At 44.3% G+C, this 288,358-nt stretch overlaps 4 protein-coding genes, 2 long non-coding RNA genes, 1 other non-coding gene and 1 pseudogene across 12 annotated transcripts; 3 read left to right on the top strand and 5 right to left on the bottom strand.

Moving 5' to 3' along the window:
• The first annotated feature begins 6,829 nt into the window (after nucleotides 1-6,829).
• BST1 (bone marrow stromal cell antigen 1) lies at nucleotides 6,830-34,051 on the top strand. The gene is made up of 9 exons (XM_036990606.2): nucleotides 6,830-7,091; nucleotides 8,417-8,543; nucleotides 9,988-10,123; nucleotides 12,517-12,599; nucleotides 15,394-15,470; nucleotides 15,798-15,890; nucleotides 22,145-22,231; nucleotides 25,708-25,767; nucleotides 33,618-34,051. The coding sequence occupies exons 1-9, from the start codon at nucleotides 6,901-6,903 to the stop codon at nucleotides 33,721-33,723; spliced, it is 960 nt and encodes a 319-aa protein (XP_036846501.2). The 5' UTR covers nucleotides 6,830-6,900; the 3' UTR covers nucleotides 33,724-34,051.
• Nucleotides 34,052-71,790: 37,739 nt separating this feature from the next.
• On the top strand, nucleotides 71,791-137,207 carry CD38 (CD38 molecule). Of its 3 annotated transcripts, XM_036990594.2 has the most exons (9): nucleotides 71,791-72,313; nucleotides 72,493-72,797; nucleotides 118,942-119,071; nucleotides 120,650-120,785; nucleotides 124,246-124,331; nucleotides 127,208-127,281; nucleotides 128,654-128,746; nucleotides 129,099-129,185; nucleotides 132,203-137,207. In XM_036990594.2, exons 2-9 carry the CDS (start codon nucleotides 72,544-72,546, stop codon nucleotides 132,264-132,266), a joined length of 924 nt encoding a protein of 307 aa, XP_036846489.1. In that variant the 5' UTR covers nucleotides 71,791-72,313; nucleotides 72,493-72,543; the 3' UTR covers nucleotides 132,267-137,207. The 3 variants fall into 3 exon arrangements, with proteins under 3 accessions (XP_036846489.1, XP_036846485.1, XP_017533497.3); XM_036990590.2 differs by having other exon boundaries at nucleotides 71,791-72,797; XM_017678008.3 differs by lacking the exons at nucleotides 71,791-72,313; nucleotides 72,493-72,797 and adding an exon at nucleotides 109,614-109,756.
• A 3,435-nt stretch (nucleotides 137,208-140,642) lies between these two features.
• Nucleotides 140,643-141,254, bottom strand: LOC108408182 (hypoxanthine-guanine phosphoribosyltransferase pseudogene; annotated as a pseudogene).
• A 938-nt stretch (nucleotides 141,255-142,192) lies between these two features.
• LOC140849421 (uncharacterized) lies at nucleotides 142,193-170,919 on the top strand. Its single transcript, XR_012131173.1, has 5 exons — nucleotides 142,193-142,333; nucleotides 155,460-155,526; nucleotides 168,135-168,304; nucleotides 169,764-170,013; nucleotides 170,749-170,919. It is a non-coding gene; the product is annotated as an uncharacterized lncRNA (long non-coding RNA).
• Nucleotides 170,920-175,326: 4,407 nt separating this feature from the next.
• On the bottom strand, nucleotides 175,327-190,836 carry LOC140849657 (uncharacterized). 4 transcript variants are annotated; one of them, XR_012131795.1, is made up of 5 exons: nucleotides 190,251-190,426; nucleotides 187,754-188,292; nucleotides 187,072-187,228; nucleotides 178,680-179,546; nucleotides 175,327-177,631 (listed from the first exon to the last, which is right to left on the bottom strand). It is a non-coding gene; the product is annotated as an uncharacterized lncRNA (long non-coding RNA). The 4 variants fall into 4 exon arrangements; XR_012131794.1 differs by having other exon boundaries at nucleotides 187,072-187,870; nucleotides 187,954-188,292; XR_012131796.1 differs by lacking the exon at nucleotides 190,251-190,426 and adding an exon at nucleotides 190,690-190,836 and having other exon boundaries at nucleotides 187,072-188,292.
• A 27,872-nt stretch (nucleotides 190,837-218,708) lies between these two features.
• LOC108405324 (fibroblast growth factor-binding protein 1) lies at nucleotides 218,709-221,594 on the bottom strand. Its single transcript, XM_017673434.3, has 2 exons — nucleotides 221,439-221,594; nucleotides 218,709-219,793 (listed from the first exon to the last, which is right to left on the bottom strand). Exon 2 carries the CDS (start codon nucleotides 219,771-219,773, stop codon nucleotides 219,057-219,059), a length of 717 nt encoding a protein of 238 aa, XP_017528923.3. The 5' UTR covers nucleotides 219,774-219,793; nucleotides 221,439-221,594; the 3' UTR covers nucleotides 218,709-219,056.
• A 20,335-nt stretch (nucleotides 221,595-241,929) lies between these two features.
• LOC140849420 (uncharacterized) lies at nucleotides 241,930-254,587 on the bottom strand. The gene is made up of 2 exons (XM_073236301.1): nucleotides 254,531-254,587; nucleotides 241,930-244,455 (listed from the first exon to the last, which is right to left on the bottom strand). The coding sequence occupies exon 2, from the start codon at nucleotides 244,433-244,435 to the stop codon at nucleotides 242,390-242,392; it is 2,046 nt and encodes a 681-aa protein (XP_073092402.1). The 5' UTR covers nucleotides 244,436-244,455; nucleotides 254,531-254,587; the 3' UTR covers nucleotides 241,930-242,389.
• A 15,526-nt stretch (nucleotides 254,588-270,113) lies between these two features.
• On the bottom strand, nucleotides 270,114-270,244 carry LOC118967433 (small nucleolar RNA SNORA18). The gene has a single exon (XR_005054455.2). It is a non-coding gene; the product is annotated as a small nucleolar RNA SNORA18 (small nucleolar RNA).
• Between the last annotated feature and the right edge of the window lie 18,114 nt (nucleotides 270,245-288,358).

Below are 288,358 nucleotides of genomic sequence, written 5' to 3'. Positions count from 1 at the left end.
TCGAATTTGTACAATTGCAGAACATTTAGAAACAACGCTTATTACTCGATTACAATCTGGTATAGATTTTGCGATCCAGCTTGATGAAAGCACCGATACTGGAAGCTGTGCGACACTTTTAGTTTATGTCAGGTATGTGTGGCAAGATGATTTTGTGGAGGATTTTTTGTGTTGTTTAAATTTAATCTCACACCTAAGTGGATTGGATATTTTTACAGAATTAGAAAAGTGCATTGTTGGCCAATATAAATTAAACTGGAAAAACTGCAAAGGAATTACAAGCGATGGAGCAGCAAACATAACTGGGAAACACAGCAGAGTAATTGAAAAATTGCTTGAAGTTACTAATAATGGCGCTTTTTGGAATCATTGTTTTATACAGCATGAAGCTTTAGCATCCAGAGAAATTCCCCAGAATCTCATGGAAGTATTGAAACATGCAGTGAAAGTTGTTAATTTTATTAAAGGAAGCTCACTAAATAGCTGGCTTCTTGAAACATTTTGTTCAGAGATTGGAACTAATCATACCCACTTACTGTATCATACCAAAGTTCGTTGGTTGTCTCAAGGGAAAATACTTGGTAGGGTTTATGAACTCAGGAATGAGATTCACAGTTTTCTCACTGAAAAAAAATCTAATTTGGCAAGTATTTTTGGAGATGATATTTGGGTAACAAAAATGGCATATTTAAACTGATATTTTTGGCATACTTAATGAAATAAGTTTAAAACTACAGAGGAAAAACAGTGATATATTCCAACAGGTCGAATGTATCCAAGCATTCCAAAAGACATTATTACTGTGGCAAACAAGACTTAAAAGCAATCATCCCAGCTATTACATGTTTCCAAGATTTTTGCAACATACTGAAGAGAATATCATTAATGAAAACATTTTGAAAGAAGTAAAATTAGAGATACTGTTGCATCTCACTTCTCTATCTCGAACTCTTAACTATTTATTTCCAGAAGAGAAATTTGAAACGTTGAGAGAAAACTGTTGGGTAAAAGATCCATTTGCTTTTAGAAACCCAGAATCAATGATTGAGTTTAACTTAGTGCCTGAAGAAGAGAATGAATGAATACAGCTCAGTTCTTCATATACATTGAAGAATGATTATGAAACCTTAAGTTTATCAGCCTTTTGGATTAAGGTAAAGGAAGACTTTCCCTTGCTAAGTAGAAAAAGTGTCCTGCTGTTATTACCTTTCACAACAACTACGTTGTGTGAACTAGGATTTTCAGTCTTACCGCAGTTAAAAACGAAGGAAAGAAATGGATTGAATGGCACAGCAGACATGCGGGTAGCCTTATCCTCCTGTGTTCCAAACTGGAATGAACTTACCAACAGGCAAGCACACTCATCATATTAAACAAATCTTACCTGGTTTTTTTGTTTCTGTGTTTCTCATTTTCTGATATTTTTATATGTCATATTTAAGTATTAATACAACATTGTATGTGATAACTATTTTTCTTATATTTAAGTATTAATAAAACCAATGTAATTTTATATTTATTGAGCAAAAATTTAATGAACCTCTTGTTAGAGGCCAGGAACTATTCTAGAGACATTTGGGAGACGAAACAAAGATCGTTCTGTAGTGGAGCTTATGTTCTGGCAGGGAGAGAGAGACAGTGAGCATAGTAGGTAAACTTTGTAATAATTAGAGGAAAATGAGTATGAGAGAGAGAAGAAAGGAGGTCAGAGGACTATTTGGGGACTAAATCATGAATGGCTTTTGTAGACCATTATAGGGCCTCTGGGTTTTTGTCAGTGAAACAGCAATTGAAGGATTATGTGGAAGAGAGAAGTGAAACAAATTAGGTTTTAAAAGACTCACTCTGCTATTTTCAGGATAGGTTGAATTAAATGTTACATCCCTAAAGAGGTCTTTCCTAACTACCTTAAGTTTAGGTACAGCCTCTATTTTTTTTCCTTCTTTGTAGTATATAATTAGTAATATATTTGAATACTAGTACTGTCAATCTGCCACCCTGAATGAATGCTCCATAGGAGTAAAGATTGTGCATCTTGCATGATACATAAAGCAGATATTTAGTATACATTTTATGAATAAATGAGTCAATGATGTCTAACATCTCTAACTCGAGGTCATTTTCCCAGGAATAATTACTAAATGTGTGGCAAATTTCTTTGCCTTTTTTATATCTTAGAATGTGAGTTGATTAGGTCATCTCTATAAGTATCCAAAAGTGACATTGATTGATGTTTCCTCTCACTGTTGATAAACTTACATTGCTTGATATGTCTTCCTCAAACTGATTTCAACTTCCACCTCTGTTCCCTGACCCCACTGGGTGATGCTGCTTTTGACATGGTCTTCCTCTGAAATCATAAAGGCTAGCAAATCCTTTCCATCAGCTCCCACAACCTAGCATTATTGTGATAATTGATTTCTGAGATGTTTCTGTTATAGTGAAAGTTAAAATTTTTCCCTTTTTGTGCTTGAAATAAAGCATTGAAAGACAATTCTTTATAAATTTATCACATTTCTACACAGTCTGGATCCTCTGAGAGGTATTTGCCTCCAAGTTAAGAATGTGTAAGGGGACATTCCAGGATACTAAAGCGATAGACAGCTCCTTCCCTAGCGACATCCCAGAGAAGTAAAGGTAAAGTCCTCTCCTTCCCCTCCCCAGCGATGTTTGCATTCCAGAGTAATGACTAGAACCTGGAGGAGAGGATGGGAAGGTGTGCCCGCAGCTCCATAAAACCTGAGTCTCCTGTGGTACAGCCTCCTGCATGATGCAGTGTAACACCTGCCATGAGAACAATTCCCATCTGCCGTGGGAATTGGAGCCTGGGGGACTGATGCGCAGTGCTGGTCTGGCAGTTTTGGGGTCTTTGTCTTTTTTTTCTTTGCTGTGAGTAATAAATTGTTCCTCTTACCCAGAAGTCTTGTATTTTAATCTCATATATGTCATTTCTGCAAAATCCCTTCTACCATGTAAGGCAATGTATTCACAGGTTCTAGGGATTAGAACTGGGACATATTTAGGAGGGGTGGGGACCACTATTCATCCTATCACAGTCTAACCCCTGCTCCCCAAAGACTCATCCATCCCATATGAGAAACACATTCATCTATCCCAAGGTCACCACAAGTCTCACCTTATTACAGCATCAAGTCAAGTCCAAAGTCTCATCTAAACCTCATCAGCTCAAAAGTCTCAAATCTATCTAAATTAGGTATGGGAGCAGTTCTGGATATAATCCATCCTGAGGCAAATCCTTTACTGTGGACCTGTGAAACCTGAAAGCAATTTCTGTGCTCAAAAAACAAAACTGATGGGACAGGCAGAGGGGTAATAGTTGACAGCCGTTCGCATTTGGACAGGGAGAAGATGGAAGGCAAAGGACGCACCAACCAGTCACTGTCAAAGTCCACCTGGGCAAACTCCACTAAATTTCAAAGCCTGAGAATAACTCATGGTTCCAGCCTCTGCCCTCTGGACCTGTGTCTCAACTCTGGAGCAGTGGACCTGCCTGACAGTCTTTTTACACTATGTCCTCAGTCCCTCTAGTCCAACTTGACAATGTTACTATTTGTATAACATTCTCAAAAACTTTGTGGGCCACAGGGATTCACTCCATTAGAAAAGGCTACTCATCTTTCCTGAGTAATATCTCAGGGGCTTCTACTCAATGGCTGAGAGGACCTATGGATGGCATACCCCTTCAAAAAGCCCTCTGTGTACTGAACACTAACCTCTTGTACTTCCCAAGCATTAGCAAAGGCTAGCCACACTTACTGACAATGGTTAAGATTAAAACATTTGATGTATGTTTTATCACAATTTAAAATTAAAAAAAAAATGTTAAGGTTGCTGGCCACATTATTGGCTTTCTCTCTACGGCATTCTTTCCTGACAGTGGATCCCTTTAGCATCTTTTGCAACCTAGATAAACTGAGAATTACACAAATCATCAATTTTTAGTTCCTATTTGTAACAATTCTCTCAACTTACCTGTTTCACATTTTACTGAAAGCAACAGGAAAAAAACCATCATACCTTCAGTACCTTGGAAACCTCAACTAAATAGCCAAGTTCCATTGCTCACAAGTTATGTTTTCTGTAAGTCATAGGACATGAGTCGTCCAAGCTTTCTACCATTGTATAACAAAACCTTTCCTTGGGTTTCAGAGAACATGTTCCTCATTTCCTCCTGATCCCTCACCGGCAGTGGTTTTACCATCCATTTTCTACATTTTGTTTATAATGACTAAGCTATTCTTTAAGATGATAAAGATTTTCTCTACCATGCTCTTCAATTTCTTCTGAAGAGGTCAGTAAGCACAGTCTTTAACACCTACATTTCTACTAGCAATCTGTACAAGGCAATCTAAGCCTTTCCTATTGTGTTCCTCAAAGTTCTTTCAGCCTGTACCCACTACCCAATTTCAAACCATTTACTTATTTTTAATATTGCAACAGGATTGCCAGTTTGGAGCCAGGAAACCTTTGTTCTGATGACTGAACTTGCCTCACCTATTTCCTGTCTCACCCTTCTTTTGGGGCATCCGCTTGCAGATTCTGGTCAAGACTGGCCAAGAGTAATAGTTCTGTCCCTGCTGATGTCCCAAGCTCAGTCTTGTAACTGAAGAAAAAAGGGAGACAGAAAAAGGGATACTTCCAAATACCGAAACCTGTATTAGTTTGCTATTGCTATTGTGAGAAATTCCCACACACACTTCGTAGCTTAAGACAAGAATTTATTGTCTTTTGGAGGTCAGAAGTCCAATAATAATCTCACTGGACTAAAGGCAAGGTGTTGGCGGGGCTTGTTCCTTCTGGAAACTCCAGGGAAGAATCTGTTCCCTTAATTTTCTGGCTTCTTGAGTCTGACTGCATTCCTTTCTCACGGCCCCTGCTTGCACCTTCAAAGTCAGCAGCATTCACCTAGAAGTATCTCTGTTTCCACCTTCCATCACATTGCCTTCTCTGTGTCTGACCCACCTCTTTCCCTTTTTTAAGGAACCTTATGGTTACATTGGACCCATCCAGACAATCCACTATAATCTCTCCATCCTAAAACCGTTGATCACATTTGCAAAGTCCCTCTTACTATGTAAGCTATGTATGTATTCACAGGTTGCAGGGGACTAGGACACGGACATCTTTGTGGGGCCATTACTCAGCCTACCACAATGGGAAATAACCACAAGGAAGAAAGAAGATAAGGATAAGTCTCAAAACATCCATTGAAAGAATGCTATGAAAGTTATTATTCCATAGGAATCACTAGAAAAATGAAATGGCAAAGAAATTTTGTACAAAGAAAAATCCAGCAGATGCCAGAAAGAATGCTATGAAATATATTGTTCCAAGATCTTGAAATACATGCTCTCTTCCATCATCCTCTAGCAACCAAGAATCCCAACCAACAGAAGAGACCAAATTTTCAATAAGGAAGCTCAGGAATTACTGAAAACTCTTAATGTTCAGGAAAAAAAAAGTCCAAATTAGGATGATGCTCAAAGTCTTTAGGATGTGACCCTAATTTTCCTGTTAAGTCTCAACCTGCACCCTGTTTCTCAAACTAAAACTTTAATTTTTTTCAGCAGAAGCCCTGTGCTTTCTCATTATTTTGCCTTTGTTCAGGCAATTGGTTCCATCTGAAATCTCTTTTCCTCCAATTCTATATGTTAGCACCCTATTCCTTCTTCTAGAACTTCAAATAAAGAGAATAATGATGTAGTCTTTTATGCTCAGCTTCTTTCATTCAGTGTATATATATATATATGTATATATGTATATATATATAATACACATATTCTGTGTATCAGTGGTTTGTTACTTTGTATTGCTGAGTACATTGAATCATAATTCACTTATCTATTCTTCTCTAGGACATTTACATTGTTTAGGGCTACTAGGAATTAAGCAGCTATGAATATTTCATGGGTAAATCTTGGGTAGACATATGCTGATTACTGATTTAAAGCTTGTGGTAACAGTATTGGGACAATGAAGAGTGCAGAAGGATGCCTTTTGATGACATGTGGGGTTGATAAAATTTCCTTTTCCATACCAGGAAGTCAAAAAAAAATGTCCAAGATCTACATCAAGCGACAGCATATAAGCATGCCATTTGGAAATGTGGTAGTAAATACCAGGAAGAAAACTGTTGAAATAATTAAAAATGCTTATTTCTAGAAAGTGGACTTGAGTTAGGGAAGAGCTGAGCAGAAGAATGTGGGTTTTGGTTATAAACTTTAAAAACAGAAAGGAAAAAGAGACTCAAATAAGATGTCCTAGACTACGCCAATCCTCTCCCTAGCCATGTTTATCCAATGCCTGAGAGGCATACAGCTCCCTTACTGTAAGAATCCCACTAATCCTGGTTTTCTCAACTGACCGTCTCTAGGATTTGCCTCTTTCTAGAAGGGAGATTGTGACCTCCAACAGGTTTTCATTCCTCCTCTAAAAAATGGGGATAAACTTAGCTCAGAGGGATGTTCTGAAAAGTAAACGAAAACTGTCGAGTGCTCGGAGAATGGTTAACAGCTTGATAAATATCAGTGTTTGCGATTATTATTTCCTGAAAACAAATAGCAACCATTCATCCTTGGAGGTGGAAACGGAGGCATCTGTCAAAGTCACGACTTGATGCCAGAAAACTCTTTCTTCGGGTGACCGCACTCTCCCCACCGATTGTCCCTGCTCGCGGGCCGCGGCCAAAATTAGCCAAGAGAGAGTCCTGTCCCGGGTGGTGTCCCCGCTCGGTCTCGGAACTGAAGAGGGAGGTCAGGAAGCGAGGTAGGTGGGGTGAGGGCGCGAGCGGTGCCCGGGTCGGCGCGAGGGAGCCACTTAGCGCCACCAAGAGTTGAGGAGCCCGGGAGGCGCGCGGCTGGAGGGGCCGAAGTCCGGGCGATGGCAGCCGGGAGGTGCGCGCCGTCGCGGCTGCCGCTGCTCCCGGGGTTCCTAGTGGGGCTGCTGGCGGGGCTGCGGGCCGCGGGCGCTGCGGGCGCGCGTTGGGGCGGGGAGGGCAGCAGCCCGCACCTGCGGAGCATCTTCCTGGGCCGCTGCGCCGACTACAGCGCGCTGCTGAGCCCCGCGCAGAGGTGAGCGCGGCCGCGCGGGGGTGCGGGGGAGGCAGGGAGGGTAAAGCGAGAGGTCTGGAGGGGCGGAGGGGCACGGGAGGGCCAGCGGGGTGGAAAGGATGGGGCAGGGTGTGGGGACTAGGGGAGCTGGACCTGAGGGGTGTGTTGGGAGGCAGGGCAGAGCTCTTGAAGGTCTGGGGAGCCAAGCGTGGAGTGTGGGGGCTCTGGAGGTGAGGGGCAGGGTGGGGGGCCTAGAAGCCAGGAGTGTGTGTGTGTGTGTGTGTGTGTGTGTGTGTGTGTGTGTGTGTGTGTGTGTGTAAATGAAGCAGGGCGTGGGGCGGGGGGGTGGTGTCCAGAGGGAGGATTAGGTAGACGTGTTTGGATAACAGCCACTATCTGCTTAGCCTGAACCGTCAGACCCAAGGGATACGGTCTTCAGCTGAAATTCCATGGGTCCAGGTACTTAGGAATTCAAACGCCAACTCTTCTAAATCCAGAGGACTTTTTAAGTTTCAGCATCTCTTGCCAGCACTGTGCTGCTTAGTAATTCCCGTTCCTTCTTTGGACCTACTTTTTCTGTTGTCATAACGTCCCTTTATTTTGCAGGTTTTTAAATTGTGACGTGTCAGGAAATTTACTAATTTCTTTTCTGTTGTCATAACATCCTTTTCTTGTGCTAGATTTTAAATTGCGAAACATGTTAGGCAAATGCAAAAAGAGCAGAGAATAATATAAGGAATGCTCTTGCTACTCACCATCCAAAATGAGAAGTAAAAAGTTACAAACGTGGTGGGAAATGCTTTTGGCAAGTTAGAATGGACTTGAAGAGTTGTGGCTGGCACAGGGAGGCATGCTTTCTGCCCTGGCAGGAGGCGGAAGTGCCTCTCTTACCACTTGGTGTTCACTTCTGATATTACAAGGCCCTGACCTCACCTGGCCCCTGACCCCGCACTGGACCTCGTGTCTAAATGAAGAGGCACCAGAAGCTGGGGGCCTGTGTGGCTCAGTGGAATTGTCACCATCTAGCACAGCCTTTTCTGCTTGTCTTTGTAAGCTGGTGACAAGACTATATTCCTTAGCTCTGAAAAGTTGGTGTAGTGCCTTCTGAGAGCCACTTCCACTGCCAGATTTCTAAATCCATTACCTAAATTTGTTTTTTTCCTCTTCTGGGTTGGGGTTGATGCAAGAGCCATGACAATTTGCTGTCTTTCTTGTTTGCCTAGTTCTTCAGAGTTGATAGGTGACAAAATTGCTTGCTGAGCTTTTAGGGTATTTTGAGAGAAATGGAACTTTTCACATCACATCGTGGATTTTAAATTTCTTTTTCAACTTGTACATCTGCCCAGGGACAAGAACTGCACAGCCATCTGGGAAGCCTTTAAGGTGGTGCTGGATAAGGATCCCTGTTCCGTGTTCCCCTCGGACTATGACCTGTTTATTAATCTCTCCAGACACTCCATCCCCAGAGACAAGGTAAAACATTGCTCTATCTCTAGAGATACCCAGACCAGATGTGAGATGAGCTGCCCCCCTGCGACCCTGCAGTGTCACCCAAACATCAATCAACAAACACACAAAGCCCTGTGGGCTCTCTGGTGGGAAGGGGCTTTGTCTTCAACAGTGATCTTGGGTCTCCTGACATCTGGGCAGAAGGAACTTTCCTAAGTGAACCAGTCAGTGAAGGAAACAAAGGACCTTGGGTGTTGCCTTACCTTTCCACTGGCCCTTTGCCCCTGGCCAATTCTGAATAACCTCTGTCCTAACTGGCCTCAAAAGTCTGAACTTTGAGTAATTCAGAAAACCCTTAAACTCAGTGTGCTCCTAGAAGTCCAATTCCTCCTTTTAACAAACCTTAAGAGTCTATCTACTTAGTACCAGTTTCTTTAAGAAAACCACATCTCTGTATTCTGTATGTTCTCTAAGTTCTAATAAAATGAAAATAAATGAGAAAATCTACATAAAATGCTTGCTTAGAACACTACCGTGAGTTTAAAAGAAGCTTGGACACCATTTTTATTTCTCTGACATAATAATTCTTAACCTGATTTTTCATTGTCAGAGCAGGTAACATTGATGTTTACAAATGAAAAAAATCTCAACATTGATTTTTTTTTCATTCATAAAGGCAGGTAAATGGAGCTGAGAGTTTCAGAGGTACAAAAGACTGAAAATATGATTTTTAAGTATATGTTGCATTTTGGAACTTGCTGCCTCCCTGTCAGTAAAAAGTGGAGAGCCATAAATTTTGTTTTCTTTTCTTACAGATTTTGGTACTAGTTGAACTCAGTAAATACATATCTACTTCCGTGTTCCATTGTGCTAAAGTTTGGGGATGCAACAGGAAACAAAATAGCCCCTGCCCTCGAGGAGCTTCCAGTTTAGACATAGACCAATCAGATCACTGAGGATCTGATGAGCTAATGAGCAGGACTTTGTTACTTGAATTACTGTTATGTGATAGCACTGTAGCTTTATAGTGGAAACTGTAAAATATGATATAAAAGTAATATATTTTTGAGACACTTGGAACTTGAGGAGAAGTGTTTTTTGTTATCACATATCATCCTAACCACAGCTGTGGAACAGAGAGGGATCATGCTCCCTATTTTCCAGATGTAGAAACTGAGGCACAAGGAGATTGCATTCCTCGGTCAAGATAACACATCTAGTGTAGGACAGAGTCAGAATTCGAACTCAGATCCCTTGATCTTTCTTACAATCCAAGTATATGTATTTTCTGCACTACTGGGAAAGTATTTCATTAACATTTGCATGATACTAAATGGGGAAGTAAAGTCAAGTAAGAAGGAAGTTCACTTGTGAGGCAGGTGAGTGTCAAATAAGAAATGGTGCCTATCTTGTCTTGAGGATATTTGTCTCCCAAAAATATGTTTTAATTTTGTTCCTTTTTCTTTAGTCCCTATTCTGGGAAAACAACTACCTCCTTGTTACTAGCTATGCAGACAACACCCGTCGCTTTATGCCTGTGAGCGATGTGCTGTATGGCAGGGTTGGAGATTTCTTGAGCTGGTGTCGACAGAAAAATGCATCTGGTAAGCCTCCTGCACAAATTACAAGAAAACTAAGAGCTCTTATTCACGATGCATTCGCCATTTGTGCCAAATGCTTGCATATGTACATAGCCTTTGATTCCACTAAATCCTCTGAGTTAGGTGGAAATAGTAACAAGAACAGTAAGTGCTAGGTACTTTCTAAGCACTTTATATATATTAACTAATTTAACCTCTGCAACAGCCCCATCGGATAGGTCCTATTCTAATTCCTGTTTTATACAAATGACAGAAACAGGCATGGTAAGGTTAAGCCACTTGCTTAGGGGTTCACGGTCAGCAGCAGTCAGACAGTCTGACTCCAGATCATCTGCTCCCAACCCTGCACAACTTCGCCGGCTCTCCTCATTTCCTAGGGGGGTAGAAACTCACTCTGAGGGAGGTTAAATCTCTTAAGAAATAGTGCCGCCCCGCCCTCCCTCCCCGCCTACCCCCCCCCCCCACCTCCCCCAATTCTGTTGCATTCTGAAGCCCGTGCTCTTAAATACCACTCCTGGGTGCCGGCAGATATTTTGAGACTGAAATCACAATGAAAGTTAAAAGTCACAAGAGCGAGCCTGGTAATGAAAACGCCTCACTCATCCAACCCCCAGGCCGGGAGCTGGCGGTTTCACGGTTCTCAAGGAGCTTAGCTTCTGAGCGGCGTTACTTCAGCGCGTGCGCTGTGATGCGGCCGCCGCCGGCGCTGAGTAGCAGAGACACCCCAGCCCAGACCAAGGCATCTGGGAAGCTTCCCAGCGGCTTTTGGCTCTCAGTGAGTTTTGAACGAAGAGCAGGAGCGAAGCCAACAAGGAAATGAGGTGGGGGAAGGTGTCCTCTTCCTGAAGACTGGAGATTCTTCCTCTCCGGGTATCCCTTTAAAAGTCAGCCCAAGCTCAGACTTCATATTCCCCATTCACCCGTCCATGCAGCTAAAATTCACAGTGCCTCCGCTGTGCCAGGCCCTCCTCTTCTAGGCCCCGGGGGCAGACACAGCAGAGAATAAAACAGGAAGATAACCCCACCCCTACATTACAGAGGGGGAAGAAAAGTCAACAAACAGGCCAGTGAATTAGTCTGCCATAAGATTATAAAGATTATAAGGGCTTCAGAGAAAAATGAAACAGGGAAGAGGGTAGGAAGTGCTGGAGTGGTGGGGAGAGGAGAGGAAAACGGTGCCCAGGGAAAGCCTCACCCAGAAGCTGGTATTTGAGCAAAGATCTGAGGGAGATGACGAAGAGTATTTCCTGATAGAAGGCACAGCAGGTGCAAAGGCCCTGAGTGGGAAGTGTCTGGCATATTAAAGAACAGCGAGGAGGACGTGGCCATTTTTCCAATGGAGAGTGACTGGGAAGCCTCAGTCTGATTACCTAAAGGGTGGGGAGGGTGGGGAGGAAAGTGATTCCGAGAGAACGAGGGGAGGGGGAGTGCGGCATAATACAAAATGTTTGGTCTTTGTCCTCTGGTCCCTGGCACACAGCTCCTAAAACCCTTGGGATCTGAGGAGTGGTGAGAGTGTCTTCTGTATGGAAATGAGACGACTGTGGCTGGGGGCCCCTCCAAAGCTTCAGATGGTGGTGGTCACCAGAAAGGCCAAGGCAGGACTAGAGCTTTTGAATTTTCAGCCCCATCCCCCGTCCTCCAGGGGGTGGGGGGCTGGAGATTGAGTTAATCACCAATAGCTGGTGATTTAATCAATACTGCAGACAAAACAAAATCTCATAAAAACCCCTCAGTGATGGGGTTTGGAGTTGCTGGGAGGGTGGTGTGCCCAGAGGGGATCTGGAGCTCCCCGAATTTCCCTTCAGGAGGTTTCTCCTGTTCGGATCTCCCTGGAAGGGCTTATCAATTAGCATTTTCTCCTTTTTAATAGAGTAAATGGTGAACAAATCCCATTGTATATCTGCTGTACTCTAGCCTTAAAGTTTTTTAAATGTAACACACTTTAACATTTTATATATTTTAAATGTTATAAAATTTCTCATTTGTGGCTAAGAGCTATCACTTTCTTGGTCTATTTTTCTTGTATTTATTTCCAAGATGAGAGCTAATTAGAGAAGGCACTTTTTCCAATAAAGCCAAGATTTTTTTTTAATCCCTTCAGTAGAGAGAGAACCCAGCTAACATGCCAATGCTCAGTGTTTGGCAGGCTCACTCACTAGCTTCATTCTCTACTCTACGAGCCAAATAATAAATGTCTCCATGTCACATTGGGTGGTCACTTACCAGGTTCCTTGTGGGCTGGCTGGGCAGAACTGTGAATGTTAAATTTGTGCACATTGTACAGGACCCAAGCTAAATGTATTTTGTTGAGCCAGCAAATTAATTCTATTTTCAATGAATTCTTCTCTGATATAATCTTTGAAATGAAACATGTTTGTCTATTTTCCCCTGAGGACTCGATTATGAATCCTGCCCTACCTCAGAAGATTGTGAAAACAATCCTGTGGATTCTTTCTGGAAAAGGGCATCTATGCAGGTAATCCTGGAATGGATGACAGGGTGACTGAGCACATGTGGGACCCAGTCGTCGACAGAGTGTTCAGAGACTGGGCCATCAGGCCATGACTTAACTCCTCTGAGCCTCAATTCCCACTACTGCAACATTCTGACTCATTCCTTCCACTCCAGAAAGGTATGAGGATTTAAGGAGCTTCAATATGTAATGCAGTGCCTGGCTCAGAGAAAACATTCAGGGAGTGTTAGCCATAGATGAGGATATTAAATAGTCACTGTTATTCTTAGTATGTGGTGGTTGCTGTTAGTATTTCAAATCAATGTGATATTGACTGCTGTGTACAGTGGGGTCACCTCGGCATGTGGGGGTCAGAAATGTCCCCGAGACTGATATTTAATGGCAGAGGAGGTGATAGGTGTTAGGAGGATAAACTGGAGACACAGAAGTGGTCCCTTAAGGTCGTCTGTTCCTCAGGGAATGTTGCCACCAGAGTTGATGACAGCTTATTAAATGTTAGCCATACGATTAGGAGTCTTGTGGACCTCAGAGCCTTCCACCCACCACCACGATTCCCCTTTCAGGGCTTTCTATGTCCCACTATGTCTCTTTTTGTCCCACTCTAGATCCCCAGGTGTCCACTAGGACCATTACTTGGGGTGAGAAGGACTTGGGTCAAATCTGCCCCCATAGCTGCAGTCTAGAGCTAAGCAGAGTGGTAGCACCAGGCAAAACTGTTTATTTCTGTGCTCTCCTGCCAGTCCCAGTGGGAGCACCCCCTTTGGGTCCACTATCCATCGGTTCTGTTTTGAGTGGAGGCCCCAGTCAGTGAGCAGTGGGCTGCCACAGCCCCTCAAGAGGACGGGGAAGCTATGGATGTGTCATCACCAGAATGCGGGATCTCAACAGCAATTCAGGGGTGATGTCAATCTTATCTGAAAGGAACCTATATTCTGTCCAGCAGATCTGCCTGACTTGAAAGAATGTGCCCCAAACTAGCAGCTCATTATTTCCTCCAATTCCAGAATGGGAATCTGATAATTGTGCCCACATTTTATGAGCCCTTCGAATATGCTGGATAGTCTAAGCACAAGGAGAGGCAGTGGTTCAGGGACAAGGAGGGTCTGCGGCAGAGAAATATTCAACAGATGCTCCTAATTATTATTTTACATGACTTGATCTTTACAGCAGTCTTTTATCACCCCTGTGTTGCAGATGGGAAAAATGAGGCACAGAGAAGTCAAGAAATGTCACTAGACTTATTACAAATCTAGTAGTAATTTGGAGTGGGAGACCAAATTTTCAACCACTATATCATACAGCCTCATTGTAGCTGCATGCATTTTTTTCTTTTGAATTTCTTTTAAAAAAAATTTTTTTATTAAGGTATTATTGATATACACTCTTATGAATATTTCATATGAAAAAACAATGTGGTTACTACATTTACCCATATTATCAAGTCCCCACACACACCCCAGTGCAGTCACTGTCCATCAGTGTAGTAAGATCTGCATGCGTTTTTAAAATTAACTTTTTTTCTTATTATCGATATAATAGTTGCTCATGATAGGAAATGGCAAGTTGTCGAAATTAAAGACAGGAAAATTACTCATCCATATTCTTATTACTTAAAGGCAACCCCTTTTAACATAGTGGGCATCAGACCTTGACATCTGTGGATTTAACCATGACTGTTAGCACTATTTGGAAGCAATCTGAGACATGCATGGCATGCAGTATACTGTTGCTTTGCTGTGGCTGGTATTGGGAATTGTTTTGTGAGAGAATAAACCCAGCCATGTATATCTCAGTGCCACATAATCTCCCACCCACTCCCCTGCCTTCACTTTAATATAAACATTTTATCAGGGAAATTACATGCTCCAGTAGTATTCTGACCTGGAGATTTGGGAACTTCCCTGGACCTATCTCTCCCTTGGAAATTTCAGGGGGTGGCTAATATTCCTAGACTTTTGCCCATTTCTTTTTAACATTGTAGAGTTCAAGTTCTGTCCACCTAATCTTGCATTTTGCTGTAAGTGTAAGATCTTCCTATGCTATTGCAAATCTTTTGTAGACTTTTATTAATGGCTGGCTAGTATTTCAGACATGTAAGTTCCATGGGTTATTTACCATTCCCTTGTTGTTGACCATTTTAGATGGTTTACAAACAAGGCTGAAATACACATCTTTGTGCCCAATGCTTGTGGTAGTCCTGAGTCTGATTACCAAATATTTATAGCTCATCCTCTGAGTACATGCCTCTCGAAGTTACTTCCATGTGTTTTGCCCTGGCCCATGAGATGTGAGTGGGAGTGTGTGTGACTCCTGGTGGGAGGCTTTAAGAGCTGTCTGTGACCTGCCGCTTGCCCCTCCTCCAGTCCCTGACAACCAGCCATTCTGCAGATGTGGGGATTTCATCAGCTTGGGTCTCAGGGGGAGGACATTGGAGCAAAACTCCAGGGTACCTGTGATAAACATAAAATAATTGCTTGTTGTTTAACTGAATTTGGATTGTTTGTAATGGCAGCATCATTTAGTCTATTCCAGCTGATGCAATGAGAGAATCTGACACTATTTCACATTATTTTCTAGGCATAGATTCCCAGACATGAAATTGCCGAGTCTGTAGGTTTTGACATTACAAAGCAATTTGCTTTTCAAGAGATACCAGGTATATCCCTACCAGCCATATGACGTGCAAAATGTATCACATCCTTGCTGATATTAAGAACCATCCATTTTTAAAAATTGCTCATTTCATAGCTGAAAAACAATGTTTTAATTTACTAAAAATAATTGTTTCTTCTTGCAGTATTCACAGGATAGTTCTGGGGTGATCCATGTCATGCTAAATGGGTCAGAGCCAACAGGAGCCTATCCTGTTAAAGGGTAAGAACATCAGCATCCGCAGATACAGCAAGGGACACCAACAGGTTCATCTGGTTGTTTCAAATGGAGACTTAAGAGAATTGTGTTCATCCCCAACCTCATACTTGTTTTTGTAAATTCAAGTAGAGCAAAACAATCCAGTGACCTGGAGATAAGAACCACGTCTATACATTTGTACCATTAACAGCAGTTGAATGCGTGAATGAAATAAGTAACTTAAGAATGAAATCTGATTTAAAAAAAAACAAACAATGTGCAAATTAAGAATGAAATTGGAAAAGTATCATACTGCTTTAGGACATAAGAAATGTCTCTCCTGTTTCTCAGCTTTTTTGCAGATTTTGAAATTCCCAACTTCCAGAAGAATAAAATCACACGCATTGAGATCTGGGTTATGCATGATATTGGGAAACCCAAAGTGTAAGTTGTGGCGATGTTGATGATGATTGTGCAAACATGCTTTTCTTGACTGTGATATGATCAAGTTCATTTACATTTTCATTTCTGGAGAAACAACAGTCTTCTCTGTTTTTAATATCGTGGTAGAGAAAGGCAAAGGCTGGACTTTCTGGAAATGTCACTAGCCAGTCCTGAGCCCAGAAGGGAACCTCCTTTATCCAGATACTTCTCTCAGAAAATCATGCTCCTCTCTGAGCCACTTGGGTAGCATCGGATAAGAGAGTTCTTTATGCATTTGTGTGGGTGAAACTCAGTTTCTTTTTCTGGCCATTTGAGCCCAAAAACCTTCACCAGGAGTTCTCAGAATTGACCTGAGGACTATGTAATAAAGACTTCATTCTCAAAGAACAAACCAGTTCCACAACTGGGTCTGAGGTAACTGGCTAAGGATATCTTAAGCTCCCTATTTTCTGGGAAACCACTTGAGTTTATATAAATACAAGCTTGAACTCATCTTTCTCATCCCTGAAAGGCACTGCTGGCAAAACTGAAGATAGAAAACTTAGAGCCAGTTGGTTCAGGGACAAGCCAAGGCAGCCAAGCCTCATTAAAGCCGAGCAGCCATGATAATGCTTTGGAGGCAAGCTGGGGCCCTGCTTTTCGGGCCATTGGTGCTGCGTGGAGGAACGTGCTGCTGACCCCAAAGAGTGGATGGGCTATAAAGTATGTTCTGAAAGAAGCTTGGCAAATCCTCCCTTTCAGGACCCCGGACCCTCTAAGACTTACCGTATAACAAGTGCAATTTTTTTCCTGGCTCTTGGGCAACTGATTACATCTGCAAATGACTTATTTACACAGTGTGGGTAAAATTCCAGTATTTTCAGAATCTCTTGCCTGGCTTTAGTATATTTGCATATCAATAGGTGTTTCCAAGGGGTGGAGAGAATTCGTTCATCTCCATATCAATAGGTAATTACATGGGTGAGTGAGGCTGTATCTGGACCGCAGAGCAGAGGTTGGGTGGAGCTCTCTTGTGCTGCAGCCTGGTCAAGAGAGATGGGATGGCTGCTTGTAAGAAAAAGCGGGTTTCTTAACTTTATTTCTCCCTTTGACTAATTTTGGTTTCAAAGGCATTTTTGCCCTGGGATTTCCCCCTTGAAGTTACATCTGGAGGTAGTCGGCAGGACCTCTGAACCCAAAATCTGCCTAAATGGGTATGGCCCTTGGGTGGGCTGCCTCTAGGGATGATGTGGAGGTCTCGGTGGCTGCAGTGGTGGAGGGTGCAGCCTCACTTGGGAACCCCCTATATGTGGAACTTCCAACTGGGGACCCCCTAGTGGGGAATTGGTCTAGGGTAAAGCACCTCTTAGAGGCGTGAGTCCTTCCCCAGAATTGGGGAAGAGTGGAGACACTGGAAGCTGCAGAATTAGCCCTCCGTCAGATAGAAGACTGCTTAGAGCCCCTGAGTGGCCATGTAGCAGCTGGGATTGTAGGATCTCTTTTTGTCGAGATAGTGGAAAGCGTCACTTGGAGGAGCTGGGTGATGACCTGTGGGATGCCCTTAAGGAAGAGAGACAGTTATTGAGAAAATGGGTCACCCTCCTGGAAAATTCCTTAGCAGCAGCGAGGGGGAGGCAGCAGGAGAGTCCACTTTGTAGGAGGTCGTCAGGGAGGGGGAGGAAAGAGCAGTGCCTTCAGCCCTGGAGATGGTGGAGGAGGTGCCGGGAGAGGATGAGGGGGTGGGGCCGAAGGCAGAGCTGTTGCTGAGGCCACCTCCTGAGCCTCTCCTGTATTAAAGGCCCACCCAGTTATAATTAAGAAAGTAAAAACACAACAACCATGGGCTCCTAAGGGGGAGGACCCGCCCCTTCCCCAGCTTGTGGAGCACTCTGTTCTCCGCCCCTATACCCAGGATGAGCTGGTGGACATGAGCATCCAGTATCGGCTGAAGCCATTGGAACCTCTGCCTACATGGCTTTTGCGTCTCTGGAATATGGGGTGGAAAACATCGTTATGTCGGGTTCTGGATTGAGTAGACTGGCTTCCCTGATGACTCACCCTTCTCTCCGGCAGTGATTGCAAAGTGCCCATCACACCTCAGGGAATCAGGTGCTCCTGGATTGGCTGACAGCAGGCATCAGGGCAGTTTGGCCAAAGCAGGGTGATTTACCATACTTACCCACTAGCTGGAAAACATATGCAGAGCTCCAGCAGGTGTTTCAGGAATTGGTCATGAGAAATATCATCTATAATATGGACCCCCAGGGCCCCGATGAGGAGTTGTTCACTGTAGGAATGAGAAATCTGGTGCTCCATAGCACCCCCCATCTCTCTTTGAGTCCCTAGTGACTATTCTTGCCCCCCACACATAGGGCAACCCATAAGTGAGGCTACTTGTACATTAGTAGATCTGGGGGAGATTGAGGTAATAAGAGACCAGAAGGAAGTATGGGCTGTGACTGAAAGGAGAGGTGCAAAAGGCCCCATGAAGGTCTTGAGGACCCAGATGTGGGTTGATTTGATAAAAGCTGGGGTAGTGAAAGAAAAATTTGATGGGCAACCCAATAGGATCTAATTAGAACTGTGGCACCAATTAAAGCCAGAGCAGCAGTTCCAGCCCCTGAGGTCCAGGACACAGAAGCTGGCAAAGCTCCACATCCAGCCTTTGTCCCTGCAAGACTACCTGGGGGACAGTAATCAGGCTCCACCTGGGCCTTCACCCCCACAAGACAACAATTGGGTGTTGCAGTTCGACTGAGGGGAAGGTCAAGGCCGCCACCTTGGGGGATGTGGGGGGGGACCAGAGGCCACATGTAGAATTATATTTATTAGTCCCCAGTTAATATGCAGTGTGTCCTGGCCCTGGTGGACACAGGAGCTGAATGCTCCATAATTTATGGCAACCCAGAGGGTTTTCCAGGGACCTCCTCCACCCCTACTGTTTGCAGGGTAGGGCTGAGTGGAACAAGTCCAAATCCCGTTGGGAATAGGGCGTCTAATACTGTGTGTGATGTTACACTCATGTCGGCTTACTTTACAGATAAATGTGTCATTTTTGCAAAAGGTTTTGGGTCTTGTAGGCTACTGGAGAGTGTTTATCCCGCACTTGGCACAAATTCTGAAGCCCTTATGCCATTTGGTATGAAAGGGCATCAGGTGGGGTGGCATGAAATGTGTGCATTTACCTCTGCTGTTGCAAAATGGACAGTCAAGGCTGTGAAGGTCTTGAGTGAGACAGATCCGTCAGGGCTCTATGAGCTGGATGTCCATGTGACTGAAGACCGCTGTGGCTGGGGCCTCAGCAGCGCCTTGTAGACTGTTTACCTTTTGCATTGGCTAGCAAGCCTGCCTCAGGCAGAAGACATTGTAGGCTGTAGCCTGCCAGGGGGACCTGCCTTTGACCTTTGAAGAGGTGACTGAGTCCCACAGCAACCTGGAGACTATGTGGCCTTGGACATTTCAACACATGGACCAATGGTGGCTAGCCCTTCTGGCACCTTGGGGACAAGGCCTGGAAGCTGGCCTCCTGTGTATTCCTGGAGTAACAGCAGAGAGGTCCCCAAAGATGACGGTAGTAAGAACATGTTACCAGGGAGTTTTGTCTTACCATTGTGACCAGTACATGTGCCTCCTGTAGCCCTACATATAGACCCATCAGTAACCCCCACAGGGAGAGGGGTGAAAGTGTGGTATACTAGACCAGGATGAGATTCCATTCCTACCACTGTCCTATCACAGGACCACTCTCTTGCATGTATCTTACCTGATGGACAAGATTTGCCTATGCTGGTGTCATTAAAACATGTATAAGGTTATTTTCTTCCACAGTCCTTGTGGACTGGATGCGCCGTCTGGCTGCAGCTGCTGTGATGATTGCTCTGAACTCTCTACCTGTTCAGCTACTGACCGCCTGTGGAATGAGCGAGCTATGGACTTAATCGGTCTAGGATTTTGAACCTAGCTGAAGCCTCTGGCTTGAGGACTATCATGATTTTATTGCTGTTGCTATTTTATGTTATTAGGCTGGTTATAATGCTCCAGTTTTCTCACACAGGGGCCATTGTGGAAGATGGGGAACATGTAGATTATGAGGTGAGATTCTTGGAGGGGTGGGCCATGGGTGAAATTTCAATATTTCCACAATCCCTCACCTGGCTTTAGTGCATCTGCATATCAACAGGTGTTTCCAAGGGGTGGAGAGATTTAGTCATCTCCATATCAATAGGTAATTACATGGGCAAGTGAGGGTTGTCTGGACCAGGGAGGTTGGGTGGAGCTCTCTTCTCCTGCCGCCTGGTCAAGAGAGAGAAGGGACAACTGCTTGTAAGAAATAAATGGGTTTCTTAACTTTATTTCTCCCTTTGACTGATATTGGTTTCAAAGGTATTTTTGCCCTGGGATTTTCCCCCCTGAGTTATACCAGGATCTGCATTTCTTATTCCAAAAGAAAAATTATTCTTATTGTTGCATAAAAACAATATGTGATGTTGTTCTTGTCTCTGTGAGAAGTTGTTCTTTGCCTAGAAGTTATGCTTGCTTGGTTTTAATGCATCTATCAGAGAAAGCTTTTCCTTTGAACTTACCTTTAATGAGAAAAGGAAATTTGCAATTCATTATCTTGGTCTATCATTTCTGTGGCAGAAGAGATAATAAAAGGGGTCAGACCAGCCACTTGTGTAACTACACTGCCACAGTGGAGTTATAGGTTGAGCTAAGATGAGGATCTTGAACTGCTCAGATTTTAGGGGACTCATGGGCTATTGCCTGATAGTGGATAGCACTGCTTTGGCATCCTTTGTTAAAAAAAAAAAAAAGTGAAATAACCCATTGGCTGATCTCTGTGTTCAGGTACCTGGAGAACTCCATGTCACTGCTTACTAAAACATTCTAAGTACTGAGCTTGGTTCAGAGCACAGCAGCCTAGCTTTTGGCAAGGTTCTAAAACGCGATGGCACTTGTAACTCTTGGGGGGAACATGTGTTCCCAGCCTGGCACAAATAAACCTTTGGAAATGAAATCAATCAAAGGGAGAAATAGAGTGGGAGAAACCTGTTTATTGCTTACAAGCAGTCGTCTACTCTTGCTCGCCCATGTCTCTCATGACCCGGCTGCCAAGGCCCCACCAAACCTCTCTGGTCCTGGTGTGCACTTGCTCTCCAACCCCCCTGTAATCACCTACTGATATGGAGATGAACTGCTTCTCTCCACCCCTTGGAATCACCTATTGATATGGAGATGAACTAAGGCCAGGTGAGAGATTCTGGAAATACTGCAATTTTATCCACAGCACCCAACACCTTGCTGTCTTCATTCCTGTAATGCCCAGAATTCCACTTCTGTGAAAACATCCCCCAATGGCTCATTTCCACTCTGTACACTCCCTCTCTTTTTGTGCAGTGGGGAGGCTGTTTACCTTCTCATTCCCCATCAACTGAGGCAGGGCCCTGCCTGCACCATGAGTATGATGCCTATTACCATGGCTGGCAGTGTTGTATCCACCTATGTTTGCCTTTATCTCTCTGCCTTCTTATAATCATCAGGAGGGCCAGAATCCCTGTTGATGAGAGTGTAGGGAGAAGGACGCTCTCATTCTCTGTTGGCCTGGGCAGCATAGGATGCAATTTGGCAGTGCTGGTTGTTGGAAAGGAAACAGCAGGCCCAAGTGGAGTCACGTGGACACATAGTCATGGGGGGGAAACAGAATACAAAATGCACTGGACAGTGGGATCCCATTGTTAGATTTTAAAAGTCTTGTGGGAATAAATATATTAATGTCTAGAATGATATACACCAAAATGTTAGCATCAATTTTTCTCTAAGTGATGTGAGATTTGGGTAATTTTTTTCTCTTTTGTTTATTTGCATTTTCTGATATGTTTTTGATTTGTATGTTTCTTGCTTTCATTTAAAGCTTAACTTAATACACTGTGTGATGAACAAGTGGGCAGTTAGCATTGAGGGGACCCCTGCACAGCAGAGGCGAGCTGATAGGTGGGGCTAGGATGGGGCCTGTGGTGCACCACCCACATGCCAGCACCAGTTCAGGCCAGGAGCTCCGCAAACTTCTGGGCTGTTGGGTCCTCAGTGCGGTGGTCCTCGGGGTGCCGTCGTTTTAATGTAATCAGCATCTCCAGGGCCACACACTTGCCTGTTTTCCCTCAGCAAGGAATATCCCTGGAGCACATGGTCAAAAGAAATTTTCATTAACCCAGAAACAACTTCCTCCTTCCTCTTTTTCTCCTTTTGTTATATATATATATGTTTTTATATTTTAGGGAATCTTGCGGAGAAGGCAGTGTGAAAATCCTGGAAGACAGACTGGAGGAAATGGGCTTTCGGCACAGCTGTATAAATGATTACCTGTAGGTGGTGTTTCTTTTTTTTTTTAATTTTTAATTTTTATTTTGGTATCATTAATCTACAATTACAGAAAGAACATTATGTTTACTAGGTTCCCCCCTTCACCAAGTCCCCCCCACATACTCCTTCACAGTCACTGTCCATCTGCATAGTAAGATGCTGTAAAATCACTACTTGTTTTCTCTGTGTTGCACAGCCCTCCCCGTGTCCCCCACGCACTATACATGCTAATCGTAACGCCCTCTTTCTTTTTCCCCGCCCTTATCTCTCCCTTCCCACCCATTGTCCTCAGTCCCTTTCCCTTTGGTAACTATTAGTCCATTCTTGGGTTCTGTGATTCTGCTGCTGTTTTGTTCCTTTAGTTTTCCTTTTTTCTTATACTCCACATATGAGTAAAATCATTTGGTACTTGTCCTTCTCCGCTTGGCTTATTTCACTGAGCATAAAACCCTCTAGCTCCATCCATGTTGTTGCGAATGGTAGGGTCTGTTTTTCTCTTATGGCTGTGCAATATTCCATTGTGTATGTGTACCACATCTTCTTTATCCATTCATCTACTGATGGACACTTAGGTTGCTTCCATATCTTGGCTACTGTAAACAGTGCTGCGATAAACATAGGGGTGCATCTGTCTTTTTCAAACTGGAGTGCTGCATTCTTAGGGTAAATTCCTAGAAGTGGAATTCCTGGGTCAAATGGTATTTCTATTTTGAGCATTCTGAGGAACCTCCATACTGCTTTCCACAATGGTTGAACTAGTTTACATTCTGTAGGTGGTATTCTTAATCAGCGTATTGAAAGGCTTCTGTTGGGATCAGCTCTGCAGGGCACAGGCCTGCGCCTCTGGGTCGTCACGGAGTGCAGTCTAGGAGGGTCTTCGGGCCGTCTGCCTGGGGGCCTCCCACTTCTGTCCAGAGGTCTCTTTAAGGCCTGAAGGGCAGGCGGAGCAGCCCCCCCTTTGTGCATGTCTCCTTCCCTCCTCCCTTGCTTATGGCTCGGTGAGTGCCCTGGGAACAGGGTCTGTGGTCCCTGCATCTCTGCATGCCGCACCACCTGTGGAATCCATGCCCATGACAGGCTCGGAGGCGGAGTTTGTTTGAGATACAGATAGAGACGTCTTGACCATAGGCCAGTAGGAAAATAGTGATAGTTACCCTGCACTGAGCACATTATGGGTCAGGCAGCTTGTGTACTTACACACCGATGTTCGTGGGCCATCCTGGACTTTGGAAATTTAAATAAGCTTGGCTCAAACCCTGGGGCAGGTGAAGGCCGCCCTCGGGCGGGGGAATGCCTCCCCTCGCTGCTTCCCGCTGCTCTCTGCCTCGGCGCCTGAATCTGCAGCACAGCCTGGCTCCTCGGAGCTGGGCTCGGGCCCTGCCAAGACTTAGGGGCTTTCTCGGACACCAGGGGCTGGCAGGGTGGAAAGCCCTGCCCAGGACCCTCGGCCATGCAGCTGGCTCTTCTGCGTTCTGCCCTCTGCCCTCTGCCCTCTGCCCTCAGCCTTCTGCCCTCTGCCTTCTCAAAAGCTCGGTGTGCCGGGTAATCCTCCCAGCTGAGCAAAGCCCCCTGGAAGTGGGTGGGTCCCTCCACCCATGTCTGCCCAAGAGAAGGGGCCCCTCAGAGCTGTTCTCTTTTTCCACAGCTTGAAGCTGTACCATTACTCATCTATTATTGCTAATGCTCTCAGAAAACTCAAAAGTTAGGCGTTATTACCTTTGTTAAAAATAAAGCAAGGACTCCATTTTGGAAATGTAACCCATGTGCTGAAAAAGGCACAAACCAGAAGTACACAGCTAGATGAATTTTCCAAGTTCAAAATACACATGTCTAAACAAGAAACACTGTTAGCAGCACCCAGAGTGTCCCTTTGGCCGCCTTCTCTGGCTCCCCGCCTGCCCACAGGACCGCAGTAGTAACCCTCCCTAGATGGGCAAGGTTGTAGATTCATTCTATCTTTAAGTGTTAACTAAATATGGATAACTTTTTATGGATGGGTAAACTAAGAGTCAGAGGGATTAGGTTAGCTTTCCAAGGTCACCACTCAGTGACAGAGCTGGGTTTTGAACTCAGCATTGTAGGGCTTTGAAGTATGCTCTTGTCTTTTAGTACCGTTCCTTCCTTAATCCAAACAAAGATTTTGGTAAATAAATTTTTTTAAAGGCAATTCTTACTCTAAAACAGCTCAATGATGGTGAAAATTGTGGATAAAATGTATGCATTTATGACCACTTTGCTTTGGCCCAGGAACTCCCCCTGGGAGGTTGTCTTTATAAGTCATTAAGTTGAGCATGGTGGCCCAGGCCAGAGCCCAGGGTCCCCTCCCCGCACACTGCTGTCCTCGGGGGCTCAGCCTGCTTGCAAGCCTGGCGCAGCTCCCCTCACCCCCACCTCCTGAGCTCTTTCTGTATTAAGGTGGGGTTTGTATTGCTCCTGGGAGCACAGAAAAGATAACAAAAGGTTTGAAGGGGGGAGTGGAAATGTAACCCATGTACTGAAAAAGTTAACAAATCAAACTCCAACCCAGAAGGGAGGACTCCTGCCTCTCAAAACTCAGGTGACATTATCCTCTGCCTGGGGCAGTTGAAAGTCCTACCCAAGATTCTCCCACACTTTGGCAAGGTCGTATCTCTTCACAGCCTCTCCTGCTTTTGAGTTGATTTCTGTTAGCACTGTATTGAACCAGACTCCATGAAACTCGATGCCTTTCTTGGTGGCATAAAAAAACAGAAACAAACTGTCATAAAAAGTATCTACCTAGTGTAGACTTTACTAAAAAGTAAGACTTTGTGCTAGGGAGGGTCACATGCCTACCATAGAGCCGACAACATATTTCCTGTTATTCTTGAGTCTCCTCTAGTCACTTAACCACAAATCAGCCTTTCTTGGTCGGCCTCCTATCTAGTGGCTGATGTGCCACTGTCCCCTGCTCCTCCCTTCCCTGCTTGCTGCCCTGGAGCCCCACATCTCTCTCTGCTCTGCAGAGCAATTTAGCTCACTTTGCTGAAGCCTGGGCACCGGCTATCACCCGTGTGCTTCGAGTCTAACTTTCTGCCCAAAGTACTTATCAAGAAGTTTTTCCAAGCAAAGTTGTGCATTCATACAGAAGTGTGTCCATGCTCAGACACTGGCGCGAGTCAGCAAGGTTCAGGTTCAGCTCCATAACTTGCTACCACGAGAATCTGGGCAAGTTACCCTGGCCAGCTTTCTCAACTGAAATTGGACATGAGAATAATACCCACTCCATGTAGTTGTTGTGCAGATTAAGTGACATAATCTATGTAAAATCCATAATCAAGTTTCTGGTACATAGTAAATGCTCAATAAATGCTGGCTGATATTTTTAAAAGAAAGCAGTTTGCCTGTCCTTCAAGGTCAGAGACTTTGTATCTCTAGTACTTTGCAGACACACCATAAATATTTGATTAATGAAGCCATTTAAATAATCCCTTACATATTATTTGTTTTCATTCTTCAGGCCAGTGAAGCTCTTAATGTGTGTGGACCACAGCACTCATCCAGACTGTTCCCTAAATCCGTAAGTAAATGTCTTAACCCATCTCTTTGCTTCCCCATGATACCCAGTCCTTGCTATCTACAGAACACCAAGGACTTGCAGTATGAATTTGTGCCCATCCCCTAAAATGCCCGGCCACAGAGTCAGGTTTGTACTTCCACACTGCACTTCTCTCAGCCTCTCTGAGCTACGAGGGCATGTAGGTCTGATGAGCATCTGCCCAGCTAAGCTGAACTGCCAGGTCTGCAGAGCAGAGCCTGCCCTGACATGGCAGTTGCATATAATAGGTGCTCCATAAATGTCTGTAGGAGCCATTCTTCCATCTATAAGGAGAAGAGAGCTCATCAGGGCTCTATGTCAGACTGTGTGTGTTACATAGACTATTTGTTCATCTTTATAACTAGTCCTTTAGTTATATGCTAAACAGAGAGAGACAGACAGAGAAAGGCTGCTCACCAGTCCCAAACAGCTCCTTTTCCCTTTCTCATTTAGTGGTGGGAGCCTTGAGTTTCACCTGGGTGTATCGCTGCCAGAAATCATTCATGTACTCCAGGCCTCCATTCCTGCTGTGGCTTAGATGTGTGCAGCTTCTGGACTAGCGTAAAGGAAGGAACACACATCCCCATTCCCCCTTCCCTAATGGCTGGTGTGTGGACTGGAAGAGAATAAATCTGCCTGTATTAAAGCCACTCAGCAACAGGAAGCTAATAGCCCCATACTTGGCCTCCGCACAGTCTTCCTGTCTCAGCTAATGGCAGTGCCCACCTTTCCACAAGTCCCCAAACCCATTCCAAAAGTCTCGAAGTTTCCTTGACTCCGTCCCTCCCCTCAGCCATCACTAGCAAGTCCTACTGCATCTACAAACCTGTTGGAATATCCAGTCGTCTTCTGCGAGGGGCCCAGTCCGAGCCGCCTTCACCGCTCACTGGGGTGGCTACCACGGACCCTGCTGGGCCTCCTAGCTTCCACCTTGTCCCATCCCCTGGGGCCTCTTTGACACCAGCCACTAGAGTTAGCCTTTTCTTTTTATTGTTTAGTAGGGAAACTTTCAAACCTATACTAAGTACAGAGAATAGAAAATAAAAAATGAAAAATTTAAAAATTCAGTGACATCATTCATCTGCTTGACATCATTCATCTGCTCACAACCCTGCAGTCACTCCCATGTCACTCAGGGTAAGAGCCACACAGCCTGCACCAGCCCCATTTCTCTCTGACTTCTTTATCTTCCTCCCTTCCCCTCACTAAGCCTCATACAATGGCCTCTGGAACATTCCAGACACGTTCCTGCCTCAGGGCCTTTGCCTTGGCTCTTCCCTCTGTCTGTAACATCCCCAGCCGTCCCCATGGCTAACTCTCTCATCTACTGTACCTGTCATATCTCACCTCCATGAGGTGACCTTGACGTTAGTATTTAAGACGACAGCCAGCACTGTAGAATCCGGCTCTGCAAAACCCCTCCTGTTGCCCTGTTTTTCTGTCATACTGTTTGTTATCCTCTGACATACTTGCCCCTCGTGTTTGTTCTTAATTGTCCATTTCCCACTTGTTAGAACATAAGCCCCAGAGGACAGAGACTTTCACCTGTTTTGTTCTCTGATGAATGTGTCCCAAGAACCTAGCACGGAACTGCAACCTGGTTGGCACTCAGAAATGAATGAATGGATGAATGAACAAATGATTGGTTTCTGCCCTGGGAGGCATGGATTTAGACAAAGAATGTTCAGAGGTGCCAGGCAGCCAAAAGGGATGACAAATGTCCTACAAGACCTGGAGAAGTGTCCTGTGGAGCATAAATTTAAGTTCCAGATTTTGATGTCAAGAAACAGAAATGAGCTGTGTCTTACCTAGGTGGGCACAATGGGAAGAAGGCTGTTGGGAGCATTTAATAGTGCAGACAACCCAGTAGTCTGGGCCCTCTTAAGGCCTGGAGAGGTAGGTGTCCTTAGTGCTACGTTGTAATTTGATTCTTTATGGTTTTACTCCTTGTCTGCTTGAGGAAACTTTACACAGCTATGGAAAATAAGAAAGTTCTTCTTGTAAAGCCCACTGCATCTGACACCACCATTCCTGAAATAGGCAGGAAGGCCACTCTGGCACCAGTACCTCAGTTTACCTCCCCTTCTGCAGGACATGGCAGGTGAATAAGGTGGCTCTCCTCATCTGTTCTCTGTCTTTCTGAGCACTTTAGACGTGTCAGCCTTCCAGCCCATCGCTCAAGTCACCATCTTGTTTTGTTCCAACTATATTCCTGGAAGGTGGGCAGTTTGACCCCCATCAGTGATGCTGAGGTTCAGAGAAGTTAAACAGTTGCATAAAGTCACTCAAGCCTGGCTAGAGCCAGACACAGAACCCAGGTTTGTCTGTGTAAAATCCTTGCTCTTCCCACAGGACCACACTGCGTCTAAATGTAATGGGTTCACAACACAGCAAATACGTAAGGGATTTCTAGTTCCCGACCTACTCTTTTCTTTCTTTGGGGCATTCTTTCAGTGACTGCTGAATAGATTTATTCATGACAGTTCTTTCCCAGTTCCACTGAATGTCAAGAATAAAACCCTCTTTCACTCTTTGCCAAGTTTTTCTCCACTTTAATTGCCATGGAAGGAATTTTACTAATCTCTTTCTTAAACAGCTTAGAAGAACATATTTTTAGATAATTTAGAAAAGAGGAACCACAAATGGCAACATAGAAAATGATTTCATTGCTCTAACAGTAATGAGATACCCACTTAATAAGGCATACTTTTCGCCTCAACTTCCTTGGCATGCCTTAGCCAAGAAAGGCAGAAAAATATTGTTAAGATTTAATTCAATGCTCGATGGCACTGTAAGTTTATAAATGCTTTGGGAGAACCATTTGACAATATATATCAAGAATTTAAAAAATATTCGTAATCTTTTACCTAAATCAGACCTTGCGGTACTTTTGGTAGCCTATTCTAAGGAAAAGATGCAAAATGTGGATGCAACCTAGTATTTCCAGGTGTTCACCAAAGCATTCTTTTTCTTATTATTTTTTTAATTGAAGTATTGTTGACATACAATCTTATATAGGTTTCAAGTATACAACACTGCAGTTGAACAGTTACTCATATTATTAAATCTTCACCCCTGCAAGTGCAGTTACTATCTGTCAGCACAGGAAGATGTTGCAGAATCACTGACTATAGTCTCTATGCTGTAATACCATCCCCGTGACCAGCTTATATTATGATTGAGAATTTTTGTGTCTCTTTATCCCCCTCACCCTACCCCACCTGCACACTCCAACCCCTCCCCCGTGGTAACCACCAGTCATTTCTCAGTGATGAGTCGACTGCTATTTGTATTAATTTTGTTTTGTTTTGTTTTTATATTCCACAAATAAGTGAAATCATATGGTGTTTGTCTTTCTCCACCTGGCTTATTTCACTTAGCATAATACCCTCTGGGTCATAATGTAGTCACAAATGGCAGGATTTCCTTCTTTTTTATGGCTGAATAATATTCCATTGTATATATTACCATATCTTCTTTATCTGTTCACCTATTGATGGGCACTTTAGTTGCTTCCATATCTGGGCTTTAAAGCATTCTTTATAATACAGAGTCAGAAGTGCAAACATTAAGAGTTGGACCTAAATATCCAATGATAAGTGAATGGCTACATCAAGGAGTTACATTTAGTGGATGGAATAATGTAGCTGTTAGAAACAATGGTAGATATTATATATCAATTGTACCTCCATAAAGCTGGGGGGTGGGTAAAGATTGTAGGATAATCATATAGCAATATGGAAAAATTCTCAGGAGCAATAAAAGTGAAAAGATATGTAGAAAACAAACTTACGTATTCATAGGTTATAATACAGGCCAATAATTTGGAAGATTGATAATCTACAGGGTTGGTGAGGATATAAGAAAATAGATATGCTCACATTGCTAAAATCAAGATTCATATTTTCAGTCAGGGTCAAGGGGGAATACATCAGATTTCTCTTCTTGGCCTGAATTCTTCGTTCAAAATGCTTGCTGTTCTCACCACCATCCCTCACTCCCTTGCTGTTCTCACCGCCATCCCCCACAGGAGTGGGAATAACAAACTCCATTTAGAAATATTGTGATAAAGGTCTTTTAATCTGCAAAGGTTTAGAATGGAATAAACAGTTGTTGAGATAAACTCAACTCATATTATTAATAGTTTCGTTGCAAGTTTAGGAATAATCTATTTTTTTTCAGCATCTTTAATGTTTAGCATATAAAGATAGCTGCTGGAGTAGCCCTGTGATTTACACACACAATATAGGTATAACTGTTAAATTTAACTGATTTTAGACTTGGGATTTTTAGTTGAAAGTTAAAAGAGAATTTTACTCAATTTTTAATAGATTGAAATGTTTAACATAATTAAATTTTATTAGACATTAAACATTTATTAGATTTACTAGAATCAAGTATTTGAGAAGAAGGTGTTGCTCATTAAAAGTCATCTAAAGTATTTTAAAAAGAAAATGTAATAATCTAAAACTTAAGTTTAAAATAATTTAAACTATCCTAAAGAATCCACTCCAAAACTACTAGATTTAATATCTGAATTCAGCAAAGTTGCAGGATACAAAATTAATACACAGAAATCTGTTGCATTCCTATACACTAATGATGAACTAGCAGAAAGAAATCAGGAAAACAATTCCATTCACAATTGCATCAAAAAGAATAAAATACCTAGGAATAAACCTAACCAAAGAAGTGAAAGACCTATACTCTGAAAATTACAAACATTCATGAGAGAAATTAAAGAAGATACCAATAAATGGAAACACATCCCACACTCATGGATAGGAAGAATTAATATTGTCAAAATGGCCATCCTGCCTAAAGCAATCTACAGATTCAATGCAATCCCTATCAAATACCAACAGCATTCTTCAGTGAACTAGAGCAAATAGTTCTAAAATTCATATGTAACCACAAAAGACCCCAAATAGCCAAAGCAATCCTGAGAAGGAAGAATAAAGCAGGGGGGATTACACTCCTCGACTTCCAGCTCTACTACAAAGCCACAGTAATCAAGAAAATTTGGTACTGGCACAAGAACAGACCCATAGACCAATGGAACAGACTAGAGAGCCCAGATATAAACCCAAGCATATATGGTCAATTAAAATATGATAACTGAGCTATGGATATACAATGGGGAAATGACAGCCTCTTCAACAACTGGTGTTGGCAAAACTAGACAGCTACATGCAAGAGAATGAAACTGGATTATTGTCTAACCCCATACACAAAAGTAAACTCCAAATGGATCAAAGACCTGACTGTAAGTCATGAAACCATAAAACTCTTAGAAGAAAACATAGGCAAAAATCTCTTGAATAAAAACATGAGCAACTTTTTCCTGAAAGCATCTCCTCAGGCAAGAGAAATAAAATAAAAAAATGAACAAATGGGACTACATCATGCTAAAAAGTTTCTGTACAGCAAAGGACACCATCAGCAGAACAAAAAGGCATCCTACAGTATGGGAGAATATATTTGTAAATGACATATCTGACAAGTGGTTAACATCCAAAATATATAAAGAACTCGCATGCCTCAACACCCAAAAAGGAAATAGCCTTAGTAAGAATAGGTGGAGAATATGAACAGACACTTCTCCAAAGAAGAAATTCAGATTGGCAACAGGCTCATGAAAAGATGCTCCGCATTGATAATTATCAGGGAAATGCAAATTAAAACCACAATGAGATGTCACCTCACACCAGTTAGGATGGCCAGCATAGAGAGGACTAGGAACAACAAATGCTGGTGATGTGGAGAAAGGGGAACCCTCCTGTACTGCTTGTAGGAATGTAAACTAGTTCAACCATTGTGGAAAGCAATATGGAGGATCCTCAAAAAACTAATAATAGAAATACTATTTGACCCAGGAATTCCACTCCTAGGAATTTACCCAAACAATATAATTCCTCAGATTCAAAAAGACATAAGCACCCTATGTTTATTGCAGCACTATTTACAATAGCCAAGATATGGAAGCAACCTAAGTGTCCATCAGTAGATGAATGGCTGAGGAAGAGGTGGTACACATACACAATGGAATACTATTCAGCCATAAGAAAGAAAAAATCCTACCATTTGCAACAACACCGATGGAGCTATAGGGTATTATGCTCAGTGAAATAAGTCAGGCAGAGAAAGATAAATACCAAATGATTTCCCTCATTTGTGGAGTATAACAATGAAGCAAAACTGAAGGAACAGAATAGCAGCAGACTCACAGACTCCAAGAAGGGACTAGTGGTTACCAAAGGGTAGGGCAGGTGGGGAGGGAAGAAGAATGGGATTGTGTGGTATCATGATTGGTGCACATGGTGTGTGGGGTTCACAGGGGAGACAGTGTAGCTCAGAGAAGACAAATAGGGACTCTGTGGCATCTTAGTACACTGATGGACAGTGACTGCAATGGGGCATGGTGGGGGGGGACTTGATAATAAAAGCAGCTGTAATAACCACATTGTTTTTCTTGTGAAATCTTCATAAGAGTATATATATATCAATGATACCTTAATAAAAAAAATAAAAAATAACAAAATAATAATTTAACCTAAAATAACCTGAGCTGAAATAGTCAAGGAAATTTGACCAAGTGTGAAGAGGCCCCTTAAAAGTTATTAGAATTCACTTAGTTTTTAAATAGAACAATATGATTCATAAATTAAATACAAAATTGTATGGAAAAATCAGGGTTTTGAATTTATTAATACAATAGCTAGAAATATTTTTAAATACCAAAATAATGTTTTTTTCTATGCATAAAAGCCACCCTCAAGTACAATCTCACTTCAACATGAAAAGTTTTAAGTTAAAATGTGACAATTCAGTGCTTAGAACATGAACATATGTAAAGCCAAGGAAAACAAGACTGTATGTTTCTATTTGTGCATGATAATGGACATAAATAATAGAAATAAGTCTAAAGAGATAAACTCCACATTACTAAGAATGGTTATCTCTAAGGATGGGAGACAAATGAAGGGATTTTCATTATTACTGTGTTCATTTCGGTATTACTTTATTTTCATAAAAATGTATCCTGTATTATTAATTATTTTAAAGCAAAACATTTTTTCTGAGTGAATTGAGTCTGGGACGTACGCTGAATCAGGAGTGCAATTGTAGAAAATGCCCAGCAGGAGGCGCTCTAGCATAAATTTACTGGCTGCTCTGGAATCTTTTAGCAAAAAAGGGGTGACCAGCGCTTAGATGGAGTCCAAAGCCAAGGGATAAATTTCCAAGTCAACATTAGATTGCTGCATAGTTCTAAAAAATTATGTTTTAATTGGTTTGAAAGAACTCGGTAATTTCTGTTTTAACAAAATCTGGTAGTCAGACCCTGTGTGCTATGACCAAAGTCCGTATCTTGGTCAGGTCCTCCTTAGGTGTCTTCATGTCAGGACAGGTTTTCCTGACCAGCTAAACTCTGATGTCCTGTTCATGAATAGGGAAGTTGCCTAACTTTGTGGTACATCCATACAATAAGAATTCATCTATGCAGAAGAATGAATTAGTTCTGTATGTACTGTATGTCCAAAATAAGGTGTTCGATGAAAAAAGCAAGTTGCGGATTCCATTTGGGCTTGATAAAGAGATGTGTGAATGCATGTGTGCCTGTGTATGCATATGTGTCACATTCATGGGAAGACAACTCAAACTGTCAATATGTTTCGCTATGGAAAGTGGACATGGGGAGCCTAACAGGCTTTACTTTTCACTTTATAACTCTCTGTACTATTTAAGTTGTTCTACAGTGTGCATGTATTTTTTTGAAAGCAGATGCCGCATACCAATACTGACATTTTCTTTATTTTCTCTATCATTTGCAGGGCAGCAGCATCTACTCAAAGAAAAGTCCCATCCCTCTGTGCAGGACAAAGTGCCAGCCTTATCATTCCTCTCTTACTGGTTCTGGCTTCAGTTGTTCAAATGTAACTAGAAACTCAGGTGTGCTGCCCTACCCAGCCCCAGCCCTTGCACACTCATCCTTCTTGTTCTGTGCACACCAAGTGATTCCATTGTCTAAAGAGGCTTCCTGCTGGAAAAACAGCGACCTGAAGTGGGTTTTTAATACTATGCATGCTCAGGATTTCAAAGACAAGATATTAATCTAGTCCTATTTAACAAGTTAAAGCTGATACATTCAAATTAAAGCAAGCTAATATTTTCCTTTTTTTTATAATGGTACAAAGCGTTAAGATCCAGGTTATTATTATGTAATGAATGTTTTTCAGAAATTCTAATAAAACTGGGTTTTATATTTTTCCTGTTTCCCTTTATCTCCAGCAGGGCACATTGCATGCTTGTTGATAGCTTATGATACATGTAGACTATATAAATGTATATATAGATACTTGGCATACAAAGATTTATGCATATAAATGTTCACTTAATGGTTATGCTGGGGGGAAATCCAAATGTCCAATAATAGGGAACTGTTTACATATGTCTGGGTGTATCTGTAGGATGGAATACAGTAAAACTATATAACTATTCAACTAGTAAAAGTCATGTTTACCGTTGCAAATGACAGTCAGCTGGTGAGTGGCGAACTGTAGCGCATCTATGCCACTGGAACATCTGCTCCGCTGAACACTTCTCAGCAGTAAAAAGTAACCAGCTACTGAAGTCTGCAGTGACATGGGTGATACTCAGAGGCATGGTGCTTAGTGGGAGAAGCCAGACCAAAAGGATATATTCTGTTTTATATTACTTATATGACATTCTGGAAAAGGCAAAACTCCAGGGATGGGGAACAGACCAGTGGTTGCCAGTTGAGCACTCCGGGAAGGCATAATCAGAGAGGGACCCTGGGAGGGAATTACTGGGGGAGTGACAAATCTGTTCTGAATCCCGTCTGAGGTGATGGGAACATGAATCTCTGTACTTGCTAACTCTCATAGACCTCTGCACCAAAAGGTAAATTTCACCGTAGGAAACAGAAATGTTTTCAAAGAGCGTTTACTCACATAGGAAGAAGCCACAGGTGGTCTTGTCAGTGATTCCTGTTTTTGGCTTTTGACTTTTTATGTTTTCCAAAGTTTCTCTCATGCATAGGCATTACTTTTAAAGTCAGAAAAGGAGAAATACACACACACACACATATCATGTTTGTGTGGTAATTTGACCCCATGTGAAACTTTTCAGAAGAGAAAACAAAAAACCAGAAGCTTGTCACAGACACTTCCCTGTTCCCCCTACTCCTTGTCTTACCTACAGTGAGTTGGGCGGTGAGAACGCGCTGCATGCGGTGTCCCATCGGCCAGAGGTGGCAGCCCGCGGCTCACTTCCCCTGGGGTCCCGGTCTGGAGGGTAGGGAGGTGCAGGGTGGTGGGGAGCACGAGTCCATCCCCGGCAGAGCCTCCTCAGCCGTGCTGCTCAGAGTGCGGAGCTTCCCCCTCACCCCAAAGCCCCTCATCTGCAGGCCAGGCCCTCCTGACAGTCCTCCCTACATTCAATCATTTGTGGACACTTGGTCAAGATACTCACTGTAACGCTGGGACAGGGCGTAGCTTGGGCATCGCATATAACACGCATCAGCACCTCAACTTTGTGAATATCTAGAGCTCATCTCAGACACTGCCCTGGGCAGGCCTTGGTCTCACACCTGGAATGATGCCAAGGCTCCCGAGCAAGCTCCCTGTGCCCCCATCTCCCTCTTAGCTTCTCCTCTCCTTCCACCATTACCCCTCCCTGGTGGCATCTACAAGCTTGCAGGCGGCCCCACAGTGCTCCTGGCAGGAGAGACCAGCTCCCCAACCATGTCCTCAGTCACCTTCCTCATCTTCACCATGCCTAGTATTTACTGAGCTCTTACCATGAACCAGGCACCATTAGAAATGTTTAATTAATGATCTAATCATCCATATCGTTATCATTACTAGTTTATTTTGCAAACAGGAAAACGGAAGCTTGGCAAAGTTAAATCCCTTCTTCAAGGGCACAGAGTTAGTCGATGGCAGGGAGGCAGTACACCCAGGTGAGCCGACTCCAGAGTCGGGGCTCTTCACCATCTGCTGTACTAAGTGAGGCCCCATGAATGTCAAGAGCCCCTGGATTTTGTTCCAGAACCATCTGAACTGACTCCATTCCTCTTTTCATTTTCTCAGTCTTCTTAGATTTCCAACCCTGCTATTCAAAAACCATTTGTTTTTTCTTCTCTCTTGCACTTTGACACAAGAAATGGTCTCTCTTGTCCCCAAACTGGACTTCCCTCTTGTCTACATTTGCTTCTCTCTTCCTTATCTCACCTGCTGAAGGGCACCTGTTTGGGTAACGTACTTTCCTTCTCACGGTCTGGGGGCTGACACTGCCTTACCCTTGCTCAAAGCACCTGAGCACCGTAGGTGGGAATTAGGGTTAAGTTACACAGGCAGCTAGAGTCTGTCCAGGTGTGCTGATGGGATGAGCTAGTACCCATTTCAAGGTTTCTCCTTCAGTAGCTGAGGTCCTGGGGGGTTTTGGAGAAACCTGGTGTGGATGGTTGAATCTTGGGAAATGAAATCCAAGAAGCTGTGTCATGTGGTAGGAGTTCCCTGGTGTGGCCACTGGTATGTGTCCTGAGAGTTGCACCATCCCACTGAGGAGCCTGCCATACCCAGAAGTGCCCTGCTTTCTCACTACCAGTTTGAACACGCTGCCCCCTCTGCTCATGTTCTGTCCTGCTCTGCCATCCACTGGGCAGACCGTAAGGTCTGCTTTCAGCGTCACCTCCTGCCTGAACCCTCTGGCCCCTCCCCACCAGGGCCTTGCTCCCCAGCCCCCTGTGGATTCCCCTAACAGAGACCACTGTGCTGTCTCAACACCACTGGGGACTGTGTCTTCCTTCAAGACTTTCCAACCTTTGCATGGCTGACCTGGCCATGCTGAGCTACATGGACATTGCTTACGGGGCTTTCATGAGGGAATGGATATATGAATGAACTGGGCCTCAGAGAAGAGAACACAGGGGGGGTGATCCTCTTAATGTCAGCTTTGTTGGAGGTGTCACACTTCTCTGTGTTCATGTTACATGCCAATGAAACACTTGGAATGTGTGACAGATTACTCCTGTGGGTGAGGGCGGGTGACAAGTGGTGTCAGGCCTTGGGGTACCAAGAAAGGAAGGGAAAAGGTCCCAATCTCTCAGTTTGTCTCGGGGCCAGCGCTCCTCAGGCTGTCCCGTGGGAGCCCTGGCCAAGGGCGTCTCTTTGGCTGGGCCTGGGGAACACGGTGCCCACTGCCTTTGGGTTGCCTCAGTTACCAGCTGACTTTCACAGCCACTCACAGCATCATGGATTGAGACTTAATGAGATGCTGTCATTTTGAGTTTTGTGGAAAAGAAAATGATTTAAAAAAATAAAAACTTTAGTTTTTCCTGAATATAGAAGTAACAAGCCTGCTCACTTAAAAACTTTAAACAGCCAAATTAGGAAAAAGGCAATAATATTCCCAGTCATAATACATGCAGAGTAGCAGACTTTTCTCTATGTATGTTCAAACACACGTTCATATTTTTAAACGCATGAGGTTATGTTTGATGTCAGAAATGCAATCAAGAGCAGAGTCATTGAACCGCAGGTTCTAGGCTTCTTACCATTAAAATGTTGATTTCAGACACAAAGTTGCCTCCTCTTTGGTCTCCTTGCTTCTGGCCCATTTTCCTGCAGCCTAACTGCTGCAAGCTGCCAGAGCGGTTGTCCTAAGCTAGGGTCCTGATCGCATCATCCCTAGTTCAAAATCACCAGGGCCGAGTAAAATCCTTATTGCCTAACCTAGCACGCAAGGTCTTTCCATCTGCCTCCAAGCTGCCTTCTCCGTCTCACGTCCCTAGACCGTCCATGCTGTCCAAGTCCTTTCTCCCTTTCCTTGTTCTCAACAGAGCCCCCAAGACTGGTGCCTTTGCTCACCTCCTCCTTGAAGCCTCACTTGATTCCAGTTTCAGATGCATGTGTTTTTACATCTCTCTGGAGGACAGTGACTTTATCCATTTGTCTTTGTCCAGGGCTTCACTCTGACCAACCACAGCCCACTGAACGAATTGACACTGAGTTTGCATTTAAAACTGAGTGATGTGATCAGGCTTGGAGAATATAAAGAAAAAGCCCACCCAGTTCTTCCTGTGTTTCTTCTTTACTACTCACACAGAACACTTCACTTTGACACTTCTGATTGCCAAACGTGGGTTTTTTTCCCACCAAGCAATTCTCTAACCCCAGGTTGTGGTGTCCTACAATTCAACTCAATTCTGACACTATGTACTTAGAGGAAGCATTGGATACCCCAGTTAAAGGCTCCTTGGGTTTGATTAATTTGTAGAGCAGCTCACAGAACTCAGAAAACACTTTTACTTACTCAGTCACCAGTTCATACAAAGGATGTAACTCAGGAACAGCCAGGTGGACTAGATGCATTGGGTCAATATGGGGAAAGGGCTCAGAGATTCTAGGCCCCTTCCAAGCACTACTCTCCCCACACTTCCGTGTGTTCACTGACCTGGAAGTGCTGTGACCTTGGGTTTTGGGTTTTCGCATCATTCCATTGACATTACTGATGAAATCTTTGGCCATGGCAACTGAACTCAGCCTCTAGGGGAGCTGGGGGGGGATGGGACTGAAAGGTCCAACCTTCCCATCACAAGTTTGGTCTCCTGGCAACCAGCCCCTGCCTTTGGGTGGGGTCTGAAACTTGCTTATTAACATAACAATAGACACCTTGATTACTCTCCTCATTTAGGAAATTCCAAGTGTTTTAGGAGCTCTGTCAGCACCAGATATGTATTTCATATTATAAATCACAGTATCACAAGGAACCTAGTGAAGTGGCAGCATGGCATCAGCACAGATTCTGGGGCCTAACAGTCCAGCCTAAATCCTGCCCTTATCACTTGCTGTGTAGCTCTGGGCAAAATATGTCTCTGAGTCTCATAAACAGGGATTACAAGTACTCAGAATGAAATGAGTACATGTGCATAAAGAACTCAAAAAGGTGCCAGGCACACAGTAAATAAGCTCTGTATGGTAGCTGCTAGTATTGTCATTATTACTAGAGTTGTTTGATAATTATGTAAATAAATGTTATTGCCAATTTGGCACTAGAAAGTGTGTATCAAGAGATTACCATGCATCAGGCACTGTGCTAAGAACTTTCATACAGGCCCTCTTCAATCCTTACCATGAGATCAGTTCTATTATCATCCTGTAAAACGGAGGAGAAAACACAGAAGTAGAGAGTTTTCATTACTTGGCCAGCATCACGCAACCGTGGTGCCTACGGAAGAATGGTCTGAGCAGTGAGCACAACTGCTAGCTTAGCAGAGGTAGTTATACAACGCCTGTGTCTACTTCCTCGCTGTGGGGCAAATGGCAGAATTTCCAGAACCTCCCACCTGGCCTTAGTTCATTTACATATCAATAGGTGCTTACCACTGCAGCTTCTCACAGCCTCCAGTGGCAGCCGAAGGAGATGGTCGGGCAGGGCCCAGCTAGCAAATTTGAGCAAGCCGTGAGTAATAAAGAGCCTTTCTCCTAAGTACTCTTGCCCTTGACATTTCGGATTCACACCGGGCCAGGAACATCCTTCCGCCAGAGCTGCACTCACGAACTGATGTATCCAGCACCAGCGCCACGTCTGGCACTCAGTGGGTGCTTAATGCAGTCTGCTGAGTGACTGAGTAAATGAGGTGCATGGCCACAACAGAAATACTTGTGGAAGGTCCTAGAGCACAGGAGAGAAAATGGGTGGGCCTGGGTTCTAGTCTTCCCTGTTCTGTCTAGCTCTTTGAAGTATCCACTGTAAAAGTTGGTCATTTTCCCTCTAGCACCACAGACTTGATAAAAAAGGACTTTGGGAACCTGAAGAGGAAATGGTAGGAATAATGATGGTGAAGATACTGAAGGCTTAACAAGTCCAAAGACACAATTGCCTTCCACACCCACAGAGATGAAGTCAGCTTCTCCAGGGTCTCTGGGAGAAGACTTAATTACAAGCCTCCCTGGCTCAGTCTGTGTCAACGTCCCCAAAAAGCTTTGGAAGTAACAGGATAAAATAGAAGCCCAATTTGAAAAGGAATTCCAGACCCTTGAGAAAGAGCATAATGACATCCATGAGCCCTTCCTAGATAAGATTTCTGATCTGCCTGGTGTCTTTATGTCTTGCCAATGGGTTTCAGCCCTGGGCAAGTTTGCTATGGATTCAATGTGACCAAAGAAATTGACAGCAGAACTCTCTGGGGTGAAAGGGTTATTACCCAACTTTATTTCCAGGTGGCAGGTCAGTCACTAGAATCCCATTCACTCAAAGCAAGTCTGTATGCAGCAGGCTGGCCTCTGCTTCTGGGCCCCTCTGTCCACACAGCCATCCTCTGGGCCTCTGTCCTTGGTGCTGCCACCCCTCCAGCCTCTGCTCTGCTCTCCTGCAGCCTTGCAGCCCTGCCACCGTGTCACGCCCAGAGCACTGGGCAGAGCTCTTTTTATAGAGTCAACAGCCATGTATTGCCCACAGGTGTGCAGTGAGCTAGTCAATCAGGGCCAGGTGAGAATCCTGGGCACAGGAACTCCCATCTTATCCACACTATACTAAAGCAGGGGAGGGACAGTTACAAATATTGCAGAGGGAGGGATGTAAACATGGAGGCTCTACATTTTGAGGAGTCTGATGACACCATAAAATAAAAAAGGAAAAAGAAGAATGAGAAAAAAGTCCTAAAAACATTTCTGAGTATTGTTTTATTTAAAATTTATGTTGGAAAGCACAGACTTCAATCGAAAAGCATGCTGACCCTCTTCCGATGGTCTTCAAAGGTGTGAAGTGGGAGTGATCACATCTTGGCTGCCTGATAGGTTGCACATCTGAAATCCACCCTGAGCACAATTGTTATAGACTGAATTGTGTCCCCCACCAAATTCATATTTTGTTCTGACAACCCCTGCAAGCCAAATCACAATAAACTTCAAAATTAAGGTGTGGAAGCAGATATGAGCTGAAGTGAAAACCAACTTTTTTGATTCCTTCTTCCATGAGATTGAAAATAGAGGTTTGCAAAGGGTGCTGAGTAGATACGGGTGAGTAAACAGTGTCACTTTGAGAAGTATTAATGACCCGACTCCACATGGGATGGTCCAAAGCAGAGCTGATCCAGCTCCTAATGCTTATTCTCCCACTGATTCAGTCTTTTCAAAAGTCCTTGGTGTAGGAAAGTGGAACTTGTGAGAATGAATCTTCATCAAAGACTTCGAAGTTCCTGGAACTTAACAGGTTTCTGAAAAAGACCTCAGTGTTACCCTTCATAGGAGACTTTGACACCAAGGAAAGGGGCAAACTGAAAGAGTGTACTGGACAGCAGGGCACAACTATTGTTCAGACTGGAAAGCTGCTGTTTTAAGACCTGGCAAGGCTTCCGAATATTCACATTAATAACCAATGCAGTAGATTGTAGAACCTAAGCTGTGCTAATTTCAGTGCAAGTATTCATTACTTAAGCCTTATGTTATGTGTTTTCTTGGTAGAGTCTATCTTAAAATATGTCCAAAATAATAAGAAATATGTATGTATTAAATCACTTTACTTAACATTAAAGGATAGGTTTTTTTCCCCAAAAAAAGATGTGGGTTGACTGCAGCAGGTTCTCGAAAGCAGATTTACTAATTGTTATGTTATTTTGGTTCTTTGAAGGTCCTGTTGTACTGTTGCTATTAAGGGTAGCTATCAAAATTACCCACACTCTTCATGGAAATGACTTACTTATTTGTGAAAAATGCATCTTGAAAAGCCAATCCAGGTGTGTGTGTTAAGTAGAAGGGTTTAAATTTGGTTTGTACCATCTGCACCTGTGTGATTTTGCTGTAGAAAGTAACAAGATCATACTAAGGCGGTGCTTGTAAAATTTCACTGTTTGGATTCCTAGCACAGAGTTAAAAGCATGCAGACTTGCTCTGAGTGAACGGGATTCTAGTGATTAAACTTGTTTGGAATCTGTGTGACACAGCGATCTCTGCAGAATTATAATTAGAATGAAGTTCTTGTTTGCCACTGCTGCTGTTAATAGAATCTAGGGGGGATGGAGGAAGAGAGAGAGGGGGAGAGAGAGAGAGAAAAGGAGAGGCTATTATTATGTGTGTGATGGAGACACAGTGTGCTTTGAGATTGCAGAGTTGGGGACCTAACCTAGTCTAGCATCAGGAAAGGAAGACTTTCTGGAGGAAGTGACCTCAAAGTTGAGAGTGGGAAAGTAAGGGTTGTTTAGCCTGATGAGAGGTGGGAGCGTGAGGGAGTGAGCTAGAAGTATTTCCAGGCAGGGACACCAATACACACAAAGCTTTATGTTCTCAACTACTGTGAAAATTTGTCTTAAATGTTTGCACCTTTTTATTGAAGAAATGTATACTATGTAGCCAATAGTTACTGATTTAGGAATCCTGGGAGAGGTCGGGATGGAAATATCTGAGGACACAGACTGACTGAATTTGGTGCTGCTGCTCTGCGCTCCTCCAGTGGAGGTCCTGAACAATGAAGGCTGCTACAGATGAGCATGAGTGCAGACTGGAAATCAGCTGTCATTGTCTCACCACTGGACAGTCGGGCTTCCCACTGGGGCCACCCTGTCTAAGCTGAGGTGGAGAGGCCCAGAGGACATCACACTCACTGCTCTTGGCAATCATATTAGGAGCCCTTCCTTCCTGAAAGGGGGTCATGGGGCGCTGAGAGGTGGAAAGAGGAGAGCACAGGCAGACGATCAGGGGGAAGTGCTGAAACATCCTGTGCACACCCCCCATCACCTTCATGAAAAATCAGTGAGGCTCTGGGGCTCTCAGACTTCAGAGGGGCTCACAGGGTAGTGTCTGTGCGTGTTGGTGGGGTGGGGGAGCCACAAGGAACACATTGTTAATCGTGTGTGTCAAGGGCCCCTAGCAGGGATGAAATTTGGCCCATCACTTGCTTTTGTACAACTCAAAAGCCATCAGGGGGATTTTCTTCTTATAAACAGTTGTGAAAAAAGCAAACAAAGAATATTTCAGTATGTATGGATGTGGATACAGTGAAGGTTCCTGTGGCCAGGATTCTCACCTGGCCCTGGTCGGCTAGCTCACTACACACGTGTGGGCAATAAGTTGCTATTGACTCTATATAAAGAGCTCCGCCCAGTGCTCTGGGTGACATGGTGGCAGGGCTGCAAGGCTGCAGGAGAGCAGAGCACAGGCAGTGTGGCAGCAGAGCAGAGGCGTGGTGGCAGCCCAAGGCCAGAGGCCCAGAGGACAGCTGTGTGGGTAGAGGCCAGAGGCAGAGACCGGCTGGCTGCACGCAGACTTGCTCTGAGTGAACGGGATTCTAGTGATTGAACTGCCACTGTGGAAATAAAGTTGCGTATTACCCTTTCACCCCAAGAATGTTCTACTGTCATTTCTTTGGTCATATTGAATCCATAGTGAACTTGCCTGGGGCTGAAACCCACTGGCAAGACAATGGATTCCATGAAGCTTAAATTTCAGTGTCCATAAATCAGCTTTATTGGAACTCAGCCATGCTCATTTGTTTATGTATTATCCATGGCTGCTTTGGGCTACAGCGGGAGAGTTGAGTAGTTGCAACAGAGATTGTATGGCCAATCTGTATTTATTATAAGCCTGTTACAGAAAATGTTTGCTGACCTAGGACCTAAAAGTCTCAGGAAGTCAGTCGGCCCGTCCAGGTGCTTCCCTGGGAAAATCAGGGCCAGTCTGCTCTGTGCCTGGTGGCCGTACTTCTTGCTTCCTGTGGGGGCCCGGCCTATGGCCGAGGCTGAGCCCCACTCTAGCTGGACAACGCCCTAAAGAATGCACCTGCTTCCTGCTCACCACCCTTTCCCCTCTCCCCTATTGGGGATTGGCCCAGCAGACTTCCATACCCGTGCACAGCTCGTGCTGCCCGCTTAGAGTGGCGCATGACACCTATCCGCTTAAAGGTCACGCATGATACTGTCCCGGATTGGTTGGGTGACTGAATATAAGGGAGCCCGCCGGGAGGGAGAGGAGTTTTTTCCCGACAACTGCTGTAACCGCCGCGAGAGATTAGACAATAAAGCCTAGAGAAGAATCAAGACCTATCCATATAATGATAGATGATTATCACTTCCTTCCCCCGATGACACATGATGCAATACAAACGAATAATACTAGAATTTTTTTCTAACATCCTCAGGTCTGAGGTCATACCTGTGACAAGCTGTGAGAGAAGCAGTTTCTCAGAGAGAAGAAGGAGTTTTTCTTGAGAACTCGAGAACCAAGAAATTGCTTTTATTATCTAAGGCAGGTTTAAGTTGTTGACTGACTTTGAATTTTCTCAAAAGCAGACCCTGTGACCTAGGAACATCCCAGTCTGGTCATTGATTTGGGAGGTGATCCCAAGAAACACCAGTAGGGGGTGGAAAAGAGGCGGAAAGGTTAGGGGGGCAATCCAGGGCTATCATGGGGAAGCTCTGGAGCTTAGTTCTCTGGACGGCATCGAACATACATCAGAGCTGTGGCACCTGAGATGGAGGAGGTGGAGATATTTATTTACTCATCAGTTGTGGGTCCTGACTGCTCCCTGGAGGACGTCTGGCCTACCCCGTAGTGGCGACTGGAAGCCGCAGCAGAGATGGGATGGTGACAGCAGCCGTGAGGTGTCATTTGCCCTTTTGCCCCTGAGCCTGTGTTTGTGGCTTCTACACAAGCATGAACTCTGTGGCCTGAAATCCGTGACAGAAGTGCCCAGCGTTTGAGCAGTGCATGGTGTCAGCAAAGTGGTCCCTCTTAGCCAGGGGCTATGATCCAAGACCTCCAGTGGATGCCTGAAACCACAGGTATTTCCAAACCCTGTGGATACTTCTGTTTCTTCCTTTACATATATACCCGTGATAAAGTGTATTAATAAATTAAACATGGTAAGAGATGAACACAATACCTAATAATAAAATAGAGCAACTAAAACAATGCACTGTAATAAAGATTGTGTGAATATGGTCTCTGTCTCTCAAAATATTCTGTACTCACTCTTCTGGTGATGATGTGAGGTAGTTAAATACCTACATGATGAGATGCGGTGAGGGGAGTGACGTAGGCATTGTGATACAGGGTCAGGCTGCTGTAGACCTTCTGAGGGTGCATCAGAAAGAGGGGCCCCTGCTTTTGGACCTCGGTTGATTGCAGTTAAATAAAACCTTGCAGAGTGAAACCGTGAAATTAAACTTATTGTTTTCCCTTTAACTGCCGTATGGCAATTTAACTACAAGGCCAACCGAAGAACCTAGGAGCGCAGAAAAGAAACATTTCCCAGTCCTACAGCCCTCTCTTGTTCCTGGAGATTCTCGAAATCAAAAGCCTTCCGAGTTAGACAATGGATCAGAGCCCTATTCCCTATTCCCAGGTGGGCTCCGTGCCGCTTTCAAAATCCAGTAAGCCTTCCAAGGGCTGTTCTTTCACAGCGGCCGGAGGTACACGATGTAATTACATGTCTATTTTGGAGGGGATGTCCTGGCAGGCCCCAGAGCACTAGCTCACCTAACTTCCCATTGTAGAGTTTATCTCCGTGCTGCCAGCCTGCAGCTGTTTTACCACCGCATCAGAAGACTTGCCACTTTGTGACTACTAGTTTTAACTAACATGATATCATCAATATAGGGGCTGATGTTATGCAGAATGTTTAGACGATCAAGGTCTTTTTAGACGATGCAGGGACAGAGAGCAGTAAAGCTAACATAGCCTTGGGCAAAATGGTGAGTCACCTCCGTGTCCTAGGTGAATGTGAACTGCTCTGATCCTTGTTCCCAAAGGTGATTGAGAATAAGGCATGTGAAGTGCAAAGGCTATCATGACTTATAATAAAGATACTACCATCTAGCCCTGCAGCTACAGATTGGGGTTCCTACTGGGTTACTGTATAAGAATATGATTTATAATTGGGGTTTCTACTGTGGTCATAAGACATAACTCACCTAGTGTTTGGTTTTGTAGGGGTAGATTGAATCAAACATGGAAATGAAGGCATCACCCCCCAGCACCTTATTTTATTTTTTTGAGTCTTTGAGAAGCGGGTCAGGTTCAGAGGCTTCCACCTGGTCTTACTATAATTTCTCTCACTCCACAGGTCAAGGAACCAATGTGAGAGCGGGCTAGAAGATGACCATGGGCTGGGTCCCTGGACTCTGGGACCCACTGTGATAAACTTAGGCCCTTTGTCTTCTGGTCTCGGAAAGCCCTTGTTTTGACTGAGGGAAGCCATGCCGGGCGTTGGGGTTCGTAGCTGTGACAGCTCAGCCTCTGTATTCAAGAGGCATTGGGAGAGCTGAGTATTTCCGGTTCTCAGATAAACGTCTGCAGGCCCTTCCGGGAAAGGGCTGGGAACCCACCGTTTCATATTGTGCTCCCATTCTGGGTACTTCCCCTTGAATGACTGCATCTGAGTCTGAGATCCCAGATACGGGATGAAGGATTGTGGTCTCCACTGCAATAGCTGACAGCAGCCTTTGGCTCACTTGCTCTTGGCCACTTTTGATTGTAAAGGTCAAGCAACGTCCTCACTGACGGCCCATCCATCTTGTTCTGAGAAACTCTAGGATCTATTACCTGTCTCAGATTGATGCCTGTCAGGCTCCCATTTGCCATGTCAACTTCGTTGCCATTATGGCAGTCATGTCTGCCTTGCCTCTGCACATTGAGGGCTGCCTTCCAGCCTCCGCCCTTCTGGAATCCTTTATATTCTTGGAAGTAGGAAGCCCCATTTCATACCATCCCCACCATCAACCCTGGCCTTGAGAACTCAGCCACTTTTGAGCTGAGGTCTTTATCCTTCATTCTTTGTCAGTCATTGGTTGACAGCTGCTCCCAGGGAGGATCTTAATTCCTGGGCACTTTCAGGGCACCTTGTGTGCAGGCAGAGAAGCTGGAGAAGGTGCTCAGGCAGCATTACAGATGCCTCCCATACAAAGTTGGGCAAGTGTGCCTAGAAAGGGTCATTGCCAAGGGGATAAGCATCAGGCACTGGCAGTTGCTGCTACAGTTGGGTTTTCTGTCATTTAATTTAAATGCTTCCCAGTTGACACTTTGGATTTTATTCAGTTCTTTTACTTTAGTAAGGGCTTCTTTCTGGGAACCTTTCAATTTTGTCTCTACCTCAAAATTCATTCTTGCTATTGTTCTGTCTAAATTCATGGTAGACTTCTTACTCTGTTTCTGTTCTACTTTTTTTCTAATTTTTTCAAAGCAAAGAATAACTTTAGAAATACTTCCTTCAACTAGAGTTAAAGAGCTTTCTTGTTTAGCACTGTAACAAACCCACAATGTAGCAGACTTGGCATTCACTAGCAAAGGACAGTAAAGAATATTTAGCAATCCATTCTTACCCCTCCAGCTGGAAGACCTATAGTATGTATCTGTTCAGACCAGTGGGATGTGTATTAACTATTTCTAAAATAAAGCAGGATGAAAAATACAAATCTTAACCTCAAGGAGCTACTATCCAGAACCATGCTGTACAATATGGTAGCCACTGGCCCCTTGTGGCTACTGAGCATCCGATATGTGGCTAGTCCCAACTGAGATGCGTTATAGTGTAAAATAAACACTGTTGTGACAAAGTGAAGGTTCCTGTGGCCAGGATTCTCACCTGGCCCTGGTTACCCTGCTCACTACACATGTGTGGGCAATAGGTTGTTACTGACTCTATATAAAGAGCTTCACCCAGTGTTTTGGGTGACATGGTGGCATGGCTGCTGCTGGGCTGCAGGAGAGCAGAGACTGGGGAGGTGACAGCTCTGAGGACAGAGACTGAGATGGCTGCGGGCAGAGAGGCCCAGAGGCAGAGACCGGCTGGCTGTGCGCAGACTCGCTCTAAGTGGATGGGATTCTAGTGATTGACCTGCCACTGTGGGAATAAAGTTGGGTATAAACCCTTTCACCCCAAGAACATTCCACTGTCATTTTTTTCAGTCTCATTGACTGCATAGTGAACTTGTCTGGGGCTGAAACCCATTGGCAAGACAACCATATTTCAAAGACTTAGTATGAGGAAAAAAACATAAAATATCACAGTCATTTTTATGCTGACTAATGTTGAATTGATGATGTTTTGGATAGGTTGAGATAAATAAAATGTGTTATTAAAATCAATTGCATCTTTCTTTTTGTTTTTTTTCCAAAAAATATGGCTGCAAGAAAAGTTTAAAATGACATCCATGGCTCACATTATATTTCCATAGGACAGTCAGTGCTGTTCTAGAAAGAATCACCATGTGGTCCACTATGAACTACATACAACATGAGTCATAGTACAGCATGAACTCCAAAATTCCACACATGCCAGGTTTCAGGACAGTTAAGCTATTTTTGAAGTTTTGAAGAGACAGTGGTTAACTAAAAAAGCAATCATTGTGTGATTACCAATTTGCTTGTCACAGCAAATTAAATTTCATTTGCCAATTAGAGCAGGTAATGTAATCTTACCAAGTCTGTCTCTGAACTTAAAGGGAACAAAATCCAGTATTAAAGGTTGGTGACATGTTGAAAACTGTTTAAGCCGGATGAAGGACATAGGGGTTCACTCCTGGTCTTCCTACTTTAGTGTGTTTGAAAAGCTAGGAAAGAAGCAGCAGCTAGGAGAAACAAACCCATCCTCCCACAAACACCAAAACAAAATGAGAAAAAAAAAGGAGAGTATTAATTACGGTCCTATGATCCCCAATTATATTGGTTTAAAAATCTCAGCCTCCATCATCCTCAAGTCCCGTGAATGTGCTAAGAGATCAGAGATGATCATCAATAACACTAACAATATGAAGCATTTGCTGTGCCCGGAGTGATTCTAAGTGTTTTCTATGCATTAACTCATTACCATATGCTAATGTGATAGAATGATACATAATAAATATATATGTGGTCATTCAAATGACTAAAATATGTTTCTCAAGTACATTTGGTGCTGGTCCACAGTTCCTGAAAACACTTCAGAGCCATATAGGTGGAATGGGTGTCTTGTTATTAATGAAGGTGACTTTTGGACCCCGCTCATGGGCAGGGCTGGTGGCCAAGAGGGCCAACCATGTGGTTAGAGGGTTGGAACTTTCAGCCACACTCTCACCTGACCTCTGGGGAGGGGAGAAGGGCTAGAGATTGAATCAGCCAGTGGCCAGTGACTTACTTAATCATGACTATGGAATGTACCCAAGAGGAAAGTTTTTGGTCCTTTTTGGAGAGCTTCTATGATTGGGGAAATAGATCAGTTCTATGTGCCACCATGCCAGGCCCCAGGCTCCACAAGGACAGAAGCTCCTTTGTCTGGGACCTCACCCAATGTACCTCTTCATCACATTGTTGATTTGGATCCTTTCGTAAACAGGGAAGTGTGTTTCCCTTAGTTTCATGAGCCTCTCTGGCAAATTTATCAAACCTAAGAAGGAGGTCATTGGAGTTCTAATCTGTAGCCATTTGGTCAGAAGCATGGTTAACACTTCGGGGCTTCTGACTGTTGTCTGAAGTGGGAGAGTGTGTGGGTCAGTCTGGTAGGATAGCCCTCAAACATTGGGATCTGATGCTATTCCTGGCTACACAGTGTTAGAACTGGGTTGAATTTCAGACACCCTGCTGGTGTCTGAGAATTGCTTAATGTTGGACCTTCCTCAACACATTGGAATTGGGCCCAGGGATACTTTTAGCTGGTTAATAATATCCCATCCCCTTTTTCAGGTGATAAAACTCAGGGGCATAGAGCAGGAAAGAAACTCACCAAGATACTACATCTAGAAAATAATGAAGCCAGGACTCAAACCCAGAGAAGTGACTCTAGAACTTGTACCCTTAACCAAACGCTGCTAGACCATACACATAGTTACTATGTACCAGAATCATTGTCACCATCATCTTCTACATGCAAGGTCTAATTAATATACCTTCTTCAGTTACAAAAATTAAGAAATATATTAAGTAAAATTGTTGCTGGGCAGTTGTGTCTGGGGAGGTCTCTCCCTGTGCACTGGGTGAAACCTCAACCTGGACAGGGGAGGGATCTTGACTCTGATTGAGAAAGAATTCTTGACCAGGTCAGACGAGCGTACATAAGGAAGGACTTCATTAAAGCAAGAGTAGAAGGGAATGTCAGCCTGTATGCAGGCAGCAGAGAGCAAGGAAGAACACAGGGAGGAAAGGGAAGTTCACAGAACTCCTGCTCAGCAGAGGGCAAATCTCTTGACAACTCCTAAAGCCAGGGCCACCTGGCATCCAGTGTCCACTTGAACCTGCAAGGTGTGGGAACTAAGTCCTTACCACCCCAGGATTTGGGGGATCCATGGATCAAAAGATGGAGTGAGTTTATGTTCTGAGAACTCCTACTTCCCTACTGGTCTGAAATAAAACAGGGAGAGAGAAAAGGATTGTGTTAGGACTAGAAAGTTGAATCAAAAAGCAAAATGACAAAGGCATTTACCACTGGAGGTGGAAGTTGGAGAGTTCTTGTCTTTATCATGGAAAAGAGTTCCGAGACAAGTGCAATCAGCTCATGCAACAAGAAAGTTTATTTGATATAAGATAGTAGACACCCAGATGGGAGTGTGGACAACCTCAGAGAGGAGGCGTGTTTAAGGGTTTAGGGCTTGGGGTTTTTATAGGGTCTTTGGGTATGGATTAGCATAAGACATGATGTATACAGATGATTCATAATTCTTCTGAAGTTTTGTCTTAAGAATAGGGTAATTTAGGTGACTGTGTTGATGAGGATCTCAGCATTCTTTATCCACATAGGTTCATGTACACTTTGAAGGTCTATCTCTTGTCCTGGTTACAAAGTGTAACTCTGGGGGAAACCATGTTTCCAGCCTGGGGCAAATAACCTTTGAAGCCGAAATCAGTTAAAGGGAGAAATAAAGCGGGAGAAGCCCATGTATTGCTGACAAGCAGTCGTCCACTTCTGCTCACCTGTGTCTCTTGCAACTCAGTGGCAAAAAAGGGCCCCACCAAACCTCTTCAGTCCAGATAAGCCCTTGCTCCCCCTTGTGATTGCCTATTGACATGGAGATGGACTAAGGCCAGGTGAGAGATTCTAGAAATAATGCAATTTTACCCACAGTTACTTAATTGATTAAGGAGCTGGAAGAAGAGGAAGAATAGCATATAGTTTAAAGTAAAGAATAAGATCAGTCTTTTTTGCAGGCTAAGTAGATTTTACAGTGGCATGACCCTGTCACATTTCCCTGCTCTGTCTCAAAGTTACCTTTCCCAAATTTCATTCCCAAGAGATAAGTGCTCTGAATGCAGAGCACACTTTTCCAGACTTTCCTATGTACACATAACTTATATTTGAGCCCTTACTAGGTAGCAGGCAGAGTTATAAGTGCTCTGAAGATCTTAGTAATTCATTTAATTCTCACCATATATGTTGATTTGGGTGGCAAAGGATGGATCAGTTGGTGTGAATCTGTAGCCTTCAGACACCTACACTGGGTCTCAAATGCTACAGAGCAACCTTAGTCAGCACCCCTTTCGTATGGACTCAGGGTCTTGGGTGTGGGCAGAGAGAACAGTCCCAGCATCCTGCACCCTCTTCTAGAGCCTGTGGGAATGACACAGCCCTGTGTGCTCAGCTTCAGGCCCCTGAGTTCAGGAGCTTCCTCTCAAGCACTGAAACTGGCTTAACCTAGACAAATGACAGGCCTATGGAACCACATGCCTTATTTTCTCATGCTAACCCTGGCCAGATTCTGGGAGAAGCCTCTGACCAGTGACAAAGATGCTTTACTTGACCTCATTCCAGCCAGGCCCCTCTAAACCTTCAAGGCCCGGGCCTTGGGTTCTGTTCTTGTCCCTTTTAGTCCAGTTTTTGCAAGGATCTTGCTAAAGCAGAATCTTACTGGGTCAGTTTACTGAAAATCTCCCAACTTTGATAGATGATCTAATTGCTCATCCCCCACCCTCAATAGCATATCACCCTGGCCTGTAAAGAGGAGCAGAATGTCACCCCAAAATATGTCTCTTTCATATAAGGATTGCTTGAAGCCAATTAATTTTGAGAAACAGCAGACACAGGAAAAGTCTGAAAACAGGAAGTCATGCTTTTGTAAGGGACATCTCCATTTACAAAGCAAATCTCCATTTGTAAGGATGTCACACTGTGTACCAAGAAGAGAAGGATGATAGGAATATTCTTGGTTTAGCAGAGAAAAGATAAAAAATAATTTAAAGATTAGTTTAATACTACTAGTAATATTTACTATTTGCCCTGGCTGAAATCTGATACAATATTTGAAAGGATTTTTAAATTTTATTTTAAAGAACTCTATGGTCAGAAGTTGGCCTGATTGGAAGCAGGTAATCAGAGCCTGATAGAACCTATTTTTCAAAGGTTTCATTGTTCCCTTGACTTTATCCTATTCTTCCCATGGAAACTTCTCGGTCAGCTGAAACCCTCCTTCCCGAACTCCTGCTGACTCTAAGCTCCGTCAGCTCTACTTCCTTCTCATGGCATGATTTTGCTGGGGATAATCTGGAATGTCCTTGGCTTCCTTGGGAAACTTAAGGTCTCCCAAAACTCTGAGACCTCTCTTTTCATGTTGCTTCTGCTGCTCCTCCCACCTTGAGCCCCCTTCTGTATTCCATTCCTGGGAATCCTATGATACATCCTTCAAGCCCTGACCTCCTCCTTCCCTCTTTCCTTCCTTCCAGATGTTTCCCTTCCACTTTAGCCCTTCAGCTCCCTGCAGGCTCTTGAACTTGAGGCTCCATCAACTGGGGGTTCTCCAGGAACCCAGGGACCCCAAAAAGGTACTACCTAAAGCTAAAAAGGAAAAAGGAGCTATTTGGAAACTGAAAAGTCTTCTCAAAGACTCACAAATATTAGTAAAATGCTTTGGCCATCTGAGTGGGTGACCTTAACATATCCCATCTGCCTGAAACACAACTCAGATCCAATTATTCTTTTATAAACTAGTGAGTATTGTAGTATTGTACCTGTCTTGTGGCTAGAATTTTAGAATGAAAGTTATGGATCCCTTCTTTGTGTCTGTCTGTATGTTTATGTATGTCTAATGTGAATGTTATAGAGGAGTTGTATTTTTCTACCTCTGAATGTTATCGCTCCTTCTTTAATGTTTTGTTTTCCACATTTAAGGATATATTAAAAAAAATTTTTTCTCTAAAGCTATCTATATACTACCTTAACTTGGTAAATTACACTTTTGTAAGTAGAAACAGAGAGTAGAAAGTGGTTGCCACGGGCTGAAGGGTGGGGGAAATAGGGAAAAGTTTTTAAAAAGGTATAAACTTTTACTTACCGTATGGTGAAGATCTAATCTATAAGATGGTGACTATGGTTGATTACACTGTACTGTATAATTAACATTTGCTAAGAGAGTAGTACTTAAATGTTGACAAAAAAGAAAAAAGTAAATATGTGATGATGTGTTGGATGTGTTAATTTACTTGGAATCCTTTTACAATGTATATGTATATCAAAGCGTCATGTTGTACACTTTAAATTTCTTACAATTTGTCAGTTATACCTCATTAAAGCTAAAGATAGAATCACAAGAGAATCTTATCAGTGAAGAAGACAGAGCCTTAAATCTGCATAGCAAACTTTCCTCTTATTTATAATGCTTTTCCTGGTATCCTCCCATAACTGGCCTTTGCCCTCCTCTTTCTCTATTAAGATGGTATTTAATCCTGAATTCTAAGCCACTCAGGGAGTTACTAATTTTTCCCTGAGTATCTCTCATGTATACACGAGTTATACATGTTAATAAATCTGTTTGTCTTTTACACAGGTACCTCCGCTAAGAACTCAGAAGGGTAGAGGGAAAGTTATTGGTTATCCTTTGCACCTGCCTTTAGCAAGAAGTTTAAATTAGTTAAGCCAGAATACCGCCTTTTCCTTGATGTCTCCTGACTTTCCATGACCTCCAACCTCCTCCATAGCTATGCCTATATATGTATACATATATATATATATACTGTATGTATGTAATACTCACTATTTCCTTAATCACATTGTGCTTATGTCCTTATCTGTTTTTACAATACATAAACTCTGGCGTTTCTTGTTTTTCACATATCACACTAGTTCTTACAACAAGGTACTTGTTTATACCCTATTTGGCTTGGAGCCCAGTTCTATATTGAGGTTTCTCTTTCTTCTATTGCAATAGTTCCTGAATAAAATTTGCCATCACTGCTTAAACTTTGTTCAATTCTGGTTTTCTTTGACACTAGTAACATCTAGAAGTACATGTGACTTTTGAACAACACAGAGATTAAGGATTTAACCCGCTGCACAGTTGAAAATCCATTTGACTACCCAAAAACGTAACTATTAATAGCCTACTGTTGGCAGCTGAGTTATATAAACATTCAATGAACATGCATTTTGTATGTTATATATTTTATATTTTACATACTGTATTCTTACAATAAAGTAAGCTCGAGGAAAGAAAATGTTGTTTTTTTCAAATTGTTGCAAACCTCCTAAAAGTTTGCCCACATATTTACTGAAAAAGCCCACCTATAAGTGGACCTATGCAGTTCAAACCTGTGTTGTTCAAGGGTCAATTATATTCTTCTTCTTGATATCCACTGTCTCTTTTTCCTGAATTTACTCATTTAACTCCTTTTATTTCCAACTGTGATGCTTCCCCTCACTCATTCAACAAATATTTCCATTGGGAAGAAGAGAAACACTTCTTCAAAAGAAAGGTTGCACTGGTCCAGGAAGGGAGGGATGCTAGGCAGACCAAATACTCTTTGTATGTAATACTCACTATTTCCTTAATCACATTGTGCTTATGTCCTTATCTGTTTTTACAATACATAAACTCTGGTATTTCTTGTTTTTCACATATCACACTAGTTCTTATGACAATTTACGATAATGGGGGTGGGGGGATGGGGGTGTGAGACCAGAAAGTGACTTGCTGCCAGTTTATAAATAAGCCAAGAAGCTTTAGCTTTGTCCTTAGAACAATGGGGAACTTGGAGATTGAAAACTTTGGGCAGGGAGATGTATAAACAGATTTGTGCCTCAATCATTCATTCCTTCAACAAACATTGCATGTGTACAGGTCAAACCACTGCTCTAAGTACTGGGGTTACCTCAGTGAACAGACAAAAACCCCTGCTTTGTTGGGGTGCACATTCTAGTAGGTGGGGAAGATAAACAATAAGTAGCTTGTTCAAGGAAGTAAATTTCATTTTAGAAGGTGATGCATGTTATGGAGAAAAATGTAGCAGGGAAGGATAATAGAAAGTGTTGGATTGGGGACTATGGTTTTAAATAGGAGGGTCTGGAAAGGGTTTGAACAAAGATTTGAAGTTGTGGAGGAATCAAGCCGTGTTAGTATCTGTGGAAAGAACATCTCAGGGAGAAGGAGCAGCTGAAGCAAAGGCCCTGTGGTGGCCACATATCTGAACCATTTGAGAACTGAGGAGACCAGGATGGCAGGACCACTGGGCATGAAGGGAAGAAGCCAGATTGAGATGGGAAGCCCGTAGAGACCTATTGGAAAGAGCCTTGCGGCTACAGCACACTAATGCCCCCAAACTCAGGTTGGGGATATAAATCCTGTGCTCTTCTAAAATCTCACACTACGTTGGGTTCAGATAAATCTGGGGTAATGGTATGGGGTTTCCAGAAGTCCATGTGTGGGAAGATTGCCAGAATACAGAGTTCTGGAAAGTGGAAAGGACTAGATGGTCATCATTATATCTGTAGTGGAGATTGGTCTTGTATGTGTGTATGGTTGGCCCATGACAGTGCCATCCGGTGTCCTTTAACTTGGTGGAGTTATGAATAGCATCCTTCTCTGATCGGGAGAGCTTTGAGGGAGAGAGCACTGTGGACACAGAGCCACAAATAACACTGCAATGGAACTCAGCTCCCAGAGGGTGACCTAGCCACTGTGCAGCTGAAGATTTCCAGCAAAGGTGGTCACCAAAGGCAGTGATGGGACAGAATGGCAGGGCCAGTTCATGTTGGTCAGGGTCCTTGCAGAACACAGATGATATACTCAAATTAAGGTAATCATATGAAGAGAGTTTAACAAATGGCTATTTACATAGGTATTGATAGTATGTAGGAAGCACCAACACATTTCGGGACAAGCAGGAGTAGCTACAGGAATCTGGAAGGAAAGAATCCATGGAGTTGCCACCTTGAGGGGAGCAATGACCTTCTGCCAATGAATCCAGCCTTGCAAGGAGGGGGCCAGCTGGGCAAGTGGTGTGGTCTGAGTGTTTGCACACCCCAAATTCATATGTTAAGATCTGTTGACTAAAAGAAAAAGCTAAATTGTAAAACAATTAGTTGCATTTATTTGGGGTTTTAGGGATTGTAATCTGGGAACAGATTTGGGAGGAAACCCAAGTGGGGAAAGAAACTCCAAAGAGGGAAAAGGGCTTAGGGTTTTAGTTTTAAAGGCAAAAAAGGGAACACGGAGGGGGCTTATATGAGTTGTTTTGAAAGCACTGGATTGGCTGAAACTATTGTAACCTACATGTAGCTGTAAGTAATTGAATGCTAAGGCTGCTCACTAGGCAAAACTTTACTTGGTTGCAGGCAATGAATATTTGCCCAGGATATTTACGGTTGACAGAATTCAAATTATAAGGCATTCTTCTGAGAAGAGTTTCAAAGGGTATGTATAGACTCTATTTCCTTAATGGCCCTGCCTCTAACTTACTTTTGTTGCCACTGTTAACTCATTTTGTCTGCATTTACAAGTCCTAACCTCCAAAGAGGTTACAAGTCCTAACCGACCAGACCTCTCTCCTTCTCGCTCGGGAGAGCTGCTGGGGCCCGCCCCGGGGCAGAGTGGAGAGGGGAGGGGAGGATGATCTGGAGGCCTAATGGGAGACATGCAGTCCACTGCCCCTTGAGTGTAAGTCACCAGCGGGGACTGAGCAGGAAGGAAAATCCTGATAGAAGCCACAGGGCTGTGCGAGCAGAGATGAAGTGCTCCCCACAAGGACCTGCAGAAACCGGGAGGGGAGACTCTTGGAAAGGGGCTGATGTTCTGCAAGCAAGTGGAGGTTTTCAAATGCCACTGAAATAGAGGTCATTGGGGTTACTGTGACCCCTCCGTGAACTCTTGACTAGGGGGGAAATGGGTGTTTAGCTTGGAAACATTTCTGCTTTTCCAAATAGCCTTCTTGCCAGCGCGCACGTATCTGTGAGGGCTCCTCCCAAAGGGCAGGCGGAATAACAAATATTCGCAGTGTGCCGGCTTTGTTCTCCGGGTCCGGGTGGCTGCAGAAGGGCCATTGCCAAGAGGAAGAATGTCATTTGTGTGATTTTAAGTCACATGAAGAAGAAACAGAGGATGCTGCTGCACAGACACTTAATTGTTCTGGTTTCTTAACTGAACGGTGATTTTATGGGTTCGCCTGGGTAAGATACAAAACAGGTGCTGTCTCCAGTGGTCCGGTTTTGAAATATAAGTACTCATTTTTTATGTTATTTCTGAGACAGCAGTGCAAATACAGGGTTCAAAAATAAAAACACCACTGGTTAGCCAGAGACGGGTAAGATTCCTCAAGGGAGGAACAACCTAAGACAGGCACAGTCGCAGGGGGGCCATCAGGTGAGAAATTGGGGATCAACAGAAGTGAGGCTTAGAACCTCACCCTCCCTGTTTTGAGAGAAATCTTCTGCATCCGTGAATGCTTTACTGCCCTTGTCTAGCTTGGATTAACACATAGTCTACAGGCACACACCTGATCATCTACATTTGCTCTCTTACAACACTAAACTATGTTTTCTACCTTTATCTTGCATCTACCTATCACTTTAGCATTTTATTAAAAAAAATAATAATAATAAAGGGAGAAATGTGGGGTTCACATATAAATCAAGTATAAAAATCAAACGAATATTCATATTTGACTTGATTGTTTATAGTTCATAATGCGTGATCAAAACCGAAAGTTTCTGTGATGACTGCCCTTGTACTGTTCACCATGTAAGAACTTATTCACTATGTAAGAATTTGTTCACCATGTAAGAACTTGTTTGTTATGCTTCAGAAGATTGGAGACTGATGAGAAATTAGGCTGGGGGTGGATTAATGATTGTGCATTGAGCATTGACTCCCCTATACAGAATTTTATTGTTGTTAACAACCATTTGATCAATAAATATGAGAGATGCCCTCTCAAAAAATAAAAATAAAAATAAAAAATAAATAAAAACACCATAAAAACCTCACTGCCATGCTCTCATCTGTTCTGCCCCCTCCCCTGCCTTCTGATAACCACTTTTTTCTTTGTGGAAATACAAGCTTTTACAAATAATTATGATTACTCCCTACCTCTTCTTGCACAGAAGGGAACATTTAATATATAAAACTTTATATATTGCTTTTTTTCTGGTCACTAATGTATTTTTGAGATTATTGTATCAACACATAGATTCCTCACTTTTTTTATAGTTTCCATGGAAGAGATGTAACATAATTTTTTTAAACACATCCCCTGTTGGGAACATCATCTGGTTTGTTTTCAGTCACTTTATCTTATGAGCAATATTACAGTGACTAATCTGGTATTTTCGTATTGATACAGGAATGTTTGTAGGATAAATTCCTAGAAGGGCATTCAGTGGGTCAAAGAACAAATGCATTTGTAACACGGAGACACTGAGATATTAATCCCTTACTGGATCTCTATAGTCTAGCAATGAATTGAACACCCCTATGTTATTTCCAGGTGAAAAGCTCCAAGGAGGACAACAAATGCCAAGTCCAGATAGAAACTTCAGTTTGTAGAGTGCTGCTTCCTACTAAAAATGAACATCTCTGAGTGTTTATGTGTCCCTGAGAATCATTTTGGAAAAAAATGTCTGACCATCTGGTTATTACTATAGATAAACACCTCATACCTCTTCCAAAGAAATGAGTGTTAATTATTTCAAAGATTGCAGTTTTTACTTCCAGTGGTCCAAAGGTTTCAGGGAACAAAGGTAAGGGAGTCTGAGACCTCCCAATTCCTCCACCAGGGCAAGTATCGTGCCGACATGTGGATGCTCTAGGGTTCCAAAGGCAATTTTTAAAAAATCCTCTCATTCCTTGCAACATAGCATAAGCTTCAAAATTACACGGTAAAATGATCTTTATTTTGAAAATAACCATGGGCTTCAAAAAACAAAACCAAGCAAGACCAAGCAAAACACCACTAACAGCAATAATCAAATGAATATAAAGAAACCATTTTCCAGTATTTTCATTGATATACAGCAGGGTGGGCTGGTGGAAGCTTTGCTTATAGAAGAAAAACAGTAGAAGACCTGGGTTTGCAAAAGGTTGTGAAAACAGACTGTGGTAAAACTCAGCTATTACAGACCTTCAGGAGAAGGTTGGATCTAGCCCTATGAACCACTCTTCTAGCTGAGAGCTTTTCTTTCTAATCTCCAATATTTTGGTTTTAGTTATTTTGGTTTGTGGTTAAAGGTTTGCATCCTAAGGTAAGGCTGGGGTTAGGATGCATTTGAAAAAAAAACATGTTGAATTTATATTTTGTGGTACAAGCCACACACAGGAAATAACAATTGACCACTTGCATGAGCTGAGTGTGGATGTGGTGAGAATATTGGATAGGTTTAGAAAGACTGAGAAATATTTTGACTTAGAACGTGTTACAAAGTACCTGACCTTGTGAAGCTGGTGCCCTGAACAGAATGGGAATCTTTTCTGGATTAGTCAGGCTTTCACCATGAACTTGGGTCATTGTAGCATCCTGCAGGTGTGTTAGGCTTCAGAGAGCTGTTGTTTCTGCTGGTGGCCTTAGAGGGTGAGGTTTGGAGTGATTTTCAGTTGTTCTGTGTGCTGTAAGGCCGTGCAATGATGTTCATTCTTCAGTGTATCTTTCTGTGCCCAAGCTCAAACACCATTCCACTCCTTTGCCTTGTGACTTTGGCTGAATAAGATGGTGACCCTACTGTTTGCAAGAGAACAAAGCTTATACCTCCAGGACTGTTACAGATAGCAGTCCTCCTATTAAAGACAGCATCTCCTTGCCAAACCCACCCTCTCTTCACCACCCCTTCCCATTAATATCACAGAAAATCATTTATGGGGAATTCATTAGAGAGTTAATGTTTAATTAAAAAATCTAATAACATCAATATTTGATTAAAACGTTTACTATTAACTAGTGAAGTTTCAGTATGTATAGAGCATTTGGTATTTGATACCTATGCATTCTCATAATGAAACAGAACAAAATGCTTTTCACCTGAGCCCTGTAGCACTGTGGATGGTACCATGGAGCTCTGGCCTACACAGCTCAATGCCTTTTATAGAGTATTGTGGCTCAGAGTCAATGCCTGGGATTAGGTGGATGGGGTTTGAATCCCATATTCACCACATAGTACCTGTGGTTCTTCCATATTGTCGCTTGAACTCTCTGTGCCACAGTCAGGGTTCTTGGTTATGTACAACAGAACCATCTCCCAGCAGTGCTTTAAAGGATATTAGGAAGCTCCAGAATCTCTGGGAGAGTGAAGAACTTCAGAAAGAACCAGGAATAATCTCCAAGTCACACCACTGGTCCAGTAGAGAGCCTACTGCCCAAATCTCTGGGCAAAGGAACCAAGCCTGCCCAAAAGACACGCAGCCCAAGACCCAGTCGATAGAATGCTCACCAGCCTACCTCTGAAAATTCAATGCCTACCTCAGTTCCCAAATTTGTGAAATGGGTGTAATAGTAGGACCTGCCTCGCGGGGTTATTTTTAGGATTTATTAATGCGGTATATATAAAGAGCCCAGCACAGTGTTTGGCACATGGTAAATGCTCAGTTAGTGTTTCCTGTTCTTCCTCCTTTGTTTCTCTTCTACTTCCTTATTTTTCTCCTCCTTTTTTCTTGCTCTTCCCCTCCCCCTCCTCCTAAGACTGATAAAAAGCACCGGATGAATGATTTTACCTATGGAAGCCACTTCCCTGTTTCCAGGTCCAGAAAAAGTTGTGGGGTTTAGTGCCCAAAGGCACCATTCATTGACTAGTACCCTAAACTAATAAATGTTAAATGCTCCTCTTTACCCTTCTTCTCTTTTTTTCCCCTAGAATTACCCCAGTGACATCAAATATGAAATGGGCTGTCTCACGTTACATCCCTAAGCGGGGAGAAGCCAGGAGAAGTGTTGGGGGAGGGGGCATATGGGAAATCTCTGTACTTTCTGCTCAGTTTTGCTGTGAATGTAAAACTGTTTTAAAAAATCAAATTTATTTTTAAAAAAGTAAAGCAAAATAAAATAATCAGTGACTGATATTTAGTACCCTTGCTTTTGATGAACTCTATTTGGGGCTTTCTTTTGAGTTTTTTTGTTTGTTTTGGTTTTAGTCTGTTCTGAATAATGCTAGGTGGAGAAAACAGCACACGGTTGCTTTGTAGATACTCAAGAATGTATTCCTCCTTCCAACTGAGATATTTGACCTTCAGCTTCCTTGTGTTAGAATATAAGAATGGAAAGCACGAGTGTCCCAGGAAATCAAGTAAACATATTACAAGAAACATCTGTTGAGCGAATTTAGACATGAATTTTGGGGTGTTTTGGGTGGTTAGAAATGCATATGCAGAATGACTAATATATAAACTTTGCCCAAGTTGCTATGCGTGGGCTACATTTGACATCAAGGAGCATGCTTTTCTGTTGTTTTTGAAATTCAGCATCTATTCACCCTTTGTCTGGGACAATATCCTGATTTTCCTCTGGAGAACTTTCCCTGCTCCACTTTTAGTCCATGCCAGGGTTCCCCAGTGCAGTAGCAGGAGACTCAGACTAATCTAATCAGAGCACACCCATCCCTGGCCACAGTGATTGTCTCAGAGCTAGCAGCAGGGGTGTTCTGAAGAGACTGGAATGAGGTGTGTGCTTGTGTATGTTTGCTTAGTTAAGAGGCAGTGTGGTGCAGAGCTGGGTGCATTCCGGAGGTCATTGCTTGGGTTTGAAGGCCAGCTCCCCAGTTTCACAACCTACTAGCTAGGTGACCTTGAGTACGTCACTCATCCTCTCTGGGCCTCGCTCTGCCCAAGAATGGGGCCAAGAATACTCCCTACCTCATGGGGTTGTTGGAGGTTTGTATTGGTGTTATGAGAATTTCCCGGAGAGATGTAAAAGAAACACGTACCCTCAAATTGTGATGGAACTGACAGGCCAAAGAATGACGCAGACAGGTCCAGTTTGGTGAGTAATGAGCTTTATGACGGGGCTGCTTACGGAGTGATGGACAGCATTCGGGCCTCTGCTCTGCCAAAGTTGCCACCCCCACCCATTAGGCTAGCTCTTATTGGGAAACAGGAAAGGGTGCTACGTGCATGCAAGCAGATCCCTTCTGCTTTTCTTGAGTTTCAGCAAACATTCTTTATGAGTATTTTGGCAATCCTTGGGTCTCATACCAGCAACTTGGGGTAATGGGAGAAGTGATCTTGTTTTCCCTTGGAATGCGGCCCTGCAGCTTGTTTTTTAAAATGGCTCCTTTGATCACAATGGCTTTACTTTAGTCAGGTTTTGGATGACCATCTCTACTGTAAAGAGTTAATATTTGTGAAGCCTGGCATGGTTTGTCTCCTCCACCTTTTCACTTGTCTCTAATGGGCATCTCATACTAAACATGCCCCCAAAGAGACATTTTACAGTCATCCTGAACTCAGTTAATGATAACTCCATCCTTTCAATTACTCAAGCCCAAATCGTTGGAGTTGTCTTTGGTCTCTCTGTCTCACTGCTCCATGAATAAATTCTGTCCATTTTTTCCTGTTTCCTTAGATGTCATGTGGTTGCCTTACCTTCTTCAGATCCTTACTCAATTGTCACCTTCTCAGTAAGATCTTTCTTGGCCCTCTACCCAACATGGCAATCTTCCCCCCAGCCCTTATCCTATCTCCTGCTTATTTTCTTTCTTAGGCCTCCTTACCACCTCACCAACACTATGACTTACTTATTTATCTGGTCTATTATATGTCTGCTCCCCGCTACAATATAAACTCCACAAGGACAGAATTTTTTTAAACTGATGCATACCCTTGACTAAAATCCACACAGCCACTGTAGTAAGAAAGGATAGAGTATGTTCAGAATCTTGCTGAGAGCCATAATCTGGAATGACAGTTGATCAGAAAGCCCTGACCAAACTGCTCCATCCTTTTTTGTGTGAGGATGGTTTATATACAGTTTACAGCAGGAATACCTGCAGGGAGGAAGTAACATCAAAGCAGTGTGTCAAGGATACATTTGGTTTAGTGCCCTGGAAGAACAGACTATACACATTCTGCTATCAGTGTGTGAGAACTGGCAAGGGTTAGGATTGAGCATTATTTTCCCAAAGAATTCTATCAAAAATGTGAGAACTTGACTCCTGTTCAGTTTGGTTTTTTGGTCAAGACTTTTTCCTTCTTGGTCAGGTGAGAGGCTGTGAGAATCTTGCTGACAGGCAAGAATTGATGCATGGCATCTTTACAGCACAGCAAAAGGTGTCCTGACTGACCTAGGCCCTCTGCAGCTCACAAAGCTATCTTTTCCTGTGGGACCACTTTGCGGGAACCATAAATTTCATTTCTATTTCACAATGCCCAGTACCTAAAACAGTTTATGGCACATACACAGTAGGTGGCCAGTAAATATTTGATGCCTCAATGGAAGAATAAATGAATGAAAGAAAAAATATTCACATTAAAGTGTGACACTCATCAACACATTTTTGCAATGTCTCCTAGGTACCAAGGGACAGTTAGTCATTGGGATCATACCCAAGAAAAAGACTGTTTCAGTATCCATTTACAGTCTAATGTGGGGTAAAGGAGGATGAGGAAACTGTCACACTCACTTACTCACTCACTCACTCACTCACTCACTCACTCACGGAAAACCCAAGAAGTACAGGGTGTGAATGGAAATCCTAGGAATGATAAGAATGCAGAGAAAGCCCATGAAAGGTATTCCAGATGTAGGGTGTCTAAGCTGTGCAAATGTAGACAACAGAGTTACACTGACACTGAGAGTTAACTAAAATAGAGTCAGGGGGTCATTAAGGAAATAGGGTCTCTGTATACCTTCTCTGAAACTGACTGTTCTCAGAAAAATATGTTGAACTTTGTAGTCTGTCAAACTGCAAATATCCTGGACAAACATCTGCTGCTTCCAGAAAGTGGACTTTTTGCCTAGTGAATAATGTATTAGCAACCAAAATATAGTAGGTTATAGTAGCTTTTGTCAATCATAATTTTTTAAAAACCACTCACATAAGCCCTTGAGAGTTCCCCCTTTTGCCTTTATAAATCTGAAGACTTTTCTCTTCTTCAGAGTGCACATTTGGGTTTCCTCCACAATCTGTGTTTCTGGATTATAATCCCTAAGACTCCAAGTAAATGTAACTAATTGTTTTACAAATTTGCCCTTTTGTTTTGGTTGACATTGTATGGTGTCAGAAGTGGGATTTGGAGTAACTGACCTCTGATTCTGGCACCACTGTGGATACATGCAGGGTACCTGCAAGAGGCCATTGTGCTCTGCTACTTCCACCTGTGGCCTTCGTTCCTGGTGGTAAGTCCTTCTAGACCCAAAGTTCCCTCCTTGGTTGATGTTCAGACATTTATTTGGGTGTCTCTGTTATTGGCTCTTGTACTCTGATGGGAGGATTCTGTCTTCACTAATTTTTGAGTGGAAGATTCAGGTTTCAGGTTCTTGTTACTTTTCTGGTGAGTACTCACTTATGGGAAATAATTCTTCAAAGTAGGTCCTCTATTAACTAGCTCCCAGTTGGACTCCTTCTGTACTCATGCTTAAGGAATATGGTCCTTCCTAGTGAAAAATGCATTACCTGGGGTGATCTAAGACTCCATTGACCAAGATGGGGCTCATATGAATTTCCTAAATTGGTATACTTGTGCACAATATTAGAAAAAATATTTACAAAACCAGACAAAATGAATGGGAAACTTATTCTAATTGATATCTGGAGGTTTCCAAGAAAAACACTGGCAAGGTGACTTCCCTGCAGGGACTCACTTCATACTTTTCTAAGAGGCTTTCCAAATTAGGAAAATCAGCTAAATCTTTACAAATTCTTTCTCCTCCAGCAGCTCCACATACCATTCCTTCTCCATCTTTACTACCCACTCCTGTTTATCCTTCTTTAGCCAAACTCCCCTTCTGCCCAGGGACTCTGACCCTTCCTGAGGCCCCTCTTAACCCCACCCTCTGTCATCATGGACCAATTTAAAATAAAACCAATACTGGGGGATATTGATCTAATCACAGGGTGAGAGATAACTGAGACCTAATAGTCATGGGAGTGACTGTCAGTTTTAAACCCCACATTCCCTTCCTCAGAGTACTCAAACTGCACACATGTTCAGGGTTTCTAATTGCCTCTCACATTCCCTTCCTCAGAGTACTCAAACTGCACACATGTTCGGGGTTTCTAATTGCCTTATGACTGTTTTTAAATCCCTCCCCATCCCATTCCAAATGGGACCCATTCAAGGAAATCATCTGTTCCTTCTGGGCCCTTCAGCTCCTGTTCATTTATTGGGTGGATATTTTCTTGAAGCCCATCAGATTCATATCTCCTCATCTAAAAAGGATGACATGTTTTAAAATATCAAACCCTAGGTCCAAACCTTCAAGAAGACCCCAATAGCCTAATTTCTATCCCTGTTCTTTTTCTAAAGCCCTTTACCTCTAATGAAATTCTTTTACTATTACTTCTAAATGTCACTATTGCTTGCTGTTCCTCTTTAAATCCTGCCACTGTTAGCCCTACCCTCTGAGATATGACAATTGGATTTTTATCCAGCTGCCACATTCTCAAGGGTACAAATATATTTTAATATTGGTTTGTATTATTCCTATTGGGTAGAAACCTTTCCATGTGGCAGAGCTACAGCCTAAGCAGCAGGAAGACTATTACTGCCGAAAGGTATTCCAGACCGGGGGATACCCTTGGAACTTCACAGTGACCAAGGAACTCGTTTCAGTAGACAGATATTACAAGCTGTTTGTCACATTTGGCCACTAATGCAGCATTTCCACTGAATCCATCACCCTTGGTCATCCAGCCTTGTAGAATGAACCAGTGGCATTTAAAACCCAATTGGCAAACTTACGGAATCTTTCCATCTGCCATAGCCAAAAGCTCTCCCCCTAGTACTCATGAATTAGATCCATTCCCTGTGGGAGACATAAACTCTCACCCTTTCAAATTATTACCGGAAGATCAATGAGTTTAGATCATTGGGCATATGAACCCAGCTTACTGATAGGTGAAATGATGAATTATTCTAAAGAACTAACTCAGGTCCCTCAAAGAAATGGGAGGTTGGTAGAACTTATTTCACAGTGTGTTCCCTGGAGACAAAGACATAAATACATCAAGGCCCTCAACCTAGATACATGGTTTATTGGAAAAGATACCTCTGCAAAGACTCCCTGCAGTCTTCCTGGAAGGGACCATACCAGGTGCTGCTAACCAATCCTTATGCCACTAAATCAGAAGACACTGACTCATGAATTCATGTTTCTTATTTTTAAAAAGGCTCCAACATCCAACTGAGCTACTATATCAACTGGAGACCTCAAACTAACCACATCACAGAAAAAAGAAGCAGATGACATCTGAATAGACTGATTTCTCAAGTGGGGAACAGGCCAGTAATTCCTTTGTAATTGTCAAAACTTAATGGAAACTCATAAAGCCTGCTGAAATCTTTGGACTACTATTTCTCTGTATAGGAATCCTTATGATTTTTATTTTACACATAGTAGAACTTCTTACAAGGCGGTAACCATGGTTTTTAGATCCCCTAGCCTGAGTGATCTTCAATAATGGGACAGCTTTAGATCACCTGCTTGCCACCCAAGGAGGAGTTCATGCCATAGCTAACATCTCTTGCTGTATTTGGGTAAATACCTCACAGTAAGTAGAACTAGAAACCACCAAGTTATTTAAGCTAGTCAGATCTTTAAAAGGGCACTCAGATTTTACCCTAGTTTGGCTACTTTTCAAATTCTGGATGTTTTCAACGGGCAGATTCATCCCAAGCTTGGGTTTCTTTTATGTTCAGGTCTATGAATAATTCTCCTACTTATTATACTCATTTGTTCACTCTTCATTATATTAAAACTGCTGATGCTTGTGTGTCTCACTGCTGCACGTTGACCCACAATGTAAGAGTTATGATTGTTTCCATGGCTCTCATAAAACATGTTTGCCCAGTGCTTCATACCAATACTTTTTCTCCCCTCCAAGGGACAAGACAGACTCTGAGCAGACCACAGCTCACTCCAGCACTGCAATGGGACTATGACCAGAAAAGATTGAAAAGTGATGCCTTCTAGAAAGAAAGATCTCAAACAAAAAGGGGGAAATGTGAATGTAGACAAAAAGGAGTTAACACTGGCACTGAGAGTAAATAAAATAGAGTTGGGGGCCATGAAGGAAATGGGGTCTACCTACATTTCTCTTCTTTGAAACTGACTCTTGGAAGAATGTGTTAAACATTGTCTTCTGTCAAATCATAAACTTCCTGGGCAAACAATTACTGCCCACAACGAAGTGGACTTTTCACCTAGTGAACAGCCTTAGTCAACTGTGCATAGCTCAATATAGGTGACAGTCGCTTTAGTCGATCATAATTCTTTTGAAATAATTCATGTAAGCCGCCTCAGAGTTCCCCTTTTTGCCTTTAAAAACCTGAAGTCATTTGCCTCCTTCAGAGCGTGCATTTGGGTTTCTTCCCACATCTATGTTCTCAGGTTGTAATTGCTAAGACTCCAAATAAACGCAACCAATTGTTTTATACTTTGTCATTTTTGTTGTTGGTGCTTATCACCTGAATGTTCAGGAAGAGCAGGTAACCAGGTGAAGGGTGGAAAGAGCTGACAAGTCACCGAGTCTGCTAGGCAGAGGCTGGCCTTGAGGAAGTGGCTGAATGGTTGACTTTTCATGCACTCACGTCTCCAGGCAGATTCAATAAGCAAGCAAGCCAGGGCATTCCCAGGAAGCACAGGCAGCTCAAGTGAACTGCAGGTATTTCAAGGCATTCTTCCAAGTCCTGTTAAATCTTATTTCATGGAAAACACAGAATAAAGAGTGAATACACAGTCGGGCCCTGCTCAGTTTCAGAATGTGGGAGGAGAAATCATGCTACTTTCCTTCTCATAAGACTGCTAGAAAAAAACAGACCACAGGCTGTGATACTTTTGAAATCAATGAGTGTGCCTTTCTGCTGTCTTTGAATGAATACGGTGTTTATTGCTCCTTCTTCTGGTGTCAGTACTCTGATTTGAAGAGGAAATAATGTTATGGAAAAACAGGTCCACCCTGTGCTTCCCAGTGATGCTCAGGGCCTGGCTCATGGATCTGACCTTTCAGTGAGAGGCATGAGGCAAGGAGGAAGCCCCATTTCTAGAGTTTACCAGGGAAGCTGGCTGCCCTTGGCTTTATGCATGCACTCACAAGTTCTTACAAGCCAGTGGGAGACACAGCGCTGTTATAGGATGAGATGCCTAGCTCGAAGAGCTACCAAGGGGTGGGGAGTTTGGATTTGAGCCTGGGCTCGGTGGTTCTGTTGTGGGGAGACGTGGCCTGGCAGGGACCATACATACACACTGAAGTGGAAAGAGCAGAAAGTAAAAAACGACATCATAAATATATGTGTATGTATGTGTGTGTGTATGTATATATATATGTAAAATAGTATATATTATCACCACTTTTAAAGCTGCCAAAGATGAAGAAAAAAAGGCTGGAAGGATAGATACCAATATTTGTCCTCCTATTTCCATATAATTTTGTTTTGATCTGGGATTGGTGAACACCCCTTTGAATCCAGTTTGGAAAGGGTGGACGAGTGGGTGCTGAAAATAAAACTCCAGTCATTCAAACTTCAATTCCTGCCAGCTTAGGCCTAAACAAAGCCCCGGTCTAGCTGGGAGAGGACACCTCCAAGAAATTCTCAGAGGGCTGGGCTGCTCAGACTGGAGCCTTGGAGAGCTATATTGTCCCAGGGCACCTGCTGGCATTCTGTGAGGAGAGGGTCCACCTTGGAGACCCAACCCCAGTCTGGAAACTACCTGGGATCAGGAAGGGTTTCCTGAGGATATCCCATCGAGTAGGAGTTCGCAGGGAGAGGCAGTGGCGTCTGTGAGGGCCCAGCCCCAGAGAAGAGCTAGGGCTGGCTGGGGGCGGAGAGCAAGCCAGCAGGACTGCAGGGCCTTGGGCTGGGCAGAGAGTGGCGCCCGTGGGGGCTGGAGGAGTAGCCCAGGCTTTCATGCTTGCTTGCTGCGTCCATAGCAGGTAGAAGGTGAGCAGAGGGACATTTCAAAAGTTACATCTTTAAATAGGGCAGCTTAAAGAAAGCCACCACCCTGGATGGCAGAGGCTGGGGAGAATGGGTGGGAAGCGGTTAGTCGGTGGGAAAGAAAGGCGGACTTTCTCTTGGACTAAGCTGGTGGTGGTGGAGATGAATAAAGTGGATATTTCGTGAATAATGTTCAGGAGAGGGAAGTAACTTCAGGTGGATGTGTGGGATGCTGGGCAGGGAAACATCAAAGAAGACTTGGAAGTTTCTAGCCTGAGCAACTAGGGGATGTGGATACTTTTTAACGCAGTTCAAAAGCCCAGAAAAGGAGCAGGTTTGAAGGAGGAAGATGAACAGTTCAGTCTGCGATGGAGAGATTTGCAAGCGGAGCTGTTCCCGCCTCCATGCCCTCTGACCTCCGCAGGACCAGCGTGGGATCTTGGCTTTTCAGAGTCTCACACTGTCCTCTGGCTCTCCCCTCAGTTGCTGCAGGACTTACGTACCAGGGTCCACTATTTAAAATTCTAACTTTGCTTAAACTTTCAGTTTCCTTGCCTTTCTCTTACTCCTTTTTACTTACCTACTGTTATGGGCTGAATGGTGTTCCCCCAAATTCATATGTTGAAGTTCTATCCCCCAGCACCTCAGAATGTGACTATTTGGAGAAAGGCCTTTAATGAGGTGATTAAGTTAAAATGAGGTCAGCGAGGTGGGCCCTAATCCAACAAGACTGCTGTCCTTCCAGGAAGGATTTGGAGCACAGACATGGGGGACACACAGCCAGAAAGAAGGCAGCCGTATCCAAGCCAGGGAGAGAGGCCTCAGAGGAAATCAGCCCCACTGACACACTGCACTCAACTTCTAACCGCTGGAACTGGGAGACAAGAACTTGGTGTTGTTCAGGCCACAGCGGACTCTGTGGCTTTGTTAAGATAGCCCAGGTGAATGAATGCAGCAGGCAAAATCCCACCCCATCAAATCCAACTCTGCCTCCTTTTGCTCTTTCTTTTAGGTAGAAGGGAATGGCTGGACCACAGAATGCCCCTCACTGACGGGCCTCTCTGCATTCCTGACCACTTGCTGATGCGCTGAGAGCCACTCTCATTTCCTGACTCCATCTGCTGTGCCCACGTCCTGCAGCTGTACCAGCATCCACCCGCGCTCAGTGGCTGACCTCATCTCAGAGATGCAATCAAAAGAGAATGACCACGTGTTTCTGTCAGCAAATTCACTAACCTGCTAGCCCCTAAAGCCACGTCCCACCTTCCTTCTGTGAGATGGCAGAGCTCCTACCCACACCCACCTCTCACCTACACATACACTTTCCCCAAATTCCGAGCTTTTCCCAGCAATGTCCTCCTCTCCTGCATTATCAGCCGTTGCTTGTCTGCTTGTTTATCCTGCCACCCTACAGACATACTGCTATCGGTCTCTTCTCAGAACACAGTGTTCCTTCCTGAGTCCCCCAGTTATGTCCTCATTCCTCTAGTCCTTCTGGCAGAAAACTCTTTAAAACAAATCATCTAGCTTACTGAGACCACATTCTCTTCTCACATACTCTCACAGACCTACTCTCGTTGGGCTTGTCCTCGACGTTCCTCTGGAGTAGTGCTTGTCCCTACCCCCGCTAACTGCCCCAGGGCCCTGCCTCTTGGCCCAGGGGTCTCTCTTCCCAGCTCTCTGCTCACGCTCTCCTGGTCTTTCTGGCCTAACTATAGGCACACCCCACAGTTGAATCTCTGGAACTCTTTCCTTCTGTTCCTGCACACACTCTCTCTGTGATCTTATTTATCCTCTTGGTTTTAAAAACTACCCATATGCTGAAGCCTACTGTATTTATAACTTCAGCACTGACCCCTTGCCCAGATTCCAGATGCTTATTACTAATTAGCCATGTGACGTCTCCTCTTGGAGATCTACCAGGCATCCCAAACTTAACACCTCTAAAGCTAAATTTTTGTTTCCTGCCTTTCTCCCTAAAGCAAGTCTACTTCACCCTCAGTTTTCCCCTTGCCACGAATGGCGATGCTATCCTCCTTGGGTTGGTTACTCAGGCCAGAATCCCTGGAGTCCTCTCTGGCTTCTCTGCCTCACAAGCTCCTGTCCAGGGCATCAGCGAATCCTGTTGCTCCTACCTGCAGACTGTCTCCAGAATCGAACAGCTTTTTTTTTTCTTTGCCACTTTCGTTACAACTCTCCTGGTTAAAGTCATCATTACAGGTCTCTATCTGTCTATGCTTACTTTCTTACAATTTATTCTCAATGCAGAAGCCAGATTGAGCTTTTAAAATGCCATGCCTGGTCAAGTCACTTGGTGACCTTGAATAGGTTGAAAATAAAATTCACAGCCCAAAAAGTTCTATCCTGTCCTACAGGGCCACAGGTGAGATGGCTTCCTTCTACCCTCTGAATTCTCTCCTTCAACCTTGCGTTCCAGTTCTAATGGCCTCTCTGCTGCACCTAGAACAGGCCAAGGGCTTTTCTGCCTCAGAATATTTTCACCTGTTATTCCCTCTGTCTGGAAAACTTTTACCCCAGGAAGTTGTTGCTTATTCTTTCATTTTCCTTAAGTCTCTGCTGAAGTGTCACAGATTGTCCTAGTGCACAGGAAACTTGAGAAAGGACAGGCAGGGGACATCTGGGAAAACCACCACTTAAGAGTGCTTACTGCATGCCAGACACTTTCCCAAGTATACCCTGTGGATTACAGAATTGCATCTCCTCCACGGCCTCACAGAGCAGGTAATAATACCAACATTTATTGAGTACTTAGCATGTGCCAGGCATTGTGCTGAACACGTAAATACGAACTCTCTTAATCCTCGTAACAACCCCATGAAATAGGTACTGCTGTTATCCCTGCTTTACATCTGGAGCACAGAAAGGTTAAGTAACTTGCCAGAGTCACCCAGCCAGTGGGTGATGGATCCACTTTTGAATACAAAACTTAAGGACTGATGTCACTTGAGAGAAGGGGCAAAGACTCTTGAAGTGGTCTGAGCAGGCATTCGTAATGCTAAACAGCAGAGGTAGAGCATTCCTTCCCAGGCAGAAGGCGTCACTTGTACACAGGGACAGACGCAGGCAGCCAGCCTTCACACTTCCCTTACAGATCACGCATGGCTGAAGTGTAAAGGGCAAGGGGGATAGAGGCAGCTAGCCCAGAAGCGTACTGTTCCTAGGGCATCCGCAGAGCAAGGAAGGGGAAGGCACCTGCTTCTCCCTGGAGATGGACAGTTTGGGTCCTGGGCTGCTCAGAGTCAGGAAGTGAGTGGCTGTAGAAACTGTTGAAGTCTTTTAAGTCCTTTGAATCCTTATTGGTCCAGCCGGCCACAGAACTTTGAAAGAGGGGTGGGGGTTGGAAGGGAAGCCGAGAAAAGGCAAGTGAAAGATAAAGAGGAGGGCAATTTCAGAACAGGGCTAGCTCTCTCCTCTTTTCTGCCCAGCCTCCTGCCTGCCACCCCTGCAACTTCGCCGGCGACCCCGCCTCGGATTCCATGGCCAGCCACACATTCAGCCTGGTGCCCGAGGAGAAACCCTGCTGCGATCTCTCCAAGAGATCCCAGATCTGCCTCTGCGTCCTCGGCTGCCTCCTCGTTGTGGTGATCATCGCGGTGGGGGCGGGAATCCTGGTATGGCGCCAGCCGCCCAAGCACAAGGAGTGGAAGGGTTCGGGCACCACGGCCCATTTTTACGAGATCGTCCTGGGGCGATGTTACACCTACACGGAAATTGTGAGGCCTGAGTTCAGGTGAGTGGGCATCTGGGGAGCACGGCTCGGCACGGCAGGGCAGGGCTGGACACGGCTGGGCACCGCGCGCGGAGCAGCTGTCAGGACTGTCCGAACAAAGGCCCTTCTATTCCGGGTCAGCTGAGAGCCAGCTGGAAAGCACTGAGTGGGGAGCGCTGGGCTTGGGGTTCCTCGGCCGCGGGAGCGCCTGGCGAGGGCGCAGAGCGCACGGAGCGCGCAGGCGGGGAACGCGCTGCTCGCTGGCCCAGCCCGCGACCCCGGGGAGCGCTTGGCAGAGGGACCCGCCTGCCGCGCAAGGTGCGCCGAGAGGCGCGGTGCCAGGGCGCAGCCCCGTCCGCGCTCCCAGCCCCCGGCCCGGACGGAAATAACCTGTGGGAGCTGAGGTTGCTGACATTTTTCACTTTGCTGGGGATTTCCGCGCGCCATCTCTGACCGCAGCGTGCCTCTGAGAGTTACAGATGACATCTGGTTAGGGGGCTTGCAGAGCCTGCGGTGGCGGGCAAGCTGTCAAAGGGTGTCCGAAGAGCCAGACCACTGCAATGAGTTCTATTCATTAATAAAAAACATCACCCCGATACTTGTTGCGCGCCTTCAGAGAACGTGACCAGAGAACTCATTAACAAAACAAAACAGCAAGAACTTTAAAAATCGAGATTGACATACGGTAAGGTGCATCAGCTCGACGAATCTGTACAGACCCAGGAAACACCCCTCACATCAAGTCCATGGAACATTCCCGGGAGGTTCCTCCTGCCCCCTCCCAGCTCAATACCAGTCCCCTGCGGAGGGAACCGCTTTCTTGACTTCTGTTCTTAGGACTTGGTTTCATCCAGAAAACTCATTTTTTAATTTATACGTAAAGTAGAATGAGCTGGGAAATAACAAGCTACTTCTCAGGTGCCAAGACCGGCAGGGGGAGCCGCGGTTTTGTGCTGTGAGTTTTAGATCGCAAGAGTCCGCCTCCAAAACAGTCGCAATCCGGGGAAATGGGGGGTAAAATGCCACCCTCCACCTCCCCGCGTGCGCTCAACGGTTCGATTCGCATACAGATACCAGAGGTCTTACTTGCAAATTGTTCGGGTCCAAAGATTGCCAGGGACCCTTAAGTGTTTTGTTTACAAATCAACAGTTCATTGAGAGAGAAAGGAAGTTGAGGCGTTTCTTCAAGTTACACCTAAAGGATCAATTAAATCAAGTGCTATCCAGTCTGAATGATAATGATAAAAGCAATCTTTTTATTTTCACCTTAATTTGACAGTTAAACAATTTTTGTTATTGTTCAGTTATCTTTGGTAAATTCACACTATTGTTTACATTTTCACATCCCTATAGCAAGCAAGATGTGTCACAGAAGCCACATAACTTGCTAATGTTTGTCAGGATGCCTGCTTAGTATTAAGCACACATATAGGTATACGTGTATATATATGTTCAACATATACATATGTGTGTATGTATATATTCTCAAAAATAATAACAGAGGATATCCTGTATTAATATTTTTTGAACATCCATCCAAGATATCTCACAATATATGCACACTCCCCCCACACACTTTATAGAAATGGGTTAGTAATTGATGTGATACTTACGATGTGCCAGGCACTTAAGAAAATATAAGATCATTTAGTCCTTTAACAAGTATTTGAGACAGGATTGCTATCTCCATTTCCTGTATGAACAAACTAGAGAGTTTGAGTAAACTGCCCCAAACTTGGCTCCAGCAACCAAACTCTTAGCTCCTACTTATGCATATTCTGTAGGTAGAGTGACCATAAAATTTACTGATCATAACTGGAGACTTTTTGAAAAGAAGGGGAATGCTATTAATAATTATGCTGAGTCGACAGGTTTCAACCAGAACATACGTCACTTTATCCTGTGTGGTTTAAGAGCCTGAACTCTGGGGTCACTCTGCTGTGTTTAAACCTTGGCTCTGTCACAGTGTTACTTGGGGTACTTACTTGCTCTGCCGCAGCGTTCTCAACTGTAAAATGGAATAAGAGCACCTACTGCACAGTGAAATTATGAGTAAAAGGAACAACTCTGATATATAGTAAGTGCTCAAAATGCTCTGTGTTTGGGGAAATGCAATATCACAGACAATTTTCAACAATAATAAATATAAAGGCCAACATCAAAATGCATACCTAGTATTAAATTTATTTAAATCATAATCGAGTAAATCAGAACTCCAATGATGTAATTTATGTTGTTTCTATGTTTCATTTTTTTTCTTCTTTTAACTTAACTATCACTTGGTCTTGGAAATCTTTCAATGTCAGTACATATAGATTTATCTCATTCTTTTTAACAGATCATGCTATTCCATAGGGTAGATGTAACTGTTTCCTACTGACAAAAATAAGTTTACAATTTTCAGTCCCATTGTTCATTCAACAAATATTTTCTGAGCATCTACTGTATTCACTGTATTCTAGGCAGCGTTCTAGTTATTGGCATTGGCAATACAGGAGTGAATGACAAAGTTCCCCTCCCATGAAGCTTTCATCTCAACTGACAGAAACATGCTTCAGTGAACATCTTTGTGAATACATTTTTGTGCATATATGGGAGTGTTTCTGTAGGATAGATTTCTAGTGGCTTCTGAATTATTGGATCAAAGGGAGAATTATGCATATTTTAAATTTTGATAAGTGTTTCTAAATTCCCTCCCGAATAAGTGTACCACTGTATACTCCCATCACATCTATCAGGGAACATGCTTGCCCACAGTCTCTTCATTGTTGAATAACATCAACTCCTTTTAGTTATGAGAAAGAGAACATCGAATTGTTCCTTGATTATCATGGGGTGTTAGCATGTTGTATAGGTTTACTGGGTAATTTTATTTTTTTCTGTGCATTTCCTATTTAGATCCTTGCTACTGCTATCAAGTTGCTTGTCTGTTTGTTTTATGGGAATTCTTTATGCATTGTAGATAATATACGGTGTTTTCTTTTTCTCTGCTGTTATCACTGCAACCCTTCTAGTTTCTGCTGTCACCCGCCATGGAACTTAAACTGTAAGCATGACTCTGATCAATTATTTCCTCCTTTCTATGTTGTTGAAAGTCTGGCATGCTATGGCCCTCATAGTCATACCCTCTTAACATTAGCAATCTTTTCCCTGATGAATTGTGAAATCCCTGTGACCCTCTTCTCTGATCCATCCCTTGCTAGATCACTCTCCTGCCTGGGTATTTTATACTGGGCCCAGGCAGCAATTGACGTCAGGAATTCAACCTGGTATTTCTACTTAGACCTAGTTCTTTGCTCTGTTCAGGTCTTTATTAAAACTAAACATTGGTGTATAAAAATGTGATGTTATATGATACCATGCTGAACAAGGCCAGTAAAATAATTATGCATATACTAATTGTAACTATGTAAAACTGAATGTAAAGGAAAAGAGATAGTAACATGGCAGTGCTGGGTTAATGGAATTATTAACCCCCGATACTAATACAGTTAGCATTCCACTGCCGTCAGTAGGCTTACTGTAATTTTCATTCCTTCTTATTCTTCTTCAGTGATCTACAAATTATCTATAATTGGTATTTTGCTTACCTAGGATTACATAATAAACCACTGCAAAACAGTGACTTAAAATATAAATTATTTTATTATTTTACACGACTCTGGGTTGCCTGAGTTTAGCTAAGTGGTTCTTCTGCTTCTTGTGATGTTGGCTGGAGCTGAAGTCATTTGCAGGCTCAGCTAAGCTGGAAATATGCAAAACAGATTGGGCACTGCTCCTGTGAATGATGCCTTGGGGGTCAGCTGAAAGGCTGGTGTCACCTGAGGTGCTGGGTAGGCTGCGTCCCTCTTTCTCCACATGTCTGAGAGCCTCACAGTCACACCCCTGAAATCTTGACCCTGAGAACAGGTTTTATTGGCAGCGTCCTGGATGTGATCATTGCCTCCAGGCCATTGTTTACTTTGACATTCTTTTACCAGGAGACACTAGGAATGAAAACGCAAATTTTCAAACCTTGCAAATCTTAACTTGGAAATGTTTGCTCTTGATTCTGATGAAAAAGAAACAGTTCTTTTTCCATTCACTTCTCTTGTTTTCTCTGTCTGTTACGGTATGCAGCTAAGAAATGAATCAGCACTTCCACCTTTCTATTAAATTTTTTTGGTTGCTTTTACATTTTAATATTTCTGAAATCAGCTTGTATCTTACAGTTGTTGGTAGGGGCCACTTTCAATATTCTGCCTGGAAATCTTCTTTGCCAAATTACCACGTTCATTAGATATATTTCTGTTAGCGCCATTACTGCACAGGACAGGGTTACCAAATTTCTACCAGTGTGTAACATGGGGCACCTTTTCCCTAGCCTCTAATGACAGTTTCCTCCCCTACCCTCCAACTTCACCAAGAGCCTCCTTGAGGCCTCTCTCACTGCAGCCGGCCACCCGGTCCCCAGTGCTAGCGCCACTTGTAGCTGTCAGGGAGAGGAGGGAAAAGGAGGGAAAGATGTGTTTACCATAAGGAATTGACTCACGTGATTGTGGAGGCCGACAAGCCCAAAATCTGCAGGGCAGGCAGGCAGGCTGGAGCCCTAGGGAAGAACTGATGTTGCACCTTGAGTGAGAAAGCAGTCTGCTGGCAGAATTTCCTTTTCCTTGAGGGACCTCAGTATTTTTCTTAAAGTCTTCTACTGATGAAACGAGGCCCATCCACATTATAGAGGGTAATCTGCTTTACTCAAAGTTTATCCACTTAAATGCGACATCCAGATGCTTTTGACCAAGTATCTGGGTACCAGAGTCTAGCCAAGCTGACACAGAGAATGACCCATCATACACATGTTTTAGGTTTTTGTTATAAAGCACCTCACTTCCAGGTACCATTTTCTGTTTTGGCTATCTACTGCCACATAATAAGCAACCCTAAAATGTAGTGACTTGAAACAACCACCATTTCTTATCTTTCATGATTCTGTAGATGGTATGAGATCAGCTGGCTGGTGTCTGTTTGCTGTAATGTCAACGGGGGCTGTACTCATCTGGGCGATTAACTTGGCTGGAATGTCTAAAATGTTGTGCTGACATGATGGAGCCGTGGTGCCTGTGTCATCTCAGGGCCTCTCCTTGTGGTTTGTCCACATGATCTCTGCATGAGGCAGCTCAATTTCTTTAGCGTTCCTAAACTCTTAAAAGTGGAGCCTGGCAGGCCTTTTTAAAGCTTTAGATCTATAACTGGCATAGCATCATTTCCACCACATTCTCTTAGTTAAAACAGCCATCAGACTTGTCCAGATTCAAGAGGAAAGAAAACAAACTCTACCGCTCGATGGCAGGAATAACAAAAATTTTGTGGAATGCTTTAACCCTTCATATATCTTGATGTTAGCTTTTAAATTTTCATTTCCTTCTTACTTTTTCATTCTTCTGTTTCATCAATGGCTTTCTACTTTATTACCTTTTATTAACTTGATTCAAACATGGTAAGAATTTCATACATGCCTCCTGGAGTGTAAGCTCATTGACTCTACGGGTGTTTGTTGAGTGATACATAGAGGACCTCATATGGTACCTGGAATATAATAAGCAAAAATATTGAGTTGAATTAAATGAATTGTATGCAAACCAGTATATTACAAACAATGGAAGCAAACAGAGCTATGTATATTAAACAACTTCAACAAACACTTCCAAATCTGTCAATTTCTTTTCTGGGCATATAGATGGTTAATTTTGTAATAGCTTCTTCGTATTTCTTTGTAGGTTTGGATTGGTCTTCTTCACTTACTTCTTTTCCTTGGTTTTTCTTTTCCAAAATCTCTCACCGCCTCAGAGCTCGCTTTCTGCCGGTCTGTTAGTGTGGGCAGGTGAGCAAGGAAACTTGTCCCTGGTTGCGGAGCTGGCCTTTTTTTTTGAGTGGAATCAGGAATGTTAAATGCAGAACACTCCTGAAGAAATTACACTTGATCTCTTATCTCAAGGTCCACACCCAGGCGCTGCCTTCTGACCAGGATGGCCCTGGGCCTGTGAGACCCAGGAGACATGTGGCTGAGACTCACCAGTGTGTTAGCAAGTTGTTAGCACTGACGGTTTGGGGATGTTGTGGGTGCACTTCCAGGCAGTAGTCCTGAGTCCGGGCTGCAGTCAGGACCCAGGGAATGTGGAAGGGTGGAAGAGAGCCAGCAGCTAGAGTGATTGGGGTCTCTGGACAGGCTCTGAATAGTGTAGCTTCAGCTCCATGAATCTTCTCATCTGGGGGAAAACCAGCCCTGCCCATGAATTTCAGACTGATGAATTTCTGGCCACTCCCCCACCTCCCTACAGGGCCCTGGAGAGAAGTACCTTGTTTATTAATTCTTGGAATCCCCATGCCTAGCTCCACCACAGGCACACTGAAGTCTTATACTAAATGTGAATTTGCTGTTTTGTACATGTTGTATGTACAAAACATGAATTTCAAGGACAGCTGATGGCTGCATAGAGACAGGAAGAGCAATTCTCTGACGGCTCTCTTCATCCCGACCTCAAGACACCCTCCGTTGTCTAGCACATTGCTTATCACACTCCCGTTTCTTTGTAGAAGCACGCTAAATTGAACTCACTTAAACCCACATCATGCTGGCTGGAACATAAACGTGCATAGTGGGAGACTTATCAGAGAAAATCCTTCGTCTGTCTCACCCTACCTTCTAATGAGCAATTCTGTGCCCACATTGACTATCTTTTCTGACTCCTTTATCTTCATTTCACAATTTCTTTTTGCTTCTCCTTCCACTTCAAAATTCTAGCAAGATTTCTCAGCGGCTAATTCTTCATTTCTAGTTCCCTGTGCCTCCTGTTTAATGACTTTAGCATTTTGTTAACTTCTCAGTAAAATTCATGAGTACGTACAGCATGTATGTAACAGCAAATTCACTTAGTGTAAGACTTCAGTGTGCCCGGTGGTGGGGCTTGAAAGGAAAGGAGCGACACATAGCAGCAATTCACCGGAGAGTTCCACTTTATTAGGGAAAGGTGCTGGGTTATATAGGGTTATATAGGTGCTGGTTCATATATATATGAATTGATTGAGGTGTCACTTCTACAGGGCTGGTGGCTGTTGGCTAGGTGCTGGGATTGGGAGGGGGGCGAGAGGTGATTGGGCTTCAGGTGGCGCCGGCGGGAACTGAGGACCCCGAAGAGAAGCCGGAAGTTTGCCATCTTACTGGTGGGGACCCTTCATTCCTCCCTTTCTCCTCTATGGGTTTGTGGACGTTGCTTTCTCTCTGGCTGCTTCCTGCTGAACAGGGGCGGAGAAGGGAGTGAGGGCTTGAGGATTGGGAGGAAAGGGTTGATAGGACTCCCCGCAGTAAGGACGAGTAGATGTGGACTTCTTCAGGTTTGGAAATCAATGAAGGTTCCCTGTAACCATAGGTTGGCCAAGAGGATATGGGTGTCAGGAGCCAGGCGTCTGCGGCTATTGTTTCCAGGAACAGTTTCCAGTGGAGAGAGGGGTCCATCTCAGCGTGTGGTGAGGAGGTCACGTGAGGGTGAGGGATCTTCTGTGGCCAGAAGCTGGTAGTTCCTGAGTAAAAGCTGGTTGAAAGCTTGATTAGAGATTTTTCTGACTTGGGATTTGATGAACTTTATTATACAGGGTAAGAAGAGACAGGAGAGAAGAATGATTATTATGGGGCCTGCAATGGGCCAGAGCCAGGTGAGGAGGGGGTTTGTATTGACGAGAATGGGTTGGAATTGGAAGCAGAGTGGAGACTGGAGGCAAGGTCGGTGAGTTTGGTGATGTCAGTTTCTACAATGCCAGATTCGTTGATGTAATAGCAGCACTCTTCCCAGAGGAAGACGCAGGTGCCGCCCTTCTCAGCTGTAAGCAGATCTAGGGCCCGCCTGTTTTGAAGGGTGACTTTAGGTAGCAAAGTGACTTGTCTTTGGAGAGAGGCTAGGGAATCGGCAGTGGATGTCAGGGCTCCCTCAAGTTTGGCATTGAGATCTCTAACTGCCTATAGAGAGTGACCCAAGGCTTCTCCCGAAAACCCTGCCCCAATGGCTGAGGTGATCAAAGAGCTACTGACCATGATGGGAAGGAAAGCAGCTCTTTTTGTGCGCGAGGGCAAGGGAGGTTGGAGCTCAAGGAATTCTGCCATGCTGTAAAGTGTAAGCTGTGGGATTAGGGTGACGAGAATGCAGGGTGTATCGGAGTTGAGAGGCAGTGAGTTGAAAAGACTGCTATTACACTAAAAGAAGTGTCCCGGTTGTGTAAAAGTCTTAGAGCCGGAGGTAGGGGTGTAGATAGAGAGGCAGTGAAGTGCGCTGGAGGGGGGTGGAGTTGGGCTTACACAGTGGTGGATGGTGAGATTATCTGCGTATTCTGGTTCCCATAGGAGTATGTCTGCCAGGGGGCAGAGGGGTTGTCTTTCTGCATGGAAGGAGTAGTTGGAAATATTAAGGGGCACGGCGGCCAGCAGTGGGCGCTGTAGTGATGCGCACAAGAAACAATTGGTTGTGTTAAGGGTGTGGTTGAGAAAGATGGTGGTGTCCTGAATGAGCTGTAACGAAGAGTAGGAGAAATGGGAAGAGGGGCGGGGATAAGAAGATGAAGAGGCGCCGTCAAGAGTTTGGATAATGACTTTTTCGGAATGTCTGCTATCTGATGCAACTTGAGAGATCTGGGAGCGAGAGGGAACATACTTTCAAGAGATATGAAGGGTACTGTGGGGGGTCGAGGACCCCCCGTAGTAAACTGAGGCTGTGACTCTGGCAGCCCATCGAGAGTCCCAGGGATCTGGGATTGATAAGGAGAATGAGCTGTTGGGATATTTCATGAAACGGTTGGAGGAGTCATACTGTGGGTACTGGAAGTTACCCATGTAGTGAATGGCGCAAGACCAGTAGGGACATCCCCCGTAGGTGTCTGGCCATCGCCTGCAATAGGCTTGTTTTTGGTCATAGAGGAAGCAGAGGTAGGGAGAATAAGGGTAGCTGCTAGTGAACACTTTGGTGGAGGGAGGAGAGTGGAGGTATAAAGGCTCAGAGCAGCTTTTCAGAGGGAAGTCTGGTGTGGCAATGAGGGCAGTAACTTTTGTTTGATGCTGTGTGTGAGTCTCTCTGACTTTGAATCGCCATACAAAGGAGGCTGGGGTGGTGGGGAAGACAATAGGAATGAGGAAAAAAAGCAAGAGAGCAGTAAAGGAGGAAAAAGTCATGATTCGGGTATGGATGGCAAAGGGGGTGAACGGGATTTTGGAGGAAAGAGGACAGTAAGGTCAGGAGTCTGGAGGGAGGGAGAGTCTGTAAACTTTTGTAGGTTAAGAGATCTTTTAGGTGATGTGGGGACAGAATGGTAAGGGGCGCTCTGAATGTCAGTTTATGAGCTTCTTTCTGCAAGAGCTGTCTAGCGGCTAATGATCGTAGGCAGGGGGCCCATCCCTGAACTGTGGGGTCTAATTGCTTGGAGATATAAGCTACTGGGGCAAAGGATGAGCCATAATATTGGCCTAGGACTCTTAAAGCTTGACTGGACCTCTCATGAATGTATAATGAGGAGGGCTTCGACAAATCAGGAAGATGGAGAGCTGGGGCTTCTACAAGGGCTTGACGGAGCTTAATGAAGGAGTGTCGGGGTGAGGAGGATAATGGTTTTTTAGGGGGGCTCTTGCTGAGGTTGTATAGGGGTCTTGCCAACAGGGTGCAGGGAGAAGTTAGGGATCTATGTTCTAAAATATCTAGCTAGGCTTAGAAAGGGCCTAGAAAGGAAAGGATTTTTGTCTTGGTTTTGGGAATGGGCAGGTCAGAGAGGAGCCATTTTCTGTCTAAGGTAATGGACTTTCTTTGTTGAGATAGAAGGAATCTGAGGTAAGTGATAGGAGGGGAAGAGATTTGAGCTTTGACAGGGGATACTTGGTAACTTCTGGAAGCTAGAAGGTTAAGTAGGGAGGCAGTGTCAAGTTGAGACTGTTCCCACGAGAGACTGCAGAGTAGAAGATTGTCTATGTATTATAAGGTGGACTTGGAGTGATCATGATGAAACTGTTTGAGGTCCTGAGCTAGGACCTGTCTAAAAATATGGGGACTATCTCGGAAGCTTTGTGGCAAAACTGACCAAGTGAGTTGTTTAGAATGTCTTGTGTATGGGTCAGTCCAGGTGAAGATGAAAAAATCTTGGGAGCAGGGGTCTAGAGGGATAGAAAAATGGGTCTTTGAGATCTAGGACTGAGAAGTGGGATGCTGAGGCTGTATGGATTTGGAACTAAGGGATGGATAGGGACAATGGCTATGTTGATGAGGTGAAGGTCTTGGACAAGGCGGCAAGATCCGTTGGTTTTTTTAACAGCTAATATGGGGGTATTAAATGGGGAGTGAGTGGGTCTGCTTGAATGATGGGTTGGAGGCCTATGAGGGCTGAAGTGGTTAGGGGGTATTGGGCCTGACAGATATACTGAGAGGGGTCACATAATTTGATAGAGGCAGGGGTCATAGGGCCACGGAGGGGCTTGTAATGTCCCAAACTTTGGGATTTACAGGGTGTATGAGGGCAGAACTGGAGCTTTCATTGGGTAGAGGGGGGTCGTCAGCTATGAGGGCCATCAGAAAGGGAGTACTGGGGGCTGTGGGAGTGGATATAGTTATGGAAACGTGGAGGAGGGAAAGGATGTCTCGTCCTAGTAAAGGGATGGGACACTGGGGCATAACCAGGAAGGAGTGGGAGAAAGGTATGGGATTGTCTTGGATTGTGCATAAAAGGGTGGGTGGGGGGTTTAATGGGAAAATCTGTTTACCTCCTACTCTGACTATAGGAGTAATGGCTGGTGCGGTAGGGCCCCGGTATTCTCACAAGACTGAGAAGGTGGCTCCTGTATCTAGGAGGAAGGAGATGGGGTGACCGTCTACTGTTAAAGTAACCCTGGGCTCCTGTTTGGTGATGGAAATGGTCGGGCGAGAAGCCCCCAGGCCCCATCAATCTTATTCTGCCAGCCCCACTACGGCGGGCTTAGGATGGGGGTTGTTCGTCCAGCCTCCCTTTCGGGTGGTTGGGCAATCAGACCCCCAGTGGCCCTTTTTGTGGCATCTGGGGCATGGGGTGGTAGGAGATCTGGGGGAGGGGCACGCCCTTGACCAATGTCCCTCTTTTCTGCACTTGAAACAAGCTCTTGGGGGGGCTTGTTTGTAGAGGGGCGCCCAGGTTGTGGTTTTATCAGCTGGGCCAACATCTGGAAATTGGCCTGATCAGTCTTTTGTTTACGGCATTCTTTCTCCTCCTCCCACTTATGGAAGACTTTAAAGGCCACTGTTAGGATCTCAGTCTGTGGGGTAGCGGGGCCCTGTTCTAACTTTTTGAGTTTAGCTTTAATGTCGGGATAGCCTTGAGCTAGGAAGTATGTCATAAGGACATGTCTTCTTTCAGGTGTTTCTGGGTCCAGGCTAGTATACTGTAATAGGGCTTGAGTGAGTCTGTCTAAGAACTCGGAGGGGATTTCATCTCTCTTTTGAATTATGTCTTGGAGCTTTTGAAAATTGACTACTTTACAAGCTGCCCTTTTTCAGACCTGCTATTAAGCAGGAGGCAAAAATATCTCGAGAGCGGAGACTCATGGCGGTGTTATAATTTCAGTGTGGGTCTTGTTCGGGGACAGCAGTGGGGCCAGGGGGATAGGTGGGGTCAGTCCTGTGGGTTTCAGTAGCCTGCATTTGGGTGAAGTCTTAAACTCATCTACGCTCTTCAGGGAGGAGAGTATTGGCCAGGAGCATGAAAATGTCATGATGTGTGAGGCTGTAAGACTGGAGGGTGTATTGAAACTCCCTAATGTATGTCATGGGATCAGTGGAAAAGGAACTTAGGCGTTTCTCTAGTTGGGCTAAATCTCTTAAGGAGAAAGGGATGCGAACGCGCACGCTGCCTTTGGATTCTGCTACCTCCCGGAGGGGGGCGATAATTTTGGGAGGCTCTCGGGACTGAGTCTGAGGGGGACTGAAGGGTTCTGGCTCAGTCTGTGGGGGAGTGACGCGGTCTAGTCGTGCCTACTCGAGCAGGTCCTGAAGTGCAGAAGGGGGGCAAAGAAAATAAAGAAAGATAGAATCGGACCCACATGTTGCCAGCTAGCAGCCCAGCTGCTTACTTCTGCCGCTCTAGTTGGGCTTGAACTCATGACTCTGAATTAAGAGTCCCATGCTCTACTGAGCTACAGCAGGGCTCCAGTTAATTACTTATGGAATGCGTTGTTTTCTATTCCTGCCACATCGGCAAGTGGGGGAAGGGCATAGCTAGAAGCAGGGGCGGCGTTTCTACACATCTTCAAGGTCTCCCTATTTTCAGAGTGAGGAGTCTTGGCAAGATATGTTTTTGTGGACAGATAACTTCTAAGGACTGCACCGGTTGTTCTCTAGCTTGTGCTTTCCCATGCTGCGTTCAGACATGGGGGGAGGTGCTTTCCCATTCTCTCTACAAACATGTGAGAAGACAAAGGCAGTCCCCAACAGGGGAGAAACAGGTGATGAGGGCAAAGATGGAGGAGGCCCCTGGGACCTAGTTAAAGGGGGGCTGAAAGGCTCAGGCTTAATCTGCAGGGAATGAAGGTGGAGGAGGTGAGATGGGGGAGGAGATGGTTGGGGAGGAAGGGAGAAGGGCTGTTGTAGGAGAAGAAGGGGAAGGGAGTGAACGGGAGGCTTCTGCGGGGGCAGCGGCTTGCAGGCTAGGAGAACTTGGGAGGGGGCGGGGGTGGGGGAGGAGGAGGCGAAAGCTTCGATATAGGGAATCTCCTTCCATTTTTTCAGGCACTGGCAGTAGTTAAAAAGATCGCGAGTGATGTTAGGATCAAGAGTTCCCCCTGCAGGCCATTGGTTTTTATTGTCTAGGGGGTATGTCGGCCAATCTTGGGAGCAATATTTACGGAGAAGTTTTGATTTTATATCAGGCATCAGGGAGAGGGTAGCCAGATGCTTAAGCAGGCATTCAAGGGGTGAACTTTCAGGGAGGGATGAGGAGGCTCCCATGGCTAAAGGACAGAGAAGGAGACAAACAGGGGAAGACGAACGGAGATCCTCGGACTGGAAGCAGACCACAAGGAGACAAAGGGCGTCCCCGATGATCCTTGGTGGTCTGCGGAAACTCGTATACGAGTCAGAATTTCTTGGAAAGTGTGGGTCGTCACCCAGACTTCCCTAAGAAGGCAGAGTGCCGGAGTCTCGAGGTACCTAGCGCTAGGCATTTTCGGCGGACGGAACAGAAGGATGAGGGGGGGAAAAGGGAGCGTTCTCATCCACAAAGGAGTCACCTTGTTTATGGCTGTTGGAGGGGGGTGCCTGAGAGTCAGCCACAGCCGTGAAGGCCTGAGGCGGGGATTTATGACTGTTGGAGGAGGGGCCTGAGCGTCCGCCGCAGCCGTAAAGGCTTGAGGCGGGGATTTATGGCTGTTTGGGGAGGGGCCTGAGGGTCCGCCGCAGCCGTGAAGGCCTGAGGCGGGGAGAGTTCCCTCCTCATCCCCGAGCGTCAGGGCCTTGCCCAACGATCACGGTCAATGGCACTGCGATAGCTCGGGGAAGAGTGGCCCACTCCTGGGGGAAAACTTACCTAAAGGCCAGAGAGGAGTGGTGAGTGTGATGAGCCAGCGCTGGAAAAAGAGGATGAGGGCAAGCTGCTGCTGGTGTCAGGGGAAGACGGGGCCCAGTTGGGGTGTCCCGTCTCCCGGGTTTCGGCACCAATGAAAGGAAAGGAGCGACACATAGCAGCAATTCACCGGAGAGTTCCGCTTTATTAGGGAAAGGTGCTGGGTTATATAGGAGGGGGCATGAATTGATTGAGGTGTCACTTCTACAGGGCTGGTGGCTGTTGGCTAGGTGCTGGGATTGGGAGGGGGGCGAGAGGTGATTGGGCTTCAGGTGGCGCCGGCGGAAACTGAGGACCCCGAAGAGAAGCCGGAAGTTTGCCATCTTACTGGTGGGGACCCTTCAGGGCTAGGCGTGGGGATTCCAAGAATTAATAAACAAGGTACTTCTCTCCAGGGTCCTGTAGGGAGGTGGGGGAGTGGCCAGGAAACAGCCCTGCAGGACAGTGTGATCTGTAACAGCAAGTAGGTTTGTGCAGGCAGAGGGTGCTTTATGCTGTTAGCCCTTTGCTGGATTCTGCAAGTGTGTGTGAGATGGACTCAGGCACCTCTCAAACAAGGAAAGACGTGAAGTGCTGTGACCAAGTGCCAGCACAATGCCACAAACATTCAGAAATGAGTATCAAACCACCTGGTGGGACAGACTCAGGAAAGACTTTGTGGAAGAGGTAGCGTATGAGGTCTTCCTTTCCTGATAGAATTTTAGCAAAGAAGTGTTCTGAAGAGTGTGTGTTACCCTGTTGAACGAGGCCTGGGAGGCATACGATGTGACTGTTGGGGTAAGGTGGGCCAACTGCAAAGTTCTTTAAAGATTATGGGACCTTTGGGAGGCTCCCACTGGGGAGAGGGTCTGGACCTCATGTTGGCTGGGCCACAACCTGGGCTTTCTCAGCACTCAGAAGAGTATGAGAATGACTGTATTCGCACAGGAAAGAATTCCAGAATGTTCTCCCTTTGGGGTGATGGAATGACCACCTTCTTAATGTTCATATTCCCAGTTAGACCCTGAACTTCATTAGAGTGACTAGCAGCCTCACATCCACCTGTGTGTCCTCAATGCAAAGGACTATGGTTATCAGGTTTCCTTTAATCCCACCTTTCATTCTGGGGTTTTAAGACAGAGACCAGTGGCCAGAGAGTCAGAGATGCACCTGACTGAGTGTGGAAGGTGAAACAGGGAAAGTGAAATGGGGCTCCAAGGTATGGGGCTGGGTGCTTCTGTGGTTACAAACAGGGAAGTCAGACCACAGAGCTGAATTATCTGTGGAAGAATGTTGGAGTGCATAAGCAAATAAACTGAGTTTGGGGCCTGTGAAGGGAGGGGTGCTATCAGGACATCTGGAGAATGTAGCTCTGGGCATAGAATTTTCTAGAAGGAGGGGCTGGTTGGACACCTTGGGAGCACATCAGATGGTGGAGAGACAAGGAGAAATGTAACTTCTGTGTTGTCTGGCCTAGTGCTTTACTTCTGAGGTTCCTAGAGAAGTTAGTGGTGTTTCCTGCTGACCCTCCACCCAGGCGACTGTTCTGGTATCATTTTTAATGGCTGAAGGGAGAGGTGTTGTTTTGCCTGGGGTAAGGTTTTGTTTTTTCTCACAGTGAACACCCACAGCTTCTCGGCTTCCTCCCTTCCTCTCCAAGAGAGAAAAACCCTTGGAAAACAGCTGTCAAAAGCCCCCTTAGAAATATTAAAGGAAGAAAGGCTGGGAGTCAATGCTTATGAGTTGTCTGCAATGTACAAAGGCTTTTATATGGTTGATTCTTCTTAAACTTTATCAAAATCCTGTCAGGGAAGTCTCAGGACACATGTGTTGTGGCTGGGGAAATGGAGCTTGAAATTGGTTAATCAATTTCGTTTATCCTAGGTACAGTTAGCATAAGTCAGGGCTGGCTAGGCAACTTGGGGGTCTGGTGCAAAAGAATATGAAGGCTCATTGCTCAAAAGCAGGAGAAAGCTTTTCCTTTTTCCACGGTCTTTCTCATGTCCTGCCAGGTGGTTTCTGCCTGCTCTTGAACCTTAAGTCCAGTTGGGTGGAGAGATTCTTGTGGGGAGAAGCAGGTGCTTGCCGGGGCTTGGGACTGCCTCGCAGAGCTTGACACATGGGGAAGGTGTGCCTGGCCTCCACCTCCTACCCTGAGGTTGAGACAGGGACCATGGGTGTAGTCAGAGTAGGGTGAAGTCTTCCGGAAAAAGCAAGGCAGGATATTTACAGTCAGAGCAATGTAACTCCATGCAAGGAAACCCCCTACCAAACTCCTTGTTAAACATTAAGCTCTAGAGTCATTCTTCAGTGAGATCAGTTAATACTCCCCAGATAAAGGAAAGTAGCCCAGGTTTTTATTATGCTAATCATTTGTAATCATGTGTAAGATTCACTTTGGCATGCTAAAAGGCCCAGGCCTATGTGCTATCTTTCCTCCCTCAGACCTGAGGAGGTGATTTGCAATCTGGGCAATTAATAATGGCAAACAAGCCCTGCCACAAACAACATAGGAAAAGGAAGGATTCCACCTTAAAGATGAGATTGCATTTTAATACCCAGGAAGTTAAGAAGTAGGATTCTTAATTTACTCTTTAGCAAACAGGCAATACCTCAGCCCACCCTGGGGGCTGGGCTGGCAGCCTTGTTTGATATCCTACCAGACCAAGAGGCCGGGTATCCCAAGGAGAAATCAGAGCAGTAAATTTCTTCTGTTAAGTTAATTTTAAATATTCAGGGACCACTTAACAAGTCCACACCCCTAAGCCCTTTATCTGGTTCCCAAAAATCCTCAACTGACTATAAATCCCCTAGACAACACACAACTACAGGCTCCCTTGTCCCCTCCTGGCTCGAGCCAGGAGCTCTGTCTGTCCTCTCACTGTATCTCTCAATAAAAGCCTCTCCCTGGCTCTCCTGCCTTGGGTGTTTGCTAAGTTCATTCTTTGACTCTGTAAACAAGAACCCCGGCCTCAAGTTTCCTGCTGGGGGTGGAGTGGCTGAGGCTGTGAGGTGGCAAAGTTGTGAGGTCATTGGGCTCCTCCCTTTATGGAGGCTGAGTCCCCGAGCTCAGGGCTTTGTCTTTGTACTTGAGAAAATATTATGAGTCTGCGGGTAAGGCTGCAGAATGCAGTGTCCCTGGAGCATGCACCAGGGGCCTGAAGCCTTGGCTCACACCTCCCTGGGGCAGGGTGCCGGGGTGTGTTCTTTGCTGTTTATTTCACCTCTTGAACCATCACTTCTTAGAGCTGGGTCAGGAAGGATGTAGGGCCCCCTCTGCACCCCAACACCATGCCCATGGAAGGCACTGCTGATTGAACACGGCACACAGGGTGAGCCCTGTTGGCCTCAAAATCCTCTACACAGCGTGCCATATAGGTGCCACCAGTTGGTTGGCATTCTGAGAGATGACATCTCTGTGTTCTGTGTCACAATCATGTTGCTTGTTAGCCTGAGTGGGTAAGTGTAAAATACTACGTATCCCACTTGGGGCTATTCCATGATCTTTCCATCCACTTGCAGTCCTGGGTGCTTATATTCAAGAGTGAGACTAAAAGTGAGACTGGGTCCTGAAGTAGGGGCAGCAGGAGGAGAAGCTGGTTGAAGAGGTCCAGGGCCCAGGCTGCCTGGCTTGGAGAAAGCTGATGGGAGAGGGCACGTGTGACCAGGTGTCCTGCGCTGGTTGGAGACCAGTCTTGCTGTAGGGGGACCAGGCGTGCGTTGTGTAGCTCTCACTGCAAGGCAGAGTCAGAGCCTTGAATAGCAAAAAGTAAGAATAAGGGGCAACATCTGCAGAGCTCATCGCAATTTGAATTCATTTGTCAGAGTAGAAAGTTTCACAAAGTTAAGTGTATGACTTTCATAATGTACAGAATCAACACATGTCAAAGATTAATTGACTCATTTATGAGGGAACCAGAATGACAAAGTCAATTCAAAGAAGATTTGGAGGCACTGACTGTTTGATGTAAGTATTTCAGAAGGAATATTGGAATTTGATTGGTAGGTTTCCTATGAAACTGGTTAATGTTCTACAAGGCAATAAAAAGCCCATAACCTTTGGGGATATATTTTCTAGGAGATAAAAATTATCTGCATCTCTGACAGAGTTCTGCATGTTACTATCTGTCTTGCCAATGGGTTTCAGCCCCAAGCAAGTTCACTATGGATTCAATGTGACCAAAGAAATGACAGTAGAACGTTCTTGGGGTGAAAGGGTTATACCCAACTTTATTTCCATGGTGGCAGGTCAATCGCTAGAATCCCGTTCACTCAGTGAGCCTGCATGCAGAAAGCCGGTCCCTGCCTCTGCGCCTCTCTGTCTGCGCAGCCGTCCTCTGGGCCTCGCTACCCGCACATCTGCCCTTGGCACTGCCACCACTCCAGTCTCTGCTCTCCTGCAACCTTTCAGCCATGCCACCGTGTCACATAGAGCACTGGGCAGGGCTCTTTATATAGAGTCAATAATGATGTATTGCCCACATGTGCATAGTGAGCCAGCCAACCTGGGCCAGGTGAGAATCCTGGCCACAAGAACCTTCACTTCATCCGCACTATCTAACAAGGTTTGACAGTAAACAGAGAAGAAAAACAAAGACACATTTTGCTAGATAATTAAATATTTCTTGGGTAAAAGTTGCATTAACAGTGCTTCAGTATGACATTGAAAGGATATGCTGCCCACCTTTTTGCCTTATTTCCAACTTTAAGTATTTTCATAACACACTTATTCAGCAAATATTTGTGGATCTGTTATGTCCCACAAACTCATCTACATCTGAGGATAGAGCAGTGAACTGAACAGACTAAATTCTTGCTTACATGGAACTTATGATCTAGTGTGTGTGCGTGTGCACACGCATGTGCACCTGGACAGGGAAGAAAGCAGGAAAATAGGTAGGATAGCAGATAGTGGAAACTGCTCAAAAGAGTGTTGAGTAGGGAGCATTTAAAGTCTTAGGTATAGTAATAAAATAAGGAATTCTTCACAAAAAGCTGACATTTCAGCAGAGACCTGAAGAAAGGGGGGAGCAAGACCTAGAAATGTCTGCCAAAGAGCATTCCAGGCAAAAGGAAGGTCATGTGCAAAGGCATCTGAAAAACAGCAAGGAGACCAACAGGGTGGGAACTTTTTCATTATGGAAAATTTCGATCATGTGTTAAAGTAGAGGAAACGATAGTTAATCTGTTTACCTGTTACCAAACCCCAGTGAGTATCAACATTCTGCTATCCTTACTTTTTCTATCTCTTCTGGAGCAAATTCCGGACTTCATATAGTTTTGTCTGTAAATTCTTCCATTTGTATTTCTAACCAAAAACATTATAAAATCATAGCTATAAACACCGTCATATACCTAACAAAATTAAGAGTAATTCCTCAGTATTATCCATTATCCACTCCATGTTCAATGTTCCATGAGTTTCTAAAAATTGTAGCTTTACCTTGATTTGTTCAAATGAAGATTTACACGTTGCACTCAGCTATCTTAAGTATCCTTTAATTCATAATGGCTTTCCCTACCCCATTTTTAAGTGCCTATTAACTTGGGCAATTTGTCAAGTAGAATTTCCCACCTGGTGGATTTGGCTCTTGGTTTTAACATGTGTTTCTGCTCCCTGTATTGGAGCTGTTGGTCAAGTTAGGTTTGGAGGCCGGAAGGAACACTTTACAGAGGGACCCCTGGAATTCCTTGGGCATTTTATCAGGGGGTACATGATGTCATAGTGTCCCACATTTAGGGAGGTTAACAGTATTTGGTATTATTGCCCTGATTCATGCATCATGAAATTCCACGACTTCTCATTTAATTAGTTGAGCTGCATTTGATGATTGTTGACAAAATGGATTATTTCATAGGGGCTATAAAATTAATATTTTATTATTTTAAGATTCCTTCTGCACTTATTTACTCAGATTTTTCTACACAGAAGGCTTTCTCTCATCCATCATTTCTTGAGGACCCTCCATACTGGTTTCCAGAGTAACTGTTCCAATGTACATTCCCACAAGCAGTGCACAGGGCTCCCTTTTCCCCACATGCTTGCCAACATTTGTTATCTCTTGTCATTTTTGATGCCAGTCATTCTAGCAGGTGTGAGGTGACATCTCATTATGGTTTTGATTTGCATTTTCCTGATGATGAGTGATGTTGAGCATCCTTTCATGTGCCTGTTGGTCATTTGTATATGTTCTTTGGACACACATCTATTTAGATCCTTTGCTCATTTTTAAATTGGGTTATTTGTTTTCTTGCTATTGAGTTGTATGCGGTCCTTGTATATTTTGGACATTAACTTCTTAACAGACATATAGTTTGCAAGTATTTTCCCATTCCATAGGTTCTCTTTTCATTTTGTTGATCATTTCTTTTTACTGTGCAGACACTTTTTACTTTGATGTAGCCCCACTTGATTAGTTTTGATTTTGTGGCTTGTGCTTCAGGTGTCATATCCAAGAAATCATTGCCAAGATCCATGCCAAGGAGCTTTCTTCCTATGTTTTCTTCCACAAGTTTTATGTGTTCAGGTCTGTAATATTTTTTTAAGTAAACCACCTATGGCCATTTTACCAATACATTCAACTTAGTTTTCAGCTTATTTATGTACAAATTTACAAATAGGTAAGTAAACAACGAAGTTAGTAGAATGAAGAGTTCTTGGGTCTGCTAGAAAGTAGCCTTTTAATTGTGTAGATGACTAGCAACTGGTAAAGAAAAGAATGGATAGCTTCAGTTAATGCAGTGAGTCAGTTAAATAGGGGTCAGTTAAGAGAATTTTAGCAATAAATGAATTCAGAAGTGGTCAGGCATTCTTTCTTGCCAGTAAAAGGAAACCCATTAGAAATAGATTAGGTCAGAAAACTACCAAGACAAAGTTTTCTTTAAATGGAAGTGTGGTGGAAAAATGGATGCAGGATGCTGAGGATGAAAATGGGAAACTAAGAGGTAGATAAAATCAAGGATTGATTACTCCTGTGTGTGTGTGTGTGTGTGTGTGTGTGTGTGTGTGTGCGCGCGCGCACGTGTTTCAAAGCCTCAGGCCTTAGAATGGGAGGAGTGATTATAATCACAGTTTTTGTAGTCGGTTTGAATAGGGGGTAGGGGATCACCTTTTTCAACAAAATTTCACTTTAGAAGAAGGGGATGATGAAAATCTTGTTTTGAAGAGAAAAAAGGAAATGAAAACAAAGGTCAGACATTTGAAGAATAGATAGAGCAAGAGAATAACATTCTTTTTTCTTTCAATGACTTATTCTTTTTCTAATTATAAAAATAAAATATGCCTGTTGAACATTTGGGAAGAAATACAAAAACAGAAAATACAAAATCACTTAACCCCAAAATGGAGTTCTAAATAGTGGGTGTGTTACACAATTTTTAAAAAGTAAGAAGAGTCACAAAAGATTCACCTGCTTTAATGGTTTAAGAAGTTTTACACACAATTCAAATTTCTTCTATAATGTGACATTTAAGAAACTACTTAGTTCAGTTTTGCACATCATACTGAAAGGTATCAAACATGACAGATACATCCACGTGGTAGAAAGTTACCTACATCTTTGGTCTTTGGATGTTTCTAAGCAGTTAACATACATTGATTTGAAGGGACATTAGAAATTCCCACAAGGTGTATATTTTTAATTAAAGTATTATTGATATACACTCTTATGAAGGTTTCCCATGAAAAAACAATGTGGTTACTACATTCACCCATATTATCAAGTCCCCACCCTTACCCCAATGCAGTTACTGTCCATCAGTGCAGCAAGATGCCACAGATCCACTATGTCCCTTCTCTGTGCTACACTGTTCTACCCATGATCCCCCACACCATGTGTACTAAACATAATACCCCCCCATCCCCTTCTCCCTCTCTCCCCACCTGCCCTCCCACACTCCTCCCCTTTGTTAACCACTAGTTCATTCTTGGAGTCTCTGAGTCTGCTGCTACTTTGTTCCTTCAGTTTTGCTTTGTTGTTATACTCCACAAATGAGGGAAATCATTTGGTACTTGTCTTTCTCCGCCTGGCTTATTTCACTGAGCATAATGTCCTCCAGCTCCATCCATGTTGTTGCAAATGGTAGGATTTGTTTCTTTCTTATGGCTGAATAGTATTCCACTGTGTATATGTACCACATCTTCATTATCCATTCATCTACTGATGGACACTTAGGTTGCTTCCATATTTTGGCTATTGTAAAAAGTGCTGCGATGAACATAGGGGTGCATATGTCTTTTTGAATCTGAGAATCTGTATTCTTTGGGTAAATTCCAAGGAGTGGGATTCCTCAGTCAAATGGTATTTTTATTTTCAGTTTTTTGAGGAACCTCCATATTGCTTTCCACAATGGTTGAACTAGCTTACATTCCCACCAGCAGTGTAGGAGGGTTCCCCTTTCTCCGCATCCTCACCAGCATTTGTTCTTAGTCTTTTTGATGCTGACAATCCTTACGGTGTGAGGTGATATCTCATTGTGGTTTTGATTTGCATTTCCCTGATGATTAGTGATGTGGAGCATCTTCTCATGTGTCTGTTGGCCATTTGAGTTTCTTCTTTGGAGAACTGTCTCTTCATATCCTCTGCCCATTTGTTAATCGGGTTAGTTGCTTTTTGGGTGTTGAGGCATGTAAGTTCTTTATATATTTTGGATATTAACCCCTTGTTGGATGTTATTTGTAAATATATTCTTCTATATTGTAGGAGGCCTTTTTGTTCTGTTGATGGTATACTTTGCCATACAGAAGCCTTTTAGTTTGATGTAGTCCCATAGTTCATTTTTGCTTTTGTTTCCCTTGTTCAAGGAGATGTGTTCAGGAAGAAGCTGCTCATGCTTATATTCAGGAAATGTTTGCCTATGTTGTCTTCTAAGAGTTTTATGGTTTCATGACTTACATTCAAGTCTTTAATCCATTTCGAGTTTACTTTTGTGTGTGGGTTTAGATAATGATCCAGTTTCATTCTCTTGCACGTAGCTGTTCAGTTTTGCCAACACCAGCTGTTGAAGAGGCTGTTATTTCTCCATTGTATGTCCATGCCACAAGGCGTATTTTTATTTGGCTGTATTTGCCTTGATATAATTCAAATTCTTTTTCTCTTCTTATGACTGTCAAGCAAATAATTATAAAGCCATTTCTCTGTTTGACATTCCATAGTTTAAATATTGTGTAATTCATAATAAAAGTGCTTCCCTCATTATCTTGGTTCTCAGAATAAGAGTTTATTTATGAATTGACTTATACAGCTGCCTCAAAGTTGGCAGTTAAATCTCCTTGGGAATTCCTTAAGAGCAAAGACCGAAATCATACACTTGAAAGTGGGAGAGAATTTAAACTACAAAGGAATGTTTGAAGCTTAGATCAAAGACAATTGATCACATTATGGGGACCTACTTCCATGTTTTAATATTTCTGGGTAATATTTTTTCAAAGCAACTTTTGGACCCTAGGATATGAACATATCAGTTTACAATTGAGAACTACACTTTTTGTATTCTCCAGGTCTAGTTTTTGCCATTCTCCCCACTCAAGGGTCCCATTTTCCCTTTTTCAATAGTATTCCTATTCCCCAGTCAAAATCTCTCAATTTTTTCCTTTTTTAAAATTAAAAATGTTAAGCTACAAAAATTTTAAACACACTGAAATGTCTATGGAATAATATTACAAATACCTGTCTACTCATCAGGAAGAGTTAATAGATAATAACATTTTTTGCCATGTTTGCTTCAGACCTTTTCTCTAGTTTTTAAAGAAATAACATGTTACAGATAAAATCAAAATACCCCTTCCCCAAATTTCCTGCTACTTATTTCTCCTGTATCCTTCTAGAAATGCTCTCTGAATATGTAAGCATGTATTCCTATGTCCTTTTTTTTCCACACACGATTCTCTCTTCTGTGTCTCACTTTTTTTATTTTTTCACTTAATGCATCTTGATTATCAGTGTAGTTCTGTCCCATTTTAATAGTTACATCTGGATTCCATTTTATGGATTTATCATATTCTAGACTTGTACTGATGGCCATCTAAGTTGTCCTAAACATTTCACAATATATTTTTGAAAATACTGAAATAAGTAAATCCTTGTGTATGTAAGACAGAATCCTAGAAGTGGAATTGCCAGTTAAAGGATATACAATTTTTAATTTGGAAAACAGATTTCTCTAGACAGACAATTCTCTTCTTGAGCTAATGAGAGGGTCTATTTCCCCATACCTTCACTACACAAGGGTGTTTCAAACTTTGATTTTTATCACTCTGATAAGGGAAAATATTACTGCATTTTAATGTTAATTTGTATTTATGTTTTTGCCCTGAAGAATAAACTTTGCTTTTTTTCAAGTTAACAATATATTTTGGTGATTTTAATTACATGATTTTAGATATTTATCAGTGTTGATATATGAGCTCTAGTTCATTAATTTTAATGGAATGACCGTATCTTATACTTATTAATCTATTCCTTTATTCTTGGTTTTTGCTGGCACAAACAATGCTAAAACATGCATGTCTACTTGTGTGTGTGAGTTTTGCTAAGGAGTTTAGCTAGAGCTGGAGTTTGCCAATCTCACCTTACCTGGGTATACAGTGGGTGGCTTAAACAACAGCAATCAATGTACTGTCTCACAGTTCTGGAGGCCAGAAGTCTGAAATCAAGGTGTTAGAGGGTTCGTTCTTTCTGAGGCCTGTGAGGAAGAATCTGCACCATGCCTCTCTTCTAGTTTCTAGAAGCCTCAGGCATTCCTAGCCTGGTAAATGCTGTTCTCCCTGTGTCTCCTCATTGTCTTCCTTCTGTGCATATCTGTCTCTGTGTCCAAATTTTCCTCTTTTATAAGGATCCTCATCATTTTGGGTTAGGGCTTACCTTCATCCTCATCTTAACCTGACCATCTTCAAAGAACTTGTCTCCAAATAAGGTCACATTCTGAGATACTGGGGGAAAGTAATTCAACATCTTTTGGTGGGGGACACAATTCATTCCATAATACTGGGTATACCAATTAAGATGCCTTGGCCTGCAAGTAAAAGAATACACAACTGAAAGTAGTTTAAAACAAGATAATTTTTCTAGACACACATAATAAGACATCCAGAAGTGGGTGATCCTAGAGTTGGTTCAGCATCCCAGTGGTAGCCTAGGATCTTTTCTGTCACTATTCCATTTCTCTGGAATGGCTTTTGTCCTTAAGCTTCTTGTCACAAAATGGCTGCTGCAGTTCCAGGCATTGTGTCCTTTCAGAATGATACCAGGCACAACAAGCAGGATGGCAAGAATGCCCTTGTTGCAAGTATTTTTTTTTTTGAGAGGGCATCTCTCATATTTATTGATCAAATGGTTGTTAACAATAAAATTCTGTATGGGGGGTCAATGCTCAATGCACAATCATTAATCCATCTCAAGCCTAGTTCTCGTCAGTCTCCAATCTTCTGAAGCATAACGAACAAGTTCTTACATAGTGAACGAATTCTTACATGGTGAATAAGTTCTTACATGGTGAACAGTGCAAGGGCAGTCATCACAGAAACTTTCGGTTCTGATCACGCATTATGAACTATAAACAATCAGGTCAAATATGAATATTCGTTTGATTTTTATACTTGATTTATATGTGGATCCCACATTTCTCCCTTTATTATTATTATTATTTTTATTTTTAATAAACTGCTGAAGTGGTAGGTAGATGCAAGACAAAGGTAGAAAACATAGTTTAGTGTTGTAAGAGAGCAATTGTAGATGATCGGGTGTGTGCCTGTAGATTATGTGTTAATCCAAGCTAGACAAGGGCATTAAAACATCCACAGATGCAGAAGATTTCTCTCAAAACAGGGGGGGTGAGGTTCTAAGCCTCACCACTGTTGATCCCCAATTTCTCACCTGATGGCCCCCCTGCGACTGTGCCTGTCTTAGGTTGTTCCTCCCTTGAGGAATCTTACCTGTCTGGCTAACCAGTCATCTTCCGGGGCCATACAGGGAAATGTAAAGTTGGTAAGTGAGAGAGAAGTCATATTGTTTGAAAAGGTTAGCTTTTTACTTCTTTGCAGATTTATGCCCTGTGGCTTCTATGCCCAGCACTTGTCTCGAGGTATCTTTACCACCTGGAGGAATTATGATGCTCGGTAAATTCGATATGAGGCACGAATTCTATTTAAGGGTTGTAATTAGGAAGGAAGAAGAAAAGCTATAGAGGTGGCATATGGAAGAAAACATGGGAGGATTGATTATTTCTTTGACATATCTTCTTGTAGAGTACCTTAAGCATGTATAGGTTTTAAACTACTAACTAATTTGCACACACATATTAACATAATAGGAATACGGTGACATAAACAAAGCAAATTTATAATTACCATCCATCTCCAGTGAAGCCAAGAAAACCATTTAGGCACCCTAGGCATTTGTGAAAATTTGTCTATGATATGATGGATATTGTCCAACTGTACTTGAACAGTCTGAGAGAAATCAGACAAATTAAAGCAACCCATTTCTGGGATCTGTTCACATCCCATATGTTCTTTTAACCGTAGATAGTCTATAGTCGTAGGATTTTGGAGCACTACAACTTGCACCCCTCCCAACTCCTGATTGAGTTCCAACAGTACAGATCCGGTCAAATTCGTTGTCTCACTGTATGCACATGCCAGCCTAGACATCTCCCTCCTCATTCCAATGGCAAGTCCAGGAAACGGTGGGGTGGACGCAGCCACAACCGCAGCATCGCCTGGATCCCTGTGGAGGCTTTTTGATGATCATCCCCCGGCACGAGTCCTCCAGAGAGTGCTGATGCCGGAAGCTCCTCCTCATATCGTATCTTAGTTCATTTTCTGGGTAGCCAAGCTAGGCCTTGATCTTCTGCATAGAAACAAACAGACCCTTTGCCCACACTTTGACATGCCCTCTATACTACTGTGTAGAACTCATTGGAGGTCAGCACACAGGAACTGCTTTTTTTAATTTATTTTTATTTTTTTATTTTTATTAAGAGAAAGGAATAATATCAGAAAAGAGTACCTCCATAGCTGATCATCTGACACCCTTTAAGGGATCAACATTAAGGATATTTAAAGCATGCGTTAATCTTTGATTTACCAATTGTTTTATCCTATCAAGGAGTAATCCCCATTTTATTTATTTATTTCTTTTTTTTAATCTTTAATCTACACTTACATGAAGAATACTATGTTTACTATGCTCTCCCCTATATCAGGTCCCCCCTAAAAACCACCTTACGGTCACTGTCCATCAGCATAGCAAAATATAGAATCACTACTTGTCCTCTCTGTATTGTACAGCCCTCCCTCCCCTTCCTCCCTCCCCCCCATGCATGCTAATCTTAATACCCCCCTTCTTCTTCCTCCCCCTTATCCCTCCCTGCCCACCCATCCTCCAAAGTTCCTTTCCCTTTGGTACCAGTTAGTCCATTTTTGGGTTCTGTAATTCCGCTGCTGTTTTGTTCCTTCAGTTTTTCCTTTGTTCTTATACTCCTCAGATGAGTGAAATCATTTGGTATTTCTCTTTCTCCGCTTGGCTTATTTCACTGAGCAAAATACTCTCCAGCTCCATCCATGTTGCTGCAAATGGTAGGATTTTCCCTCTTCTTATGGCTGAGTAGTATTCCATTGTGTATATGTACCACATCTTCTTTATCCATTCATCTACTGATGGACATTTAGGTTGCTTCCAATTCTTGGCTATTGTAAATAGTGCTGTGATAAACATAGGGGTGCATCTGTCTTTCTCAAACCTGATTGCTGCGTTCTTAGGGTAAATTCCTAGGAGTGGAATTCCTGGGTCAAATGGTAGGTCTGTTTTGAGCATTTTGATGAACCTCCATACTGCTTCCCACAATGGTTGAACTTATTTACATTCCCACCAGCAGTGTAGGAGGGTTCCCCTTTCTCCACAGCCTCGCCAACATTTGTTGTTGTTTGTCTTTTGGATGGCAGCCATCCTTACTGGTGTGAGGTGATACCTCATTGTAGTTTTAATTTGCATTTCTCTGATAATTAGCAATGTGGAGCATCTTTTCATGTGTCTGTTGGCCATCTGTATTTCTTTTTTAGAGAACTGTCTGTTCAGTTCCTCTGCCCATTTTTTAATTGGGTTATTTGTTTTTTGTTTGTTGAGGCATGTGAGCTCTTTATATATTCTGGACGTCAAGCCTTTATCAGATCTGTCATTTTCAAATATATTCTCCCACACTGTAGGGTTCCTTTTTGTTCTATTGATGGTATCTTTCGCTGTACAGAAGCTTTTTAGCTTAATGTAGTCCCACTTGCTCATTTTTGCTGTTGTGTTCCTTGCCCAGGGAGATATGTTCAAGAAGAGGTCACTCATGTTTATGTCTAAGAGGTTTTTGCCTCTGTTTTTTCCCAAGAGTTTAATGGTTTCATGACTTACATTCAGGTCTTTGATCCATTTTGAGTTTACCTTTGTATATGGGGTTAGACAAAGGTCCAGTTTCATTCTCCTACATGTAGCTGTCCAGTTTTGCCAGCACCATCTGTTGAAGAGACTGTCATTTTGCCATTGTATTTCCATGGCTCCTTTATCAAATATTAATTGACCATATATGTTTGGGTTAATTTCTGGAGTCTCTAATCTGTTCCACTGGTCTGTGGCTCTGTTCTTGTGCCAGTACCAAATTGTCTTGATTACTATGGCTTTGTAGTAGAGCTTGAAGTTGGGGAGTGAGATCCCCCCTACTTTATTCTTCTTTCTCAGGATTGCTTTGGCTATTCGGGGTCTTTGATGTTTCCATATGAATTTTTGAATTATTTGTTCCAATTCATTAAAGAATGTTGCTGGTAATTTGATAGGGATTGCATCAAATCTGTATATTGCTTTAGGCAGGATGGCCATTTTGACGATATTAATTCTTCCTAGCTATGAGCATGGGATGAGTTTCCATTTATTAGTGTCCCCTTTAATTTCTCTTAAGAGTGACTTGTAGTTTTCAGAGTATAAGTCTTTCACTTCTTTGGTTAGGTTTATTCCTAGGTATTTTATTCTTTTTGATGCAATTGTGAATGGAATTGTTTTCCTGATTTCTCTTCCTATTGGTTCATTGTTAGGGTATAGGAAAGCTACAGATCTGTGTGTGTTAATTTTGTATCCTGCAACTTTGCTGTATTCCGATATCAGTTCTAGTAGTTTTGGAGTGGAGTCTTTAGGGTTTTTTATGTACAGTATCATATCATCTGCAAATAGTGACAGTTTAACTTCTTCTTTACCAATCTGGATTCCTTGTATTTCTTTGTTTTGTCTGATTGCCATGGCTAGGACCTCCAGTACTATGTTAAATAACAGTGGGGAGAGTGGGCATCCCTGTCTGGTTCCCGATCTCAGAGGAAATGCTTTCAGCTTCTCACTGTTCAGTATAATGTTGGCTGTGGGTTTATCATATATGGCCTTTATTATGTTGAGGTACTTGCCCTCTATTCCCATTTTGCTGAGAGTTTTTATCATGAATGGATGTTGAATTTTGTCAAATGCTTTTTCAGCATCTATGGGGATGATCATGTGGTTTTTGTCTTTCTTTTTGTTGATGTGGTGGATGATGTTGATGGATTTTCAAATGTTGTACCATCCTTGCATCTCTGGGATGAATCCCACTTGGTCATGGTGTATGATCCTTTTGATATACTGTTGAATTCTGTTTGCTAATATTTTATTGAGTATTTTTGCATCTACATTCATCAGGGATATTGGTCTGTAATTTTCTTTTTTTGTGGGGTCTTTGCCTGGTTTTGGTATTAGGGTGATGTTGGCTTCATAGAATGAGTTTGGGAGTATTCCCTCCTCTTCTATTTTTTGGAACACTTTAAGGAGAATGGGTATTATGTGTTCTCTGTGTGTCTGATAAAATTCCAAGGTAAATCCATCCGGCCCCGGGGTTTTGTTCTTGGGTAGTTTTTTGATTACCATTTCAATTTCTTTGCTCGTAATTGGTTTGTTTAACTTTTGTGTTTCTTCCTTGGTCAGTCTTGGGAGGTTGTATTTTTCTAGGAAGTTGTCCATTTCTTCTAGGTTTTCCAGCTTGTTGGCATATAGGTTTTCATAGTAGTCTGTAATAATTCTTTGTATTTCTGTGGGGTCTGTCGTGATTTTTTCATTCTCATTTCTGATTCTGTTGATTTGTGTTGATTCTCTCTTTCTCTTAATAAGTTTGGCTAGAGGCTTATCTATTTTGTTTATTTTCTCAAAGAACCAGCACTTGGTTTCGTTGATTTTTGCTATTGTTTTATTCTTCTCAATTTTATTTATTTCTTCTCTGATCTTTATTATGTCCCTCCTTCTGCTGACTTTAGGCCTCATTTGTTCTTCTTTTTCCAATTTCAGTAATTGTGACATTAGACTATTCATTTGGGATTGTTCTTCCTTCTTTAAATATGCCTGGATTGCTATATACTTTCCTTTTAAGACTGCTTTTGCTGCGTCCCACAGAAGTTGAGGCTTTGTGTTGTTGTTGTCATTTGTTCCATATAGTCCTTGATCTCTATTTTAATTTGGCCATTGATCCATTGATTATTTAGGAGCATGTTGTTAAACCTCCATGTGTTTGTGGGCCTTTTTGATTTCTTTGTATAATTTAGTTCTGGTTTTATTCCTTTGTGGTCTGAAAAGTTGGTTGGTAGAATTTCAATCTTTCTGAATATACTGAGGCTCTTTTTGTGGCCTAGTATGTGGTCTATTCTGGAGAATGTTCCATGTACACTTGAAGAATGTGTATCCTGTTGCTTTTGGATGTAGATTTTTATAGATGTCTATTAGGTCCATCTGTTCTAGTGTGTTGTTCAGTGCTTGTGTGTCCTTACTTATTTTCTGTCTGGTGGGTCTATCCTTTGGAGTGAGTGGTGTGTTGAAGTCTCCTAAAATGAATGCATTGCAGTGTATTTCCTCCTTTAGTTCTGTTAGTATTTGTTTCACATATGTGGGTGCTCCTGTGTTGGGTGCATATATATTTAGAATGGTTATATCCTCTTGTTGGACTGAGCCCTTTATCATTATGTAGTGTCCTTCTTTATCTCTTGTTACTTTCTTTGTTTTGAAGTCTATTTTGTCTGCTATTAGTACTGCAACCCCTGCTTTCTTCTCACTGTTGTTTGCCTGAAATATGTTTTTCCATCCTTTGACTTTTAGTCTGTGCTTGTCTTTGGGTTTGAGGTGGGTTTCTTGTAAGCAGCATATAGATGGGTCTTGCTTTTTTCTCCATTCTATTACTCTGTGTCTTTTGATTGGTGCATTCAGTCCATTTACATTTAGGGCAACTATTGAGAGATTTGTACTTATTGCCATTGCAGGCTTTAGATTCGTGGTTACCAAAGGTTCAAGGTTAGCTTCTTTAGTATCTTACTGCCTAACTTAGCTCACTTATTGAGCTGTTATATACACTGTCTGGAGATTCTTTTCTTCTCTCCCTTCTTATTCCTCCTCCTCCATTCTTCATATGTTGTATGTTTTGTTCTGTGCTCTTTTTAGGAGTGCTCCCATCTAGAGCAGTCCCTGTAATCTGCCCTGTAGAGGTGATTTGTGGGAAGCAAATTCCCTCAGCTTTTGCATGTCTGGGAATTGTTTAATCCTGCCATCATATTTAAATGATAGTCGTGCTGGATACAGTATCCTTGGTTCAAGGCCCTTCTGTTTCATTGCATTAAATATACCATGCCATTCTCTTCTGGCCTGTAGGGTTCCTGTCGAGAAGTCTGATGTTAGCCTGATGGGTTTTCCTTTATAGGTGACCTTTTTCTCTCTAGCTGCCTTTAAAACTCTTTCCTTGTCCTTGATCCTGGCCATTTTAATTATTATGTGTCTTGGTGTTGTCCTCCTTGGATCCTTTCTGTTGGGGGTTCTGTGTATTTCCGTGGTCTGTTCGATTATTTCCTCCCCCAGTTTGGAGAAGTTTTCGGCAATTATTTTTTCAAAGAGACTTTCTATCCCTTTTCCTCTTTCTTCTTCTTCTGGTACCCCTATAATACGAATATTATTCCTTTTGGATTGGTCACATAGTTCTCTTAGTGTTGTTTCGTTCCTGGAGATCCTTTTATCTCTCTCTATGTCAGCTTCTATACATTCCTGTTCTCTGGTTTCTATTCCTTCAATGGCCTCTTGCATCTGCTTATAAATCCTTCCAGGGATTGTTTTACTTCTGTGATCTCCTTCCTGACATCTGTGGTCTCCCTCCGGACTTCATCCCATTGCTCTTGCATTTTTCTCTGGATCTCTGTCAGCATGTTCATGATTTTTATTCTGAATTCTTTTTCAGGAGGACTGGTTAGGTCTGTCTCCTTCTCAGGTGTTGTCTCAGTGATCTTTGTCTGCCTGTAGTTTTGCCTTTTCATGGTGATAGAGATAGTTTGCAGAGCTGGTACAAGCGACAGCTGAAAGAACTTTCCTTCTTGTTGGTTTGTGGCCTTCCTCTCCTGGGATAATAGCGACCTCTAGTGGCTTATGCTTGGCAGCTTTGCCCAGACAGGGCTTCTGCTACCTGCCCGGTTGCTATGAAGTTTATATCTGCTGTTGCTGTGGGCGTGGCCTGGCTGGAGCTGCTCCTCCAAAATGGTGGAGCCCTGTTGGAGGGGGAGTGGCCGGGAGGCTATTTTTCTCTGTAAGGGACCTCTGTGCTCCCTGTTGCCCAGGGGGTTAGAGTGCCCAGAGATCCCCAGATTCCCTGCCTCTGCGCTAAGTGTCCTGTCCTGCCCCTTTAAGACTTCCAAAATGCACTCTCTAAACCAAAACAACAACAGCAACAATGAAAGAGGGGAAAAAAAGGGAAATAACACATGATTTTCTTTGTCCTCAGGCGCCGGTCTCAGGCACCCGCTCACTGGTCTTGCTGCCTTGTTTCCCTAGTATTGGGGTCCCTGTCCCTTTAAGGCTTCCAAAAAGCACCCGCCAAAAAAAAAAAAAAGAAAAGGGAGAAACGCGCGATATTGTTTGTCCTCAGGCGCTGGTCTCAGGCACCCACTCACTGGTCTTACTGCCTTGTTTACCTAGTATTGGGGTCCCTGTCCCTTTAAGGCTTCCAAAAAGCACTCGCCAAAAAAAAAAGGGAAAAACACGTGATTTTCTTTGTCCTCAGGTGCCAGTCTCAGGCCCCCTCTCACCGGTCTTGCTGCCCTGTTTCCCTAGTATTGAGGTCCCTGTCCCTTTAAGGCTTCCAAAAAGCGCTCGCCAAAAAAAAGGGAAAAACACGTGATTTTCTTTGTCCTCAGGCGCCGGTCTCAGGCGCCCGTTCACAGGTCTTGCTGCCCTGTTTCCCTAGTATTGGGGTCTCTGTCCCTTTAAGGCTTCCAAAAAGCACTCGCCAAGAAAAAAGGGAAAAACATGTGATTTTCTTTGTCCTCAGGCGCCGGTCTCAGGCACCCGCTCACCGGTCTTACTGCCCTGTTTCCCTGGTATTGGGGTCCCTGTCCCTTTAAGGTTTCCAAAAAGCACTCACCAAAAAAGAAAAAAAACCCGCTCCGGTTTCTTTCCACCCGCTGGGAGCCCGGGGGAGGGGTGCTCGCTGGGTTCTCGCAGGTGTGGATGTGGTCTGGATGTTGTCCTGTGTCCTCTGGTCTCTATTTTAGGAAGAGTTGTCTTTATTATATTTTCATAATTCTATGTGGTTTTGGGAGGAGAGTTCCACTGCTCTACTCACGCCGCCATCCTGGCTCCACCTCCCGCAAGTATTTTTTTATCAGGGAATAACATCTCTCCAAGCAGTTCTCCCTCAAAAGCCTCTGCACTTCTTCCTGAATTTCATTAGCCAGAATTCAGCCACTCAGCTCTCCAAGATATGAAGGAGGCTTGTGAAGCAAGTATTTGATATTTTGAATTACCATGATAAGAGAAGTGCTTTGTCAATAGGGAAAAAGGGTGAGGAACATCTATTTGGGAACCAACAGTATCTGCCACAGTACATATGGCCAAATGGGTCTCCAAATTTTAGTGTCACTTTACTTTCACAAAGGCAGTTGAGAGGGTCCTTATTGCTACACACCCTCATCAACACTTGGAATTGTCTAATTTAAACAATGTTGCCCATCTTTCTGTGGCTTTAATTTGTTTCTCTGATTGTTAACACAGTTGATCATCTTTTTATGTTTATTGGTCATTTAGGTTTCTGCTGTGAAATACCTTTTTTCTCTTTGCCTATTTTTATATTGAATTGTCTGAGTTCTTCACACATTCAGGGTTCTAATTTTTTTGTTAGTTATGTGTATTGCAGATATGTTCTCCTAATCTGTGGCTTGATGACTATTTATAAGGTCCTTTGTCTTTTTAAATATTTTAATGTGATCATAATTTTCCTTGATGGTTGCATCATTTGATTTTTATATAAGAACTTATATTTTACCAGAAGTCATAAAAAAGGTCACACATATTCTGAAAATTTAGAACTTTTGCTTTTTGTTATTAACTTTTATCCATTGGAAATTTATCTTTGTGTGTGATGTAAGGTAAGAATCTAATTTCACTTTTGTTCTGCACAGAAGGTTAGTCAGCTATGTGAGTACTATTATATAATCCATTAATTATCAAGAGCTTTAAGATGACACTTCTGTGGCAAAGTAGGTTTACTAATTTTTTTCTGAGACCTCTAATCTGCTTTATGGTCTGTTTATCCCTATACCCCTATACCACATTGTTTAAAGTACTAATGTCTTGATATTCATTAGGATTTGTCTGCTTTCTGTTACTAGACATTACATTTTTCAGAAGTTCATATCAATGGAATCATATACTCTGTATTTTTGTGTGTGTATCTGACTTCTTTCATGGCTTGGGCATGAATTTTGAAATTCAGCAATGTATGTATTATTTATTCCCTTTTACTGCTGAAGAGTAATAGTCCATTGTGTATATGTACTGTTGGTTATCCATTCATCCATGGATGGACATTAGGTTTGTAGTCACTCTTTGGATATTATGAATAAAGCTCCTATGAACATTAGTGTACAGGTTATTGTGTGGAAGAATGATTTTGTTTCTATGGGGTAAATATTCAGAAGTGAAATGTCTGAGTCATATAGGTTAGGTATTTAGGAAAGGACTAAACTGTTTTACAAAGTAACTACATAGTTTTACATGTTCACTGTCAGTGTATATTCTAGTTGTTTGCACATCCTTCCTAACACTTGATATTATCAGATTTGTACAGTTTAGCCATTCTAATTGGTGTGTATTTTCTTTGTTTAATGGTGGTTTTAATTTGAATTTCTCTCATGACTAATGATGTTGAATATCATCTCATGGGCTTATTGAAGTATTCAAATCTTTTGTCAATCTTAAAAAAATCGTTTTTCTTATTATTGAGTTGTAGGAGGTTTATGTATTCTGAATACAAGTCCTTTTGTCAGCTGTGTACTGAAAACATTTTCTTCCATTTTGTGACTTGCCTTTTCATCTTTTAAAAGAGTTTTTTAAAGAGTAAAGTTTTTTTTAAAATCTTGATAAGGTCCAATTTGTTAATTTTTTCTTGTATAGTCTGTACTTAAGATCTCTGATCTATTTCTAGTTCATTTTGTGAATTATATGAAGTAAGGATAGATTTCATTTTTTTTCACATATGAAAATCTGTTGTTGTAGTATCATTTTATTAAAAGAACTTTCCTTTCCCCATTGAACTGATTTCACACCTTTGCTGAAAGTCAATTTTGAACATGTCTTAGCCTATTTGGACTTCTATAATAGAATATCATAGACTGGGTGGCTTGTAAACAACAGAAATTTATTTCTTACAGTTCTAGAGGCTGAGAAGCCCAAGATTAAGATGTCAGCAGATTTGGTGTCTGGTGAGAGCCTGCTTCTTAATTCATAGACAGCCATCTCCTGGCTGTGTCTCCACTTAGCTGGAGAAAAGAGGGAGGTCTCTGGGGTCTCTTTTGTAAGGGCACGAATCCCATTCATCAGGGCTACACCTTCATGACATAGTCACTGCCTAAAGGCCTCACCTCCTAACACCCATCACACTGGGGAATAGATTTTGACTTATGAATTTTTGTGGAGCAAAAATATCCAATCAATAGCATCATGTAAATGTAAGCTTCTTTCTGAACTCTGTTCTATTCCCTTGACCTGTATGTATTCTTTCACCATTACCACATGGTCCAGATCACTGAAGCTCATTAGTAAGTCTTGAAGACAAATAATATAAGACCTCTGGCCTTGAAAAAAAATGCTTTGGCTAGGTCATCTGTATTTTCACAAGAATTTTAGAATCATCTTGTCAATATTTTTAACAAAACATGCTGAAATTTGATTTGTGATTTGTTACATCTATAGATACAACCCAGTGATACTTAGAATCTTCATATGGGGCTTTCCAATCCATGAATATGGTATGCCTCTTTCTTGAGGCATTTTCAAATTTTTCTCAGCAATGTTTTATTTTCAGAGTATAAGTCTTGCATATATTTTATTAAATTTATGGCTCAATATTTCTTATTTTTGCATTCCTATAGTTTTATTGCTATTATATCAAAGTGGAGATATTTCTGTATATAATATAGATATATAATTAAAAAGGTTTTCTAATTGTTTGTTGCAGATTTATAAGAATACTTCAAATTTTGAATGTTAGTATCATATTAAGTTTTAGACAGAAACAAGCTCAATGTGTTTGAGAAATGGAAAGAAGGAGAGTTTTACACCTAGCAGGTGAAGGGCAGAGGAGGACAATTTATGGTCAGAGGTTGCCAGAGAATCGTATGGTCATCAAGGTATAGGCATTTAAAATTTTTCTTACAGGTAGTTCCAAAAAGGTCCAAAAGCAGGGAAGGTTCCAGTTTGATATATTCCCTTAGAACCACACAATTCACTTTTTGTTATCTCCTATTTAATAACTGTAATTCCCTATGGACTGAAAGCTTTGGAGGTCAGAGGCTGTGTGTGTCTTGTTAACTGCTGCATGCTTAGACTGTACCTAAGACCCTAACTGACACATAACAAGCACTCTATATTTATTGAACAAAAGAATGGAAATAAAAAATAAGGAAAGTTGTATTTTAGTAATTTAAATATATTTTATAAGTTCATTTTTATGACATTTGGATGTTATGATAAAGAGATTTTAACCTACACAAAAATTTGAACTAAGAGATTCGAAGTGACTGTCACAGAATGATTCAAAGCTCAACATTAAGTGTATTTTGCTAATTTATTTCACTTTACAGTTTTGTAAATTTTCATTCCAACAGATAATTAATAAGGAAATGACTTGCTTAATATTCTAGGCTTGAAGTGGGATGAAAGGAGAGTGCATGAAAGAATAATTCAGGGATATTGCTTTCTTCAGAATATATTCATAATACATTTAGTATCGGCAATATTTCCCAAGATCTTCCCCCATATGAATTCAAAAAATACGTTATTTGACACAAAAAGCAAAAAGCAACCAACCAGCCAATCCTACGAATCAACAAGAAAAAGGTAGGCAGCCCCTCCTTCTCATTGCATTTGGAAATTAAAACAGCTCTTGACATGACTTCCTTGGTGTTCATTCAAGTGGTCAGTTCTCAGTCTTCATATTCTTTGACCAATCAAGAGCATCTGAAATAGTGGATCACTTCCTTCTGCTTACTTTACTTTTTTTCACTTGGCTTCCAACATATCCATTTTTCTGCTAATAAACCTTTTTTATAATTAAAAACAACTTTTTTCTTATTGAAGTATAGTTACATATGTTAGTTTCAGGTGTAATACATAGTGATTCAACAGTTACATGCATTACAACATGATCACCATGGTAAGTGTATAGTTACCATCTGTCGCCCCACAAAATTATTATAATACTATTGACTATATTCCCTATGTTGTACTTTTAATCCCTGTGACTTATTTATTTATAATTGAAAGTTTATACCTCTTTATCCCCTTCACCTGTGTCGCCCATGCCTCCTCCTGCCTTCCCTATGGCAACCGCCAATTGGATCTCTGTATTTATGAGACTGTTTCTCAGTTTTGTTTGTATGTTCCTTTGCTTCTTTTCATATTCCACATATAAGTGAAATCATATGGTATTTGTCTTTCTCTGCCTGACTTCTTTCATTTAGCATTATACACTCTAAGTCCATTTATGCTGCTGCAAATGGTAATATTTCATTTTTTATGGCCAAGTAATATTCCATTATATATGCATACCACCTCCTCTTTATCCATTCACTTCTCAATGGCCACTTAGGTTGCTTCCATATCTTGGCTACTGAAAGCTTGTGCTTTTTGTCCTTTCCCCGTCTTTGTTGGTTTCTTGTCCCAAACTCTTCTGTCGGAGTGTCTCAAGGCTCAGTCCTTGGTCATTTTCTCTTCTTTGTCTTTTGGATGCTATTTCTCCTGAACCTCAGACTCATATACCCATCTATTTATTCCACAGCTTCGCTTGCATGTCTGACAGACATTTTAAACTCAGTATGTCCAAAACTGGACTCCTGACCAATGTCACCTCCACCCTAAGTCTTCTCTATCTCCATTAATGGGAATATCTATCATCCTTCCACAGTCTTAGGCCCCAAACCTCAGAATTATCATTGACTCCTTGTTTCCCTAACACCACACATTCAATCCATCAGGACATTTATAATGAATCCAGAATCTATCACTTCTTACCATCTTTACTGTTACCACCCTGGTCCAAATCACCACTGGCATCTGCCCATATTACTGGTCTACCTGCCTCTGCCTTTCCCTTTTTGAGACTATATTCATGAAAGCAATCAGAGAAATCCTCTGAGACTTAAGAAGTATCATGTACCTCCTGTTCTCAGAATGCTCTTTGGCTCCCCAGTTCAACATGAGTAGAAGCCAGATTCCTTCCAGTGGGTTTGGAGGCTCTGCCCAGTCTGACAAGTGTTCTATTTTTTACTTCATGTCTGTCTATTCTCCCCCTTGCTCACTCTGCTCCAGCCACAATGGCTTCTTTGCTGTTTTGTGAACACATCAGGCATTCAGGCCTTTGTGATGGTCGTTCCTTCCACCCAGAATGCTGTTCCCTTGGGTGTCTGTATGGCTAACTACCTTGATTCCTTTAATTCTTTGCTCAGGTGTCATCAGGGATAGTAGATGACTGCTACCTCCTCCTCCATAACCTCTGGCACCCTTATTCTACTCTATTTTTCCTTTTTTATTCCCATGGAATTTTTAAGTATCTAAGATGCTCTATAACTTACTTATTCATTATGTTTATTGTTTACTGTCAGTTAAATTTATTGTGGTTGAATGTAAACTCCCAGAAGGACAAGGACTTTGTCTGTTTTGTTCACTGGTTTATCTTTCATGCTCATAAATGTGCCTGGCACATAGTAGATTCTCAATGAGTATTTGCCAGATTAGTGAATTAATGATTTATGAGCTTTCTTTCAGCCTGGAGTCTTCATTTTAATACCACTACTTGGAAAAATCCTAATTGCCTCAGTGGATCTCATCAGTCACTCTCTTCTGCCACAAGGTGGCAGTCTTCACCTTCAATATAGATTTCAGTAGCCGCAACTGCAGAATGAACCGCTGAGTTAACAGGCTCCTTCTCTTTGGGCAAGACAACCTGCCCTGCAGGACTTAGCAGCAGGGAAATTCATAGAAGGAGTGGAATGGGCCCTGGAGATCTAAGTGCTTTTAGAGATGAAGATTTAGGGTGTGTGTGCTTTCCCCAGGGAGCGACGCATTATGAAGGTGAGGCTGCTTTATCGACAGAGACTTTAAAGTATAATTGTTATTTGTGGGAAGGGGGTAGGTTTAGAGAGGGGACATGAAGCCTCAAGTAGCTGACAGCATACAGAATGGATTCAGCCACCACCTATATCTGCCTTTTCACTTTTACATAAGCCTTTAACCCTTTCTGCCTCATCCCTGCTTACCCTGGCCGCTTTATCCCTCACCTGGGAGTAACGGTGCCCTTTCGGTGTTTCTCATGCAGTCTAGAGAACCGACCCCCCTCGGGGGGACTTAGTCCTCATTTCTGTTAGGATCAACTCTGTTCTGAGGACAGGGCCATGACTTTAAACTTCCAGTGGGAGGCAGCACTGTCTTGTAGAAAGAGCAACTTTGGGAATGTAAGTATGGCAGCTTGGCCACTCGCTAACTGTGGGGCTTTGAGCAAGTTAGAAGAGCTTCAGTAGTTCTGAATCAGGGAAAATGATACCCCCTCTGAGCAGGGCTAGTCTGGGACTTGAATAGGATGCGAACGAGTTAAGCACTTAGCCCAGTGGGACACATGGGGGCCACACAGTGGTGTTCACGCCTCTCCTTCCTCGGCTACTACCTCCTGCCTCTGAGGGGCGCCTGGGGACAGCTCACCTGCGTAGGTCAGAGGCAGGGAGGAGGAGTGAGAAGTAACAAGAGGGAATGGCTCAAGGGGGACAGGGGGGTGGGAAGTGAGGAACCGTCTGGGGTCTCTCGGTAGGAGCAGAGTGGTAGGAACGGCGAGGACCTGCCACTGACCTCGAATCCTCCCCTTTGTGTGCTGAGCCTCTAGGTCGCCAAGGAAGGAGGGAAGCACAAAACCGCTGTCAGACTGAGACTGCAGCTCAACATGAAAACTTTCTTATTAACAAATCAAGTCTTTCAGAAGCTGCTCCTGGAACCTCTCCCTGGCGTACGACTAATTAAAGCATGCTGATTTTCACAGACCTTATGATTCTTTAATGTCCTATGTAAGACTGCCAGTACTGTCAACCCCCCGTGACCCAAGACCACCAGGAACACATCGTAGTTGAACCAGATGGGTTTTTTCCTCTTTGCGGGAAGAGTGAACCCTCCGTACAGGGACCCGTGGGGGCAGGGAGGCAGCAGTGTGAGGATGTTAGAAAGGGCTTATGGGATTCGGGCTTGTTCAGCGAGATTTGGGGAAGGCTCAGGGAGGCTTCCTTCGCCTGGATGTTGCCGGGAAGCAGAAGGACTGGAGGCAATTCGATGACAGGGCATCAAATAAATCTTATCAGGCTGGAAGAGTAAAGGAAAGCTGACGCTGTCGTTGGTAAAGAAGCAGCAGCCACTCACATAGCTTGGTCGTTTTCTTGTGGCTTGGACATTGTTTTTATCTGTTCACATCATAGTCTGTTGTGGCCACAGAGAGGCCTTATCTGGTGTTGGTGTCCTTGAACTGTGTTTAGCAAGAACACCAAAGCCCTGCGAGTGGTGTGCCAGCCGCCTAGGGTCAGGAAGGAGCTTCAGCAGCTGGCCTGCGATGGCTTTCCCTAATTTGGAAAGAGGGATGACGCTGAGGGGAAAGAAAGGGAGGCATGAGCTGGTCTGATCCCCTTGCCCGCTGGATTTCCGGGTAGGCAGACCCATGATATTTTCTGGATGCTCTGAGCAGGATGTCCTTGCTTAAAGGAGTTATGGAAAAGGATTCAGAATCCGTGAGGCAGCAGTCCCTGGAAAATCGTGTAGGCTCTAGAACTCTCTGGAAAATAAAATGTTTCTCTCTTCACCCCTTCCAGCTGTGTGAGGGGCCCTACAAAAGCTCACTTAGTGCGTGACCTTATCTATAACTCTGGGCTGGAATTGTGTCCCTGCGGGAAGGCAGGCAGCACCCAGGGGCTGTGCAGGATGCGCCGTCTTTTCCTTCCTTTGAGCCTCTTAGTTACTCGTCTCTTTGCCATTATTCATAAGGTTTGATTCTAGTATGATCTGTGATTAAGGAGAGTGGTCTGGCAGTCCAGTATCGCTTAGGATTGCAAGGAAGTGTTTAAAGTGGAGAGAAAGCTCCACCGTAAGAGGTCTGTGGTCCTAGGCCCCCATCCCCATATTTCGTGTCCTCAGCCCTTGAGGAGTGGGCGGGGCACTCGGCGGGGCGGCGGGGCACCCACCCTGTCTTCCCTGGTTCCATGCTGTTGTCTTTAACTGGGTGAGGGATGAGCAGAGACACCTGTAGCCAAGAGACGTGGGGGCGGACGCATGACAGGTGGTGGCCAGGGGGCTAGGGCCCGAGGTGTTCTGTGTCCTAAGGCTTTCCAGGATTCTCAGACAGTTGGTCTGATAGTTCATGCAACTTCAGAAGAAAATGAGAGTTTGTTATGACCTCCCACCCCCCACTGTAATATGTAGTTACTATAGAAAAATTAGAAAATGAGAGGAAGAGATCACAGAGCAACCTTCTTACCCAGCAGCCAGATACTATTTTTAAAATATGGTTTGATTCTTCAACCAAAATATGTAGGTTTTTTTCTTGTTTTTAAAAATTGGTGCTGATCATACTATATCTTCAATTAAAAATTTAACCCCCCCCCTTTTGTAGATTGGTTGGATAATAAATGAATCCATTTTTGGTCATAAACCGACAATGCAGAAGACTTTGGGGTGAAAGTGGAGACTTTCCTTTATTCCCCTCCCCAGAGGCAGCCCCAGTGACCAGTGCGACGCACATCCCGTTTCTCTTTAAGCTGAGGTCGGCTCTTTTCACTCAGCATAAGATAAACGTCCCCCAAGCGGCTGCAGCTGCGTTACATGTGCCTTGTTTCAAGGCTGCTCCACAGCGCCCCCTGCGGACGCGACCTGCGGAACCCCCTCCCCTGGTTTGGCTGCGCATCTAAAGGAACCTGGGAGGAGGCAGGAATGGGAAGCTTTTAGATAATTCCAGGCTCTGGTCTTTCCACTTGGTTGGCCTGGAGGCAGCCTCTGGATCCTTTCCAAAGCTCCCCAGGAGGTGCTGCGGTGTGGTAGTAGGTGGGAGCCCCTGAGGCAGGTGGCTCCCCACAGCCCCTTGGGGGCAGGCACAGGCAGCTGGCAGAATGACCCCTCGGCACATGGTCACCACTCATGGCCCCTATCCCAAGCAGCAGGTCCCCCTGGAATTGCCACAGGGAAGGCCTCTGATTCTGGAACTGAGGAGCCACTGAAGAAAAACAAAACATTGACCTTCCAGAAATGGCTTTGACTCCTTCAGTCAGAGAGCCACTTCCACCTCTGCCAGATACAGGGATTCCCAGGCTGTCTGTCTTATGTAAAACAACTTTTGCATGCCTACCATTTGATTTGGTGGCACTGTGCTCTGCCCAGGGGGACAAAAATGAAGACTGTGACTTTGTGCAAGTAACTAAATTAAAGACTCACCTTTTTAGAACCACACTTGTGAACTATTTTTGCAGTGACATGTGGGTGAGTACTGCAGACAGCTCTGCACACTGCTGGTCTAATTCCTTTTTATTTCAACACACACACACACACTTACGCCAGGAAAAATGCTGACTGGCATATCCAGGGTGAAATGCTTACTTTTGATTTTAGGGATGAAAAGTAACTTCAGAAAGCCTGCCCCCAAATTTCTCATGGCCTTTCCCCATTTATCTCTTATCTGTGAGGCACATAGAAGGCTCTGATCTCTAAGAAGAAGAGGAGGCCATTGAGGTCTTCCCAGGTCTGTCTCAACTCTATATAACTCTGTTCTTTCTAAACAAGGAACTTTAAAATTTTAACCTGGGGTTTCCTGACTCTTAGGGTAATGTTTCTTGAACTGGGTTCTATGTACCTAAGAAGCATCAGAATAATTCTGGAGGGTTGGGAGCTCTCTGTGCGAGTCCGTGGAGTGCTTGGCGATGAAGTGAGCATGTGCTCCTGAAAGCGTCTGGCGCATGTTGGGTACTTGGCGCGTGTTGATTCCTCTTTCCTGCCGGGTGTTTTGCAGTGGACAGTTCTCTCCTTCCATCTCTGGAGACGTCCCTCCCCCCACCCCCACCCTTTGTCCCCTGCAAGTCCTGCCGATGCTGCTGAGGACAGAGGTAGAAGAATTTTACAGGGGAGTTGGAATCCGGCACAGGAAATTACTGAGGAGGCTACTGTGTTAAATTAATGGAATTAAAACATGAACCCCTAAAGCAAAATGGCCGCCCAACATCATTTTCCTATGCTTCCCACGGTTGCCCCATAAATTGTGACTGACATCAAATACATAATGTAATAGCTTTTCCCCCCTTAAGTATGTAATGTATGGAGAAGGCCAGATGGATAACGGTTTCCTGGCTCAGGTTTCAAAGGCAAGTAGCGAAAGAGTTGAAGTGTCCTGGGCAGATTGGGGAGGAGAAGGGGCCTTGGTGCAAGAGCCCCCCCACAGCCAGGTGCATGTCACGTGTTACCCCATTCAGTTCTTGCAAAATCCCCATGGGTGAAGTGTTACTGTTTTCCTTTTACAGAGGAGAAGCCTGCGGTTGGCACAGTTTAATAGCCTGCCTCATCAGGTGATGCTCTGGTAGTGTGGTGGGAGCCCGACCTCACGCACGTCATATCCTTAAAGTTTTCTCATCAGTAAAATGGGACAGGGTGGTACCTACCTGTGACAGAGCCTGCAGGCTAGCCCTTTCTTCTCTAGAATAAAAACTGTGATTTAAGTGTGCAGTGTACATCAAGATTAAAGATTGCAGTTATCATCTTGCCCTGCTACTTGGTATAGCAACGTGGGTACATTTTAGTAAATGAAATAAAAGCAAATAGAAAGAGTATTTTCTGGTACCTGACCTTAAAAGGCAGCTGGCCGTGCCCATTGCTGCTGCTGCTTTTTCCTCTCCCTCTTTATTTTCCTTGATCTTTCCTGTTGACTTGAGTGTAGTGAAGATGGCTGGAACTGGAGTAGCCATTTTGGACTGAGTATATGGGTCTCTCTGACATCTGGAAGGTTATTCCAGAGTCCCAGATACTGGCCTCTGGGTTGATATATCAGTGAGAAATAGAATTTTCTCTTGTTTTAAGCCCTGTAATTTTAGGTCTTATTAACTCAAATCAAATCCTGATACCTTTGCTCACAGAAATGTTATGAGGCTAAATAAGATATGCATGTAAAGCATATACTAAGCCTTATTATTATTGTTGTTGTTGCTATTATTACTGTAGCCCACCTGGCTACTGGATAACTGATCTGGAACTTTGTCCTGGTGATTCTTACTAAGGTGAGGGTGGACACCCATCCAAAACTGAGAGCAAGGAGAAAACCGTATTGCCTGTGGACAAGGGGATAAGCAGGGGTGTGTCTCATCTGCGTTTATGCCTTAGATCTGAACCCAAGTATCTGTGTGTTCTCACCACACCAGGCATGAGACATACTGATTCCACGTGTTCTTCAGGCCCTGTGAGGATGAGCCACATTCCTAAATAAGATCATGAGGACATCCCCACCTTTGCTCACTGGGGATGACTGCCCACGGGCAGGAAGCTCTGAGCAAGGGGCACAAGAAGGAAGGAATTAGAAAGCTGATACTCACTGAACCTTATTCTGTGCCGGGCACTGTTCTGAAAGGATTTGACTCATGTTTTATTTAATCCCAGAACATCTGTATTAGGTGGATACTTTACAGATGAGGAAACAGAGGCAGAGAGAGTTTGAATGACTTTTCCAAGGACACACAGCACACCTGGCAGAGCCCGGCAGCCTAACTCAAGGGACTCCCTCCTGCCCTAAATGAAAGGGCTTTCTCCTATTTCCTGTCCCAAAGAGAGTGGGTGGGCAGGGTGGCTTCTGCCATGCTATGCTGATTCACTGGCTGATGAGGGGTGGGGAGCCAGTCTGGGTTGGGAAGGCAGAAGACCTTCTCCTTCTGGAATGGCTTACTTTCTTTGTGCTCTGCAGTGGGAGCGCAGGCTCAGAAGGGGGTAGAAAAGTAGGGGTCTCATTTTGCATCCTTCAGGTCAAGCTGCCGGACGTGGTTCTGCACCTAGGATCTCCTCTCCCCAGGCTGGTTTATCCTGATAGCAGTGATGGAGCTGTCCCAGGGGAGACCCACTTCTGTGCTCCAAGGAAATGATGGGCTTACATGCGCTTGTTAACACAAACACTCGGAAAGTTCCAATTGCTATCCTTCCCAGCACCCCCTCTTCCCCTGCTCCTGGGTTTCCTTTTCCATCTCCTTTCTCACTGCCAGGGGTTGTTCGAGGGGACATACAGTTGTGATTTCTATTTCAGAGACTTCTCTCCTCTGGTGCTAGCTCAGAGTTTTCCAGAGTGACTTTTTTCCAAAACAAAAGTCAGACCAGGTTATTCCTTGCTAAAAAACCTCCAATGTCTTCCCACTGTAATTAGAATAAAGTTAGAAACCGTTCTCTTGGTCCCTTTGCCTGAGTCATCTGCCTCTCAGTTATTTTTCTGACTTGCTTTCCTTCCAGTCTGCCCCTTGTTCTTTGACACTGCAGTTCTGTGGTCTGTCGCTCAGGTCTTCAAAATCACCAAGTTCTTTACTGCCTCCAGGCCTTTGCACTTGCTGCACCTTCGGTCTGGAAGGCTCTCTGTGCCACTTGGTCTCAGCCTAAATGACCGCAGGGGGACCTCTCCTGACCAGCTTTCCTACCATGGTAATTGCTTCCATATTCTGCCATCCCTTCCCCATTGTTCGTCTGCCTACTTAGAACAATCCAGACTTACTCTGTTAACTTATTTGCTAGTTTGTGTCCTATCCGTGTCTCTAACCCCAGAAAGTCCCACCAGGGCCAGGACCTTGCTGGGCAGGGAGAATAAGGCTTTCATCTCATTAAAATGCTGTACAGATTAGACAAGATGATGTATAGGGACTACTTGGCACACACTAGATCCTTCCTAAATGAGTTTTTTGTTTTTTTGGCTTGGGGAGGAGGTTATGCTCCAAAAATATGTTTGAGGTCTGATTATTCATATTTTCTCTGATTTCCCATGTTTTATCTCACAGACATAAAGACTGCCAGAAGATAGGGGAGGCTTTCATGAACGCATTTCTTTCTAAGGATCCTTGTCACACCTCAGAACAGGACTACCAGCCACTGATGATGCTGGCCAGTCAGACTGTACCTTGCAACAAGGTAACTGGGCCAGGGATGAGGTCACAGGACCAGGTTTTGACCAGGATGAGGGAGGAGGAAAATCTGGACGTTAGGACATTGGTGCGGTTGGCATGGGTGGGGTTTGTGGGAGACCCTGGAGATCCCTTGGAAGACCGGGATGTCATCAGGGTTAGGATGTCGGGGAAGGGAGGTCAAAGAACAATGCAGACATGGGAAGAGGAAAGAGACTTGGCCAAACATCAGGCAAATGAAACCTAATGTGAAACCCAGTCCAAACAAAAATAATGCAACCTCGTATAATTACAAAATAGTCACTGACCTCTGATGATAGTGATAACGCCAATTTACATTTGCAAAGTGCCTATTTTGCTTACCAAGGTCTTTCTTACCCCTTATCCTATTAAATCCTCACAGTCACCTGTGAATAGGCATGTCAGGTGAATAGGCAGGTCAGGTGTCAGCATCCCCATTTCACCAGGGAGAAAATGGAGGTGGGGTGAGTTCAGATGACCGGGAATGGCTCAGGATGGAGGGTCTTAAAAGTGACCAGTTGAAATGTTAATGGCATGAGATTTGGAACCAGAGAGACCTGGGTTTTAGTATATTGATTATACTTATACTGAAAAAGACCTGCAATGGTGTGTATCTTTTCTAAAGCTAGCACGTAAGATGAAAATTCAGTGTGTCCCAAATCATCCTGTGAAGCCCGTAAGCCATCCACCAATCATAAGAGAGCCAGAGTTTTAGGGAACTCTCTCCTGGCACACCTGGCATGGGGCTCCACACAGAGGAGCTGCTTGGTGAATAATCACCCAGGTGACACTGAAAAGGTAACTCTGGCAAAGATGTGGAACTAAGCACTTACTTGCAATGTCCCATTTTATTTATTCATCTCAGGTGTTCTTTACAATTATTATTGATACCATTTTACAGACAGGGAAAGTGAGGCTTGGCGATGCTTTGGCCACCTGAGGGCAGATGGCCAATAAGTACTGGGGCTGAGCTTCCCAAAGCAGCGTGACTGCAGGGTCTATGCATCAAGCCACACCCTCCACTGCCTCCTGTTAAGAGTGAATAGATCCATGGAGCAGAAGATTGTTCTGAAATGTGACTTCCTGTACCTTTACAAGGCACCCTGAAAAAATTTCACTGTGATGTTTTTTTGTGTGTGTGTGTGTGAGTATGTACATGGGAGATTTGGGAAGGAAGCTCTTCAAGAATCAAAGAGCACTTCTCCCAGAAAATAGCACATAAACAAAATGGTTTTACAGACAACTTTAGGAATTTCAGAACTTCCTATGCTTTCTCCAGGTGTGTTCTGATTCTATGTTTATTATAAGGTTTTGATTGGTGGCTTTCATAGTTTTCCTTACTGCAATCCAGAATAATAAGTTCATTTTATATTGTGACCTAGAGCACACAGACACACACACACACCCGCACACACAGAGCAGGGATGCCCTCAACTGGGCTTACTCACTGTATGTGATTTACTCTGATATTTTCAGTGTTTTGCTTTCATTTAGGAAGACATGAATTTGGTTTTTTGACTTACTAAATTGATCTCAATAATGGGTTGTGTTTATTCTTTCTTAGACTCTCTTTTGGAGCAAAACAAGTGAGCTGGCGCATCAGTACACGTGGGTCCAGCGGGAGATGTTCACACTGGAGAACACGCTGCTGGGTCACATGGCTGACGGCCTCAAGTGGTGTGGAGACGTGGGTTCTTCTGGTGAGGGTCTGGACCATTCGGGGTGGCCCAGGGGTGTGCAGGGTGAAAGAGTCCTGAGCTCTGCTAGGGGTCCCGAAAGATCTGGGTGAAAGAAGGGGCCATAGGTACCCACCCTGATGCCATCCATATCCTAATGGCAATGCAACTGGATGCATAAAAAAGCATCCTTTAGACCAACTCATGCTTTCTAGAAAAATTGACTTCCAAGAGCAACATCCACGCTCCTGCATTCACTCTCTCCTGCGCTCAGCCTGTGACCTGTTGGTAGGCTGCTTTCTATCGGGCCATCATTCAGGACCAAAGAATTCTTAAGCGGGGAGACCTTACGGGGAGCCAGGGCAGAGTGCTTGTTCCTCAGAGCAGCTGTGGGGGCCATTGGGTGGTAGTTTTTGGCCGCAGGACAGTGTGTGGCTTTGCTGTCATTTTTCAGAGTTGCCTTAGTTTGCCCCGAAAGACCCAGAACCCCTCACTGTGCAAAGGTGTTTTCTACTGAGAAAACCCTATTGAGCCCATTTTCATTTGTTTTTTTTCTCTTTTTGTTTACACGGTGGATATTTTTACTTTATATTATTTATTCTCATTTTTATTCCTTTTGACTGTTTTAAAAAACTTATTATAGTAGCTCTTCATCCCAGATTTGCATTATTTCCAATTACAAAGATGATGCATGCAGATTTGAGAAATAGTTGCATATTACAGAAATGAATAAAAGTAAAAAGTGAAGGTCACCCTGCATCTTTCCCTCACTCCTTAATTTCCGTGCCACCTCCAAAGGGGGCCTGTTGTCAACAATCAGGAGCACATCCTTCCGGACATTTCCCTATGTTCATGCAGATACATATATTTAAAATGGACACATACTATCCTGCAACTTGCTTTATTCATTTAAAACTAGTATGTATAATACTGCCATAGAACGGCCTCATCATAGCCCCTCTGTGGACGTGCTACGACTTCTTGAACCGTCTCTTGTTGATGGAACACTGGGATTGCTTTAGATGTTGCTCTTACAAGCACTGTTGCAAAGAACATTTTTGCACACACACCCGCAGCACTCCCACCCACCCAGCCCACAACCCACACCCACTGCACACCTACCTCCCCAACACAACATACCCTCCCCAATACCAGATAGTAATACTTTAAAATGTCTCTGCCAGTTTGATAAATAACACATCAGCTTCTTTGGCATTTCTTTGATTGTGACGCTGATGTTTAATCGTAGCTACTTCTCTTTCTCTTGTAAACTGGCAGTTTGTTTTTCTTACCCATTTTAATGGGATGTGTTATTTTCTTATTTATTGAAGTTCTGTGTAAATTACCAATAGTAGCTAATAAACATAATTATGGTAGCTAACTGATAGTAGTAGCCAATATTGGGTACCGACAAAGCCCCAGCCATTGTTCTTCATGCTGTATGCAAACCAAGGCGCAGGCTAAAGTGACCTGCCAGCTAGCCAGTGGCAGAGCTGGGGGCAAACCCAGGATTATTGGCTTGAGAACTTGTGCTGTTAACTGACTCTTTCTAAGTAAGGTCACTTTTCCAGATGCCAGTGGTTAGGGCTTCAATATACCCTTTTGGGGGGACACAGTTCAATTCATCACAAGGTGGAAGTAGAAAGACAGACACTTCTCTAGGGCCAGCTGTACACATACTCACAGAGAGAATGGCTGATGCCTGACTTCTAGGTTCCAGAAAGGGTTCCAGGGCCTCTTTTCATGCACCTCCACCATCTGCTCAGTGATTCAAAGTCGAGGTAAGCTTTGCCCAGATTCCACCCTCATTCTTACTCCACCCTCCCACCATATCCAATCAGCCACCCACATAATCTGCTCCCCTGATATTATCCTTTCTATCCACCCCCATTGGCCTGCCTGAGGCCACACACTGACCCTGACAAGCCCTCCCGTCTCGCTGGGACTGCCGTAGGTTCCTGCCGCTCCTTACTGCTTTAGGTCAGCCTCCAGCTGGCCACCAAAGGGGGACAGTGTCTGTCTCTTACCTCAAATATAGATACTCTCTTTCGCCTCCAGAATAAAGTTTGAATTCCTTAGTATGGCCTGGCCTTGTCTTCCTGTACCTCATCTTCCGTCACCCCTGCCCCATCACTGTGGCTCTGGCTGTACTGACCGAAACCCATTAAGTTCTTTCACAACTGAGGACCTTTGCACATTTCTCTGTCTCATCTATCTGGAGACTCCTACTTATCCTTCGAAGTCAAGTTCAACATCAACGCTCCCTAGCGGTGGTGCACACCACACCTAACCCAAATTGATCTTTCTTTAATTTATTAGATTATAGTAGATAGTGTAGTTTCTGAAAGCAGGGCTTAATCAAATCCATCTCTATCCCCAGGATCTAACATTTATGCAGTCAAATGCAATGGATAAAGAAAATACAGTGTGTATGTATACACCATAGAATATTACTCAGCCTTAAAAAAAAAAGGAAATCCGGTCCTTTGCAACAACACAGATGAAATTGGAGGTGTTATGCCAAGTGAAGTAAGCCACACAGAGAAAGACAAACACTGTGTGGTGTCACTTACACACGGAGTCTAAAAAAAAATGTCGAACTTATAGGGGCAAATAGGGAAAGACTGATAAAGAATATAAACTTTCACTTGTAAGACAAATAAGTTTTGAGGATCTAATGTAACTTGGTAACTATAGTTGCTGACAACGTATCATGTAATTGAAATCTTGCTGAGAGTAGAACTTAAATGTTCTCACACAAACACACAAAGATAAATAAGTGAGGTGAAGGATGGGTTAATGAACTCCATGTAAGGAATCTTTTCACTATGTATATATGTATATCAAATCATCACATTGTATACTTAAAATATCTTACAGTTTTGTTGATCACTTGTACCTCAGTAAAAATATGATTAAAAAAATATTTGTGTGTTAAGGCAGATATCCTTGGGGGAGTAACACAAACGGAATTGCTGCTCTCTGTTGTATCGCCCTGGTGCCTCAGCCTGTCCTGAGGGGGAGAGTGTGGAGAGACTCAGTGGCCAGCTGCGCCCCAGGGTGGGGGGCTGAGGGAGGTGGGGGAGGGAGGCTGTCCCCAAGAGAGAGCTGGCAGGAAGCAGAGGACAGGTTGGCCAGCGTGGCCCCTGAGGGCTCAGTTTTCTCTCTCCTTTTCCCTGGAGGTGGGGATAATGTTGGGAACTGTCTCTGTCAGATGAGGTTTTGCTGCAGTTTCCCAGAATGATGACTCAAAGCTAGTCATTGTGTTCCTGTCTGGGACTTGGAGGGTAAGGTAAGGACTTGGAATGGATTCAGGGGGCATTTAGTTAAATTGGGTCGGGACGTGTCCAGTCTCCGTCCACCATCTTGGCAGTGGTACCACTGGGCAATGGCTCCGCGGTGATGGGACAGCCAGGTGAGGTTGGAGTTTAATTACACGCTTTTTTTTCCACTTTAATTATCTTCCATAAACGGTGTCTTGTAGAAATGAACTATCAATCTTGTCCAGACTGGAGGCAAGACTGCATCAACAACTCTGTTTCTGTGTTCTGGAACACGGTGTCCAAAAGGGTGAGTGCCCCGAGGCGAAGTCTGGAAGTCTGGAGACCAAAGACCTTAAGAGGTCATGCAGTCAGAGGTTGGTTTTATTTCTTTTCGGATCACAGATCCTTTAGGAACAAAAATGTAGGATCCTTTCCTGAGAAAAATGTTCCTGAGCATACGGCAGAAGATTTTCACATATAATTTTAGGGTATTCATGGAGGGATGGACTCCAGTTGAAGAATCCCTATGCTAAGCCATGTTTTGGCTTTGACTGTCAGAAATCTCCAGCTTGCTTTAATCCTCTGATCTAGGTATTGGCCAGTCTTAGATTCCTGAGACAGTCTGGATAATCTACATTAAAGACCACATACTGTATGCTGAGCACCATCCTCAAGTCTCTATACAGATTAGAGCCTTTTATCCTCACAAAAGCCCTATGTAGTGGGTACCATGAGTATCATACCCGTTTTACAGATGACAAAGTGGAGGTGCAGGTAAATGAACAGTCTACTAAATGTGTGCAGTCAGTGGCAGATCGGGGACTTTATCCCAAACTGACTCCAGATCTGGAATCCGGGCTGGGAAATACTCACCATCCCTCCCTACCTCCCTCTGCTTCTGTTTATCTATTCCTGACTTCACTCTAAGCTGCCTTTGTGCATTTATTTTTCTTCTGTGTTGCTTCTTTGCAAGTGAAATGGAAAAAAAAAAAAGGAAAGGAAGGAAGAAAGAAATGAAGGAACTAAAAAGAGGGAGAAAGTAATAGTCTACTACTGACAATCCTTGAAATTAAATGTACATATCTGAGTTGCTGGGACAAGTGGAAACTCACATTTATTTGTGAAGGGCACATTTATGGCAAGCCCTGGGCCAAGTGCCTTACCTACGTCGTCCTCACAATAAGGGATGTGAGGATGAGCGAATCCCCTTGTCACAGGTGAGGAAATTAAAACTCAGAAGTTAAGTGATGTGTCTGAGGTCGGTGTCTAGTAGGTAGGGTTGCTGAGAACCTAACGCACCTTAGGAAGATTCAGGTGAAGCGCAGTATGGTAGAGCCAAGGAATCAGCCTGGGACTTGAAGTAAAGAGACTGTTTCAACTTGGGCTGATTCTTCAGCCATTCTGACCTTCAGATTCCTCTTCTGTCAAACATACCTGTCCCATAGGGTTACTGCAATGTTTAAACTAGTTACCACTATCCATTAGCGAACTCAGAATGAATTGCTTTAATAAATATTTGTGGAATATTTACTATGTGCTGTGAAAAAACAGAGGCACTATATAGCTTTTTCTTTATGTTTGCTTGCTTTTTCTGAGAAAGTTCCTACTTCTTATATCACTCTGATATGTCTGGGGGCAGTGCTGTTGCTAAAAATGTTTAAAGCCAAGTCCCCTGTTACATGTGCCAAGCACCTGCTGTGCTCCCCAGAGTCCTGGGAGCTGGAAGCCCAGGTGGAAGGTGATCGAAGGCTTCCTCGATCGTGGTCAAATGCTCATAGATGTGTGTGGACAGACATTCCTTCTGTCTTACTAGATTCATTCTTTGTCTGACTCTCAATAGAGGCAGGGCTGCTGGGGGTTGAATCCCCATCTCACTTCTTTGCTTCTAAGTGCTGTGACCTTGGGGCAAATTGACCCAATACTACTTCTTGGGGACTTATGAGAATTGCATAGTGTAGGGTCAGTGCTGGGCACCTGGAAGCACTCTGTTGAGTTGGCACTTGTGACTGATAATAATGGGGCCTCAGTCCTCTGCTCATCACCCCCAGAAGGAAACAGAAGCCGAGCTGGATTTTTATAGTTCAGTTCCAAATTGTTCAGTGGTGTTTTATCACCTGTAGAATAAAGGCTGGATCCCTTGGCAGAGCATTAAGGGTCCCCATGAATAATTTATCTATCCAACCTCAGCATCCCTTGATGTTCTCCCAGAGCACCACCGCTCTCTCAAGCCCCTAGAGTTTCCTGCTTGCCTCAGCCGTTACCAGCTGAAGCCCTAGTCATACTCCGGGACTTGGCTTCTGCCTCCCTCTGTTATGCTTCTGGTCCTTCCCCAGCTCCTTCCCTGAGTATCTGGACCTCTTGCTGCTCTTCGCCCCCACCCCCTCCCTTCCTCTCTTCCTTCGGCAGAGCTCCCCTGGGCGCCCACTCTGCCGCGCACTGACTAGGAGGCCCGGGGGCTGCCGTGGGGAGCAGGACAGCCAGGCTCGGAGGGGACCAGAGCCGCATTAGGTGGGTCTTCACAATGCACAGAGTTGGATGGTGGGAGAAGCGGACCTGAGCTAGTCTTGGGGGTCAGGGGGGGCCTCCTGGAAGAATGTGCAGGTTGCTTTGTTCTGTTCATTTTGTGTTCCCTGGAGTCTAGCAAAGATTCCAGCTGAGTGTTTGGTGCATGAAGAAATAAAAGTGTGTGCTCAATAATACCCACTCATTCATTTCCCGTTTCTCTCGGAGCCTGGGCAGGCCAGGGACACCTGCTCTCCTCAGCTTCCCTTTCTTGGTGTCCCCATTTTGCTTACCCCTTACTTGTCCACGCTGCTCCCACTAAATGAAGAGTGTAGTGTCGGCGGTGCGTGGCAGCCAGAGCACGCTGTCATCTTCCTCCTTCACTGATGCTTTCCTGACCCACCTGGGCTTCCAGCTTCTGAACTGCCACATTAGCAATCCTGTGCTCAGTGACGTTGACCTCCTTGTTCAAACACAGATCGGAGCCACTGCTGTCAGGACTCTCATGTGAAGCATAATCCGTCCAGTAGCTTGGGACGAAAAGGGCAGAGCTGGTGTTACTGAGCTAGAGCCATGCAGGCTGTTCCCTCCTTAACCAGCCAAGAGCTGTTCTGGGGGGCACTGCTGGGGCATGGTGGTTAAGCTTGCATGCTGAGGAATGGTGGCTTTTTTTTTTTTAAGTTTGCCGAAGATGCCTGTGGTGTGGTCCATGTGGTGCTCAATGGGTCCATCAGTAACCCCTTTGATGAAAAAAGGTACTCATTTCTTTGCCTCCTCCTTACAAGGGTTAGTACGGCTTCCTAGTGACTCTCTCATCCCTAGAGGAATATGCCTTTCATATTTAAGGTCAGTACTGAAGATATGGGCTTAAAAAGGTAAAATATTCCACCGGGAGCTCGTTTTCTAAGTCAGTGTCTTTGTCTGGCTTCTCCTCTGTGTGAAATCCTCCAACTGTCCTCCTTAGAGGTGTGCTGTGTCCACTCCTCCCCTTGACTTCGGAGGCCCGGTGTGAGTTCTCAGCTCTCTTACTCTGGCTGCCCGTGTCCCACCTCTGTGAGTGCTGTAGGCCCCTCCCTACAGCAAGCCCCTCCCCACTGCTGCCTACCTAAATCCTCACTATCCACAAAGATCTGGCCTGACTCCTCTGTCCTCCATGAATAAATAGTATGACCCCTGTTCAGCAGAAAAGCTACTCCTGGGAGCTTCAGGAGCTGTGCTGGCTTCTTGGCTTTGATCATGATCTCTTAGCAATTCATTGTAGTGGTTAAAGGCAGGAGCTCCAGAGGTCATTGCATACTACCTGTGTGCCCTTAGGCAGGGCACCGGACCTCCTCGAGCCCCTGTAGTGTGTACCTGAAGAGGTGATGGTGATGTGACAATTAACTGAGATAATGTATGAAAAATGCTGAGCTCTGTGCCTCACAACAGAGAAAGTGCTCAATGAGAATCAGCTATTTTTCTGTCAATAAATCCACACCGCTGAATCTGGCCTTCCTTTGGTAGGGGGTCATCCTTCTGTACGTTTTACCACATTGATTATCTTTTCAGTCTCTGTTCTCTAATCTTTCCCTGGATAAAGCTGAATTGAGAGGAGGTAGATACATGAATGTTCTCTGGCCACTTAAGGTGCCCAAAACTCAACTTTCTTCTCTCCTGTTTGAATATTTAATTCCACAGAGCAGCATGGTCCTTTTGTCTTCTTCTGACCCTAATATTACGGGATTTGGGGTGACAGTGTTAAGTTCCAGAATTTCCTGACCTGACATTAGGGATCCAAGTCCTTGCAACAGGAGTGGTGGCTCTCAGGGACTAATGGGGACAAGGTTAGGGCAGGGGACACGAGGGGCTTTCAAAGCAGCTGCTTCTCAGACCTCACCGAGTGTGTGGAGCACCTGGTGGGTTGTTCTGCTGTGCAGTGACAGAATAAAAGAACGTCAGTTTGAGGATCTTACTCGTTGAGGGTCACACTGAATGAGAAAAGGTGACTGTTTCTAATGCAAATCATGGGTCAGTTCCAAAGGGTAGGTTCTAACCAATGGCATGCTGCCTGCTGGCTTTTGACAGAGGCTTGGGTGCCTGAGGGATTTCGTTTGGGGTTGATAATGTCCTTTGTCTCTTTTATCTTAGCACTTTTGGACGTGTGGAAATCTTTAATTTGAATCCAAAGAAGGTTCATGCACTTCAAGCCTGGGTGATGCATGACATCGGAGGACCTCTCAGGTATATGTCACTACTTGGCAACCGTATGTTCTCAGGGTCACTTAGGAATCAGTCCAGGAAAGAATCCACGGTCGCAAGAAGGCACTGATTGAGAACAGACTGGCTTAGGAAATGAATGGGGCCTTACCCCACATTCAGCCCATCCCAGCAACCTCTCAAATTTATCTCCATAATACATATCCGCCTAGTTCATGCCTTCAGCTCCCCTACTGATCTGGGAGATCTTAGAAGGACCTCTGCTTCACCTCTTTTTCCCAGGGATTTGCACAGGGCCTGCTACCTAGAAGAAACTATGACTCAAGAAATGCTTTGGGGATCTTGTTATTTTAACACTTTCTTCTTTCTTTCCCAGTGACTCATGCTCAGGTTCCTCCGTAAGCGATCTGAAACTGATTATAAGCAAAAGGAATATTACGTTTATCTGCCACAATAACTACAGGTAATGGGTTCCTTCTGGAAGAAGAAATGCCTTCTGGCCGTCTGCAGGCATTTCCCCTTCCTTGGCCTTCTCTGAGCCAAGACGACTGTGTGAATCCCTCTCGGGCCTTGACTGTGATCTGGGGAGGTGACCTGTGGTTGTCTTTGTCTCTCCCCATAGCCCAGACAGTGGACCGTGAGTGGTCTTCCACTGGCCACCTTTGCTCCGTCGTCTTCTTCCTCCCCTCCCTTCCCACCACAAGCATCGATTTGCCTCAGAAGCTGACCCAGCGTATGAGGGCATATTTCCTGGATTCCCATGTGAGAGGCCTGACCCAGGGCTTACAGGCCTGCTAGCTTTCAGAGGGTACATTTTACCAAATGCAAAGAATTTATAAAATCTTTATGACTTGGCATAATTTTGCATATGAAGTTTCTTCAGTTGGATTTCAATGCAGACACCTAACACTTGGTAAGCTGCCACATGGAAGCCTACCAAGCTTTATCTTTTTAAAAAAATTAAACAATGTAAAGTCTTTAAAAATTTTTACCAATAATATATGTTTACTGGAGAAAAGTTTAAAATTACAGATAGGTATGCATTTTTTAAGTCATCTGCAACTCTTTTCAGAACTGGGACCCAATACTTAATATTGGCAGGGACCCTTTGCTAGAAGCCTTTGGAGGTTTTGCCGTTCGTGATAGCTGAGAACAAGACAGAGGCAGAGAGAAGTTTCCCAAAGAATGTAGCAGCTGAAATGCTCGGATACTTTTCCCATCTGCTTCCTGGTACCACCCTCTCCCACCAACTCTGCCAGAAAAGCAGAGGACAGATTCAAGCAACATTCAAGGAGGGCTTTTCTTTCCCAAATGACCTAAATTTCCCTTCAGTCAGCTGGTTTCTCTCAAAACTTCCAGAAAACAACAAGCCTTCTACGGCGGTTAGATGGGAAAACAGAGAGAACAAAGGAACAAATAGAAAAGAAATGTTGCAAACTCCTGACCAGTCTAAGCTACTCAACGAGATTTTGCATTAATACTAAAACCTACAAGACTGGGGAACGCCCACGAGTCTTATTCTCAGTGCTCTTCAACTGGTTTCTCGAATCAAACATTCCCTTTCTTTTATTAATGGCTGTTAGGCACCCTTGCTCCTTCCACTGCAGGCTCCACGTGAGCCCACTCGTCTCCGCAGGGAAAGGACATAAACACACCTCCCACCTGGATTTGCACAGTGCCCCATGTAGGAAGGGAATGATTTTTAAGCCAACATCTGTCATTCAGCACATCCGCTCATGTGGCCTTAGGCTTGAAATCACTTGTTTTCTCCAACCATGAGGTCATCATGTATTCAGCATGTTGTTTTGAATTAACAGACCCTCAGAGCCTCTTGTGTGTAAGAGTTCTGGTGGCTTTGCAAGAAAACTCCCTCCGGGAAGCCACAGTGAGTGTAATATAGATCGAAACTGTGGTTTAAATCACTCCATCCCAAACATACCTGACCAGCTGTTTCGGTGTGTGTGATTGTTTAATAGGCATACAGAAGTGTAATGGCATTTATACGGGTTAGGCCTCCTATTGATTCTGTTACTACTTCCTGATAAATCCCACCACGCAGAGACAAACACTGTTAACTTTTGGCTGCATATCCTTCAAGTCCTTTTCCTCATTTTTACAAACACACGCACACACACATTTTCTCTCTCTCTCTCTCTCTCTCTCTCTCTCTCTCTCTCTCTCTCTCTCAATCTGTCTCTCTTGCAGTCCTGATAAATTATATACAGAATTTTCTTAACATAGATTTTAACCTATGGAGTGACACAGGCTATAATACTTATAATACTTTTTTGGGTTGCCTTAAAAGTAGCATATGTTCAGCATGCTTTTTCTGACGTATTTAAAGAAAACCTACAGGGTATCTTTCTCCCTCTGTGTTATTTCAAAATGTGCTGTCTTGGCTCACCAACCTATTATGCAACGTATCGAAAGTGTGTCCATTGTACTGAAGTACTGGATATGAATATTTACGTATTTCTGGAGAGAGATTATTTTAGCACCATAATTGCTGCTGCTTTTCCAAAACTGAATTCCCAATAAGTTAGGAGCTAATTAAGAAACTTACCACATTCTCTTCATTTAATAGAAAGCAAGGTGGCTTCAAAACTCCCAAATAATCTTAGAAGGATTCCTTTTCCATAGCAGTATTCCCTTAAGGAAGGGGGCACTTTCTTCCGCTAGAATGTGTTCATGTGGGGATCCCAGGCCACCATATGGGTGAGGGTGGAGTGACTTTACGCTTAGAGCTGCTGTGCCCAACTGGTCCTGACAGTTGGCTGGTGGTGAGCCTGAGATGGCCCTTCCCAGAAACCCCGGGGTGCTGGTAGCTGCTTCTAAGGATCGCACTCTTCCTTGACACATGATTACTAAAATCAGATTCAGCTACAATTTAATGAACCATTTCCCCCATTCTTTACCACCCCACCCCATGTGCCAGCCACTCCCATTGGGCCGTGTTGCTGTGTTCTCTCATTTTTAAGGAAACGAGACTCATACACTGGCTACATACTTACCTCTGATTTGTTCTGTGCAAAGGGTGTGCGGTCCTCTTGCTCAGGGCCTCCACATTCTCCCAGGGAGTGTAGAACCTCAGTGCTGCCTCTGTCCCTTTGGCCGACCCTCTCCTGGGGAGCCCCTCATCTCAAGTCACTGCTTCTGCTGGGTCTTGATCCTCAGCTGACCTTCATGGCACATATTAGAGCCAGACGTTCATTTCATCTCCACATAGGATCACCAAACATCCCTTCCCAGTATTTATTTCTATGAATTTACAGGTGATATGACATGAAATCGGATCACTTTTGTCATTCACTCCTGGACTTGATCACTCTCTGTGTTGTCCCTGAAGCAGAGGAACTTGTGCGGATGCCAAGTGATCCATACATACCTTTGTTGCTAATGAAGGGGATGCTTTCACTGGTGAATTGAACCATAGATGTATTCTACTGTCTTTTGATCTCCCTTTTTCCTTTCTTGTCACAGGCCTGTCAAATTTCTTCAATGTGTGAAAAATCCTGAGCATTCATCTTGCAGATCTAAGAAATGAGCCAGTGGCTGTGGTTGTCACCAATCTTCGAGCCCTTGCAGCATGTATCAACATGCATGACTTAGGAGACACGCTGGTGGGATGCTGAGAATTTGGGGGGAATCCTCTGCCATAATGTCAACACTGGAGATGGAAGCTTTGCCCCAGTCTTAAAATAACTTATGTTATTGGCATAGTTTTTATTTTGATCTCCTAATATTCAAGAAAAAAGTACTGTATTCAATTAGAATGAAAATGTTATATTATTTCATTTTAATTTTCAAATGCTAAAATATTTTTATGTTGTTTATATGTTGGTAGCATCTTTCCTGTTGAAGATTCAGCAAACCTTTCTTATTGATACAGGCAGGTAAAGAAAGGTAAATGTCCAAGGTTTTCAGAAAACATTACATTTCTAAATGAATGACATTGCTCCATGATATGTTTTTGTACGTTCCTACAGATAATTAAACTAGAAATGCCATGGTTAGGGAGCATGTTGGGAAAAGTGTTCTGTAGGATATAAGCTAAGGTAGGTAATTATGTGACATGATGGATATGTTAATAAGCTTAATTGTGGTGATCCTTTCACAGTGTATACCTATACCAACACATCACATTGTACACCTTCAATATATACCATTTTTATTCATCAATCATACCTTAACAAAGCTGGAAAAAACCCCAGTTATCCCTGGGGTGGAGAGATGAATTAAATAAGCTGGTGATGTACGGCCAAAGGCAACAGGTCCTTTCACCTTCCCACCCAACCTCCTGCCAAGATCAAGTAAGTTGGGCAGCTGGAGAGAGGATGGCTCTTCATCCTGGGTGTGCCTCAGGGGTTAGGGGGTTGGGAGTAGATATAGAGGAGAGTCCGAATTTACAGTCCGCTGAAAACCCACAAGTCCTCATTCACTCCTCTTTAGCTTTTGGGAGATCAAAGGAGGAATTGTGCTGTTTGCTTTCCAGCAAGAATCTCAGTTTTGAGAGTCACATGCTGACACACCTTTGTTCTCTATTAAGAAATGTAAAGACCTCTTTCGGAGGCCTACTTTTGAGACCTTTGGGAGTCTAATATGATAACAGTTAAACTTGCAATTCTTAGTAAGGCACATAAATATGAAACAACACTTAAAGGCTTGATGCACAATACAGACCTGCAAAGAAGAGAAAACTAATGTACCGTTTGCAGCATTTCACGTAGAGTGTCAGCCAGTGATCTCAGCTGCAGCAGCGGAACACAACTCTGGCTGGAAGTAAACGTTTTACAGAATATCTGGAGTTTTTAGGTCCTCCAGGAGGGCAAGAAATAGTTTGGAAGCCCTTTAGTCAGAACACCTCAAATGACTGTACAGGCTGTCAGGTAGAGTTCTTCCTCTGAGGACAGTTGGCTGTCACGTTGTGACTGTCATATGTGGCCACTGCTGTTTTGAGAATCGAGGGCAGTGGCCCCTCCTTATCCACGGGGGATACATTCCAAGACTCCCAGTGGTTGCCTGAGACCGTGGATAGTACTGAACCCTAGATATATTTTTCCTATTCATGTGTGTGTATATATATATATATACATGTACACATACAATAAAGTTTAATTATGAATTAGACACACTAAGAGATTAACAGTATAATTAATAATAAAATAGCGCAATTATAACTATACACTATAATAAAAGTTATATGAAAGTGGTCTCCCTCACAATATCTTAGTGTACTGTACTCACCCTTCTGATGACATGAGATGATAAACTGCCTGCTTGATGAGCTGAAGTGAGGTGAATGCTGTAGGCATTATAACCTAGCATTTTGCTGCTATTGACCTTCTGGTGATGCACCACAAGGAGGATCATCTGTTTCTGGGCTGTGGTTGAAACCACAGAAATTGAAACCAAGGGTAAGCGGACCTGCTGTAGCCTAAGTGGGTGGTGGATGGCACATGGTGGCTGGTGCATGGAGCACGGCACCTGCTCCTCGGCTCGCCAGCCTAACATTCACAGTTGCATAGATCCGTCTTCTGCACAGAGCCGGGTAAATGTGAAATGCTTATAATAAAAGCTCAATTTCTCTACCTGTGAAATGGGGGTGGTAATTGTGTCTACCTCTGAGTAGTTTTTAGCCTTAAGCAAGATGATAGATATACAATTCTCAGAACAGTGTTTAACACAGTAAGAGCGCGATTAAGGCTAGTTTTTTTTTAATTAAAAAAGCCCCAACTCTTAGAACCTGTTTTTACTCTGGAGAAAATTCCTTGTCAGCCTATATGATTTAGAAGCCGAGGCACTGGGGCCATAGAGAGGACGGTACGGACTGGCTATCTTGCCATGCAGCAGGGTCACCCACGCTCTCACAGCTTGACTCATCCTAGCTGGTTAGCACTTCCCCACCCGAGAGGACGGGCCAGGTACCCTGAGACCTTTGCTAAGAGCTGGCTCCCATCTCAAGCTGGATGTTGACAAATGGTATCATCAGGACCTGGTCCCCCCATCCCAAGTCTGAGATGTGTAATTTTCATCCTTCAAGCCGACCAGGAGTGTGACAGCCTCCCCTGGCACTGCCAATCCAAGCCTGTGCTGTCCTGACCAGGACGTGCCATGCTGGCGACAGCAAAGGCATGCAGCTCCTTGGGAGAGTGGGGCCGACAGACAAATGCGCAGGAAGTGGAAGTTGCCTTCTGGAGCAATGAGCAAACTGAAAGTACGTTGGAACAGGGTGAGCCTGAGAGGTGGGGTAGCTGACCCAGCCTTCAGTGAAGAGCAAATCTCCCTTTGTGAATGATACCTAACAGTCTGCTCCGTTTCCACAAGGTTGCCTTTCAGGGAATTTCCCTGAATGGGTAGAATAATAAGACCCAAGTAGGCTGCTGGAGGAAGTAGGGCCCCTTTGGAGGCCCCTACATGGAGATCCCTCCTGGTTGCTGAGTCCTGTCACGTGGTCTGGCTCTGGGCCGCAGAGGATGCGACCATCTCTGGGCACACCTCGCTTGGACGGGAGAGGCGGGAGGAGGGAAGCACCGTGGGGTCGTGTTAGGTGTCCTTCTTGAGGTCAGCTTTCTGGAACAAGGAGTCATTGATCCTGTGCTATCAGATGGGATCATTGTAAAGATGTTGTTTTTAAGTGTCACCAGTGATCATGTCAAACACTTTTACAATAAAAGTAACAAAATAGACGTTTCCATAATAATTTAGTACAGAATCATGAAAGACTCATGGAACCTTTCGGCTGCAGAGCAATGACTCAGCCTCACTTGACAAGCCAAGGAGCTGAGTCCTTCCCCGGGAAGTCACAGAGGTTGGATGCTGAGCTAGGCCGTAGCTTAGGAGTCACGGTTTTCCTCACTTGTCTCCCTTTCTTATCACCAAGCCTAGGAACCTACAAACGATGTGGTGGTGATTGCCGATGTTGCCTAGTATCCATTATTTCCTTCTTTTTAAAAAAGAAGTAGTATTTTAAAGGAATATATTAGGACTGACAAGGAGCACATCTGCATCCTTGTCAGTCCCAATCATCTCATTCTGAGCTCTCTTGAAAAGTATTTCTCTTTTGAGTAGTATTTCCCCACGTCCCATTTTCACCCAGGAACACAGTTTCACGGCCACAGAATACACTCCCAGTTCAGCAGCTGGCTCTGCCCAGTGGATGTGAGCAGGCATGATTCAATGCAGACGTGTGGGCATCTTCCAGACAGAGCCGCTGGCCCCAGCGTTCCCTTCCCCCCTTCCCTTTGCTGGAAGACAGTGAAGCCCAGTAGTAGCAGCCTCAGACCTGGAGATGGAAGCCACAGGGAGAGGACGGCGAGCCCCTTCCTCCACCTTCCCACTCTCACTCTGAATCTCAATGCTGGCACGACGTGGCCTGCTTTGTCCTCAACCCTGGGCACACAGGAGAGACTCAAGAATATTTGTTCTCAGTGCTCCTGTCTCCACGGTCCCTTGATTGCCTCTGCATCTGTTTCCTCTTCCGGGCTTGGCTGTGCGGTTCACTGCAGCCTCACTATTAAGCACTTGAGTTGCTGGTAATTCATTCAACCACCACTATTAGATTCTTTCCTTGGTTCTGGGTGCTGGTGATAGAATATTGATAGAAATGGACATGGGCTATTTAATGGAGCTTATTTCCTCCTCCCTGTAGACCTCAGGGGGCAATCTCGCTGCAGCTTGAACCCAGCCAAAGCCATTCCCCGCTAACCCCCTTCACAGCCACCCCCTGTGCTGGCCGAGGACACTGTTTTTTCAAGAGGGCTCAGGGTGACATGGTTAGGACTGTTGAGGACACAGACGTGCTCCATGAGCACAAAGCACATGGCAGGAGGCAGAGGATGAAGCTTCCCCCATAGGGGGAGATTGACAAGTTTCCTTTAAAATGATTTTATTAACCAAGTTACCATTTCTTCAATGTAAGCAACACATAATAAAAAATAAAAATAAAATCATTGATAGTCTCACAACCCAGGGTAACCACCTCTAACATTTAATGTATATATTGTACACTTTTCATGTAAATTGTATTTTTCATATAAATCACACACATACATGCTAATAAACATTTCTTTTTCACGTTTTAGAATTTCTGGTCAGGATGTGTCTTAGAATCAATGTGTTTAGAAAACAACATGTCACGGTTTAATAGGAGGTATCTTCTTAGTGATCACCCTACAGTGACCTGAATTTTTCAATAATATTTTGTGAATGTTATTGTAAGTCAATAAATAGAGCTCTACATTGTCATTTTAATTGTGAATAATATTACCACGTAATTGTACCATAATTTACTTCTCCATCCCCTATTTTAGTACATTTATTTTATTTACATTGAAAAAAGTAACCAGGGTGGAAGAGGCTGTATGTAGGGGAGGCTGTGCATGTTTGGGGACAAGCATTATATGGGAAATCTCTGTACTTGCCATTTGATTTTGCTGTGAACTTAAAACTGTTCTAAGAAATAAAGTCTGCTAAGGAGAAATTAAAATATATATATATATATATGAACAATGCAACTCAAAGCAAGTCACATGGCCAAGCCCAGATTCAAAGGATAGAGAAACAAAGTCTGCCTGTGTTCAGGGGACCTGCAAATTCACATTGCAAAGGAATGCGTATACAGAAATGGGAGGAATGCATGGATATTGTTTTTACCATTGGCCACACTTTGGAAAGTTTTAAACTGGGGACAGACATGATCAGATTTGCAATATGGAAAGACCATCCCATGATTTTTTAAAGGATGGATTGGAAAGCAGCTTGACTAGATGTAGAGGGTCTGCAGGCCACTCTTACACCAAGTTTTTCCACCCCGCCCCGCACCCCCCAGCTTTTTAGCCACCTCTTGCCATCACCCTCCGCACACACTGTTCTCAGCCTGGCACACTGGCAGTAAAATGTAGCAGTAAGCCTCTGGGCCAGTCACTGGGCTTAAATTCTGCTGCAACTTCTTGCAAGTTGTGTGATCCTAACCAACCTTCCCTGGGCTTTCAGCATAAAATGATAAGTGCCTGGCTTGCCATCTGGGTTCAATAAATGGCTATAATTATTATTTTCTAGTGCTTGTTCCACCTTGCAAAGTCCCCATTTAAGAGAGAGGGTGAGTTGGAACAGGTGTGCCTCTAGGGGGCAGCACAGAGCCTCACAGAACACAGGCTCCGGACAACACTGCGAGGATTCTAGCTTTTGCACACATTGGCTGTAAGCTTTTATGCACTTCAGTTCTCTGATTTGTAAAATGGGGTAAGAACAATAACAGCCTTGTCGGGTTGCTGTGAGGCTAAGAATTAGTAAAGATTAGATTTCTTTTCAAATAACAGAAACCCTGTTAACCACAGTGGATTAAACAGTGACAGGTGTTTATTTCCTTTTTCTCATGGGAAAGCCCAGAGGGCCGCAGTCTAGGGCTGGTAGGATGGTTCGGCTCCGTAAGGTCTGCAGGTACCTGACCTTCTTCCTCGTCATGGTAAGGCCACCCTTTTGTTTTCAGCGTCCAAGGTGGCTCCCAGTCAGGACACCCACGTTCCAAGTCCCAGGAGGGAGGAGAAACGATGACAGGGAGCCAAAGAGTAAATCCTCACTGCCTCTTGAAAAAGTGCTCAGAAAGCTGTCACGGGACACTTCTGATAACACCCCATTGGCCAGGACTTACTCGTGTGGCTTCATCGAGCCAGGTAGAAGGCCAGAAGATGAAGGCTTTATTCTGTCCAGATGGGAAAAGCTCAAAGTGCTATTTCTGTAGACAGAGGCAAGAATGGCTGCTGGAGAGACAGCTAGCTGGCACAACCCACTCATGCCACGTAACCCTTGGCGACAGGTGCAGCAGATGTAAGTGTGTAACAGATGTCTGTTGTCATCATTTTTATTTTCCATCTACATATGCTTTGTCTTTGAGAACTCAGGAGAAAGACTCTCAGCTCTGAGCTCCCTGGGACTCTGCCGTCTGGTCGCTGGAGGCCAGGAGCAAGCCTTGTGACTGTGAGGTCAGATGTGCTTGTTGAAGCCTACATCCTTCCAAAGACTCCATCCAAGTGTTTTAAATTATCTGAAAGAGATCAACAAAATTATGTTATTTCTATAAATCGGGACATACACTCTTTGGGTGTGTGTTGGGGTGGAAATTTTTGTAGCCTTCATGGCTTAAAATACTCCAGTTTTCAAAAGGAATAAGAAGCTCAGTGTGTAGTTTAAAAACTAACTGATAGACAACTATCCAAAACACAAGAAATAACAAACGCTGAGGGTGCGGAGACATAGGAACCCTCCTACACTGCTGGTGGGACTGCAAATCGGTGCAACCACTGTGGAAAGCAGTACGGAGGTTCTTCAAAAAACTAAAAATAGAAATACCATTTGACCCAGGAATTCCACTCCTAGGAATTTACCTGAAGAAAACAAGATCCCTGATTCAAAAAGACAGATGCACCCCTATGTTTATTGCAGCACTATTTACAATAGCCAAGATATAGAAGCAACCTAAGTGTCCATCAGTAGATGAATGGATAAAGAAGATGTGGTACCTACACACAATGGAATATTATTCAGCCATAAAAGAAAAGAAATCCTGCATTTACAACAACATGGATGGAGCTAGAGGGTATTATGCTCAGTGAAATAAGCCAGGTGGAGAAAGAAAAATACTATATGATTTCACTTATTTGTGGAGAGTAACAACAAAGCAAAACTTAACGAACAAAACAGCATTAGACTCATAGACACTGAGAAGGGACTAGTGGCTACCAAGGGGGAGGGGAGTGGGTAGGGGCAGGAGGGGGAGGAGGGCTGCTGAACTGCTGTGATGTACATTTGATAAAATAAAAGATACAAAATTAACTGATAGAAATATATTTTATCTGAATAAAGTATGTCTGGAAGAAAAAGAAGTTGGTAGAATTAGGTGGAAAGGTACATAAATGAGAAAGTGTTTGAAAATGTAGGTATTCACATGGGGTTTTCCTCTTGAGTTAATTTATCTCAAGTATACGTATTAAATTCATGAGCTGTCACCAAGTTGGACACACACATGTGTTTTTGAATAAGAAACTTAAAAGAAAATATGAAACTTCAGAGTAAGGTAGAGTGTTTTCTATGTCTGTCCTATTTTTCAGAGTCAGGACTAGGGGAGTTAAGAGTCACTAGAGGCACAAAATTTAAGTAGGCAATTTAAGGACTCCCAGGATTGTGCAAGTGACTTCAAGGTCCCATTTGTGTCACCTAGTCCTGTTCCTGCCATTCGATGTGTAGCTTATTAACGAATAGGGTTAAAAAGGATTATTTTCTTGTAGATTTAAGAGACAGTCTTTAAGGATTTTGCATTGAACAATTTAAAATGTGTAAAGGTTTTTGGAATATACTGATTAATATTTAAAGGAACTGTAGAAGAAGACTCACCAGAAATAATCAGAATAAACAGGGAAATTCAGTTAATACTATTGAAACACTACTGAAATAATTCCAGGAAATATGGTTTATACAATACAATTAAACCTCTTAGATGCTGTCAGATATGAAAAGCGCTTCTTACTTTTAAAGTGGTGTAATAATGAACAATATTCAATTACTTCTTTTTATGAACTCATGACTATATAAAAATTAATAGAGCAATTAATAAAATAATATATCTTTTCTTTTAATTTTTCTTAGAGCTGTTTTGTTTTGTTTTTAAGAGGTCTTTTTATTCACAAGTCAAACCACAATCCATCCAAAGGTAACTGATAATCTATTGGCTCAGAGCAAAGAATGTATTCAGGGTGGCAGCAACTGCAATTTCTAAAATATAAAACAGATAAAATTCACAGAAGGTAGATGCAAAGAGCTCTGCTACACAGATGGCCCCAGAGCCAGAACACCTGACAATTTTCCTGGTGATGTCAGTGGGATGCCACATGTTCCCAAACTCTCCTACTCAACTTGAACTCACAATTTAGGCTTTGTATTTTGTTTCTCCAGTTTTGCTAATGGCACAAACATGCTGGGAATTCTTGATGGGTTAATTATAGTCAAGGGCACATCCTACAACAAATTGGCATGGAAGTTCAAATCCAGCACGTTGAGGGGTCTCTTTGGTCAGTGAGCCTGCACTGCTGACCATCCTTGGATTATACTGCTTGACTAAGGAAAGCAAGATTTGTGCTGTTTGCCAATGTCAATTACATCTTTAGCAACCAAGACATTCTTTCCAGTTAAAGCTGCAAAATCATCTCCATAAATTACTTTTATGCAACTGACCCCAGCTGGCTGGTCATTGCAGTAGCTCTTCAGTCTGAGAAAATCTGTAGTCATGGGATAGATACATCACTATTTCTGCTCAGCGCTTTGCCATAATCCAGCAAGCCAGCAGAGAATTTATAACACCCCCATCCCCCAGAGCTACTATGTGATAGCTTCCCATATTCATAGCATTTTAAGAGTAAGCCATTTTTGTCTTCTCCATAATTAGTCCATGAGGAATAAACACCTTTATGAAATCTTCAGTGTAATGATTAGATACACAAAACAAATCTAGGTCATAATCTGGTTTAGCATCAATAATCATGATGCAGGCTATGGGCCCCCATGATGGAACTGGCTGAGTAGGAGAAGCACAGAAGATTGTTTTTAACTAGTTGTTCGAAGCTCTCATGTTGTTGACATGGGTTGGATGAGCAGGCCATCTCACAGCAGTCCAGGTAACCCCTTAACTAGAGTGGTTTAGTAGAAAGACATTGGGCTTAGGCACAGCATGGCCAATTCTGTCTTGGTTTGCCTGGGACTGTCCCAGTATTAGCACTGAAAGTCCCTCATCCTGGGAACCCTATCGATCCCAAGTAAATGGGACAACTGGTCATCCCAACTTGGCGTCAGAGTCACAACCCTGATGTTAACTAGTTGTGTAACCTTGAGCATGTTGCTTCAGGTCTCAGGGTTTGTTTCCTCACTGGTAAAAATAGAGGGAGTGACACATCTCTTCCAGGCTGTGAAAGCCCAGGTGAAAACAGGGCCTCATCTTTGGCTGCTGGTATCAAAGCCTGACTTACCCCAGCGACTCAGTGTGATGACCTTGTTGCTCAGTGAGAAGGGGCCCTCCACCCCAGTACAGCCCTGGCTGACTTGTATAAATAAGGTGTTTGTGACTCAGATATTTGTAACCCAAGGTTCCTTATCCCTGTTTACTAAAAGAAAATTCTGAGCCTTGGTAGTCTGAAATATTATCCAACCTAAGGTCTGACATCTGATTATGCTGATAAGTGTATCTTGTGTTTAGTTATGAGGTTGCAGTATATCTTTGAGTTTGTAATGTATTCAGTGTCACACCAGGGGGATTTATAAGAAAGACCATTGATGTTTAAGTAGATTTGGAAAAAATCATGTTTTTGAGTTACAACATGGATGTCACCTGACTTCTAGGAAAGTCAGAAGCAAGGCCAAATTTCAAACTTGAGAAAGGGATCTGAGCCTTTCTATTTCTCAAAGACACGTGACCTGGGAGCTTGATCTGCTGCAAATATTGGGAATTGAGATGAAGGGCAATTGATGAGTTTTTGCCCTGCACTCCATTTTTATTTCATTCCTTTACTGAAGACTAATGGCTATTTTTCAGGCAAGCAAGTGAATGAAAAGCCAGAAGAGGAGAGGGTAAGTGTACTGAGAGGGTGAACCAATTGGATGGGAGTTAGGTATAAGAACATTCTAGAAAGTTAAAGATGCCAAACAAAGGCAAGCTTTTACCTAATTCTTGAAATCGAAGAAGCTCATTCATTGCACATTTTCATATTTCAGAAGTTCAGAGTATCTTAAATTTGATGTGTTTTTTTTACGTTTTTTTTCCTGTAAAGCTGTTATTCACCAATGGCACACTTAACCACTAGAGGCTAGTTACAATAGAGGAAATATGCTATCCTATATTACCACATCCCACTGCTTCCCACTTTTATCCAAGTCAAGAAAAGCTCAGTGGTGATTAAAGTCCATCATCTCCATACAAAAGGAAAACAAAAAACAAAAAACCAAAACTTAATATAGCTTGGGAAAAGAAAATATGGCAGGTAGAAATCAGACATAGGGGAGATGAATGTTGAGGCCAGGAATGGGCCCCAGGCTTCCTAAAGCTCACAAGAACAATTTTTCACTAAGTCCTGCAGTATCTCCTGATTGTGGTGTGTGACATGGATCAAATTCAGGCCCTTATTTGTGGCTTAACCCCTTCCACTTGAATGACTCTCAGATCTGTAGCCCTCTGAGCAGGTGCTTACCCACAGCACACTCACTCCCCAAAAGGCTCTGCAGGATGGCTTAGAAATCTCCTCAGCAGCAACTGGAAATGTGAACTTAGAAAACTTAGCAGTTAGTGTAAGATTTCCCTGTTCAGATATCCTGAGGAAGAAGGTAAGTAAAACACCTGGTAAGGAAATGACAGAGTGTTCTCAAAAATCGTCAGTTCTCTTCCTTTCTCCCTCCAAACTCGGCCACTCATCACATCCCGCTTCACATCCCGGACCCTCTCCTGGGATCGCCTCTTCCCGCAGAGTCCGGCCCAGGGCCTTGGAGAACAGCGCAGTCATGATCACAGTAACCACTGCAACAAGAAAGACAGGGAGAACACTCAGGATTGCCCTTAATGAGCAGGTGGCTGCTACTGTCATTCCTTTTGAAAGGGGAACAAGGGGGGAAGAAGCTTAGAAAGATTAAGTGAAGTGTCTGAGGACACCAACGTGAATGGGTGCAGCTTAGATTTGAACCCGGAGAGTCAGACTCCACAGCCTAATTCTTTCCATATTAGAGTTGATAGGGGAGGTCTCAGCAAATGCTCATGGAATGGGTCAAACATGCAGCACTCAGGGACATGGGCGAGCCATTCCTGCCACCTCTTCGGAGACGGCCCATGTAAAACGGGGTTAGTAATGACAGCTCTGTCATAGAGAGGCGGGGGCCTCTCTATTTACTGTGTATTTTTACTTTATAGCTGCCAACAGCTTTTACACACGTGGTGTCATTTTGTTCTCAGAAGCACTCAGAGAGCAGAATGAATGGCAGCTGTAAAATTTACATCCTGGATCATAGTGTAGGCACTCAAAACAAGAAGTCCTATGAGTCAAGGCAAGCTTTCAAATGGTCGCATTGAACTGGCATTTGGACCTCTCAGAGCTGAAGACTGTATGGGAGGAGAAGGTAGAACACCTTCCTAGGGGGGAGACAGAGAGAGTAGTCATGCTCTGTACAGGTCAGGGTGGATGTAGACTAATGTCCAGACGGCAAGAGAGGACCAGACTGGGGTGGGCCGGGCGGAGAAAACGGTGTGGGCGTGAGAACTGGGTTCACGTCCCAGCTCTGGCATCCGCTGAGTCGCTCAGGGACATGGGTGAGCCATTCCTGCCTGCTGTGCAGAGATGGCACATGTAAAATGAGCTTAGTAATGACAGTCTTTCATAGAGAGTCCGAGGCATTAAATGGTCTGCTATATTTACTGTGCTTAATGCAGTTCCTGATATGGGGTTAGAAGGCAGTAAATAGTCCCTATTAGGGGGGACCAGGACCACTTGCATGATATTTAAAGAAGGGCTGTGGTGGCCCCCAATTTGGTTTGCATATTATCCAAGGTTCCTAGTCATATGGGGCATATTTTCCAGTGACAAGAAGAGGGGATTCATGGCAACACTTTGTACCTGAGCCCTAGAGCAGACAAGTCACATCGCCTTCCTGAGCCTGTTTCCTCTTCGCTATAAAATGGGAATAACATCTATCTACCTCTCGGAGAGGGTGTGAGACCTGGGGAGATAATGCAGGAGAAAATATTGGGAAGAGCACGGGACACAGGCAGATAACTGGCGTGGTGGCGATGATGATATTGCAGTTTTTCAATTATCGTCTGGGAATTTAGGGCAACACAGAATTTCTATAAATCTGACTCTATTTTAAAGGCCCCTTGTGGAAACCCAATATGTAATGGAAAACTATGGCAAATATTCAAGGGAAGTAAAATACTGGAATAACTAGCCGGTATCAGCTGATGCATAAACTGAAATACAAGAATGGCTGGCAGAGGGCGGCAGACAATCACGTTGGAGTGGTAGCTCATTTTCCTACCTCTCCAGAGTGGCCTGGACAGTTCTGCTCTGTGCAGACCAGACGGTGCAGAATCCGAACCCTGGCCCTCGCTGTTGTCTGCATGCTCTTGCATTCACGGGGTTAAACAAATGAGCACTAGCCCTGATTTGAGGGGCTGCTGTTGAAGTGCTGGGGTCATCTCGGATCCCGCATTTCAACTGCTCTTCTTTACTGATGTGTGCCCTGGGGTCTCCCCACTGTCTGTTTTTTCCAGTTCCCCCCAGAACTCTTTCATGCCTTCACAGTGCCCAGAACTTCTCATTTCTTACACTCCTCCAACCTTCTCTCAACCCCATGTCCAAGCCAACAGGTAATCTTATTGGGTCAATCCCCAAAATATATCCAGAATCTGACTGCATCTCACCACCCTGGACAAGTCCCTAATTTCCTCAGATTGTTGAAAAGCCTCTTTGACCGGTTTCTTGCTTTGGTCCCCCCTTGCAGTATGTTCTCCTCAGAGCAGCTGGGAAGGTGCTTTTGAAACATGAAGCAGACCCCGTCCTTCCCTGGGTCAGGACTCTGCAGTGGCTTCTCGGTGCACCCCGAGCAAAAGCCAAATGGACCACGAGCCCTACGGGGTTCTGCGCCTCCCCCATCCCATGCCTCTCTGCCTCCCCTTCTCCCTTCTCTCTTTCATTCATCTGCTCTGGACACACTCCCATTCCTCCATCCGGGGCCTCGCACTGCCTGCTCCCTCTGCCTGCATGCTTCCCAGGTATGTGCATGGAGAGCTCTCTTCCCTCCTGCGCCACGGCTTCAATGTCTCCCTTATCGTGAAGTCTTCCTTGACCACCTATGTGCGCTGTAGCCCTCCACCCCATGCTTCTAGTAGCCCTCTGCTCCTTCTCTGCATTATTTTTCTCCGTATTTGTTAATTTAAAACTTCAATGGTGCTTCCAGCATGCTGGATACCCCCCTAAGCACTTCCGAAACACCTCTCTTAATCCTCACAAAATCCCTATGAGGCAGGCCTTATTATTATTTGCATGTTGTAGGTGAGGAAACTAAGGTACAGAAAAGTTAGGCAGCTTGATCAGAGTTCCAGAGTTAGTGTGGGGTGGGGTCGCATTGAACACGCCTCACTTCTCCCGTTGCACTTAGCACCATCTGACCTAGTCTTTGAGGATATACTTACTTTTTCTGTCTCTTCTTACTGGAATGTAAGCTCTAAGACAGCAGGGACTTCTGTCAGTTGTATTCATTGCTGTATTCCTAGAAAAGTGCTAGTATATATTAGGTGCTCAGGAAATATTTGTTGAATGAATTAATAAACTTACCATAAGTAAACTACATAATGAAGGAATGGTACATATGGTCCAGCAGGGCATGACTGTCTTGTTTTCTGTTAAGACCCTTGTGTCCTGAAGAATGCCTGGCCTACTGCTGGCACTCAGTAGGTATCTTTGAGTGAACCAATGAAGGTTCAGCTTCTGTATCGGTAAATGAGTAGATGGTGTTTAAGGTCCCTCCAGCTGGCAAGCTGTCATTGCCCTTCATTCATGCTTTCTTTCATTTAACAAACACTCCGAAAGAGAATCACTGGTAATCCCCCGAACGAATACCATGCCTGGTACATCTGTTCTCGATAAATCATAATGGAGCGAATCTATGAGCAAGGGGATGTTCTTGGAAGTGCATTCAGCATGGTTCTGTGCGTTGTGGTGCAGATTGAGGGGAGGAAGGAGGGCAGGGAGGGGACCGATGAAGGTACCACTGTAAGATCTACGAGAGAGGCAGTGAGAGACATTACCAGCCAGGTCTGGGCACCGAGAGTGGACAGTGCCGTGGACTGGGGGGTGGAGTGAAGCGAAGCCACCCTTTGGGAGGGGAGGAGGAAGAGCGTGGTTTGGGGTGTGATGGTGTCAGCTGTGACGACACATCCATTTGCAGAGATTCCTTAAGGAGAGGGGAAGCTGGGACCGAAGCTGCAGAGAAGAGCCTTAAAGAAGCAAGAATAGATGAGACAGAGAATGGAGTGGTGAGAACGCAGAGAAAGAAACAGAACTTAAGGGAAAGGGGAGGTAGAAGGGCAGGATAGAGACTGAGAGGTGAACCGGAGAGTGCAAAGCTGCGGATCTCTGCAAAGAGGGACGGGCTTGGGGAGGAGCCATACGGCCACAATCTCCCCAGAGATCAAAGACAATGAGCTCTGAAAAAGCAAGCCATTGATAAGCCTCAACTGGGGAGAGTTGCACTGGGGGGCGTCCAGTTTTAGGGGCTAAGCAGGGTGCAGGCAGCTGCTGGAGAAGGCCTTTGTTCTCCTCTGGCCAGGGCTTTGGGCCGGTTACAGATTCCCTGGGCTTTAGGCTTTTCCTTTGTGAAATACCATATCATAACATGCCTCCATAAAGGACTGTGAAAATTAAGAAAATAAACAAATAAAGTACCTAATACCCAGTAAGTTTTCATTAAATGGAAATTGCAATTGATGATAAGAGATACAGTTTTTAAAAAATGGAGATAAGTTTGCAACTGAAGAGGAGAATTTTTATCTCAGACCTTGAACAGTAGGTGGGTCAAAAAAAAACCTGTGTGTCAGTGAATTCTGTTTTCAGTCACTCCTGGCTGGAGGCAGAGATTCTGCAGTGACAGAGAATCAGAGGCCAGATGGAGTGAGCAGACAGTGTCCTGCGGCTCAGGGAGGGGTGTGTCCCAGGGAGGAGGAAGGACGCCACCACGGATGCCTCTCAAAGGCAGGAGCAAAGGGCAGAGCAGAGGGGAGTGACAGCAAGTGATGAGTTTGACTGAGAAGAGCAGGAAAGTGCTGGAACAGTCTGGGTGTGGGACTTGAGCAGTTACTCTGACAGCTAAAATCCGTGGCATTCGGGGAGTGAATTGAGGCCTGCTGCTGGATCCCCTGTCCTTGAATGGTTGTTTTCCATCTACAGGCATAGATTGGGTCCTACTCTTGGCTGACTCCGGGCTATGGAGATGAGTTAGGTTGAGTCTTTCCCTCAAAGAGCTCACAGTCTGGAGGGGGAGTAGGACAAATAAACTGACAAATTCATTCATTTATTCATCATTCTGAAAGCTTTATTAAGCCTCCAGGGTCCACCAGTCATGGCACTAAGACATCACTGCAGTCCCTCAGCTCTCGGCGCCCACCTCCAAGACACAGTTTACAGTAAAGGTCTGTTTACATGTCTGTTAAAGATCTGACTCCTCTGTCATCTCTAAGCTTTTAGGAAGCAAGCACTCCATCTTTTTCATTACTTTAATTCCAGTAACACAGTGCTTATTGGTTGAAACTTAAGTATAACATATTAAACAAATGAAAATTAAATCATAAAGGATGAAAAACAGCAGATCCTAAAATCAATACAAATAGCAGCAAATTAACCCAAGAGTGCATCTTATCGATAACCACCCAGACACAAAGAATTAATTGAGTCTTGTTTGAACCTAATGCCCTGACTGTGTATTATTAGGTATATTCTAAGGGCAAAAATAACTACAAATACATCTTGAACTTTAAGTAATAGGTTTGCATCGACATATGTCACCTTTTGTCAGTTAGACCAAGTGAGTATGGAGAACGTGCATGTCACGTGGATGAGGCAAGGAAAGGGGGTTGTGTTGGATCTGAATGAGTGGGATCACTGTGAACTCACACGTATCTGCAGATGCAAAACCATTCAGCTCCATTGCTATTTGCCATATTTATTTTCATTCCTCTGAGGCCCTCATTTAACCATATTTATTGATGTTGACTTCATTCCAGGCACTGCACTGAGACTTTATGTGAAATATTTCATTTGGTCCTCACCACTACCTTGTGCGGTACGTACAGCTGTTAGAGGAACTTACCCAAGGTACTGGTGGTCTGACCCCAGAATGGTGCTTATAATTAATCACAGAGGTAAGTAAGACAAGTCATCTTATCACCCCATCTTAAAGCACTGCATTCACTTGATCTGACTACTGAAATCAATAGTTCCCTCCTTACATGGGAACAGAAGACTCTTGAGAATCATCTTATTTGTCAATACAAATGTTTCTGTTCCTTTGGCATAGAGTGTATTCCAAGGAGCCGAGGGGGCAAAAAGACAGGGTTTTGGGTCCGGCTCTGCGAATCCCAGCCACGTGACCTTGTACAGGTACACCAGACCTCCCTGGGCCTCTTTTCATTGAAGGAGCTGGAGGGCACAGGGACTCACAGACTCACATGTCTACAGGGCTCAGCAGGTAACACAAATAAGTAGAATGGCCTGATGACATGGGTTCTGTCTGTGGTGACAGTGATGTCTCAGCCCAGCCCTGTGTGGCCAGGCAGGTGTGCAGAGCTGAGGTCCCCAGATATTCCTACTCTGCAAGACTGGACTCTAGACTTTTATGTGACATTTTCCAAATCTCAAATTAGTAATAAAGATAATAAAGTTTGTGTGAGTAAAAAACAAAACAAAACAAACAAAAAACATGCTTGTATTTAGTCCTCAGGCCAATACCTTGTGATTTGTGGATCAGGTGAACTCTTCAAGGATTCCTTATAGAAAATGATACGGTCCTTTTAGGAAGGGAGAAGGTGTTTCTTGCTTCACATTGTGATGTTCAAGCTGATTATCTGGTTCACCTTCTCAGAACTTTTCAAGGTTACACTGGCCTAGGGGACAAGCCCTGGTACCTCTCCGGGCTGCCATCTTCTTACTTGTGGAATGAAGATGCTTAAGTTCTCTGAGGAATAGGGACTAAAGCTAATATCCACTGAGAACCTGCTGTATGTCAGGGACTTTCCATGAGTCATACCATTTGTATTAGTCAGGATTCTCTAGAGGAACAGGACCAAAAGGATGTGTGTGTGTGTGTGTGTGTGTATACATACATGCATTCCAAATACACACACAGAGAGAGAGAGAGAGAGAGAGAAGGAGAGGGGGGTTGATTTATTTTAAGGAACTGATTTGTGTGATTGTGAAGATTGGTAAGTCTAAAATCTGCTGAGTGGGCTGGTAGGCAGAAGACTGAGGAGAGCTAATAGTGAAGTTCAAGTCTGAGGGTTGTCTGCTGGCAGAATTCCCTCTTGTTCTAGAAAGGTCAGTCTTTGTTCTATTCAGGCCTTCAACTGATTGGATGAGGCCCACCCACATTAAATTTGCTTTACCTATAGTAAGGTCAGATCCAAGCTTGTGATAGATTCCAGGATCAAGAAAGCTGACCGCAGGACCCAGAGCTCTAATCGCGACACCCGGGGAGCACTCCACTAGGGCATATTGTCATCCAAGTCACCTTTACATGGTCTACATCATAAGTGCTCCTTCTTGAGGTAGTGGCCTAATGAACCGGGGAATCGCTTTCCTACACCTGGCCTTTCCCAAGCTCGGTCTACATTCCATCCCACAGATACTTACTGTGCACTTGTTGTGTGCCAGGCATGGTGCTTGGGGGCGGTGGTTAGAGAGGGGTGTGAGACACATCCTTGCATCAGCATGCAGGTCTAGTTAGGGAGCAGGGCAAACACGGTGCTCTGACTGGGGCCCTGGGGAACCAGGGAAAAGAGCCCTGGTTTTTGGTCCCTCCAGCTCTCTGGTCCTGGTTTCTACCTGTATTTTGTGTCCTTGGAGCCTAGCACACTGCTTAGCATATAGTAGGTTTGCAGTAAATTCCCACTGAATGTCTGCACGGGTGAAGGAGTAAATGAAGTCATTTACTGCCATGTCTGTACCCTTTACTACATGGTTACTTCCTTAAGGTATATGATCTCTCCATGGCTCAGTGTATTCAACAGCAAATGGTACTCATGATGGGGGTTCTTGAGGATCAAAGAAGATAATGAGTTGAAAGTGGTCAGTAGAGTGCCCAGCATAGAGCAAATGCTCTGTAAATACTACTTCACTGTCATCATCATTATTAGTTTCTGCCCTCCTGGCATCCAATTACCTACTCAACAGGTAACTGTGGGTGATAAATGGGTGAATGAATTAATTTACCCTGGGCTGCTGGCAGAGGGGGGCAGGCAGACCCTGTCTTTCTTTTCGTCTCTGCATCTCCTCTTGCAGTTATGTCCCCTTCAAAGGCCTTGCTAGTCCTTGAGGCCTCAGAGCCCAGGGCAGTGGACAATGGAGGTTTGGTGCAGTAAGGAGGCAGGCCCAGGAAACCATCAGTCATCCTTTTCCTCATGAATTTCCTCATGAATCTAGTCCCTAAATCAGTTACATCTCAAGATGAGTCTGGAGCAGATAAGGAATGAGGGCGTTCTTCGAAGGGCAGGAGAGCAGGGCAGCCTTTCCGCCTCTCGCACAGCTAGCACTGCCCTGTACGTGATTGTCTGAGATGCTTTCACCAACAGAGCAGCCAAGAGCCCTGCTGGGCACGGGGAGCTCTCTCTGACTGGGGCCTGTCCTTCCCTGAGGGCAGTGAGGACTCTTCTGGGCCCCTGGCTTCCCTCACTTTTCCATATACTATCTCTTCCAGGGTAGGACTATTTCCAGCCCTTAAAAAGGATGTGTCTGATGCTCAGGCATCTCTGCTTGCAGGCAGGTAGGTGGAGATTGCTTTGAGGAAGGCATTGAGATAAGGTGGAAGCAACTTGCTGACTGGCCTTGGGCAAGTCGCTGAACTTCTCTAGGCTTCATTTTTCTCTTCTGCATAATGAGGGGGCTGCACAAGATGATTGCCAAGATTGTTCTTGCTCTAAAATTCTATGATCTTCAAACCATGGAGTCAATAAATCCCTGATCAGCAAACATGTATCCTAAGAAATGCTGCTTTAGGGAGATAAGCAGTAAGCTTGTAGACTAGACTTGGAATCTAGCAGATTGTGTAAAAGAGAGAACCATGTAGATGTTCATTAGAATCAAGGAAGGTGGTCTCTCCTGGTGTTTGCAGTCAGAGGGACAAACGTACCCAGTGCGTAGCCACCACCTGCCATCTGAAACCCAGCTAGCTTCCAGGGATTGACAGCAGTGATTCCCACCCTGTCTAATAAGGGCAGCCCAACTCTAGCAATTCTCTGATGTGTACCTTATGATTTCCTTGAAAATGATGAACATTGCTAATTCCCAGAAATCCTTGCTACACTTTTGTTTGTTCCAAGACCAGAGAAAGTCAGGAACACTGCTTACAGGGATCAACTCTCTTGGCTTCTCATTTTCCATCTCCTTAGTTACATCATGTTCAATTAGATCAGACAGTGCCACTCTGGATGTGACTTGGCCTGGAGTCACTAGAATGGCCAGGCTCATCATTTGAAAGGCATCAGCTTATCTACATCCCACCCTTTATCTTGGCTTGGCAGAGGTTCATTAGCAGTGGGAAAAGGTACATAAAAACATCCGGTTTTCAATTAACCTTCAGGTACCCTTGTACGAATTCAGTCAAAAGTTTTTGCCAGAGAGATGTAATAAAACATGTTTATTTGAGCCAAGGAAAAAACAAGCAAAAAAAATATATTTGGAGGGAAGGAATATTCTAAAATGTTTTGCCTACGTTTTATCCTTTTAGCTTTAGAGTGGCAATATATTGAACTTTTTCTCTGAATTGAAGATCTAATATGGCTCGCTAAGAATGTATTCTAAGTAAACTTGTGGCATAGAAAAATTAGTGGACATACTGTCTAGATGAAAGATCCTAGACTGGGCTGACAGAAGACTCTGAGGGCATTTAGGGGTTGGTCCCAAACTCTCAAGTCTAGGATTTTCCTTTCTTGATGTTTGTGGTGTCTTTGCCAAAGATTCACTGCTGGGAAAAGTTTCTGTTTGTTGTGTAATCTATCTGAGGTCCGTGGGAAGTACCTAAGAATCCCTTTTTCTCAGCTTCAAAATGCAAATGATTCAGAAAACACTCGGGGTATTTATTTTAGGACTAGAGAATCAATGACAGCTCTGTATATCCCAAATACTAGAATTCAAAACCTGCGCTTCAACTTCTGTTAGATTGACACATCTTATTTTTTTACATCTTGGGCTTTTTCAGAGAGTGGAGAGAATTTGGGGTCATATGTAACATAAAAATTACAGCAAATGTTTATCAAAATACTTGATACAATGAAAATTTAGTTATGGAAGGTTGATTTATAAAATAATTTTTATAACTTTGGATATAATTACAAAACAAAATTTGGGAACTATGATAAAAAGAGGAAGAAGAAAATAAAAATCTCTTCTAATTCCATCACCCAGAGATAACTTCCATTTTCATATTTTTGCTGTAAGGCTGAACTTAATGCTTGGCAAAAAATATGAGTGCTCAAAAAATACTACTTCATGGACTATGTCCTCCGGTCTTTATTATTATGAAATGGATGTTCTCACACATACCTTTTTCATTGCAATCATGGCAGGTGAACTGTTTTAGAATCTGCTTGTTAAGATGTTATCTCAAAATTACAACCACAGTGAGTTTTCTGTTTCAAAAAAGAAATGTTTTCCGTTTCAAAACAATAGGTCCTGGGAAATACCTTCATGACTTCAAACCAGCTGGTAGGTAGATGATTCCCTGAGGCAGCCTGAGGCGGATGGGTGTTATGGGAAAGATACTGGAGGGCCTTTGTGATCAACACTGCAGGGGGGAGGCCAAGGAATCAGGTCTGGGCACAAGGCGGGGTTAGGCTGCTCTTCAATGTTGGCAAAGGCCCCGGCGGATGCCAAAGGGAGCTGGGACGGCCCTTCAGATGGTCGCTCCTTGCAGTGAGGATGGGAACACGGACCAGTCTTTAGGTGAAGGTTGTCATGACTTCAGGGGAGCCGGATCTCATTGCCAAGAGTAATTCTGAAGGGGACTCAGCAGAGAACCATTAGCTGCCCAACACTCTCAGCACTGGGGGCATGAGGAATGAGTGTCTGGGGCCAGCAGGGCATCTATCTGAGCAGTTCTCTCGCAGCGCCCACTCTGCTGTGACGCATATGCCAGGGATGCTGGGGGTCCATCTTGGCTTTTGTTTCTTTGAACTCTCTATTCATTCACACCTGCTGGATTCTGTCCCTGTATGATGGCAAGTGGGGTGTGAATTCAGTAATACTATTTTCTTCTCTCACATTGTTGTCTTCTGTTTGTTACTGTAGCCTAAATGCAACTGGCTTATTCTTTTGAATATCCTTTATGAACTTGACTTCTGTAAGTTGTTTCACTCCCACTTTGCTGAAGAAAGGTGATCTCATTGGGCTCCAACATTCAGAAAAATGAGACATGATTCTAAAGGAATGTAAATGATTATAATGACCAAAAATTTGGATCCCAAAATATTCTGAGAATTTCTAGGAATCATTCTAGAATAATAAAGCACCACTGGCACAATTGTGTATTGTCCCAGGGTCTTGTAATCACTCAATATCGTTCAAATGGATGGCATAATTTAAACAGATAAAGGTGAAAACCTGTGTCCATTTTACCACCTGTAACTAGGATGAACACTTTTGGGTCCGTCTTTCCAAAGTCAGCTTGGCTCAAAAGATTACCAAGTATTTGCTTTCTTCAGATATGGATGTTGTCATGGTAAACATTAAATAAGAGGATGTTCTGGGAAAATAATTAAGTTTAAAGGGAACTCAGTTGCACGGGAAGATGCCGAGAGGGCTTCAGGTTTGGTGAAACTACCGAGAACGACTGAGCAGGACTGAGAGGGTGAGACCTGCCCCCAGCTGAGCCCCTGTGTCAGCCCCCCGTCCAGGCAGAGTTACAGGATCAAAGCGCTCAGCTTCCAACAGTAAGATGCACACACCCTTCGGTCAGGCACTCCCAGGTTTACAGCAAGGCATGATTTCCAGAAACCTGGAGAAAAATCTGGTTATCTCTGGGAATGAACTCCGAAAAATCTTTTACACACATTGACATTTTTATTCCCTAATTTCATTCCTGTTCGAGAACATTAACAATCATTTATGAAACTTACTAATCAGTCACCTTAGCAAGAGTTTCCATTTGCCATTCCTCGTTGTCCCAGTGCTAAATATTGTGAGTTGTCACTTAGCAACAGAAATACAACCACCCTCTGATACCACTGATGGGAATAACTGACAGTTCCTTGGCATTTCCCTGAATATTTAGGACTGTGAAAGATCCCAAAGACTGTATTGTGCTTCAGCAACTGATTCTAAGTAAGCACTTGTATGGTCCCCATAGCACCAAGTGGAGTGTACCCTTTGCTAGATTGCCAGTTAATTTGATTAATTAGCTAGCCAACCAGAAATCTGAGTTTTAAGCAATTTGCTGCACCTAGTGTTTACGTAACAAGGCTGATATTTTGTTCTTCATCTGATTTAATTTTGTGTTTTTCTCAACCAGGGTATTATTTCTTGGGCTCTTGAAGCTCCAAAACATATTTTTTAGAGGAAATTTAGAAACTTCAGAGAAGCACAAAGGTGAAAAAAATTTGTGATTTCACCATACAAGGACTGTAGTTCTGCTCATTTTTTCTTTCTAGAATAAAGAAAAAGAAAGTAAACATTTTTCTTCTTAAGGAACTAGCTACTCACCTTAACATTTTGTAAACACCAGAAATACATGACAATGAAACAGAACTCACTCATAAAGTTGCCCCTGCTGATCCTTAGTATTTTTTCCATGAGTTTTAAAAATTGCTTTTAAATACTTGAGGGCACACTGTAGACATCATTTTCTGCCTTGATTTTTCCTTTCAGTTTTTATTTATTTTTATCAGATTTCATAGATACACATAGAATGAAAATAATTCAAAAGACTTGCAAAAGCTTTTCCTCTTTTCCAGAAACAAACCTGTTCAACTCTTTTGCTGTGTCTTACAGTGGATGGTGTCTTCGATGTGACAAATTGGGGTATGTATCAAGAAAGACTCAAGGAGTTAATGCTCTTACCTCAAATGTTTACTGTAGTGTTATTTCTGTCAAAAACTTGGAAATAGAACCGTTAATCAAATAGATAAGTAGAGCACGATACTCTCCTGTTGGAAGATTCAGTTACGTGGTCATAAAAATTAGCTTTAGGAAGAGCTCCCTATGATTTGGAAAATCCCTATGTTGCCATGTTAAGAGATATAAAGTGGGCTGGAGACATCTGATGAAACACGGTGGATGGAACACAAGCATTTATTCTTGCTGACTTCCAAAACCACCCCAAGTGAGAATGGGACATATAAAGAAAGGGATAAATCCTTCAGGATAAAGACCTTGGGAGAAGAATCAATGGGAACTACATTTGGAAGGTAGAAAGCAGTTAGCTGAGTGGACTTAATAAATCTAAAAAGCTAAATATAAGCTAGCATGAGGGAGGCCAAAGAATTCATTTTTATACTGCTTGTTATGGGATGACTTATATCTGTCCTCCCCCAAATTCATAAGTTAAAGCCCTAACCCCCATTACCTCAGAATGTGACTGTATTTGGAGACAGGGCCTTTAACAAGGTGATTAAGTTAAAATGAAGTCGTTAGGGAGGGCCTAAATGCAGTGTGCCTGGTGTCCTTGTAAGAGGAGATAAAGATGCAGACGCGCGGAGGGGAGATCTGTGAGCACGCAGTGAGAAGGTAGCCATCTGTAAGCCAAGGAAAGAGGCCTCCGAAGGAACCAACCCAGTTGACACTTTCATCTTGGACTTCTAGCCTCCAGAATGGTGAGGACATAAATTTCTACTGTTTAAGCCACCCAGGCTGTGATACTTTGTTATGGCAGCCCCAGCACACGAATACACCGCCAATGCCTTGAAAAGAATTGATGACAACAAATACCCCTGGAAGTGAGAGGAGAGCACATGCCAGACCCAGTGATTCCTTAACAGTCTGTGCATGAAGTAGTGGAAATCCCCATATTCCCTTCTTGAATTTACCCCCTTCACCTTGCCAGGTGATTGGAGGTTTGTTTTCTTAAGGGTATAAAATTAGGAAGATCTCTAGACTGGTGGCAAAGATAACATGAAAGAGCAGTGGTACAATAAAAAAAAGAAAGGAAGGATTAAGCAGAATTTACACTCTGAATTCTAAGGCCTTGTTCCCACACTTTTTTTTCCCACCCAATCTCCAAAACAACCTGAAGTGTGGCTTTGCCATTCAGAAGTGATTGGAAGACTCTCCTCTGGTGAATCTGACCAACTAAAGGCATTAGGGGTTTCCTCAGTGAAACAGCCCAGGCAGATGACCGACCCTACAATGAAACCCACTTTCAAAAAGCAGGACCCACCCTCGTCCCTTGCATTCAGAACTTCCAACGGGTGCTTCAAAGCCAACTCACTATCTTTCCTGGGAACGTCACGCCCCTCCTCCTGAATTCCCTATGCAGCTCTCCCAAAGGAAACCCTTTTCACGGATCCTCTCTTTAATCACCAAAACCCAGCCCTGCATAAATCAGCTTATTAGCAGAAAACACATGCTATTCTCAAAGGGTAATTGAAGAGAGTTTAAAGACGGCCAATTTTCCAAAGGTGTGGGCAGGGTTAATGGAACCAACAAGGGATGGTGAAGCCACAGAGGACAGAGACAGCGGAGGACTCATACCTCTAGGTATAAGTGTTACTGCAAACCGAGGAGAGCTGCTGTCATTGGAGAGGGGCCGCCTGCTAAGCATGGTGGCCAGGGGTGAGGAAAGCAGCCTCTCCCCAAATCTCAGCCTGGAGGGAGGATCAGGATGACAGACCAGCTGATTCCGGCTGGAATGTGGCTAAGACTGGAGCCCCTACGCAACCCCACCGTGCTGGAACCATGGCTGTGTTTCAGGAAACTTGTCTAAACACCCCCTCTTTCTTCCTATTGCACTCCCATCGCCTGCCAGGGCCTACTATTGGCTGAAGCCAACCAGATGCCGGTGGGTATGGGATCCTGGAGCATGCGTGCCGTGGAGATCAATCCCCAATGACTGGGGTTGGGGGCGGGGTTCAGGACACTCCTTCGATCCTGCTCCTTTGCAAATTCTCAGGACTGTGGTATGTGAACAGCTCCCCCTGGTGTCTGAGATCTGTTTTACCTGGATATCTCAATTGAAAGGTCCAATTTACTTTCTTGTGACAATTTCCACATCAGTTATGTCATTAAGTTCTAATCAGAAAACATACAGAGAACATTATAGGTGTCTAAAACAGGAGGAATTTAATTCAGGGAATTTATTACAGCAGTAATAAAAGACCAAGGAGCCAAACTGGGACTGGAGATGAGTAGCAGCTGGAAGCCCTTACTGCCTTCAGGCTAGAAAATGGGAAGGGGAAGACTGTGTCACCAGAACTAGAGGCCAGGTCACCTGGTGGAGGTGAGACCATGACAGGCCTGCTGGGTAGGAGCAGGGATCACCAGAGATGCCAAACGTGCTGCAGGAAAGGCTGACCTAGACAGAGAGGGTGGGGAAGCAGCACCCACTCCTTCCTTCCTTTCACTTTCCAGTCTCCCACCAACTCCTCCACTAACTGAACTCAGCAAGAAGCTGGGAGACAAGGAGCCCACTGGGGACAGTCCCCCTAACACAAAGTAGAGCAGGGCAGAGGGAAGAATAAATCTGAGGGTGGTAGGCCCAGTGTAGTCCACTGAGAACAGAAAGGATTCTTACAGCAACAACTTTCTCCCTGACAATTCTCCAAGAATTCTAGTGGTCTTCTCAGTGCTAGAGAGTTAGCTCCGCCCTCAAACGTCCTAAATCAGAGTCTGTTTTCTGGCCACACTGCACCACTTCAGAACACTGGTCTGAACTTGTCAGACCTAGATAAAATGCAGTGACTCTCTCAGGGGGTCCTACTCTTGATGGTCACACCGTGACAACTGGACCCATGCTTGGGTTCTCATGGGGGGGAACCTTTTGTTCAAATTCAAATGCTTCACAAGTCCCAAGAAGCGTGGTCATTGGGCCAACATGCTGGGGTCAGACGGGGGTTTCAATCTGAAGCACACACCAGCCAGAATCGGCCCTGCTGTCATGGAACCTTGGCTAGGACCCTGACTTCCTACCTCCTCTTACCGCGTTCCCCTCTGGAAGCTTACCCTCGGCCAAGATGACTTCAACCACCAGACACATTCTACTCCTGCTGAGGATTAAAGGAGAGGTTTTCAAGTCTTCATCCTTGTTCTGTAGGAGGTTCCTTAACCCCTAAGAAAATGTCCCAACTTTCACACGATAACCAACTCTGTATATCAAAGGAGAATTGGGAGAGTCAATTTTGTCAAAACAGACATGTTCTGTTAAAACTCCCCCGAGATGATGAGTACTTATTGAGTCAACTGAAGGCCTTGTTAAGACACAGATTCTTGGGCTCCACTCCCAGAGTTCCTGTTTCAGAAGGTCTGTCTGGGGCCTGGAAAACTGTATTACCAACAGGTTCCCCTCTGATGCTGAGGCAGCTGGTCTGGGACCACTCTCTGAGAAGCCCTCCTTTAGAACCTTTATCATTAATAATTAGAAACAATGTCAAGAAGGCGAATTCTTCTATGTAAGATAGAGTATCACAAGCCTATTTACTTGAAAACTTGCAAACTCAGAAGGCAAAATTGCAAATACTGTCCCTTCAACCTTTGGAGCCTAGGCCTGAGGGCTGAAGCACTGGTCTGACCTATGGAGAGAAATTCATAACGGGGTAGGAAAAGCCACGGTGCTTTAATGACAGTTCTTTGTATGTTGAGGGGGGTCATTGTGTTGTTTCCTGCCACCGTCTGGTATTCAGCTATTTGTGTTGTTAACAGCTATGCATGGGCTTTGGAAACCATTTGTTGCATTAGGGATAGATAGTGTATATAAATGCCTTCTGAAAGAACAGATCCATCCGGAACTCAATCTTAAAACCTCCCAGTTAGACCAGGTGTCTTCCTCTCCCCCACACTCCATCGATTACTGAGTTATAATTCAGTATCTATATCCACAAGGTTTTTCTCTCTCTGAGCTTTCCATTCCACTATGCTTTTCTTATCTTTACATATTACATCTGGCATGAACTATCACAATGGCCTTTTCCATGAGTTAGGACTGTGTCCACTTGCCAATAACAGAAAATCCAACCTGAAATGGCTTAAACAAATACGGGTTTATTTCTCTCATGTAACTCGAGTTAAGAGGTAAGTGTTGGTTAGAATTGGTTCCGTGGCTCTGCAGTGTCAGTGTCTTCATACGATGATTCTCCCGGCCTTTCTCTCACGTTTCCTACCTATTTGTCACCACATGGCTGCTCTGCCCTTCAACATTTGAGTTGAAGGAGGAAGAAAAAGGAAGGCTGGCATGCCTTTATCTTTTATTAAACAAAACAATAAAGCCTTCTCAGAATCTCCTAGCAGAACACTCCTTTCGTCTCATCGGCTAGAAATTTGTCACACAAGTAGCTCCAGCTGCAGTGGAGCTTGAGAAAATATTTAATTTTTTTCTAGCCTTTAGAGTAAGAGTGGCATGGCAGAAAGGGACTGGGAGTATTTATTGATTTGGAAAAAAAATAGTTCTCACTCTGTTTCCCCACTTATCTTCCTCCCTCTAATTTTTTCCTCCTAAAGTAAGTAAAATGATGCATATAATATTAGTTTCTTAGAGCTGCCATGACAAATTGCCATAAAGTGGGTGGCTCAAAAGAACAGAAATCTGTTCTCTTACAATTCTGGAGGCTAGAAGTCCAAAGTCAAGGTGTCAGTGGGGCCGTGCTCCGTCTGAGACTCTGGGTAGAAACCTTCCATGCCTCGTCCTAGTTCTGATGATGGCCGTGGATCCTCGGCACTCCTTGGTTGGGAGCTTCAGTACTCCGGTCTCCGTCTCTGCCGTCACGTGGTGTTTGCCTCTTCCTATAAGGCTCTTAGACATTTTGCATTAGGGCTCCCAACGAATGACTTCATCTTAATTTAATTTCCTATAAGGTTACATTCACAGGTAACGGATGTTAGGACTTAAACATTTTGTGGGGGGGCCACAATTCAACTCATAACATCCATGTAATTATTACCCTTTCTTTCTAGTATTTACTTTGGACTGTCCTATGCACTGCATATGTCTCATCTTTTAAAGTTGTGCCAAAATTTAAGAAAATCTACATTAAAAAAATCTCAGCTCTCAGGACAGAGAATGACCCTTTGGTGATTCATCATCTTAAAAATAATTCATGCACTATTAAAAAGTTCACTTCAGCTTTCCTTTAAATGGAAATTCTATTTAATTAAAATACGATTTGATTTACACAGGTTTTGTTTACATAAGACTTTTAAAAGACTGGTTCTATTAGGAAAAGTAAGGCCTACCTATAATAAATCTAGTGAACATACTTCAAAATACTGCCAGGAAGCGCATTACCTTTTGCTGACTTCTGAGTGATTATAAATTGAAATATGTCTGGTTAACTAATTAGAGAGCAAGTCTGTATATAATTGAGAGCTGAATTGTGTGGTACCAGCTAAACATGCTTGTCCTTTGAAGCCTACATTCTGTAATTAAACCTTGAAATTCAAGTTTTTGTTTGCAACCAGAATGGAGTGTGAGGAGGAGGAATAAGAATTTCACCAATTTGGGAGAGCCTGGATTTGTGTTCTCATCTTAGCTACGTTGTTCACTGTTTTTGTGACTTTGGGTGAGGTGATTAATTCTTCTAAGCTTCTGTTTTCTCAAAATTTAGTGATTTAGAACAACAACCATTTTATTACATGCAATTCTGGTGCAGGGGATCTATCCGGGTGCAGCTGGAATGGCTCATGCCTGCCTCCACGCCGTCTCAGTTGGGTGGCTGCCTGGGACTGGAGGTTTCAAGATGGCCTCACTCACTGGCCTAGAATCTTAGCTGGAATGGCTGGAATGGCTCGGCACTGGCTAGGATGACTGGCCTCACTCTTCCTGTGGTGGTGGCTGGAATCACTCATATGTCTGGGACCCAGATTCTCCTGCGCGTGGTTTCTTCTCGGACTTTTTTCATGGTTGTCTGGACTCCCCTCTGAGTGAAAGAAGAATCTACATGGCTCCTTAGGATGTGGGCCCAGAAGTCCTGGATGTCACACTGGCTGCATTCTATTGGTCAAACCAAGTCATAGGGCCTGCCCTTATTTTAGAGCTGGGGAAACTGACTCCTCTCCTGTCAGGAGGTGGGGCACAGTCATCACCCCTGCAGCCGATTAACACAAAAACCCCTGAGGAAAGTCCACCTTCGCCTCACTTCTCTACCAGCTTGTCTTCTCAATGTTAGTAAAAGTAAACATTAAAGAGTACTCAAAGCCTGTCTGTGGGTAGGAGAAGATCTTGAAGGGAGAGAATGTGGATAGTGAAAGAAAAAGAAATCACATACTGAAAATTAACTCAGACAGACTTGTACAGATTTAAACCTGGAACTGCAAACACAGCCCTGTCTACCTCCCACCAGTCCTGTATCCTTGCAGACAGCATTAATCATTCATAAAACTTTCTAATGAAGTCTGGGCATGTCCTTACCATTCTCCTTAAGACAAAGCTCTAGGTGAGTATTTCAAATCTAATAGTTTGAAAAAGAGAAGGAGCTTATCTACCAAACTGCCTCAGTGGCTGCGGAGTAGGGGAGGTGTGACTATTTTAAACACACTCCCCAGGTTGACCCTCATATATCCTGCCCTCTCCTACTTGAGGCCACTGTTTTAGTCTCTCAGTTTGGAATAGCAGAGTACCCTTAATAAAATAATTTTCTAACAGGATTGTATTTGGTTCTCACAGCTCAGGTGAAAGATGCAGAAACCGAGAATGCAAATGGAACAATCTGCCCAACCCCACAGTAGGACAGGGGTGACCTCAGCTGATCTGTTTATACAGCCCTAAAGCCTAACTCAGTCTCACACTCTCAGAATCACAGACCCTGGAGGCCAAGGTGATGCCATCAGGTCCAAGCCCTTTGTTTTACAGATTAGGAAACAGACCCAGGAAGTCTAAGGTCTTTCAAACGGTGAAGTTCGAAAGAACAAGTTCACCATAGGGCTGGATCCCAGGTTCCTTTTCACCTCAGTTCCAGCAGAGCCAGTCAACACAACCCCGCTGACTTCAAACTTCTGGCTCATCTGTTTGACTGCCCCTTGCTGTGAAATCAAGCAGAGAAGGGACTGGTTTCTCACAGATCCTAACCCAGAGCCTAAAGCAATTCCTGTGCCTTAATTTTGTTATAAAGACTGTGGAACACTGAAATAAATCTTTAGGTTTAAAATAACCATATTCAAACAGGATGTTAAGGATATGAAATATGCTACCCTGCCAGATTTTTTTTATTACCTTTGAACTAATATTATAATAGGAGGAATTTCATGCAATATCCTGAGGTACTTTATTAAGAGTGGAATGTTTTAAAACTATGATGAGTTATTTCTGGATTAACCTCACATTGCCAGTTTCTCAAATTTATATAATAAACATTCAATGTCTCCATAGAGAGGTTATCAGCTGGAAACTGTGACTTAGAGACATGAGACAAGTCAGGGATTGTCATTGTTTCATACTATTTGGAACCAGTCACTCACCTATATTAATTTGGTTATAGCCTCCACATAATCTGTGTGAGATGAGCATTATGAGCCTCAGTTATGAATAAGGAAACAGACCCAGAGAAGTTTTCCATCTACCAACATCTGTACCCACACACATTACTGATACTGGGGTTCTTGTTTGCGGAGCCAAAGAATGAACTTAGCAAACACCCAAGGTAGGAAAGACAGGGAGAGGCCTTTATTTAGAGACAAAGCGAAAGGACAGAGCTTCTGGCTCATGCTAGGAGGGGACAAGAAGAGCCCACAGTTGTGTGTTGTCTAGGGGTTTTATAGGCAGTGAGGATTTTTGGAAGCAGGATAAAGGGCTTAGGGGTGTGGACTTGTTAAGTGGTCCCTGAATATTTCAATAACACAAGAAGTTTACTGCTCTGATTTCCCTGAGGTACAGGCATCTTGGTTAGGGAGTATATCAAACACTGCCTGCCCAGCTCCCAAGGTGGGCTGAGGTATTGTCTGTTTGCTAAAGAGTAAGTTAAGAATCTTATTTCTTAACTTCCTGGGTATTAGAATGCAATCTTATTTTTAGGATGGAATCCTTCCTGCCTTTTACTATGTTGTTTACAGCTGGACCCGCGTACTAAATTAGTTGCCCAGTTTGCAAATCACCTCATCAGGTCTGAAGGAGGAAAGAGCACATAGGCCTGGGCCTTTTAGCCTGCTAAAGTGAGTCTTACCATTGATTACAAATGATTATCATAATAAAAACATGTGCTACTCTTTATCTGGGGAATATTAACTGATCTCACTGAAGAATGACTCTAGAGCTTAATGTTTAACATGGAGTTTTGGTAGGGGGGTTTCCTTGCATGGAGTTACACTGCTCTGACTGTAAATATCCTGCCTTGCTTTTTCCGGAGGCCCTCACCCTTCTCTGACTACACCCACGGTCCCTGTCTCACTACCACCATAGATGCTATCAAAAGCCAGGCACTCTGTGGACCAGAGCTTACTCCTCAAAAACGTTCTCCCAGAAATATCCCTTTGTTGTCTATAACATCAATTTTTGCTTTTTGTGAGGTTATTCTCATCAGCACACAAACATGCTGTTAATTTTCCCATTTTAAAGAAAACCAGGCATACAAACAGAAAAATGTTTTTCTGGACTCCTGGATAGGTAGTCTCACTTCTTAGCTCCCCTTTGCAGCAAAATGCCATGGAAGAGATGACTAAACACACTGATTCTGATTTCATTTTCTGCCATGCTCTCTCAAACTCGCCCTGTAGGCCTTGTGCCCGCTGCTCTACTAAGGGAGCCCTTCCAAGGTCCTAATGACCTCCATGTTGCTAGACCCTTTGGTCCTTCATCAGTGTTCACTTCCTTGGCACTTGATACAGTCGATCATCACATCCTCAGTAACCCCTTCTTCACTTGTGTGTATCCACAAGTGAGAGCACCGTCCCATCTCACTGCCTATTCCTTCTTGGTCTCCTTTGCTGCTTCCTATTTTCACCCCAATCTCCTCATGGTGGAGGCCCAGGTTTGTCCTTGGACTCCATCTACTCCCTTGCTTACCTCTAATCTCATGACTTTAAATACCCTCCATACACTGTGATCTGCACAATTATCTCTCTTTTCCAGACCTATTCCCTGAACTCCAAACGCAAATATTCAATGATCTCTTGTAATTTCCAGCTGGCTGTTTAAGAGCTATCTCAGATTTAATTTATCCCAAACAGATCAATCCCTGTCCACACCCCTCAAAATCCCTACTCAGTTCTCAGGCTTCATCTATTTCAGTCGTTGGCAACTTTCCCCTTCCAGGTGGTCATGCCAGAACTCTTGAGGTTGTGCTTGGCATTCTCCCTAAATTCTTCCTATTGTCCTTATGATTCAAGATACCCTAACTTCTTATCTGGATGGATGCTGACAGCAGTCTCCTACCTGGGTCTAACTTTTCCTCTTGCTGCTTGTCATTTTCCTCTTGCTGCTGCGTGTTTTCCACAAAGCAGCCCAAAACACCATCTTAAAAGAAAGTGAATCATTTTATAAAGCATTTTTAAGTAAATATTAGTTTACTTAAATTAAAGGGCTTAGATTGTGAGGAGGCTAGGCAGAGGATGGGCAGGAGTTTACTGTGGAGAGCAAAATGCAAAGAGGTCAGTGACATAATATGGATAATTCATCTAGTGTAATCAGTTGTTTTCTATGGTTAATTAACTATTAGTTGAATGTGGCTTGCTCACCCACACTGAGGTTTGCATTCTTTAAGTGAGCTCTTCAGTTCTGCAGTCTTTGTGCTGGGTCTTGTTCCTAGCCTGGGGCGCTCCCCTTGACCATCTGCCAGGGCACCTTTCAAGCCGATACTAGTGGCATCACTGCATGTGGATGGAAACCCCCTCTAATGTGGGTAGCTCCCACTCATAACGGCAGTAATGGCCTTCTGTGTAGTGCTTGTTTTCAACCACACCTTATGATAATAGCAAATACTTCTCTAGGGCCTACTTGGTGCCAAGCACTGTTCTGAGACCTTTATAGGTATAAACTCTTTTCATCCTCAAAAGAACTCTAGGAAGAAGATATGGTTATTATTTCTCATTTCCACTGAGATAACTGAGGTATCCTGGGTTTAAATAACTTGCTCCTGTCTAAGAGCTAGTAAACAGTAGACTTGGAATGTGAATAGGGTCCATCCTCTGAACCACTACAATCCTGTGCAGTGGAAAAACGCAGGTGTCATAACTGTCCCCATTTTACAGCTACTAAATTAAGTCTCAATGAGGTCGAATGACTTGTCCAGCATCTCACAGCTTCATAGCTAGAAAAGCTAATATTAAAATCTTCCTTGTAATTTTCCATCTTATTCTACTGCTTTACGTGTCAGACTATTTTAACATGATATATAATTAACATGTTATCTACTCACTATAATGAACAACATTTCAATTATGAAAAAAATTACATTTCCATTTTCTAGAATGTGGATATTTTTAATGGAGGAAAATGACTTACAAGAAAGTTCCAAGTATGAGGAGTGAATGCCCAGTCTTTAACTCACCTTTAGGGGTGGGTTCCATGTGAGAATTTTTTGTAGTGTGCTTGTATATTTGGTCAGCATTCTCAGTGAGACACATGGACCCCTCAATCCTTGGTTTCATCCTCCATAGTTTAAACATGAGATTATCAGAAGCCCACACGAATATAACCCATTATTGTTGAAACACATTGGCCGTCTTCTGGCAGAGAATGTGAGACTTTGGTCTCAGGAAAGTACAGGCAGCTTATGGTTTACAGTGTGGACTTTGCAGGTTCACACACTCAGATTTAAGTTCTAGCCTCTCTGTTCCCCAGTTATGCAACCCTGGGCATATTTAGCCCTTCAGAGCCTATTTCTTCACCTGCAAAGTAGGAATAAAAATTCGCATCTCATATATTTGTTGCATGGATTGAATGAAAACAAAACATAAAATGCCTAGGTTGGTGGTGTTGTGTTCAATAAACAATAGCAGTTTGTTTCATATGAATTCTACCACTAGGGGCTCCCCTATGTCCCAACAGACTTTCTCCTCTGGATCCACACCATCTAAATTTACCTGGTAGAAGAAAAGAAAATCCAGGCCAACTGAAATGGCCTGGGCTGTGTCAGATTCTAAGAATTCAAAAGTGTTCTCCCAGGTTATTCTGTGTGAGCAATGTGGTCAGAGGTGAGGACAAAACGTTAGGTCCTGGGACTCATTCCTCCAAAGCCTCCAGTCTAGTGTTGCACAAAGGAAAGTGGAAATGAGGCAAAGAATGCCAGAATAAGAGATCTGCAAGTTGGAAAAGGACTTCAAGGTATTATCTGGTCTAGTCCTCTGCCTTTAGCTAAACAGGATGTTGGTTACCTCTGTTTGACAGATGAGGTGCCTGTGGTCCATTTGGGCCAAATGACCCAGCTTTGTGGTGTGAGGGCTGCGCAAAGGAGAGAAAACCCAGGCTTCTGTGGGTCTCCCAAGCAGCAGATCCATGTCACAAATTCAGATGCCCACAGAGGCGGATAACATGAGTGACAGCAGCTGTGACAAAGTGGGGGCAGTTCCAGTTGACTTGTTACCACACACCCTGTGGTGTTGCTAGACCTTCAAGGGTTTTTTTTAGAGAAGCCAGGAGTGAAGGGCATTTTGATTTTTATGTAACATTTTCAGAAAGTTGGCAACTAATTTCAAATGCTAAAAATACTATGTAGGACTCCAAAACCCACATGTCATCTGGCTACCCTCTGTGACCTTTACATGAAGCTCAACTCCTGGCGAAAAGGCTGTTGTGGTCTGTTCCCAGACTCGAGTCCCAAGGCAACATGTTGGCAGTTTCAGGACTCTTCGATTCTTCCTGTTGTGTGTGTGTTTTTGGGAGAAGGGAACAACTTTTTATTGCAGTATAACACACACCGAAAAGGACACAAATCAAAAACACACATCTTGATGAGTTTTTCGCAAGATGAATACACCCAGGAAACCAGCCCCCAGGTCTAGAAACGATATTCCTACCACCCCAGAGGCTTCTTCGATGCCTGTGTCAGGGACTGCCCGCTGAGGGGACCACACCCTCTCTTCCTACACCAGGGAGGGTTTCTGTCTCTTTTTGAACTTATATAAATGGACTCATAGAACATATACTCTTTTGTGTTTGACATCTCCAGCTGAGCACTTTTTTTATGTTATTCATCCCTGTTGTTGTATGTTGTAACTTTCTCATTGTTATTTTTGTACTGTATTTTACTGTGTGAATATGTCACAATTTATTCATCTATTCTACTGTTGATTAGCATTTGGGGAATCCCGGTCCAGAGTTACGAGGAATAATGTTGCTACATTCTCATACATGCCTCTTGGCGGACCTATGTATGCATTTCTACTGGGTATGTATTTAAGGAGTGAGTCATAGGTTATGTGTGTGTTCAGCATTAGTGGTTGCCACAACAACGTTCTCCAAAGTGATTGTCACAGGGTAACTCTCCCAGGGTGTGAGGGTTTGGTCGCTCCATGTCCTTGATAACACTTGGCATTGTTTATCTTTTTCATTTTAGGCCACGTGTGGGTGTGAGGAGCTGCTGCATTGTGGTTTCAGATCTGCTTTTCCTTCAGTTTCGTGTGAGAAGGCTCTTACCATCAGCCGTACCACTATTACTTAATCTGTATAATACTTACGAGACCAGTTTAATGTCACCTCCTCATATGGTTCTCCACTGACTTCACGGTAGGGCTAAACTCCAGGTTTTTCTCCCGCCATGTCCCCCAAGTGCCTTCATTCAAGTCACAAAGAGTATCTGCCCTTCCTAATTTTTTCTCAGGTTTTTTCTCTTTCGTGCTCTTTCCCGGATTTGGTCTTTCCGCATGCAGTTTCATCTGACTGGAACCCTGTTCTCTGACATCACCACCTGACTGCCACAGTTCTCAGCATTTAGCCCAAACATTGCCTTTTCCAGGAAGCCTCTCCTGACCCTCAGGACTTAGCTGCTTATACTGTGCCAAAATGGCCAATTTGCTTATTAACATCCATCAGTTCTCCCAGGGTAGAGGCAATTTATGTGGTTATCACACTGTGTAAGTTGCAAATGTTTGTTGAATGAATGAGTGATTGGGTATATGAAGGCATTAGTATGGGAGATTTGGAAATGGGGGCAAAGAGAGATTTGACTGTGGGATTTATCTAAGAGGGCTTTTTAATAATAATACTAGTAATAAAAATGGTGATAACATCCTGTTTGCTTTTGTTTGACTGGCTTAAGCAAAGGGTTGGTTCTAGAAAGCACGACACAATCTTCATTCAGTTCAAATCCAGAGGTGGAAGGATGTTGAGAAATGCTCCAGGCTTATATGAAAATGAGTTCCTTTAATCATAGCAGTTACTCAGTAGACCACAGGGAAAGTGATTAAAGCTGATGATTCACTGTAGGGTTCAGTGAGAAGTTGTTTCAGCCCTGCCTTGACAGCCATGGGTGGAGAGATCTGATGTCCTTTCAGCTATCCTCAGGCTCAAACACGGTTAATGCAAGTTTGATCGTGTAGTATTTCTCTCCAGGTTTATTAAATGGGGAAGCTCTTATAATCCAAGTATCATCTGTAGGCCACCAGTGTGTCAATGGATTCAACTTTAAATGTCATAACACTCATTCCTATTGAAAAGTAATGCCTTGATTGACTCAAGACTTAAAAGTATTGTTGGATGAATCTATTACCAGACTTAAAAAATACTGCTCTGAAGCAGTTACCAGGGCATGCCAGTGATATAGGGTTAAAACGGGATGAGGAAACCTTGCATCCATAAACCAGATGGGGCTGCCAGCTTTATTTCTCCAACTTCAATCAAGATTGATTGAAAGAAAATCACCAGCTAATGAAACTCAGTCATTACAGTTGTTTTAACAGCACAATATTATTTTTGAATTATTTTCTTAACTTGAAAAAGTAACAGAATGGGAATTCATTGTATAACTCCATGAAAATGCTTTTGTTCTATGGGAGATAACTCACCCCCACCACACCCCTCCCACCTGCATAAACTCCATAAAGGGAGGGGCCGTGTCTTCTTCATCTCCGCATTCCCAAGGCTTAGACCAGTTCCTGGGGCTAATAGATGCCCAATAATCATTTGAATGAAATGGTATTTAATATGTTGGCTATCTCTGACTGCAGATTTTGTTCTTGTTTTACAGTGACTGTGAGGTGCAATTCAGCACTTTTTACATCCACAAGGACCACAGTGCATTAGCTTCCAGTGTTGATTTTACTGAGAAGTTTTTAGGGAAAATAGAGAAAAATTTACCCTACAGAGCAAGCAGCATCTTATGCCTCAGTTCCCCATGAAACAGGTACTGCCAGTCTCTTTCTCTTTTTTGCTTCAGACACTGGATTCCTTCTCTTCAAAGCAGAGCTTCTCCCTTAATCTGTTTCCCCAGGTGTGAGGTAGGTATCCATGAGTGATGCTTTTTGATGGTAGCAAAATGATTTTAGATCATTTAGCAAAATAATTTTAGATTGTTCCCAGAAATAACATATCAAGTCTCATGGTAAGAAAAATTATTCCCTTTGAACATTTTCCTCAATCCTCTGATTATGTCACAGAGGATGATTTCAGTTTGTATGCTACTCGCCTGTCTTCTTTCTTTTTTTCCAATGCCTGTCTTTTTGTCTTTTTTCTTTTCTTTCCTTTCCTTTTAACAAAGGATGATCAGGACTCAGGCACAGAAACTAGATAAGGCACTGTTTTCTAGCTAGACTTTAAGAACATGAATTTCTTCATATTGTGGTTATTTTTATAGTTACTTTTTATATACTAGCTTATAAAAAATGTAGTGAAATAAACCCTCCTTTAAAATAAATTTAAACTCAAAATTGAGTCAATTTAAAGAAAAATAGTAATTGATCATTGATTAACTTTAGAAAAATAGAAAGTGGTAATATTTGGGGTTGGGAAAATGACATAAGATCAAGTTGGATTTCTTGTTATTGTGGTTATAAACAGAAAGACTGGTATTGCTTAATGGCTAATTTTGTGTGTCAACTTGGCTAGGCCAAGTTGGTCAAACATGATTCTAATGTTTCTGAAGGAGATTTTTAATGCATGATTAACTTTTAAATCAGTAGACTTCGAGTAAAGCTGATTACCCTTCATAACATGGGTGGGTCTCATCCAATCAGTTGAAGGCCTTGATGGATAAAGACTGACCTCCCCTAAGCAAGAAGGAATTCTGTCATCAGACTGTCTTTGGACTCAAACTGCAACTGTTTCCTGGATCTCCAACCTGCTGGCCTATCATGAAGATTTTGGATTTGCCAATCCTTGACGTTTATGTGAACCAGTTCCTTTAAATGAATCTTTTTCTCCCTCTGGCCTCCTTACTCTCTCTCCGTCTTTGTATAATATACCCTGTTGCTTACGGTTCTTTGGAGAACCCTGGTAAAGATATAGTGTTACCTGCATTTTGAATATGAGGCTCAGGCTAAGTGATATCCTCTAAATCATCATATTTAGTGTCAAGGCAAGGGTGTGGTTCCAGGTCTGTCCACTATACCATACGGCCTTTGCAATTACATAAACTGCTGTAGAAGAAAAAGAAGACAAACACACTTTCCAACACTACTGATGGTCCCGAGAAGAGAGATCCGTGAGGATGGCAGGTCAGGAAAAAGTAGGCAGAAAGAAATGCAACGCATGTGGCCAAAGAAAGACAGCACCTGGATGTCACTTTTCAGAAAGTCCCTAACAGCATTTGCACATGCACACACATGCACACACGCGCACACACACACACTCATGGAGTCTAGGATTAGTTACTTGTATTTATTCTCAAATGCTTGCTCTGTGAAAATGAGACAGGGACCATGGGATTAGGCAGAGTAAGGTGAGGGCCTCTGGAGAAAAAGCAGAGCAAGATAATTACAGTCAGGACAATGTAGCAATGTGCAAAGAAGTCCCTATTGAAACTCTGTGATAAGCATTAGGCAAAGTCAGAGTCACACTAATTCTCTAGGGTAAAGATACCAGACTAGGAATATAGACATCTTCAGTGAGATCACTTAAAGCTCAAAAGGCCAGCAGCAACTTGCCCTGGAATGTTTCAGTGTTCTGCAGATAAAGAGAAGTATCCCAGCATAACCTGTGACTTCACTGTATCAATTTAGATCATGACACTGTAAAATTTACCTTAGCCTGCTAAAAGGCCCAGCTTATTTTAACCGTACCTATGTGCTGTATTTCCTTCTCTGATTCTAACCAAGTAGTCTGTAACCTAGGAAAAAAGACTGATTTAGTAAGCAAGCTGAACTATAAACAGCCCAAGAAGTTAAGAGGTAGGATTCTTAACTTACTTCAGCAAACAGGCAACACCCAGCCCACCTTGGGGGCAGGGTAGGCGGTCTTAATTGACATACTCCCAGAGGGAAACCGCTATCTTGAGAAAGAATCAGAGCAGAAAATTTATTCTATTACTCATCAAAAATGAGTGTTCTGAGACCACTCAACAAGTCTGCACCCCTAACCCTTTACCCTCATTCCTGAAAATCCTCAACCGTGCGTAAAACCCCTAGACAATAAGCCAACCACGGACTCACTTGTCCCCTCCTGGCGTAAGCCGGGAGATCTGTCCTCTCACTTTATCTCTAAATAAAAACCTGTACCTTACTCTCCTATCTTGAGTGTTTGTGAAGCTCATGCTTTGGCTTCATGAACAAGAAACCCGGCATCAAAAATACCACTGGAACTGGTTGGTCAGCCAATCTGTATTTGTTGTCCCCTAGGTAGAGTCTTTAGAGTGTCAGAATGAGAAAGACAACATCAGAATATTTAGATATTTATGGGGCTTTGGGGGGCTGGTTTAAAGTAGGTCTTTCAAGGTCGGGGTTTGATTAGGGTTGGGTAAAGATCACAACATGATCATTTAGGATTAGTGTACACAGAAATTCAAAGGTTCAGAGAGGGAAGGTTTAGAAGTCTTGAGGTAAAAATAGTCATTTGATATGATCTATTGAAATATCTAGCAGTCTGATATTCACTTAAATCAGTTGAATCTTAGGAAGTTCCTGGCAGTAACAATAAAGTCACTTGCAACTTTTTACCTTTGTGGGTGTTTCATAGTATAGTAAAGTCGTGTTGTCAAAGACAGTGATGATGCAATTTGTTTTGGCCACTCAGCAACTTTGAAGCATGACTCAGCAGTTTTTACATTTATTCACAACTACTGCATTGCTATACTTTGTTGATTTTACCAAAAAGTTTTTAAGGGGTCAATTGAGAAAATGGTTTACTTTGCAGAGTAAAGTCAAGTTGACAAAGACAGTAGAAAGGCATGTCAAGGTAGACAGCATATGGGTGTAGACGGGTTTGGTTTTCACCATCAAGACTCTTTTGGTTACAAGCAGCAGAAAACACAGTCTAAACTGGGTTTTCAGACAAAGAGATTCTGTTGGCTCACGATACGGCAAAGAGCCCGAGTCCAGGCATGCCTGGAACCAGGGGCTCACACTATTACATCTATATGATGGATATATGACTAGAGAAAAATACATCACTATTGTATCTCTTCATTTCTCAGCTCTGATGTCCCCCCATGATGGCCCCATTCTCAAGCCAACTCCCCTTACTCATGGGGAATGTGAAAGATGATGGAGGGGTGCTATTCTAGGGAGAGCAATCAAGAATGTCTCTAGAAAGAAGTGAATTAAGTAGGTCACGTGTATAGCTAGGGCAGGCCTTTGGGGCAGAGAGAAAAGCCAGGGGCCAAAGGCCCTTAGTCAGGAAGAAGTTTGGGGTGTGCCTGGTTGGAACAAGGTAAGCAGGCCAGTGTGATTAGAATGGGGAAGGCAAAGCAGAGGAAGGCAGAGGTGTTAGAAATTAGAAATGAGACAAGAGAGAGAAGCAGGAGTCAGATTACATAGGGACTTACAGGGTCCCTGTATCAAACTCATTATATAAGCCATAGAGAAGAGATTGGATTTTATTCTACTTGTGACAGGAAGACTTTGGAAGGTATTGGGCGGTGACTCTGTGCGGGACAGGTCTCTGTTATGTTTTAAACAATGCTTTCTGGCTGCTAGGAGGAGAATGATCTAGATGGGAACGGAAGCAGGTAGCCCAGTCGGGAGACAAGGTGAGAACTGATGGTGGTTTAGTGGTAAAGCCAGCAGGACTTGCTATGGATCAGATGTAAAGCAGAATGGAAGTAAAGGAGTCAGGATGGCTCCTACATTTACAACTGGAATAAATGGTTACTCGAGAGTGCCATTTTATAGAGGTGGGGGCACCTGGAGATGGAGCAGGTTGGGAGTTAAGAGTTCTGGACAAGCTTGCTTTGAAAGGCCTACTAGACATCCATACAATATGTCAGGCGCTTTGACGTATGGTCTGAACCTAGAGGACAGTTGGGTCTTGGGATACGTCGGGAGGCAGGGGTGTGGATGACAAGAGCAGTGTTCCAAGGACAGATCCTTGGGGCACTCCAACATGTAGAGGTTGGAGAGAGGAGCTACCTATAGGAGTATGATGTCCCAAGCCACGTAAACAGAGCGTTTCCAGTAAGACTGAGTGATCAATATGTCAAGAGGTCCTGAGAGCCTCAGGAGGATGAGTTCTGAGAGTCCAGAAGTGGAAATGAACACATCAAGCTCAGCTCCGCAAAGCACTCTTATGTTCTGTGACCTGCTCGCATTGCGCTCTTAAGTCCCCATTCCTGCTAATGATGGCAGAAGAGGTTTAGTGAGACTGTTAGCTTGCTTCCTCTTTTCAGAGTTTAATTATTCTCTCTGGGGTTAGTTCACTCTCCTTGGGGTAAGTAGTAAGTCCAAAGATGAAACTGCTCCTCAGGGCTATGCTCTCCGTCTCTCAAGGCGTTTGTCTTCTACCACCTCACTGTCAAAAAGGCACCTGGGGGTGAGAGTATAGTGCAGAGCTGGGCCACTGGTCCTTGGTGCTTGCTGGTGTGCATGACTCCTGCAGGCTGGTTCTCTGGTCCTGGCTCTTTCCTGAGCTCTCCGCCCTGGGACCTCTCTCCTTGTTACCATCTTAGGTGTCTTCTGTCCACCTTTGTGGCCCCACTTCTCAGGATCGGGGAGAGCAATCAAGAATGTCTCTAGAAAGAAATGAACTCAGTTCCCATAGGAATTCTGGGTGGCTTTCACTGCCCTCACGAAATCCCTCAGCCCTGGTGACCCTAAATGGCTGCCGTGTTCAGCGAGGGCACTGTGTCAGGGTCTTGGGATTCACCTGAGCAGTGGCAGGAGAAGCAGGAAGGAGCCGTCCTTAAAGTAGCTCCCAATCCCTGCAGATGTTTCTCTCGGTCTTCTCGCCCCTTCTCCCTCGAGGGCTTTAATCCCTAGTGGGGGGAGCTAGGACACTCTTTCTGACCCCTTTGCCCTATTTTTCTTACACTTCTTCTTGTGTCGAGAAGGATTACCTACATGATATCTGGGGTCTTCCCTCTGGCCTGTGCGGTGACTCTGTGATCCTAGATTGCCACGTTTAGTTCCTGAGAAGTAAGGGGGAAATTTTCCTATATAGATAGCCTTTTCCTCCCGCAAAAACCCTGGTATTTAACACTCCTCTCTCCTTAGAGACCCAAGAAAGTCAATTTTAGGGGTCAAGGCTAAGAAATGATTTTCTTTTTTCAGGAATGAATATGAAAATGTGTCATAAGTTACTTGGCACTTACGGACATAGTAACATGATTTTCTCCTTGAATCTAAGAATATGATACATTATATTAATGAATATCCCTATATTGATACAACTTAACATTTTTTTAATCAAAGTAAAGACATACGACATTACATTAGTTTCAGGTGTACAATACAGTGATTTGGTATTTTTATTTATTGCCGAATGATCATGACAATAAGTCTAGTTAATATATGTCACCATATATAGTTACAAAATTTTTGTCTTTGTGATGAGAACTTTTAAGATCTACTCTCTTAGTAATTTTCAAATATGCAATAGAGTATTATTAACTATGCTGTACATTACATCCCCAGGACTTATTATTTTATAACTGGAAATTTGTGCCTTTTGTGTATGGAGCTAATTGAACTGACTCCTCATTAGCCCTTTTCCTAAAGCAGGGAAGCCCACTGATCCGGTGTCATGTGGAGCATCAGGGCAACACGCTCTACAAGGAATGAAAATGCACCTATTTGATCAGGCACACCTTTTTAATCACATTATCCCGTTTTTGTCTTGCCTCTTACAAAGCCCTTGGCCCAGTCTCAGGAACTGTATTGCTCTTACTTCTCCTGTGCTTTTCAGCCCCAGGGGAGCAGTTGCCTCTCATCCCAAACTCCCATTCTGCCACTTAAAGAATCCTTGTGCAGCCAGGGAGGCCTCCACACTCGTCTGCTGCTCGCTTTGCAGGCAGACATCGTCAGACAGGCCTGAACTCAAATGTTGTTTCACCCATGCCCATGTGTGCAGCCATGTGTAAATTACCCATGATTTCGGAGCCATACTTTCACTGTAATTGTAAAACAGGCGTAATACTGATCAGCTTCCATAATTTGCTTCTATGACTCATCGAACTCAGGAAAACTCTCTGCTTCCTTTTAAGGTCGATCTCTGCATTGCTGCAGCCACCCCATCTCCAGATGGATCCAGGCGGCCAGGGGAGTACACCAAAAGGCCCACTTGGTTCCAGTTGCCTTCTGAACCTGGAAAGGAGTTCTTCTGACAGGCATCAACAGTCTTAATTTTGAGCCCCTTGAATTCCCAGAGTGATTTCCACAGGGATGGACCTCTAACAGCAGACCTCTAATAGTCATTTATCCATTGCCATTTACCTGACCATGCTGGCTACTGGCCATGAGTTGGTAAAAACTCAAACAGGGATTTTCACCATTGTTCAGTTCTTCTATCACTGCTGTGAAAAGAACGTGCGATTCAGCCCGCTGAGCTGATTTATTCTTACTTTCCTCAGTCAGAGTCTTTCTATCCACTGGTCTTGATGTTGCCTTTTTCCAAACAGGATACTGCCCATTGCCCTTGGAAATGCCATCCATAAACTAAGGAGCTCTTTGTTGGTCAGTTTGATTGCTGCTCTTGGGACTGTCCAAGGGGCATTAGGTCCCTGCAGGTCCTCGGGTGGTTCCAAAGTCAGTCTTCAGGGAAAAGAGGCTGCTTGCCTGTGGATGCAGTAGGTGCCTCTTTGATTCCCCTGGTAACTTGTTCCTGTAGAAATGATTTTCATTTTATTATGGACCTTCTCTGGGCGCTGCCTTCCTTATTAGAGTGTTTTTCTGACGTCATCTGAGACACTATGGGTATCTCAAGTTTTATGGTTATTTCATGTCCTTCAGGCATCGAGGTGATCTCAGATGCCCAAAGGCAAGCTAGTAATTGTCTCTCAAGTAGTGTGGAAATTTTCTGTCCAAAATTTAGTGGTCACCACTGGGAGACACACACAGACTTTTGCCATAGTTTCCAGTCTGCACACCCAGCGGCAGACACTCCCCCAAATCATATTGAGTGGGCATCTTAGGGTTCAGAGGTGCTGAGAGAGTGGTTGCTTTTTCTAATTCAGACACAGCCTGAATTTAAGTTCAGCTTCCTGCTCTAACGTGATCTTCTTTTGGGGATCGTATGGATAGGAATTAGCAATATTTCCAGATGTCGAATCTGTGTTCCCCCCAAATCTGAATAAACCAACCCAATATAGGGCCTCTTGTTTGGTCCTATGGGTGGGTGACAGCAGCAGTTTATTTTCTGTCACCTATGGAATGTCCTGGGTGGCTCCTGTCCAGATTCTTAAGAATTTCATTGATTGGTGGGCCCATGGATCTTTGCTTGATTTTTTAACCCACCTTGTTGGTTATGTGAGTCATGTAAGTCAGTCTTAGCTTGCTCTTATGTTTTTGATATTATCATAATGTCATCCATATAATGTATTATTATGCTTTGGACCTGAATGAAGTCCAAACCCCTTCTGACGATTATGAGTCAGCTGGTGAATTCAGATGACCCTTGGGAGTGACGGAGATGTAAATTCAAATCTTTCCCACCTGAGGGCGAACTGTTGCTGGCTGAAACGGGAGAAACAGACTGAAACAGAAGAAAGTGTTAGCAAGATCAATCACTGAGTATTCTCTGATGTGTTTTACTTACAGCACTTCAGCACCAAATGATATCCTTCCCCCACCATCCACCAATTCTCCAACTTTCTGGATACCAACTAGGCTTCCTACCATTCAATTCACCTCTGACACTAGCTACCCAAAGTTAGCCTCAGACTCTAGTCCTGCAAGACGGGGCTCACTGCAGATGTCATTCACAAGTGTCAGGTCCCCATGTTACCCACATTCTGTCCAACTTGGCTACCAAGTTGAGGGGTCCCGTAATGCCCCACCCTCAGGCTTGGTTGTTTATTGGACTAATTCACAGAACTGAGAACAATATGCTATGCCTACTGTTAGAGATTATTTTAAAGGATATGATGGAGTTCAAGACATGAGACCCCAAAATACAGCAGCCTGGCATGTGGCATGCCTTAAGCTGAAGGAGACTGAGGAACCGGCAGAGGCAGAAAGCCACTCTGACCTGCCCCACCTCGCCCTTGGTCCCTGGGAGCAGGGGGTTAACCTCTCATGTGAAGGGTAGTTTTCCTGTACCAGGAAGGAGAGAGATCCTTATTGCCAGAGACAGGAGATTTCAGACTCAGAAGGCTGTGTAAACAAACCTCATTAGCTCCTCACCCTTTACTACCTCCAGCCCAAAGCCTTCTGCCTTGTCAATTCCTCACAGACATATTATTTCTCTGTCTAAAGTTATGAAACCTTCCTGCTCTGGTTCCTTCTTCAGCCTTCATTCTCCTGTGAAGGCTCCCATGTACTGTAAAAGTTCAATGAAATGTGTACGCTTTTCTCCTTCAATCTGTCTTTGTCACTTCAATTTTCAGGCCCAACCCTAAGAGGGTCAAGGCAAACCTTCTCCTCCCGGGCCAATGCACAGCCAGATGAAGCAGTACATTGGGCGAGGTCCGAAAGTTGGGGTGCTCCCCCTTCCCGGCACACGGATGTGTTTGCATACTTGGAAGCTCCCGATTTCCCATTCTTTAGGGGTTTTTATGGAAGTTTGATCCTGGAGGACTCACCTCAACATAATTCGGTGTGGTTGAAAGGGCCTTGTTACAAACAACAAAAGTCAGTCCTGTCATCTCTGTCACTCAGGAAATCCTAAGGATTATAGGCACTCACACCAGGAACCAAGAACAGAGACGAAAATTTAAAAACGATTACTATTACCCCACAGCCTCTTTTCCTGCCATCTCCCACGGTGTCCCCATGCTTGAACACACTGAGAACATTCTCCACCCAGGCTCTGCTCATGGTTTTCCTCCTCCCACAGGTCCCGGTGGTGAATCCCTCACTTCACTCTGGCCTCCTTGCAAAGACCACCTTCTCAGGAGGATATCCCCACTGCACAGGCTTCTCTCTGCACCCCCACCCTCCCCAGCACTCTGCTTCGTTTGTCTTTGCAGCATTTCTCACTGCCTGACATCACCTTTACTCTTTTATGCACTTATTTCTCATCCCCAGCCTCAAAAAGAACATAAACGCCACAAGCATAGGAACTCTGGTTGCTCCACTGTGAACCCATAGCATCAAGATTGGCTCCTGACGCACCACAGAAATCAAGAAACTTTAGCTGACGGGCAGAATGAATGATTTTGCCTGGCTCTGGCAGATGGGTGGTCTCCGGGCCTAGTGCCCTGTTTGGTGAGTCCTGGGATTGCGGCAGAGCACAGCCTGCCAGCCTCGAGAAGATCTTTCCCGTTCGCTTCCTTTCTCTCTGACCAGGGGAGACAGTTGCTAAGATCTCTTTCTGCTTCGTCCAGAAGTGGGTCTTTCTCACTCCAGGCTAGCCAACTGCCTAGAGCGCAGCAGGAAATTTCAACAGGTGCATTCCCTCCTCTAGGAGGAGTTCTCCACCTGTGAGCTCTTGTGGCTTAACTCGGAACCTTGAAAGAGAAGACAACGCATGCTTGATAAGTATGTAAATGAAAAAAAATAAATGAATGAATTAGCACATGAATGGAAGACACTGCAAAACCCAACACAGACATCCATCTATGTATATAGTATTTGCCATGATGGCGGTTCTGTCTTAAAATTCTCCAACACCTCAGGTTTCTCCTCATCTCAAGTTTTATTGTGAACATCTTCAAATATAAGAAAAATTGAAAGACTATAGAACCAACTCACTGTAGCAGAAATGTTCCACCCAGACTGGGCAGTTAACATTTTGTCATATTTATATTCTTTCTTTCTCTTTCCTTACTCTATTTTTCTCCCTCCCTCCCTCCCTTCTGTATCTTTTCTTCAGAATTATTTGAAATTAAGCTGCAGTCACTATGATACTTTACCCTTAAATATTCCAGCAGTTACTTCCCAGGAATAACATTTTTCTACCAACCACAATTCCATTAGCATACCTAAGATTATCAACAATAATTCCCTAATCTAATCTAATCTAATCTAAGGACTACATTTAAACTTCTCCACATGCGTAGTATTCTTTCCCTTCTTTTTTCGAATCAGGATCTAATCGAGTATCACACACTCCTTTTGTTTGTCTCTTCAATTTTAGTCCAAAGCAGTCCCTCCTGAATTTCTTATCCTTAACAGTGCTTTTAAAATAATCCAGGCTAGTCATCTTCAAAACATGCCATGTTTGGGTTTCTGCTGTTTCCTTCTGCTGTCATTTAATTTGCTACCTCAGCCCCTGTATTTCCTTCAATCTAGAGGAACTATAGACCCTTGGTTAGATTCACATTAAACACTTTCAGCCAGAATACTTGTCTTAATTTCCTGTTGCTGTTACAGAAAATTATTACAAATTCAATGGCTTAAAATAACGCAAATTCTGTAGGTCAGAAGTCCTACCCAGGACTCACTGGACTAAAATCAAGTTGTTGGAGTGGAGCCAAGATGGCGGCATGAGTAGAGCAGCGGAAATCTCCTCCCAAAACCACATATATCTATGAAAATACAACAAAGACAACTCTTCCTAGAACAGAGACCAGAGGACACAGGACAACATCCAGACCACATCCACACCTGCGAGAACCCAGTGCAGCAAAGGGGGTCAGATACAAACCCCAGCCCCACGGGACCCAAGCACCCCTCTCCCCAGCTCCCGGAGGGAGGAGAGAGGTCTGAGCGGGAGGGAGAGGGAGCCGAGGACTGCTGAACATCCAGTCCCAGCCATCTGGATCAGAGCACAGATACAGTGCAAGCGCGGGGCCCTGGATACTAGGGAAACAGGGCAGCAAGACCGGCGAGCGGGTGCCTGTGGCCGGCGCTGGAGATCAAAGAAACGCGAGCGGCCATTTTTTTTGTTTTGTTTTGTTTTGGCAAATGCTTTTTTTGGAAGTCTTAAAGGGACAGGGAACCCAATACTAGGGAAACAGGGCAGCAAGACCGGTGAGTGGATGCCTGAGGCTGGTGCCTGAGGAGAACGAAAAGTGAACATTTTTGTTTTTTTTTTAAATTAATTATAAAAAAAATTTGTTTTGTTGTTTTGTTTTGGCGAGTGCTTTTTGGAAATCTTAAAGGGACAGGGACCCCAATACTAGGGAAACAGGGCAGCCAGACTGGGGAGCAGATGCCTGAGGCCAGCACCTGAGGACAAACAAAAGCGAGCATTTTTTTTTTATTTTTATTTTTTTTAAATTATTTATAAAAATTTTTTGTTGTTGTTATTGTTTAGTTTTGGCGACTGCTTTTTGGAAGTCTTAAAGGGGCAGGGCGGGACAATTAGTCCAGAGGTAGGAAATCTGGGGATCTCTGGGCACTCTAAGCCCCTGGGCAGCAGAGAACACAGAGGCCCCTTACCGAGATAAATAGCCTCCCGGCCGCTCCTCCTCCAAAGGGGTTCCACCATTTTGGAGCAGCAGACCGAGTCAGGCCACGCTCACCGCGACAGTAGAGATAAACTCCATAGCAGCCGGGCAGGAAGCAGAAGCCCTGTCTGCATGCAGCTGCTGAGCACAAGACACTAGAGGTCGCTGTTCTCCCAGGAGAGGAAGGCCACAAACCAACAAGAAGGGAAGTTCTTCCAGCCGTCATTTGTTCCAGCTCTGCAAACTATTTCTATCACCATGAAAAGGCAAAATTACAGGCAAACCAAGATCACAGAGGCAACACCAGAGAAGGAGGCAGACCTAACCAGTCTCCCTGAAAAAGAATTCAAAATAAAAATCATAAATATGCTGACGGAGATGGAGAGAAAAATCCAAGAGCAATGGGATGAACTCTGGAGGGAGATCACAGATGCTAGGAAGGAGATTACAAAAGTGAAACAAACTCTGGAAGGATTTATAAGCAGAATGGATAAGATGCAAGAGGCCATTGAAGGAATAGAAACCAGAGAACAGGAATGCATAGAAGCTGACATAGAGAGAGATAAAAGGATCTCCAGGAATGAAACAATATTAAGAAAACTGTGTGACCAATCCAAAAGGAACAATATCCATATTATAGGGGTACCAGAAGAAGAAGAGAGAGAAAAAGGGATAGAAAGTGTCTTTGAAGAAATAATTGCTGAAAACTTTCCCAAACTGGGGGAGGAAATAATCGAACAGACCACAGAAATACACAGAACCCCCAATAGAAAGGATCCAAGTAGGACAACACCAAGACACATAATAATTAAAATGGCAAAGATCAAGGACAAGGAAAGAGTTTTAAAGGCAGCTAGAGAGAAAAAGATCACCTATAAAGGAAAACCCATCAGGCTATCATCAGACTTCTTGACAGAAACCCTACAGGCCAGAAGAGAATGGCATGATATATTTAATGCAATGAAACAGAAGGGCCTTGAACCAAGGATACTGTATCCAGCACGACTTTCATTTAAATATGATGGCGGGATTAAACAATTCCCAGACAAGCAAAAGCTGAGGGAATATGCTTCCCACAAACCACCTCTACAGGGCATATTACAGGGACTGCTCTAGATGGGAGCACTCCTAAAAAGAGCACAGAACAAAACATCCAACATATGAAGAATGGAGGAGGAGGAATAAGAAGGGAGAGAAGAAAAGAATCTTCAGACAGTGTATATAACAGCTCAATAAGCAAGCTAAGTTAGGCAGTAAGATACTAAAGAGGCTAACCTTGAACCTTTGGTAACCACGAATCTAAAGCCTGCAATGGCAATGAGTACATATCTCTCAATAGTCACCCTAAATGTAAATGGACTTAACACACCAATCAAAAGACACACAGTAATAGAATGGATAAAAAAGCAAGACACATCTATATGCTGCTTACAAGAAACTCACCTCAAACCCAAAGACATGCACAGACTAAAAGTCAAAGGATGGAAAAACATATTTCAGGCAAACAACAGCGAGAAGAAAGCAGGGGTTGCAGTACTAATATCAGACAAAATAGACTTCAAAACAAAGAAAGTAACAAAAGACAAAGAAGGACACTACATAATGATAAAGGGCTCAGTCCAACAAGAGGATATAACCATTCTAAATATATATGCACCCAACACAGGAGCACCAGCATGTGTGAAACAAATACTAACAAAACTAAAGATGGAAATAGACTGCAATGCATTCATCTAGGAGACTTCAACACACCACTCACCCCAAAGGATAGATCCACCAGGCAGAAAATAAGTAAGGACACGGAGGCACTGAACAACACAGTAGAACAGATGGACCTAATAGACAACTATAGAACTCTACATCCAAAAGCAACAGGATATACATTCTTCTCAAGTGCACATGGAACATTCTCCAGAATAGACCACATATTAGCTCACAAAAAGAGCCTCAGTAAATTCCAAAATATTGAAATTCTACCAACCAATTTTTCAAACCACAAAGGTATAAAAGTAGAAATAAATTCTACAAAGAAAACAAAAAGGCTCACAAACACATGGAGGCTTAACAACATGCTCCTAAATAATCAATGGATCAACGAACAAATCAAAATAGAGATCAAGGAATATATAGAAACAAATGACAACAACAACACAAAGCCCCAACTTCTGTGGGATGCAGCGAAAGCACTTTTAAGAGGAAAGTATATAGCAATCCAGGCGTACATGAAGAAGGAAGAACAATCCCAAATGAATAGTCTAACATCACAATTATCGAAACTGGAAAAAGAAGAACAAATGAGGCCTAAAGTCAGCAGAAGGAAGGACATAATAAAGATCATAGAAGAAATAAACAAAATTGAGAAGAATAAAACAATAGCAAAAATCAGCGAAACCAAGAACTGGTTTTTTGAGAAAATAAACAAAATAGATAAGCCTCTAGCCAGACTTATTAACAGGAAAAGAGAGTCAACACAAATCAACAGAATCAGAAATGAGAATGGAAAAATCACGACAGACTCCACAGAAATACAAAGAATTATTAAAGCCTACTATGAAAACCTATATGCCAACAAGCTGGAAAACCTAGAAGAAATGGACAACTTCCTAGAAAGATACAACCTTCCGAGACTGACCAAGGAAGAAACACAAAAGTTAAACAAACTAATTACAAGCAAAGAAATTGAAACAGTAATCAAAAAACTACCCAAGAACAAAACCCCCGGGCCAGGCCGATTTACCTCGGAATTTTATCAGACACACTGATAACAGAAGACATAATACCCATTCTCCTTAAAGTTTTCCAAAAAATAGAAGAGGAGGGAATACTCCCAAACTCATTCTATGAAGCCAACATCACCCTAATACCAAAACCAGGCAAAGACTCCACCAAAAAAGAAAATTACAGACCAATATCCCTGATGAATGTAGATGCAAGAATACTCAACAAAATATTAGCAAACCGAATTCAAGAATACATTGAAAGGATCGTTCATCATGACCAAGTGGGATTCATCCCAGGGTTCAAGGATGGTACAACATTCGAAAATCCATCAACATCATCCACCACATCAACAAAAAGAAAGACAAAAACCACATGATCATCTCCATAGATGCTGAAAAAGCATTTGACAAAATTCAACATCCATTCATGATAAAAACTCTCAGCAAAATGGGAATACAGGGCAAGTACCTCAACATAATAAAGGCCAAATATGATAAACCCACAGCCAGCATTATACTGAACAGCGAGAAGCTGAAAGCATTTCCTCTGAGATCGGGAACTAGACAGGGATGCCCGCTCTCCCCACTGTTATTTAACATAGTACTGGAGGTCCTAGCCATGGCAATCAGACAAAACAAAGAAATACAAGGAATCCAGGGTAAAGAAGTTAAACTGTCACTGTTTGCAGATGACATGATATTATACATAAAAAACCCTAAAGACTCCACTCCAAAACTACTAGAATTGATATCGGTATATAGCAAAGTTGCAGGATACAAAATTAATACACACAAATCTGTAGCTTTCCTATACACTAACAATGAACCAATAGAAAGAGAAATCAGGAAAACAATTCCATTCACAATGGCATCAAAAAGAATAAAATACCTAGGAATAAACCTAACCAAAGAAGTGAAAGACCTATACCCTGAAAACTACAAGTCACTCTTAAGAGAAATTAACGGGGACACTAATAAATGGAAACTCATCCCATGCTCATGGCTAGGAAGAATTAATATCGTCAAAATGGCCATTCTGCCTAAAGGAATATACAGATTTGATGCAATCCCTATCAAATTACCAGCAACATTCTTCAATGAATTGGAACAAATAATTCAAAAATTCGTATGGAAACACCAAAGACCCCGAATAACCAAAGCAATCCTGAGAAGGAAGAATAAAGTAGGGGGGATCTCACTCCCCAACTTCAAGCTTTCTACAAAGCCATAGTAATCAAAACAATTTGGTACTGGCACAAGAACAGAGCCACAGACCAGTGAAACAGATTAGAGACTCCAGACATTAACCCAAACATATATGGTCAATTAATATTTGATAAAGGAGCCATGGACATACAATGGCAAAATGACAGTCTCTTCAACAGATGGTGCTGGCAAAACTGGACAGCTACATGTAGGAGAATAAAACTGGACCAAAATAACAAATTTGACTAGATCTATACTGTTGGAACTCAACCAAGAATTAGGAGAAGTGCAAGTTGCAGCGCTGCAAAATCTTGAGACTACAGACTATCTACTGTTAAAAGAACATATGGGAGGTGAACAGTTCCCAGGAATGTGTTGTTTTAAATTGTCTGATTTTTTCTCAAACTATCCAAATTCAGTTAGACAATATCCATCATATCATAGATAATTTTTCACAAATGCTTAGGGTGCCTACTGGTTTTCTTGGTTTCACTGGAGACAGCTGGTAATTGTAGGTCTGCTTTGGGTATGTAACTGTATTCCTATTATGTTAATGTGTGTGCACAATTTAATTAGTAGTTTAAAACCTATACATGCTTAGGTTACTCTACAAGAAGATATGTCAAAGAAATAACCAATCTTCCCATGTTTTCTTCTGTCTGCTACTTCTATAGCTTTTTTTTCTTCCTTCCTAATTACAACCCTTAAATAGAATTCGTGCCTCATATCAAATTCACCGAGTATCATAACTCCTCCAAGTGGTAAAGATACCTCAAGACAAATGCTGGGCATAGAAGCCACAGGGCATAAATCTGCAAAGAAGTAAAAAGCTAACCTCTTCAACCAATATTGCTTCTCTCTCACTTACCAACTTTACATTTCCCTGTCTGGCCCCGGAAGATGACTGGTTAGCCAGAGACGGGTAAGATTCCTCAAAGGAGGAACAACCTAAGACAGGCACAGTCGCAGGGGGGCCATCAGGTGAGAAATTGGGGATCAACAGAGGTGAGGCTTAGAACCTCACCTCCCCTGTTTTGAGAGAAATCTTCTGCCTCCGTGGATGTTTTGTTGCCCTTGTCTAGCTTGGATTAATACTTAGCTTATAGGCACACACCCGATCATCTACATTTGCTTTCTTACAGCACTAAACTATGTTTTCTACCTTAATTTTGCATCTACCTACCACTTCAGCATTTTATATTTTATATAATAATTTTATATAATAATAATAATATATATATAATATATATAAAATATAATAATATATTTTATATAATAATATATATAATAATAAGGGAGAAATGTGGGATTCACATATAAATCAAGTATAAAAATCAAACAAATATTCATATTTGACCTGATTGTTTATAGTTCATAATGCATGATCAAAACCGAAAGTTTCTGTGACGACTGCCCTTGTACTGTTCACCATGTAAGAACTTATTCACTATGTAAGAATTTGTTCACCATGTAAGAACTTGTTCGTTGTGCTTCAGAAGATCCGAGACTGATGAGAATTAGACTTGGGGTGGATTAATGATTGTGCATTGAGTCCCCTGTATGGAATTTTATTGTTGTTAACTGTTAACAACCATTTGATCAAGAAATATGAGAGATGCCCTCTCAAAAAAAAAAAAAAAATCAAGGTGTTAACAGGGCTGTGTTCCTTCCGGAAGCTGGCTGTGCTTCTTTCCAGGGAGAATTGATTTCCTTACCTCTTCCTCCTCCAGAGGCCGCCCACATCCTTGGCCATGACGCCTTCCTCCATCTGCAGAGCTGGCAACGTTTGGCATCTCTCTGACCATTCTTCTTGTCATGTCTCCCTCTGAAGATTGTCCTCTTTAAGAAGTCATGCGATGAAATCAGGCCCCCCTGGAAAGTACCATCAGGGTGCTATCTCCATTTCAAACTCTTTTACTTAGTCTGCACAATCCCTTTTGTCATGTAAGGTAACACGCGCAGGTTCCAGGAATTAGACCGTGAGGGCCAGTATTCAACATCATAGCTTATGTTTTGGGTTGTCTTATCAGGGGTCCCTTTAGGACACTGTTCCTCTGTTAGTGGAGCTATGTTTCAAGGGGTTTGAATGCGAACTGGAGAGGGAAACAGTGTAAAGCTGTGTGACTCAGGACCGCCTGGGTGTGGGGAGAGGATAACAGATGCCGCTGCCGCAGCCTCACAGCAGAGACTCTGGCTCAGGGCTGGTGGCTGCCAGCTGAGGTCCGGTTTCCTCAGGCAGATGTGGGTGGCTCACACTTGCTAAAGCCTGGGACCCAGCCCTCCAGGAAACAGGTGAGAGACAACAGGTAGACGCTTGTTTTCTTGATTACCTTCTGAAGTCTGGCCTCTCGAGGACACCTAGCTGGTGGAGTCATTTTCCAATTTGTCAATACTCACCAGCAAGAATGAACATGCTGACGACAGTCAAAACAGGTGAGCTTCCTCAGGGAAATGGTCACTGAGAGATTTCCTTCTTCAGAGGATGGCAGAACTATTTATCCAGGTCATCTACAACTGAAGGGAATTCACCTTCTGAGGTCTGGCCTCTCAAGGACACCTAGCTGGTGGAGTCATTTTCCAATTTGTCCAATACTCACCAGCAAGAATGAACATGCTGATGACAGTCAAAACGGGTGAGCTTCCTCAGGGAAGTGGTCACTGAGAGATTTCCTTCTTCAGAGGACGGCAGAGCCATTTATCCAGGTCATCTACAACTGAAGGGAATTCACCTTCTGAGGTCTGGCCTCTCAATGACACCTAGCTGGTGGAGTCATTTTCCAATTTGTCCAATACTCACCAGCAAGAATGAACATGCTGATGACAGTCAAAATGGGTGAGCTTCCTCAGGAAAATGGTCACTGAGAGAGTTCCTTCTTCAGAGGATGGCAGAGCTATTTATCCAGGTCATCTACAACTGAAGGGGGCAACAGATTCTCCTGGCAAAGAATAATTTTTGCAATATTTAGTATTTAATTGTTATGAATATATTTTGTTAAGACATTTGATTAATTATTTTTAAACTTCTTTGTTAATTACTTAACAAAATGTACAAAAATTGAAAATATTCAAGTGTGTATAGGTACATAAACCTATGACTCCAGAAATATATTATGTACATACTACATATTTATGCAGACAGGTTCATGTTTTTCTTATACAAATGAGACCATCTCATACACACACTGCTCCATATTTTGCCTTTGTCCCCTTGGACACCATGGTAGACCTATCCCTTCCTTTCCACAGCTGCCCACCTTACATACATAACTATGTTTATCTTGCTACTTGCCTATTAACATTCTTTTAGGTTGTTTCCACATTTTGCTACTACAAACTTGATGTAATAACTAATAATGCATAAATGGCATCCCACCACCTGGGTCTATTTTAGGGCAAATATCTAAACAAGGATTTGCTGGGTTAAACAGTTTGTTCATTTACAACTTTGATTAGATATTGTCAAATTGTTTTCCAAACAGGTTGTGGCAAATACATTCCCACTAACAGAGCATGAGAATGTCTGTTTCAAAACACTTTTTGTACCCATTCTTAAGCACAATCTCAAACTGGAGCCTGTTTTAGGAGATGCCAGTTGCCCAGGGCTCAGCTTTATGAATGTAAGGGATAGAACACCAAACATCAGAGCAACTGTGTCCTAGGCCTGGCTCTTTAATTCCAAATCTAATAGGACTTATTAGAATCTTGATTTTAAATATTAGCTAAATATAGATTTATAGACCTTGGACCAGTTACTTTCTTCCTCTGGAGTCCAAGTTTCTCACCTGATGACAAGACTTTTTGTACTAAAGGTGCTGACTTCATGACCCCAAATCTGATTTCCATCTGAAATGGCAACGGTCATTGACCACAAAGTATAAAAGCAGCTCAGTTGATAAACTCTGATTAAGTAGCCTTAGGAGCCAAGCTCCGTGTGCTAGTTACCCTGTGAGATACAACAGATAAAAGGTGAGCCTTGCCTTTTTAAGAATGATAGCGAGCAGACCTCCAGGAAGCAGAAAACCACCATGGCTAGCCCATAATCAAGTGTCATGCCGGGTGGCAGAGTCTATAGGGGTGGAGATTGTTTGGAGGGAGGCCTGATTAGGCTCTTAGTGTCATCTGAGGATTCATAGGAAGGTGCCATTGAGACAGGGACCATAGATGTAGTCAGAATAGAGTGAAGGCCTCCGGAGGGGGCAGGGTGGGATATTTGCAGTCAGAGCAATGTAACTACAGGCAAGGAAACCCCCCCTACTAAAACTCTATGTTAAACACTGTGCTCTAGAATCATTCTTCAGTGAGATCAGTTAATGTTCCCCAGATAAAGAAGAGTAGCACATGTTTTATTATGCTAATCATTTGTAACCATGTGTAAGATTCACTTTAGCATGCTAAAAGGCCCAGGCCTATGTGCTGTCTTTCCTCCTTCAGATCTGACAAGGTGATTTTGCAAACTGAGCAACTAACTTAGCTGCAGACCCAGCTGTAGACGGCATGGTAAAAGGCAGGAAGAATTCCATCTTAAAGACAAGATTGCATTTTAACACCCAGGAAGTTCAAGAGGCAGGATTCTTTAGCAAGTAGACAATACCTCAGCCCACCTTGGGGGCTGGGCAGGCAGCCTTTTGATGTGCTCCCAGACCAAGGGTCCGGTGTCCCAGAGAGAAATCAAGGCAGGAAATTCCTTACAGTTAAGTTAATTTTTAATATTCAGGGACCACTTCACAAGTCCCCACCCGTAAGTTTTTTCATGTTCTCAAAAAATCCTCAACTGCCTATAAAACCCCCTAGACAACGCACCAACAATGGACTCTCTTGTCCCCTCCTGGCGTGAGCCGGGAGCTCTGTCCTTTCACTTTCTCTCTAAATAAAAGCCTGTACCTTGCTCTCCTACCTTGACTGTTTGTGAAGCTCATTCTTCGGCTCTGCAAACAAGAACCCCGGCATCACCATCTACCAAAGATTTTAAAGCTAAGTAGAAATTTACTGGACAGTGATGGTAGACGGGAAGCCGGGGGCATAAGGTGGTGGGAAAGAGTGCACTGGAGCATGGGGAAAGTTCCCACACCATTTGCGGTGGTTGTGCCTTATCACTGGTTTGCACAACTGCCGAGAAACAAACACGAACTCCTAATCCCCACCCCCAACATTCCTGCTGTAGCATTTCTTGTCTCATGTAATGGAAACTCTGTTCTTTCAGTTTGGTCAAACCTTCAAATCACCTCTGACTCCTCTTGGTCATGACCCATGTTCAGTCCATCACCAAATCCTATTGACTGTCTTCAAAAGAGACCCATAGTCCAAATGCTTCTCTATACATTCACTGCTCCCACCTCGGTCTCTGGCCACCATCGTCGGTCAACTGGACTTCCTGGAGTGCCTCTTACGTGGTGTTCTGCTTCCACCCATGGCTCTGTAGCTACTCTCAGCAGAGGTAGAGCAATCTGGTTAAAATGAGAGTCAGATCATGTCACTCCCCTGATGGCTTCCCATGGCATCCAGAGTGAAAAGCAGTCTTTATAATGATCTACAAAATCCTACAGGATGTGACCTGTCCTCATCCTCCAGACCTTATATCCCATCATTCTCTCCCCTTCACTTACTTCCTCCCTCCTCTCTAGCCCTGCAGTCCTCCTCCTGTTCCAAGCACCCTCTAGCCGCAGAACCATTGCCCAGGCCATTCCCTCTGCCTAGAAAACTGTTTCCTAAGGCAGCAGAAGCTGATGCCCTCTCTGTCTTCTCAATAAATCCTACCCTGGAGAACCCTATTTATAACTGCAATCTTCTCCTACCTCCCCAATACTCTCAAGCCCCCTTATCAGGCTCTGCTTTTCTCACAGCACTTATTTTAATATACAATTAAATTACTGTTTTCTTACACTTATTGTTTATTGCCTGTCTCCCCCAAAACCCTAGCCGACTAGAATGTCAGCTCCCCGAAGGCAGATATTAATGTCTGCTTGTTGCATTACCTGAGTGCAGTGCCTGGCTCATAGGCCGACTCAACACATGTTTGTTGAATGAATGAACAAACAGATCATGGGATTTTCTGATGAGCTGCTATGAAGACAAGATGGGCTGTACAGCCACAAACAAAATGGGTATTTCCCCCTTAATCTGTTTTTGTCCTCTGCCCAGGGAATTCTGACTTCAGCTCCATGTTAACCCATACATTACAGAGTTAAGAGAGGTGGAAAAGAGTTACATTAAGAGTTTTCTTCCTGGCTCGGCCACTTCCTAATTGTGTAAATCACTCTTCCTGGACCTCAATTTCTTCATCTGCGAATTAGGGGCAATGGTTCAAACCTTCAGGGAGAGATTAAATAAGAAGCATTTTAGTAGGATGCCTGTCATTTTGTAAATATCAGAAATCTTAATTAATTAGTGATATTATACAGCAGAGATGTCATGTTTTCTCCTCGAATCATCTTGGGCTAGGGTCTCAGAGTCAGATAAACTCCTGTCTCTAAGGAAAGTCCTGGGGGTGTTGGATGATGGTGGTCCGGGCTGGGCCCTTGCCCGTACACCCTCCTTCCGGTTTCCTCATGGAACCATCTGATTTTCCCAGGTTTCTATTTCTTCTTCCATGCAGTCGCTTCCCTGTGACAATCTTTGCCAGCAAAGCAGAAAAAGCCAATCTGGGTCTCCTGAGGGTGGCTCCCTGCCCCTCCCTCCCCCACCCCGTCCTGAGGAATTTGGGTACCGCCTTTTAAGGAGAGGGGCTGTCAAAAGGAATGGGATGGGTGAGAAGCTGGCAAGGGTCAGGTCAGAGCTCCTGCAGGCTGGTGAGCGAGCACAGGTGGAGGAGGTGCGGCAGGGAGAGCGCGTTCCAGCCTCCGCGCCGCTGGCTAGAGCAGGTGCCAGCCAGGTGCCAGCCAGCTGCCTGGCGAGGGCGGCGGGCCCGCGGATTGGCCGGTTCGCATGGGGCGACATCAGGCGGTGGGGCGGGAGCAGCGCGCGGAAGGGGCAGGGCGGGCGCAGCCCGGGTGCGTCCAGCCCCTGCCCGGTTCCCCTTCTCCCCCAGGCGCAATTAGGCAAGCCTGTGAGCAACCAAGCCCAGCTACTGCCAAGTGGGTGACTAAGCTTGGGCCGGAAAAAGTGAATTTAGGAAGAAGAATAAAGGTTTGCTGCCGAGAGGTGGCAACCTCCAAACGGAGCCCTACCTGCCGCACCCCCGCCCCGCCCCGCAAAAAAAGGCAATCTGTGACCACTGTGCTGAATATTTTACATGCTCCAGCTTTTTAGACCTCCACAACAACCCATTTTTAATTCCCATTTTATAGTGAAGAAACCGAGGTCTAGAAAGGATAAGGGCTGCCCACCCTCTAAAGTCAGTAAACGGCAAAGTGACGCTTCCAATCCACAGCTCTTTGCCTCCAAGGGGATGGAACTAATTACCCTATACATTTTTTTAAGGACTACAAATTTTGTTAATAAAACATCTTAAAAAATTGAAATATAATCGACAGTATTATATTAGTTTCAGACTAATTTGATATATGTGCTTACTGTGAAATGATCTCTACAGTAGGTCTAGTGAACCACCACTACATGCAGGACAAATATTTTTTTCTTGTGATGAGAACTTTTAGGATCTGCTGTCTTCAGCATATTCTTACTTAACCCAGATTTGCTTGAGGACTTGAAACCATTTCCCACACTGTAGACAGGGGCCCACACGCCTCAAACTCTACCTGCCGAAAACCACATTCTGCATCCTTCTATCCAAATCCACTTCTCCAGAATTCCTTATGTCATTAAATGGGCAAGTCAGAAGTTTAGAAAGGGTCCTCATTGCCCACCAGGTCCAGACTCTTCTGGGGGGCAGAGAGCTGGCTTTCCATACTGCCATATAAGCCAGCTCACCCTTCTGTCTGTCTTGAGAGGTGTTCCTTGGCTGGCTGGGAGACCCTTCTCTGCCCACCTGCCATCGCTTTTCCCCAGAGGCCCCCCGCCCAGACTCCAGCCCTGCAGAGCAGGCCAGGCCTGTCCATCCTTGCCGGGTCCCTCTAGGTGGGATGTGACCCTGACCTCTTGCCTGCCCAGGCTCAGTGGTCTCCAACATTTTGGCCTCAGGATCCCCAACTCTTCAAAATCATTGAGAACCCACCCAAAGCTTATTAATATTTACTGTATTAAAAATTAAAACTAAGTACATGTAAAACCATTATTTTAAACAATATAATCCCATAACATATTAACAGAAACATTCTTGTGAAAAATTACTATTTCCCAAAGCAAAAAATAATTAGAAGAGCGATGTTGTTTTCTATTTTGTGCAGATCTCGTTCATGTCCGGCTTGATGGAAGCCAGCTGGCTTCTCCCATTTGCTGCTGCTTTCAGTCTGCCCTGGTATTACTGTAGTTTCTGGAAGCCTCACTGTTCACTCTAGAGGGAGTGAGCAGAAAAGGGCGATACTGTCTCAGTACACTGGGAAGCTAGTTTTGACTTTGTGCCACGGAAGAGTCTCAGGCACCGTGCAGGGGTCCCCAGACCACAGTGGAAACAGCTGTCATTTTTAGAATTTTTGTCTTTGTTTTTTTTGTCTGGTACTAGCGGCTTTTCATTTTTAATTCACATTCTGGCAGTTATTTCTGCTCTGTGCTGATTATTATAGATAAAGGCTGCAAGTGACCTAGATTTCCAACAAAAGTAGAGCATAGGCAATTCCCTAACCAAACCAACAGAGCCATTTGAAATTTTATCTTCTTCCAAGCCACTATCTTCCCGACTACAATAAAGTCAGAAAAAAGTGATTTCTTTTCCATCATCTCATAGACCCGAAGGCAGTTACTGTTAACACCTGTGCATGTGTAAAACTGATGTCAGATCTTGGGCCTTAGACCTAAGAGGGGTCCCTGCCTATGGCAGGCAGAATAATGGCCCCCAGCCCTACCTCAAGATCTCCACATGCTAATGCCTGGATTTGTCAGTGTCCCTTACATAGCAAGAGGGACTTCACAGACATGATTTAGGTTAAGAATCTTGAAATGCGGATTATCCAGGTGGGTCAGTCTAATCACATGAACCCTTAAAAGGGAGATAGCCTTTCCCAGCTGTGTCGGAGGGACCTATGAACGTGGACGGACTGGCAGAGATGCAAAGACTGGCTTTGAAGATGTGGGAGGCGCACGAGCCAAGGAATGTGGGTGGCCTCCAGATGATGAAGAAGGGCAAGGTAATGGATTCTCCCCCAGAACGTCCAGAAGGAGCACAGCCCTGCCGACACTGTGAGCTTAGCTGCTGAAACCTGTGTTGGGCCTCTGACCTCCGGAGCTGCAGGGTAATTCTTTTTTGTAGTCTTAAACTATTAAGTTAGTGGTAATTTGTTACAGCAGCCATAGGAAGCTGACACACTGCCCTGGTCCCATGCTGGCCAGGCCCCTCTCTACCAGGTAAGGAGTTTATGGGGCCAAGGGCTATAACCCACTAAGGACTAGTGCACCAAGCAGCCAGAGTTCATTGCCAAAATGTTCCATGCCCACTGCCTCACCTGCATGGATCTGTTTCCTGGGTCTGCACTACAAAGGTGGGCCATGTGGCTAGTGTTTGCACCCCTGCACAGCTGCACAGGCTGGGAGGTTCACACATGTGCACATGAGGCTCCTCATGCTATGGGGAGGAGAGAAGGGGACAGAACAGGAGCAGAGCCGAGCTAGAGCTGTGCGATGGTGGGGAAGCTATGACCTCCACTTCAGGCTTCTCCTCCCCAACCTACAGTTCTGAGGAGCCCAAGAATTCTACACTTCATCCTAAACTTCGAAGGCATAAGAAAAGCATATATGTTGGGGAAGAATGGAACATATTTTATTTAACAGTTTGTTAGTTTGATTTATAATTTGTAAATATTTAGACATATGGGATGTGAGACCCCATGAGTCCTCTTGCCTGGATCCTAGAAATATCTGTGGGCAGGCCAGGTGTGTGCTTTAGACTGTTTTCTATGAATCTGTGCATCCATGCATGTGCATAAACATATTTTTTATAACATTTGCTCATACAGTAAGTATTGGATTGTAACCAGCCAGAATTCTCTTAGGCAAGCCACCAGTTATGAGGCCTTTAGGTGGTTTCCAACTAATTCCCCACGGTTGTACTTTCAGGTTGTTTAAACTGATCTCTGTTGTGAGACATTTAGACTGTTTCATGTTTTGGGTTTTGCAGTCCAAACAAAACAGGCACCACAGGCTAAAACTGAATGAAAAATAAATAGCAAAACATTAGAATCCTTTGTCTTCAAACCAGGGAAATTCTGAAATAGACTAAAATGCTTAAAGGTAGATTTCAAAAGTCACAAAATGACTCAGTGCATCCAAATGACCAGTATGTGCTAGAAAACTCAGGACCTGGAACCCTTTGCCTTTGACATCCCTTTGTTTTCTCTCTGTAGCCTTCTCAGCCGACTGTTGTTTCAACTGAATTTGCTTTGCCCAAACCCTGGAGCCAGAACCACCTGCATCTGCCCCAGTCTATCCTGCTCTTTCTTCTGCCAGAACCTGGGGTGCTGCGGACAGGTGCTGGGGCTCGCAGAGAAGGAGAGTGCAATCATAGAGCCTCTGGACTGCAAGAGCTAAGGCTTTTGTCTATTGACCTTAAGCAAAGCTACCCCAAGGTCAGTGTGTCCCCGGGGGCTGCACTACACTAATTAAGAGAGAGTGTCTTTAAAGAGGTGATTACATTAAGTGAGGTCATGTGGGTCAACCCTAATCCAGTATGACTGTTTTCTTTATAAAAAGAGGTTTGGACACACACACACACACATACACACACACACACACACAGTAGTCACAGGGAGAAGGTGGTCGTCTACAAGCCCAGAAGAGAGGCCTCAGAAGGAACCGACCTGGCTGACCCCTTAACCTCATACTTCCAGCCTCCAGGACTGTGAGAAAACAGTTTCTGTTGGGTCTGAGCTACCCAGACTGTGAAATATATCTCAATGGAGAGTCTGTGGAGTTGTTTTTTTTAAACGTCTCTGCATGAAAAGAAAATCCTAGTAAATGTTCTGTCTAAAAATGAATTCTGCATGGCCTGGCAAGGCTGGGTGGGAGGGGACGAGGGCAGAGGGGGAGGATAAGCAAACAGAAGTGCCTGGCCAGGATTGTTCTCACTCAGGAGTGTGCAGGGCATGGGAGGCCAGGGACGGTGTGTCTTAATGAGCTCTGGGCCTGTGGAAGTGGTTCAACTGTGGGCCTCTGGGTTCTGGCGGGGAGTTTGGCCTTGAGCCACAAGGCAGTGGGGAATGTTGGAAGCGTTAGTGCAGGGAATGACCTGGGTGGTTCCAGGCTGCTGAGTGAACAGACCAGTGACAGGGGGCAGGGTAGGTGGCAGAAACCAGAAGGAATCTGTTGCTGAAGCTCCCGGAGGGTCACAGAGAGCTTGACCTTGGGCAGGGCCACTCCTAGGGGCTCTGGAGCCAGGCTGCTGGGGTTTGAATCTGCTCTGACACTTAGCAGCTGTGAGAACTCAGGTTACTTGTTTAATCACTCTGTGCCCCAAATCCTGGCCACAGGGCAGGGAAAATCACTAGCGACTACCTCACGGGCTGCCTTGAGGGCTGACTGGGTTAATGTGTGCCCGCAACTGGTAGCGGTGTCTGCGCGTGGTGAGCACTTTCCTGGGCTGGGCTCACTGTTTGTTGTTCACTGTACCCAAGGCTGGACACCTGATACACGATAAGCTTAATCCATCCTTGTGCAGTCATAGAAAAGGTGTGCAGTGCCAGGATGCTGGCTAATTTAGGTAAGAGAAGTGGCTGTCCCAAGGCCACACCATCAGGAAGGTGAGGGGCTCGAATGTGAACCCAGGTCTACCTGGTTCCAAAACAAGCATTCCTAACATCTATGCCAGTAGATAGTACCCCGGGGCTTGGTACTTAGAAGGAGCTAAGTGAATTGCTTCTAAGTGAGTTGACTAAGGTAAATAGAGGTTAAATGACTTCCCCAAGGCCACCCAGCTCATCGGTAGCAAGGCTGGGAAGAGAACCTGGTCTTCTGATTCCACAGTGAAATCTCAGTACTTTTCTAGTACACTGGAAAGTGGGCAGTCTTACTAGTTATGTGGGCACTGAAGCAAATTTGCCATGCCAAAGAGAAGAACTGAGTTCAAGACCAACCACTCAAAAATACTTTGTTGAAGGTAGCTCTGAGGCAAAGGCTTGCACAGATTTAAACTTCATTAAACTTCAAAACTGCAACCAGGGCAGGCACCACACTCTTACCGAAATAAGGCTTTTAATTAGGTGGTGCTGGGGACTGATATTCATGACATTTGGGAAAATAAACCAACAAAAACCAGGATAAAATGCTCTCCAAGTTGGGAGCCTCTGCGATTTCTGGGTCCAGGCACAGAGATATCTACGGAGTAAACGCTCTTGAAAGAGCAAGGATGTGGCGGTGCCTTCATTCCTTCAGGAAGCGTATCCCAGAGCCTCCCAGCTGGGGCCTAACGCTCTGCTGTTCTGTACGGCCTGTGGCATTTCACTTCATTCCAGCGGCACTACCGATGAACCTCGCTTTAGGTCAAGGCCGTGACAGACCAGTCACAAGTCACTGACCTGACAGTGTCAGTGGTTCAGTACAGGCACGAAGTGAAGAAATCAGGCTTTGTGAGCCTGACAACTCTAGTTTCAAATTCCAGCGCCATTGTTTTCTTAGCCATCGATCTCTGGGCACCTAGCTTCTTTAAACCTGTTTGCCCCATCTGTAAATGAGGATAGGAAAGGGTCAGTAAGACATCTGACTCTAAATCATGTTAATAAAAATTAGTATCACTATTAACTTTCCAAAAAGCTAGAGAGAAATAAAACAAACGTCTCTTAAACCATCAAAATAGGTATTGTCTGCACACTGTAGTTCATAAGTTCTGTTGGCAGGTGAGTGCATGCTTCAGACCTTCACTAAGAGCTTCAAAATTCTTGCTGTGGTTGACTGTTTTATGGCCTGCCACACCCTCTTTGAATGACTTTCACTTAAGAAAGCAGGGCTGTATGTAATCTATTTTCAAATACGTTTGTTTAAAAGGATTCAAATTTCATAGGTTGGAACTTGTAAGAAAATAGAAAAAAAGAAAAAATTATATATATATATATTGATTTCTGCCTCCAGTTCCTGGCACAGAGCTCTAGATACCCTGTAAATTCCTGAGTATTAAGGGCACTGGGAACATCCCTTGTTCCTTTGTCTTTGACCCTTATTTCTGACAGAGAACTCCTAAGACCCTTGGACTTTCTGGGTGATAGGTATGTCTTTTGTTCTAATGAGATAACTCTGGGTGAGCTCCCGGATGGGGGCTGGTCACCAGAAGGACCACACCATGCTTAGAAGTATGGAATTTTCAGCCACACCTTTCATTCTCTGGAGAGAGAAGGGGGCTGGAAATGGACTCAAAGACAGATCATGCCTGTGTGAGGCAGCTGCCATAAAACCCCAAAAGCACAGGGTTTTGAGAGTTTCCAGGAGGTTGGTGCACCCCAACTCCATGGGACAGAAGCTCCTGTGCTTGGGACCCTCCCTATGCACTTCTTCATCTGGCCATTCATTCGTATCTTTTATCACATCCTTTAATAAGCTAGTAAACCTAAGTAGTGTTTCCCTGTGTTCTGTGAGCTGCTCCAGGAATTCAACTAAACCCAAGGAGGGAGCTGCGGGAACCTCCAATTTGTAGCCAGGTGGGACAGAAATTGTGGGTAATCTGAGGACCTATTACTTGCGACTGACATCTGAAGTGCAGGGCCAGTCTTGGGGGACTAGCCCTTAACCTGTGGGACTGGACATACTCCCCAGGGGGATAGTGGCAGAACTGAGTTTGACTGGAGGACACCCAGCTGCCGTTGGAGAACTGATTGGTGTGGAAAACCGCCCCCCAGCCCCACCTGGTATCAGAAGTGCTGTGAGTGTGGGTGAGTGTGCGAGTGGAAAAGAAACACAGGAGGAAGAGTGGGTTTTCTGGCACAGATCTTTATGTTCCTTGACCTTCACTATATACACCTTAAAGTAAGAAGGTAGGATTTTATGGAAAGAATATACATAGGCTTTGGATTCTCATAAAATTAACTGAAAAACAGGGACACACAGGAAACCCTTCCTAATGTTAATCCCCCTTGTTTTATGACCTGTCACATTGTCAGTGACTCATCTCTCTGCCCTAGGCCTACTTTGATTCTGTTAATCACAGTGAAACAGAAGTTTCAGGACACCCAGAGGCTGAGAGTAGTAGCTTTGTCCACATCCTAGGCAAAGCTAAGCAACATTCAAAAATTTCTCACAGCACTTCCAGTCCTCTGCCCAGGGCAGGTGTTTTAAAATGTAGATTTCCTTATTATTCAGGTATGGTGAGCCCCACAGACCAGGAGATGACTGCCATTGAAAAGACAGTTTGTTACTCCCTGTTCCCAGGGGCGGGGAGCGCACCATACAGGGCAGGGAAGCACCAGGGCTGGTCAGGAGGCAGAGAGGGCAGGAGAGGAAGACAACAGCCTGCACTGTTTCTGGAGGAGCAACAGACGAGGCAGGTTAAGCAGGCTGACAGCTGATTAGTCCGGATAATTTCGGCAGGCTCTGGGGCACAGGGGCTGGGCCATGTTGGCTGGTATCTGGGCCTGGGGTGATTAAGGAAGAGGGATATTGGCTGGGAGTGCAACAGCCCTTGAGGGCTCAGAAAGCACAAGTTGGGGCTGTGGGGCTGTGGGCTGGTTGGTTTGCGTAGGCAGCGAGCATTTGCTGGCGCGTCCTTCACTACCTCTGCAAGCAGCAAGCCCTGGGAGTAATGGTCTCTCTGGGGTCAGCAAGGCCCCAAGACGTCAAAGCATCAGAAAGTATAAAAAGTGAAAAGCATGACTAAAACAGCAGGGCAGCGGCCTTGCCTCCATGATGGTTCAGAGTAGTGGGTCTGCAAGGTACAACCCCGAGCAGGTGACCGCTTTGAAGGTGCAAGATCTCCTGAGTCCTTTCATGCCCTCCTGGGACCCGCGTCCCAAGCTGCCCACCTCATCTGCTGTGCAGAGCAGCTGGCTGGTGGGTACCTCCCATTCGCTCCCAGCAGCACCGCACTCAGCAAGGACAGTCTCCTGAACAGGAAGCTTTGCGTGAGAACCCCTGCAGGTGGGACATTTCCTCCTTCCTGGTAAACATTTTGGCTTCTGTTTGTTTATTTTCCAGGAAAAGGACAGCACCAAGACTGGTGGACCTACTTCAAGGTTTGTTAATTCTGTTTGTTTTCTAAGAGGAGGAGCTGCCACCAGCTCTGTCTGTCTGTCCTGTTCTGTGCACCCTCTCTACCACCATGACCGCAGTTCACAGCTGAACTTCGATCCCAGCTGGGGCTAGGAGCAGCAGACAAGCCTTGCTTACACATGTCTCTTTCTGACCCCAGGGGCTTTGTCCTAGGCTCTTCATGAGGATCTGGGGAAACATTAGGAGGCCTGACTGCAGTGAGGACAGAAACCCTGTTCGAGGCACCAGACATGTGGACTTTCTCTTCTCCAGGGAGATGCTGGGGATGAGGCAGAATCTGGCCAGCAGTTCTGCATCTGGGACAAATGGGAGGAAGTGCATCCCAACGTGATTTGGTGAATGCACACTATTCATTAATAGGGTACCTCACTTACTTGGCATTGTTTTGTTTATTTATATATTTAAAAACAATGACAATATTGAATAGTTGCTTTAGCATTGCTAAAAAGAGCACTTATCAATATTTACCATTTAACTTTTATTTGGAATGTTAATTCTACCTACGAGGTCATGGCATCATGAGCTAAGCTTTTACAGAGCATCTGTGAGGGAGGAAGGCCAATAGAAGACCGAGTTGGAGCCTCTGCCCACCTCCCAAGGCCCTTGGAATCCTAGCACTGGTGTGTAGGAGCAGAGAAAGGCCCAAATCCCTGAGGCTTCAAGTCCTCTGGAGAGGCCCGTGGATGCCTAGGGAGGCTGGCCTGGCCCAGGTGGGGGAGCTGGCAAGCTCGTTTCTGCTCTGAAGGACAGGGCAGAGCCAGCAGGAAGAGGGGAGGGAGTCTGACCAGGAGAGAGGAGGCCAGGCTCGCGACGGACCACTGTCCTCTCAGAGCTGCTGAGAGGTTAGGTAATGGGGGGTGGAAGCCACAGCTCTCCACGCACTGAAGACTGGTAGGGAAGGCAACTGAGACGGAGAAGGCTGATGGCTGTTGTCACACCGGCTTCCTCTTCTAAGAGGGTGAGTTCTAAGGAGAGCTGGCCATCTGCCCTTGACTGTGATGTGTGCCAGACTGCTAACTCTGAGAGGCTCAGGGAGAGCTAAATTACTTCACAAGAAGAAAAGGAAGAGCTTTAGGGGTATGGGAGACAGGGAGGCTCAGAGCTCTGGAACCCAGAAGTGAAACGACCTGGGGCCAAAGCCCCAGGTGGGAAAGCAGAGTGTGACAGAACGGGGCCTGCCAGAAGGTGTTGCTGTATAGAACACAATGGTACTGTGATATTTTGAGTGAAATGTTGACACCACATTAGTGGGATGTTTCAGGCTTACTTTTCCCAGGATCCAGCGAAGTGTTGGGTCTCACTCTGAGGTGGCGTACTCATGTCTGTGTCTTAGGCCCCGGCAAGTCCAGTGGCTGCGTCTGAGCCTAATCCTGTTTGTTTCCTCAGAGGAGGAGCTCTTCCTGTCTGTCTCACGCTATGGGACTGGAAGTGCCTCCAGTCAGTACGTCCTGTCCATCTCTGTGCCTCTGGGGACAGTGCAATGCTGGGCACAGATCAGGTGCTCAAATAATTGTGTTTGTTGGGTAAAAGCGTAGGTTTGGCTTGTCTTTCCGTCGCCACCATCCCAAGCCCCGGTTGCCCCAGGACTGTTGCAGCATCTTCTCCCCAGCTCTGTCCTGCTGGGGTCTCCCATTGCAAACCCACTCCGTAGTCCATTGCCCATGTCACTGATTTCCAACACCACTTTACTTGTAGCTTTCATTGACTTATTACACTTTACCACTTACACCCTTCACTCCTTGGAAATCCTAAAGGGCTCCTCATGGCGTTGAGTCTTGTCTTCACGCTTCATCCTGAGGTTTAAAGTCACACCAGGAGTTCTCAAGATGAAAAGAACTCCAGTATGTAAAAAAAAAACCCTTGCAGAACCTTCAGAACGATGCACCGTTAGCTCCTTGGGGCGTCACTCCTCTTTCCAGGTTCCCCTGCCCAGATGCACCACAGAGCGCACTTTCCTCCTCACATGGGCAGCATTGGATTTGCATTGGCCAAAGAAGTGGAAGTGAGTTTGTCATTGGGTGGAAGCTTTAAAGATGTAAGCCTCGTTGGCCGTGTTCCTTCTTTTCCCTGAGCAAAGTGAGCACGGCCCTCCGTCAGCCCGTCCGCTGGGGTGAGGAGCCCACCATGCATGCGGGAGGAGCTGCTATTCCCGTTTACAAACAGCAGTCATTACCATGACAGATGACAGAGAAGGGAAGGAGGGTGAGAGGGTAGAAGTCACTCAGCTGCTCAGGGTGGAATCGAGACCCCCGTAGTTCCAGTGGGCCATCTCGTCACCCAGGCAGCGCCACTCGGTCCCTCCAGGAAGACACATAGGCAGAATGAAAAGCACACGAGGTTTGTTTCCTGTTAGAACTACTTCCAATACCAGCTTTGCCCTGTACCGAGGAGTCCCAGTTGGCAAGGACAACAGAGCTTTGTCCCATTAGTTAACGGGAAGGTGGAGATAGGTGAGGTGGGTGCAGGGGCAGGAGGGATGCAGGCACTTAGGACAGGTCACTTAACCATCTCTTTCCCACAGTCTGGCCCTTCTCCTTTCCCTGGGATTGGCCACACCCACTCTCACCTCTGCGGTCTTGCTCACACTGTTTCCTCTGACTGTAAATGCCTTGCCATCTGCTCCTCTGACCCCTCTCAAAGTCCGGCTGCATTCCCAGCTTCTCCACGCTGCCACCGTCTGAGTTCCAGCTCACGCTTTTCTTTCCCATCGTGGGTCTTTGCCAGCACTTGACATTCAATCAGACATGATGGCTTTAATTGTTTCACCAGTGAGAGGTTTATCCCCCTAATTACCTAAATCTAATTAGACAAACCTTGGAGCATCAGCCAGCCTCCTGCCTCTTGTATCTTTCCTGGAGCTTGAGCAGCCCCAGCTCTGTCCCAGTGAGTGAGTGACTCTGTCCAATCACTGGACCTAATTCCTCTGCTACACACATGGAGAATCACTGGACAGGCTCTGAAGACTCTCCCACTCATGGACACCAGGTGAGTAAATTCAGTGAGCTGAGTCTGCAGATAGGAAGGGACTCGGGTAACTTGCTGAGTTTCTTGAGCAGCCCTATGGACCAGGCATTGTATCCGAACCTTGCATTGTCTCTAGCTGTCAGAAGGACCCTAGGTCATGGATGTTTACAGATGAAGGGCACAAATTTGGGAGGTATTCAATAACTTTATTGGCAATAATCAGCTGACAGTGATTTCCTATTAATAAGTAAATAATTATGTTCGAGGGACTGTGCTAGGGATTCAGGGAGGTGAATAAGGCAGACTTGATCCCTGGATTTGTGGAGCTCACAGCCCAGCTGACAAGTGAGACAGTCTGTGATCATTCTGTCAACTGTCCCTCTTTGGGCACCTTCTTGCATCACTATATTCCGTCTGAGAAGCACCATCTCCAATTCAGCGCCTTTCCTGGGCTGTCACCAGGTAGCTCTACAGACACCATCTCATTTATGTCGTAAAGTATTCTGAAGAAGAAGTATTATTATTGTTCACTGATGTTCTTTAGGTGCTGTGCACAGTGTGTGGCACACTGCAGGGGGAGCAATTAAATTTTAATTGAATGAATTTCCATTTTACAGATGAGGTTCACAGAGTCTGGCCCCTACCAATGGAGAATGTGCAGCTGGGACCCAAGCAAAGAGTGCATTTGGTTTCTTCATGTTACTTCTCAAAAGCGACACCAGCTCTCGGCCTTCCGCATTTACCTTCAGCCTCTTCTCCCAAAGACCACATTTCTGATTGTGTCTTTTGGCCCCTTCTCAGCCAGCCGCCGTGGGCGGGGCTCCCCTCGCGGATCCGCCGACTGCGACCCAGGCAGTGCTACCGCCAGAGGGAAGGGAGAGGAAGGGGGGTGGGGCACCGTCCTGGACGCGCCCATCGACAGGAGCACAACTCCCCTCCTCAGCTCTCTTTGCAAGTGGCCAACGTTGCTCTGGGAGAGAAATTCAACTGGAAACCTAAAGAAATGTCCTCAGCAAGAATCTGACTCCCCACTGGCAACAAAGATAAAAAGCAAAACAGTACCCCCACAGCTTCTAAGAGACATTAAATGAGCTAATTAAAATCAGTCCTATTAAAATGTCCAACTAATCTAAACACAAAGGTTCCTGGTTTCCAGTCTTTCTGGTTCTAATCCAACAGCTCTCACTACAGAGGCCTTCATGCCGCCTGTGGTGGTTGGGGTTTTGTCTTTAAGTGTATTTGTAAAGTAAATCTTGTTGAGTTCCTTACCACAGACCGTTATCTTGCCTGAGATGTCTGGAGCTCCGCTGGCTAAGCACATCTTTTACACCTTAGCCCTCTCAATGAACTTGCAGAGAAAGGTATCTGTTCTTCTGCTCTAGTCTTACAGCACCGGATATCTACCCAGCCATCCACTCCCTCATTCATTCACTCAGCAAGCATTAATTGAGAACAACCACAGGTCTGGCCCTATCTTGGCACAGCAGATATGGAGCTCCCAGCCTAGCAGTGAGGAGCTTGGGGAGGATGGGCAAGTGATCAGGCCATTGGAGTATAGAGGCTGCCAGGCCCTGTGCCCTCCTGGTCCCTCCAGCTTGGGCTCCATCAGTGACCTTCCCTTTTCTGCGATATGACCAGCTTTTCCCTTTTCTCTGCTTCTCTAGCAGCTCTTGCTCAAAGCCCGTGTCATACCACAACACTCCCCTGACCTGGTGGTCCTCCGGGATAGCAACCTTCTCCCTCCTGACCCAGACTTGGAAGCAGGGTACTCTCCATTTTCAGTGTCCGCCTCCTCACCTTCACTTCCTTCCTAGATCCTTGGCAATCCATCCTCATGGGCTGGCTCAGCCGGGCTCATTTGCCCTTTGGCTTCTGGTTGGGCTTGGCCATTGGGAGGCCCCAGAAGGCTGTCAGAGGGCAGGAGGAGAGAGAAGCTGGGGTATTTATCCTTCTTCCTCTCTCGGGGGCTGGCCACAGGTCCTTCTACCAAAGTTTCTAGTTCCAGGGGTGGTGGGGTGGGGTCTCTGGTATTGAAGTCACAGCCACCGCTTCCTCCTGGGTACCGGTAACGGTCTCCCCCTGTGCTCCTTTGGTCTAGGAGAGGTGGTGGCTCCTTGGCTCAGAGCTGCTTGCCTGGGTGTCTGACTACCTCGTGGTGGCTTCCTTTAACCCCGCCCACATCCCTGTAATAGTCCCTTCATCAGACTCTTCAATCACCCTGCCCAGCTTCCTGCCACCATCTCACTCAAGGGCTGCAAATGAGGCCACCGCTTTATCTGCCCCATCCCATCATCAGGCACTGCATCCTGGCAGTATCCCTCTGCCCGGGGTTCTCCGTAGGACCCAGATTTCCTCACCTCCATGCCTCGGCCTGTGCTAACCCTCTGCCTACATCCTCTGAGGGCTTCATCTCATCCCAGAGGCTTCTACCTGCCCCAAGCCAGGCTTAGGGTTCTGTATGCTCTCATCGTTTCACAAATTCTTATTCAACTCCTCATTCATCTTGGCACCTAGGAGCACAAAATATAATGACAGATGGCTTGGATTCAAACCCTGAATGATTTCCCCTCTGGAAAACAAATGCCCCTACCTGGTAAAATTTCGGTATTGGTAAAGTGAAGGAATGTGTGCTGCATGCATGATATGGTGCCGCACACCCAGAAACGTTCGGTCCCTGTGAGTTTTGAGTCAGTGCCTACTTGTTGCTCTTGGCAAAGAGCTCCCTGAAGGAAAGGACTTCTTCTTATTCAATTTGGATCCCCCAAACGGAGCTTAGTCACTGTTGTAGAGTAGGTGCTCAATGAGAAAATGTTGAGAGAAAGAAGCAATAAAAGAGGGGAAAAAAGGAGGAAAACAAGGAGAGAGGGAGGGACAAGGAATGCCAGACTAGAGAGAAGCACAGGGCAATGGAGTCAAGAAAAGGAGTCCCTGCCCAGCTGGGAGCAGAAGCAGTGGAGGGTGGGGGAAAGAGCTTTAGAGAAGGAGACTTAGCATCGTCCATGTGCACAGTGTGGGTGAAGAGCGATCCAGGCAGGAAACGAGCATGTGCAGTGAGCAAGGGCAGGGTGCTTGAGAGGGCACAGGGCACTCTGTAAAGTGAAGGTGGGTCCTGCCTGGCCATGGTGCTGAGCAGGGGCTGGTGGGGTGAGGGGAGAGGGGACACTGTGAAGACATGCAGAGCTCTGAACACCTCCTGTACCCGGCACTAAATTTGGATTGTATTCTAAGGCAATGGAGAGCCACCGAAAGTTTGAATCAGGGGATTGAACTGACCACATGTGCTGCCGATCACTCCTATCCTCCAGCACAAGCCTGACAGAGGACACCTGTCCAGCATCAGCCCTTCCTAGCTGGCATCAACCCTCACCAGCTTTCATCTTCAACACTGGTCACTTCCAGGGTGACCACTGGGATAATGAACTTTGGAGTAGGACACATCTAAGTTCTAGGTTATTCAACCTCCTGAAACCTTATTTTTCTTGCCTGTAAAATGGGCAAAAGGTACCACACCTTCCTGCCAGGGATGTTAGGAGATAATGTAAGGCTCCTGGTGCCCCACCAATGTCGCCACTTTTCCCGGGGTTATGTTACCCCTTCTGCACTTTGTTAAGCAGGCTGCAGCTCCGCCCCGTGAGATGCTTCTGGGGAATCAGAACAAATCCAGTCATCTGTGCCAGTCCCTGGCAGGCTCCGGAATGTGAAGAGCCTTGGGGTGTTTTCACCAGAAGCTATCAGGATTGTTTTAAGTTTCTTTTTATCTCTCAAAGTGAAGAAAAGTGTACTTAAGCTCTGGGAAAAGAAAGCTACATGATATCCTCAAATAGTGGCAGAGGGATAATTTGTTTCCTAGTTAGAGTTTGTTTTGCATCTCTGGCAGCATTCAGAGCTGACAGGGAACCACACACAGCCCCAGGCTGTCTTTCACCTCTCCTTCATTTTAAGCCACTTTAAAAGTTGATATTGTCTTGAGCATCAAGAAGCCATTCTTGTGTAAGTCTTCTAAAAGAATCAAGCTTTTCTGACTTAGTTCCAAGGAGACAAGGGATCATCCTGATTCTGAGTGGGATGACGTATCACTGGTCACCTTCTTACCTTAGTGAAAATGTCAACTCCAAGTTCACATTCTAGTGCAATCACTCCTCCTAATGATTTTTTAAACATTTACCTCTTTGCCTGGTAAACATAGCGTTCTTCATGTAATTGTAGATTAATGATACCAAAATTTAAAAAAAAATTTACACATGAAAAAAAAACATTTACCTCTTTCACTGATAAAGGAATATTAGTCTGAACCATAAGAAATTGCTATTTGGTGGGTCAAAAATGACAGAATCTTGGTGAGTTCATATCGTGTAGCTTAATACAAAGCATAACAAACCAATTTTAAAAGTACAAAGGATAGATAGCTCTGTCTCCTGTCCCAATTTCCTGCTTCCTTTCCTCAAAGGTAATATCTGCTGCTAGTGATTTGAGAAAAAAAATTGTACGCAACTTGAGAAATATATCACACATATATTAGTTTACAAACATGTGGAAGCATGATACGCAAACTGTTTGGTTTTGTTTTAACCTGTTTTTCTTTAACTGCATCTCTTAGGAAACATTCCAGCTAACTCATTCATGCTTTCTCATCAGTACGTGTGGATTTATTGGTGGTTTCCAGTATTTTGCTATTATAAACAATGCCACAGAGAGCGTCCTCACACACACCTCTGTTACAGGCACGTACATGTAGCGTGTCTCTGGGAGGGAAACTATTAGGCTAAAGGGCTTGTGATTTTAAATTTTGAGAGACTGGCAAATTCTCCTCAAAATGGGATGTACTAATTTACATTCCCTCCAACAGTGTGTGCCTTTTACACTTGATACTTGTCGATCTCATGCCTTCCTTCATGACTTGCAGATATTTTTTTGGTGCATAAATAGCTCATATTAATTAACAAAGCTAAACTACAGTGATGATCCTCAGAGGGCTGTCCACTGGCCTGTCAGCTGTCAGATCCTTTCTTCATCCTCTCCAAGGCTGCATTGCGTTAGGTGTGTGTGTGTGTGTGTGTGTGTGTGTGTGTGTGTGTGTGTGTACTGAAGCAAACACATTTCCCAGGCTCCCTTGCCCACTGGCTTCAGGTTAGGCTTGGACATAAAACATGAAGGGCGCATTCTTTTTGCCCCACTCCTTCTCTCTGTTTCTGGTGGCATTTCTAGCAGCCAACTCCAGTTTCCCTCAGCAGGCTCCTCCCTCCAGGGTCCCAGCTCCAGCTGGTGCCCTGGCCCCTGGGCTCTGGTCACTCCACCTGTACCCTTTGTCCCTCCAGCCCTGGGGCTGCTGGTAGGTATCTTCTGGCCATCGGGCTCCTCATTAAGCCTTTTTGCCCCTTTAGCTTTTCCAGTATCTTTGCAACCGGTTTCCTGCTTAAAATCACCTCTTTTGAACTATATGCTTTAGTTTTGTGTGTTTGATCCTGCATCCTCCCCCCTCCTCCATTAACCGGACACTGCACTAGTTGTTCGGTTGACAAAAAGTTGAACCAGAGTTGACAAAAGTGAGGAGAAATGGCCACATTCTTACACTGTTGGTGGGAATGGAAATTGTTGCAGAACTTTTTTGGCAGGCAGTTGGGCAATATGCTCTGCAAGCTTTAAAAGCGAGCATGCTCTTGCCCTATCTTTTAGAGATATGTGTTGAAATATTTATGAATGAAATGATGTAAGTCCAGGGTTTCCTGTAGAACAATCTAGGGGAGAGGATAACTGGGACTTCCTACAGATGAAATGAGACGGGCTGTGAGCTGAGAGCTGTTTACGTTATGTGAAGGATACTTCAACATTCATTACACTCATCTCTTTAGTTATGAACACTTGAATTTTTCAATAATAAAAAGCATTATTCAAAAGCAAATCTTGGACCTTACAGTGTGCTTTCTAAGAATATATCCTAAAGAAAAAAAAATCCTAAATGTTAAAAAAAAAAGATTTGTCTCTAAGGATGGTTTCTAACAGCCTCGTTCTAATAATGAACAATTGATAATGATCTAATTGTCCAGCCGGGGGGACCATGATTTACAGTATATCACAGATGTTGTAACAATAAGCATATAGTCAAGATGTTCATGATTTGTTTTGTTTGTGATAATTTAGCTGAAATAAAAATGTTATAAAAGCATGTGCTACTATAATCCAATTAAAAATATTTTGATTTTCACACGTGCCTAAGGAGGAACAGGGCTGTCCCGGTGGATGGGGTTGTGTTCTTTCTTCGGTACTTGTTTGCATTTTCTGGTTGGTCTGTTCCTGGTATTATGTCTGTGTATGACTTTTGAATGATAAAACATGAAGGGCGCATTCTTTTTGCCTCACTCCTTCTCTTTTTTCCCTGAATGTCCCTTTTAAAATGAATGCTCCCCAGGCTGAAGGCCGCCCATGCACTGGGTTAGCGAGGTGAGAAGAGTCGCACCTTAGCTTCTGTTTAGCAAATGCCAGTTATCTGTTAACCTTTGCCCAGCAGGGCTTGGCAGGAAATGAGTATGGGTCGGGGAAATGGGGGTGCTAAGTATGTGCTAAGGGCGATGGGGGTGGCCTCAAACCTTCCACACTTAGCTGATGCAGAGTTACCATGATCAGGGGTGCGGGGGTGGGGGTATAGGGATGAAACAGGGAGGCACTGCCTGGCATGGGCCCCTTCATGCCCCCAGCTGGCTTGGCCTTGTGCCCTCTGGCATGTTCTCTGGCTATTGGACCACCGGTCCTCCCTCCTGGAATCGGCCTCAATTTGGCCTTTGAATTTCATTCTTGACACCTTCCCTTCGGCATGTAATGCCTTTTGTTTCAAGGATGCCCCTTTTTGACTTCTGCTGTCCCAGCTGCTGAGCCATTTTTGGCCACATGGTCTAAGAATAAGGATAACTAACCAAGCACCAAACTATGCAGCAGAAACGCTGTAAGGAGTTTCATAAACTCTCATTGAATCCTCCCAACACTTTGCAAAGATGACAACACTCCCCCATCCTGCAGACAAGAAGCTGAAAGAATCAGGGATGAGATGACGTGCCTGAGGTCCCCTGCTAGGGGCAGAAGTGGGATGCAAAGCCAGGGCCCTGCTCTTTCTGTGGCCCGGCAGTTGCTTTCCTGTCTGTGTTTAAGCCTGGGAGTGTGGCTCTGGAGGTGGGCTGCCCAGGAGATTCCAGGATCAGCCGCATACCAACTCTGACCCCAACAAGTGATGAACCTCCCTGGGCCCTGGGCCCTCATCTGTAGGCCAGTCTTGACAATAGAGTAGCTGTGCGGATGAAATGAGATGGTGCAGGGGAAGCCCTTTGAAGAGTGCCTGGCTGAGAGAGTCTCATCTTTGGCTGCACATGGCATTCAGCCTCAGGGATTGAAAAATTCCCTGTCTGCCCCTCTGTGATTCTGATGTCATTGGTCTGGGAGCAGCCACGGCATTGGGTCTCCTAGAGCCACCCCCCTTCCCTGGGAATCGAACCTGCAAACAGGGTTGGGAATCACTACCCCTAGCAGCACAGGAAGCATCGCAAAAATGACCATTTTGTCCCATCTGCCCTCATGCCTGCTTCTGCTTCTGGTGCTGCCCGTCCCCGGGTCTGACAGCTCCGGCCGTGGGCCTCTCTGATGACAGGGGTGTCTACTCTGCGGTGGCCGTCTGGGTTCTCGGCCTCCTGCTCCCGCCGCACCCCAGCCTGCCCTGGGGTACTTGGCTTAGGACAAACTCTACACCCAGTTCCAGGAAGGCAGTTGCAGAGCACCTGTGGGAGGGGTTGCAGGAAGCCAGCTCCTCCAGGCCTGAGGGGCCTTAGGTGCTCTGGGATCCCACTGTGGGTAGAGCGGCCCCCACCTGGGTGCTGTCACTTGACTTTGGAAACTACTTCCTACAGCATTCCGTACAAAAGTGCTACCGCTGAGTCACACTGCACATGGCAGTCGGTTTCTAGAGTCAGTGCCTGCATTTGTAAAAATGGATTATAGTCAAAATTGCCTTTATGGCCTTTTTTTGGTTTAGTACTAGAGAAAATCATTGATTTGCATTCAGCGCAAAATAAGATGCATAATTCTAAACACCAGAGATGACTGAGTAACAAACAAATTCCTGTCTTGCATGTTTTGCTCACAGGGGGTGAGTTTTCTCCACATTCCATGCAGATAGACTTCACACCAGCACCGCCGTCTGTCTGCCTCCCATCTGCCAGAAGTGCGCCTGCTGTTGAATGAATCTAGGTGAATCGAGAAGGTGCTACAACTTCCCTATGACCCCATTGTTCTCTACTGGGGTGATTTTATCTCCAGGGGACATTTAGTAATTTCTGGAGGTATTTTTGGCTGTCACATGTGGGGACAGTTGCTACAGGCATCTAGGGAGTTGAGTCCAGGGCTGCTGCTTAACATCTAAAATGCACAAGACAATTCTCTGCCAAGAGAATTCCAGGCCCAACCTATTGACGTTGCCAAGGTTGACACTGCTGTTCATTGAGCAATCGCCATGTGGCAGGTCAATGCTAAATCCCAAGAGCAAAGGGGAGCCAACAGGCTCGTGCCCTGCTCACCAGGCGCTCCCAGGGCCAAGTGTGCTTCCTTTCAGTGGCTGCAATGGGCACCTAGCTCCGGCAGCAGCCATGGCAGGGGCTGTTCTATCCATAGGAAGGTCCCCAGGGCACCCCCAGACCTAAAGGTGCTGTCCTCTGTAGCAGGCAGAGGGACCGAAGTAGAGCATCCCAGAGCTGTGCAGACTGCCAATCAAGATCTGGGACCTTTCATTATTACAGTTGGAGAGCACCCCCCGCAGCCCCACCTGGGCCACTCTCTGCACACAGTTGGTTTGCACAGGTAACCCCCTCTCCCTAAAAGCATTAGCTTAGTTATCATCTCTTCAGGAAAACTTTCTCCGACCTTCTGACTCCTGGGCCCCTGTTCGCCTGCTCCATCCTCTGCTATATGTACTGCAGCACCCCCACCCCTCACCCCACAGTGTTGCATGCATCCCAGAGGCATGTTTACACTGGAGTTCCCAGCTTCTGAAAAGTGCTACGGTGGTCAAGCGCATGGGCCCTGGAGCCCGACTGCTCAGACTTGACTTCCATCTCTGATACTAGCTATAACACCAGGAGAGTTTCTTAACTTCCTCGGCCTCAGCTTCCTCCTGGGAAGGCTGTGAGGGTTAAATGAGATGATGCACATGTATAGAGCAGTGCCCGGCCTCCAATACATGCCCCATAAACATTGGCAGTTCGGGTTGCTTATCCTGTTACCTCTAGTGACCAGCACACGAGAGGCACTCAGTAGCTCTTGTTGCATGAAGTTGAGTTTTGGAAATGTTAGGGAATGTGCCCAGGTTCCTGCAGCTAAAGACTAACAGATCTAGGACCCAAACCCACATCTCTGCAGCCAGGGTCCATGCTTGTACTTCCATGCCACCCTGCCTGTAACTGCTTGGCTCCTCTGCCTGCCACCCCACCTCCCTCAGCCTGCCTGGAGGAGGTGCTCAAGGAGCTGCAAGCCTGCTGGGCAGAACTGGAGCGCCCCCTAGAAAACAGAGCCCTTTCGTTTCTGCCTCCCAGAGAAGGCAGCCTTGCTCAACCCTGGCCAGTATCTCTGTGCCCAGTTTCTTGTAGCCCTTGGCTCTCCCTTGGCTGGGGCCTCTTTTATGTTCTTGGCAATCATATTATCTGGGGGTTGTTATTATCACCTGTTTTCCTCCAATTTTTATTGTTTCAAAGCATCTTCATAGAGTTAAAGCCCTCTTTCTATAAAGATTAGTGGAATAGAAGTCACAAACAGAGGGTCTTTGTAACTAAAGGCACATAAGCTGGGAGAGAGACAGACCTTCTGTCGTTCTCATGTCCTCGAGAATAGGTAGCATCATGCCCTTTGGAAAGCATGATGTTCAATAGTAGCAATAATCACAACAAGACAAGAACAACTAACATATTTTTAATTGACAACCATGTTCTGAGCAGAGAGTCCAGTACTTTATGTTCCTTGACTTGTTTAATTTGTAAGAAGAGTTTTCTGAGTACTATTTTCCAGATAAGGAAGTTGAGACTTATTAATAAGTAAGGGGAAACAATTTAACCTCAATCACATTTCTGGAACAGGAATTGGGGCTGAGGGTTGTCTAATAGGAAAATGATTCTCTTGTGGTTAAATCTGTTTTCAGAATAGAGGTAAATATGTATTGAGATCCAGGCTTTGTATAAAACGGCAATGCAATATCAGTGACTGAAGTAAAATCTCTCTCAGGAGGCTTATATTTTAAGAAGAGACAGAAAGTAAGGCAATAAACAAGTGAGACAGGTAAATGTAGTGTGTCAGGTAGGGACAAATGGTATGGAGGAAAATAAAGCAGGGCTGGGGACTAGGGTGACATTTAAGGAAAGACCAGAAAGTAGCAAGGTAGACGGAAGAGCTAGTGCAAAGGGCCTGAGGCAGGGGGTGCAGGGTGAACTCCAAGCAGAGCAAGGCCAGCACTGCTGGAGAAGGGTAACCCAGGGGTCACAGCATACAAGGTAAGGTCAGAAAGTAGTGAGGGACCTGGGACACATAGGGCTCTGCAAGGCACCTCGAAAATATCTGGCACTTCCTCTGGGAGAGACGGTGAGCCAGTGAAGGGCTTTAGCAGAGGAGTGAGGAGATCATATTTGCACTTTGGAAGGAATCTCTCCAGCTGCTCGGCTAGAAAAGACCACAGGAGGAAAGGCCAGCAGCAGAGAGACAGGTCGGGACACCATTACAGTGACCCAGGTAAGAGAGGCAGGGGGCACGGACCAGGCTGGTGGTGATTAGGTGACAAAAACTGTGTTTTGGAATATTTTCTAAAAGTAGAGATGTCAGGACTTGTAGACAAATTAAATATGCAGGAGAAGAAGAATCAAATATGACTTTTCAAGGATTCTGACCTGAGCACTTGGAAGGATGGAATTACCATGAACTGAGCTGGGAGAGAACATGGGAGTAGCCGGATCTGAGGGGACGGTCAGCAGTGCGTTTTGGACATGTGATGTGTAGGGTAATTTGGGGATCTCTAAATGGCAATGCTGGGGGAGCAGCTAGAGGTCTGGCTGGAGTTGTAGAGGTGGGAGTCACCAGCAGGCAGATGGCATATGACACAGCGACACTTGAGGAGAGGGCCCAGGGAGCAGGTGGGGCGGGAGCCCTGGAGCTCTTCAGCCGCGAGGCGAGGGGGGTGAGGAGGCGGGGCCACGGGGGGCAGCCTGGTGGGCTGGTGAAGAAAGTCTTCAAGGCTGCCCTGAAGAAGCACCTTTTTTTCATCTTCCTCTTACTGCATGGACAGTGCTTTTGCACACAGGCCACAAGGGTGGGAGGCCTTAAGGACCCTTATTAAGTAGAGCATGGTCTTTGGAAGGGGATTGAGAGCAGCCAGGCTCCACCTGATAGGCAGACCCTTGGCATGGTACATACTGAGTGGCATTTCTAGAAAATCACCTTGTCTTTCTCTCACTTAACTGGCTCATTCACTCATTCATTCATTCATTTTTAATAAAATCTTGATGAGAGTCTGTTTGTGTGAAAGTCATGTCTAGACTTTAATTAAATCATATCTAATTCTTATTGGTAGATACTTTTAGACCCATTTTATAGATGGGGACCTAAGATAAGAACATAACTTGTCTCAGGTAACACAATTAGAAACTCGAGGCCAGTTTCTTTTATTCTGAAGCCCGTTATTTTGCCTTTGCCGTAATTTCTAGCCTTTTCTTTTATTCACTCAACTGGTTTTTATTGAAGATCTATTATGCACTGGGCTGTGTCCTGTGTGTGAGATCAGTAGTGATAGACAAGATGGAGACCATCTGTGCTGTGTTCCTACCCACATATCCAACTATCTGATGAAAACTCCCCCTGGAAACCCCACCTCACATTCGGCAGGTCCCTAAACAGCCTTTCTCTAGAATCTTCTTCCCCATCCTCCACCCTGATCCCTCACTTAGCAGGGCTCCCAAAAAATGTTTTCTTGCATATTGTTCATGCAATGTTTTTGTGTGAGACCTTTCAGATGAGCATTGTAAATGCGGCATTGTGAGAACCAAGAACGCAGACAGCTGGTCTTGTTCTTATTAGACCTGAACTCTTTTGCATCCTCTCCTTGCTCTGCTGAAGACAACTTTGGAGGGAGGCTGGGAAGGAAGTAGACGCGTAGGAGGCCAGGTGAAATGGCCTAGATGCCAGAGATTCAAGTCAGTGCTAGTGTGGTTGTGAGTTACCACACAGAGCCCCGGGCCACCAGAAGGCAAGGCCCTCTGACTGCTGAGATGTAGTTTCATGAGGAACGTGAGACAATCCCAGTGCTGAGCACCTTTAGGGGATGCAGTCGTGCCATCCTTCAGCACCTCTTACCTCCCTGAAAATTCCCTACCTCTGACTATCAAGGGGAGTCATATCTTAAGGACACACATGCAAAACTGGCTCTACCACTTCATATCCAGAAAGCCCTCAAAAAAAATATGGGGTTCCAAGTTGGACAGAAGCTAAGGTAAAGGTCTATGTTGTGTCTTACAATTTTTTTACTATATTTTTAAAATGTCCCCTCAGCATGTGTCTATGATGGAAGGCTCAGCATGAATGGAAGCTTTAGCTTCTGGAGTTTTCTCTTTGTAAGAACATACAAGGGGATGTAGATGTGGAAGGAACTGATGTATCCTGCTTACTTTATGGCTTGGCCTGTGTCTGAGGGCCGCAAATGTCACTCTTCTCTCATCAGGTGTAGGAAGGCAGGAAGTATTTGGGGACCTCCATCTGCGTTTCCCACTTACAGGCTCTGCCATTTATAGGCTTTCTATCCTGGCAAGCAGCTCAGCTTCTCTGAATTTCAGGTACTCATCTAGAAAACGAGGATAACACCTACTAGACAGGATAGTTATGGAAACTGAGTTGAGGTGATCAATAATCATTGTTTATTGTATTAGCTTTGCTTATTGTTTTAGCAATCCTCATACTTTTAAAGAGTTTACATAAGGAATGTTTTAACTCTCTCTACAACCAGTCTTGTGCTGTGGGCTTCAAATGGTTACTTGTGTTGAATACCTACTGTGTTAGTGGTTGGCATTAGATTTGTTGACCAATGTGAGTCTTATAACAACTGTTAAATGTGGGTCTCATTACCCCCAATTGTTGGGATGAGCTCATTGTAGTTCAGATGAGTTAAATAACTTGCACAGAGGCCTTGGATGGGATGTGGCAAAGGCAGACCTCTAGCCCAGGTGCAGCTGACTCCACCACGTTGGAAAGAAACCTCCTCCCAGTTCAGCCAGTGGCCAAAGGGCATGAGTGAACTAGAAGAAACATCACCTTCATGGGCTGGAAGGTATCTGAAGAGGGCTTTGGGACTGGTCTGGTTGATTCTCCAATGATTATACCACACACATCAAACCAGATTATTATTCAATGGCCCCTGGAAGTTTTCAAGTCTTTTCTTATCTCAGGATTATGGGGAATTAAGATGTCGAATGAATAGGGAGGCAGCCACAGGGCTGAGAATCAGTGTGGACGCTAAGGGAAAATGTCCTTCCTGTGGTGTGGCTAAGAGGAGCTTGGGAGGGTCTGGGATGTTGGTTCAGTTCTCTTGGGAGTGAGGTGAGGTTCACAGGTCAGGACCTGGGGTTGTCCTACAATGACACTGCAACCTTTGATGTTTCTGAACACATGAAGCAGGATCTATTCATTGGACTGTAAGCACCAAGAGAAGAAAGATTTTTTGTTTGCTATTTCCTCCCCTGGAATCATGTCTGGCATACAGTAGGAGCTCATAGCTGATTAATTAATTTCAGGGCATTGTACTGAATGCCCTTTCCATTTGGAACATTCTTAAGGTAGAGTACCACCTGGCTTGATTCCTCACTTCATTAACTATAGGCTCCAAAGTCATATCCACAGAGGGGCCTCCCTTGACCACCTCACCTAAAACTGGTTACCCTCCATCACTTTTAGTTCCTTCTCCTCCTTTACCTTCCTCACCATTACTTGTAGATTCCTGAGTTTACCTCCACTTTCCTCACTGGTTGTTCCCGGGGGCAGTGCATCCATCTCCTGAGCAAGCCGCACCTGCAGCCCCTGGAGCAGAGACTGGCAGAGTTGGTGCTCAATAAAGTATGTGTCGCATGAGTGAACGTATGCATACTCCACGGCACACAGCAAGTGAGAGTGTTAGTGTTGAGGATGTGCATGATGACATCCAAGTGTCACTCTGAGGCTGTCACACTCTGGATTGGCTGCCAACAACCCTCAGTGGAAGTCCAAGTAGGTTGTTCTGTGTAAGAAAAAGGCCCCTCTTCCCCTGAAGTGCTAGTCCTTCCTACCACCGAGAAACTGCAGAACACTGCCTGACCAGCTCCTGCTCCTCACCTTTGGCTGTTGGTGGAATTATGACAAGGAATTGGGGGCACATCATCCTCCCTCTCCAACTCTGGAATAAAAACACTTTTAGATCCTTCTTACTAACATGTAAATGATTAATAGCAGAGTCATTTCTGCATCCCCCTACTTCTAGGCATGCGGCTGCTCTCATCTGCTAGGATTTTCTCATCTCTTTGCTTTCATACATGCTGTCATTTGACTATAATACCTCCACTTTGGAAAGACACTCTTTCCAAAAACCCCGCTCCAGTAATACCTCCTCCATGAAGTTCAGCCTGAGCCCTTCCAGTAGTTTGTGCCTCCTCTCTGGTTTTCCATGCTGCCTTCCCCTTTCCTCTGGAGCTCGTTTCAGGGCATTGCACTTATCCAGGCCAGAAATGAGCTCCTGGGTCCTGCATATGACATGCGGCTCGGACGTGAGTCAGTCAGTGGAGGATGTTCCTCCAGCCTGCAAGCCAAGGCTTGGCTTGGGTGCAAATCTTGCCTCCCCTCTTACCATCTGTGAGGCTCTGATAAATGTCTTAATCACAACAGCCCCAGGTATCCCACTGGAAATCAGGCATCCGAATTATTACAGTTCAGTAAACACTAAACACTGGATCAATGGATGAGAGTATAAATAGGGATTCTGGAGTGGGTCGCCTCTGGGGACGGCTTAGGTCGGGTGGGGAAGAGGAAGTTATTCCTTCGGTATTTTTCCTACTATACGAGGGCATGTTTATGAGTTCATTAAAAAGAGGCAGACAGAAACCAAAAAAAGAGTTTGTCGAACATATTTCTGAAAAATGCCCAGAGCTTTATTATCTTTGTTAATTCTGTAGAAAGTGCATTGCACTGAAATCACCACTCTGGCTAATCAGCTCAAAGACTGGTCCTTGATGCACATATTCACATAGTTTTATGGGCCAAGGAAACATACTGAGGTAAAAAACCTCTGTAAACCAAGTCTAAGGAAATGAATATAAAGCAAATTCCAAAACACAAAAACAAATATTATAAAATCTGTTTAAATATTCCACTACACTCCCATAGCATAAATGTTCATCTTACTTGGAGAACTTTACACGTACTGAAGGGCTTTGACATGATGCCTCCTAATGGACTCTGTTCTCTTTTGACCTCATTAACAAGAACTGCCCTGTACCATCGTGATAAAGAATTTGCAGAAAGAGCTCCAGGTCTCCCCACAGTACTCCAGGGCCAAATTCCTCTGATTTACCAGGTCTGGGTCCTCCACACACTTGGGGTCATTGGTTGCCAAGGTCTGGGTCCCCACAGGGCCGGAGGGTGTGTTCCCTTTGACCTTGCTGTGCTCCAGGGGAGAGGGCTCCCTTGACGTTTGATTGGGATTCTTATTCCTAATCAGAGTGGAGTTCACTAGCTTGAGATTGGATTCTGGAAACTTCTTTCGGCACACTCTGGTCTTCAGGACACTCTTGGAGTCCCCACAGATGGCCTTTTGAGAGCGCAGGTTCCGGCCAATTTGTTTCCAATAGACATTATTTTTGTTTAACTCTAAGCAAGAAGTTGCGTTGCCAGAAAAGACACAGGAAAACCTGTTGTCATGTCGAGTGCACTCGACCCTCAGGGAGACGCCCTGCTCCTGCTCAGTCGCCACCCATCTGCAGTTGGCTTGGTCTTGAGTGACAAATTTGCCTTTGGTCAGGTGCTTGGGTGGCTGCCTTCTTTTCTCAACATCGGTCTTGACTACAGTGTGCAGATTATCCCCCGGGGTGGATTTGCTGACATGTCTATTCTTTGCTTCCTTCTTGCCCTCCGCCAAGAACACATGTGCAGGTAGAAGGAGGAAGGACAGCAGGGTGAGGCTGCAGGTCCTCATGGTGTTGGCTTGGTGGAAACCTGTTTGACAAAAGGCAGGTGAGTCAGTGCTGGGCAGCAGTTCAGCGGTGCAAGGCTGACTCCCTCTCCACCCTGCCTGCTCAGAAGTGAAATCAAGAATCCATGTGGTTCCTGGGGTTATGAGCCCAGCAGCCTGTCTATTCATATTTCTGTTTGTTGTGAGTCTTGAGTGTAAAAATCCTCCTAACCTTCATTCACTCCACCTCCTCTGAGCCTCATTAGCTTTCATTCCCTCATTCCCTCCCTCAGTTTCTCCTATATGCTCGCTCATGCGTTCATTCACTCATCCAGCAAGCATTTATGGAGTACCCACCATATGCCATGCACTGAACTAGATGCTGAATTTATCAAGGTAAATAAAAAAGTCTCAAATTTTCAAAACTTAGAGATAGCTCTTCTGGGGAAATTAACAACATTGACCAGCAATCTGTTTCAACACTTTCTCAAATTGATCTCGAGCAAGTCACTCTCCCTGGGTCTCAACCCTTTATCATAACACCCAGGTGCTGAGTGAAATACTTGCCAAGCCCTCCCCCAGCCCCAGGTGCTGGGTTCCTATCTCACAGCTCTACACGGACTCGGATAACCACATGATGAGAACGGACATGGCAGGTGACATGGAAGGTGGTGTTGACTCGAGTATCCATGTGCATGGAGCTTGGACGCTGAGATGAGTGTTTGTGAGTGGGAGCGTTAGGGGGCCTAAAGAAATGCATGAAGGAGGGGATACCATCTAATCTGACTGGGCAAAGTGAACCAGAGTGAATAGGGGTGTATTTCCCCCAGAGCATTTAGATTATAAGGTGGAAGGGAAGGATCCTGCCTAAAGTGATTTCTGAAGCCCTGTTGCAGCCCAGTGCTAGGCATATAGAAAGCCTTCAACCAATACTTTTAAAAATAAATCATTAAATAAATAGGATGACCATAAACTCTACACTAAATTGCATGTACTTTATTGGGTAGGAATAAAAACCATACTTGAAAGAGAAAGAGAAGAATTCTGTTTGATACCAATATGCTAAGTAAGCACTAAATCAGTATTTGATTCTCAGCCCATTAATCAGCACAACAGCCCTACCTGGCAGGTAATAAAAAATCATCCACAGGCAAGAGATGTGACAGTTAAGTGTCATACTGGCAAATAAGTTGCTCAAGATCCCACAGTGGGCAAATGAGAAAGCTGGGACTTGCAGATAAGGTAGCAGAACTTATCTATCTGACCCTGTACACCACCCATATTGATCACTTCTTGCCTTTCAACTTTACTCTGTGCTGTGGAAAATATTGGCAACAAATAAGAAAACTATGAACTACTCAGGGAATTATAATGATAAGATGATTCATATTATCAGTGCTCCATTTTAAATGAAGACACAGAATCATGTTTGCATAAGGGGCAGACCCAGATATCAGTTCCACCCTGGCCATGTGGTCACCTTTTAGGACTGAGAGGGGAGATAGCCAAAGGGCGGTGGGATCCCAGCTGAAGGGGGACAGGAAGCTAGGTATACCAAATGGTGGCCCACTCATTCCTTACAGCTCTGGGACGCAGACCCCACGTGTCCATGATGGGCTCTAGTCTAGGATCCTGAGGTTTTTGGGGGCAGTGAGAAGAGGAGCAGGTAATAAGGAGCCAGGCTCTTACCTTGTTCTGAGCGTGCAGATCCAGTGCAGTGCCAGATGCAGGAGGAAGCTTGCGGGCTTGCAGCTGTCTCACCTGCAGGGCCAGGCAGGGAAGCCCTTCTTATAGGAGTCCAGGCAGAGAGTTTTTACAACATACATACCTACAGATCTTTATCATACTCCTCCCAGCCACGCCTCTTCAGAGCGAGCCAGTTTCTGCAGGGAAAGTTGTTGATGTAATCCTGTGGGAGGGGAGGGTTACTGCGGCATCAGGTCTGCTTCCTCTATGCCCTTCCCTTTTCCCCAGGGGCCAGGAGGCGAGGACAGCTCAGTCTGGCAAAGGCCTTTCTTGATTGGGTGAGAACCCCAACAGGAATATCTGTGAGGGGTTAATAATAATAATAAAAATAATCATAGCTGCCCAACAGTGTGCTGGCCCGTTGTCCCATATCCACTCCGTGGTATGGTAAGCTATGATTCACCCCATTTTACACATGGGGAATTAGAGCTTGGAGATATTCAGGGCTTGTCCAAGTTCACAGAGCTAGGGGCAGGAGGAGCCCAGACTGTAAACCTGGGACTCCCTGCATCCATTGTCTGGTCTCTTGCCATCTGCCGCTCTCACTAAACCTTTGGTGAAGGAGTCACTGAAGCTGGGGCCACGTGCCAGTTTCTGAATCTGTTTTCACTGAAGAGGCGCTTGAAGTTCTTGTGCGGGCAGAGGAATCCATGGGCCCTCAGAGAGTGGGAATCCACTGATCCAGGAATTTCCACTGAAAACATTCCCAGTCACATGCATGGACCTCACTCTGGTCAGCCCTCTGGAGGCAGAGGCTCCCAGAATGAGCTAGGTGGAATCTTGGCACAGCATTGTTTAGCTGTGAGCTTAACCTCTCTGAACTCACACTTGTTCATCTACCGATTGCTTTGTCCCTCACTTAGGATTTCATTCTAAATTATATGGGCTGAGCAGTAACATAAAGTGAAACAGACCAGATTTGGTGCATAAGATGGTCTTTAGTTGTATTCTTTAAAAACAGACATATTTTATTTTCTTACTAAGCATAAAGAAGTGGACTCACTTCCACTAAGAAGATGTGGACCTCACTATATTTTTCACCTCACATTTCATGATTTTGGGCACAAGATATTGTTCATTTTCTTCTTAATGCAGCTATAAGGGAAATGATGGCACAAGAACAATAATGGCTACTGACCTTGTCTTCCGACCAGGAACACTAAGGAGGGAGTGGTGGGAACTGTGGAGAACTGGGTAGTTCCTGATATTTAAATGACAACGTGCTGCTACAGTTGACTGAGAACATATTGGCTGGGGGCCAGTATTTTCACACCTCAAGAATTTTTTTCACTTATATTTACACATATGCATCTCACATATACTTGATTCCATTCAAGAGCCACTTGTCTGAGAATTCCAAGGTAGGCTGCGGATGTTGACTAGCTCACTCAAAGGTAAAGGGTCTCTAAGAAATCTGTTGGAAGAGGCCATTTCCCCCAACTCCAAGTCACTGGTAAAACTGGCTCATTTCAAGATCCATCCCCATTTTCTTGACCATCTTACCCAACTATGACCTCCATAAATAGGCACTCACATGTGGTATTTGGGGAGATTATTTGGACACATAGGCAGAATAAAGCTGCTTTGTACCACAGGGATATATCATGTGGTTTACTGAAAAAATGGGAAATTCATCTCAATCCTCAGGAGGCAGTCAGATTTTTTCTAGAGGAAGACTGAGATCAGAACACAAAGCAAATTTACAAGGGAACATGTGGATTCCTGGATCTTCTCTGAGCAGTGTCTCCAAGCTTTGGCAGGGAACCTGGAACTTCCCCCACGGGCTTCCTATGGATCTGCAGCTTGCCTGTGGTCCCATCCCATCTTTGCCTGGATAGTTGTTCTATTGCATGCAGGGGGCACAGTACTAGCCCAGGCTGCGTAGCCCTTTCCCTGTGGGCTCACGTCACACACACACACACACACACACACACACACACACACACACACACACACTCCCGTCTGGCCACACTAAACCACTCAGACAGCCGCTCACCGGCATCTCCTGGAAACGTGGTGCATTTGCCCTCTGCCTGCCTTTGATCTCACCGCTCCCCTTACTTGCAATGCCCTCCAGTCCTGCTGTGCCAGGCCCACACCAGCTCAGCCTTCAACATCCAGTCTGTGATGTCATGGGTTTCCTGGTCCTTCTCCACATCCCCGCCCCACATGGATATTCACGGAGAGAAACAGACCGTCACCCACAGTGGGTGCTACACTGTGCCACACTGAGCTGAGGCTGTGTCCCCCCTTCCTTCACACCTCCGTAAACTGAGGAAATGAGGCTCGGCTCCTGCAGAGCCCTGGGGCCACTGGGGAGGGTTTGGAGCCCAGGCTGGCTGTTTCCAGCAGGCTGCCACCATCTCCCCAGACTCCCAGGGCTGAGGGGCTCACTACTCCTGGAGAACTGACCCCAGAAAGGCTCATCCAGTTTTTCTCACAGGAACCCCAGGAGGAAATTGTGCTCTGGATTCTGTGGAACAGCTGTGGGGCTGAGGCTAACGTGGGCAAACGCAGGCCTGGCACACAATTGGAAGAGAATGAAATGGAGGCCACTTCTAATATTTTTATTAAAAACAAAATAATATACCCATACTTCAGTAAATTGTAAACTCTCCCTTCTTACCCTTTCATTTTTAAATATGTATCTTTCTAAATATCAGATTAGTATTAGTTTTGCAAATATTTGCAAAGATATAGTTCCCCTGCCTCACATCTCACCAGAGTCCCCCTATCATTAACTTGTTATTTTATAACACTACGGAACCAGTATTGACATATTATTACTAAACTCCAGACTTTGTTCAGCCCTTCTTACTTTTTTACCTAGGTTAGTAGACTTTATTTTTGAAAGAGTGGTTTTTGTAAGCAGTAGACTCATAGACACCAAGAAGGGACTAGTGGTTACCAAAAGGGAAGGGCTGGCGGGGGAGAAGGGATTAAGGGGGGCCATAATTCCATATCACAACATAGGTAGGTCATTGGGATGGTCGTACAGCATGGAGATACAATCAAGAACATCTTACTACATTGACAGTGACCTCCATGGAGGGGGTGAGGTCTTGGTAATATGGTTGAGTGTTGAAACACTGTTTGGCATATGTGAAACCATCGTAAGACTGCATATCAATGATACTTTAAAAAAACGATAAATAAAGAGTGGTTTTTGTTTTCTGGTAATGTTGAGTGGACAGTACAGAAAATTCCCATATGTATCTTGCTCACTGACACAGCTGCCTACACTATCAATATCTTCTACCAGAGCTGTAAAATCACTAAACCTGATGAACCTTCCTTGAAACATCATGATCACCCAAAGTTCACAGTTCACTCTTGTTGTTGAACACATATAGGTTTTGACAAGAATGTAATGACCTGTTTCCTCCCTGGTAATCCTGTCTTTTTACTATCTCCATAGTTTTGCATTGCATGAATGCCATGTAGTTGGAATCATACAAAATTTATTCTTCTCAGACTGGCTTCTTTCATTCAACTTCATCGCTTTAAGTTTCCTCCATGTCTCCTCATGGCTTAATATCTCCTTCTTTTTTTTTTTTAACCATTGAAAAATATACCACTGTTGGGATGGACCATAGCTTATATATACATTTACTTATTGCAGGACATCTCAGTTGCTTACAAGTTTTGGCTGTTATGAACAAAGCTGTTATAAACATTCATACGTAGGTTTTGGTATAGACATAGTTTCCAACCCCTGGTGGTGTTTTCTGTCCAGGGTCTCATGCAAGATTTTATGTGGCATTTAGTTGTCATGACTCCTTAGGCACCTCCTGGCTGTGAGTGCTTCTCAGATGTTCCTGAGTTTTGATGGCTTTGACAGTGTTCAGGGGTGCTGGGCAGGGGTTTTGAGAGTCTCCCATTTTGAATTTGCCTGGGTTTTCATCATGAGCGCATTGGGGTTATATCATTTTTTCTCTTTATCAACGATTTAAATAATGGATTGCAGGTTTCTTTTTGGGGGCTCCATAGGAAGTCTGGATGCAACTGGGAACCACCCCAAGGGAAGGCTGGCAGTTGAGTGCACAGTTACTGGCAGGGTATTTCAAGCCCAAAGCTGATATTATTCTCATGTCCTTGACCTCTGAGGGTGCAGTCACCAGAAGTTGTATCAGTGGGTGTGGTTTTGTTCAGAGATGAGTCCTAATTGTGCATTGTACTGAGTCAAATGTGGTAAAAAATCAGTCCCTCCTTAAAAAGTTACATCGTGTGCGAAGAACTGAATTGTCCCATTAAAGTGATATAAATTTGTTGGGTCTAATTATGTGCATTAAAAACTTATTCATTAGCATAAAATCAGTAAATTGGCTAAAAAAATCAGCTAAATCTAATGAGGTGGCAAAAGCATTCATCTTAGACTTACTGAAAAAATATTTGCATTCCAAATTTAGAGTGCTCACTAATCACGAGATTTTAGAATTCCTGTTCAGCAAATCAAATGATACACGAGGCTAAAGTTTACTTCAGAAAAACAAGAGACAGTGAAAAGTTGTTGGTGCAGCATTCCATATGAACGCTTATTGAAAATCTACTGAAGTCCATTTATCTTAGAGGAATATCTTCTGTCACACCTCATCACACTGAACCCATTTTGTCTGCAGCCATGTACAATACTTGGTGCTGATTCTGAATCTATCTAGAAAAACAACTCCAGGATTCGTACTAAATTAAACCAAATGAAATTGCTGTCTGTGGGAGGTAAAAGTGGGAGTAATTTTGAATAGATCAACCCAATAATAGAGTTTTTCTTCTCAAGTAATAAAGCTGTTTTGAAGCCTTACATGTTCTTAAATTTTTTTTCTAGTGTTTTATAAGAAATGCTCCACAGAAGATAAGTTGATCGTCTCTGGGTTTTTTATATCATTTTATTTAAAGGAAATCACTCTAAAGCATTTAAACATCCTTTAAAGAAGTTTGCTCCTTTTAGATAAAGTTTCTGAAGCACACAGATGGCTATACACCTCTACACACATATGCCTACATACATACACATGCAGACACATACACATGCATGTATATCACACTGGGTGTGCACACATATGCACACCTGTCACCTCCATGTCTTAAGGCAGAAGAAAGTCCCAGAGAGTCTCCCTTTTGAATTTTCAGCTTCTAACCTTTGTTCATTATGAAGAGTGCCAGTGGCCACCCTGGAAACCTGGCTAAGGGTGAAGATGAGCTGCCCTTTCTTTGTGTTACTGCTGCCCACGGGCATGTGAAGTGCTGCTTCTGTCACAAGATGAGGTGAAGATGTTCAGATGAGATGCACCAGAAAACAGCTCTGAAAAAGCCTATAAGGGCACACGAAGCAGATGGCACACAAACCCAGGGGGCAAAGCACTTTGCATGCTATGGGCTGTTTAAAGGAAGGCAGGGATGGCAGGGGAATAAGACATGGTTAGCTCTAAGAAGAGCAGGGTGGCCTCTAAGCAACCACTCACTCACTCATTCATTCATTCATTCATTCAGTCAGTCAGTCATCTACTCATTCTTCCATTCATCCAAGGAGCACTCATGAAGCACCTAAGGTCCCAGGCTCTCTGTCCTTGACTGGAATACAGTCTGTGCTGCCATGGTCCTTGCCTTCAAGGAAATGACAGACAAGAGGCGAAGGACAAGGATCTTGATCATGACAACATAGGGACAATTGCTATGTTGGAGGGAAGGCTGGCGGTTCCCTGGGTGGGGACATCTAACCTAGCTAGATGCAGAGAGGGTTTCTCCAGGGTGTGCAACTGGTTAACAGACAACTCAACATCTGGAGGAAGAGGAAGGGTGTCCATTCAATCATTACTCAGTAACCCCTCTACGCAAAGTGCAATATTAGTCATCGTGGGAAATGCAAGGTGAATATGATTCGCTGGCTCCTGACTTCAAGATGACTAGCTAAGTCTACAGCTCACTAGGTGGTCATTGCTGTAGTGGTGCTACCTGGTCACTGCCTCGCCTCAAGCTTTTGATAGTTTTTCATCTGCTTACAGAACAAGGTCCTCATTTCTGAGTCTGACAGCTGAGGCCTTTCTCTTCTTGATTCCAGCCAAGTTTAAAGTCCATAAGCACCACATCCTACACACATATCCTACACACTGTCCACTCTTCTCCCCACGTGTCAGGCTGCTTCAGGACACCTTGCCCCGCCAAACGGTTATCTTTGCCTCAAATTCTATTCCACCCTTGTCTACTTGACAAATTCTATCCTAACTGGATTCCCTTTGCCCATGACAGAATTCACTGTTCCTTCATCTGGGTGTTCATGAATTCTTGCCGACGTCCCCGTTATTGCAGCTGATTCATCACCTTGTGGTGTCTTCATGTGCTTGTCATCATCATCCTCCTGGTAAGTGACCTCTTCGTCCAGAGCTCAAGGATGAAGCTTAGGAAGCATTTAGCAAGTATTTACTGGGTTGAATTGGATTTTGCATTTATAAGATGATTCTGATTGTAAAACAAAAAAACAAAGACAACAGAAACAAAACTGGGAATTTAGAGAAAGTTTCTTGTGTTACCCATCTTATCACTTGTGGAAAGCAAGCGCTGTGTAGGATGACTGTTTCAAAATGTGTCTTTGGGATTTTAATTTCTAGAGGCGACTAAGAGACTTCAGGGAGAGTCTAATGCTATTGGGAAAAGAGTTTGTAACTTAGATTTCCCAAGAAAAGGGAGCATGCCGCACCACGTAGGGTGGCATGGGGAAGCATCTGCTTTGCTCATGAGGCAGAATCAAGAGGGAGGAGAAGGCCTGGGCCGGAGCCCTCTGTGTGGTTCCCAAGGAAAGGGGAGGTGGAGCACAGTAGGTAGCTTTAGATTGGCCAGTTTGAATAATTCTAGGCTTTGGGACACAGGAGTGCCTCTAGCTGTCCAGTACCTGGCCCTGGGTGGATTTAGGGCAGGGAAATTTGCCTTGATGCGTGAGAGTTGGATGAAGGATGTGCTGAACTTGCATAGGAGAGTTACTCTCCCAAGCTGTCTGCTGTCATTAGGAATTAACTAGCCCTGTGGGGGGGTGGGGGTGGGAGGGGGACAGTCTCTCCTCAAGTCCGGGCCTCCTGAGATACCCAACCACTGTAAGATACAGAATATAAAAAACATAACTGATCCAACCCATCCTCCCACAGATATTGGTGTGATAATAATAGAGACCTTTAGGAAGTATGATATAAATTGCCCCAATTAGCAAAGAAAACATTTTATTAGGAAAGCAGCAGGGAGGAACACAAGTAGAGCTGGATAGAGTCCTTACTGGCCAGCCCATAATCAGCTTTCTATTCATATGGCATAATCCAAGAAAATAGATCTGGAATTTTGGAGTGGTCTCTAGCAATACTGTGGTAGAGTTGGAAATATTAAACAGATGAGCCTGACAATGATGTCTGGGTCTATTTCTTGAGTCAAGGTGGCAGGTCCGGAGTTACGCTGTTGAAGGTATGAACTGACAAGTTATAAAGTATATGTAAAGATGAATGATATTGTGTGTAACCAGGGGGAAGGACTCACTATAGTGGTCATGATCAGAGAGACACGGGCAGGGGGAGGTTGTAGGGCTGAGCTGGAGAGACAGTCCGAGAAGGCACCGGGGAGTGAGTGGTCCTCTATCCAGGGGTCCCAGGGGTTGACCGGTATGAGGCAGGGGTGTCCTGGGGAAAGCAATACTCTCCATTAATTTCTAGAATGGCACAGATATTAGTAACCTCTACTGGATTTCCCTTTAGGCATGGGAGTGCAGGAGGCTTCGTTCTGGCAGAGGGCAAGGAGTATGTATGCTGGGTCATGAGCTAAGCAAACGGGAGCTCAGAAACATGTAGAAATCCTAGTATCAAAGCAAGTAAAGCAAAATACTGTCCTATGCCCGATTTGTACGCTAGAAGAGGCAGTCCAGGGACACCACTGGGGCCGAGATTTTATATTGGGGTGAGGCTGTCTCTGGCACAGGGGATGGAGTCCAAGGTGAGGTCAATGTCACCTGAGGTAATGACGTTTCCAGTGTTGTCCTTGGGTGAGTTGAGGCCGTCTGGGATGCGGGATGGGATCCTTTCAAGTGGATACCTGCTCAAACTGTTGAGAGTCCAAGCGTTTGCTCTGTTTGGTTGAAACAATGGCTTATTTGGAGGCTTTGGGCCTCTGGATTATAAACCAATGAAAACACTTAGAGCAGGAGTATTAACACCAACAGTGTACCGAATGGTGTACAGTTACACTTAACCAGTTCTTGTTTTCAGTGGAAATGTAGGTTCAAAGCAGTCCTGTGTCCTATGAGCAGGTAACTAACTGGCCTTGGGACACTGTATGGTGAATGGGTTTCAGAAGATTATTGGCCCTTGATTTGGTTTCCAAACCTTATGGGATGGGAACAAGACAGAAAATTTATGAAAAAAGATTCAGGCCTGAGGCAAAATAGAAACTAATTTAGAGGTTTATCTGCCAGACTGAAACATTAAAACCAGTTTTTTGAGGAGAGCAGTATGTCTCTTAATCACACTGGTTATCTGGGAACTATTGAGACATGACAGTTCTAGTGAATGCCTCTTGCAACAGCCGACCATGGTGCATTCTGAGAAGTGAAATGTATGTCCTGGTCACTGTCAGTCATGTCCATGACTGTGAAGGGAATGCAGAGTGCCCTGGCATGGCCTTGTATGGTGGCCTTAGTATATGTAGAGGTAGAGACATACGTGATATTGATTGGTATTTTGGGTGTCTGTAAGGTAAGAGAGTCCCGTAGCCTTTATCCTGAAGAGTATGAATTTTAGACAATGCACCAAAACTTTATAATGATTGTGAAGATGGGGCCACTTACTGACCAAGGCATCCAGAGCTAAGATGACTGAAGTTTGGCCAAGTGAGCTATTTCCTGCATTCAGTCCTTTACCAGAGACATCCTGTCTCAGGGATGGAGCGCTACAACATTCCACTGAGCTCTGCTATCTACAATGGTCATTTTCAAGGTCTATGGATACCCATTGCTGTTCACTCTGTTAATCTCACGCTGCTTCTCAGGTAGCCAGGGTCCTTGGGGAAGGGCAACCTCCTCCAGTGCCAAGGCACCTGGAGAGAGACCACGGATGGGGAGGCGGCCCTCCTGCAGGTGGGTGCACCAGAGGGCCCAGGTTTGGCTCCCTCCTGTGTTGTTATCAGCCTTGGGAGCTGTGCAGAGCTTGTGGGGAGTGTTTCCATGACTCTAACCAAAATGATCAGTGGGGTATGGAAGGTCACAGGCTCAGGATCTAGGAGAGCCTCTATTTCCAGAGGCACAATAGGTAGCCAGTCATTTGTTATTTTAATGGTATACAGCATGAGGCTGAGAGGGGCAGCTTGCCTCAGAGCCCTTGGATGACCTTTGTCACCCAGAAGAGGTCCAGGAGGCTGAGATCATGGTGCCTGAGAAGAGGCTGCCAAGCCTCGGCACTGAGGGAGTCTCTAAAGGCACTAACAGGAATGCCTGCTAATTTCACTTCAGAAGTAAGGTTTGTAAATAAAGAATATGCTGCCACCAGAATCCAAAAGGGACTCAAAGATGTTGGACTTGTATGTCTGTAGTGAGTGTGTCCCTGGAGGAGGACGTGGTCAGTGTAATGTCATACCTAGGATGCAGGTATGAGGAAGGCGGAGGCAGGCAAGATCTTGTATGCCAAGAGTGCGTGATGACAGAGCGGTCGAGGTGCTTACTCCACGGTGGCCTGGACAAGATGCATGGGGTACCTTCGGCGGTGAAGGCAAAATACAGCTGAGAGGCTGGGGAAAGAGGCGCTGAATGGAACATCAGAACATGTTGGCTGAGTCTGAAAGAGTAAAACTGTTATTAGAGTCAGTAACTTCAATAATATTGGATTTGGATTTAATAATAATAATGAGGGTCCCAGTGGGAGGGAACACAGCATGAATATAGTAATCCACCAGGAGGTGCTCATTAATTTTTCCAGATTTCAAAGCAGGCAAAATTGGGCTGTCAGAGAAATGAAGATAATCAGCCCTTCATTAATTACATGTTTTAATCTTTGAAGGCCTGTTTGAACTTAAATTGGACCATTTGAACGATGTTAACGGGGTCATTGGGTCCTATTCTATTAAGCCAATTAATAAGTGCTTGATAGAGTTTCAAATCCACTTGCTTATGAGAAAAATGAGATTGTTTTTCAGAGCAGTTTTGCTGTAGGAGCGAAGTGAAGTGTGACAGGATGTCGTCATCTCATCTACGGCGCCTGACAAGCACTCAGCAGCTGAGCCTGTTAATAAACACTTATGCAGAAGCAACTATGGCAAAGGGGATGTTTAGACTATAAACAGCAAGCGTTCCTGACCAGCAGGCGCGAGTGCTTGGTCTGGGCAAGGACCTTTGCTGATCAAAAATACATCTCCAAAGAAGTTGAGGCCCTTAATCAGCAACTGCCAAGGTAAAAATGACTCTTATACTGACCGGGCTGATGCCTTTGTTCCCTAGCAACGTGCTCTAGCAACAGGGGCTTTTACTTTTGCACTGGCAGCTGGGCCTCAGCTCCTGGTTGGCTAAGTCATCTCTCTCAAGCACCAGCTTTCACACAGGCACACTTCAACTCAATTTGGACTTTATCTCTTTCATCTCCTCTTGCCTGGAACAATACTGTGATTAATTTATCCTTGGTTTGGAGTATGTGGTTTCTTTACTGGCTTATAAAACACATCCTGCCTGGGATTGACTCATCAAATTCTCACAGCAAACCTCTGTCAAATCAACTATGGACAAAGACAGTTTCAGTCTCTGGGCCTTAGTTTGCCTCCCTAAACAAAAAAAATGTTGACTTATTTTAGTTAATTATTCGTTATGTTAGAACATCTATGCCCAATAGGAACCATTTTAGGGCAGTGGGTGCTATGATCATGGGAAATTTAGGCAAGGTTTTTCTTCTATTTTATGTTGAGTTGCTTTTTAGGGTTACAGGGATGCAATATTTAAATCTGGTGATAAATATTACATAAGTTGATTAAATCCATGGAGTTTTGTCAATTGGCACATTGTAGCCAATGCTGAGGTTAATTTAGAACCTGTGTTGTAGAGATGCCAAAGCCAATCAGCTCTATTTCTTTGTCTTTTTTGTTATTGAGAGGTACCTCCCAACACACACTCTCCCCCAAATACAGGGTCTTTCCTCACGCCTCTTCTCCATCTCTTCAACATCAGTTAGGCGTCCTACTGTTCAGTTCCGTGCTGACAGTAGCTGGAGTCTGTGCAGATGCCACAGGGCGAGGGCTCTATCTCACAAGATGCGCTCCCCACTTCAGACACCAGCCCCAAATGGGGTGCCCACATGTCTGCTGGGCTGACTACAAATTCCTGGGTTTGATAATTTGCTAGATGGAGTCACAGAACTCAGGAGATTTCTACTCACCATTACTAGTTTATTATAAAGATACAATTCTGGTTCAGCCAAATGGAAGAGATGCTTAGGGCATATGGAGAGTGGGCAGCTGGCCGTTTCCTTGAGCTCTGCAGGTGCACCGCCTCCCAGCACCGCTGGGTATTCCCAAGCCTCATCATTCAGAGGTTTTTACTGAAGTTTCATTAATATAAGCACAATTGATTAGATCACTTAGCTTTAGTGATTAAGGAAATGGGGGAATGTGACTGAATGTTCCAACCCTGTAATCATTCAATTTGCCCCTTCTGGCAATAAGCTCCCACCCTGAAGGTGTCTAGAGGCCCTCAGCCACCTGTCACCTCATTAGCATACACAAGACACCCTTACCACTCCTGAGATTCCAAAGGTTTGAGAAGCTGTGTGCAGGGACAGGACCCAGGGACAAGGACCAAATATTTACTTATTTATTATTTCACACTTACATAAATTCTTTTAGTACATGCATTGTTTTTACTTATTTATTATTTCACACTTACATAAATTCTTTTAGTACATGCATTGTTTTTATGTATGTATAAAATTATTCATAAATTTTTAGTATATACATTTTGGATTTCTAATTGGATCAAATTATGGAACTTTCTTTTAATTTAGTTATACACTCATATACATGTGTATAATTAATTTAATCACTTTCTATTTTCTCCCCTGTATTTAGGGATTACTTTTTTTCTGTTTTAGACTTTTAGCTCCCTAAAGTCATAATTTTCAATTCCTCTCTGGCTGATAAGAGGGAAAGGGGGAAGTGAAAAGGGCTGGAGCCTCCTGGCGGCAGCCTCCCCGTGTGGCAGCCCCTGTCTAGCTTAATCAGAACCTTCCCCTGCTCCTCCTTTTTTCTTATAAATGAAATCTTTGAGACTGACACAACTCTGGGAAGCTAAAGTTTATTCTCACTCCCTCCCTTCCTGCCCACCTCCCGCCCTCCCTCCCTCCTTCTTGCCCAATTTCTCTCTTCTCTCTCTCTCTCTCTCTCTCTCTCTCTCTCTCTCTCTCTCTCTCTCTCTCTCTCTTTCCTCTTCTTCTCTCCTGTCTGCACTTGACCTTTCTTTCCCCTTGGGGTATTTACCTGCTATGCTCCTCGTGGCCCCAAGTGACCTCTGCTGCTGAGTAGCAGCTCCCAGCCTAGGGTGTCCCAATCAACCTGTGTCTATGGGGTCAACATCCAAGAGAGCAAAGGCATCAGTGTCCTGATTTTTCAACAGTTCGGTTCGAAGAGAAGGCTCTTAGCATGCTGATGAGCAGGGGCACTCAGGGTGCCCAAGCACGTGGGCCAGGTGTGTTAAACCCTTTATAAGCTGAGAAACTTCTGGATGTTTCGGGGGGGTTAGGGGCAGGAACCAAATGCTCTTTCCTCTTTCCCTTTTTCATTAAGCATTGGGCCACCAGTCTCTGAGGATGTGATCCCTCATATCACATCAGTGGGGGGATCAGTCGTGACATCAGGAAGGCAAGCAACAGCAAAGATTTGCCTTTAAAGCAACATTTGAAATTTGGGTAGTCATGGTTTTCCACAAGGAGGGCACCCTACACCTGCTAGCAACCAGGAGAAATGGGCTGGGCTGAATCTGGAATCAAATGGGTGTCTCTGAGGTCAGTGATGCCCAGGGGACAGGCAACCTCAGCCTCCAATGGACCGTTGAAGGGGTGCCTCATTCTCCAGGGACTTGTTTGTCCATCAGAGAAGATATTTGCTGCAACAGGGGGCACCGTCTGTGGCGCAATGCCCAGCTCTCAGGCCGGCCGTGCTGGCCCCTCGTGGGGCTCTGATGGCACTGCCATGAGATGGCCAGTCTCAGGGAGCTCAAAGCCCTCCAAGGGGAGCCATCCCTGCTTCCCCCTCTCTCCAGGAAGCCCTCCCTGGAGCTTCTCATGCCTGCCATCCTGTCTGTGCCAAGCAACAGTCTGGCTCGGTTTCTTGCTCCCATTTAGGCTGGAAACGGTGGGAGGACATAACAGACACAGCCCAAGGCAGTGGCAGCTGACCCCGAAACGCCCCAGAAGCCAGCACTGTGGCCAGGGCAGAGCCAGCTTGGCAGTCTTGCCAGTCAGTGAGCCAAGATGACCGACAGCCTCAGCCCTCAGCTGAGCGTGAAGCCAGGGCCCTGCTCCCTTGTCTCAAAGTGCACCCCTGGGATTTACATTTATAGGTAACTGGATGATGACATGGAGAGGCTAACACCAAGAAAAGAAGAATTTTACTTATATTTCCCAAGAGAAGGGGGCACACCATGCCATGGGGAGCAGCTGGCTTGGTCAGGAGGGGAAGCCTAGGCCAGAATCCATATTGTGGTTCTTTGTGGGAAAGGCCCTCCCCCATTGAATATTTCTCTTTGACATGAAGGCAGAGCAAGGTAAACTGTTTAGGACTGGCCAGTGTGAGCAGTTCTGGCAGGCCTGGAAAAGAGTGGCCAGCTATCTGGTACCTACCATCAGTTGACTTAAGGCAGAAAATAACATTGGCTTGGTATATGAGGGGGTGGTTGGCTTGTACATGGGTGGTGTGCCCCCAGGTAAGCTATTTAGTACTTAAGGAGTCACCTAGTGCCAGGAGAGGCACTTTACCCCTTGGTCTGCAGGGCCTCCAAGATACCAAAACATCATAAGATAGCGAATGTAACATATGTGATTAATAAAACCACTCAAATGTGTGCAGTGAGGGACACTCAGTTCTCACTGGGCATTCTGTTTTCTCCACACGTGGGCTGTGATCTCTCAGCCTGCTTTTCTCCACATGGCTGGACTTAGGTGTCGGCAGCTCTGACCTGCACTGCGATGTGGACAGTCTCAGGGAGAGACCTTGATAAGAGGTGTTTGTGTCACCTTCCTGCCACTGGACTCACCCACCCCAGCAAAGAGCAGGATTCTAGGGTGAACAGCCAACCCCCTGAAATATAGGACTGGATGCTGGGAGGAACAACTGTTCTCTGAGACGGGAGAGCTGCTCCCAGCAGGGACAGACTCGTGGGTTTCATGTGTGCCCGGGAGGGAAGTTATGGACACAGGAGGTGAGGAGGTGTGCAGGAGGGCTTTCCAGGATTCCCCCGAGGCGCCTCCAAGCCCCTGGCTCCCAATCTTCCCAAGGATGACGACACTGTTATGATGCCCACTGGGCAGACCTGCCTCCATACCTGTCACATTTTTAACAGAGTGACTGAGCAACTCTACAAGGGTTTGGGTGCATCAGCTATCACTCCATCTATTTCTACACACGCTCACATGGATAATCTCACTTAATCCTCACACCATGAAGAGGAGACAGGTGCCACTATGATGCACACCACAGAGATGGGGACTGAAGGCTCGCGGAGACAGCTAGAGACTGGTGGGCCAGGTTTCCAAAAAAACTAAAACTGAGACTCTAAAATTGGCACACTTCTCCTAGAATACTGCCCAAGTGGCCACAAAGCCAGGGGAACTCGGCAGAGCCTTTACATAGATGAGCAGTTACTTTAACACAGTTCAGGTTACTCTCCCTGGCACGTGACTTGTGGACCTACTTACAACATATGTAAGCATTTTAAGGGCCTCATATACACTGTGAAGTCTCCCCTTCAAACCCTCCTCTCTCCCTACTCCCCAGCCCCTGCTCCAGGCCCTGTGGGACCAGAGGTTAGGAAACTGGGGCCACACGGAGGCCACCCTCCAATGAGAGAGGCTCAGGAACCCACCCCGGGGCTAGGGGAGAGGGGTCAGGAATGCTCCCCAGCCCCCCAGGCTGTGCTCGCAGAACTCACAGTTCTCAGTTAGGGGCCCCATCTAGGAGCCATAGCGTCACCTGAGGGTGACGGAGGGAGGGAAGAGAGGGACACGGCCACAGGGCAGCTTTCCTTCAGCACGTAGTTCCCTCTCATTTCAACTTCACAGGATCTAGAAGCAGAAAAGGTGAGTCACCTTTGGTTTCTCTTGGAAACAATTATCGATTGCATGCTGTGGTTTAATTTGTCTTAGACTTGAACTGTTCCAACCGACCCTGATGGCACCTGCCATGGGTACAGGTTAGAGTCGGGCTAGTTTAGGCCTCTGTCCTTCTCGGTGTCCTTGGGAGACTCATGTCCCCATTTGTCAGGAGCACTTTTGTCTTCAAGGTGTCACCATTGGTGACCTCATCCTGGGGAGCAGACGGCCATGAACAGTTTTGTTCCCTTGAGTATTCGATCCCTTTTGCACTGGACTCCCAACCAGGTGCACATCTGTGCGGCACTGTGTCACTGTGGAGCCTTCACTGTGAGTTGTCACACAGACTTATATGCACACTCTAAGGAGTGGAGTTATCTTTACCTGAAATAAAGATGAGAAAACTGACTTACATGAGGTCCCTGAAATCACAGCCTCATTCCTTCCAGCTGCTCCTGGATCTCCCCCTCTATGGACAGTGTCCTTTGTGCCTCAGAGAAAAGATGAAATGCAACACCAGACCCCAAACTAAGCCTGACAGCACCGAGCACTGGATCCTGGCAAGAACCCAGGAGGAGAGCTCCTGGTAAGACTTCAGCTGGCAGCCTGGGCTGGCTTGGCTTCTGGAAGCAGAGGGGGCCTGAGGAAGGAGGGAGGGGAGGGAAGGGAACCTTTGCTCCCTGGGAGGTGTGGGGTGGAGGGTGAGTAAGTCAAAGGCTGGGGAGGGATGGGAGATGCCTTTGCATCACACTGGTCCCTGCCTTTAATAGTCTGAAGTCTAATTCAACTGTAATTTCTAGAGCATCAATAGACATATGACTTCTGGGGCAAATAAACGTATTTTTAAGTGACAGTCACAATACCTCCCGTTGCCTCCCAGCTGGCATCAGGCTTGAGCACTACAGACAGGAAAAGTCTTCCAAAGGCTTCCTTTATGTTGATTTTAAGCTGCAATCCATCTGGAGCTCACAGACTTGGAGATATTTGCAACCAGATTCAGCAAGGGATTTTCCATGCTCACATTTCTCTTAACCAGTAAACTCAAAGCAGCTAGAGCCCCACCATAAATTTTGCATCTCTCAGGCATTTCTCAAATCCTCTCTGCAGGCAGTGGGATGGTTGTGAAAAGTCAATAATTGGCTGAGATGCCAACCTGGCCCAATGTTCATATAAACATTAAATCACTGAATGTAAGGGTAGGAGGATATATTGGAGGTGATGTTGTTCAATTCCTTAAGTTTGAATTCATCAATTCAGTGCATTTTCCCACTATTTGCTCCCAAGGATGGGCCCCCTGACGGGACAAGCCCTCTCCCTTCGGGACTGACTAATCTCATGAGCTCATGCTGACTGGCTCCAGTGGGGAGCAGGTGGCACCCGCAGAGGCTGACCCTGACTTGTTAGTCCTGAGGAGATTGGGGACCAGCCCTCCAAGTCAGTCCTGGGGAGTCTGTGGACTGCGGCTCAAGGCCTGATTCCTGGGAGAGTAACGGGAAGGTCGCTCCCCTACAGGCCTCGTGACCAAAGCAGGAAGCCCAGGCTGAGGTGGACTGTTTGGGCGTAGGGGACAATATGTGGCTCATCCAGGTATTCTGCTGAGCCCTGTGTAGAAACTGACCGGAAAACCAGCCACTTTCCCCTAGGGACCCGGGTAGCAGGTGGGGTAGAGGGGGTCCCACAGGCTGCCTGCTCTGGGGCCCTGTGAAGCCCCTGGTGGAATCTGGCTGCCTGATTCAGGAAGTATGCTGAGTGGAGCCTCCAGGGAAGGGGGGCAGGCTCTGCACAGTCACCCCTTGGGGTGCCAGCTGCTGGCCTGGTCTCGGGCACTTGTGGGGACCGTGTGCCTCAGAGGATGGCCAGGTGTCATGTGCCCAGTACCCCATCCTGTGTCAGATGCTAAAGAGAGAGTAGGAATGGTGAACAGATTTCCCATAAGAAATGGACATGGAACCTTCCAGAACAGCAAGTCTGGTCTCATTGCTGAGTGCTCTTCACACAAGTCCGTCCAGGCCATGTCTTTAGGGACCTGTTGTATTATTTTCATTCACTCACAGGGACAGCCTTTGGATGCGATTCCCAGGAAGCCCCGAGGATGCCTCATTTATGGAAGGCTTCTCACGACTGAAAGCTAATGGAGTCCACTGGGTGTAGCAGTCACATAGGCGAGTGGCAGCTCTGGAAGACCCCCTGTGAGAAGCCCATGGGCCAATGCGTATGCTGAAAGCCATGACTCTTCCGTTAGGCAAACGCTGTTATGGAGATAGCATGCGTTTTATCACCTGTCTCGGGCTCTGGATAACAATCTAGCTAGAGGGTGACTTGTATATTCCTTTATATCCCATGTCAATGCCCATGGAAGGTGCATCTTCAGATGAGAGTGTGCGGTGCAATGTAAGTGACCTGGTACACATAGCCTACATGGCCAGCATCAGTCCCCCATCCATTACCAGGTGGGGTATGGTAACTCTACCACCATTACAATGTGCTGTATCAATGGGCCCCCATATATGTCAAGGAGACTGAAATGGTCCACCAAGACTGTGCTACATGTCAATAATTGTCTATTGTCTATTTGTCTAAAGGTGAAAAAGGACCCATGGGTCTCAGGATGGGTCCTGGTTGTGTCTGGCAAATAGAACACATTGGTCTTCTGCCGCCATCATGTGGCTTCTTCTGGAACCTTGGCACCTAACGGTCTCTGACAACCCCACAACTGAAGTTGCCATTATTATTATTTTTTAAGGTATATTGATATACACTCTTACGAAGGTTTCACATGAACAAACAATGTGGTTACTACATTCACCCATATTATCGTGTCCCCCTCACACACACTCCATTGCAGTCACTGCCCATCAGTATAGTAAGATGCCACAGATTCACTATTTGCCTTCTCTGTGCTACACTGTCTTCCCCATGACCCCACACACACCATGTCTGACAATCATAATACCCCTCAATCCTCTTCTCCCTCTCTCCCCACTCACCCTCCCTCATCCCTCTCCGCTAGTCCCCTCTTGGAGTCTGTGAGTCTGCTGCTGTTTTGTTCCTTCAGTTTTTCTTCATTGTTGTTATATTCCACAAATGAGGGAAATCATTTGGTACTTGTCTTTCTCTGCCTGGCTTATTTCACTGAGCATAATATCCTCAAGCTCCATCCATGTTGTTGCAAATGGTAGGATTTGTTTTATTTTTTATGGCTGAATAGTATTCCATTGTGTATATGTACCACCTCTTCTTTATCCATTCATCTACTGATGGACACTTAGGTTGCTTCTATATCTTGGCTATTGTAAAAAGTGCTGCAATAAACATAGGGGGGCATATGTCTTTTTGAATCTGAGAAATTATATTCTTTGGGTAAATTCCAAGGAGTAGAGTTCCCGGGTCAAATGGTATTTCTATTTTCAGTTTTTTGAGGAACCTCCATATTGCTTCCCACAATGGTTGAACTAGCTTGCATTTCCACCTGCAACCTGAGACATTTCTGAACATGCCACACAGGACCCAGTCACTGGGGTGTAAGTACCATGAAGAGAGATAAGATATTTTCTGCTTTTTGGTTTGCTGCTATTTTCTGCCCCTAGAACAATGTCTGGCATATAGTAGGAGCTCATAGTAGGTAATAAATAATGAACTGATTTTGGGCTTTTGCACTAACATCTTTACCTGATGTTATATCTTTACCTGAGAGACACCTGGCTTGCTCCATCTGGGACATCTTTACCTGAGAGACACCTGGCTTGTTTCCTCACAGCATTTATCATAAGCTCAAAGTCATCTCCACAAGGAGGCCCCCCCGGCCATCTAATCTAAGATTGGTTCTCTCCATCACTTTAGCCCCTTCTCCTCCTTTACTTTCCCCTCTATCATGAATGTATTTGTGAGTTTATCACCACACTCCTCACTGGTTGTTCCTGCGGGCAGTGCATCCATCTCCTGAGCACTGCACCTCCAGCCCCTATAGCAGAATCTGGCAGAGTCAGTGCTCAGCATATTATGTGTCGAATGAATGAGTGAGTGAATGAATGTGTGCATAGTACATGCAAAGAGCCTAGCACAGGCCTGACACTTTACATGTGCGAGATAAGGTTAGTCTTATGATGTTGATGATGACATCCACACAACAGTCTGAGATGGCCACACCCTGAATTCATCAGTGACAACCAACCCTGGGTGGGTCCTGTTAGATTGGTGAGTGTAAAAGACAGCGCCTCCACCCCACTTACACTCCCCCCTGACACCTGCAAGGCCCTAAAGACCAGTGCTTTTACCAGCTCCAGCTCTTCACTATTTGGTGTTGTTTGAATTGAGAGATGATATAGGGGCACAACATCCTCTTTTCCCACCTTTTGAATAAGAACACTTTCAGAGCCTTCATACTAACATGTAAATGACTAATTGCAATGTCATTACTGGATCTCACCATATTCCAGGCATGTGGTCTCTCCCATCTTCTAGGATTTTCTCATCTCTTTGCTTTCATACATGTTGTCATCTGCCTAAAGTGCTCCAATGCTATTTGTAATCATCCAGATCTACCATACCTGAAGATCTTATCCCCAATTTCCATTCGCAAAGTTACTTTCTCTGAAAGCTCAACCTGAGATCTTCCAGCACTTTCTACCTCCTCACTCTGGTTTGCCATGCCCCTTTCTTCCCTCCTTTGGAGTCTTCATCTCAAGGTATTATTCTAACACAAGTCCCTCTCCCCCAGCCCAGAAATGAGCTCCTCAGTGTCAGGGGTCAAGTACATGGTGTGTGGTAGTGGGGACTGAGTTGAATGGTTGGAGGGCATTCCTCTAGCCTGTGGACTTAGCTTTTAGACCTCCCAATTCAAATTTTGCTTCCTTTCTTACCATCTGTGAGGCTCTTAAGTCTTAATCACATCATGCCCTGAGTGTCCCACTTGAAATCAGAGATCCTTACTATTGGAATTCAGTAGGCATCAAACACTACAGATCAATAAATGAAAGTATAAGGACAGGGATTCTGGAATGGGTCACCTTTGGAGATGACTAGATGAATATTCTTCCTGAGATATGTTTTTCATTGACTTATTAGGGCCTCTTTCTGATTCCACTTGGGACCAGAAGGATAGAACCAAACAATAGGTGAAAATATTTCTGAAAAATGCATAGAATTTTATTATCTTAATTTGACAGAAATTACAATCCATCAAAATGATTACTCTGGCTCATTCATTTCAAGGACAGGTCCTCACTGCACATACACAAAGTTTTGTAGGTAATAGAAACATACTCTGTGTTAGTAAACAGCCTTTGAAAATCATACCCACCCCAGAGAATATAAAGGAAACTTCAAAACAAATACAAAAATCACAAAATCTATTTGAATATTTTACTGCATTCCTGTAGCATAGAATTTCCTATATCATGGTGAACTTGGAGAGCTGTACTACATACAGAGGGAACAATGCATGAGATTTCCTAACTGACTGCATTTGTTTTTGCATCATTACAATATTGTCTTGTAATGGAGTTCCTAAGGTTTTGTAGAAGGGTTCCCTGACTCCTGACAGTAATTCAGTGCCATCTGCTGGGCTGTTTTCTGGGCTGTATTCATCCACATCTAGGGATATGCAGGTAAGGCTGGGATTATCTTCTGGCCTATGTGCAGTTTTGTCTGCTGGATGGTCTCCTGCATGATCATGATCTTTGGGTCTTCCCTACAACCAGGCATGGGGATGGCCATGGGCTCTGTCTTCACTGGCATGGTAGAGGTAACCTTTCTGCTGGGTGACTCTGTGGTGGTGATCTCTTCCACATCTGGGACCTCAGTGGAGGTGGTCATATCAGTCATGATGGGCATGGCGGTGGTGGTTTGTGTGATGGTGGTGGGCTCAGTGGTGGTGGTGGGCTCGGTGGTGGTCTGTGTGGTGGTGGTAGGCTCAGTGGTGGTGGTGGTGCTCTGTGTGGTGGTAGTGGTCTGTGTGGTGGTGGTGGGCTCAGTGGTGGTGGTGGTGGTCTGTGTGGTGGTAGTGGGCTCGGTGGTGGGCTCGATGGTGGTGGTGGTGGGCTCAGTGGTGGTGGTGGTGGTCTGTGTGGTGGTAGTGGGCTCGGTGGTGGGCTCGATGGTGGTGGTGGTGGGCTCAATGGTGGTGCTGGTGGTCTGTGTGGTGGTAGTGGGCTCGGTGGTGGGCTCGATGGTGGTGGTGGTGGGCTCAATGGTGGTGCTGGTGGTCTGTGTGGTGGTGGTGGGCTCAGTGGTGGTGGTGGTGCTCTGTGTGGTGGTAGTGGTCTGTGTGGTGGTGGTGGGCTCAGTGGTGGTGGTGGTGCTCTGTGTGGTGGTAGTGGTCTGTGTGGTGGTGGTGGGCTCAGTGGTGGTGGTGGTGGTCTGTGTGGTGGTAGTGGGCTCGGTGGTGGGCTCGATGGTGGTGGTGGTGGGCTCAATGGTGGTGCTGGTGGTCTGTGTGGTGGTGGTGGGCTCAGTGGTGGTGGTGGTGCTCTGTGTGGTGGTAGTGGTCTGTGTGGTGGTGGTGGGCTCAGTGGTGGTGGTGGTGCTCTGTGTGGTGGTGGTGGGCTCAGTGGTGGTGGTGGTGCTCTGTGTGGTGGTAGTGGTCTGTGTGGTGGTGGTGGGCTCAGTGGTGGTGGTGGTGCTCTGTGTGGTGGTAGTGGTCTGTGTGGTGGTAGTGGGCTCGGTGGTGGTGGGCTCGATGGTGGTGGTGGTGGGCTCAATGGTGGTGGTAGTGGTCTGTGTGGTGGTGGTGGGCTCAGTGGTGGTGGTGGTGGTCTGTGTGGTGGTGGTGGGCTTGGTGGTAGTGGGCTCAGTGGTGGTGGGCTCGATGGTGGTGGTGGTGGGCTCAATGGTGGTGCTGGTGGTCTGTGTGGTGGTGGTGGGTCGTGTGGTGGTTGTGGTCTGTGTGGTGGTGGTGGGCTCAGTGGTGGTGGTGGTGGTGGTGGGCTGTGTGGTGGTGGGCTGTGTGGTGGTTGTGGTCTGTGTGGTGGTGGTAGGCTCGGTGGTGGTGGTGGTGGTGGTGGTCTGTGTGGTGGTGGGCCGTGTGGTGGTAGTAGTGGGCTGTGTGGTGGTGGTGGGCTGTGTGGTCCTATCACAGGGTGGTTTGGGAAAAACATGTTTGACACATTTGCAAACCATGTAGGGGTCCTGTTTGACCACAAGATGCCACCACAGGTCATCCTCACTTGGATCATTGATCAGAGTGGAGTACACCAGCTTAAGGTGGGATTCTGGAAAGCGGCGGCACACCCTGGTCTTCAGAGCCACACGTGAGTCTTCACAGATGTGGTTCAATCTGCGCAAGTTCTGGGCAATTTGTCTCCAGTACCATATGTCATTTCTCACACACCTTAAGCAGGAAGTTGGGTTACCAGCAAAGATACAGGAAAAATGGTTGTCCAGTCGGGTGCAGTCCACCTTCAGGGCAGTGTCCTTCCCCTGCTCCATCACAGTTACAGTACATATGGCCTCGTCCCGGGTGACAATCCTGCCACCAATTGCATCAATTTGTTTCCAGGTTCTCTCCACAATTTCAGGCTTGCACAGAGATAGCCTTTCATTCATGGATGCTATGCTGCATCTCTCTATCTGTATTTTCTCTGTGCCCTCCAGGAGGAGTCCTTGAGCAGACAGAAGGAGGAAGGAAAGCAGGGTCCTCATGACTTCAGCTTGGTGGGATCCTGTTTGACAAAAGGCAGGTGAGTCAGTGCTGGGCAGCAGCTCAGCAGTGCAGGGCTGCAGGATTGTCCCCCTCCACCCTAACATAGGACTGCCTGCCTAGGAGTGAGATCAAGAACCCATAGGCTGCTGGGGTTAGGAGACAAGTGGTCCATTTTTCACAGTTCAGCTTGACATGCATCTTAAGTGTCAAAAACCTAGTTTCATTCATTCGTTCACCCTCTCCAAGCTTCATAGGCTCTCACTCCCTCATTCACTCACTCTTTCATTTACTCATTCAACAAGGATTTAGAAAGCACCTACTATGTGCCATGCACTGGACTAGATATCGAATTTATCAAGGTAAATAAGACAGTCTCACATCTATAAAACTTTGAGGTTGGAGAGGTGCTCAAGATGGAAGCATGAGGAGGGTGGCGGAAATCTCCTCCCAAAACCATATATATTTTGAAAATACAGCAAATACAACTATTCATAAAAGAGAGACCAGAAGATACAGTACAACAGCCAGGCTACATCTACATCTGTGAGAACTCAGCATCTCATGAAAAGGGTAAGATACAAAGCCGTGACCTGGAGGGACCTGGGCACTCCCCCCACCCCAGCTCACTGGCGGAAGGAAAAGAACAGAGTGGGGAGGGAGTGGAAGCACAGGACTGCTAAATAACCAGCCCCATTAATCAGCACTGGGAGCACAGAGAAACACTGCATGGTGTACTGGATATTTGAGAAACAGGAAAGTAAAATCTGAGATGGAGACTGCAAGTGGGTTCCTACAACTGGCTCCCCTGGGACAAAAGAAAAGTGGGCACTTTAAAAGTCTTAAAGGGACAAGGGTTTAACAGGTGGACAAAACCATCCTGGCACACTCAGCCTAGCAGGCTGGGAATCTTAAGGAACTTCAGGTGCCCTAACCCCCTGGGTGGAAACGCAGCTCCGAAGCCCCTCACGGTGATAAGCAGCCTGCGGTTCATTCCCCTCTGTCGGCACTGCAAGCAAACCGGCTGACCTGCCAATGCTGCAGACCAGCTGGAGAGCAGCCCCGCCCACAGCAGCCACACAGAGTTTTCTCCCAGTGTGCAGCTAACCAGGACAGACACAGAGGCTGCCATGTGCACATGGCTGCCTGGCACAGACAGAGGAAGCCGGGATAAAGTCTGTAAGGCACGAAGGGGTGCACTTCTTACAGGAGAACACATGCCAGGTGCCTCCGATCCCTGGCAGTGCCCTAAGCTATCCTGAGGGCCACCCCGCCCACAGAAGCTCAGGGAATTAACCCAGAGACTGCTGCTCCCTGTGTGCTAGTAACTGGCACAGGCAGCGGAGGAGGGCAAGGCAACCAGCAAGCAGGAAGGGACTTTGCTTTCCCAGCTGACATATGCGCCACATGCCGGCGATCACTTCTGTCAACATGAAAAGGCAGAAGAACCTGGTCCAGTTCAAAGTCACTCAAACAATACCAGAGAGAGGGCCTGGCGAGATAGATATAACCAATCTTCCTGAAAAAGAATTCAAAATAAAAGTCATAACCATGCTGATGGAGCTGTAGAGAAATATGCAAGAGCTAAGGGATGAAGTCCAGAAGGAGATAACAGAAATGAAACAGTTAATGGAAGGACTTAAGAGCAGACTGGATAAAGTTCAAAAGACTGTTAATGGAATAGAAATCAGAGAACAGGAATACAGAGAAGCTGAGGCAGAGAGAGATAAAAGGATCTCCAAGAATGAAAGAATATTAAGAGAACTGTGTGACCAATCCAAATGGAACAATATTTGCATAAAAGGGGTACCAGAAGAAGAAGAGAAAAAGGGATAGAAAGTGTCTTTGAAGAAATAATTGCTGAAAACTTCCCCAAGCTGGAGAAGGAAATAGTCTCTCAGACTATGGAAGCCCACAGATCTCCCAACACAAGGGAACCAAGGAGGACAACACCAAGACATATAAAAATTAAAATGGCAAAGATCAAAGACAAGGACAGGGTATTAAGGGCAGCCACAGAGAGAAAAAAGATAACTTAAAAAGGAAAACCCAACAGGTTATCATCAGACTTCTCAACAGAAACTTTACAGGCCAGAAGAGAATGGCATGATATATTTAATGCAATGAAACAGAAGGGCCTTGAACCAAGAATACTGTATCCAGCACGATTATAATTTAAATATGAAGGAGGGATTAAACAATTCCCAGACAAGCAAAAGTTGAGGGAATTTGCCTCCCACAAACCACCTCTACAGGGTATTTTAGAGGCACTGCTCTAGATGGGAGCACTTCTAAGACTAAATAGATGTCACCAGAGAAAATAAAATCACAGCAAAGAAAGCAGACCAACCAAATACTAACTAAAGGCAAAAAATAAAATCAATTACCCACAAAAGCAGTTAAACGAAACACAAAAGAGCACAGGATAAAACACCCAACATATAAAGAATGGAGGAGGAGGAATAAGAAGGGAGAGAAATGAAGAATCACTAGACAGTGTCTATAGTAGCTCAATAAGCTAATTAAGTTAGGCAGTAAGATACTAAAGAAGCTAACCTCGAACCTTTGGTAACCATAAATCTAAAGCCTGCAATGGCAGTAAGCACATATCTTTCAATAATCACCCTAAATGTAAATGGACTGAATGCACCAATCAAAAGACACAGAGTAATAGAATGGATAAAAAAGCAAGACCCATATATATGCTGCTTACAAGAGACCCACCTCAAACCCAAAGACATGCACAGACTAAAAGTCAAGGGATGGAAAAACATATTAAATGCAAACAACAGGGAGAAAAAAGCAGGTGTTGCAGTACTAGTATCAGACAAAATAGACTTCAAAACCAAGAAAGTAACAAGAGATAAAGAAGGACACTACATAATGATAAAGGGCTCAGTCCAACAAGAGGATATAACCATTCTAAATATATATGCACCCAACACAGGAGCACCAGCATATGTGAAACAAATACTAACAGAACTAAAGGAGGAAATACAATGCAATGCATTCATTTTAGGAGACTTCAACACACCACTCACCCTGAAGGATAGATCCACCAGACAGAAAATAAGTAAGGACACACAGGCACTGAACAACACACTAGAACAGATGGACCTAATAGACATCTATAAAAATCTACATCCAAAAGCAACAAGATACACATTCTTCAAGTGCACATGGAACATTCTCCAGAATAGACCACATACTAGGCCACATAAAGAGCCTCAGTAAATTCAGAAAGGTTGAAATTCTACCAACCAACTTTTCAGACCACAAAGGAATAAAACCAGAACTAAATTACACAAATAAATCAAAAAGGCCCACAAACACATGGAGGTTTAACAACATGCTCCTAAATAATCAATGGATCAATGGCCAAATTAAAATAGAGATCAAGGACTATATGGAAACAAATGACAACAACAACACAAAGCCTCAACTTCTGTGGGATGCAGCGAAAGCAGTCTTAAAAGGAAAGTATATAGCAATCCAGGCATATTTAAAGAAGGAAGAACAATCCCAAATGAATAGTCTAATGTCACAATTACTGAAATTGGAAAAAGAAGAACAAATGAGGCCTAAAGTCAGCAGAAGGAGGGACATAATAAAGATCAGAGAAGAAATAAATAAAATTGAGAAGAATAAAACAATAGAAAAAATCAATGAAACCAAGAGCTGGTTCTTTGAGAAAATAAACAAAATAGATAAGCCTCTAGCCAGACTTATTAAGAGAAAAAGAGAAACACACATCAACAGAAACAGAAACAAGAAAGGAAAAATTATGACAGACCCCATAGAAATACAAAGAATTATTAGAGAATATTATGAAAATCTATATGCTAAGAAACTGGAAAACCTAGAAGAAATGGACAACTTCCTAGAAAGATACAACCTTCCGAGACTGACCAAGGAAGAAACACAAAATCTAAACAAACCAATTACCAGCAAAGAAATTGAAGCGGTAATCAAAAGACTACCCAGGAACAAAACCCCTGGGCCAGACGGATTTACCTAAGAATTTTATCAGACATACAGAGAAGACATAATACCCATTCTCCTTAAAGTTTTCCAAAAAATAGAAGAGGAGGGAATACTCCCAAACTCATTCTTTGAAGCCAACATCACCCTAATACCAAAACCAGGCAAAGACCCCACCAAAAAAGAAAATTACAGACCAATATCCCTGATGAATGTAGATGCAAAAATACTCAACAAAATATTAGCAAACCGAATTCAAAAATACATCAAAAGGACCATACACCATGACCAAGTGGGATTCATTCCAGGGATGCAAGGATGGTACAACATTCTAAAATCCATCAACATCATCCACCACATAAACAAAAAGAAAGACAAAAACCACATGATCATCTCCATAGATCCTGAAAAAACATTTGACAAAATTCAACATCCATTCATTATAAAAACTCATAGCACAATGGGTATACAAGGCAAGAACCTCAACATAATAAAGGCCATATATGATAAGCCCACAGCCAACATCATACTGAACAGCGAGAAGCTGAAAGCTTTTCCTCTGAGATAGGGAACTAGACAGGGATGCCCACTCTCCCCACTGTTATTTAACATAGTACTGGAGGTCCTAGTCATGGTAATTAGATAAAACAAAGAAATACAAGTGATCCAAATTGGTGAAGAAGAAGTTAAACTGTCACTATTTGCAGATGACATGATATTGTACATAAAAAACCCTAAAGACTCCACTCCAAAACTACTAGAACTGATATCAGAATACAGCAAAGTTGCAGGATACAAAATTAACACACAGAAATCTGTGGCTTTCCTACACACTAACAATGAACTAATAGAAAGAGAAATCAGGAAAACAATTCCATTCACAATTGCATCAAAAAGAATAAAATACCTAGGAATAAACCTAACCAAGGAAGTGAAAGACCTACACCCTCAAAACGGTAAGACACTCTTAGGAGAAATTAAAGAGGACACTAGCAAATGGAAACTCATCCCATGCTCCTGGCTAGGAAGAATTAATATTGTCAAAATGGCCATCCTGCCCAAAGCAATATACAGATTTGATGCAATCCTTATCAAATTACCAACAACATTCTTCAGTGAACTGGAACAAATAGTTCAAAAATTCATATGGAAACACCAAAGACCCCGAAGAGACAAAGCAATCCTGAAAAGGAAGAATAAAGTGGGGTGGGGGTGGGGGTGAATCTCACTCCCCAACTTCAAGCTCTACTACAAAGCCACAGTAATCAAGACAATTTGGTACTGGCACAAGAACAGAGCCACAGACCAGTGGAACAGAAAAGAGACTCCAGACATTAACCCAAACATATATGGTCAATTAATATATGATAAAGGAGCCATGGACATACAATGGAGAAATGACAGCCTCTTCAACAGATGGTGCTGGCAAAACTGGACAGCTACATGTAGGAGAATGAAACTGGACCATTGTCTAACCCCATGCACAAAAGTAAACTTGAAATGGATCAAAGACCTGAATATAAGTCATGAAACCATAAAACTCCTAGAAGGAAACATAGGCAGAAATCTCCTGAATATAAGCATGAGCAACTTCTTCCTGAACGCATCTCTTCGAGCAAGGTAAACAGAAGCAAAAATGAATTCATGGGACTACATTAAACTAAAAAGTTTCTGTACAGCAAAGGACACCATCAACAGAACAAAAAGGCCTCCTATATTATGGGAGAATATATTTGTAAATGACATATTCAACAAGGGGTTAACATTCAAAATATATAAAGAACTTACACACCTCAACACCCAAAAAGCAACTAACCCGATTAACAAATGGGCAGAGGATATGAAGAGACAGTTCTCCAAGAGGAAATTCAGATGGCCACCAGGCACATGAAAAGATGCTCCACATCACTAATCATCAGGGAAACACAAATTAAAACCACAATGAGATATCACCTCACACCAGTAAGGATGGCCAGCATCGAAGACTAAGAACAACAAATGCGGGGCAGGATGTGGAGAAAGGGGAGCCCTCCTGCACTGCTGGTGGGAATGTAAGCTAGTTCAACCATTGTGGCAAGCAATATGGAGGTTCCTCAAAGAACTAAAAATAGAAATACCATTTGACCCAGGAATCCCACTCCTTGGAATATACACAAAGAATACAACTTCTCAGATTCAAAAGGACATATGCACCCCTATGTTTATTGCAGCACTTTTTACATTAGACAAGATATGGAAGCAACCTAAGTGTCCATCAGTAGATGAATGGATAAAGAAGATATGGTACATATACACAATGGAATGCTATTCATCCATAAGAAAGAAACAAATCCTACCATTTGCAACAACATGGATGGAGCTTGAGGATATTATGCTCAGTGAAATAAGCCAGTCAGAGAAAGACACGTGCCAAATGATTTCCCTCATTTGTAGAGTATAACAACAAAGCAAAACTGAAGGAACAAAATAGCAGCAGACTCAGAGACTCCAAGAAGGAACTAGTGGTTACCAAAGGGGAAGGGTGTGGGAGGGCTAGTGAGGAGGGACGGAGAAGCAGATTGAGGGATACTATGTACACATGATATGGGGGTTAATCAGGAAAACAGTGTAGCACAGTGAAGGCAAATAGTGAATCTGTGGCATCTTACTACAGTAATGTACAGTGACTGCATTGGGGTATGGGTGGGGACTTGATAATATGGGTAAATGTAGTAACCACGTTGTTTTTTTCATGTGGAACCTTCATTAGAGTGTTTATCAATAATACTTTAATAAAAAATTTAAAAAACAGATACAAAAACAAAAAACCCTAAAGACACCACTACAAAACTACTGGAACTTAGACCTGAATTCAGCAAAGTTGTAGGATACAAAATTAACACACAGAAATCTGTGGCTTTCCTCTACACTAACGATGAACTAATAGAAAGAGAAATCAGGAAAACAATTCCATTCACAATTGCATCAAAAAGAATAAAATACCTAGGAATAAACCTAACCAAGGAAGTGAAAGATCTATACCCTCAAAACTACAAGACACTCTTAAGAGAAATTAAAGAGGACACTAGCAAATGGAAACTCATCCCATGCTCCTGGCTAGGAAGAATATCATCAAAATGACCATCCTGCCCAAAGCAATATACAGATTCGATGCAATCCCTATCAAACTACCAACAGCATTCTTCAATGAACTGGAACAAATAGTTCAAAAATTCATATGGAAACACCAAAGACCCCGAAGAGACAAAGCAATCCTGAGAAGGAAGAATAAAGTAGGGGGGATCTCGCTCCCCAACTTCAAGCTCTACTACAAAGCCACAGTAATCAAGACAATTTGGTACTGGCACAAGAACAGAGCCACAGACCAATGGAAAAGAACAGAGACTCCAGACATTAACCCAAACATATATGGTCAACTAATATTCGATAAAGGGGCCATGGACATACAATGGGGAAATGACAGCCTCTTCAACAGATGGTGTTAGCAAAACTGGACAACTACATGTCAGAGAATGAAACTGGACCATTGTCTAAGGTGACATTAGTGACACAAAAGTAAATTCGAAATGGATCAAAGACCTGAATGTAAGTCATGAAATCATAAAACTCTTAGAAAAAATATAGGTAAAAATCTCTTGGACATAAACATGAGCAACTTCTTTATGAACATATCTCCCTGGGCAAGGAAAACAAAAGCAAAAATGAGCAAGTGGGACTATGTCAAGCTGAAAAGCTTCTGTACAGCAAAGGACACCACCAATAGAACAAAAAAGGCACCCTACAGTATGGGAGAATATATTCATAAATGACAGATCCGATAAAGGGTTGACATCCAAAATATATAAAGAGTTCACACACCGAACAAACAAAAAGCAAATAAGCCAATGAAAAGGCGGGCAGAGGATTTGAACAGCCACTTCTCCAAAGAAGAAATTATGATGGCCAACAGGCACATGAAAAGATGCTCCACATCGCTAATCATCAGAGAAATACAAATTAAAACCACAATGAGATATCACCTCACACCAGTTAGGATGGTCACCATCCAAAAGACAAACAACAACAAATGTTGGCAAGGATGTGGAGAAAGGGGAACCCTCCTGCACTGCTGGTGGGAATGTGAATTGGTTCAACCTTTGTGGTAAGCAGTATGGAGGTTCTTCAAAAAGCTCAAAATAGAAATACCATTTGACCCAGGAATTTCACTCCTAGAAATTTACCCTAAGAATACAGGAGCCCAGTTTCAAAAAGACATATGCACCCCTATGTTTATCGCAACACTTTGTACAATAGCCAAGAAATGGAAGCAATCTAAGTGTCCATCAGTAGATGAATAGATAAAGAAGATCTAGTACATATACACAATGGAATATTATTCAGCCATAAGAAGAAAACAAATCCTACCATTTGCAACAACATGGATGGAGCTAGAGGGTATTTTGCTCAGTGAAATAAGCCAGGCGGAGAAAGACAAGTACCAAATGATTTCACTCATCTGTGGAGTATAATAGCAAAGAATAAACTGAAGGAACAAAACAGCAGCAGACTCACAGAACCCAAGAATGGACTAACAGTTATCAAAGGGAAAGGGACTGGGAAGGATGGGTGGGAAGGGAGGGATAAGGGAGAAAAAGGGACATTATGATTAGCAGACATCATGTGGGGGTGGGCATGGGGAGGGCTGTGCAACACAGAAAAGACAATTAGTGACTCTATAGGATCTTACTACACTGATGGACAGTGACTGTAATGGGGTATGTCGGGGGGGACTTGGTGATGGGGGGAGTCTGAGTCTAGTAACCATAATGTTGCTCATGTAATTATACATTAATGATACCAAAAAACAAAAAACAAAAAACTTTGAGGTAACTCTTTGGGGAAATTAACAGCATTTGTCCAGGAATCTATTCCAACACTGTCTCAACTTGATCTTGAGGAAGTCACTCTCCCTGGGTCTCAACCCTTCATCTGGATACCCAGGTGCTGAGTGAGATAGTTGCCAAGCCCTCCTTCAGCTCCAGGTGCTGGGTTCATATCTCACCATTCTACACGGACTCAGACAACCACACAAGGAGATAGGACATGGCAGGTGACATGGCAGGTGATGCTGACCCAAGCATCCATGTGCATGGAGTTTGGACACTGAGATGAGTGGGAGTGGGAGCATTAGGGAGGCCGTAGGAGCCTAAGGAAATGCAGAAGCAGGGGAGGCCAACCAATCTGAGGTAGAGCGAGTCAGAGCCAATAGGGTGGGTTTTCCCTCAGAGCATTTAGATTATAAGGTGGAAGGGAAGGATCCTGACTAATTTCTGGAGCCCTGTGGTGGCCCTGTGCTGAGCATAGAGAAAGCCTTCAACCAATGCTTTTAAAAATACATTGTTGAATAAATCGATGACCTTAAATACTGCACTAAACTGTGTGGATTTTACCAGGTGGGCTATGAACAAAGTTGGAGAGAAATAGCATTTCTATTATCTATTATGTGCTATGCCCTCCACCAGCATTTGATTCTCACCTTGTTTCCATGCAAGATGCATGCCTGGTAGATAATTATAAACCACCCCCAGGTAATAGATGTGACATTTAAGGCTCAGACCAGTAAACAAATTTCTCAAGATCCCTTAGTGGGTAAGTGGCGATGGTGGAGCAGACAGCCAGACCGTATCTCTCTTGTCCTGCACACCACCCAATATTGATCAATTCTTGCCTTTAAATTTATTCCACTTCCCAGAAAATCTTGGCAACAAAGAAAACTATAACTTACTCAAGATTTGATTTGCCTCAGTTCATGATAAGATGATTCATATTATAGTGTTCTATTTTTTAAAAATACAGAATTTTTTGCAGAGGAGCAGGATCAGGAAATGGCCCAGATGTCATCTTCACCCTGGTCAGGTGAAGACTGACAAAGGGAGACAGTAAAAAGAGTGTGGGCTCCCTAACAAAGGGTGGGCAGGGGCCTAGGGACACCAGGTGGTGGCCCCATCATTCTTCATGGAATTGGGACTCGGTCCTCAAGAGTCCATGGATGGGGTCAAGACCCAGGATCCTGAGGTCCTCGGGGAAGTGGGAAGGGTGGCGGGACATGAAACTCTTAAAAGAAGCCAAGCTCTTACCTTGTTCTGGGCATGCAGATCCAGTGCAGTGCCAGATGCAGGAGGAAGCTTGCAGGCTTACAGCTGTCTCACCTGCAGGGCCAGGCAGGGAAGCCCTTCTTATAGGAGCCCAGGCAGAGTTTTTACAACACATGTAAGGGTAGATCTTTATCATACTCCTCCCAGCCGCACCCCTGGGAGGGAGCCAGTTTCGGCAGGAAGGTGGTTGATGCCATCCTGGGGGAGGGGGTCCTGGCAGAACATCTGACCTGCTTCCTTGAAGCCCTTCCCTTGCCCCTAGGGGCCAGGATGGGAGGACAGCTCACCCTGGCAAAGGCCTTTCTTATGGGATGAGGACCCCAGGAGGAATACCTGTGGGACAGTAACAAGCAATAAGAAAAATAATCATTGCTGCCCTGCACTGTGCTGGCCCGTTGTCCCCAAACCCTTCTCATCACACTCACCCCCTGGTGCAGTAAGCTGATCGATCTGGTCTTACAAATGGAGAACTGGGGCTTGGAGATATTCAGGTCACAGAGCTACGAGGATGAGGAGCCCATAGTTTAAATCTGGGACTGACTCTCTGCATCCAGTATCTGACTCTTTCCTACCTGCTACTCTCATTTGGTTAGGGAATGAATCAAGCTGGGAGCACATCTCAGTTTCTGCATCTGTTTTTACTGAGGAGGCAACTGAAGGTCCCGTGTGAGCAGAGGAGTGCATGGGCCCTGGGAGCTGGTAAGGAGGGAGTTCCTGATCTGGGGCTTTGTGCTAAAATACGCACCTTCAGGTTACATGCAAGAACCTCACTCTGGTCAGCCCTCTGTGGGCACAGGCCTATCCCAGAGTGACCTAGGTGGAATCTTGAAGCACCATTGTACAGCTGTGAGCTCTTACCCCAAACTAACCTCCCGGAAGCTCCACCTGTTGGTCTACCAGTTGCTGACACTACCAATACCTCATTAAGGCTGTACACTGATTTCTTTAAATTGGGCTGAGCTATTAACATAGAACAGAGCAGATGTGAAATATTTCATAATGTGGTCTTAAGATGTAGTCTTTAAAACTACATTGTTTATATACTAAACATATAGATAGAACAAGGTTCATTTCCACTAAGAAGACATAGACCTCAGAATATACCTCTCTCATCATGGACTGGCACGAAAGTTGTTCACATTCTCCTTAACTCCTCCGTAAGGAAAGCAGTAGCAAAACTCTGATGATCTAAGGCAACGGAACTTCTGTTCTGCCAGAGTGTTAACAGAGAATTGTGGGGATTGTGGCAAACTGGGGATGTCCACACTCACTTCCAACTGACTGAGCGCTTCTGGAACAGGGCTCAGCACTGTCAGACTTCCTCAACGTTTAATGCCCAAATCCAATATGTTCATATGAAATATGGTTGCCACCTAAGTCATAAATTCAGAAAACAGTGAAATGCTCCAATAACTGCGCAGTGGTTGGATTCTATGCAAGATGTACCTGTTTGAGAATTCCAGTATCATGGAGATAAGGGTGTTTCTGGTTCACTTGGTGCATTAAAATGTCTCTTTATGAATTCCCATTGTAGGTGGCTATCTCTCCGAATGGCAGGCCTCCTGTAAAACTGTTCATCTAGGGGCCATCTCCGTTGTCCCAAGCACCACCCTAGAGAAGCCCTGACCTCCACAAACGGCACTCACAGGTAGAATTTGGGGAGATTATTTGGACATAGGCAAGATAAAGCTGCTTTGTTCACAGGGAGATATAGATCACGGTGGTCTTCTGAAAAAATTAGAAATTCATTGTGATCCTCAGGAGGCAGTCAGATTCTTCCTGGAAAATGATGCAAGTCAGAACACAAGGCAAATCTGCAAGGAACTCCAGGATCTTCTCTGAGCAGTGTCTCCACGCTTTGGCAGGGAACCTGGAGCTTCCCCCACGGGCCTCCCATGGATCTGCAGCCGGCCTGTGGTCCCATCCCAGCTCTGCATGGATAGTTCTAGTGCAATCAGGGGGCAGAGTATTAGCCCAGGCTGTGTAGGCCCTTACCTGTGGGATCAGCCTGAGTTATTCCACACTCATGTCACACACACACACACACACACACAGACACACACACACACACACACACACACACACACCCCAGTCTGGCCACACTAAACCACTCAGACAGCTACTCACTTGCATCTCCTGGAGACGTGGTGCACTTGCCCTCTGCCTGCCTTTGATCTCGCTGCTCCCCTTACTTGTAATGTCCTCCAGTCCCACTGTGCCAGGCCCACACCAGCTCAGCCTTCAACATCCAGCTTGAATGTCATCTCTCTGTGGTGTCATTGGTCTCCCCATTGTCCCCAGCCCTCCTACACTTTCTTGGATATTCATGGAGAGAAACAGACCGTCACCCACAGTGGGTGTTTACACTGTGCCACAGTGAGCTGAGGCTGTGTCCCCCCTTCCTTCACACCTCCATAAACTGAGGAAATGATGCTCTCCCCCTGCAGTGCCCTGGGGCCACTGGGGAGGGTTTGGAGCCCCCATTTTCACTGCTCACAGCAGGCTCCCACCACCTCCCAGGAGGCAGCTCCCCATGAGAGAAGGGACTTCCATTTCCACAGAAAGAGAAAAGACTGGCAAAACAGCCAGTCAATACTTCAGTAAGTGATCATAAATGGGCACAAATGCACATAATAAGTCCTAGTGGGATTTCACAGCTGTTGAGTAATTGACTAGCTTATTGAGAAAGACTTATTGAGACGGGGCACCTCAGCTCCCTAGGGAAGCCATATGAAATTTGGGGGCTCTCCTAATAAACTATTCCTAATCTGTTTGAGGATCAGTTAGTAAAGAAGTTTCTGAAGGAGTTTTGTGACAGGGGAAGGAGGAAGGTAAGACTGGACAGTCAAAGAGAGGTCTTGAATGTAAAGCTGAAGGCTTTATTCCATGGGCTGAGGATGACAACACGCAAGCCAGGGGCCACCAGTATCCCCTCCAGTGCCCTTGGCAGACAGGACAACAGACTGTGCAGGGCTCTCCTGCTGAGCCTGACACAGCCTTGGACTCACTGGACCCCAGTCCTCTAGAAGCCATGTACGATCTGCCATGTTGGCATAAAAGACAAAACCTATTTGCCATTCCTGCCATAGATGGGGCTTCAGGGTATATCAAGTACTTTGACAAAGAAAAAAGAGCAAACTCCCACCTTGGAGCACCCACAAGCTTTGCACAAGCAACTGAACACGTATCAGGAAGGGACGTCCACTGCAGATTCACCTTGCCCTTGACATTTGGATTCAGGTTCAATAACCCGAGAGGAAAAGAAAAGCAAGAAGCACATGTAGCCCCAGGCTGCTGGTCTTCCACTGATCTGAGAAGGGAATTCTTGGTGGCAACCAAGCCCACGGGGATAGGAAATAGAAGCGATTGTGTAAAGAAGAAATGAGGCAGAAGGAATGCAAGGAATCTGAACTCGGGACACGGCCGGTGTCATCGGGACTGTCTGTTTGTTGGGGGCTTGAAGTTGAAAAAAATTCTAACCAAACTCCTCTTATCCTTCCATCCAACTCGGGACACTGTCCTCATTTTGCATTTGAGGTGTGACTAAGATATTACGTGTTTTTCACTCAAGATATGTAGATGATGATGATGGTGATGTTTACGGGGACCTTGGGGAAGATGGTGATACTGAAACTACTTGGAAATCACTGTCTCAGTTCTTTTGTATCTCACACACCATCCTGAAAATGTATCTTACTTCATATGCACAGCAACCTAGTGTGACTCCCTCTTTACCAACGCAGGGGCAAAGCTCCAGCCTAGAGAACACTTTCCAGACAAGTTCCATCAACCTCGAAGGTCAATTTCATATGAAGGAGAATCGTACCGACTTCATAGGATTACTTTCTGATCAAGTGAGATGCCTACACCAAGTGCTTAGCACAGAGATGTCATAAATGAAGCCACTTCTAGTATATTAAAAATGGAGTGATGGACCCATACATGGAAAAGCTCCAGTTGCTCTTTCTCCTTCTCTCTCCCCCACTCTGTGTTCCTCTTATTATGTTAAATATAAAATATTTAAACAGTTCAGATTGTCAGAGAAGTTGACAAGACAGTGGCCCTGCCCCGCAGCTCACCCGGGTTCCCCTGCCGTTAACCTTTCACATTACTGTGCAACAGATAAAAGAACTATTGAGCCAACACATAAAAGAACTATATTACTAAAGTCCATATTTTATTCAGACTCCTTAGATTTCTTTTTAAATTTAATAACAGCCTATTTTTTAGGGAAGCTTTAGGTTAGGCAAAATGGAGTGGACAGTAAGGCGGGTTCCCATATGCACTTTGTGCTCAGCAGGTGCGTCCACCCCACTGCCAACAGATCAGCACAGAAATCGCACACTGCTTCCCATCCACGAACCTGCACTGACCCGTCAGTCACCCCAGGTTATGTCCCTGCTACGGCTTTTGACTGACATATAATGACATGGATCCACAACGATGGCGTCACACAGATCCCCCACTGCTCTCACAGTCCTCAGGGTGCCACCTATTCATTCCTCCCCCTTCCTCAAGCCCCAGGAGTCACTAATCTTCTGGCTGTTTCCATGGTTTTGCTTCTCCCTGAACGTCATATCGTTGGAACCATATAGAATTTAGGCTTTTCCATTGGCTTCTTTCACTCAGCTTTCTCACTCTAAGATCCCTCCATGTGTTTTTATGGCTTGACACCCTATTTCTTCTTACAACTAAATAATATTCCATTTCTGGATGCACCACAGTTCCTTTATCTTTTCACTCTGGAAAGACACCTAGTGGCTCCCATGTCCTGGCAATTAAGAATAAAGCAGCTATAAACATTCACGTGCAGGTTTTGCTGGGGACATAAGTCTTCAATTCCTACAGGCCTTTCCTGTCTAGGGTCCCTCCGAGATCCCACAGGACGTGTCGTGGCCATGCCTCCTTGGCGCCTCTTGGCTGTGACAGTTCCTCAGGTGTCCCTTGTGTTTGGGGACCTGACAGTTCCAGGAGTGCAGGGCAGGGGCTCTGAGAACGTGTTGATTAGATTGGGGTTGTGTCATTCTTCTCTTAATCAAAGACTTGAGTGATGCATCTCAGGCTCTTCTGGGGGGCTTTGGGGGATCCATTGGAAGCCTGGACACAGCTGGGACCCACCCAGGGGGCAGGCTGGTAATTGAATGCATGTCTCATGCAGTCTGGTCTCTGGCAGGTGATTTCAAGTCCCAAAGCTGATTTTAGCCTCATGTGTTCTCACTGTGACGATAGGGTTCCTGGACCTCGAGGGCTGGCCTCCGTGGGTGCGGTCACCAGAGATTGCACAGTCATGTGATTTTGTTGTGAGTTGAGCTTTAACTGCAATAATCCAGGCCAAATTTGGATACAAACCAGCCCCTCCTTCCACAGTGAAGACATAAACAACCTTAGAAAATGCTGAGTCACTGCATCAAAGCAATATTAATTTTTGGGTCAAGTAGTGTGCATTAAAAACTTCCTGACTGTCAGAAAATTAGGAAATTGGTTAAAAAAATCCTCTAAAATCTGCTCTGCAGGAAGCATTCATCCTGAATCTGTCAAACAATATTTGCATGTGAAATTTAAAATGCACATTAGTCATGAGATTTCAGAATTCCTGATTAGCAAATCAAACGATACAAATGGTAAAGTTTTACTTTAGAAAAATGACAGCGAACTGTTGATGGTATAGCATTTGGTCTAAATGCAAATTGAAAGCCTATACAGTTTATTTGTACTGATTTATCTCAATAAGAATACCTTGTTTCACATTCCATAATATTGTACCTGGTTTATTAGAAGCCATGTGCAATCCTTGGTTCTTATTCTCAGTCTATCTAAAAAGAAATCTACCTTTTTTTGCATTTTCAGGTTAAACCAAATGAAAGATCCAGGGTGGACAATATCAACAATTTCAAAAGGATCAACTTAATTATATGGGTTTTTTGGTACCCTATTTCTTCTTACAACTGAGTAATATTCCATTTCTGGATGGACCACATCCAGTAATAGGGCACTTTGAAATCTTTCTATGTTACTTAAAAATTTCTCTAGTGTTTTATAGCAAACTCATCTATTTCAGACAGCAAGTTCATCTATCACCTCCAGGTTTTTCAGTTGTGTTTTTTTAAGGAAGTTATTGTAACAGGTTAAACATACTTTACAGAAATATGTTCCTCAAAACAGCAGCAGACTCACAGACTTCAAGAAGGGACTAGTGTTACCAAAGGGAAGGGGTATGGGAGGGTGGGTGGGGAGGGAAGGAGAAGGGGATTAAAGGCATGATAATTCACACTCACAATATAGGTAGGTCACGGGCAAGGCAGTATAGCATGGAGAAGACAAGTGGTGACTCTGTGGCATCTTACTACACTGATGGACAGTGACTGCAGTGGGGGGGTGAGGACTTGATAATATGGGTGAATGTTGAAACCACAATGTTCTTTATGTGATGCCTTCGTAAGATTGTTTATCAATGATACTTGAATAAAAAAAATAAAGAAAAAAAAATCTGTTCCTTTTGGATAACAGATGTCTGTGCACCTGAACACACACACACACACTCACAGTCACATGCACACACTCACACATTCATGCACTGTCACGGCACACAGGCAGGCACACAGCGCACACCCTGCCCCCTCTCCATAGTCAGGGCAGAAGGTCACAGGGAGCCTTCTTGCTGAATTCTCAGTGGGTTTCATACTGTGCCATTGACCACCATGCAAGGCTGGAAAAGGGGAAAGACGAGCGGTCCTCTCTCCGGGGTAACTCTGAGTCACCATGCATGTTGGCATGTGAGGGGCAGCTTCAGTCCCAGGAGAAGGGGAAGGTGCTCTGGTGAGGGCACGCGAGGGGCCAACAGATGGCACCACACACGGGGAGCAGAGCCCTCTCCCCGGCTGCGGGCTGGGTCGGGGACGATGGGAGTGGCAGGAGCAGAGACACATGCTGGCTCCAGGGAGAACAGGGCGGGCCTCTACCCAGCCCTCATTCATTCTGCCGCTCAGTCATTCAGCCTGTCATCCACGTTTTCTTCCAGTCACCCAAGGCGCAGCCTCTCTGTCATTGCCAGGGAAGCAGTCAAGGTGACATGGCCCTCGCCCTGAGGGAGATGACAGACAAGGATCTTCATCACAACAAGGCAGGGTCAGCTGCCATGCGGGAGGGCGGGTCCTCGGGCTGGGGCATCTAACACAGCCAGAGGCAGAGAGGATTGCCAAAGGCCTGGGCTGGAGAAGAGACAACACAACAGCTGCAGGGGAAGGATTGGTGTTCATGCAGCCATTACCCAGGACCATGAGTGGGCTGCGGCCCCAGGGCTGCGGTCCAGCCCCTTGCACACCACCCCCGCAGGTATGTTCTTAGGCCCCAGTTCCCCCGGGTGTCCACTCCTCTTCCCAAATGCCAGGCTACTGCGGTACACGTTGCCTCTGCCAAACTCTTATCCTAAATTTCTGTCCTGTCACTTTGTACATGACAAAGAGGTGGCATGACTCCCTGCGTCCATGGCAGAACTCACTGTACCTTCCCCTGGTTTTCCATAAGTTTTTAGCATGAAGCTTGGAAGTACTGAGAAAGTATTTATTGAATAGAAATGCATTGTGTATTTCTTAAGCCACTTCTGTTTGCAATAATAGAAACTAACTATATTTACACATACTAAAACAAAGAGTATTAGTATTTATTTCAAGTTTCTTAGAAATGATGGAGGCAAAGGTTGGGCAGGAACCAGGGACCCATCGAGTGGGGACTTGAGTGTCACCAGCAACTCAGTTCTCAGCCTGCATCTCAGAGTTCTCCCCATGTGGGCTGTGATCTCTCAGCCTGCTTTTCTTCTCCACATGGCTGGACTTAGGTGTCGGCAGCTCTGAGCTGCGCTGCAATGTGGACAATCTCAGGGAGAGACCTTGATAAGAGGCGTTTGTGTCACTTTCCTGCCACTGGACTCACCGACCCCGGCAAAGAGCAGGATTCTAGGGTGAACAGCCAACCCCCTGAAATGTGGGGCTGGATGCCAGGAGGAACAACTGTTCTCTGAGACGGGAGAGCTGCTCCCAGCAGGGACAGACTCGTGGGTTTCATGTGTGCCCGGGAGGAAAGTTATGGACACAGGAGGTGAGGAGGTATGCAGGAGGGCTTTCCAGAATTCCCCCGAGGCGCCTCCAGGCCCCTGGCTCCCAATCTTCCGAAGGATGACGACACTGTTATGATGCCCACTGGGCAGACCTGCCTCCATACCTGTCACACGTTTAACAGAGTGATTGAGCAACTCTACAAGCGTTTGGGTGCATCAGCTATCACTCCATCTATTTCTGCACATGCTCACATGGATAATCTCACTTAATCCTCACACCATGCAGAGGAGACAGGTGCCACTGTGATGCACACCACAGAGAGGGGGACGTGAAGGCTCGCGGAGACAGCTAGAGACTGGTGGGGCCAGGTTTCCAAAAAACTGAAACTGAGACTCTAAAACTGAAGCACTTCTCCTAGAATACTGCCCAAGTGGCCACAAAGCCAGGGGAACTCGGCAGAGCCTTTACATAGATGAGCAGTTACTTTAACACAATACAATTATGTCACTGGCACGTGACTTGTGGACCTATTTACAACATATGTAAGCATTTTAAGGGCCTCACATACACTGTGAAGTCTCCCCTTCAAACCCTCCTCTCTCCCTACTCCCCAGCCCCTGCTCCAAGCCCTGTGGGACTAGAGGTCAGGAAACTCCAATGAGAGAGGCTCAGGAACGCACCCCGGGGCTGGGAAAGAGGGGCCAGGAATGCTCCGCAGCCCCCCAGGCTGTGCCCACGGAACTCACAGTTCTCAGTTAGGGGCCCCGTGTAGGAGCCACAGCGTCACCTGAGGGTGGTGGAGGGAGGGAAGGGAGGGACGTGGCCACAGTGCAGCTTTCCTTCAGCACGTGGTTCCCTCTTGTTTCAGCTTCACAGGATCTAGAAGCAGAAAAGGTGAGTCACCTTCGGTTTCTCTTGGAAACAATTATCGATTGCATGCCGTGGTTTAATTTGTCTCAGACTTGAACTGTTCCAACCAACCCTAATGACACCTGCCATGGGGCCGGGTTAGGGTCGGGCTAGTTTAGGCCTCTGTCCTTCTCAGTGTCCATGGAGACTCATGTCCCCAGTGTCCATGGAGACTCATGTCCCCATTTGTCAGGACGACTTTTGTCTTCAAGGTGTCACCATTGGTGACCTCATCCTGGGGAGCAGACAGCTATGAACAGTTTTGTTGTCTTGAATATTCAATCCCTTTTCCACTGGACTCCCAACCAGGTGCACATCTGTGTGGCACTGTGTCACCATGAAAGGTTCCACTTTGAGTTGTCACACAGACTTACATCCACATTCTAAGGAGTGGCATTACTTTTGCTGACATAAAGATGAGAAAACTGACTTATATGATGTCCCCGTAGTCACAGCCTCATTTCTTCCAGCTGCACCAGTGTCTCTTCTACTCTCAGAGAAAAGATAAAATGCAACACCAGGACCCCAAACTAAGCCTGACATCAGCTCAGTACAGGGTTCTGGCAAGAACCCAGGAGGAGAGCTCCTGGTAAGACTTCAGCTGGCAGCCCGGGCTGGCTTGGCTTCTGGAAGCAGAGGGGGCCTGAGGAAGGAGTGAGGGGAGGGAAGGGAACCTTTGCTCCCTGGGAGGTGTGGGGTGGAGGGTGAGTAAGTCAAAGGCTGGGGAGGGATGGGAGATGCCTTTGCATCACACTGGTCCCTGCTTTTAATAGTCTGAAGTATTATCCAACTGTAATTTCTAACACACTGATAGACGTTTGACTTCTGAGGAATAAAAACGACAGCCACAAGGCCTCCTTTTGCGTGTCAGTAGTGACCGTCTTGAGCTCTACAGACTGAAAAAAAGTCTTTCAAAGCCTTCCTTTATGTTGATTATAAACTGCAGTCCTTCTGGGGCTCCAGACCTGGATATATTTGTGACTCACAGCAAAGGAGTTTCCATGTCACCGATAACAGTGCTTCGGAGACTAACCGGTTTCATCTACAGGTGGTTGTAGGTGAGAACATGGAGGATCCGTTGGTCGGGACACCTAGGTGTGGCTGTGTAACTGGTCGGCAGGCGGCGGCGGTGACGTCTGCGCTAGCACACGCAGCTCTGACCACGGAAGGAAACAACACAACCAGGTGCTGGGAGGGGAGCCCTGTTTTCATGTAGGTCTAGAATTATTTTCAGTAAGATTTTTGATCATGCTATCAAATAATGCCCAATATTTTTTGTTCCTCTTATTGATATCTAGTTGTTTCAGTATCATTAGGTGAAAGAAATTACTTTCCCCTTTGAATTGAGTGGCGACTCCTCAGGATATTTTATGCATAGAAAGATAGATTGGCCAGACTTTCCTTAAATTCCCTCTGAGGGGCTCTAAAGAGTCTACTTACTCACAGAGAAACTTGATGTGCTATTTATTGGAGGCCTCCTGTGGGCAGGGGACATAGAATCCCCTTCATTGAGCCCAGTCAGTGCCCAGCATCATGCTGAGCATCGCATCCACCCCATGAGGTAGGTACAATCCCCTCCCCATTTTACAGAGAAGGAATGAGGCTAAGAGTTTGCATTGCTCCCATCGGAGAGCCACATTTGAACGATGGTCTTCTGAGTCCAACATCTGCCCATTCTGCCTCTAAAGGACCACAGGGAACCAAAGGAACTTAAACAGAGTGTTTGCGATCTTGTCAGGGGAAGAGCAATGCAACAAATGCTCATTTAGAAGAGGATAGAGAAGTGGTGGGACTCACTGATCTCACCAAGCAATGGTAGCAGTGGTTCAAGGGCTCGCAAGGTGCAGGGGCCCCTACACAGAGGTGGGAGTGGAGAAGGCATTTCAGGCTGAAAGGGGCTCTGGGGCTGGAGGTTAGCCTGGAACCTCCCAGGGCCACACTCTCAGGATGGGCTCTACTTTCTCCCTTTTCTCCTGAAGCAGTTAGAGGCACAGGCTGCTGTCAATAATCTGTCATTTGTCATGGGCTTTAGTGCCATTTCTTGGACAAAAGCTATTTTCTAAACAGACCAGCACCTTTCCCTGTAGGATGAGTTGAAATATTGTTTGGCCAACTTTATTTTGTGTTGGACACTTCAGAAAAGCTGGGTAAAATACTCACTCACGAATGATGTCATAGGACGGCGAGCTAGGAAGATCCACGGCCTCCTTTCCCTACAGAGTGAACAGCAGTGACAGAATCCTTTTGTGAGAACTCAAGAGACCAGTTGAGAAGCTCCCATTTCCCCCACTAAAAAGAAAAAGGAGATCAAACGAAGAAGGGACTCTGTGAAAGCAGTAGGAAAATTCATGGCATTTTGCATTCCCATGCATGCCCCTTCCCCTGCCAGGCACAGTGCGGCACAAGGAGAGGAGCCCTCCCGTACAGGGGCTCCTCCCTCGGGAATGACAGAAAGGACTGGGCCCTGAGTCCAGCATTCCAGCATGTCTGGGGAAGGCCGGAGGTGCTGCTTTATGTTTTACCTGACTCAGAGCCCTGATGGGAACCAGGTTCAACTTGAAGTCATTGAAAAAGTTAGAGATGCAGTTTCCCAGGAAGCCAGAAGGGGGAGGATTAGACCAGGGGCTTCTAAGGCGGGACAAGCTCCTTAGAGACTCTCTCTGCTGGTTTAGAGCACATGCCCTATCAAGAAATGAGATCCAACTATGTGTTGTCTATGAGAAACCAACGTTAAAGACTCATAGATTAAAAGTTACCAGACAGAGAAAAACACACCTTGCTAACAAATATAATAGGTATATATCATATTTCACAGATCAGAGAGAGCATGCACAGCTATATACATTTGACACACAGCAGACAGGACTTCAAAGAAAAGGAAGTCATCAGGGACAAAGAAGGACATTATATAATGTTAAGGGGGTCAATATTCTAAGAAGACGTAAGCATCCTTAACATACATATGTCTAGCAACAGCATATCAAGATATACAAGGCAAAAAGTAATAGATTTTCATAGATTAATCCATAATAGTAATTAGTGACTTCAACAGTCCTTTCTTAGGAATGGACAGATCCTAATAGGCAGAAAATTAGTAACTACGTAGTTGAACTCAACAATACCTCAATAGACTGTATCTAATTGACATTTATAGACTATTTTATACAATGTCAGCAGAATATACTTTCTTCTCAACCTCACATGGAACTTCCACCAAAATAAACTACATTCTGGGTTATAAAATACACCTTATCAAATTTAAAAGGAGAATAGATACAACATTTCTGAGATGACAACAGAGTTAAACAATAAATTAAAACATAAAAGTAACTAGAAAATCCTCAAATAACTGGAGCTTAAATGACACACTTTAAATAGTACATTAGTCAGAGGAGGAATCTCAAAAGAGATTAAAAGATGTTTTGAATGAAATGAAAATGGAAACAAAACTAAACAAAGTCTGTAGGATACAGAGAAGCACTACTCAGAGGGAAGTTTTTAGCATACATATATTGGAAGAAAAATACCCACATCAGAAAACTAGAAAAAAGAGTAAATGAAATCCTCAGTAAGCACTAGAAAGAAATAATAAGAATTAAAGAAGAAATCTATGGAGAAAAATCAGTGGAACGTAAATGTGGTTCTTTGAAAAGATCAATAAAATTCATAAGCCTCTATCCAGACTCATTAAGAATAGAAGAGAGAGGACACAAATGACTAATATGAGCAATGAAAAAGTAGACATTAGTGCAGATCCTATGTACATAAAAAAGATAATAAAGGGATATTAAGACCAATTCTATTAAGTCCACTAATTTGATAACTTATATGAAATGGACCAATTTCTTGAAATATACATCTGCCAAAAGTCAAACTCAAGAAGAAATTGACAATCCAAATAGGCCTTTATCTGTTAAAGAAAGTGAATCAATAATTAATAGTTTTCCAAAACAGAAAGTATTTGAAAAATCCCAGAACCCTTAGCTGGGCTGATTGGTGAAGGCCTTCCTCTGACTGAAGGCAGTTTGTAAAAAACTAGAATAGGTTTTTTCAAATGTCTAAATCTCTACAAATACCATATGATTTCACTTACTCGTGGCATATAAAACCCTGCAAAACAGAAGGAACAAACAGCAGTAGACTCATAGACACTAAGAAGTGACTGGTCGTTCCAAAGGGGAAGGGGCTGAGGTGGATGGTGGGCGGAGAGTGAGGGCACAATAATTCACAGTCACACTATGAGTTGGTCACAGGGCCAGTAATGCTGCATGGAGAATATAGTCAATGATTCTGTAACATCTTTCTACATTTATTGATGACAACCTCATTAGACAGGGTGAGGATTTAATAATACAGGTAACTGTTGAACCACTGTGTTGTACATTTGAAACCAATATAATATTGTATATCAGTGATGCTTCAGTTACGCAAAACAAAAAAGTCTAAATCTCAACAAAAGATCACAAGGCATCTAAACAAAATAAAACAGGGAAACTTGGCACAGAGGAACAAAATAAAACTCCAGAAACTCACCCTAAAGAAATGCAGATCCATGAGCTAACTGACAAAGAATTTAAAATAGCTGTCTTGAAGATGCTCAGTGAACTAAAGGAGAACACAGACAAAAATAGGAAATCAAGAAAACAATGCATATGTAAAATAAGAATAGCAACGGAGAGGTAGAAAGTATAAAAAACAACCAAACAGAAATTCTGAACCTGAAAAATATGAAAACTGAGCTTAAAAGTTCTCGAGTGGGTTTCACCTGCAGACATAAAGAAGTAACAATCAGCACGGTTGAAGACAGACATGTGAAACCATCAAGAGGAGAACAATAAAGAATGAAGAACAGTGAAGCGCCTAAGGGACTAATGGGAGACCATCAAATGGAGCAAATACACATGGTGGGAGTCCCAGAATGATAAGAGGGAGAAAGGGGCTGACAGCCCATCTGAAGAAGTGATGCCTGCCAACTCCCAAATCTAATGAGAGCAATGCACATACAAATTCAAGAAACTCAAATAACTCCAACTAGAATAAACTCAAAGAGACTCACACTGACATACATCATAATCACACTGCTGCTATCACAAAGAGAGAATCATAACAGCAGCAAGAAAAAAGTGACTCATCCCATACAAGGAAACTTCTATAAGTGTATCAGGGGATTTCTCCACAGAAACCATGCAGGCCACAAGGAGTGTGATGACACATTCAGGATGCTGAAAGAAACAAGGCCTGTCAACCAAGAATACCATAACTGGAAAACTGTGCATGAAAATGAAGGAGAAATTAAGACTTTCCCAGATAAATGAGTCTGAGGGAGTTCATTACAGCTAGACCTTCTCTACAAGAAATGATAATGGGAGTCCTTCAAGTTTAAAGAAAAGGATGCTGAGAGCAACATAAAACCATATAAAGATCTAGAATTCTCTAGTGAAGTAACTACATGGACAGATATACTAACCTGTACTATTGTAATTTTATAAATAAATTCACGTTTTATTCTTGTAAAGAATTGAAGTTACAAAAATATAGAATGATAACTATAAATGTACATTAATTGGTATATATTGCATAAATATGTAATTTGTGATATCAATGACATAAAGTGGGGGAGGTAGAGCTCTAAGGAATAGAATTATTGTATACATTTGAAGTTATCCGTATAAAGTAGAATGTTATAACTTTAAGATTGTTTATGTAACTGTGATGATAACCACAAAGAAATTATCTATAGTTTATATAAAAGGAAATGATAAGAGAATCAAAGCATATCAGTGCAAAAAAATCAATGAAACACAAAGGAAACAGTAAGAGAGGAAAAGAGGGATGGAAAAAGCTACAAGACATACAGAAAATATTTTTTAATGGCAATAATAAGTCCTTCCCTATCAGCTACTTCAAATAAAAACAGATGAAACTCCTTAATCAAAAGGCATCAATTGGCTGAATGGATTTTTAAAACAAGATCAACTATATGCTGTATATATAAGAAACTCACATTCCTTATAAGTACACACATAGATAGGAATTGAAAGGACAGAAAAAGATATTCCATGCTAATGGTAGCCAAAAGAGAGCTGGAGTGGCCATACTAATATGAGATGAAATACACTTTATTATTTATTTATTTATTTATTCGTTTATTTTTTAAGTCAATAAATTTGTATTTAAGGAATCTCATATGCTGTGCTTCCTTCCACTGCCAATCGCCATAGCTCTTTCAAAGTTTGAGTCATGAGCTTCAAGATAGTCCTTTTAAAATCAACTTTTGTTCAATCCACAGTTGTCATTATCAGTCAGTCCAAGATTCTTTTAGCTGAGCTTTGATCTCCACTTGAATATGGATATACTTCCAGAATTCCCCACCTGTAATCTCTGAGATGCAATTTCTTCAAGTAATTTCCTTTGGGGCCACACTAGGGTTGGAATAAATGGATCTGCCTGGTTCTCAGTTTCAGACACTCTCTAACCATGAGTTAAGTTCAAATCATTTTCAGTCATAAGCTGTCATACCCCAGGAATAGTACAGATCATCGGGCTATGCAAATACCTAAGATTAAAAACGATTTTCCGTTAGGTCTTTCATAGCGTCGCAGACCTGTCTTATAGCTCCTTCCCACAGATCTAACACACAGTTCTGTGAGTAAAGGAAACCACATATATACTCCAGCAGGCATTTCCAATGATGTAGGTCTACAGAAAAAGACCAATCTGTTTAGACCCCAACTAGACAAAATATACTTTATTTAGATCAAGAGACAAAGAAGGACACTATTTAATGAAAAAGGGGTCAATTCAGCAAGAAGATAAAAATCATATTTACAAAGCAACTTTGAAGCAAACTTTGACAGAACGGAAGGGATAACTAGATGACAATACAGTAATAGCAAGAGACTTCAATATTCCACTTTCATTAATGGATAATACAACCAGTCAGAAGATGATTAAGGAAACAGAGGACTCAAATAAAATTATAGACCAAATAATCCTAAAAGACATATACAAAACACTCTATCCAATGACAGCAGAATATACTTTCTTCTTAAGTGCACATAAAGCATTTTCCTGAAACATCCCATGTTAGGTCACAAAACACTTTGTGAAACAAAACACAGACATCTTAACGAATCATGGGGGATCGAAATTATACAAAGTACCCCCTCTGATAACAATGGAATGAATCTAGAAATAAATAGCAAAAGCAAAATTAGAAAATTCACAAATACGTGGAAATTAAAGTACACACCCTTAAACAATGAGTGGATCAAAGAAGAAATCACAGGAAAAATCAGAAAATACCTTGAGACCAATGAAAACAAGAACACTGGAATTCTGGGAAGATGGTGGAATAGGAGGTCATGTGATAACTTCCTCCCACATACACCCTGAGGCACCAACCACTTGTGATGCAACTCACTCTGAAAATGACCTAAGGACTGGCAAGAACAATTGCTAATGACAGCTAATGACCCTCCACAGCTAATGACACTGAGAAGGGTAAAAGAGGCAGAGACACTATTGGGAATCCAAACCTTCACAATCTGCCTAACTCACAAGTGGAAATAAGAAAGGCATGGAGGGGGAAGCAAGGGGCCCTATACAGGGCATGCCTGGACCTGGAGATCTGCACCAGGAAGATGAGTCTCCACAATATTTGCCTTTGAAAATCAGGAGGGCTTCACTCCGGAAGCTTTGCAAACCAGAGAGTGAAATTCAGAGGTTATGGAGAAAAGGGAAACCTCATGCACCATTGGTGGGAATATAAACTGGTGCAGCCACTATGGAAAACAGTACGGAGTTTCCTCAAAACATTGAAAACACCATATAATCTAGCAAAACCACTTCTGAGGAAAACAAAAACACTAATTTGAAAAGATACATGCACCTTTATGTTCATTGCACTATTATTAATAATAGTCAAGACGTGGAAGCAACCTAAGTGTCCAGTGATAGATGAATGGATAAAGATGTAGTCCATATACAACGGACTATTACTCAGGCATAAAAACATGTGAAATCTTGCCACTTGCAATAATCTAACCACTTCCTATAAGTGCAATAAGTCAGACAGAGAAAACAAATACCATGTGATTTCACTATATGTGGAATCTTAGAAACAAAAGAAAGAAACAAAAAAACAAATGAAACCCAGAAACAGACTCATAAATACAGAGAACAAACTGACGGTTGCCCCAGTGGAGGGAATTTGGAAGGGGATAGGCAAAATCAGTAAAGAGGGTTAGGAGGTACAAACTTCTAGTTACAAAATAAATAAGTCATGGGATGAAAAGTACAGCATAGGGAATACAGTCAATAATAATGTTATACCTTTGTATGGTGACAGATGATAACTACAGTATTTATTATGATGATCATTGCATAATGTACATAAATATTGAATCCTTATGTTCCACATCTGTAATGAATATAGTATTATATGTCAACTCTACTTCAATAAATAATTTTAAAAGAATATATTCATAGAATGTAATAAAGCATCTAAATGGAAAATAATCACAGAATAGTACTTTAGCATATTTAGTTTTAACTGAAGAATCAACTATAAAGTTAAAATGGCTCATTGTTGGGGATAGGAAATGCAGCAAATAATTGTTCCTGAATTACTTATTTTCTAACTATATGCACATAATGCTTTTTAAAAATAACTGCCTCTAAATAAATAATTTTTTAAATTAAAAAATACCAAAACACAACATACCAAAATACATGTGATATAGTGAAAGCAGGATAAGAGGGAAGTTTGTCACTGGAAACATGTACATTAAAAAAGAAGAAGGATCCTAAATGAACAATCTAACTTCACATCTACAAAACTAGAGAAAGAACAAACCCAAACGAAAGCTAGCAGGGGAAGGAGATAATAAAGATTAGAGCACAGATAAATGAAACGGAGGAGAGAAAAAGAAAAATGAAACACAAAATCTGCCAAGCCTGAATCATGAAGAACCTGAAAAATGTGAACAGACCCATAACTAGTAAGGAAATTGAAGCAAGAATCAAAGACTTCCCAGCAAAAAATACCCCAGGTATAGCTGCTTTCACTGTAGAATTCTACAAACATTTGAAGAAATAATAACAACGTTCCTCAAACTCTTCTAAAAAGTTGAAGAGGAAGGAAACTGCCAAGCTCATTCTATGATGCTAGCATCACCCTCATACCAAAGCTAGACAAAGACACTGCAAGAAAACTACAGCCCAATATCTCTGATGAATATTCATACAAAATCCCTCAGCAAATACTAACAAGTAGAATTCAACAACACATTAAAAGGATTATACATGGCCAGGTGGGATATATTCTTGGCATGCAATGATGATGATTCAAAATAAGAGAACCAACCAAAGTAATATACCACATTAACAGAATGAAAGACAAGACCACATGATCATTTCAACTGATGCAGGAAAAGCATTTGACTAGATTCAGTAGCCTTAAAAACACTCAACAAAATTGGAATAGAAGGAAACTGCCTCTACATAATACCTAATGAAAATACATTATGAAAAGCCCACAGTGAACATCATACTCTATGGAAAAGACTGAAAGCTTTTCCTTTATGATCAAGAACAAGATAGAGAAGCTCTCACCACTTCTAAATAGTCCTGGAAGTCACAGCCAGAGTGCTTAGGCAAGAGACAAAAGAAACGAAATAGAAAAAGAAAAAGCATCCAAATTGGAAAAAATAAGTGAAATTGACTCTGTTCACAGATAACATGATCTTATATGTAGAAAATCCTAAAGACTACACACACACACACACACACACACACACGTCAGACCTAATAAATGGATTTAGTCTTATTCCAAGATACAAAATTGACATGCAAAAATCAGTTTTGTTTCCACACACTAACAATGAACAACCTTAAGAGGAAATTAAGAAAACAATTATATTTACAATACCATCAAAAAGAAAAAAATCCTTAGGAATAAATACAATCAAGGAGGTAAAAGATTTGGGCACAGAAAACTACAAAGCACTGCTGAAAAAAAATGTAAAAAGACACAAAAAAACAGAAAGTCACACCATGTGCGTGGATTGGAAGATTTAATTTGGTTAAGATTTACCACTACTTTAAAAAAAATCTATAGATTCAACACAGTCCCTATCAAAATCCTAGGGGCATATTTGCAGAAATAGAAAAAAATCATCCTAAAATTCATACTGAATCTTGAAGGACCTAGAAGACAACAATTTTGAAAAAGAACAACAAAGTTGGAGGACTCACACTTCCTGTTATCAAAACATATCACAAGTTTACAATAATCAAAACAGTGTGGTATTGACATAAAGGCAGACATATAGACCAATGAAATAGAGGACTCAGCAAAAACTCACATCTACGGTCAAACGATCTGTTGACAAGCAGTTGAGAAGATAGCTGTATGGGAAAAGGACAATCTCTTCAACACATGGTGTGAGATAACTGGAAAGCCACATGCAGAAGAGAAAAGTTGGACCCTATCTTGCAAAATAAGTGAATGTTAATACAAAATGACTTAAATATTTAACAAGACACAGCACTGCAAAGCTCCTAGAAAAAAAAGGGAAATGCTTCAGGGCAATGGATCCAGCAGTGTCTTAGAGACGACAGAAAAAGCATGGGAAACATAAGAAAAATAAACAAATGGGACTTCATCAACGTTAAAAACTTTTGTACATCAAAGGACACAATCAACAGAGTGAAAAGGCAACCTATAGAATGGGAGAAACTCTTTTCACATAAAATATGTGATAAGGGATTCATAATCAGAATATATAAAGAACTCCCACAGACCAACAATAGCAAAAAATCACATAACTCAATTAAAAATTGGGAAAGAACTTGGATAAACAGTTCTCTAAAGATGATATATGAATTGCCAACACATACATAAACAAGGTATCACTAATTGTTGGAAAGGGCAGTCTCATGCATACAGTATTTTGACCATCAGTAGTCCTCATAAAAATGGGTCTTGGGATCTGAACTCTTCCTTCCTAATAGATAAAGAGTCCATATAGCTTATTCTGGATTTATCACCTTGTGTGGAAATATCTTTCCCTGTTTCATACTCAACGTGTGCTGCTTTGCTCTGCTTAAACCTGTGCACCAAATGGCACCTGGACAATCCCACTACTGTATCTGTCCTCTTCAGGAAGGGGATGAGTCCTTCCACTGTAGCATAAGAGGGATGTGTGCATGCTAATTTCCCTGTGCCAGCTTCCCACAGGGACCTGCTGGCCATGGTGGACTTATGCCCACTGCTGATTCTGATCTTGCTCTGTCCATTCCCTACAGGAATAAAGTGCTGTTCCATCCAGTGATTGACTGCATTGTGCTTTTGCTGGAAACTCCAATACTGAGATGCCATGGACAGAAGTGCTCAAACTTCTACTACTGATAGTAGGCATCAGATGCCCCTTGCTCAACGCTAATCAACAGAGAGATGAAAATAAAAACACAACAAGATATCACCTCCAACTCAACGGCAATCATCTAAACCCAAATATAGCTGGTGTTAGCAGGAGAAATTGGAACACTTGTGGACTATAGGTAAAACTATAAAATGATACAACTTCAATTGAAAACAGTATGACTGTCCCTCAAAAAATTAACATAGGACAACCATATGATTCAACTGTTCTACTTCTGGATATAATTTCAAAAGAAAGAAGGTAGGAAATGGAAGGTATTTTTGCATACCCACGTCGCTGGAAGCCCTATTCATGATGGTCAAGAGGTGGAAGCAACCCAAATGTTCATCCACGGATGAATGAATGAACAAATTGTGGTATATAATCCAGTATATACTATTAACCTGAAAAAAGGAAAGATATCCTCTCACATACTACAAACATCGATGAACTTTGAGAACCTTATGCTAAGTGAAAACAGCCAGTCACAAAATGACAAATAGGGCATGATTCCATTTATATGAGGTACCTACAGTACTCAGATTCATGGACAGAAAAGGTAGAGTCATGGTTACCACTGACTGGGAGTAGGGGGGGAAGGGGAGTTGCTGCTTAATGGTTTGAATTTTTGAGGATGAGAAAACTCCAGAGATATGTTTCAAAACAATGTGAATATACTTAATACTACTGAAGGATGACTTAAAAGTGGTTAGGATGGGAAATTTTAGGTTACATGTTTTTATTCACAGATTTAAAAAATCATTTAAAAAATAGACATGCCTGTGTCAAAGTGTGGGCAAAGGGTCTGTTTGTTTCTATGCAGAAGATCAAGGCCTAGCTTGGATACCCAGAAAATGAACTAAGATACGATATGAGGAGGAGCTTCCGGCATCAGCACTCTCTGGAGGACTTGTGCTGGGGGACGATCATCAAAAAGCCTCCACAGGGATCCGGACGATGCTGCGGTTGTGGCTGCATCCACCCCACCATTTCCTGGACTTGCCATAGGAATGAGGAGGGAGATGTCTAGGCTGGCATGTGCATACAGTGAGACAACGAATTTGACCGGATCTGTACTGTTGGAACTCAACCAGGAGTTGGGAGGGGTGCAAGTTGTAGCACTCCAAAATCCTATGACTATAGACTATCTATGGTTAAAAGAACATATGGGATGTGAACAGATCCCAGAAATGGGTTGCTTTAATTTGTCTGATTTCTCTCAGACTGTTCAAGTACAGTTGGACAATATCCATCATATCATAGACAAATTTTCACAAATGCCTAGGGTGCCTAAATGGTTTTCTTGGCTTCACTGGAGATGGATGGTAATTATAGATTTGCTTTGTTTATGTCACCGTATTCCTATTATGTTAATATGTGTGTGCAAATTAGTTAGTACTTTAAAACCTATACATACTTAAGGTACTCTACAAGAAGATATGTCAAAGAAATAATCAATCCTCCCATGTTTCCTTCCATATGCTACATCTGTAGCTTTTCTTCTTTCTTCCTAATTACAACCCTTAAATAGAATTCGTGCCTCATATCGAATTTACCGAGTATCATAATTCCTCCAGGTGGTAAAGATACCTCGAGACAAGTGCTGGGCATAGAAGCCACAGTGCATAAATCTGCAAAGAAGTAAAAAGCTAACCTTTTCAAACAATATGGCTTCTCTCTCACTTATCAACTTTACATTTCCCTGTATGGCCCCGGAAGATGACTGGTTAGCCAGAGACGGGTAAGATTCCTCAAGGGAGGAACAACCTAAGACAGGCACAGTCGCAGGGGGGCCATCAGGTGAGAATTTGGGGATCAACAGAGGTGAGGCTCAGAACCTTACCCCCCCTGCTTTGAGAGAAATCTTCTGCATCCGTGGATGTCTTGCTGCCCTTGTCTAGCCTGGATTAATACTTAGTCCATAGGCACACACCTGATCATCTGATCATCTACATTTGCCCTCTTACAGCACTAAACTATGTTTTCTACCTTTATCTTGCATCTACCTACCACTTCAGCATTTTATTAAAAATAAAAATAATAATAATAATAAAGGGAGAAATGTGGTATCAACATATAAATCAAGTACAAAAATCAAACGAATATTCATATTTGACCTGATTGTTTATAGGTCATAATGCGTGATCAAAACCTAAAGTTTCTGTGATGAATGCCCTTGTACTGTTCACCATGTAAGAATTTATTCACTATGTAAGAATTCGTTCACCATGTAAGAAATTGTTCGTTATGCTTCAGAAGATTGGAGACTGACGAGAATTAGGCTTGAGATGGATTAATGATTGTACATTGAGCATTGACCCCCCTATACTGAATTTTATTGTTGTTAACAACCATTTGATCAATAAATAAGAGAGATGCCCTCTCAAAAAAAAAAAAAAATAGACATGCCTGAACCTCTGATTCTGATTCAGTTTGTCTGGGGTGGACTGTGAGAATTAGCCTTTCTAGAGCTCCAGATGCTTCTAGTCCTCAGGCCACCCTTTGAGTAGCACAGGTTACATTGCATTTCACATTAGAAAATATCAGATAGCTACATCATGGTTTTAGTTGGAAATATTGTTAGGAAATGGTCTGTAAAAAAACCCACCCGGGCCTGTGATGTGCCTGTCCTGGGAGCCAGGAGCTGTGCAATCAGGGGGACCTGGACCCCACTCTGGCCCTAACACTTTTGAGCAGCGTAACTTTGGACAACTCACCTCTCTAAGCTTCCGGCCACTTACTTTATACGTAGGAATAAGTTCACAGAGCTAGGGGCAGGAGGGGCCCAGACTTTAAACCTGGGACTCCCGGCTTCCATTGTCTGGTCTCTTCCCACCTGCCACTCTCAGTAAACCTTTGGTGAAGGATTCAGTGAAGCTGCAGCCACATGTCAGTTTCTAAGTCCACTTTACTAAGGCAGCCTCTGAGACTCCTGTGTGGCCAGAGGAATCCATGGGCCCTGAGAAAGCGGAGAGTCCATTGATTCAGGGACTTCTGCTGAAAATATTCATCTTCTGGTTACATGCAAGAACCTCACTCTGGTCAGCCCTCTGTAGGCAAAGGCTCATTCCACGATGACCTAGATGGAATCTTGAAGCACCATTGCTTAGCTGACATTACCCCAGGCAGCTATCCTCTCTGAACCTCTGCTTGGTGGTCTGCCGATTGCTGATAGTAACAGTACCTCATTAAGGGCTGCAAACCGATTTCTTCGAACCGGGCCTAACTGTTAACATGTCATGGAACAGATGTGATTTTGTTCATAATATGAACTTAAGTTGTATTGTTTAAAACAGACTTACATGGTTTATATGTTAAGCATATAGAAAGAGTTTCACTTCCACCAAGATGTAGGCCTCCCTCTGTTATGAAGCCTCTCATATCATGGATATTTGGGCACATTTTCTTCTTAACTCTGCTGTAAGGATAACAGTCATAGAGGTTTGATGGCAAATAACCTTTTGCTTGGACACAGCCAAGTAAAGAATTATGGGGATGGTGGAAAACTGGACAGTTCATGCCTTTCTAGATGTGCACACCGCAGTTCCAATTGACTGAGCCCAGGAGGGGATGGGACTCAGTGCTGTCAGACTTCCTGAACTTGTAAGTTGTCCCAGATCAGGATGCTTTCTGTGTGAAATTCAGTCAGCACCTAACTCATAATTTCTGAAAGCAGTGATATGTTCCAACAATATAGAGACCAAAAGTTACAGCTGTGGTTTGCTTCCATGCAAAATCCACCTGAGAATTCCAAAGTCACAAAGAGATGGGTGTTTCTGCTTCACCCAGCGTTTCAAAGAGTCTCTGCATGAATTCCATTGCAGGGGCCTATTCCTGACACTCTGAGGCTCTCATAAAACTGTTCACTGAGGGGCCATCTCCACTGTCCTGACCACCAACCCCAAGTTCCCAGAAACAGTCACTCCCAATGTGGTACCTGGACGATTATTTAGACATAGGCAAGGTAAAGCTGCTTTGTTCCCAGGGAGGGATAGAGCAAGGTGGTCTACTGAAATAATGAAAAATTCATCTTGATCCTCAGGAGGCAGGCAGATTCTTTCTGGAAGATGACTGTAAGTCAGAACACCAAGCAAATCTGCAAGGAAACATGCAGACTCCAGGAACTTTTCTGAGCAGTGTCTCTAAGTCTTGGCAGGGAACATGGAGCTTCCCCCACAGGCTTCCTTCCCATGGACCTTCAGCCTTCCTGAGATCCCATCCCAGCTTCTTTCTGGATAGTTCTATTTCATGCAGGGGGTACAATATTAGCCCAGGCTGTGTAGACCCTTACCTGTTGGCTCTGCCTGTCATTCCACAATCATGTCTCACACACACACACACACACACACACACACTCCAGTCTGGTCACACCAAGCTACTCAGACAGCCACTCACCCCGCATCTCCTGGAGACATGGTGCACTTGCCCTCTTTCTGCCTTTGATCTTGCTGTTTGCCTTACTTGCAATGCTCTTCCACGTCCCACTGTGCCAGGCACACACCAGCTCAGCCTTCAAGATCTGCTTTAATGTCACCTCCTCTCTATGGTGTCACTGGTCCTCTTATCCTGCCCTAAGCACCCTCCCCCCTAACCCTTTCTTGGATATTCATGGAGAGAAACAGACTGTCACCCACAGTGGGTGTTACACTGTGCCACAGTGAGCTGAGGCTGTGTCCCCCCTTTCTTCACACCTCCATAAACTGAGGAAATGATGCTCTCCCCCTGCAGTGCCCTGGGGCCACTGGGGAGGGTTTGGAGCCCAGGCTGGCTGTTCCCAGCAGGCTCCCACCATCTCCCCAGACCCCCAGGGCTGAGGGGCTCACTACTCCTGGAGAACTGGCTCCAGAAAGGCTCATTCTGTCTTTAGCACCAGAGCCCCAGGAGGGGAGTGTGCCCTGATCCCATAGAGCAGCTGTAGCACTGTGGCTAAGGGGAGGCAAGTCCCTTGGCAAATGCCCTGTGCTCTGAATGTCAGTGCCTGAACTTTGTTGAGTTTATTGATGATGAACCTCCCAGCATGCTATTTCAGACATTATCTTATGATGCCGAGATCTGAATCTGTCTCGGTTGTAAATGTAACCAGACCCAGTGCTGGTGTCCTACATGCCTCCATGCTTCCCTTACCTGCAGCTGTTCTGGCATATGGAACGCATTCTCATCAGAACTGTTTTAATAATGTGTTGAGTAAACCAACTCAACTAGCTTGAAAGAGATGAATAACTACTTGCAGCCTGCATAACTGGGTAGTATAAGGAGTGAGGTTGTTTCAGACATACATGGATGCAAGGGTTTAATTAGTGGCTGCATCTTTCCCTGTGTTTGTGTGTCTGTCTGTCGGTCTGTTTCTCCTGGGCACTCTCTGCTGTCTAGTCTCATTCTCAGGCAGATTCCTTCCATCTGCCACAGAACGTGACATTTCATCTGTAGCAGCCACAGGGACCCCCAGGCTGACAGCCCATCCCTGGTACTCAGAGTCCGTGGCATGGAGCACGGCCCTCCAGGGAGTGGTGCCCTGGCAGTTCTCCACAAGAAAAGGGGCTTCTGTTACCCTCAGAAAGAGAAAAAGCTGACTGGAAACTCAGTTTATACTTCAGTGGTTGCTCATTACAGGACGCAGACACAGACAACAACCTACAGTGAAATTTCATGGCTCTTTGCTGATTGGCTGCCTTATTGAGAAAGTCTTTTTGAGACTGGACACATCAGCTCATTAGGGAAGCCCTATCAAATTCTCGGGACAGACCTATTGATAATCTGTTTGAGAATTGCTAAGTAACTGTTTGTGAAGGGGAGAAGGTTTGTGACAGGGGAAGGAGGAAGGTAAGACTGGACAGTCAAAGAGAGGTCTTGAATGTAAAGCTGAAGGCTTTATTCCATGGGCTGAGGATGACAACACGCAAGCCAGGGGCCACCAGTATCCCCTCCAGTGCCCTTGGCAGACAGGACAACAGACTGTGCAGGGCTCTCCTGCTGAGCCTGACACAGCCTTGGACTCACTGGACCCCAGTCTACCAGAAGCCATGTACGATCTACCAGTGTTGGCATAAAAGACAAAACCTATTTGCCATTCCTGCCATAGGTAGGGCTTCAGGGTATATCGAGTACTTTGACAAAGAAAAAAGAGCAAACTCCCACCTTGGAGCACCCACAAGCTTTGCACAAGCAACTGAACACGTATCAGGAAGGGACGTCCACTGCAGATTCACCTCGCCCTTGACATTTGGATTCAGGCTCAATAACCCGAGAGGAAAAGAAAAGCAAGAAGCATGTGTAGCCCCAGGCTGCTGGTCTTCCACTGTTTTCAGAAGGGAATTCATGGTAGCAATGGACCCCAAGGAGACAGGAAACAGAAGCAACTGTGTAAACAAGAAACCAAGCAGAAGAAATGCAAGGAATCTGAACTCGGGACACGGCCCGGTGTCATCGGGACTGTCTGTTTCTTGGGGGCTTCAAGTTGAAAAAACTTCTAACCAAACTCGTCTTATCCTTCCATCAAACTTGGGACACCATGTCCTCATTTTGCATTTGAGGTGTGCCTAAGATATTACGTGTTTTTCACTCAAGATATGTAGATGATGATGATGGTGATGTTTACGGGGACCTTGGGGAAGATGGTGATACTGAAACTACTTGAAAATTGCTGTTTCAGTGCTTTTGTATCTCACACACCATCCTAACGACATATCTTACTTCATATACACAGAAACCTATTGTGACTCCCTCTTTACCAATGCAGGGGCAAAGCTGCAGCCAAGAGAAACTTTCTAGACAAGTTCCATCAACCTCGAAGGTCAATTCCTCAAGTGCATATGGAGAATCGTACCGACTTCATAGGATTACTTTCTGATCAAGTGAGATGCCTACACCAAGTGCTTAGCACAGAGATGTCATAAATGAAGCCACTTCTAGTATATTAAAAATGGAGCGATGGACCCATACATGGAAAAGTTCCAGTTGCTCTTTCTCCTTCTCTCTCCCCCACTCTGTGTTCCTCTTATTATGTTAAATATAAAATATTTAAACAGTTCAGATTGTCAGAGAAGTTGACAAGACAGTGGCCCTGCCCCGCAGCTCACCCGGGTTCCCCTGCCGTTAACCTTTCACATTACTGTGCAACAGATAAAAGAACTATTGAACCAACACATAAAAGAACTATATTACTAAAGTCCATATTTTATTCAGACTCCTTAGATTTCTTTTTAAATTTAATAACAGCCTATTTTTTAGGGAAGCTTTAGGTTAGGCAAAATGGAGTGGACAGTAAGGCGGGTTCCCATATGCACCCTGTGCTCAGCAGGTGCGTCCACCCCACTGCCAACAGATCAGCACGGAAATCACACACTGCTTCCCATCCACGAACCTGCACTGACCCGTCAGTCACCCCAGGTTATGTCCCTGCTACGGCTTTTGACTGACATATAATGACATGGATCCACAACGATGGTGTCACACAGATCCCCCACTGCTCTCACAGTCCTCAGGGTGCCACCTATTCATTCCTCCCCCTTCCTCAAGCCCCAGGAGTCACTAATCTTCTGGCTGTTTCCATGGTTTTGCTTCTCCCTGAACGTCATATCGTTGGAACCATATAGAATTTAGGCTTTTCCATTGGCTTCTTTCACTCAGCTTTCTCACTCTAAGATCCCTCCATGTGTTTTTATGGCTTGACACCCTATTTCTTCTTACAACTAAATAATATTCCATTTCTGGATGCACCACAGTTCCTTTATCTTTTCACTCTGGAAAGACACCTAGTGGCTCCCATGTCCTGGCAATTAAGAATAAAGCAGCTATAAACATTCACATGCAGGTTTTGCTGGGGACATAAGTTTTCAATTCCTACAGGCCTTTCCTGTCCAGGGTCCCTCCGAGATCCCACAGGACGTGTCGTGGCCATGCCTCCTTGGCGCCTCTTGGCTGTGACGGTTCCTCAGGTGTCCCTTGTGTTTGGGGACCTGACAGTTCCAGGAGTGCAGGGCAGGGGCTCTGAGAACATGTTGATTAGATTGGGGTTGTGTCATTCTTCTCTTCATCAAAGACTTGAGTGATGGATCTCAGGCTCTTCTGGGGGGCTTTGGGGGATCCACTGGAAGCCTGGACACAGCTGGGACCCACCCAGGGGGCAGGCTGGTAATTGAATGCATGTCTCATGCAGTCTGGTCTCTGGCAGGTGATTTCAAGTCCCAAAGCTGATTTTAGCCTCATGTGTTCTCACTGTGACGATAGGGTTCCTGGACCTCGAGGGCTGGCCTCCGTGGGTGCGGTCACCAGAGATTGCACAGTCATGTGATTTTGTTGTGAGTTGAGCTTTAACTGCAATAATCCAGGCCAAATTTTTGGATACAAACCAGCCCCTCCTTCCACAGTGACGACATAAACAACCTTAGAAAATGCTGAGTCACTGCATCAAAGCAATACTAATTTTGGGGGTCAAATAGGGTGCATTTTAAACTTCCTGATTGTCAGAAAATGAAGAAATTGGCTAAACAACCTCAGGTAACATCTAACTGGTCTGCAGAAGGCATTCATCTTAAATCTATTGAACAATATTTGCATGTCAATTTTAAAATGTACATTAGTCATCAGATTTCAGAATTCCTGATTAGCACGTCAAATAATACAAAACGTCAGTTTTGCTTTAGAAAAATGGTGATAGTGAAGAGTTGATGGCCTAGTATTTTGTATGAAGGCAAACCCAAAGCTTTAATAGTCAAATAAAATAATTAATAGTGCAAATAAAATTGTTTATTTGTACTGATTTATCTTAATAAGAATACCTTGTTTCACATGCCTTAATATTTAGCCCATTTTGTTAGAAGCCATGTGCAATGCTTGATTCTTATTCTGAATCTATCTAAAAAGAAATCCACTTTTTGTATCAGGTTAAACCATGTGAAAAGACTGGAGTGGACAATATCAACAATTTCAAATGGTTCAACCTAATTATGTGTTTTTTTCTCAAGTATAGGGCACTTTGAAATCCTTTTAAGTTATTTAAAAATGTCTTAATGTTTTATAGCAAATGCATCTATTTCAGAGAGCAAGTTCATCTATTACCTCTGGGTTTTTCAGTTTAGTTTTTAAGGAAGTTATTATAACAGATGAAACATGCTTTAAAGAAATCGATTCCTTCGGATAAAATTTTGAAGCACACAGATGTCTGTGCACCTGAACACATACCCACATACACTCACAGGCACATGTACACACTCATAGGCACACACTCTCAGGCTCACACACCCTCACTGACACATTCATGCACTGTCAGTGCACACAGGCAGGGACAGAGTGCACGTCCTGCCCCCTCTCCATAGTCAGGGCAGAAGGTCCCAGGGAGCCTTCTTGATGAATTCTCAGTGGGTTTCATACTGTGACATTGACCACCATGCAAAGCTGGAAAAGGGGAAAGCTGAGCGGTCCTCTCTCCGGGGCAATGCTGAGTCACCATGCATGTTGGCATGTGAGGGCCAGCTTCAGTCCCAGGAGAAGAGGAAGGTGCTCTGGTGAGGGCACGTGGGGGGCCAACGGTTGGCACCACACCCGGGGAGCAGAGCCCTCTCCCTGGCTGCAGGCTGGCTCAGGGACGACGGGAGTGGCAGGGGCATAGACATGCGCTGGCTCCAGGGAGAACAGGGCGGGCCTCTACCCAGCCCCCATTCATTCTGCCGCTCAGTCATTCAGCCTGTCATCCACGCTATCTTCCAGTCACCCAAGTCCCAGCCTCTCTGTCATTGCCAGGGAAGCAGTCAAGGTGACATGGCCCTCGCCCTCGGGAAGATGACAGACAAGGATCTTCATCACAACAAGGCAGGGTCAGCTGCCATGCGGGAGGGCGGGTCCTCGGGCTGGGGCATCTAACACAGCCAGAGGCAGAGAGGATTGCCAAAGGCCTGGGCTGGAGAAGAGACAACACAACAGCTGCAGGGGAAGGATTGGTGTTCATGCGGCCATTACCCAGGACCACTCTGTGCAAGCTGCTAGTCTCACCTTAGGGAAGAGGAAGGTCAGCATGAGTGGGCTGCCGCCCCAGGGCGGCCTGTTGGTCTGGGGCTCCCTGCCCGCTGGCTGCTCTAGTGGTGGCGCTCATCACTGCCCAACCGCAAGCCCCCAGGGTTTTTCATCTACGCACAGAATGAAGTCCAAGGGTCACGGTCCAACATATGGGGCCTTTGCTATCTTAGGTCCAGCCCCTTGCCCACCACCCCCAAGGTATGTTCTTAGGCCCCAGTTCCCCCCGGGTGTCCACTCCTCTTCCCAAATGCCAGGATATTATGGTACACTTTGCCTCTGCCAAACTCTTATCCTAAATTTCTGTCCTGTCACTTTGTACATGACAGAGGCATCATGACTCCTTGCGTCCATGACAGAATTCACTGTACCTTCCCCTGGTTTTCCCCTGTTTGCAATAATAGAAACTAATTATATTTACACATACTAAAACAATGAGTATTGGTATTTATTTAAAGTTTCTTAGAAATGATGGAGGCAAAGGTTGGGCAGGAACCAGGGACCCATCGAGTGGGGACTTGAGTGTCACCAGCAACTCAGTTCTCAGCCTGCATCTCAGAGTTCTCCCCATGTGGGCTGTGATCTCTCAGCCTGCGTTTCTTCTCCACATGGCTGGACTTAGGTGTCGGCAGCTCTGAGCTGCGCTGCAATGTGGACAATCTCAGGGAGAGACCTTGATAAGAGGCGTTTGTGTCACTGTCCTGCCACTGGACTCACCGACCCCAGCAAAGAGCAGGATTCTAGGGTGAACAGCCAACCCCCTGAAATGTGGGGCTGGATGCCGGGAGGAACAACTGTTCTCTGGGACGGGAGAGCTGCTCCAGGCAGGGACAGGTTCGTGGGTTTCATGTGTGCCCGGGAGGGAAGTTATGGACACAGGAGGTGAGGAGGTGTGCAGGAGGGCTTCCAGGATTCCCCCGAGGCGCCTCCAGGCCCCTGGCTCCCACTCTTCCCAAGGATGACGACACTATTATGATGCCCACTGGGCAGACCTGCCTCCATACCTGTCACACGTTTAACAGAGTGACTGAGCAACTCTACAAGGGTTTGGGTGCATCAGCTATCACTCCATCTATTTCTACACACGCTCACATGGATAATCTCACTTAATCCTCACACCATGCAGAGGAGACAGGTGCCACTGTGATGCACACCACAGAGAGGGGGACTGAAGGCTCGCGGAGACAGCTAGAGACTGGTGGGCCAGGTTTCCAAAGAACTGAAACTGAGACTCTAAAACTGAAGCACTTCTCCTAGAATACTGCCCAAGTGGCCACAAAGCCAGGGGAACTCGGCAGAGCCTTTACATAGATGAGCAGTTACTTTAACACAGTTCAGGTTACTCTCCCTGGCACGTGACTTGTGGACCTACTTACAACATATGTAAGCATTTTAAGGGCCTCATATACACTGTGAAGTCTCCCCTTCAAACCCTCCTCTCTCCCTACTCCCCAGCCCCTGCTCTAGGCCCTGTGGGACCAGAGGTTAGGAAACTGGGGCCACACGGGGGCCACCCTCCAATGAGAGAGGCTCACGAACCCACCCCGGGGCTGGGGGAGAGGGGCCAAGAATGCTCCCCAGGCCCTCAGGCTGTGCCCGCAGAACTCACAGTTCTCAGTTAGGGGCCGCGTCTAGGAGCCACAGCATCACCTGAGGGTGGCGGAGGGAGGGAAGAGAGGGACACGGCCACAGGGCAGCTTTCCTTCAACACGTGGTTCCCTTTCATTTCAACTTCACAGGATCTAGAAACAGAAAAGGTGGGTCACCTTCAGTTTCTCTTGGAAACAATTATCAATTGCATGCCGTGGTTTAATTTGTCTTAGACTTGAACTATTCCAACCAACCCTGATGGCACCTGCCATGGGTCCGGGTTAGGGTCGGGCTAGTTTAGGCCTCTGTCCTTCTCAGTGTCCTTGGGAGACTCATGTCCCCATTTGTCAGGAGCACTTTTGTCTTCAAGGTGTCACCATTGGTGACCTCATCCTGGGGAGCAGACAGCCATGAACAGTTTTGTTCCCTTGAGTATTCGATCCCTTTTGCACTGGACTCCCAACCAGGTGCACATCTGTGTGGCACTGTGTCACCACGAAAGGTTCCACTTTGAGTTGTCACACAGACTTATATGCACACTCTAAGGAGTGGAGTTATCTTTACCTGAAATAAAGATGAGAAAACTGACTTACATGACGTCCCTGAAGTCACAGCCTCATTCCTTCCAGCTGCACCAGTGTCCCTTCTGTTCTCAGAGAAAAGATAAAATGTAACACCAGGACCCCAAACTAAGCCTGACATCAGCTCAGTACAGGGTTCTGGCAAGAACCCAGGAGGAGAGCTCCTGGTAAGACTTCAGCTGGCAGCCCGGGCTGGCTTGGCTTCTGGAAGCAGAGGGGGCCTGAGGAAGGAGGGAGGGGAGGGAAGAGAACCTTTGCTCCCTGGGAGGTGTGGGGTGGAGGGTGAGTAAGTCAAAGGCTGGGGAGGGATGGGAGATGGCTTTGCATCACACTGGTCACTGTCTTTAATAGTCTGAAGTATTATCCAACTGAAATTTCTAGAGCATCAGTAAATATATGGCTTCAGGGGAAAACAAAATAAATATATTTTTAAAGTGACAGTCACAAGACCTCCCATTGCCTCCCAGATTGCATTGTTCTTGGGCTCTACCGGCAGAAAAATAGTCTTTCAAAGGCTTCCTTTACGTTGATTATAAACTGCAATCCTTCCGGAGCTCACAGACTTGGAGATATTTGCAACTAGATTCACAGCAAGAGGTTTTCCGTGCTCACAGTTTTCTTAGCCAGTAAACTCAAAGCAGGTAGAGCCCAACCATAATGCTTGCATCTCTCAGGCATTTCTCAAATGCTTCCTGCAGGCAGTGGGATGGTTGCTGAATAGGTCCATAACTGGCCAGAAGCCCAGACTGACCCAATGTTCACATAAACATTGAATCACTGAATGTAAGGGGAGGAGGGTATATTGGAGATGATGTTGTTCAATGCCCTAAATTTAAATCCATCTGTTCAGCTAATCTGACAAACCTTTTTGAGCACTGCAGTGGAGCCCTGTGTCTCGGCCCAGCCCTGGAGCCAGGGAAACAGCAGAGTGTGCAAGTGCAATGCAGTTGCTGTGACAAAGAAAGCCCTGGATCTTGGGGATGTAAATGCACAGGAACCTCAGTCTTCCTCACATGACATTCAGAACGGACGTTTCCACAGTTAAAATAGGTAACAAAAGTCAGTTGATCCCCTAACAGCCGCAGGCTAGTCACACTTTGTGGCTGCAGGTAAATTGATTCTGCATCTTGGCAGTTTTCTGTCTGGGACATGTCTAATCCCTTTTTCTCAAACTCCTTGGCACAAAGGGTCAAAGATCAAATTATTTGGAGGATCAACTGGAGGAAGAGTTGGGACCTCTAA

The sequence above is a fragment of the Manis javanica genome, chromosome 5 (assembly GCF_040802235.1).
Source record: "Manis javanica isolate MJ-LG chromosome 5, MJ_LKY, whole genome shotgun sequence".
Classification (NCBI taxonomy): domain Eukaryota; kingdom Metazoa; phylum Chordata; class Mammalia; order Pholidota; family Manidae; genus Manis; species Manis javanica.
This window is presented reverse-complemented; position numbering and strand designations above follow the sequence as displayed.

Coding starts and splice junctions, on each gene's coding strand:
- BST1 (XM_036990606.2), top strand. CDS start 6,901: ATGGCAGCCGGGAGGTGCGCGCCGTCGCGGCTGCCGCTGCTCCCGGGG. Junction 7,092..8,416: donor CTGCTGAGCCCCGCGCAGAG/GTGAGCGCGGCC, acceptor ACATCTGCCCAG/GGACAAGAACTGCACAGCCA. Junction 15,471..15,797: donor GGAGCCTATCCTGTTAAAGG/GTAAGAACATCA, acceptor CCTGTTTCTCAG/CTTTTTTGCAGATTTTGAAA.
- CD38 (XM_036990594.2), top strand. CDS start 72,544: ATGGCCAGCCACACATTCAGCCTGGTGCCCGAGGAGAAACCCTGCTGC. Junction 120,786..124,245: donor TGGAGACGTGGGTTCTTCTG/GTGAGGGTCTGG, acceptor GGTGTCTTGTAG/AAATGAACTATCAATCTTGT. Junction 124,332..127,207: donor GGAACACGGTGTCCAAAAGG/GTGAGTGCCCCG, acceptor TTTTTTTTTAAG/TTTGCCGAAGATGCCTGTGG.
- LOC108405324 (XM_017673434.3), bottom strand. CDS start 219,773: ATGAGGACCTGCAGCCTCACCCTGCTGTCCTTCCTCCTTCTACCTGCA.
- LOC140849420 (XM_073236301.1), bottom strand. CDS start 244,435: ATGAGGACCCTGCTTTCCTTCCTCCTTCTGTCTGCTCAAGGACTCCTC.